Source organism: Phalacrocorax aristotelis, chromosome 6 (assembly GCF_949628215.1).
Source record: "Phalacrocorax aristotelis chromosome 6, bGulAri2.1, whole genome shotgun sequence".
Taxonomy (NCBI): domain Eukaryota; kingdom Metazoa; phylum Chordata; class Aves; order Suliformes; family Phalacrocoracidae; genus Phalacrocorax; species Phalacrocorax aristotelis.
This window is the reverse complement of record NC_134281.1, coordinates 13,537,785-13,791,613: the sequence shown is the minus strand read 5'-3', so window position 1 is coordinate 13,791,613 and position 253,829 is coordinate 13,537,785. Positions and strand designations below refer to the sequence as shown.

Genomic DNA, 253,829 nt, shown 5'->3' with positions numbered 1-253,829 from the left:
AGTCATCAGTACACTGGGAGGATCTCAGTAGTACTACATTAGGCAGACACTGGCAATTGCGCTTTGTTATTGTTTCAGGGTTTTGTTTTGTTTTTAAAAAAAGCACCTCTGTTACTCATTTTTCTTTCCTAAGAGGTTTTCTTTTAAGAGCTTGTGGTAGTTAGAGAAGCTAAAATGATCATAGAGCCATAGCATGCATGTTTATATAAAATACATGTACATGGCTTAATTGCTATGTATCAGATATAACAAAGCTTCCTTGTTAAATTGTAGAATTCTGACTTCTAAAACCTATGTGTAAGCTCAGTCGTCTTTTTGGGGAAGGAATCCAGCTGCTAAAAAACCTCTCTCCTCACCCCAATATGCTCTAGAGGTTTGTCTCTTCCTTGTGCTGAAGTGCTGTTTGTGGAAATTGCTAATGATTTTTCCACTCCAAAAAAAGTGGCCTGGACAGCACAGGCTGCTGGGGAAAAAAACCAGGTTGAAGGAAGCTGGATGGTTTGATTTAATAATGTTCTGATCACATTCTGCCATCTCAGTCATGTAAAAAACTGCCCCATTCTTCAAAGTAAAATTAGGTAATCTGTCAGCCAACCCTAATTAGCTTTTGTACTTCAAATAATCTATGTACTCCTCTCTCTACATCTGCAACCAAACAGTAGTGACAGAGATATTTAGCGAATGAGTTTTGGTTTATCTGTGAATATTTTTGGCCAAGGAGCAATCCTACTTTCAAACCTAAAAGCCTCTCTTACTGACTCTAAATGAATCAAGATTGCAACTACAACCGTCAGACTAATTTTCACAGTGCTTCTAAAAAACTCTTTTTACTGCAGCAGGATGGCATGTTCTGTGTTAGTGCTATGGCACGATGGAAAGAGACCCAGCAAAATAAGCTGCTGCATGGGCAAAATAGAATTTTTTTTTTCCTGTTGCAGTTTGAAAGTCCTTGGCAATGATGAATGTAGTTATTTAAGAATATAAGTACCATTTTTCTTTGAGTTTTCTGAAATATCTGACTGATCAACGTAGAAAGAAGTTTGAATAAACCCTAAATAATTCTGAATGCCAGAGCTGTTCAAAGTCCCAATCAGCATTTGATGGCATTGGCTTTTTACTGATAAATTCAGTTCTGTTCACACAGCAGCAAAAGACCTACTGGGGCAGTGAAGGGTGGTGCCTCCTGGAATACTGAAATCTTGAGACCACTGTTCCCACTGCCTACCATTGGCAGGAGAGGGCAGAAACTCTTGTTTCTCGTTCGGCAAACCCATTACGTCTTTGCTTACAAAGTGTTCTTTATAAAAATGCAAGCTCTGTAAAACTGGGAAGAAATACCTGTTCTCATAAGTAGTAAAACAAGTGATCCTCTGTAAAACTGAAGCTGGATAGCCTACCAGACCTCAGATATCAAGCAAAGGAAGGAGTGAACTATGTGCCACACACTGAAAATTAACAGTTCCATCCGCCCCTACTTTCATAGCTGACTTCATGACTGATGGTACCTGTCACTTGAGACTGACTGCAGGTACAGAAGTGCACTTTAGGAGGAAAACAAGATCTCAAATTACACATGGGTGGAAAGCAGCAGCAGACAATCTAAATTGGCATTTTTTTTCCCAAACTTTGCACAGTTTAAACAAAAAAAATCATTACTTCATCATGCAAAACCATCTTTACATCTGCCAAGTTAGCTGCCGCCACTGCTCTGTGGCAGAGCGGTGGCTGGTACCAAACAACGCCCATAAAGGAGCAGGAACCCTTCTAATGGGCAATGGCAGGACGAGGTGCAGGCTGTGCTCAGGAGGGGTCGTCGTCACCTGCTGATGTGCTCCTCCTGAACCCTCGGCTCTGCTACTGAAGGACTTGGTGCAGACCAGCTCGTGACAAGAAGGGCCTCGCTTTTCAGTTCGTACAGCAGCAAAAAAAGCCCCTGCCTCATCTCTGACCATGCACGGGTTCTGGAGAGCTCTCCTGAGGGTGCCGTCTCTCTAATGGCCATTAAGTGTCTACGAAAGACGTAAAGCTGTGATATAAAGGGAAAATCCTTCTACGCTAAATGGTGAGCGAATGTTTATCTAGCCTATTAAGTGACGTCCAGCAGACTTATTGGTGTCAAAGCTTTGCCCATGAAAACAGTCTTTCATATTACCGATAAAAATAGTTCTGTTGAAAGAATCACTGCACCATATACATCAGCTACTGCTGAAGGATCTTTAAAATAAAATAGAAATACTTATTTGACACAAAGCTGCCCCTGGAAGTGCGAAGGCACATGTGGCAAGGAACATTCCCACCAAATAATTTGGTTATTAATATTAAACGTGAAAGAACAAACTATGATTTTAATTATTTTCTTCCTATTTTCCACAAAGGTTGCACTTAATGCATTAATCTTCTAAGCGAAGTTTTTACGACCGATTGCCTGCACACTATGAGAAGTTTCTCCATCCATTACTTGCAGGGAAACGGGCCCTGCTGTGTAGGAAAATATTTGTTACATCTTATCAGGGTGACACATAATCTAACAACAATTACAGCAAGCCCATATTTTGTACTATTTCAGTTTCAACGTGAAAAATAGTTCTAATATTAAACCTGGGGTGGGTGGGGGTTATAGTAACCAGTTGAATATTATAAGCTGTGATTTCGTTTCGATGCGGAGCAGTGCCACACTTGGATCCTGCTTTGAGACAGTGGATACACATAAATCCAGTGTACGTGCCTCCTATGCAGATGCCATGGTGTGGTAGCAACTGAAAGCTGATTCCCCGTCTTTATACATACTGAGGTGAGAAATTGCCATGTCTTAGTTCTCATGTGGCCAAAAGCATCTAAAATGCAATTAACCTTTCTGAGAAAAGTGGGAGATACTCTGAAAACTGACCCAGCTAGGAGACCACTGATGTAAAGAAAACACAAGGTCATCCCCATCCTAAAACCTTGCCATCTCAAAAAACAGTCCAAATCCCCTCTCGCATTGGCCTTTACTGTTTAAAAGCAGGCTACCCACAAAGAACAGCACCGGGGTGTGCGCAGCAGCTCACAGCAGGGTACGGGCTATGCTGAAGGACAGCAGGCACAAGACAAGCGTGTAACCTTGCTCTAGGGATGCAGGACAGATGGAGGGTGCGCTGGTGTTATGTCAGTGGCCTGTTTCAGACCCTGCATCCTCAGCAGAATGGCAAGGCCAGCAAAGCACTCATTTGGGAAACCCTTCCTCTGTGCTGATGCCTGCGCACACACTCGGGGCGTGAGATACATCAGCGTTCCTCAGGGAACTTCACTCCAGAGAGTGAAGGTGATGATGCTTTTTTCTTGTTTTGGCAGAGGATACCCTGGTAATTAAAAGTCACTACCAGCAGTTTATTTTAAAATAAACTCCACTGTACTCATTCAGCCTCAGAACGCCCAGAAGGACACATGAGCTTCTCCTGCCTAACATTTTGTTACCTTAAAAAGGAACAAATGCGAGTGCTCAGCTCTGTGTCATTTCTGGGAGCTGGGTATAAATACACTTTAGGCTCTCAGTTCACCGTCCATATATCCTCCGCTGATTAATAGCTTCTGAGCCTGAGCACCATTGTACATATTTTAATTGTGCACTGCAAACAAGTCATTAACAGCAGGCAAAGAGACAGCACCGATATCCTGGGAGTAGGCAAGGTTACAATGGCAGAATTTATTTAGTGGGAAGACTTTGATAAAGCAAGCAGGCCAGGGAATGAGCAGATTTTTTTCCTTTAAACAATAAAAATTAAGAACCAATTTATTTTTATTACAAACAAAATTTTCAATAACCATGTCTTGGGGTTTTTTGGGGTGCAATTAAAGATCTACGAAGAGGAAAGGACCTAACACTGCTCACTTGACTTTGTAACTGTGCAGCCTGCACGGCTCTGCTGGGGTCCCAGCCCCAGCCCTGGTTTCCAAACCAGGCGCCAGACCCCCAACTCTGCCACTGCCCCTCTCCGCTGGCTGACAGTCCTGTGACTCTGCCAGCAGCCAGCAAAGCTTGTGACAGTTTTCTGGTGTAAAACCAGGGAAACAGGAAGAAAGAGGGAGGCTTGAGCACGTTTCAGATAGGAAACCAGGCATAGGAAGGGGTGTGGGGATGGCAAAGAAGCAAAGAGCACGCTCACGTCTGCCTCTCGGCATCTGCAGCTGACGCTTTCTTTTTCTTTCCCAAAGAAAGAAATCTCACATTCCTGAGTCTGCAGTGAAAAGCGGGAAATGGCACAACCTGAGATTTTATTGCCCGCTCGCCACAGCCTCTGATCCCATAGCTCTGTCATGGATCCTCTCTCCTATGGGAAGGTGAAGCCACGGGCTGTCGAAGGCAGCTGTGGTAAAGACACATTAGCGCCCCAACTTCCAGACGAAGCTCATGCAGCGTGGGAGACCCGTCGGCGAGGCTGGCTGTGGGCTCCTATGCTTTGGGCTGAGGGGAGACAGGGCAAGGCAGGAGGTCTGCCCTCATCCACCCCCGGCTGAGCACTGAGCTCCTGGCAGGGGCTGCTGCTGTGTAAGCAGGGAGAGGGAGGTGGCTCTGCCCTCTCTGGCAGCAAAGGCCATTTGCCTATTAAGGACCTTTGTCAAGCAAGCATTGGCAAGGACAAAAGCAGCATTCCCAGCACATGTCTGATCCCCTAGACTTGGAGCTCTGTCCCTGCAACTGGCAATTCCCCATTGCACTGAACTCACCTGGCAACAACAAGCTCTGCCTGACTGGGTGCTCAACATGCTTGTGACTGTAATACTTGCATTCTGGGTCAATAATTCATTCAGTTGATGCCTAGCTTGCCATTTTCTGTCCTGGGCTATTATTGCCCCTCAAAAACAATGGTGGTAACTGGCAGGTATTGAGTGCATTGTTGTCTCAGAAGTCAAAATGGATTTTATTTCCAGGGAAACCTGCAGCTTCCCAGGGACCCCAACTGAATCCACCACTGCGGTCAACAACTGCAAGACCAGAACCACCAGATCACAAAGTACTCCAGGCTCACTTGCAAAAGCAAAGGCATTGCCCAAGGACAGCAGCAGCTGCCTATGAAACCACAACATGTAATTATGGGGCTCACACATAAGCATACAGTGCCGCTACAGATGCTGCTTCATATGTCACAGCTGCCAACCCCCTGCAGATCCCATGGAGGCCCAGTGGCAGATGCCTCACCTTAAGGCCCATATTCAGGCAGCTGAACTGAGCCCCAGAGCACTGCAACAAAGATGAAGCATATGAGAAAAGATTTTTAAGGCTGTCTAGTAACCTTGTGTTTGGCCCAAATCGGACATCTGCCAAGCACATGCTGTTTCCTTGATTTGTTTCTTTGCTGTGGCTCCGTTGCCTGGGATGCTGTGTACCCACACAGCAAGGGATGATTTCTGTCCTGGAAAGCTTCCAATCTTTACAGTGAAGTTGGGCAGTGTATTGGTGTCAAATGCAGCTCTTCGCAGGGGACATTCCTGGGGACTGGCTATCCCGGCTCCTGAAATGGACCTTCTGAGACTAGAAAATACATTGCATTCTTTGGGGGAAGAAAAAAAAAAACTGTAGGCTGAAGTATCTTGTTAAAAACACCCTGTGGTTTCCATGATCTGGTGTCATGCTGACTTCTGCAATAGGCTTCTAGTTCTGACCTCCACCAACCATCCCATGCAGACTGCGAGGAGGTGTGGGAGGTGCTGCTAAGACACTTCCAGTGGGTCTGTGCTGACCTTTGCTGGGGAGGGAAAGCAGGCAAGAGCTCTGGCCAGCTGAATTATTTCAGGTTGGGCCAGCAAAATTCACCCATGGTGAAATTATTTCCCATTGTCTCATGGGGAACTACAGCCCCTCTCCAGCAAGAAGGGAGCAAGAACGGGATCAAGAACGCCCCATGGGGCAAATGTGAACACAGGAGTGGTAGTAGCAACCTGCACACAGTTCAGCTACCGCCATGTCAAGAGCCAGAGAGGAGCAAAGATGATCACTTTGGGGTCTCTCATCCCTACCAATGTCCAGGAGATGTGGCAGGGTTCAAGGCGTCCTACTTGCTGCTGGGGAGCAGAGGAAGAATGCTAGTCAGTGCGAGGCAAGGGTGGAGAGGGGCTTGCTATTCTGTGACCTTCAGTGCTTTAAGAAGTTGTAAGAGCCAGAAGATGAGTGTTGTCTATTGGTAAGAGCAGGAGACCAAAGCCTGAGTCATTTCTACACTGTAAATTCAACTACGTTGAGCAGTTTTCCCATTTCATTAAGACGTTTGTGGACAGGACCAAATCGTTGATAATCATCTTAGTGGAATGGTGCTACAGCAGCCTGCTCATAACCTGATTTCTTTAATGTGATTAAGGGACAATTTGATTCCATCAGCAAAAGCAATCAAAATACTGCAATGTATCTGTGCTCTGCCATAACCATAAATATGATGCAAATGTGACCTCATCTCATGTTTAAATGCATCTTGCCCAAGGTGACAACCTCTCTGGTTAGACTTCATGCAGTGTCTAGCTCTTTGGTGCAATACTTCAGAGTTAGAATTAGTAAGAGATTAACCACATGCCAAAAAAAGCACTTTGTTTCATAATTCACCAGGTTTACATGATAAATGGAGTCCTGGCTCCACTTACGTCATTACCAACCTGCACTGATTGCAGTGAGGCTACTGGGGACCTAGACTGTGAAGATGGACTTTGTGTAATGTCATCTTGGCCATTTTTGGCTGAGGCCTGGCTCTGCCTCCCACACTCTGTACCTGCCCAAGCAGTGTGGTACAGTATTAAATAACAGCTTCTGAGCATGCAGGTGGCACTGCATGTGTTGCACATCAGCATGATCATATATCCTAGGACTGTAGTTCTGAGACTCGTTCATAACGGGGGCACCGTTTCCCCTGGCAGCATGTAGGATGTTTGTGCAGGATTCCTTAATAGACCTGGTTTTTTAGCCCCAGAAGGTTAGTATTCAGGCCAAGTCTAGAGAGTAACATCAGCATGATAACTGTTTGCACTGGAAAAGGACTTGCTTGCCAGGTTCCCACTGATTTGGATGCAATCACCTGGCAGAGGTTTGTTGCCAGGTTGCAAGCCCATGTAAACGGGGTAACTCTAGAGATACAGCTATCGCTCATGACAAGCTCTGAAAGCATTAAGCCAAGCCTGAGTTGCACACACAGTGCATCCTTCCACTAGAGAAGTAACAGCTGAAATTAGCTTAGGAGTCACCCCCTGATATCTCAAGCCCCAACTCCATTCCTGATTTACACTGCAGTCTTCAATGAGTCTTTCTCTTAGGTATCAGTTTCCCAGCATCCATTACTTTCGCACTTATATTTTAGAGATCATAGGCACACAAAAGTTTAAAAAGTGCGTTACCTCTGCAAAACCCAAGCTTCAGATGTACAGATGCTCTCAGACTAAGGTTGATAACGTTAGTGGAAATGTAGATGTTGGGTTCATGTTTTCCCAAAGCACTTTTGTATCTAGAAGGAGCCCCAGCCTTAGTGAAGCTCAGGCTTTGGTTGTTCAGTTTTCTAACTCAAATGCTTAGGATGAATTTGAGGTCCCTGTTCTTACAGTTCCAGGCCATGGACACACCAGCCTACAGACTGCAGAAAATGTTGCCAGGCAAAAGCATTATTTCCTCATTTTAGCACCAGCAAACTGCATCTGTATCATCTTTGTAGAGGATATATGAAAGGTTTGTCTTTGAGCACCTCCTGAAGCTCCTGGCTGGACAGGCCAAGCCAACTGTCCACAGCCCATTTCCTCTTCTGTGTGTTTTTGCTAAGCAGGTCTGCATAGAGACCAAAGCTCTGCTTCCCTGCATGAGCTGTGCTTATCCATTCTGGATTCAACTATTCTGTATGGATGAGGGAAATGTTCCTCAAGGACTGTTTTCACCACTACTTATTACCAACACTTATCCCAGCCATATGGTTCACACACCCACCAACTATTGTCTGCAGAAGTTATTGGCTTTCACGGAGAAGGCAGAAAGTAGTCACTGCTCGATTTTTGGAAAGCCTATAGAACAAACTACTACTTTCAGAGATACTGCCTAACCCCCCTTGCTTTCCTTCTGATCCTCCGGGATTTGAGATGATGGACCGCAGAGACCAGCAACCCCAGCTTTTACAGAAAAACCTGTTTGATCCAGATCTGTGTATAATCCCTACTTTTATTAGGATAAAGACAAAAAGAGACGCAGATTAGCAAACTGGTTGTAGGTACAAGAGAGCCAATACACAGAATGAAAGAACCAACTGCCAAATGCTAATGCTAAAGAATTCAAGCTCAAGGGCTTCCTCCCAGGGAGGGACTGACAACTGCAGAGCAGAGCCAGGCAGCCTGGAAAGCTACTAAAAACCAGAGGACATAACTGCATTTGGGGATATTGCTGCTTATACCTTAAATTAAAATATACATGTTCCTTAAATACACAAGCCCGCTCTGTGCCTCCCACCTGCTGCTCTCCCCAGCCCACTGGTGCAGGGCTGCCAGCATCTCTTTTATGCCAGAGGTGGAATATACTCCCCCCAGACTTCCCCAGCTGACCCTCCACAGGCACGATTGCTCAGAGGGACTGATGGGTGTGCACAGCACTGGGCAGCTGCAGCGGGAGCCCTCGGGCACCTCCTCTGATGGCCCCAGGCACAGCGATGCAGGACTGGGTGCTGATACACACATGAACAGTGTTTCTGAGCAATGCAATGCTACGACTCGGACCATAACTCAGGGCTTTGCGGAAGTTTCAGGGTTTGAGCTAACACACAAGCATCTTCCATGCAGGGGAACCATCAGAGCATGATGAGCCAGGGGCTACCCACACCACAGCCTGGAGACAAGGGCATCATGCCCTAGAAGGCAAAACTCCTCCTTTGGGGAAATAGGGCAGTTTCCACACAGCACTGCTGAGGGTGGGGTTGGGGATAGAGTCTGGCTGGGTTCAAAGGATGGAGCCCCAATGACCCAGAGCAGGACACAAGTAGGTCCCCGCTGCAGGGAAACTCACAGGACTGGTAAATAAACACATATTTCTTTCCCCAGGCTGCAGAGGCAAAAAGAGGTGTCTGTCCAATGTAAATCCATTGCACACAACAGAGTTGTGCTGGTTTACACCAAGGACTCCCCGTGCACAGGGCTACTCCCTGGTCCCTCCCACCACAACCAGCTCTGCTGTGCAGGAGGATGGTGGCTTTCAAAGTTGCTGCTCTCTGAGGGTGGGCGAATGATCCCTCTCCCTCCATAGCACTGCAGGCCAGGGAACAAGACAGGAGCTTCAAACCCAAGGCTGGCTCCCCACTGGAGGCACATGCGCTTCGAGCAGCCAGCATCACCTCCAGCTTCACTTTTTGATTAATGTTCTTCCAAACTTTCCTTGGCTCCCTGCGCTCCCACTTTCTGTCACCCTTCTCATTACAGATGTATCTTTGCATCAAGGAAAGCAAGAGGAAAAATTGTTCTTTCAGGGTGACAGCTGAGCGAGGGCTATATTATTAAAGGTACCAATCATAGGTGCTGAGCTATCATCGCACGATGAATGCACTTGTCAGGAGTCCATGGCGGCCGGGGGAGAGAGGGAGGGAGAGAGGTGGTGGGACGGCGGCACTTGCTTCCTCGCTCCTCTCCTCCCGCCCCCCACTCTCCCTCTCCTTTAATGTTGGCCACCTCTGCTCGCCTGAACTTGGACCTTCAGTGGCGACAATTTCTCTGGCCTCGACAGCACGATTAATTTCTCCTGCCCTCGGCGGGGCCTCCAAGTGCGGTGGAAGTCCAGCTGGCCTGCTGCTGATAAGATGTACCTTTTGATTTGTTTTGTCTTTGATTGCCTTTTCTGTCACCTACAATGGCTGGCCGCCTGGAGACCTCCACATCGCCTGACTGACGGATCTATTTATCTATAGGCTGCTCCCCAGCTTCTCCTCCCCCTCGCTCCCCTCCTCCCCCAAACCACCACCTTGTACCACTGAAGTCCCAGTCTAATAGAAGCCGTGAAGGCTCATCCACCATAAAACACATCTGCCATCCTCCTTCTCTCCAAGATAAAAGCCTGTCAGTGTTACTTTCCAATTCCAGGCAGCTTGATTAATGGTGAAAAGCCACTGCAAGATCGACTTCTGGTTTTTACAAGCGCTGTCAGCCAGCCCAGGGTTATGCGAAACACACACCCATAGAAAACAAAACAAAATGAGAAAAGGTTGGGTGGGGAGGGAGGAGAGGGATGAGAAGGAGGGGGCGAGGGTAACCAAATCATATTAGGCTCAAGACTAAATAAAATAGGAACCTGGAGCCATCAAATCCCTGTCAACCGGGTACAGAAATACGCTCTGCAGCTCATTGTACCAAGGCAAATTATGGCAATAATAAATCATTGTTGAAGGAAGATTGTTGATAATTTTTTTTTTTTTGATGGTGGCATTCAATAGGGGCGCTGGGACACCTGCCACTGGGCTTGGAGCGAGAGCCGGAGCAGGTTATTAGCCTGTCACTCAGCCCTCCTCCCCTCACCCCGCAGGGATCGCAGGCAGCAGGGCTGGAATAAAGAGTCTGGAAAGAGAGATATTAAAATAAAAATAATAAATAGCAGAAATATTCCTACAGAAAAAAAAGGGGAGGGGGTCAAAAGAATTACAGCACTCTTTGCAATGCTCATTTTTGATAAAAAATAGTTTACGGTGGCCCAGCCTAGTAGTGCTTCAACTATTCCACTTCATCTGTCACTGAGAGGTAGCCATCTCGGGGGTGAGATGCGACTGTCTGATGGAGCAGAGTAGCGCTGCGCACTCTGGAAAAGTCTGGAAAAAACATGCAGCCCAGAAAAGAAAGCAGGGAATATTCCTCAACTACCATGGCTGGACTTGAATGGTCAGGAACAAGGCTTAGTCCTGTGACAAGCAACACCAGGATGTGTGGGGCTGTGAGCGCTGTGGTGTTGGATCCCAGCTGACCCACGGCACCTCCCACAGCGCAGGACCCTTACTGCTGTATTGTCCACTTCCAAAAAGAAGGAGGACTGCCCTCAGCTAAATCACTTGCTGCAGCATCTCTGCATCTGCAGCAAGCTTCCTGTCTGAGTTCCTTAATCCCAACATTTCTTGGGTGATGAGGTCTGACTGGATCATGGGAGAAGGTGCAGACTGCCTAACAAAATAAAACCATGTCCCCACTTTCACCACACCAGCGTGGGAAGGGCTCAACTTAGTTTCTTCCAAATGGGAAGATCAGGGTGATTGGCAGATACCATCTTACCTCCAGCAGTGCAAGGAGAAAGCTGGCAAGGTATATATAATTTCCAGTGCGCTCGCACAGATAACTATTCTGTCAGTTGTAGGGGTGGTGTGAAGATTAACACATGGTATTGTGTTAATACCATTTAGAGCATATGAAGTTGCCAACCCAGTTCTCAGAGCCCAGCCCCACGCTATTTGCCCATGACACTGGGCAGCACCTCTGGCCTGGCCATGGCACTGTCATGTGCCTCTGTTTCCTATTAAGAGACCAACCACAAGGACTAATTTGAATATCATCTGAATCCTTTGATTCATACCTGCAATCCAACCAGCCAGTATCTGACAGGATAACAGAAGCCAACACCTTATCTTACACAAAGGCAATACCTCAGCTGGATGAGTTTGGCAGGATGATGCTATTTAAGCGGGCAGGAGGGCTCTCTCATGTGCCCCAACTCCGTTCTCCACTATTGCACTGGCTGCTAGGGGTTGTGCAAGTGGAGATTTGCCCTGCAGAGAAATCAACACCCAACTTCTCTAGCCTCTGGTAATGACTCCACAAAGGACCACCGCGCTCCTGTCATGTGGGTGGGTCGCTGAATGAGCGAGCAGAGAGCCTGCTGCTCAGCTGCTGCCGAGGAGGAGCCCAAGCAGAGGAGGTCCACAAAGGGACAACACGGCAAACCTGTTTGCTGTCCCCTGAGCTGGGCCATCTCACTTCAGAGATACAGCACTGGGGGGATAAGGAAGTGGTAGAAGGGACTGAAGGAAAGGGGCTGATAAGCAGGGAGCAGACATTGCAAGGGACGTTGGCAAGTCAGCAAGGTAAGAAGAAGAGACCAGAAAGGAAAATTCCCCAAAACAGGAGAAGAAAGAATGAGGAAGAAAATCTAGATAATGGGGAAGAAAATTGGAAAGACAGAGGTATGCTAACAAAAGGCAAGAGAAAGCACAAACAGAGAGGAGGAGTGAACCCTCTGTTCAGCAATCCCAGAGAAAGCAAGAGGAGAAGCAAAAGAGAGACGGGGTGTTTGAAAGAAGGCTGTGCATTACAAGGGAACAGAGAAGGGAAAAAGACAGAGGAAGAGCAGAGAGGTGAAATGGAGGAGGCAAAAGAAAGAAAGGACCCCTGAGAGGACACAGCAGGCTCCTTGGCAACGCTCTTCCCAGGAAGCTGATGTCAGTAAAAGAAAAGAAAGAATTGAGTGTTGAATATAGAATAATATCCACCAAAACCCCAGGCAGAGGTTTTATTCAAGTTATGAATTAAATAATGTATTCATTTTGTAGTAGAGGGATCTCCACAGCCGCACACTTTCCAAATCAGTGTGCACGGCGGACCTCAAATCCTACACCCCCTTTTATTGTATTGTTTACTCAGACAACTTTGCTCCCCTCAATTATCTTACTAGCCAAAAGCTGTCACAATTCACTCCCACCAAAGCCTCTTTCTGACACCTCATCCGCACATCTGCGGCATCAGACTTGTGACACCCAGCCAACTGACCACTAGGTAGCGGGGATACAGGGCTCTCGCTACGGGGAGGCAGGCTTGCTTCCCCAGCCAGGGTGCAGAAATGTGGGTATAATGTCCCCATTGTCAGAGTGCTCCTTGATCTTCCCGATGCACATATCAACGATGAGAGTGCCTCAGCGAGAGCCGTCAGCAGGGCCTGCACCCGACCCCGCGCTGCGCAGATGTGAGGGATTGCAAATGAGAGATGACAGAAGAGACATGCAGAGTAGGGCAGAGTGGAGACAGGAGGAAGGAGCCAGAAGGTCGGTGAGCGGCAGCAGGTAGGGCCACCAACATGTGTGTCTGTCATGCAGAGGAAGCCATCGCAGACTCCCTTTGGAGTGGGAGGGAGCACAGGACAATTTTTCCATCTGGGTGAAGTTAATGACTTCCACACTTAACAGACTAGCTGATGAGACTAGCTTATGTGGACATAACCAAAGCCTACAGAGATCACAGGGAGGCACGGGCTCCCGTTCCCACTCCAGTTCTACCTGTAACCAGACACGGGGGCTGCACCCAGGCGGCAGCTCTTCCCTGTGCCCAGGTTGGGAGCTCTGCCTTGGCATCGCTCAGGCAACTCCTACCTGCCCATGCTCAGTGGGCAACACTCGCACCCCTATTTCCAAAGCTTCCTAGACCCAGCACAGCTGGAGCTTCTGCACCACCAAGTGCAGGGCTGAGTCCCTGGATTCGTCTGGATGACCCCCACACCCATCTTCCTCAATGGCAGGATTGGGAACGGGAGGTGTCAGAAACAGGGCAGACCCAATTTAAAAAAAAAAACAATTAGGAAAACACCATAACGTCCTTTTGTACACGTTAATTTTCAAAGTGAAAATGTTACTTCTGTAATCTATTACCTGAAAAGAAGAAAAGCTTTCTCTAAAATGAGTATTTCAATTTGAGTTACTTTAAGTTTAAACAGTAGGTAACTACAATTCCCATTTATTGCTGGCCAATTTTACTGTCAGTCCTTAATATTGCACTCTATTAACCACATTATAATGAATCTATACTGAAATCTCAAATCCTTTCCCCCCTCCAGCTAGTTCTTTAAAAGAGAAGTTTCTTGTGTATTTGCATTATTATGTCTGGGTTTAAATTCTGCTTCAGAGCCACAAGATCTAGCCTTCTTTGCTGCATGCACGCTAGCAATATTGATGCTTTTTATTTTCAGTATCATATTCCCTCCTATTTTAGGGATGAAAGCATTTAATTTCTCTGTCAGTGCAAGAATCTTTGCATGCAAAACAATTTCATTTCTAACATGGGCTGTATTTTGAATGACACAGTAAAAGAAATAACATGTTTTTAATAAATATTACTAGTTTCCATACACTCACAATTGTACCAAACGCCATTTTTCATCGTTAGAAAAGCAGACAAAGTTTAGCTCAAACAACTACTACGGGAGACGTTTCACTTCTAGGAAACTCAGGGTCTTTCTTCCGGAAAGAAGACGCTCTCCACTCTTTAGTTGCCTCCATTTTTTTAAAAAAATTATAAAATTCAGCATCTTTGTCTATGATGATCTCCCACGCAGGGCTTGAATGCCACGCGCATTCAAACCTGGCAGACTGTTCCCTGCTAAACTAGAACATGGGAGCAAGTTTACCATTGGCTTTGAATTTGGCATAAAGTGAGTCAGCCAAGTCTGTCACACTTCACACCATATTCACACAGCAATTCACATATTCATGCAGCGAGAAAGGAAAAAGGATCTGCCAAGTCTGTACTTGCTACTATTGCACCTCTCTTCCTCCCAGTGCGCGCAACTTGTTGTGCCAGCCTGATGTAGTGCAGCGGCTTTGCAGCGTCACTGCAACCACAGACTCACTGTCTTGAGAGGCAGACAGAGATGGATGGCAAGAACTGCCTGATCAATGGACCTTTTGTCCAACCCTTTATCACAAACAATAGGAGCTGTAACAATCCAAAATATATTTCGGTAAATACTGGGAACTAGCAAGCCAAACGCTGCCACAGAGGCCAAAGACAACCCTCCGGCACCAGAGAAACATCTCTTCTGAGTCCCAAATGGTGACTGTCAGGACCCCCAGCCCTGCTTCAGCATGTCCCTTCTTTTATTATCCTGAATGCTCTCTGGGTCTGAGAACTGCATGTAGTTTTCCAGACCATTGACTGCAGAAGTGATGCGCTGAAGCTCAGTATTAATGTAAAGAACTATAGCAGCAGCTTTATTGAATGGCTCCAGCCCCTCTGGACATCTATATTGTACAACTGGGATACAGGTGATAGGCACCTAAGATTAGAGAGACTGATAACTATATATTCCTAAAGAGTCCTGTCCTTCCGGATAGATTTTTTTCAGAGGATGAATTTCCTTTGTCCAATCCAGAAGGCAGGATCTTGCCAGGAGTATCCACACATATCATCACATGTCTTCAGAAACACCAGCCACCCTCCCTCACCCAGAACCAGAGCAGGGTAACCCCATCCCACCCAGGCTGGCACAGGAAGTAAACACTCATCAAATGGCAATTAAAGATCATGGAATATATATGTAGGAGAAAGTGAGAAAATTAAAATCATACATCCAGGAATTGTTAAGCATTTTAGACAGAAATAAAGCGAAATAGCTTTACATAAAGTCAAGCGCTCTTGCTGCTGTTGTAAGACGAAAACAAATTGTGTGAAGCTCATCTCATGCCCTTTAGAAGGTCACATTGGACAAGCTCACAAAGTTCTTGTGCCCCTGATATGGAGCCAAGGCCATCAGGCTCTTGTGCCTTCCAACAGACATCTGTGTGAGCACAAGACTCATACACAGTGAAGAACGACCATCTCTAACCTCCGCTGCCCACCCCTCTGGGCACTCATCCTGCTCTTGAAACCCCTTGGGTCTTCCTACCACTTACAGAGGTATTTGGCAAGAATCACACCACACTCCTGCCAGAGGATTTACAAGAGAAAGGCAGAGCCACCCTGTCAGATCTGCACTATATTGCTGCAGTAATAGCTCTGCTGGGTAATGGAGCAAAGCAGTGTCTTTCTGGATGACAGAAGTACCTGCTGGGAGGGCTCCGGGCTGGGCGATGCCCACTTGAAGCACCTGCAGGTGCAGGAAAGCACCAGCCTCATGTGTGAATCCTGGTGGGCAGGGAGAAGAGATGACTTTTTGAGGTCTTTAACATTTAACATGCTTGTGCTTGGCTCTAACAGACTTACAGGCTGTACAATATTCACATACTTTCTGAAAACAACCTGGTAGGCTGCACGTGCTAGCTTAGCTTCCTGTACCTTATGCTTCAGGGCTGTGCTTAGCACAGGCGGTTTTGATCTTGTTGGGTCTCCTCAATGCATTTGTGAGACAGATTACACAGGAAACCCGCAGGCCAGCAGGATGCTATCCACCATCTGAGGTAGCAGGTAACTTAAGTGTTATTAGTAACAGAAACACTCAATGGAAGGAGCTGCAAAATCCATAGAAGTGATTCATTATACACTGCACAGCTCTTCTGTGAATGCCTTTCCCCATACAAATGCTTCAGAGCATTTAACAAATCCTGATATGAGAAAGATGAAATCTAACAGGTAGCCAGAGGGAGATTAACCGATACCCAGCCATAAGGTTGCACAGCGACTCTGCAGCAGGCACAGAACGTGTCCTTGCTCACACTTTTCCCCTCATAACAGCATCTTTCTGTTACTGTAGAAACACCAGGGAACATCAGATGCAGATGGAAATCCCCCAGGCACAAACAGATATCCAGCCAGGTACTTTAAGTCCATCAGTACCTGTCACCCAGAGTCTCGCTGCCCCCCCACCCCAAGCAGGGACCAGAGCACAGCTGAGCTCCTCAGGACCAGAGAGATACACCCATCAGTGTGCTGCATGCAGATGAGAGGGTTTCCCTTCTTATCTCCCCTCCCTCAGTCTCCCATTCAAATGCTAGAAGATGCTAGCTACACCTCAACTCATATCAGGGGTGTCCTGGCAAACTACAATTACAGGAACAAATTCAGTTTTGTCCTATTTAATCCCTCCTTCCTCCCCTGCTTCCCCATCCTCATGGATACAGAGTCCTCTTCAATGTGTTTACCTTTGCTACAGCACATTATCAGGGGGAAATGTGAGGTGTGGATAGTCTAAGGGTCACTTCCACAGAGGGACTGAAGCTCTGACATGAGCAATACCTGTTTAGTGCAAGAACCTCCCAGTACAGACCCACCCATAGAACACAAGAAAGTAGGATGGAGGCTTTTACTCAGATCTTTCAAGTTGTGAGCTGGAGCCCAGGCTAAATTATGATCCTTTCTCCGGATTTGTGGAGGGTGCTTCTCCTTCATTATACTCATTCAAAGCTCCCTGGGTTGTAGCAACGTAGCAGCCTTCAGGCAATTTCATTATTTCTCCAATAACACCTTCTAGAACCCTGATAGCATCAATCTGTCACCTCTGCTTAGGGAGATGATCCAGATTTGAGTTGATTCTATAGCAATTATTTTTAACCACCAAAAACTGAGAAATGGTTTTGTCTTCTCTTATAGTAAATGTAAAGTGTTAAACTTGATGAATTGCAGGCACTCAAAACTCTGACCATCACCTAATGGACTATGCATAAAGGAAACACTCGCTGGAGAAGTAGAGATATTCTACAAAGATGAAATAACATCAAGGCTGTGATCTCTCAGCAATTCTGCAAGAACAAAGGAAAACATGACCACTCTGGCACATGGACCACTCAATTCTCTGACCCTCTTTTTCCTACAGAAAGCTGACATGTTGATTTTGGGATTAAGGACAGAACGAAGTATACTACTTCATGAATAAGCGGCTCATAGTTATGTTTTAAAGACACCTACTTTATATCCATGCATGTGTGCAGTTTGGATCTGCATTTCCATTTCTACAGAGTTAATATTTCTTTCTGGCGCTTCAAGAACAGGCAGCATCAATGGAAGAGGTAAGTACAGAGGTGGCATGGTACAGACCCTGTATTTGAGTCAGGACTCTTGCAATGACCAGCCATATGACCAGGGACAAGTCCTGTCCTTCTCTACAGCATTTCCTTTTTTTTTTTTAATAAAAAGTTGTTTGTTTTGGTTTTTTATTAATTCAGACTATACAATCTTTGGAGCCAGAAGTGTCTCTCATGTTGTAATTACAGCCAGTACCCACCAAAAAGGGGGCTCTTATGCAAAACAAGCAACTCCTGCAATAGAAGTTACAGCTGAGAATCCACTCCAGAAAAAATGGAAACCCTACTAGTTTATTTGCTCTACAGCTAGGGCTCTTCTATTTTCACACCTGAGATACCCGATCACCATTCCAGTTTAAAGGATCATGCAAGCTTCCAGCTATCCACTACAAAAAGGTAGATACAAGTGTTTAAAGCTAAAAAAAAGTGACAGCAATGTTGGCTTGCTTCCACTAGCCTGCACTGCTCAAGAAATGGGAGGCACTGAGATAACAGGCAGCTCTTTTCCACCTTTCTAAAGTTAAACCCCACCCCCCCAATCTCTCCTTTCAAGAGTTACCTAAAGCAAGAGAGGCCAGGTTAAGAAAAAAAAATGCTGCTCTTATAACTTGAAGATCACCTGTTCAAGCCCCATCCTCAAACATCTGAGATAAATTAATTCCTTTCCTAAGTGCTTTTAACAAACACACTTCCCTGTTTTACAAGTTTCTACATCTGCAGAATACAAAGAAAGCTTTGCATATTGGAAAGGGAACACCAAGTCAGGCTGTGATACCAAGGCTAAACAAAACATCAGTTTCTATGGTACACACATATTCCGGGCTTTCTTTTACTGGGGAGATCTTGTAGGCGGGTACCCCTTTGCAATTTTAGTCACCATCCCCATCAGCACAACACACTCACGGTTTGTTGTCAGCAGTCATCAAAATCCTAGAGCCCAAGAACATTCTTATACGCGCTCATCTTAACTATAGGCATATCATACCACCACATTCCAGCTTCACAAGGACCCACCCTCTCCCTACCTTGGCTCCTACATTACTTCTTCCCACACTTCCCTCACAGCCCTATGTCACCACACACCCACCTGTTACTCTCTGCAGCTGAGCTCAGCGATCCCAAATCAGTGTATAAATGACGACATTTGTGGTCATGGTGAGGTCTTGCTCTAGATGCATTAGGCATAGTTCTGCAGCCCTTGGGAATCCAGCAGCAGCAACAATTCCTTGTTCTTGCATTGCCAAAAGATAAAGCTATTTAAACAAAAATAAAATTCACACTTACATAGTGAAGTTAATAATGCAAAGTGTTCTGCTCGCTGTTTCCTGCTCCCATGTGCCTGGAACTGCCTTTTTCTTTTATAAAGCTTCACACTACAGGTATACAGAAGAGACACATCAGAGCTGTAAGAACTTCAAATGCCTAAAGACACACTGAAGATTAAAGTCGATAATAGCCATCTGAAATTTCAGATAGCTAATATTGCCCCAACAGTGCTCATGCCGTTTTTGGAGCCATCTACTTTAGCCTTAATCCATAAAGAAAATCTCGGATTTCATATGTGCCATGTGTCCTGATTTTCTCCAAAGCAATAAAAAACCAACTTTCTAAAAATTTATATCCGAACTGTTCTTCTATTTTATTTGTTCCCTCTATTTCAAGCTCTCAGGTATTCATATTGCTGGAAAATTGACTGGCCCAGTCTTCTTGAAATGTCTCAGAGCAGGCACCCCATCTCTGACCTTGACAGCCCACTCTGCGATGACAAACTATATCATGTCTGCGCTCATTCAGTCTCCAGCCCCTCTGATAGCACTGCCAAAGGAGGTGCCAATCGCCAGGGTATTTCCTTTCTGCCAAGCGCTGCCAGCTTGGCTACTGTCACATTAGCAATAGCCAGAGGACTGCTAGAACCTGGCCCACAGAAGAGTTTCAATTTTAGCAGATCCATCCAGTAGCATATTAAGAACCAGCAGCTTAAAGTCTAGCTGACTAATTAGGTCCCCATCTTAGAATATTGATTTTGTTTTTAAATACTTTTTTGTCTTCTTTCCAATCCCACAGACCGTCTCAGTCTGGGCTTAAATTGCATAGCAATATCAGCAGACTAAGTGGCTGGAACAGCAACTGCCCCTTGGCACCTAGTGTGCTTGAAAAATATTATAAAGTATTATAAACTTTCTAAAGAGAGAAGATGATAATTTCAAGCATTTCCACTTAAAACAACCTCAATCCTGGCCCTGATTCTAGGAAGTACAAACAAATATTGGCGAACTCTGTTCCCAACTTGTTACACTGGATGACACCCATCAGCGTAGCAGCAAAGGAAAAGAAAGAACACACATTGGAACAGATTTAATACACGTTTCACTGATCCAAATTGCCTTGAACCTGGTGCCTTGAATCGCAGTGTAACATTGCCACCAGGCGGGCAAATGCTCTCCTTCGGCGTGCCAGCGTCCATCCTTCGGGGGGGGGCTTGGTGAAGCCGGAGGGCCCCATGTTTCACAGACCCAGGCCCCCCAAAACAAGCGGGCATTGTCTGCACACCTGCACATCTCCCTGCGCAGCCAGGCGGGTGCCCACAGTGCCGCTGGCCGCAGTTCAAACAGTGACCTTTTTAGGCAGGAAGCCGGGGAAGGCTGGGATTTCGTGTCAGAAAGCTGGCAGCGGGAGCAGCAAGAGAAAGGGAGATGGCAGGCTGTCCAAGCCACGTACCAAGGAAAACAGTTTCAGAAATGTCACTGGTCTCCCTCGCCTGCACACTTTTTCTGAAAGCACTCTTCTTTACTGTTGATAACACCCTGCAGCCATCATGTACTTGGAAAGACGTGCACTCGCTGTGGGAAAGACTCGGACGCTCATTCAGCACGCGGCAACACATCAGGAAGCAGCTTTAGCATTCCAGGCAGCAAGGGCTGATTGAGGACCTGCCAGCTGTGTCATGCCACATCGGTAAGCACACAACAGCTTCCAAAAACCTGTGTGAAACTCCCCAAAGCCATGATAAAATTGAAGGCCTCCTAAAGCTTATTATTCCTTGCTGGAAGAGAGAACAATTAGGAAAAGCAGTTATGAGGCCGCTCGGCTTCCTCCTTTACCAAAAACTGGCCAGGAAATCTATTTCACAAATCAGTCTGTCTAGAGCACAGGGACAGGGCTATCCCTAGAAGAAATCAAGGCAGCGCAGCCATGAAACATTTCACAGAGAAAAGCAACAACCTTTATAGTTGCAGCCAAAAGGAATTTTTTTAAAAATAAAAACAAAAAAACCCCCAAGAACAAACAAAATGTTTGATGAACTAGGAAAAAAGGTCCCTTTGTTTGCCATCTCAAACTTATATAGAGATAGGAATAAGTGAACTAGAATAAACCAAATGATTTTTAAGGCTTCCTGAATAATGGCAACAGGGACAAAATCGGACCCGCAGCGCTGAAGTGCTACGGCACAAGCTCCCATAGGAGATGTACAGGGCAGAGAAGGCTACGTGAAGAATTCTGCCCTTAAAATATACCAGCAGAAAGAGGACCTCAGACGTTGCCTCGGTGTTGGTATTTGACCTGGCTGTCTTGCTGATAACTCATCACATCTACAGTGATTTCAATTACTTCTGTGATTGTATGTGTGATGACATGATATTCCTACAGCAACTACAGTACAGTTATCACTGCAAAGTTTCCTGTGGAGAAATAAAAACAGCAAGGGAGAAATCAAGCTGTTGCTTAAAACAGCTTCATACACGACCCAAATCTTGGCTGAACTCCTTGCATCCAGTACCAGTACTTTAAGTAAATTTGCTTTAAAGTACTAGTATGTTTCTGTTCAAGAGGAAGATAGAATTTTTCCTTACTCCCAAGTTACTCTTAAAAACTCAATATTGCTTTGCCCTCTGAGAATGTTGTTACTATCACGCTACAAAAAAGACTGGCACTTGTATTTCATATGGAAATAGAGTTTTCGTCAAATGGGTAAGTTGTTGCTTCGCTTTCCCACTATTTACTTGTGCAGCACCTTTTCAGTTGCTGCTCTTCTGGAACAGAAAAGTCCAGAAGAATGGTTAAGGTTGTGTTTATTTAGCAACCTATTGTTGAGAGAAGACCTTGAAGCAATTACAATTTGTATTTTACGCTGACACTAAACAGCTGTTTTGAGAGGGATCACTTTCACAGTCTCGTAGGCAGGTAATTATTCTGCAAGCGTTAGAAATGTAACAGTATTCAACGCACCAGAAGCCAAGCATTAGCTCCAAAGACGTACTTTATTTCATTATAAAGCAGACTGTTTAGGCATTATTTCTTTCTGTGAACATCACTGTATGATCAGCAGGTCCTGCTTTGAGGACATAGCTGCTTGATAACAGACAAAGATTTCACCACTAGACAACAAAAATACAGATGCATAGAACAAGTGCTGCTTAGACGCTGATGAGCTAATGGTCTAAACTGCAACCAGTCCAAAAAGATGATATGACTGAAAATACAAGTACAGCTCCAGCCCAGCCAGAGCTGCGTGCCCAAAAGTGGAGTCCTTTTGATTTCAAAACAAAATTTTTACTGGGCTTCCTGCAAAACCAACAACAAAAAAATCCCCAGAGCAGGACTACCACACCACGTTCCTTCCCTCTCCTTTTAAAGTCATTTTTTAACTGTCCCTCATTTCACATCCAAATTGTGCTGTGGCACACCAGTACTTTATGAAAGACAAAAAAAAAAAAATCACTGAACGTAGTGTGAAGTAATAGCGGTGGTTGGTAGTGAGCATTTCATGGATACTTTATCCCAATACTTTCGCTCCTTTTCCAATTATGATCCTCACCCCAGGAGTTTCGCTTTTATTAAGAGGTGTATCTCCTTCCAACTTTGCAGATTTCCCACGCATTTGGTATTTGAGCTCAGTGCATTAACAGGGGCTTCTGGGTGTCATCTGTGCTCCTTGGGTACATAACAGAGTCCCATCACTCCAAGCAGAAACAGTAATTCATATACTGTCAGCCCAACAATCAAAAATGCACAAAAGGCATGCTGACGCAGTGTAGAGAAACATTCCAACATTATAACTCCTCATTCTGGTTTCCACATTGTCCAATACTGATTGAGGAAAAGTGTATTTACAAGACTCATATGAAAATATTTGCATTTGGTCCGAGGCACCTGATTAGTACTGACAATCTAAATTGAAATGGAAAATCATGCATTATCCTGGTGATTAAAGCCTTTTACTGTAACTTCTCCAATTTGAAGGTGCTATCTTCAAAAAAAAGGAGGAGTCCCAATACTTTCTGAAAAAGTACTTTTCTACACACCATTCAAGTCAGTGAGGTTATAGGGCGGAAAAGCCTTCTGCATAAGCAACTTACAAGAGTTATCTGACATGGGTCCCATATCTAGATCTATTGAAACAGCCAAGTGACACATACTCTTTTCACACTCCTTTGTGGTAATGAAACTCAAAATTCACTAGATATGAGAAGTCAGATAACATCCTGATTGCTACAAGACCAGCATTTATTATCAATGACAGAAACTTAGCTTTAGCAAAAAAGCACAAGCAGATTTGTGTCTAAGCAGCCATAACATCCGTTTCTTTCAGTGGGCATCAGAACTAGAAGTACTACCACTAATGGCATTGAAAACTAATTAGAAGGTTTCACAAAGCTGCCAGTATGACCAAGTTTCAAAGTTGCAACTCTTAGGCACAGACTGGCAGAATCTAGATTGACCTGAGTTTTCTGCCTATGAAGGAGGGGTGGTTGGAAACAATGCATTCATATCTTGCACAGAAACTTGACAGCTCTCAAGCCAATATTCAACATCTGACAAAGTCTAGCATAGTAATCACAAGACAAAACGTTTGGAATTAGAGATATCATTTAGTAAAAAGAAACAACTGCCTTCCAAATCTGCCATACTGAAAAAAGAAACACAAAACTGAACACATTAAACACTGTTTGTGCTTACAACCATAATTATGGAACTTGAGCATTAGAGGGAGAGATTTTTCTCACCACTACTGCAAAGCAGCTACAAAAACAAGTTAAATGGAAAAAAATCCCTTCCAAACATTCACTTAACAAGCATTTATTAAAACCTGTAAAGGCTTCAGGAATACTAAATTTGAAAGGGGCTCAAAATAATTTCAAGAGTCATTGAACTAAATCCAATTCAGAAAGCTGATTCTCCTAACATATAGTTAAAAAACAATATTCTTAAAAAATTTTTTTTGCACATTTTTCCTCATCAATTTATAAAATGCAAACAGTATGCTAGAAAAGTTTGAACATAAGGGAATGCGCTTTGGAAACATTATTAAAATATGTGTTCCTGTAGAATGACATTATCAAGTTTACATAACTTCTTTTCACCTGACTGGCTATATTTTGAGAATGTTCCTCCCCTCTTTCCTGGGTCCATGAGAAGCTAGGTTTAGAAAAGAAGAGCTCCCATACTGCCAACTTCACTCTGTTCCTTTACAAAAATTTCAAAGTACTGATAAATGATAGTGACAGCAAGCAAAATTCCAGTTCCAGACCCAATTGCCCCAAGGAAGTCTGCCAACACAGAGAGGGCACCAATACAGAGACCACCAAATGCAGCAGCTGTAGGGATGTACCTGTAAATCACAAAATGAGAATGGAAGAGGTGCCATTAGAGTTTGCCCAAGATATTAACAAATTTACTAGGGTTAGTGGTATATGGGATCTATGGAAACTATCTAAATCAGAGGCAGTTTTTTATTCTCCTAGAAAACCAATCCAATCGAGAACAGAAAGAATATTACAGAGATAATCCAACCATGTGGTTAAGAAAACAAGAATAAAATGACATGAATGGAAAAAAGTCAGTGGCAGAATGCTCTCTTCTCTCATAGGTCTACAATCCAAGGTAAGGAATGTGCAATAGTGCCAGCTATGCTAGGTAAGGAAACAAAAAGCTCAACCTGACTGGAGGGAAAAAAATATGCTATGCTAAGAAGAGAGGGTATTAGTCTACCATGCAATTAAGCACAAAGAATAAGCTTATGGCTACTAGCTCTTCAAGTCATTTGCAGATAATGGAAATCTAAAATTACGATAACATTTCTGTAATGTGAAGGGTACATAGGTCCTACCCTGTAATTAGAAGACCTAGAGAGACCAACGCCTCTGCACCTAGTAAATTGAAGTAACTACTTGTTTTAGAAGCAAGGTCTGCATGAAAACAGTACTCAAGACATAACACATTAAAAATTACAGTAAGAAAATGTTTGTGCATCAGTTTGAAGTAGTAAAGTAGACTCAAATGCTCATTATTAGCTATCCTATAAAAAGTATAAAAGTAAAAAAATATGTAACAGGAAAACAGAAGCTTCAGTATTTAAGGCACATTCTCTGTCAGGCAAGAATATGCTGTACTGTACAAGTCTTCCACTAACGAGACAATATTCTATCTCTCAGACATGGAACACAAACTGAAAGAATCTGTGTTCTAGGACCTAGAAAATGGAAGTCAAAGCAAAATTTGCCATGTGTTTCCCCATAACACTTTGCATAAATAGCCTGTGAACTGTGTAGCTCACCTGTTTAGTTCATGTACCATTGAAGTTTCTCTGTGGCCTCGCATTACCATTTGTTGTTCTTTCAATTGTTTGGCAACCTGTATTGAATGAAGGAATGGAAGAAGTAAGTTTAGCATCATTTGCCAACGCCACAGAACTTAGTACTACAGGAAAACAGAAGCAAGATGTTTCAAGTGAATGGTGGTGGGTTTGAGGTTTTGTTTTTTATATTATTAATCTGAGTTTAAAACATCCAATATTTTAACTTCAGATAGATTGCAGTCACAGGCACTTTTCCACACTGTCAATCATGTGAAGCTTTTTGGATAATTCTAGTTCTATTGAAAAAAGGAAAATCTGGAAGTTGGCAGGCTCTCATACACATAATTCAGTTCCTGTTTTTCCACCTACCCTTCTCCTGGTTGGGGCTTAGAAGGCAAAACCACCCTATCAAGCATCCGGCCCATTTCAGTTTTCCACATTCAGTTGAGCTAACGCTTTATTTGTGGGGATATATTAGAAACTATAGAACTCTGAAAGAATCCCTTATTGAACATTATTCCTATATCGGATTTCTACAATTGCATAGGGTTACAGTAGAGCCCTCCAAACACTTTACTAACAACAGAGGGGAACTTCTAAAAGTGCTTGTCACTGAATCTAATGTACTGAGAAAACACACTTTCAGATAATTAAGCTACCAGTTTTTCTACTATATACTGAACATTTAAATAATGATTTATCAATTCCTACTTCTGACCTCGTTTACATGAACTTAATTTTATTCAGTATCAGGAAAGTATATTAAAGTGTTAAAAGCTGTATGTTGGTTTATGCTGAAATACAAATCTAGCTATACGTGGCTGTGAGTGCCTCCCTGCATGCCTGACAACAAGCAGCTAGATGCAAGTCCAAAACAAGAGTGTGCTCATGCTGTTACAGTAACTGTGTAACTATTACATATTTGTTAAAGAACTGATTAAACCATTCCATATGGCTCCCAAACTTGATTTCCTACCCGAAACCACACAATACAAACATACTACAATGACAACTATTTTCCATCTTGTTTTCCAATATCGGAACGATATAGTTGCTGAATATCAAATACCCTGTAGCAAATGGAAATTCTGAGAAGCCAGGCTCAAGTACATTAATGCACTGCACTACATTCTCTGTTTTGAGCGCTCTCAAGTTAAAAAAGTAACAACCTCTAGTTAATCTTCCCCAAAATGAAGTTCAGAACTCTCTATGCCAGGCATGGGTGTTCATGCTTTACCTGCAAGCTCTTAAGTGGCAACTGTCCTGCACAAGGTGCATCTGTCATTTGGCTCTGTAAGAGTTTCTGCCTGTCTTGTTACCTTGCCTGCCCCCACACTGATCAGACGTTACATAGCAAATGTTCAAAGTTTCCTAATGCCAATGAAAGCAAATACTTGAGTTGTTGATGTTTTTGAAAAATAAGAAAACAGGGAAAAAGCTACTCCCATTCTGTCCTCCTCCTCCCCACTTACAAAAAAGACATAGTCACTGTTTATACAAATAATAAACATTACCAAATAAATAGCTATTTCTGAAGAAAGTCTCTCTTATTCTGAAAACAGCCAATCTGTTTTCATCATGTAACGTCACATAATTTATCATCTTCAACTTACATCTTTGGCAGAGGAGCCAGAGACTTCAATCCATGTCTTGGAGAAGAAAGCACAGGAGCCCAACATAAATACAATATATACAACTGCATGTACAGGGTCTTCTAACACTGAAGAAAAGGACTCTGGAGGTGACAGATAATAACAAAGTCCACCAACTGGATAAGCACGAGCAGGGCCTCCAGATGATGTGTCCTAGAAGAAGGAAGCAAGCAGTCACCAACCTTCTCACTATTTCTTAGCCGTTAAGCTAATCCTGTGTTTATATCGCCTCCATGTCACTGTTTATCATTACTACTACAGCATCACAGAGGTTCAAATTTACTATCACAAGCCATTTCTGAAGTGGAAATGGCATAAAATAAGTAACAGAAAAATACCTAGGGCAGCAAAGAACAGCCCAAGGTAAAAGGTAAATGGAGACATTTAGCATCAACACATCACAGTAGGTCTCATACTCCACCATTAATTTAAACAAATTACTAATTTAGGAGTTTCAGTGTACCTGACTGCCTGTAGAAGTGTGTGCCTTAATGTTAGAGACCATCTCTTCAGCCATTCATTTTAATGGTGCCCTCATCTTGCATACAGCTTTAAGAAGGAATACTCACAGACCAAGTGCCCAGCAGGCTAACCAGTAAGTTGCCACTGAATCGAGCAGAAAGCATCTGGGAGATGACGTACAAGTTTGATACCAGGGCAGACTGAAGAATAATGGGAATGTTGGAAGTATAGAACAGCTTGATAGGGTAGGTGTTGTACTGGCCACGGTAGCGAGCAGATTTGATAGGAAGATCCACTCTGAAGCCCTGAAAAGTTTTCAGAAGAAAGTCCCCCATTATATTTGGACACAAACCCATACCACAGGTCATAAATTGCAAGTACAAGGCCTTAACAGCAACAGAAAAAAAAAACCCTCCAATCATTTCGTGCAAGTACATGTACTCTACACAGAGGCCTATCCCCAGGAACATTTTTGCAAAGGGCCTGCAGGGTTGCCTACACTCACACATGTCTACGTTTTTCACACCTACTTACATCAGAAGCAACCTGAAGTTTCAAGAAGACTGAACATAGTGTCTAGGAAAAGAAACATTAAAACTTTCCATATGCTTCAGTTGGCTGCAACAAACAGTGAGAGACATACAGGCTTAAAGACCTCGAAGTATTCTCCAGCAAAAAGCAACAGCATTTGGGTTAGGCAATATTACATGTACACATTCATCTGGTTTTTTTTGTTTGGGGTTTTTTTTGTGTTTTTTTTTTTTTCAGAGACCAAAGTAGCTCTCAAGCCTTTTGTGTGGCTACAGTAAGTGTGGAAACTGATTAAGAGAAGCTCATGTTAACTGAACATCCACATGTTGCAGGTACAAAAGTCTTCTGAAGGGACTAGAAAGTGAAAATATAGTTTCCTGTGGAAGGAGATTAAAGATCTACTTACATACAAACAGTTTTACAGTCCTCTTTATTCCAACTGACCTGGAAATATATTACAATAGCAAAGACAAAGACGGTAGCAATCAGATTCATAAGGTTGGGGAGATTCTGACGGTAAAAGGCCTCACGAAGAGCTCTGACTTTGTCTGTACGAGTAGCCAGAAGATGGAACAGAGCAATGATGGCTCCCTCAAATTCCATGCCTTGGAAAGGAAAAAACCAAGTTAGGTGTGCTGTAATTACTTCCAAACTTCAGTGTTTTGTCTCATTAGGCATACTTCTGAATTACAAGATTCAGAATGGGACTTCTCCAAGCCTTTTTCATCTTGAGCGTGCTCTCAGATTTTTACTACTGTCACCCTTCTATCAGCTATGTTATTTCGAAGATTTTTTAAAAAAATCTCCCTGTAGTACTGTAAAAACTAAATCACAACCCATAATTGAATGGGATAACTTTATTGGCCTCTAGAAACATTGATGTTCAGCAAGTTCTTTCCCAATTTAATAAAATTAAATTAAATGAGGGAGGCAGGATGCTTTCTATTCTCATCCATGGTGAGACACTAGTTATTGTTTGTATTACAGCAAACGTGATAACCTCACTTATGTTTTCTACTATACAAAACCAAACAAGGCCACCTCCTGTCAGGTTTGAAGAATAAGGTCTTTGGAGCAAAAAGACAGACATTCAAGGAGCAGAAACAAACAGATGATATTTGTCAGTAAGTTGGGCAGCAGCCATAATATAACAGCAGTTGACCATTATCGAGTTCTAATGGAGACACTCTAAGAAATTCAAGTTGAGGAAATATCTTGCAAGATACTACAAAATGAAACAGAAATGTACTTGCACCTTGCACAGGAGCACTTGCTCTATTAGCAAATTCACCACGTGGCAACTGCATAGCTAAGATGCTAGTAACAGCATTTGCCACTGAACTTCACATACTGAAAAAATAAAAAGATTTTGCCTTTTTGTACAAAATTCAGACTTTTCTGCCACTGACATTTTTATATTTTAAATGACGACTGTACTATTCTATATAAGAATCTAAAGAACTGTAATTTTAAACTAACATGGGGGGGAAGCTACTTGGTTTTTTATGTTTCATCTGATGAATAATTCATCCTAATGCAAGTAAAGAAAAGGAACTATGCCATATTACCTCTCCCTGTATTCACTGTGGTGGGGCTGAATGCCTTCCACACAATAGTCTCACAGATATTGGTAGCAATGAAGAGAGAGATGCCGGAACCAAGACCATATCCTTTCTGTAGGAGCTCGTCCAACAGCAGAACTATCAATCCAGCAACAAAAAGCTACAGTAAAAAAAAAAGTACAGCATCAGTCCCATCCCTTTTTAATTTCTGTTGAAAAATTGACTTTTACTAAAACATAAGGAAAATCTATATACATGAGGAAGCAGGCACACTTTGATTTTTTTTCTTTGCATGTGGGGCAGGCAGTCCATAAGGCTGATTTTTTGATTCTTTCAGAGGGGGAATAAGTAGAGAGGACTACAAATTACCTGAATCGTGATAAGCAAGCAGATACCAGCCCCCATCTCAGATGGGTCTCCATACATTCCAGTCATTACATAGACAATAGACTGTCCAATAGTAATGATCATTCCAAACACTGTAGAATACAAAAAAAAAAGTATGTATTTGTTCTGGAGATTTACGTCAGTAGGCAATCAGAGAAATATAAATCACTCTTTTGTAGAGAGAGTTGGGGAAGAATACATAAGTAATGGGATGTTTAAATTCAAGTGCAAGTTAAGTTTGTTGTCTGAAATCTGGCACTGAAAATACAAACACACACAGACATTTCAGAAACAAATACACTTAGAAGCAATGGTTTTGATTACCAAAGATTGCTTTAGATATTGAAAACTCTGAGGGCATTAAGATGTTACCATAGCAATTTATGATTCTTTTTTTCCAGTAAAAACATCAGTAAGTAGTGTGGTATAGCACAAAATAGCTAAAGAATAGTCAAATTTTTCTAAAAGCCATTTATCAAGTGAGCACAGAGATGTCTTATTGCTGAGAAAGAACCATGCTTGAAACTGCAAGATGAAAACAACTACAACAAACATCTTAATCAGCTTTTTTAGGTTAACACTGACCAGCACAGTTCAAAGGTTGGGTCCCCACAGTCTACATATTGCTTAGTTTATTTGATGAGGTTACAGCAGCAATGCCAATTGCCGATACTTTTCCTTTACAAACCTATCTGAAGCTTAACTTCTAACAAGCCAGAGAGCAGTCAGAAAAAGACTAATGAAGTACAGACACCTGTAGCACAACACGAACACACAGCATGACAGAAACTCAGATATCTGATTCCAATATTCATCACATGGTAAGTTTACACTTCCTATTGTTAGGGTTAGATACTCTAAAACATCAGCCTTTCATATAAACTGTTACTTACATTTCTGTGCTCCATTGAAGAGAGCTCTGTCCTTCGGTGTGTCACCAACTTCAATTATCTTGGCACCAGCCAAGAGCTGCATGATGAGCCCAGAAGTGACAATAGGTGAAATACCCAGCTCCATCAACGTACCTGCCAGGCACAGGAAGAAAATGAAAGAAAATAATGGGGTGTGCCATACCAGGCACCTTTGGAGGGCAAAGTTTGTTTTTTCCACCCCTTGCATCATGATGGAGAAGATATAACACTCCAGAATCCCATAAATGCAAAAGGTTTCAATGATAACAGAAGCTCTTTAAAAGACTGGTAAGTAGTGCAGAACTTCTCAATACCTCAAAAACTACATTTGCTGAAAAAGATCTTTGCTGTCAGGAACAGATTTACTCTGCATAAAACAATGTAGGAATTTGTTTTCTGCCTTTAACAATCAGTCACTTTATTATTTGTAATTATAAGCAGGAAAACCCAAACTTTTTTCAGGAGTGCACCAAGTTGCATGCCTGCATATATGCACATCTCATTATGAGACAAACTGATAGATAGTCCAAATGATATATATGGACAAAGTGAATTCAGGAAACTGTCACCATTCTTAATTCATAGCTGCATTATAAAGCCTCAACAAGAAACTGAAATTTATACAAGCTATCATGAATTTTAATCTTCTGTGAGACAAAGATATCACCGAGAAAACCACAACACACGTATAATATGGTTTGAAACATGAATCAAAAAGCTTGAAATATATACAGAAGATTACAACAGCAGTGATGCAGGTAATTAGGAACTGTCTCTTGCCTAACCCTTTTCCCTCCAAAATGCTGCTTATAGTTTTTGCACCTATAATAGATCGCACACAGCCAACCATAAGCTCATTTTGCCCACAAAGTTGTGGCTTTCCCAATGCCACACTGGTTTATGATTTTACATAATATATAAAAATCACTTTTCCTCCTCTACTGCAGTTTTTATCTTCATTAAAATAGATGCAATGTATGAACAAGTCCAAAAATGTTTTGATCCAAGCTAAAAACATTCTCTCCTGAAAAGCCATACCTCTATTTGATGCCAAAATCACTCTCATCCAGTAGAAAGGATCTGCTGAGTCTGATGACATGATACCAAACAAGGGAATCTGCATTTCCAACCAACAGAGAAAAAAAGGGTTAAATTAGAGACTTCATAACATCCTTTAAAAATTTCAGCTCTTAAAAACAAGGGAAAGAAACATACCTGGCAGCATACTAAAAAGATGAAGAGTGTGATAGCTGTCCATAGTACCTTTTCTTTAAACTGAATCTAAAGGGGGAAAAACACAAACCACAAAAACAACAAAAGATGATATTGTTGTCAAGATAGTAAGATCTAGTCAATCAGGAAAACTTTTACAGTAGCTAAAGCACACTTGATCTTCTTGCAAAGAGACAAAGCACAGGACATCCTAAAGACAATAACTCACTCTTCATACTTTTCATACTGTATAAGGCCGAAGAAAGTGATAAAGCTTTACTGAAATCTGAATCCAGATAAATAAGCTTACACCAATGGAAGGTAATTCCAGTACTTGCACAGAAATGAATCTTACATTTTCACAAGAAAAAGCTTCTAGTGTTAAAAAAGAAAAATAGAGAAGCTTATCTTAGCAAGTAACCTTAGATTAGAACTTGAGAAGCAAAGATTTTTCAAGCTGCTGTTTTAAACTACTCTAGCTTACACTCCAGTATTTACTTCTTTCAACTTCTCACGACTCACTGCTGTGGCATAACCATACCTGCACCAGCAAATACGTTCTTGTACAACTACATCTAGGGTACAGGATGTACTAGACAAGCACTCCACTAAAAGCAGGTGAGCCTAAAACCTGCCATTCTCCCAACGGGAAAAAAACCCCAAATCCTATAAATGCAAACTAAGCTGTAAACATTCAATACTACACAAATACAGACCTATGAAGAGTATTTTATTAACTTACCTTCCGTTCTGGTTTTTGGATTTCAGGCAAGATAACACAGAAGGGCTTGATTACTTCAAGAAATTTTACTGTACGGAAATTAGTTAAAAGATAAAGTGAACACACAGATGCAAAGAACACTGGGAAAAGCTCAAGTAAAATTTAATTTGGACACATAGTTTATATGTTAAAAGTTCCAGTTAAGGTCAAAGGTTTGTTTTTTTTTTTTTTTTTTTTAATTGAATCAAATTCTTATCTGTTCTAAGTATATCTTACTAGCTGAACCTCTCTATAAGTACAATATGGACTGGAAATAAGGGGAAAAAAAGTCAGGAGTTTTCTCCTTTTACCAAGTAGGCTGACACCACAAAAAACCCCTATAATTGTTTTGTATGATTTTATCGATACACTTGAACATTTATTTAATAATAGATTCTCCCCTATCCTGATATTTGAGAAATGCAATACCCAAGGTAGTTTTAACTCAGGGGTTACTTTTGGGCCATACAGCTTAAGAATTCCCACATAAGCAACAATTCAAGTTACTTTACAGAACACCTCACGCAATGATCACCTAGTCAAAAGGCCACATCCTTAGATCAGAAGAGTGAAAGTTGTCTCAGTCTTAACAAAAAAGCATACAAAAGAAGAGATCTGCAAAGTCACAAGTTCTCCTATGAGCAGAGAGATCTGATTTTGAACAGTTAATGCTAAACTTATGACAAATTTAAGACTGCACGCGTATTTTGGACTGATTTGAACTAAAAGACATACAACAACGTAGAAGAATTGAAACTACAGGTGGCTTTCTAATTCTTTACAGAAGGCAACAACTTTAGCGTCAATTTTGTAACACTTTAAGACCAGCCCATAAAAGCTACTTATTTAACTTCAAACTATTAATTACCTGAAAAGTTACTCTACATAGTAGAGTAGAAAAGTACGTAGAAAAGTATGTCTACAAAACCACACAGACTAAGACGCTTTCCAAGCAGCCCTTCCTCTAGGTAACAGGCTCTCCTCACTCGGATTAATTCTAGACTGCAGATCACTGTCTATGGCTTATTCTGACAGTGTAATTAATTTTTTTGGCTTAAGGCGTTATGGCAAACGACCTCCCCCTGCCTCGCACCGCACCGGGAACACCCCAGCCTAGGACGGCTGGGTTCGGGAGTGCCGGCCCGGGCACCACAGAGTAAGATCTGCCATAACCAGGAAACGGGACCTTTAACAGCGAGAGGGAAAAAAAGAAAAAAATCCAGACGGAGCCTCCAAAGGAGAGGAAGGTGAACCAGCCGCGGAAGGAGCAACGCCGGCGGCGTGCAGCCCCGAGGGTCGCGGGCCCAGCCTAGGGGCTCCTCAGAGCGGCCCCTCAGAGCGGCTCCCCGCCGCCCTGGCCGCCAGCAGCCATGGGGCGGGCGGCGGCGGGAGCGGGCCGCCACACCGCCCGTGAGGAGGGCCCACCCCAAGGTGCCTGTGGGGGGGAGCCGGTGGCCCAGCCGCGGCCCCTCGGCCGTCACACACCCCGCGGGAACCCCCCAGCCGAGACGCCCCGGTACTCACTGCCCATGGCGGCCGCCGGACGGGAGCGAAGAGCGAACGGCAGCGGCGGCCTCCGATGGACACGTCAGGGATCGATCCCGGCCGCCCCCTTCCGCTTCCTGCCACGCGCCGCGTTCGCCGGCCGCCGCCGCGCAGGCGTCATCGCTCGAGCCGTCCCCAAGCGACCGCCGCCGGGACCGCAAGGTGCCTACAACTCCCGTCATGCACCACCAGTACAAACCACACCCTCCAAGAAAGGCGGAAAGCCTCTGATGTTTATTGGCTTCCCGCGGGCCTATGCAACCAATCAGAAGGCGAGATGGCGCGCGGCTTGCTGGGAGTTGTGGTCTTGGGTCCCTCGACGGCCATCTTAACGCGATGTAGAACCCCGCACGTCCTCCGAGAGGGGCTGTGGCGAGGTGTTGAGGTCGTAGATTATTTTGAGGAACGCATGTTTTATTTACCAGAAATTGTAACGTTGGTTTAAGAGATTTTAGCAGTTAAATACATAAACATTTAAAATTTATTTTCTTCTTTTGTGTTTTTATAATGGAATGTTTCAGGCCTTTCTCTGCAGTGAGAAGCTCCCTGCGCCACCCCACCCCCCCAAAATGGCAGCCGGTGGTGTCACACAGTCACTGCATGCCTGAGGCTGGGTTTAACACACCCGGATCGAGCTGGGCTTCCAATAAAATTCGAAACGTTGGTGAAAATTAGAAATGTTGTGCCATGTGTCAAAGGAGTTATGGTACATCAACATGTCACTGTATCACCCAGGAGCACCAACAAGTGAAATGTGCTCACGCTGGCGTATTGCTGAAGGTGTTTCTTTCTGAGAGTCACATAATGTCCTGTATGCTTTCCATGCCTTTATAGAGGGAATTATCACCGGTCTGAAAACGAAAGGTATACAGAAGTTAGAGGAAAGAGAAAAGAAAATAGAAGCATTAATACAAACCAGCTAGAGTCAGCATATTGGCACTATGAAACCCATAACGACGTCCGCAAATCTCTCTGCTATTTTCTAGGTACTTAGGTTCTTTATTTGATTATTTGATCCCCACTTTTCTGAGATTAACTTTAAAAGACTAGTCCTAATTCCCATTTCCTGTTGTTCTCTCTTTTTTTTTTTTTTTTTCAATTGGTGGACAGTATATTTGCCCTTCTCCAGGCTTCTGAAACCATGCATCTCCTCTAGGAGTTGTTGAAGACATCTACCAATGGGCCTGAGAATGTTTTAGTCAGTTCTTGTCCAGAGCAGCTTATTTCAAAACATCCAGTTTATCAAAACTGGTTTTAACGCACCAGTTTCTAATTAAAGATAAAGCAACTGCTTTCCAACTGACATGTTGTCTTGCAGAGTTGACTTGATAAGATTGTTGTGACTTACTAACGTGGACACTATGCCTGCTTTACCAGAGCCGATAGGTAAAAAAGAAGGAATAACCAGTGGTTTTGTGGAAGTCTGGGCAAGGAAGTGACAGCAGTGATCCAGGGGATTGATGGTAGAAGCATGCAATGAAATGCCAGAATTTGCTGAATTTATTAAAATGAGACAAACTATTGTGAGAGGTGCTGATTACATCACTATGCCAGATCACTACTATGTTAGAAAGGGTAACATGGCTTTATCCTTATCTAAATGGCTTATCTGCTTTTAGCCCTTTAGAGGTCAGGTTGCTGGTTAGGTGTCTACACTCTCTGTGGTCGATGGAGATACAAGTGGACACCTCTGGAGAAATATTCACTGTACCAATCTTATACATCTGTTTTCAGGTTAGATGAATCACCCCACAGAGGGATCTACCTCTATTGATTTTAGAGGGAACTGAGGTGACCACTTCAGACTAGATACCTATATTTTAGACATCTGATGTCAGCAGAGATGAATTCCACCCATGAAGACTAAAAGTGTCTTCTCAAAGGAGTTATCTCTGAATCAAGCTCGGGCATTTTTGAAAGAGTCTGAGGGGAAGCTTGTCAATCTAATGTTCCTATTGTAATTGCTCTTTTGACAAATAGCTAATGTCAATCTTCTAGGGTCTCAGTCTATTTCCCCTCCACAGTGATAAGTCTATCCTTAAAAATCAGATTTGTGCTTGTAGCCTTTATCTGTGCCGTAAGAATAGGTAAACATATTTAATAGACTGTTATTCTTTGCATGGCCCACCTGTCAGGCTTCTTGAATGCCTGTTGTTTTTTTAAATAATTTTGGACAATAAGAAAATTTGGTTCCCTACTGTAAAGAAATGAATGTTTTAATTGCATAGAATTGTCTACTTAGACATGGAAGGTAAAAAATCACTGGTTTTTGCTTACATCTCTATTTTGTCCATTCTGGGTCTGAACAACTTTACATTTAGGGTGAAGAGGGAACAGTTCTACAGCTGAAATTTGCCACTGAAGTTCAATTCTAGGTAGTAAAAAATGGTTGATGAAATCTAGCTTGCTTAGGACCTTACAGCAAAAAAAACCCTGTTTTGCCAACTGAAGTAAAAAAATGGAGAGAGAGGAGCCAAGTTCAGCTCCTTTGTATAATCAACTGTCACTCTGCAGAACAGAAGAGCAAAAGAAACTGAAGTTGCAGACTGAGTGACAAAAAAGGAATTTGATACATTAGGGCTGATTTTTACGCTGTGTTTGGGAAGCACCTACTACTGCAAGAGGACTCAGTTTGGAGTGGTGCCAGTTGGTACAACTGGAACGATGATGGCGAGGAGGAGGAGGATAGCATGTAATTAATAAACTGCTCTTCAGAGAACAGCAACATCTGAGAGGCAGACGTAGATTTTAAACAGCTTGTTCTTTTCACGCTTTGCTATTCTTCTCTGAACCCAATCAGTCCCTCTTATACATCCAAGCTAATCCTGCTTTGAAAATAGTGTAATTTAGGGCCACTAAAAACATTCACTTACTGGCTCTGAAGTTTGTTAGTCAGTGTGTTCCAGTGTTTCACACAGTGCAAATATTCAACATTTACTGCAAAATTTTATCTCTCAATATACCTCTATTGCATTAGTACAGAGATAAAGAAGTCATCATCCCGCTCTACTCAGTGCTTGTCAGGCCACACCTGGAGTACTGTGTGCAGTTCTGGTCCCCTCTATAGAAAAAGGATGTGGACAGGCTGGAAGGGGTCCAGAGAAGGGCCACCAGGATGATCACAGGACTGGGAAGCCTGCCATACGAGGATAGGCTGGGAGAACTGGGTTTGTTCAGCCTTGAGAAAAGGAGGCTCAGGGGGGATCTCATCACCATGTACCAGTACTTAAGGGGTAGCTACAAAGAAGATGGAGACTCCCTTTTTACACGGAGTCACGTGGAGAGGACAAGGGGGAATGGACACAAATTGCTCTTGGGGAGATTCCGCTTGGACACCAGAGGAAAACTTTTCACAGTGAGGACAGTCACCATGGGAATAATCTCCCCAGGGAAGTGGTTGACTCGGCCATGTTGGACACCTCTAAGAGTTGTCTGGACAGGGTGCTGGGCCACCTTGTCTAGACTCTGCTCTTCCCAGAAAGGTTGGACTAGATGATCCCTGAGGTCCCTTCCAACCTGGGGTCCTGTGATTCTGTGAATTACTGCTTCTGAAGTTGGGCTTCACTCTGTGGCAACTGACTACAGACACAAAAGCCAATCGTGCTGAATTGCACCCTGTTGCAAACAACATATATATAGTCTTCAGTATGATTGCTTCAATAGCCAAAGGTGAAAAACAGAAAACGGGCAGAGTAGAAATGGGGATAGAAGCATAGATGAAATTTTCACTGCCTCCAAATGGTTCCTTTCAGTTCTAGTGTTATTGCTTGCAGAAACTGGCTACAATCTCTATTTGAAGAGATCACATTCACATTTTCCACATGTATGTGACGTGCTCACACTCTGTTCCCACATCAGTACATTTTATCTGTGTGTCAAAGCTTGCATGTTGCATTGAATAAAGGCCTATTTTTACCAAGGAGGTTAAAGGAGACAGTCTAGGTGTTGTTAAACAAGGTCTCATAGCATCTGTGGGATGGGATCGCTAGAGGGCATTACAAATCTATTTGTTTGTACACCTGTGTGTAAGTAGACACAGGCACCCAAACGTTCAGCCTACAAAATAGGGCTGGCTAATATTTGTAGCATTGGTCTGCAGGAGAGGTCCTGTGCTAGCAATAGCCCTTTGTGCGCTGGGTCTGTTTAACAGCAGTATTTGTGTGCAATCTGTGATTTTTGATGTACAAACTCTGTCAGTAGTAGTCTCTCTAACCACAAGGTGGAAGAACTGCTTTGCTTACGATGCCATCTCAGCTTGCATGAAATGTACACGACTGAGTAGGCAAGTTTTATTACTATCTTTATTTAATTGTTATAGTGCATCAATGTCCAAGCGTCCTATTCAGGACCAGAAGTCCTTGTGCTAAGTGTAATAATAGATACAGTCCACAGCCCTGCAAGGAGCTTCCTGCAGATAGATCCCAGTGCCCCGTAGTACGTCTATACTGCTAGAGATCCCTTCACTTCAGTGAGGCTCCCCAAAGAGTCTGGCACATGGGGAGCTCCGTGCAATCATGCTCAGATGTAGCAGCTGTATCTCCAATGCTCTGACAGAGCGTTCCAGGGACCAGCCACAACTATGACATGGTCTACCCCCATGCCGCCTCTCAGGCTGTTTGACAGTTGCTTGTCAGATGTCCTTGCTGATTTATTGACCCAGGTAGATGGGCTCTAGAGGCAGTAGCATGTGTGAAACAATTCAGATCACAAGTGGAAGATCATGGTCTGAATGGCAGGTGAGCATGGACAAAAGAACGACCTTCAGGGAACCCTGAGTAGAAAACATTTCAAAACCAAATTGTTTACTATGCTGCTAACCTAAAAAGTCTTAACTTCTAGCTCCTTTAAGGCCAACAGCCAAAATCCATTGATTTCAACAGAGCTAGAGTTTCCCTTGTGGTCTGTACTCAGGAGATAATCTCCCAGCTTGCCTGAGAAACCAGAAGCAGCATGCTAGAGGGCAGATAGGAATCTTCTGAAGTGGGGAGATGTGAGACCTGCATTTCTAGTTGAAGAATCATGGAATAACATTTTCTTACATGGATTTGAACTTTACTTTATCACAGGGTAATGAGAGGTACAGGGCAATGGGACACGCCTTGTGAAAAGGTCTTTCTGTCTAATTGAAACAAAGAAATGAGTGAATTATTTTTTTCTAGTCAATCAAACCCTCTGATTCCTTAATAGAAGGAGCTTTAAAAAATGGAAATTCCTTCTAGCCTAGCTGATTGCCAGTTGAAGAAATGCATTCTAAAAGATGAAACCTGCAATTTCTATAAGGTGTGAAATTAATCTTTCCTAAGTCCAGATGGGTAAGAAATGAAAAATATTATCCTATCCTGAAGATCATAAGGTGTTTCATAACTCTGTGTCTTTGCAAAAAAATTCCAATTTAGATATCTAAAATGAGATACCCAAACCACTGATTAAATAGAATTGCCCTAGATACATCAAAAATAAGCTTAGCTTCCCCACCAGGCATAAGTCCAATATTGCAATGCACAAAAGAACTTCCAACATCATTATCAGGACATGAGAGGTTAACTGAATGTCTTTGTACTGCTTTGCATGAAATGTTTTGAATCCTGAACTCCTGTTATGACTCACACCCCTATTTCTCCAATTTGTTCTCCCAGGCGCTCTTAGAACATCACTTTATTCCATGCACTTATGGCATTACTTAATAAGGTATCTATAATACTTTATAATACTGTAACTTTAAACAGCCATGCTCCTAGCTGGCAGTGTTACAGCAGTGCTTTCTCAATAACTAGGATCTTGATTTCTGGCTCTGATAAGACAGACCTTCTATATAACACGCACTTGTGTAACAAAAAGAACCAGTGGCTAACCCTGATCTTGTCAAAGAACAATAACAGAACTTCAGCAGGACCAGCATTTCATCCCATATTTTCAAGCGAAGCCTCAATATTTCAAGTAAAAACAGAATGTAACATGTAGTTTTGCAATGGTAGCAGTGCTATTGATTCAGAAAAAGCTCTGTAATAAAGCTACCTTCTGTTTGCTAAAATGTGCCAGGAGGGGGACAAATTATGGTAAAATTATGCAGATCAGCAAACAAGGTCAGGCAGATACTTGCCACTGTCAGTGCACGCAATATGGGCAGTTGAAACACATGCAAGAAGAATGAAGAGGTTTTACATCCATCCCCAAGGGATGCAGTGCTGACTACTGCTGGCCACAGAACTCCAGACTAGATTGATAAAGGCTGGTTCTCAACTGACAGCCTACAAATTAAACCAGTTCATGGTGAACCAACAGGTGAATATTTCAGCAGGACTGAAAGGCCCACAGCTAACACAAGGTTGAAGTCTCTTTTTAACATCTAAATGCTTCCCACATGTTCTCTTCCTGCCTTTTTAAGGTTTTTGAAATCTCCAACATATTTTTTAATGTAAAAAACCCCTACAGAATGGTTATTTTTCATTCCATACTCATTTTACTGTAATTTATCTAACAGGATTCTATAAAAAAATATAATAGAGCTAACCCCAAAATGTTCATATTTGCAGGGATTAAGAACTAGCTTTTGCTTATATGATCTGGTTTTTAATCATCAAACTATTGACCTGGAACCATTGTTTAGAGAAAAAAAACCACACCCAAACAACGTTTGGAACATTAAGGAAAAAAGTTCTTCTTTTGGAAATATTGATGCCAATTTCCCCTAAGTGCCTATAGTCTAGCAACCAGATACATATAGTTCTGATAATGGGCTCATTTACGTAAAAATTACTGCCAGCTTGATTGTAACAGTCACCATGTGGACGTTGGCCAGGACAAGAAACCATCACTATTAACCTTCTGAGACAGCCTTTACACCTTTGTGGAGACAGCTTTTGGCACAGAGCATTAATTTCATATAGAATTTTATGAAGCATTAGCAAAAATACCGTCCATGCTAAAAAGACATTGGACCTATACTTGGGAATGGAAAAGTAACAATAAGAGGAGGCTGTCTGGTTTTCAAGTCATCAAGTCTTAAATGATGCTGGATCCCTTTAGTTCTGCTGGAATGTTCTGACAGTAGTCAAAAAACCAACAACATGGACATTGGACTTCTGCATCTGCACGGGCTGTTGTTTTTCAAGTCAGTGTTTGGATATTGAATTTGAATAACCTCTTGCACACAATGCCATGGAGTTACACTTGTCATTTGTACGTGAACAGGTACTGTCGTCACGCACGCAGTGGGGGTGAGCTTTGCTTGTAACTACATAACTCTTTCATGAAAATGAAACATGTAATACATTTATTTTTGCATGCAGTAATTATCATATGCATGCTTGAAAAGAAAATGCTGTACATGTAAAATTATGCTTTTGATCCTGGAATAGAACGGAATTTGAATGGATATTTGCAGCTTGCTGAATAATTCTTTGAGTGTTTCACTTTTGATCTCTTGACAACATCAGCATTTAAATCAAAACTGTTTGTAAATTACCTTTTGAGCTATTGTCTTTTTCTCTTTTTTGAATTCTGAGCAGCAGCAGAAATTCATCAAATAAATTCTCTTCCTGGCTTTAAAACCAAAGCTGAAGTGTGGACTGTTCTGTTTGGTATACAGTGAAGGAGCTTCGATTTGATTTTTATTGATTTTCATTCGAACTTTATTATAAAACATCTCCCAGGGACACTTGCATGAGAAACACTTTGCAAATAAAACCAGCATTGTGTTTCCAGTCTCCCATTTTTAAAGGTTATTATAACATTTTCATCATGCTTGCCTATCCCCACAACATACCACTGTATGGCAGACAGCTGCAGATGTTAGGTAATAGAGCTAGATGTCTCTGTAGGTTTTTCTAATGGATTTTCTTTTCCCGTAATACAAAAGGGTTAACCGTGTCGTTAACCCAGTGGCCAGCACTTCTGCAGTCTGACTGTGGGCAGTCCCCAGGCCACTATATTTACACTGTTCTTTGACGGCAGTTTTGTCTCAGCTGTTTTATGGGCATGAAATATGGTGTAGATTTTTTAACAAATGCCCCTCAAAAACCTACTATATTTTAAATAGAGCAGATAATCTTTGTGGATGGTTCAACAGTGGGGTTTATGTTATGATTTCTATACTGTTATTCCCAATAGTTGGTTCCAACCATATTTTTCAGTGGAACAAGAGTGACTTTCAGCAGCTGGATAATTCCAGGTTTGTGTTCAGGTTGGGCATACAAAATGTTTTCTTGATAACACTTTCCTTCTAAAAATTGCAGTTTAAATCCAAACTAGATATAAATTGCTTACAAGATATAACTTCTTTTTAATAGACCTTTGATTACTATTTGTCCCTCGATCTCAAAGGAGGCTTTTGTAAATACTAACAAGATGACAGGCATGGTTTGATCCTGCTCCTGTTACAATCATTGGCCAAAAATCCCGCTGGGTCACATCCTCTGAGTGTATCACATCTCTATGGATCTCCTAATGTACTTTATAAAATGTATCCAGTAATAATAATAAACCAATAACAACAGATATATGATTAAATACACAGCGCAGAGGCAGTTCCAAAAAGGGCAAGCTACAGCTTCACTTTGAATATTTGCTTATAAAGATTTACTTTCCGTATAAAAGTAACCCATATAAGTCTTTATCAGTATTTACCTATCTCAGCTAGGAAAATAAGACAGTAACTACAAGTTCATATGTGCAATATCATAGAAGTACAAGAACATTAAAGTTCTCCTTAAATGCAAGTGAGCAGGACCCCGGCCAACTGGAAAGAGCAAGAGAATAGTTAACACCCCTGAATTTTATAGACATGCCAAGTGGCTTAGCAGTCTTTACTGAATATTTCTGCTACAGCAGCTTGCCTGAAATAAGAAAGAGAGAAATCAGATTAAAGCTTGAGCCGCTTAGGACATTAGTAAAGCAAATTTCCTGGCAAGATAACCATTATTTTGTGCATCAGATGATTGCTCCATGCTGCAGCGCTGAGCAGGGGTGGATTCTTAATCCATTTTGAAAAGTACTTAAAGAAAACCTTTACGAAGGTTTTATCAGCTATGAATACTGGAAGGAGGGTGAACTTCCTACCCCATGGTTTTGTTCACATGCTATTTGGCATCTTTGTATAAGAGCATGAGAAGCCATCAAGCAGTAAGCTATTAATGCAAGGCTTTGCAGCAATTATCGATCTTTGTGTAGTCTTTGACTATCTGTCCCCTCAGAGCACACCAGAGAGCAAGCTTTACAGTGGGCTAGCTTCAGAGCTGAGGTGAATGCTGGTGCAGTAAGGCACAGTTTGATGAGTGAATTTTCAAGTGGCAGGGCTGGCACAAGCAGCTGCCGTAGCACACACCCATTAACGGGCACTTGTTCCTGTCTCTATGCCTCTCTTTGTGCTGTGCCAGTATAGGCAATTTTGTAGCAACACGGACTACGAAATGATCTGGCTGCAAAGACTTTTTCAAGTTCTGCAGCTGAACTACATATTTAGTCTTTTTCATACTCGTTTAGGAGTTCTCACTGCAACATGAGTGAATACCTTAGCTTCAGTTGAGACTGCTAATTAATGAGAGCAGTAAGCACGTAACAACCTGGGCTTCAGCATGGGCTGTCCAGCTAGAGATGACACTGAATCGCTAGGGCAGCTGACACCTGGATTATTGAATCTTCATTGCTAATCATTAAATCTGGCTTGGCCACATCTATTCAGCTTAAAATCATGTCTCACAACGGCAGTATGGCTATAGCTTTGCTATCAACGTACACCTAAGTGCAGGTGTGTCTCAGCTGACGGAAGAGAGGAGCTGGAATCTATCAAACACCTTTAAAGGCCACTTTTCTTCTTACTTTTTTATCTTCTTACCTTTCCCTGTGCACTTTGTGTTGTTGTAGACTGTTTAAATAGTTAAGTGGGGAACACAACCTTAAAAGGCATCATTACTGGAGGATGCTGCAAGGAATAAGCATGTTAAGAACATTACAGGTTATTTAGACCTTGACCTTTCTACTCAGGGTCCCAGCAGGAAGGCCAGCTATGCTAGTGGCTTTATTTTGTTTGTGTGTTTGGTGGGTTTTTTTTAGCAGTTTGATTCTCTGTCCACTAGATATGGGATTGCTATATAGTAACGTGCTTTGCAGTGGTCAGTAGACAGCTATCTACACAGAGTAACTTTCAGCAGCTCTTGACCTGCACTATATCTGACCTTGTGGCTGGAGAGAAAGGTCTAGCTCTCCCTTACCAGTCTCTCCCATCTCATCTTTCACTTTGTTGCCTTTTCATCCTCACCAGAAGGGTGACATCCTAGCACTGTGAGCCTCCCTCTGAGCAAAAAGAGATTTTTAGGTAGGTCTTAGGTCTGAGCATCGTCTCACACCTTTGTTTCATCACTGACTTAAAAAAGAGTTATACTTGATTTACACTAGTGTGTGTAAGAGGAGGATCTGTCCTATTTTTTATTTTTACTGCGTAATACTCTGAACTGATTTTTTTAAAGGTTGCCAACTAGCTGATGCACGCAGGGTTTCGGTCTAACATATTAAAAGGAAACAAAGCAATTAGGCAGCTTTCTGATCAGCACTCTCCTGCAAAATAACTGCATTTATTTATCTTGGTGTTTTCTTGGGGCTTTTTAACTGCAGGGAAATGCCAGTATATCTCACTGTCTGCTTAGTAACAAATGTTCTCAACTCTGCAAAACTTGTCTGACCCAAAAGATTTTCGAATCTCAGGCCTTATGTGTTATAAATTACCTGTCAGTAAGTACTATAAATCAGTTGTCAGTTCAACTAAGATTATTTACTCATGCACACTGGTGAGGAAGGCAGCATCCCTAGTATCAATTCAGCAACCCAGCAAGTAGATGCCACATCGTTTACACTTCAGCAATATCCTAAATAATAATATCCCTCTTATGCAAATTCTGTAGGTGATTCATTGGGTGCAACAGTGCCCTTTGGTGGCTGGTTAACTGCATCACAAATTCGTTCTGGGAATCCCCATGGAGTTGAAGCTATCCTGTCAAAGCTGTGGTAGATCTAAATTCAGGTGTCACCCAGGAAATCTGCTACAGTTCTGTAAAGCACCTTCTCTTTTTTGCTTCGTAGCAACTGTGGCTATCTAAGCAGCATAATTTATTAAATCAAATCTGCTTTGAGAAAAATACAGTTCACTCATTCTTCTAATTACAACTGTTGAAATTTAGCCCCAGTTAGTGACTTCTCAATTTGCTGAGATTAGTTCTGCCTGTGTAGAAGTGTGACTAGCTATGAAGGCACATGCAATAAGCCTGACATTTCTTTTTCTACTTAATGTATTACACAATTAGATATGTCTTGTTGCTTTCTGTGAAGGAGTAAACAAAATACCCTTGTTAGCTGCACACATCCAGTCTCTCCTTTCCCATGAAGGCTTAGTTTCTGAATGCTGTGGACAACTGTATTACCAAAAATCGGGGAGATGACAGCAATGCAATGATGTTTTTATTCTACCATTTATACACTTCTTGGTCTCTGGATCTCAACATGATATTACAGACACCTGTGAGCCACCCCCTCTAAAAACACAGCAAGGCAGACCCACAAAATGAGTAGAGATGTATTATTATAACTATTTTACATGGGTAAACCTAGGCACAGAGACCAGATGCTCAAAACTAGTAAACAGAGTAATTGAACCGGAAACAAACCCCAGAGGTTCAAATTTCCAGTCTGTGCTCTAGTTTAAAGACATCTCCCTGTGATCCTCCTCCTCATACTGGAAAGCCTGGAAAAGCCTATTGAATGGGTATCATAGGTTTTTTATGTTAGGATTCAGCAGTTGTTTCAGCCACATTTGAAAGGAATGAGTCAGGAATTTGTGTATGTGGGAAGTGGTTTCCTCTCACATTACTGTATGTATGGATGAAATACATTTCCTCTACTATGAAGCGGCTGAGTGAGAAAATAAAGTAGTGCAGCTGACTGGCACTTTAGTGGCTGTACTTCAACCTTGATAATGAGAAGCCATGGCCTCGGGAGGCCAGTTTGGATAATGCATTTCATAGAAAAGCTGGTGAAGTCACTTGAATTCTTATAAAGAATGACTAGAAAAGGACAAAGTGGAGAAAAAATACCAATACTAAAACCTGATAAATTAGAGACCAGGTTCTTTAGTGAAACCTGGCCTGACTGGAACTGCAGGAGAAAATCTGGCTTTAAGACTTGAGCTACAATGCAATAATGAAGACACCTCCCTCTGTGCTTCAGAAAGTTTTTGTCACAAATAGTGTTCAGGAATCAGAGATAATGATAATGGCTTGTGTCTGCAATCATTACAGCTATGGCACGCACAGTATGCAAGGCATTTAATGTCAAACTTACCAGCGTCATGCAGCGAGACAGTGACAAGACTAAGTAGAATGCAGGTCACTTGCCTTCCAACCCCAGTTGTAGCCAGAGGACTAGTGACATTGCAGAGCAGGCAGGTTATATTTGCAATGAAACTGAACAACAGAATTAGGGTTGGGGCCAGAACCTGCTCAAAGATGAGTGTCTTCAAATCCAGGAAGCTGGTATGGTCTTCCTTCTGTCCTTCAAATCTGATTTGTTGCTGGAGCAGTAGGCTTCTGAGAAGTCTGGAGCCTGGTGAACACCCCAAGTGGCTGTTCCCATCTTCTGTAGAACTGAACGGGAAAAGACATGAGTTTGAGGGCTGGTCAGATGAGTGGGCTGAGGCAGAAATGGGGTTAGGGGAAGAGAAACAGAACAGACTTGCACAAAGCTTTCAAGAGGACTCTCAGCTTCTGAGGGGAGCACTACAGCCAGCAAAAAATTGGAGAAGGAAGGAGACATGGGCGAGGACTAAAAGATCTCCCTGGCTGTTCCTTAGCTCTGCAAGGAATTTAAGGTTCTTTTTGACTTGAAGCCTGGAATAGTTCCATATATTTAAAGATCAGCACTTTTTTTGAAGTGATTTGTTGAGCTATGCAGAAGACGGAGTTGCCAGGTATGTGTTAAAAAAAGGATCTTACTACTGTCAGTGAAGAACTTCTAAAAATAATGTTATACATATGTATATAAAACACATAGGAGTATACATCCTGGAATACTTAAATGCATTTTCATTTGAAGGTAGTTTCTTATGGTGAGGCAGACCAGCCTGTCAGGAGCCAAAGCTCTGCACCATGCTGGTTTTCTCTGCTCTGGCAGCACAAACACGTAGCCTCAGCATGGCCTACACTGTGGCTGCAATCACAGGTTATTAGTAAATCATTCCATCAGACACCCAGGCAGGGCAGTAAACACAGAGGAGACATTCACCAAGAAAAGAAGGGAAGTGTACTTCCCGGTACATTCTATGTATATTTTAGCCATTTTCCAATATTTCCTTTGCTTTCAACCTCCACATGTCAAATGGTAGTAAACTGCAAATGTACTAGCTCCAGCTGAGCACAACTGGGGGTGAAATAGCTTTTCTTTGAAGCTGAAGCTAAAGTCCACTTGAAAAGCTGTAGTGAGCGCCACAGAAATTTGCAAAAGAGTGTCTGAAATTCTGACCTGGTGATTCAAAGCATTGTGATTCATGAAACAAATTTTCAGAGGAGCTACTTAATCCATTAGGCGAGCAGCCTGTGAAAGAGACCATCACTGTAGCTAAAATATCAATCACCAGATAAACAGCATATTAAAAGAATGTAATTGTCTTCCAGGTCAGCAGAAAACCATTATAGATCTTCATTAATGTATTTTAACATTAAAAAAATTATATTATTTTAGCATTTTTTCATTCCTTTCAAGTGATCAAGGACATCATTACACGTTTCAAGAAGAATAGAGGAAAAATACAAGATGAAGATCCAGGGCCAAATCCTTGTACATCTGAACCCTCCCTAGGAAGAGCTAGGGAGGATTTTTTCATCCCACCTTGGTTCTGCTGCGTGTTGTAACATTCTGGGAGCAGCTGTCATCTCTGTTACCAGTCTCTCAGTTTTGATGCTCCCTCAGCCTCTTACCTGGAGCATATTTGGGAGTGCTGGTAGAGGAGCTGACAGCTCTGTGTGCCCCGAGGCAATTTTCTGTTGGCAAATCAAGGCTTCCTGAGTGGCACAATACAGCTGAAACACAGTAGAGAAACTGCCCCATAAATTTCAATATTGCACACATACAGAACATGTGTGTGTGTTTGCCTGGCACAGGCAGGGACTGAGCCACAGGCAGTTACAGTAGTGGTATGTGGGGGTGTGTAATCAGATGCCTGATGGTTTACATAGGCAGGCAGTTCCTATGACCACATGTATGAAAACAGAGATGAGATCTCTACAGGAATCCTTATGAAATCAGTTATACATGGACAATTTCAAAATAAAACATTAGCTGGGGATAAAAAAAGGAGAGCTTCAATTAGCTTTTTATAGGATTTCATTTTTTGCCTGTGTGCCACATGACCAGCTATCTCTCCAACATTTTTCTTCATACTTGGCAACTAGTGATGTACTTCAGTGTTGCAAGTGAAACTGAAGTGTATGCCTTTGCTTAATAATCCCCCCATTCATTTAAATAGTTGGTAGCTTGCCAGCACTGCTTTGTGTGCATTTCAGAATTATGGATGATGTCAAGACAGCCTTGATTAAATACTCAGCTAACTACTGCTCAGATAGAAAGGGGCTGAAGTAAACAATTATTTCAGTGAAACTCACAAGCTTGGAGAATACATATTCTGTGATATTATTTTTTTGCATCAGGATTTGTAATAGAAGAAATTAAGACTCTTAAGGACTTTCCCAGCCATGTGAGACTACCCATGGACATATCAGACATGTAGTATTCATGTAGTCTCAGAAGGATTTTGGCTGAGATCTCTACCTCTAATAAGCGTGCTTTCTGCTTCTTCCTTCCTTCCTCAGTCAAGCTTTCATTTCCAAGTATTGGTTTAGAAATTGTAGTCGCCCCAAGGGCAAACCATGAACTACATGGGGCCCACACAAAATTAAGAAGTTAGTGCCCCCATTCTAGATGTTTAATCCAAAAGAAAACAATTCCCTGCTTGATATATAATGCTAGACATTCAGACTTGGGCAGAAACTGAGAGATACAGACACACAAGAGTCCCCACTGACAGTCAGACCCTGTGGGCAACGGGAAATGTGATGCTCGGTGCATGCAAGGGCAGGTCACTTGCCAGTGGTGCACAAAAAAACCAAACTGTTAACTGCCCACTACAGCTCAAGCTAGCTGATTGCAAGGCCAGTATATAAAACATATGCAATTACTCTTCTCGGTTACCAAGACAGACCTTCTTGGAGTATGTACTTTCCTTCCATCCAGCTCATTAAATATCATTCTAAAAAGCAAAACATATGAAGTGGGAAAGAAACAGCCAGCTCGTGATTGGAATAAAAGTTTAATAGAGGAGTCTCAGCTGTGTTCCACAGATATGTTCAAATATGACTAATGAAAGCCTGCCAAAGTCTCCCTTCTCCCCTTGAAATATTCCAAGTAGACTGTCTTTCAGAGAGTGAAATCCAGTAGTTTAATTCAGGCTTTAAACTGCAGGATTTGAATTGTCAGGAATAGACTACAGAGCGGAGACTGAAGACAGAAAAACCCCTTTAAAACATTCTTCCTTAAAACAAAAAAGGTGAAAGAGGCAAAATCAGTAGATACAGTTGCAGAATTTGGAGTGGAGTTTCACAAGGAAACACTTAACTGATGCTCAAGAGCATTGCTTCCAGCTGCCTTGAGAGCTCTGCAGAGAAACTAGAACAAGATTACCTTCACTTTGCAGTAACAAAGAAAGTTAAAAAAAGAGTTTCCAATATTGGATGGTTAATTGAAAGAACTTTCTACTGATTTTGTTTAAAAACATATTGAAGCAGAGTTTGCTTCCTTGATCCTATACCTACAACTACATTTAGCAGCCAGAGTGGTTAAGGCTCTTGGAACAGGTCGCTGATTTGTACCACTGACGTTCATGCTTGTCACAACTCTGTTCTAGACAGATGATGACCTACATATGAACAATGGAAAGAAAAAAGAATGACTGGATGATAAGAAATGATACAAACACAAGAGTATGTGTTTAGGCTGTGCAACTCATTCTGCTTGGGAAACATAAAGGGAGACAAGAGATTAGCTGTAAAGCTGATTTTGCTGCTTTTCTACGTGTTTTCCCCACCAACTCCCTTATTGTCTGAGCAGTCCTCAGTGTCCTACTACAGTTATCAGGTAAACTTTAGTGACCTTCTGGCTAATTGTTTTTATATGACAGCTTCATATTCCCACTGGATATTTCAAAGAATATTTCATGAATCAGAAAAGTCAGAATTGGGGAAGGGCTTTTGGGTCATTCTCTCCATATCTCTCTGCCATAAGCATTTCAGGCAAGACCCCCACAAAACCAGCTGGCATTTTTGCATCCTAAAACATGATTGCAAAAGAAAATGGAGATGTTCCAAATCCTGCAAGTAACTATGGATAAACTACCTGATGGATTCCTTCATTTCTTTGCCAGTTATTTCATTTCACTTTTGTTGCTGCTATTGTAGCCATTAAAAGGAACTTCTCGCTGACAATGATCATACTCATACTATATCATAATTTACTCTTGGTGTTTGCCTCTGTCCTTCACTCTGCATTGCAGTGTACTCTCATTTGCAATTTTGGCCCAAGAGCACAACTGAGATTTCCAGTTCTCTTGTCCATGCTGGGCAGGCAGTGACTGACAGATACACTGTAAGGTAGGCACCACAGAACTGATGAGTAGTTCTTGGTAATTCAAATGGTATAGCAGCACTGGTAACAATTTTCTCTCTAACCTGCTGTCTCTCCAAGCCCTGTGAAGGCTAACATTGCCTTAAGAAATACTGTTTGAACTATTCCTCTTCCCTGTGATTACAGCCAATTCTGTTTGTAGAGAATTTACATTATGCTACTTCATTAAAGCTACTTATATAAAACCAGCTACTGTTACATAAACATTTATTGTTTAGCACATCTAGCCTTTCCCTGTAGCTGCAGAGCTGATATGCAGATAATACTGGTCTCATTAATTTTTAGTTTACATCTCCTTCGCCATCTCTCAAAGGAAGAGGGTTTTCTAACTGAGCTTTTAGGTTCAGGCCACGCCAGAACTTGTAACAGGCAGCATCTATGTAAAAATTTAGGATTCTTCTTGTCTTTGGTACAGACTGCTTACTAACCCTCCTGGAAGACTCGCTTGTGACTTACTGCCAAAAGACTAGTTTTCTACTAGCACAGACTCAGCTCTGTTGGCAAAGACAGGATCTTTTGACTGTCCTGTCTGTGGGTTAGATAACGTTTGCAGTAGCTGGTGTACTTGAGTAATGAACCTTGGCTAAAGTTTTTTTGTTTAAACCAAACAAAGGCTCTTCTCTGTTTTCCCTCTGCTCCTGCATCAGTCAAGTACAGCCTGGCCCTTTGGTACAGCTGGACTGGTTTTAATCAGCTGACAATATATTTCTTAGCCTCCTTGGTAGCTTAGTAGAACCAGGTGGGATGAACAGCAAAAGAGGGATTTCCCTGGCTAGAGCTTTCCTTCATATGTCATGCTGTGCTGTGAAATGAGCCCTGGGCTACCACTGTGCCTGTGAGGCAAAGGGTCCCAGAAGCCCAGGTTGCACCCAACACTGGAGCTTGCACAGCCAGGTGGAAGATGAAGAGCCACACACAGAGGCTGGGCAACCTCAGCTTTCAATCACAGAAGTCCAGAGTACCAGTACTAGCAAATTAAGCATCATCTGAGAAGCGCAGCTCGAAGGCAATTTTGTCCTTAAGCATGCATTGCTGACTCCCCTCCGTGGGACTCAGCTGTCATCCAGAGCCAATACAGCATTTGTCTCTCCAAATTCTTCAGTTTCTGCAGAATCTGGAAGCACTGAGAGTCACTGAACTTCTATTGGTCCACTAAATCTGGGGGAGGAGGAATAAGATCCCGTGGGTTCAGCCTAGCAACAAGGCAAACATCATAGCTGTCATGCATGAGGACATTGATGGCCACCACATTCCACTGGTTCTCCCATGTATCCAGCTCAAGGATCTCTTTGGTGATAACTTCATGACGAGCTGAAAAAACAGAAGTAACAACAACAGGCATCAGAAGTCAAGTCAAACAGGATCAAAGATGCTTGTGCAGTTATTATGACCCTTCTGTAAGATGGCAAAGAAAAGGTAATATTTGTGGTACTAACAGCTATGCTGTTCGAAGAGCATGCGATTGTCAATGTATAGCAGATGAAATAGTGCAGATGGAGGTCTGCACAGTGTATTCAGTCCTCACACTCTGGGCTCCAGGTGCAGCTGCAGGGACAAAAGCATGAAGTGCTCCATTGTGGTACAAGTATGCAGGTGGCATTTCATTGTGCAATCAATTGTCAAATGCTCATCTTTCTGAGACAGAATATTGCCTATTGTTAATGAGTATGCCTACACGCAGTGTGTTGTCTTTTCTTTGCCCCAGCTAAAATGCAGCGTTCAGGCTCCTGGAAGCACTCCAATGCTACGGCTCTTCTTGGGTGCAAAGTCTGGACATCCTGTGATTTGGGGAGAAATAAAGACAGAAAGAAAACTCCAGGGTTTTAAATGTACTTTAGCTGTTCTGAAGTGCTGAGGAATTTGTCATGAACAGTCAGGTTAGAGGAATGCCATTAAAATCACAGATGATCTCAAGACTAGAAGCTTTTTACTGAGACTAAAAAAACATAATGGAAGAATCACCATGCAACAGAGAACCATACTTGTCAACCAGCAGTGCTATATTAAATTTCTTCTAAGAACGCAAAACCTTTCTTTGCTAACAAAAGTCCTGAACTTCCCAGCAATTGTTACTCAAAGCCAAGTCCTCTCCTAAAAATAAAAAGTGCCTTTCATTGCTGCTCATATTTTCTTTTCATGTTAAAGTTGCTTTCTCACAGCAAGTAACCTTAGTCTAAACTTCTTCCTTTGAGATGAGGACATGCACATGCTTTGCTGTCAGCTTCCTTCTGATTAATTTCTGGATAAATGTATTAGAAGGTTGGTCTCCAAGATTTCCAAGCACAGACACTTCACAGGCACCAGGATAAGTAAGAACCATCGTAGAAAGAAACATTGAATACTCCACATTGAGTCTTAAAAGGCTGGTGACAGACTAAATTTTACAGGGTCCAGACTGAGGTTCCCATTCAGCTATCCCTTCTAGAAAGCTTTTCTTTTTAAACAAACAAAACAACAAAGAACCCTACCCTTCACATCTATCAACTGCACCTCTTTGGACACTGCCCTTCTGTGGAGTCAGCAGCAAAGGACTGAAGAAGGGGAAAGAGTCAAATACAGAAGAGCTTGCAGAAGCATATATTGTTTCTCATGTTGGAAACAGAGACCACATATTTCTCCAGAGGACAGCAACTCTGGGGGTTTAGCACCCCTGAGATAACGCTGTCGTGGTTTAGATTCCATGAAAAAGTAGTGCTGATGTTATGATTACGTAGTGTCATGTGACTTAAAATACCCCTAGGGCTGCTCTGCAAGTAGCTTCAGGATGTGGGGAGGTCAGATGGAATCAAGGCTTCCGCTCCCAGGAGTGGTTTCCTTGCTGAGCTGATTCAGGACAGTTCTGTTTACTGCAGGTTCTGCACATGTACGGGAGTTGTGGATGTCTCAGCTTCATGGCAATTTCTGCACATTTTTGTCATGATATGGAAGGAAATCACTCACCAAACATTCACCATCTCTGCCCCCTCTCTTATCTGATGAAGGAGTGCGGCACAGTGTTTCTACCCCAGAGTCCACAGCCCATACTCATTTTCCCCCTCAGTTGTATCACAATTAATTGTGGCATAAGTTTGGTTGGTCCAAACCCAGACCCCTGGGATTTTCACAGATCTCTAGGAGCTTGCTTGGGTAAAATTTGGGCAAGATTTCAGGATTTAGCCTCATCTGAATAGTCCTTGTTCCATGCCTTTCTGCTGTTCACAGAAAGTGAAACAATAGTCATGATGGTTTGCTTATTGAACTTGGAGATTAAAGGCTAATAATAATAATAATAATATGTAGGAAAGTTGCACCCATCCAAGAGAGAAGACAGCAAACTGCTAACAAGCCCAGTTAACATGTGAAGAGAGAAGGCATGACTGACAAACTGCAAACAAATAACATGAGCCAGTACCAGGGAAGTGCTCATTTCTGTATGACCCTGCAAGAGTGAACAGGTTTTTCCTAAGAGGCAAATACAAGACACAAACAGACCTAAGTTGTGACATGGGAGGCTCCAGTCCCTGTATTTATTATTAGATCATCTCCTTTATGCAACAAATTTGTATGCCTGAATTTTCTTTGGAATGAATGATGACAAAAAAGAGATAATCAGAGGAAAAAACTGGAACTGAGACATTCTGTGGGTGACTGCAACACTTCAGAAAAAAAAATCGTAATTAAAACATCAAAGGCAGATTCAGCAACCCCTCCTTACAAGACTTGCTGTGCTTTTTCCTGACCCTGGTGACTCCCAACCTTTAGTGTCCCTTGTTTCCCTTTTCTGTGGGGTGCTGTAACTGAGTTTGTTCCACTCTACAATTCTGCTTTCCAGCACATGGGGTGTTAGTTAACTCCTAACCCTTGGGAGATAAGAGTATGTTATTAGAATAAGGGAAGCAATCATTTCTCTAGTCTTATCTTGTTTAATATGAAAGGAAGCAGCAGCCTTTGGATGAGAAAGTTTATGTAAGGAAAAGCACTGCTCAAAATACAGTCATACTTCAGAAAAAAAATTACATCCCCCCTTTCTTTTTAAAAGAGAAATGAGTTAAAACACTTCAATTCTTAACAACACCCCCCCCCTTTTTTTTTTTTAATTTTCCTTGCTTAGGACAATAGAAAATAGAATAGCACCTTTGATTCCAGGCAGTAACATTGGATTTGGGCTTTAATCTCAATCCACATTTTTAAGCCTGAAAATGCAAATAATTCCAGATTCTTCCTGATTGGTTCACCTTAGTTATTTGTCTTTTGTTTTTTTTAAAGGCAGTATCTTAGCAGCCAGTTTTGATAACAGAAGAAAAACGGGACATCTAAAAAAAAATTGGCTGTTACACAGATTACCTGCTCAAAAAGCCACCCCACAGAACTCCCTGTCATACACCACATTATACTGCATCACTTACCAGACAGCCACCTTACATAATGAAAGGATTTCACTCCTTTCCAAATGCTATCTTTTTTTTTTTCTACAAAATAAGGCAGTATTTTTCTGCATATTTTTGTTTAACCATGAGAAGTTTTAAGGAAATTTCTTTACATTATGTTTTTCTGCATAGGAGTTAAACCCCTTTATATTGGAATTATTCAGGTAGTACAAACCTAACCCTAATGCAGATACTTTTCAAGCGGTAAAACAGTGTTTATAGCAGTATGGTTTATACTTATTCAGGAAAGGAAAAGGCTAAACCAGCACAGGGAACATTAATTCCAGCATAAATTTATCCCTGTGAGAAATTGTGGCATGTTAAAAGAAAGTCAGAGCTCTTTTGATACAGTTATGGCTTTCTGATGTACAAGTGCAGACTGAAGGCTAACACTAAACCTACAAAACCATCTTTTCCCAGTGAAAGAGCTTGAGTTATACCTGAAAATGTTTAATTTATAAATGCTAAAATAATGTTTAATATATGCAGATATTGTAGTCTGAAAGCAAAATTACTCTAATCTTTAAATTCTTTTATAATCTGGTCTGTAAACAAAACACTTTCCCACAATTTTTCATACGAATTTTTTCTCTGAATATGCAGAAAAAAAACCCCAAAAATATTAATTTTCAGTAAGTGATTGCCTGCACTTCATATACACAATCATGTTTTCTGTTTAAAATGATTACTTTCAAGTATGAGTCACTCCCCAAATATGACCAGACTTCATTGTATGCTGTAAGTTTTCTCATGTCATTTGAATCAGGACTGACCATAAATCTGGGTGAAGCATTCTTGAAAACACACCCAGTGTGACTGCAGGCAACATAAATATTTAATCTGCCTTTTTTTTTTTTTTAACTGCATTCCATTTGTGATTTGGAGGTTGGGGGGAGGAACAACTTTTCATGCAAATATAGTATTTATTACCACTTTTGGTCTCTTTTTACCTTGCTCTCTCTTTCCTATTTGGAACTGAACATTCAGATACAATTATTAGGTTTTGGATTGGGAGGGTTAAAGGGAGGCAGATGTAGAAGAATTAAGCAACATGCTTAACAGGTAGAAGATCTATAGGTCATCCAGGACTATGAACCGTGCAGCTATTATGTTTGTAAGCCAATACAAATAAATTAACTCTATTATAAACTGTTTAGTGTCCAGAGCATTGAACTAAAAAAATTCATGCTGAATTTTAGTTCACTGGAGTAAAATCTGTGGCAGATTTGCTGAAATGTGGTCATTATTTCTTATAGAAGTCCATTGAGATCAGCTGGTGTATTTGCCTCCATCTTATCAATGAGGAAACAGAATTATGGAGATAGCATGTGCCAAGTCACAAGTCACGAGTCACGATATCTCTGCCCCAGTGCAGGGCAAAGATATTCGAAGTAGTTTTGGACAAGCTCACCTGCCTACTAGCTGTGGCACAGCTACATTGCCATATTGTGGTTTGGCCGGCAGTACCTAAGCAAGTTTATCCAGGGCAGGGCCAGGTACCTCAGCACAGAACAACATTGTGTAGTGGGGGGTGGTCTCAGTGTCACATCTGTCCTTGCCCATGAGCTCTGTGCCCTGGGACGTCATCACAGAGGCTGCTTGCCTGAACTTCTGCTGATGTCTGTTCTCAGGTTGTACACAGCACCTTTTCCTTTCCAGTTCGCAGTTTCCTAATACGGTCTATCTTCTTTCTCCATAAACCAGTTTATAAAAAAAGACACCATACCTCCAGTGGTGTCTTAACTGTCTGCTCTGCTCTTGCCATGGAAAAGAGCACCTGAACATCACAAGGTGCTTGCCAGTTCCCCACAGTCCCCAAAATGTTTACTCAGGTGTTTCTTTCATGGTCTTCCCCAGGTCTCTTGTCACCTAACAGACAGCCCAGAGCTGCCTTGAAGCAGCTCAGCCTCCACTGCTGGTTTGTACCTGGCTTTGCATGCCATTATCTGTACCAGAGAATGATTTTAAACATATGGGACTACCCTCTGCTACTTATCTTCCTCGCCACTAATAGCTGCTTTCATAATTACATGATGTGGAGTTAGGTGACTTGGGAATTCACATTTGTGTTGCAATGGGATAAAAGTGCATTTAGATCATTACCACCAGATGTCCTGGCTCTCATTTGCAGTAGAAAAAAGAATAAGTTCATCGAGTCTGTGGCCTTCAATCCCATTTGCGTATGTGAGCTGCCCCCTGTAACTCTACCAGCCTTGCTAGCATAACACAGTGAACACCCCTGTAGGGTCAAGTACATCCATCATCTATGCCTGTGGGCAGAAGCAGGCAGAGAATACACAGGAGAGGGAACTTGGCTTGGCTGTTTAACATGCTGGCCGGGCTTCGTGACGTTAAGTATCAAGACAGTGTATCCCACTAGACACAGAGAAAGCTGGGATGCAGGTTGGGGCTTGAATTTACAAGTGTGGCAGCTTACTGTTTTCAGAGCACCTGCGTGGAGTAAGGTAAGATATTCACTCTCATAGACAGGACCTCTATCCTCTTTCTCTGTGTAATTCTTCAAGGCCATAGTTTCATGATCCACCCATTCACTCACAAATTAATAACTATTATAATTTAAAAAAATATATATGTAAAGAATGGGATGGTCGGTAGGAAGGAACTTCTAATTCAGTTACTTCAACTGTTTTTCTTGGGGTTGATCCCGCTACTTCAGCTTTTAAAATCTTTCCAGATTTTGCCTGTTGTTTATAGGCAAGACCTCTTTCAGACATAATCTTACAAGCACTGGTCCTGCGTGCGCTGCAGGTGATAGCAGGTTCCCAGATTACAGTGGCAGCAGGATCAGTGCCCTTGAAGTCAATGCACCATTCATAAGTAAAAACTGCAAGATCAGAATAAGAATTACTGGTCTCAGACCATCCTCAGACACTGTTTCTAAATGCCTTACAATGTGTTAATACATTATTAATAGAGGATATAGCGCATGTTTAGACTGTATGCATGACAGGCAGTTATGAACACAATAGAAGATGTCACGCATGGCTACAAGCCATGTTTCTAAACAACCTATTGACCTCTTTGGCAATTAATTAAAATGCATTAAAATATCTATTAATCATTCATTAACCCTTTATAAACTATAAATGAACCTTAGCAAGAGGCACGGCTGAATTACCAATACTATGCTGTCAGCTATTGGGTCAAATTTAGATCTGAAACAAGCAGTTGCTGCTCCCCAGCAATTCCCGTGACCTGTATTGGCCTTATGTATGGTAGCGAGTTTCTAGCTAATGAGCGGGGGATAAATGGGCAGCCCTCCCTGGGAAGGCAGCAAGCCGAGGAGGTCTCTCCTGCACACCCTTTCCCAACAGCAGCCCGGCAGCTCATGCCGGTGCTAGGGAGAATTAGGCAAAAGGTCAAGTAGCATTTTTCGGGGTGGACCTGGTGCACAGGCGGGAGAGATGTGGCAGTGCCTGCGGTGCAGCGGGCGGCTGCAAGCAGATTGCTATGCTGAGCGAAGTGCAGGGACCCTGAATCCCTTTCATTGGTGGGAATATTTATTCAAATGATAACAACTGTAGGCAGGAGAACTTTAATTATTCATCGCTGCCCAGTAAATTCTAAGAGAGAAACAAACAGTGCTGCAGATAGGCAGCCCGGGGTTTGCCCCTTACTTTATTTAGCTGGGAACATGGGAAGGTGCTGGAGAAATAGGTTTTGTTCCAATCCCTCAACGCCCAAACTTCACAAGTGCAATATTTACTGGGCCAGACTTCTTAATATGTCTAAATTTAATTTGATTCCAGTAATGTTCCGTAACCGCTATAATAAAAAACAAGCACTAGAATGATTCTCCATCTAAATCACATAATGGAAGAGACTAGGGGGAACAGCCTTTATGGGAGATTAGTCAAAATAAATAACTATTAAGCTAGTCCACTGTCAGGAGAGGATGTAGTGGAGATACAAACTCATTAGCTCAGCTGGAATACAGTAATTACTAGACAGTTCTGCATTGCCGCAAGCAGCGCTGCTTCTATTCCAATGTATGGATTAGAGTTTATGTAAATGAGGAAGAAGAGTCTAGAAAATGAATCTAGGGTAAGCACATATCTTTTTTTCTTTTTTCTTTTTTTTTTGTTTAAAATTAGAATTACACATCTGGTAAGACTTGGTGTCACTATTACCTATTTTGGCTAACAGCTGAAAACAAAAAATTGAGATTCTGGCATTCCAAGTTCATAGATATTCTTTCCCTTTCCCCTTCCTCTGACTGTAACACCACTTAAGTGAAAAATTAATTTCTACTTGGTTACCAGTAAGTAAATAACAGAACTGGGTTGAGCAGCTCTGGTGCTACACATGATGCTAAACACATTACAGAATTTTTCAACATACATAGTAGGGAAGCAGTACATACATCTTCTCTGCTATGAACTACATTGGAGATGGCAAAACTGCCAGTTCAGAGAAAGGCAGTTCCACATCAAGTGTGCTATTAGCTGATGAAATCATAAGACATTTTAAGTTATGTGTGCTGCTAATAGCAGACCTCTTAAACATTTTGTTATTTGCAGTGAGGTGGTTGACCCTTTGCCTTGCACATGAGCTGATGTCACATGGGTATACAGTAAAGATGGCATTCTAATTAAAATAAAGTTAAAAAATCAACTTTCTTTTAATTTATTAGTTCAAACCTGTGAGACAGGCAGTTGGACCAACATCTATAATCTGAAACTAAAGCTACAATCCCCAGCCCCCAGAAACAGGCTATGAGATCTGTATTTGTGCAGCAACAATGCAAAGTCAACAAACGTGCCTGCCCAAGCTGACAGTGACAGCAGATGACAGAGTCCCAGCAAACAGGCACTCACACTTGCCTTCATTATTTTCTCCAGAAAAAAAGTATTTATAATACTCAGCAGCAGTCAAAAAGAAAGGGAGCCCAATCTGGCAGGCATTTTATAAGCATGTAATGCTGCATACCTGGAGAGCCGCTTACCACCTCCTTTGGTGAGGCATACTAATGAGGCTGCTTCTGCCATGCATGGGCTGACCTTAATAGCTGTCAGCCTGTGCAGGTGGCAGGTTTTAGTTCTATGTAAAGGCAAAGGAATTAAAACATGTCAACAAGAACATTGTACAGTCAAGTTGCAAAGGCTGGTTAAAAATCCAGTAACCAGTAAATGCGGCGACATATTTTAACAATTAGTAGAAAGCCAGCTGGCTAATGCGCATTGAGTCCTTCTCAGTATTCATACTGTGGCTAATGGTTTCACTCTATGCAGAACTATAAACTAATGGACAAAACCAACCATTTTAAACATTTCTGAAAATCTTGAAGAATGCTATAATATTGCTGATGAATGGCAGGCTACATGAGCTGGAGCTGTGTCAGAGACAAGCAGATTAATGGTTCGTATTTGCCATAATAGTTTTAGGAGAAAATGAGCTGATTTGTAAAAACTACTGGCCAACAGATGAATTTTTGCAAATTTTGCTAAGAAGGAAAAATTCAAAACAAGCAGAAGTGATTTTTTTGGGTACTATCATGATCATAAGAACATACAATATTTTTCAGCTAGTGATACAACACTCAGGTCTCAGAGTGGTTTGTACCATCTAACCATAGACACCAAGCCCCTGATGTGCTTGCCTTAGGGAAGCCAGGCTAGAATCCCTTATACCCTGATTGAAACATGGAGCATTAAGAGTCAAGAGAGGTCCTCAGGGTTCTGAATTGCCTTCTAGTCTTTCAGAGCAAATTTAAATCACCAAGGACTTGAATCTCCCTCTGGAAGTGTCTGTGCTTCTCCATATACTGCAGGGAGCCTGAGGTCACTAAGGTCTTACTGTAGGCACTCCACATAAGTGTCTAGACTTCAGCTGAATTAATCCCCTTTCTCCTTTTATGGCCAGGCCTTGAGCAAGCTTCTACCTAGAGGAAGCCTCAGCAGGGGAAGTCTTACAAGGTGTGTTTACCAACACAGCTCAACACTGAAGACCATTACTTGCAGTACAGAGGAAGCTTTCTCTTGATGAAGCTTGGACACACTTTGGAGTCCACTGATCCTTTAGAGAGACTGTTCTCTGCATTGTTCAAACTCTACTCTCAGCTGGCCGAGCTGACTTCCCTCTGGAGACTCTAAGTAGATGTAATTTCTCTTCCTCTGCTCCTGGGGATGCTGTTAGGGCTACACCATTTGTCCTCCTTCAAGCAGACAAAGATTTGTGAGAGGCAATACGTATGGGACGGGAATCCTGCCATCATAAAACTTGGAGTGTCATACGGGACTTAGAAGCTATGATAGCTGAGCAGTACTTACCTTTTCTCCAAATTTAAGGCCCTTTGAGCAGTTGACAGCTGCTTTTCAGCTTTGTGTTTGTGTACAACATCTCTGGTCTCTAATTATCCATTTAGGTCAATACTTGTGCAGAAAGGTATACAGAGCATGGCACATGCACAAGTGAAAATAAGATGCACCAATGCAACAACATTCTTAGTAGTTCAACTTGCTGAATAAAGAGTGGGTTTAAGGAAATATAAAGACAAGCTGAGGCTAGGGAGTCGGGGACAGATCTATAATATATAGGGAGCTGGTTGCAGCCCCTTACGTACATTGGCTAAGACTTTCCATTGCAGCAGTGCTTTTGGTTTTTCTTTTTTCTGAGAAGCACTTATTCTCAAATGTTGACAGCAGCCCTTTAGTGTTCAGCAGGCAGAAAACCCAGAGACTACAGCTGTGCCTCCAGCTTGTTCCAAAAACTCCACTTGGATTAAACTAAATTACAATGTTTTGTAAAATTGGAATATCCTCTCTTGGTTGCATCCCTCACAAAAATCGAAGTGGCATGCCAAGAAACCCAAAAGACTAAAACCAAACAAGCACATTCTAAAATAACCCTATCTGCTACTAAAGCAGCAGCAGCACATGCTGTTCTGTGAATATCTTGAAGCTGCTGAGCAGCTGTAATTGTGAGGGAGCAGAGTCAAGGCACCCTCTCCAAGTTCCCGTATGACAGTAATAACACCCTTACTCCACGCTTCAACATCAAAGAGCAGATCAGGCAAGAGCTTTTCCCAGCATGCAGAGAAGACAGGGCCAGGGAGAGAGGCCACCTAGAGAAGCTCTTCTGGTCCAGCATATGGACTCCACCCATCTTTTTCTTGATGATGGTAGCTGGAAGTTTTTAGTGTTATGAAGATTTAGAAAGCCCTTTGCCTTCAGTAGCTTGAAAGTCATATTAAGAAGCTTATCTTTAAGGCACAGCTTCCTCTCAACTCCTCAAACATTTGGATACATCTGATTTACAATTGAGAGCGAGACTCTTATTTTGTCTCCCTTGTTAATAGACAGCATAACATCTAACAACACAATCACATACTATTTCTTTGCTGGCATACAAAATGCACTCTTAGGAGGTCAGAATTCAGGTTGTGCAGGTAACTACAAAACTGGCATTTTCTAACTCTGACTTCTTGTTTTCCAATCTAAATAACATTTAGTGCAGGGGAGTTCTATACATAATTATACAGATTGCAACAGTACAGTCAGGAGTCAGGACCCCATTGACCTGGATTATACAAACATACAAAAGACGGCCGCCTTGAAATCCACTGGGGGACCTTCAACCTCTCCCAGTACTACCACTTTTAATACATGACTCACTGACAGAACGTGGTGGTATTGTACAGAGAGTGTTTTTTATGGCTCTGAAGCTACCTTATTCAGAAAAAATCATACTCATCTGTTAGTCATCTTGAATGAAATTGCTTCGTTTGCCAGTGCAAATGATGAGCCTTTTGAGATTTGTACCCTCTAACTTCAGGCTTTTTCCTAATACTGCTCAGAAAAAGAAAAATATGATGGCACAATGTTTGCTATGGAAACACAGTGATGTATCATAACCATAACTGCTCTGAGGTCATAGAACTTCCATCATAGATGACAGGAGAACATGCCTGTTAGAGAGCTACCATATAGTTGTTTTCAGGAAGCAGCTTCCTTGAACAGTAGCAAATGAAGGGAGGTGAGTTGTGAACTAACGATGAAAATCATCATTCTAAAATAACAGCAGCTTTAAGTTTAGAGTTTGTTAAACAAGTAAAAGTTGAAGCAACTAGAGTCAGTGTAATGTGAAGGACATGTCACCCAGTGATACTACATGGCCATTCCCGGGCAACAGTGAGCCTGACATGACATTTATAAGTGGTGGATAATGCATCTGTATTACTGCTTTCTCCTAGAAAGGAAATTGGGGTAGCAGCTGCTGTGTAGCAGGAGAGTTTAAGTGTGCATGTTTTGAGAGACTCTTTGCATTTATAATCAAAAAAATAATGGTTAGCAGTACTGAAGATTTAGATAGAGCACAGTTGGGAGGAGGAAGACTTAAAGGAGAAAGGTGGCCGCAGGGCTAGGATTATTTGAAATCACCAGATCTGGAATTTGAGTCTCTTTGTATGCCATTAAATACTCAAGCTTTTTCAACACTGGTTATGAAAAGCATGTAAATAAATAGGCAGAGCCAGATAGCTTTGCTAAGGACAGATGGATAGTGCCTTAATCTTCAACAAATATGTCCAAGTTCTTTAATGTCCATAACACACTAAGCTACTGATCTCAGTAGCTCTGGATGTAGATTTGGACAGGTTTAGTGCAGATCAGAAATATCCTTAATTTTTCATGTTTTGTTAAGAAAAAAAGCAATGGATAAACAGAACACAATTCATATTGACTTTAGGAGCCAACAGTCCAAAGGGCTGAATCAGCTCTGTGGTTCCAGGCCATGCCAGTGCCACGTGATAAAGTTGGTCGGTCAACAGGTCAGTCTGCGTACAGTGAAACTGATTTCAACTATGTAAAGAATGTCAGACTCATTTTAGTACCTGCTCCGCGAAATCCTCCACAGAGGTACAGCTTCCCTTCCACAGAGCCTGCGCTGGTAGAGTTTGTTCGTAATGAGAGGAGGGGAGAAGGCATAGGAGGTCCATCTCTCCAGAAGTCTCCATCAGGGTTATAGATCTCCACTGCATCAAGACATTTCCGTGTCTGTCCCCTGTCATGACCAAGGCACCCAATTCCTCCTGCAAAAGATATGTAGGACAAATGTAGCAGTCCAATGTTCAGCTGAAAAATGCATCACTGGCTACGTAATTTTTTTGTTTACATGTCCTCATGTCCCTCCCTTTCTTTTCCCTTTTGCAGCTCCAGAAATTTGTTAGATAGTAAACTCAAAGCAGAGGCTACTGCACGTTATCTACAGACACCGAAGCAAGATCCTTTCTGAAGTCTTTTATCAAAGGAAGGACAAGCAGCATGTCTTCAAAACACAAAGGTATTTTGTCTTGTTTTCTGCCTATATAGTAGAAATTGTCATAATTACTTGTTCTGCATGCTGGACAAATTGCTTTATTATTAAGTTGCAATGGATCAAAAGTTATTCTCCAATTAGTGTTAGTGGATTTGACTATCACACTTGTTAATCAAGGATCAGTTGGATTTTTTTGGCATCTTTTCTAATAAAAGGAATAGATTACACCTATTTCTTAAGCGAAATCCACTTCCAGAAACAAGCCCATCCACTCTGCAGGAATGCCAGTTGAGTTACTTGTGACAAAGCCCTACTGTTGAAGGGTTAATTGGGATGCCTGCAGTTGGTGTGCAGGATTGAAATAGATCCTGGTTTTAATTTGCTGGGAAGTCCTGCAACAGGCTTCAGACGTACCTGAGATCTCAGTGCATGCTGCAAACACTGTACACTGAAATCACAGTGTAAACACTGCCTTTCCAAATCCTTTCCAGTGATCAAATCCAGATTTTGAATTTGCAGCCTCGAGAATTAATATGCTGACTTACTTGCAGGTTTTCCATCTCTGCCAATGGACACAGTACCCTGCAATGAGCATTGATGGCATGCTGAAGCAGTTCTTTTGTGCATATGTGTGTATGTGACCACTTTTAAATATAAAATGACTGCAATATATAAGCAATTTCCACATGAAGGATAGCTTTCCAGATACACATGTAGGACTGCTCAGTTGTGCAAATCCAAAATGCATTGTATGGCATGTAATTATGCTCTTGCATATACAAGGGGAAAGAACTGCAAGAATAACATGTGCAAGGTCGATGAGGCTGCTTTTAAAATATATTGCCCCAGTGCTGTTAAGCCGGTCTGCCAGAGAAATGAGCCCCCAGAGCTCAACGTTTTATTTGCATATGGTTTTCCATCTACCTCTTAATATGGACTGTTACTTTTTCAACCTTCTGTGCATTCTCCAAAGGTATTTGCAAGAGGCAGAGACATGTATATGGGAACTGTAATGCTTCAGATTTGCTACCACTGTATTCCTGATCTGTATTTTAGAGTCAGGTAAAGACAAGATGAATTATGCCTGTATCAGAGCAGCAAAATTAGAACCAAATTCAGTGTCCATTATCATCAGCAGGAAGTTTTCCTCCAGCTGAACTTAGCAGCATTTGGCTCAGTTCAATATTTGAATTTGAAAACCTTCACTGGGTTTGATTTTCAGTTCCTTTTCCATGCACAGCGAATCTTTACTAATACCTACAACAAGGTCCTAGCAGTTTGTATCAGGCTCCCCTCAACGTGTGCTTAAAGAAGGCTAGCATCCAAATGTCTTCATTACTAGTTTAACAGCCTCAGCTAAGCAGCGTTTGCTCTGATGGGCTCCTCCTCTGAAGTTCACCTAAGAGAGCTGAGGTAGGGAGTAATTGTGGTCATGGAATTTTGCTAATCATTTCCATGCCAAAGAGGGAGTTGCATGCATCGTCATGCTGAGCACTTCTCACAGTGGAGACTCACTGAGCTATTCCTTAGGGCTATTTGGAAGCAAGAATATGTTTCAGAATTCGAACATTTACTATTGTATTGTTTTTTATGCCAGGAGCGTTACCCACTTCTATGCGGTATTCTCCACTATCCTTAATGGCTTATAAGAGAGGTGACACTCTAGGGAGAGGACGCTATTCCCCTAGATTTATAAATAAAAGTTTTAAGGTCTAATAATTTTTTTTAAACTCATAAAGCTATTTAATTGATAGCCTATCAGTCTTCCTGATTCTATAGCATCCTTCAGTAGAATCAGAGCATAGCATGCAAGACAATTTGGTACCAGGGTATGTACAGCCTACAGAGTGCAGTGTAATGCAGAAAGAGATACTCAAGCCAGTTTCAACTGGGAACCAATAATATTAAAGCTCCCCACAGACTAATCTGATCTGTTCACAAGAAAGCTTTTTGGTGCCAAAGGCAGACTGCTGCTGGTTATCAAGCTATCTTTTTTTAAAATTAGCCCAGGTGTTACTGTACACCACTGAAGAGTATGCACTCACCCAAGGGAAAAAGTCTTCATCAGAAGAATGGAAAAGCATCTTGTTCAATCAGAGGAATGAATGGTACCAGTTAGGGAATGCATGTGGCATGTCAGAGTCTAACAATAGCTTTGCTGATTGCCTCAATATTTCAAGGGGGGCAGCGAACAAAGTGCCCCAGAACTCTTCTAGAAGTGTAATTGCTGTTTATTTCTTAGCACATATTTATTGTAATTTTCTAACCTGAGTAACTGTAGGGCATGGTAACTTCAGAAAGAACATAAATAATCAGATACAAAACTGATATAGCACAGTCAGTGACTTTTTGCAAAAAATCACAACCATTACCAGTTAATGAAGACATTCAGCTGCCAATCCATGGGACCCACCTCCAAACATTTTCCTGTACAGTTATCAGGAAAATAATCTTCCATGACCTATTGGAGCATCTTTTCAAAAGTTTAAAGGCTACCACTTATTTTCAAGGATTTATGAAACCTTCGTTGGATAGTTGAGCAACTTAAATTTAACCTCCTTTATTACTGTCATTATCAGACACAGTCCTGAAGGTATAAAAATATGTCCATTATTTACAGTCTCCACAGCCATTTCAGATAAATTCAATTTGATGTTCAATTTACAACAAGGGCAAAGCTAAGTTCTCAGCAAATAGAAAGTAAGAAGGAAAAATCAGAGGGGAGGAAAAGTTTAATTTTCAAGCTTAGAAGAATAGTATTCTGAAAAACAAGGAATCAAGATTTTCAATCTCCTCTTCTAAAACAATGCTAACATTGAAATATTGCTAACAAAGGAATCTGAGGATATTAGACTGTACCAGCACTGCTTTGCTGTGTTCCTAGATGTGGTAGTTGAGAAACACTCCTGGGAGGCAATACTCTTTTTCCTCTATGGAGACTGATGTCTCAGGCCTCTTCCAAAGAACTATATACACAAATCAACTAAAAAGGTTCTCAAACTTAAATCAGTTCACATCTGCGACCGAGTGGAGGCATCTCACGTTAACCAGGCTATCCATCTTCCACAATGTGTATACCATGCAAGACTTCAAACTGGCAGAAAAAAGAAACTTGCTGTGTCAGGCAATTCAGGCTGCTTTGTGCTCCGCCACTCACGGCTCCAGATCATCATGTCCCACAGTCTTCTTCATTCAGGTTTATTAAAACATTAGGAATATAAGTGCAGACATATGGAATTAGAGTTAAGACCATGAAGATTGTCTTTATTTCATGTTCTCTGAGTAGAGCAGCTGAGTAACTGAGTTCCTGCTCTGCTTCTACAGGAGCCTCTACATAAAATAGAGAAAACCTTAAAAAGGCTAAGGGAGAGTGCAGTAAAGAGGGTAGGAAGTTGTAGGTCATTTGGGGGAGTCTCTTGTGCCAAGTGACCCACGAGCAGCGCGTGGATCTGTACTTGTCATTGTACCTTAAACACCCAGATTTATAGATGGGGTCATTAAAACACACATGCTGTGGTCACAGCCTCCCCGGAGTCCCAACAGGTGTGCAGAAGGGCAGCAATTGTGATTTCAGTGCTCACAGACTGGAATGGATGCTGAGGAGGATCCTTCATTAACCCACACTTACCTATCTCATCACAAGCAAAGCAGGCAAATTCGACACCACCTGGCTTAGTTCTCTGCATAAAGTGCAATTATATGTCCTTTGTGCAGGGAGAGATGGATTTCTCACTGGCAGTTTTGAGTGTTTCTGTCATTTTCACGTTCATCACACATTAGGATTTAATCCCAGAATCCAGTCTTTCTCCCACCCCCCCTTACAAATACACCCTTTCAACACATTAGGCTTTTTACAATATGTACTTTCCCTAGGAGATATTTCAGATGCCACTGAAGGACTAAAAAAGCCAGTGAAGCCACCTTTGTGTTCCCAAACCCATTAAAGCTTGAGAGCTTTCCATATCACGCTTGGATGATTCTGCAATCAAACGTACTTTTCAAGGGCACTCCATAAGCAGTGGTTCTAATGGACTTTAAATTTAACATGAAGTTCCATTAGTAAAATAAATATATAAATAAAATACATTATCTTTATTAAGAAATCAGGATAGAGAAGACAAGCCTTTGATGCAAGAAGGCAAAGCAGGCTAGGTGATTAGCAAGTCTTCAGAATTTCAATGAGGTGCAGTTCTGTGCCTTGCTATACCTACACACTGCTCATATCCAGCTGAAGGCAAAGCATATTCCTTTGGCTGAGGCCAGCTGCCTTCCTCTTACCCTGTGCTGATCTGAGAAGACTGAATGGAATTTCAGTTACATCAGTTGTAATAACAGAACACCCTTCCAGCACTTGAGGGGGAATTTCTGTAACAGCAATGGAGTGGTAGAGTCAATAGTAATAATTAGTTCACCAAGTCCAAAGGAACTAAGTGCCTTAGATATATCTGTGTATTTCTGTAGGATTGACACGGACATGCAGTTTTGTTTCAAGGGATAGGGAACACTCCTACCTACATGTACCCAGTGACTTCACCCATGTAACTGATACTTGTAAAAGCAGACACTGGTGCAGAGCAATTGCACTTCCAAGTCTTATCCACACCAAACTCTTACGCAGCTAAATTTGCCAGGCAGCTGAGTCCAACATGGACAATTTTTTCCCCCCAGGATAGTCACCCAGATCCAAGTCTAGATTGTTTATTGCACAGACAGGATAGGTGACCAAAATGACACCTACAAGGTGGTTGGTGGTCCAGACAGGACTGAAAAGAGCTTACATACTCCCCTGAGAGTGCCAGGGTGATGGGGACCTCTGAATATCAGACATCCTACCATTTCATTTGATTCCCCCACTAACAGACACCTGAAATTAGACATGCACAGCAGTCTCTCAGCCAGGGCAGTATATCAGGGAGCAACAAGAGCAGAGCTGCTTCCAAAGGGAAGACGACCCATGTAATAAATGCACTGTTGGAGTGGGAGGCTGGGGTGGTGCAGCTCCACAGGACCAGTGGCAGGTGAATGCAAAAGATCCTACCAGCAGTTGTCAGGCAAAGGCAAAGTGTCAAGAAGGTACTGATGCGCCAGGCCTGTGTTTAAATGATGCTCCTGGGCCTATGGACAGAGGGTGTGGGTGGAGGCCGCAGGTGATGCTGGTCAGGATGATCAAGACCCATTAGTGCCCTCAGCACACTGACACTGTAATTCTTTATCATATAATTAAGTCCTCGGATCACAATACTGAGCAACATATATTCTTAATTGTGCCTCTGAATTTTTAACAAAGGAACCGGGGAAATGGGTGACAAAAAAGGAGTAATTCTCCAAAAAGCAAGTGAAATCTAAGCTTTGCCTCCCATAAAATTCACTATTGAATTGATCTCTGGAATGCACAATGGATTTAATAGTGCTAATCTCTTACGTAACATTTCCCATCATTACTCTTCAAGAGCTCTAATCTGAGAGTTTCAGCACTTAGGTTTCTCTCTCACTCTGCAAAGCAGGGCTGCATAGTGGTTTCTCAGAGAAATAAGGGATCAAGAAAGCTAGCCCTGGCAGGCACTTCTGAAGATGAAACTGAGGAGCACTGTCACTCTCTTCTAAAACAGAGCAAAGCAGATGATGTAACGCAGCTTGCAGAAGACATGAGGGCAAAAGATTGATTAGAAGCAGGGCTGAAGAAACAGATAATTGTCTTTCTAAACATGGTCAACACTTCAGTTCCAGCTCATTCTTTTCTCCTGTAATGCCTTGTTCGCATTTCCTTTGATAATCCTTAAGTGAATAGAAGGCATTTCTGATCTCATGTATCGGAACAAATTTTTGCCTTTTTTGTGCCTCCCGGCACACAGGCACTACGGAGGCTGTCACACAGGTACAACAGAGCAGAATCAGGCCCATAAGCTGCTATTGTCAGAAGTCCAAAGCGTATTTATAAATAGACATGTTTATTTTAGAAGAAGGTGTTATTCAAATGCACAGTTAATACTCCAGCATGAAAGCTAAAATATCTCCTTCCAGCCCCTCCTACACATGCTTTCCTTTCCAGAGAGACCCCAAAGTACATATTCAAATAAGTATTTTATGACCGAGGCATTCAGTGTTTAATTGAACCTCATTCAACTGCTTAAAACTTTTAAAAGAAGCTCTCGGCAAGAACTCAGAGGAAAAAAACAAATTGTAAGAGGTGGGTTGCCAGGCTAAGGAGGATAAACAAAAATTCTTTGATTCCTAAATCTTCCCTAATAGGATTTCTCATTTAAGCCCTTCTATATGTTCTTATTTATAAAGCAGGAATTATATAACATAAAAGCAACACATGGTTAAAGCTGTCATGGTGATACAATATTTTTTACCAGTGACCTGTACTTCAGAGACAGTTGTTCTACTGAATGTGTTTTAACATAAGCTAATGAATATGGCATTCAAATGGGTTCATTTGGATAAATTTTCCTAATTTGTCTGTTGGCTGTAATGAGTTTTCAGAGACTTAGCTGGAAAGAATATTTTTTTTAAGAAAGAGATTAAAATGCATGACCTTAAATAAAGCCCTCCCATCTGGTTTTCTTCCAAAAGTGTCTCAATTGCCTCTGTCATTAAGAACACAATACTGCTCTTTCTTGGGCTTTCCAATGAATATAGTTATGTTCCTGGGAAAATATGGAGAGAAAGAGCTAAGACCAATCAAATGGGATGAATAGGAGAAAGGATTTTGAGCCTTAGGAAATTCTGTTCATTTACTTTTGAGGATTATGTACACTGTATAAATAGCATAAGATTCTCTAGGAACATTACACAACAAACAGAAAATTACATTACAGGATTGGTGATTAAGGCACATGGTACAGGTTCCTGAACAATGCTATTACTCAGACCAAAAACTCTAATCTATTCCTCATTTTCCTCTCATCAGTGTGACTCTAGAATCATTCCATTTAAGTCATTAGGGTTTTACATGCTGGAGCTGGCAATTAGGCTGCGAAGAGTTTTTGGACAGTGACTGTGTACTCTCTGTTCTGTGCCAATAGGACTTTTCAGAAATTAACACTTCAAAGGCAAAGCGTCAGAGTCTGATCTGGGTTAGAACAAAATGAGTCTGACACAACATAACTGCGATCAGCAGACTACTTACTACAGATTTACACCTGCATGGTTGAGAGCAAAAATTAGACTTGTATATCAAAGGGTCCGCTACAGCATCTTATTCAAAGATAGTGCTCCATCTATGCTTTTTACTTCATATTTATGATAGAAATTGCATTCACACATCAGAGACATTAGAGAGGATCAACTTTTAGTGCAGTGATTTTTCATTTTTGCTCTACAGTCCCACCTAATCCCGAATGTGCTGACACCTGTATGAACTGTACAGGAAGTCAGAGATCCTGCCTGAAAGAGCTGACAAACTTACTTTGTTTAAGGACTTTGTTTTCAAGAGTTGCTTGAAAGACGTTTCATCTTTCTGCAACACTACTTTGTATACACAGCTACAGTTATATATTTCTTTATTTCATGTTTTTATTTCTGGAAGAGGGTCTTGGTTCTCATGGCATACAGAAGAAATCTTACACTTACCTTTTTCCACCTTGCCTCCCTCCCTCCCCTTCCTCTGACCCCAGCAGCCCCCAGTGGATCTTCTTAGATGTGTGCAGACTACAGGAAGCCCATGGAGACAGTGCACCACATAAGGAACAAGTATGATATGAAAAGCGGATGATGCTGTGGGAATCCAAGCACTGACATCAAGCATGCTTCGAATTGCCCCTTCACTGAGTGTCCCATGACTGGGGCTCCATGGGAGCCTGTTAGATGTTCAAGTTCTGTACACACACACTTCACCATGGGGAACCCCTATTTGAAGTGAGAGGGTATAAATGGCAATAGTAGAGACTCCACGGAAGTTTCTCTCTTATCTGTAGCACAAAAGCTTAGTCATTATGCCTGAGCATAGATGTCTCCGAGGTCACTACAGGAGGACAACCTACAAGCTGTGATCCTCTTCAGAATGTCATTTTGCACAAATGGCCCTTGACAGCATAGTTCTAGACTTGCACAGTGCCCCACATTCCTCGTGATGCAGGGTGATGTCTGAGGGATCCATGGCTTTGATCAGCCTTAAGTGGTTTTACTATCCTCATGGCAGTTGCTATTCTTTGGTCTGTCAACACCAACTTCCATCCTTCCATTCCCATTCTCTCATGAATTTCATCTGCGTGATCAAGTACCACATCAGCCAGATTAAGAGTGCTTTCACTGTCTTCCTTTCAATGCCATGAATTGCCCATTCACCCCACCAGGGTTACCATCGCAATTGTTTCCAAAGGAAAACTGTACGCACCTCACAGCCCAACAGCCTAAGAACTCACAAGGTAACAAGAACCTGTCACCACAAATGAACAGTGGAAGGTAGCTTTTCTGTGTGAGGTTTTAATTACAGCTGACAAGTGGGAGTTTACAGCTGGACATGAGGCCACATGTGGTATCAGCAGAATAAGATGCCAATATCAGTGATTGTATCACTGTTTCCAAACAGAATTCCTTTGGAAATTGCTTCATCATTTTGAGAGGTCTTGGAAAATGCTTTGATCTCTTCCACACAGTTTCGAGACCACGATGATTAACATTTACCAACCACATTGTCTTCTCAATTTTAACAGATAAATCTTCATTTCCACCCATACAGCTAAAGGTGGATTTAAACCAGCATATTCAAAGATAGAATTTGTTGAAAAATAATTTTTGGCTTAGTGTCAGGTTTTCCTTTCAATTAAAAACAATTAGTTCTAATATTATTTGATTTCCTAAGGAAACAAGACTCATGCAGTTACCCTCACTTCATGTGTGTTCTGTAGCTGTGTTTACATTATTTTGTCTGCCTTTCATAGCTTTTGTACCTGTTGGCCAGTTTCAACCAAATTTTACAGATTTATGGACATTAAAGTCCTTGCAAGGTTGGTGAAAATAGGCAATCAGGAGTTTGTGAAAACAGCTCAGATCTAGGTCAAAATGTCTCCCCTGCAACTGATATTCTTCCTACCTGATGGTAACTCATTCATGTCTACACTTTCTGCAGTTACACCTTGAGTGGACTGAACATCAGAACGGAGGCAGGCTGGGAAACACGATGGTAAAAATAGCACAGTCTTTGTCAAAAATCCCCTCCCTGGAGCAGAGAGTGAGCTTATACCTTTGGTATAAATTACAGGCAAATTTGTTCATTACAGTGAAATTACCCCAGATTTACACTGTCAAAACTGAGAACAAACATCGCTTTTATGTGTATTCAGTTACGTTTAGTGGCAAGAGTGAAGGGTCCAGTGCAGAAAATTGTTAATCACAGGATTAAGTGTGTTGGTTCCGTCAGGACTGCTTGAATAAGGACTGCTCATGGGAAGGTGCGTGGACCAACAAGAGCGATGGAGACAGAGCAAGAGCTTGTTCTGGCCCACACGCTGATCTGATTGTTAACAAAGGTTTTCTCACAAAAAAAGGTTATTGGTACTGGCTGACATGTAAGAAAGAATTCAAGTATTCAGCTCCCTGACCACTGCAGCACTGGCAACTATACATAATAAAATGATGCTTTTTATATTTTAACGTTAGCAAAATCCTTGTGAAGGTCTGTGAGACCATGAACTTTCCTCAATGCCATTTAAACAGGCATTTCTCAGATTTAATACTGTGCTTTCTGTTCAATCTGTACATTTCTCTTCTGTAATCACTGAGATATTCTTTCTTTGTGAGATTTTGAGGGAAGAAAATGGATGCACTTTTCCTTATTAGCCACTCCTTTTCCTTGTCTCAGTGTCAGGCTTGCTGTGAAGAAGACTGTCAATTTGTTTTGTCACATACATCCCAAGGCAGCTCCTTTTTTTTTCATCCTGACCCTCTTGTGTCATCGCAGCATTTGTGGTTTTGATCTCGGAATGCTTCTTACCGAAATGCATGAATACAGCTTTCTCTTCCCAAGTCTTACAGCTGCTTTTGGTGCCCCATTACATCATCAGTGTCAGTATAAATAATTATATATATTTAACCTTTTACAAAGGATGGAGTTTCCACATTTTTGAAGCACCATTGAACCTGGGAGCCAACACTTTTGTTATTTAACAGCATACTGATGTTCTCTATCACTAACCTTTGACAATAATGAAATTATTTTCTGTTTGCAAAACTCTCTTTTACATATAGGTTTCTTTCCCCCTCTCTTCTGGTTGTGACTATGAGCCTGTCTCAAGCTACTTTAGAGAAAGAAGTTTCTCTAAAAGAAGACAAATGCAGTGTTAAAGCCATTTTCCTCTTCTACTTCAAAGACACCTTTCTTAAATACACCCCCTGCAAAATGCTTTCTGTATTACATGCCAGGAACAAACGCTCCTTTATCCATGGTATGTAACAACCCATACAAAACCAGAATGACCCTTATACAGGAGGTGTATAAGTTGGAAAGACCATATTTTTTTTTTGTGTTCATTTTGGTAAGATTGTAAGCAGGAGTATTTTGAAGCAGAAGGGATTGAAAGGTTCTGAGGAACTGATGTGACTGCTACCTTCTTCTTCTTTGATGCTGCCCACAGGATATTGGGAACATGGAAGGGCATGGATAACGCACAGCCCACCTGTGGATTAATTGACTGTATGAAATTTTTTCACCACTTCTTCAAGTACTTTCCAGTTATACACCTATCTATAATCCTGCTCTATTTTCATTTGGTCACCTTTCTGACTCCTATTCTCCTTACAAGATGCTCCTTCAACATTTTCCCCATATCATTCCCAATGCCAACAATGCTTTTCTTCTCCATCTGCCTTTTCCTGCCTTACATCACCATTTTCTCTTCCAAAAAATCCCTTGCTTGCCACCTTCTGATGTGTTCGCTAGTGTTCAGAAACAGGTGATGTTCTTTCTGTTGGCTTCGACAGAGGTTGGGTTGGGACCATGAATGATGGTCTTTAGGAAGAGTCATGTTACAGATGAACTGTAGAACTGGGGATATGGATGGGGATCATTTTGGGACAGAAGATTTTGGGGTAGGAGATTATTGAACTCTTTCACACAAGTCTTAAAACTTCTGGTCAAAATACTGTTTTGAAACAAAAAACTGAAAAGATTCAATTAAAAAATGACAAAATTAAAAGTTTTGATCTTCCAAAAAATGCACTGTGTTGAGGTGGGTGGAAGAGAATGAATCGTTTAATTTTTTCAGAATCCACAAATAATGTTGGTTTTGACTGGAAGATCCAAATTCTTTTTTCCCTATGCCATTCCTTGATGGTGCTGGGTATGTTCTTCAGCTTTTCACAGCTCACCTGTGAAATGGTGCTAACAAGGCTTCTTTACCCACCTTTTAAAATTCATTATTTATAGCACACTCTGATAATCCAGGGAAAAGTAGTTTAAAAAGCAAAGTATCTTTGTTACATAAATCCAGAACACTAAACATTCACTTAATTTAATCTACATAAATTAAGGAAGGAAGGAAGAAACGATGCGGGGAAAAAATAATTCTAGAAAAATACTATCCATTTAGTCCGACATACTTTGTCCTGTGTACATAGCAAAGGGTGAGATATTTCACTTCACAGAGGCAAACTACTGTAAAGAAGAAAAAGTCATGGTACTATCTGTTAAAAATCTGTTTCCTCTTACCCAAGACATAAATCTCGCTGTTGACTATGGCTGTGCTGAAGCGGTATTTGGAGTACTTCATTGGCGCGCCTTCTGTCCATTTGTCTTGGCCTGGGTCATACCGAAATGTTCTGTTACTTAATCGATCCGGCTCATCGTCAGGCAGATCCATCTGTATGAAATATGACAGCCATATAATAATACAACATTTGGAGCCCTCTGCACATGCCTGCATGCAATTAATCACAGCAGACCGCTGAGCAGATAAATAACATAAACACATCAATTATAGCTGCAAAGTGATTCGTACTCACTAGGGTTTAACAGCACCCATGACTTGTGGCTGGGAGTACACTGTAGAAGGCAAATGAATAAGAATGTATCTATATTCTGCAGCAATAAAGCTGAGGATTTGGGTAGTAACAATACATTCACAGGCCCAGCTCTGGTAGACTGTACCTCATTCACAAGGCTGCTGTAAAGTCCTAGTAATAATAGAGAGAAAACCAGTGCCCAGGGCATGCTTTTTCTTCATCATAAGTATGAAACACTGAAAGAGGGATAAGGTGTATTTTTAACACAGAGTAAGCATATACTTAGGAGCAGACAGAATTTGACATACTGTGAATTCACATCCTACCTCATTTTTGTGGTAATGTTCACCTCAGAGTGCACAGTGTGCCCTTTATGTACAGAAAACATAAGATCCAGCAGCCCTTCTATCTGTCTCAAGGGTCTGAAACCTTCCTCTCAGCCTCACCAAATGCCGCCTCCCATTTTAAGAGCCCCCAGTTACCAAGGCTGGAGTTGCTTAGGTTTTTAACTCTTCTAGCATCAGTGAGGCTAGACCAATGCTGAGACTGAGCAATGCTTCTGTGAGTTGAGTCTTTGCCCTCCTAAGATGTCATTTTATGTCCTGGCTTGACTTTGTCTTGCCTTGTTTCAATTGCAAAGCCTGAGTGGGAAGGGAACATGTATTTATCCCTGTTCTGTAATGGACACATACATTTACAGCACTCTATCAATGCTGCGTTGTTAGTATTTGTTCAGGATTGACAGAACATTCAGTGCTGCTTGAGCATAGGGACAACTCCTGGCTTGATGAACTCATTTGCTTTCACAGTGCAGCTGTGGTAGCCCCACATAAACAACCACCACATCTGACAGGTGAGTGTAGGAGTTATATGGTACCAGCAGAATTCAGAACTCTGCAGTGCTGGTCTGAAGGCACTTTTTTGAGAGCTTCAGCTAATTTGCCTTTATCTGTTCAGGTACACCCTAATCTGACAAATCTATGGGTTTTAATCAAGTACTGTTAATCTGCTCATGTCAAGTCTATTTATATGTAAACTCAGACTTCCATATATTGCTACAATAGTACTGGTTGGCAGGTATCTACTTCAGGTGTTTTCAAGGTGCCCGTGTTTTTTTTAAAACCATTCTTGGCTCAATATTCCTGACTTGTGCTTCTAAGCCACAATCTGTTCTGGAGAACTATTAAGAGAGACAAAGCTGGTTGTCTGACTTCAACATCTGTCTTTGTGATATAACATATCTTTCAGTTCAAGTATTTCTAAAGACAGATTGTTTCTACTTTTTTTTTCTATTTTAATTCTTTAAACAGTGAGGTATCCTTGCTCAGTTTTTCAGTATCAGAAATACTCTCCGATTGTTCTGTTGTCTCCTTTGGCGACTCCTGCGCTCAAAATACCCAAAAAGGAGGAAATCTTGTTTGGTGAGTGCATCTCACTTTTAAATACTTTAAACAGTAATTTATTTCAGAACACAAACCACTAAGATGTGATGACAGTCTGAACATATTGCTATTGGCAATAAGAATTACAGATGCTCTACTTCATTGTCAAGTAAATGTGGGGCTTTATCTTGAATGCTCAAATTTAAACTGCACCAAGCAGTAAATAAGAATGGGCTAAGCTCCTAAAAAAGATCTTTCGTAGTGGGAGCAACTTGAGAGAGCAAGCACTGTCCCTGACATCCATCTTCCTTATAGCACAGTTCTGTATATTCCCGTACTGCTGAACATGGCATCTGTGGTCATGCTGAAAATTCACATTAAAACTTTACATGGCCAAGAAATGCAACTGAAACATAAATGGATTGATTAAAGGAATTTGTTTTCCATAGAATGCTTTGACTTTTCATTTAAACTATAATTTAATGAAAATCAAATAAATGAATTTTGGTTAACCAAGAAAGTTTCCTGAGAAATTGAGGTGAACTTTACGTTTCAGATATAAATATGTCCCTTAAATTTACCTGTGTACACACTTTCTGAAGACAGGGCTCAGTTAAGGGCCTCTGTATGATTTAAATACAGCAGTGTGCCCAGGTGGCCAAGAAGGCCAATGGCATCCTGGCGTGTATCAGGAGTAGTGTGGCCAGCAGGAGCAGGGAGGTGATCGTGCCCCTGTACTCGGCACTGGTGAGGCCGCACCTCGAGTACTGTGTTCAGTTTTGGGCCCCTCACTGCAAGAAGGACATCGAGGTGCTGGAGCGTGTCCAGAGAAGGGCAATGAAGCTGGTGAAGGGTCTGGAGAGCAGGTCTTATGAGGAGTGGCTGAGGGAGCTGGGGTTGTTTAGACCAGAGAAGAAGAGGCTGAGGGGAGACCTTATCGCTCTCTACAACTACCTGAAAGGAGGTTGTAGTGAGGTGGGTGTTGGTCTCTTCTCCCAGGTCACTAGTGATAGAGCAAGAGGAAACTGCTTCAAGCTGCATCAGGGGAGGTTTAGATTGGATATTAGGAAGAATTTCTTTACTGAGAGAGTGGTCAGTCACTGGAACAGGCTGCTCAGAGAGGTGGTCGAGTCGCCATCCCTGGAGGTGTTAAAAAACATGTAGACGTGGCATTTCAGGTCATGGTTTAGGAGGCCTGGGGGTGTTGGGTTGATAGTTGGACTTGATGATCCCAGAGGTCTTTCCCAACCTTAATAATTCTGTGATTCTATGAGTCTATAAATACCATTATTTACTGATACCTGGAAAAATTAATTGGACAGTATATAAGGGAAAGAAGGCTGAAGTTAATCATAGCCTTTTTTCATAGTGTATGATGACAAAAAAGTACCAAATAAGTACTAACTATCATCTTAGTTATTTCAGTTCAAGGTCTGGGGGTTTTTTGTGTGGTTTTTGTTTTTTTTTTAATGAGGTGTTTAACACAGTAGCTATTTCAAATGAACCAATGTTGACACAGGAGATGTATTTTAAACTCCTGCTCACTGTGCACATCTCTATGAAAGAACTGCCTTCCCTAAAGTTGGTATTTTACAGTGAGGATGGCATAAGATGGATATTATTCCTCTTCACCCTGTTTGATTTTCCTACAAAAGATGTTTAATCAGAGGAATGTGAGCATTTTATTCTTCTGTTATCACTGATGTACTTTTCCTATGCAAGAAGCACCATAAAATTACACATCATATACACCAACAATAGCTCTGCTTGTTAGTAAACAAACAAAACAAAATAACTGGCACATTTCTTAACCTGTGGTGTCCAGCCACCCAGCACATAGAGCTTATTCTTCACTGTCACCACTACATGGCAGGCAAGTGGTACTGGAAGAGGCGCTGTGCTTCTCCAGGTGCCTTGCTCCATGGAATACTTCTCCACACAGTTTGTGACCAGATACTGATTTTTCACTTTCATTTGCCCTCCTATTACATAGAGATCATTATGGATAGTGCCCAACGCATAGAGTTCACGGAACTGAGTGGTGCATAGGCTGTGCCAAAACTGGTTTCCTCGCTGGTGGTATCTGTAGGAAAATGCAAAGTGGTAAATGCTCTGGTTCACTGAGGTCCCATCAGCTTGTTTTGAAATGTCACCCCCCTTCACCATCAATGTTTATTCAGACAATGGTATGATGACAAAAGGAGCTTTCTCCTTCACAGAGAAGTTATTAAATTGAGGCCAATGTTTGCAATATCAAACATTTTTAGTATGAAGGATCCTAATTTTAGGCATCCTTTCAAAGATATTTGACCCTAATTAAGGTAAGGAATCCCTTATTTTTGCATGTGCTGTTCAATCACAGTTCCCACTGAAGTTAGTGGAAAGATTAAGAGCTCAGCACTGCTGAAAATAAGGCTACTTCATCCGTCTCAGTATGGATTTACTTCCTTAAATTTAGGCATCTATATTTGAAAATGCTGTCACCAGTTTTTAATTTTGTCTTTAATCCAGAAAATGTCTGATTTTCTTTAAAATAGGTGCTTCTGAGAAAGACATTGGTAAAAACAGAATGAGGGTTTAAAGCTATCAATCATTATCCTTTAATATCTGAAGTACTATCATCACCATCAACAGAGGAGAGTGTTATCTCTGTCTTACTGGACTCCTTGGGTTATTTGCTTGACTCATGCCCCCCTGCTAATGACCTACAAAAGAGCATCCCAGGAAAATGTTGAGATTTGAGTAAGGAGAATCCACATACATTGATGTAGGATCTAATCAAGCTCATCTACCCAGAGATGCCACTACAGTAATTCTTCCTTCTTTCAGGAGAAAAGGCATCAGGATTTGGTGGTGTATATGTAATTCATTGTGCCATAGAAATCAATTGTGGCAAATTGATTAGAGTAATTGAAACCTCTGGGAAAACTTTCAAGGAAAGAATGCTTTGTTTAATGGTCTTCTTTAGTCCCCAGAACCATTATTTGGATTTTAAAATTTTAAATAATCAGGGATTTTTCCCACAGAGGGTACACACCTATAAATTTCGATGTTCCTGGTCTTTTGTCTAGACATTTTGACAGCACTTGCCTCTCCTGCCACAATAATATCATTATTCTCAGTGACAACACCAGTGCAAACACATCCTAAACCCTCTCCATATTTTGGAGAGGAAATGAAGTAAGTCTTTTGTGTCGCAGGAGCATAACAAAAACTGGCATCTGCATAGCTACCATGTCTTGACCTAATGCCAAGCGAATTGTTGCCGATGCAGAGTAAGAGATCAGTAGTCTCCATGCCGTATCGCAGGCTGAGAGAAGGGTGGCTGGATAGCTTGATAGTTTTCAGTGCTTCCTCAAACATATCATTGCATTCTGAATTGCACAGGATCATGGTGTTCCTTTTCCGGGCTTCCATGAGAAAGGAAGGGCTGACAAGTACCAGTCTCACTTGCTTCAGGAGCTCAATAAGGTGCTCTAGACGTGACTTTCTGCTGTGCTTGACCCATCTAATGACAAGGTCCAGAATGCTCTCCTCCCTGGAAATATTCAGATCATCTGATTTTATGAGAGTCAACAGCTGCTGGAATTCAATCTCTAATATTTCTTCCTGTAAGCTCACCTCAGCAAAATGCTGATATAAGTATTTCCTTGCTTGATCAGATAAATCTTCTGCCCCAATGTGGTTTGCAAAGTAGTAGATGCCCACACAGTTGGAAACATCCATATGGCCCATCATGTACTTCTGACACATACTGAAAACTTCTTCCATCTGCATGAAATATGCAGCAAGCGCAACAGTCTGCACATTCTGGTTAGTGAGGTGCAAATCTGCACTGTACATGTAATTGAGTATTACGGACATGCTCTCTGCAGAGATGTCATACAGTACCACTTCTCTTTGTGTGCATTCAACCAAGCCACAGGTGAACATGGCTCTGAAATAGGGACTGAAGGCAGCCAGCACCACCTTATGGCAGGGGAATTTCTCACCTTCTGCAACTAGCACAACATCAATTATCTCTGTCGATTCTTTCATTCTCTTCACTTGTTCCAATAAAGCCAAGCTATGGCACTGCTTTCTTTTGTCCTCAGCCTTATGATCCATGGTTTATTTCCAAACTTCCTGTTTTTAAATCTCCTCAGAATTCAAGGTCTTCATCAGAAATGTTTCTAGAGGTAGAAGCATAACGTTGTCCAATAAGAACAAATTATTGGGCAAATGAGTATTGCTATTAATATCTAAAGCTAGTTATTCTATAGGATGTGATATAAATCCGTAATGCATAAAAAGTACGTAAAATTATGGTGAGGTCTCAGGGTCAAGGTCTCCAAGACACAAGAAAATAAAATCAACACTTCAAGTCATTTTCAATATTCAATACCTGCCCCCCCCCACCCCAAGTTTGGTGATTAAACTTGTAATTAAAGAACATTACAGCCTTCCCTTCAAACCAACCTTTTCCAGCTGCCTTCTCCCTCCTTTCCCTGGTCTTGATCCAGAGCCTGTTAAAACTGAGGGAAAGTTTTCCACTGACTTTAATAAACTCTAGGTCAGGCCCTTAGTCCCTTGGCTATTCAAGTTTTGTCTCTCACATGCACCTGAAGGACATTAGTCCTTGCTTAGATGCTGAAAGTACCTTATATTTTCAACAGCCCCTTAGGTTAGACAGCTAGAATGGCATAGTGCCTTTTCCGTGCTCACAGCTTCTCTCAAACTAGGAGTTATGCCTAAGTAGAGACTACAGAAAAGGGTTTTACAAGACTAAAAAAGCGGAAAAACATTAGACTTGCTTCTCATTAGTTTTTACAGCGATCTGTACCCCCTGCAAAGTGGGTGGGAAATAAAGCCACTAGTACAACCCAGTTCACTGGCATTTTAGAGGCATAAGTGTACTTGTGGATATTTAATACTCTGCCTTACCACCAGCCTTGGCTACCAGTTTGCAGAATGGTTTCGATTCAGAAGCCCTGTGCATACACTCTTGCAAAGCAGTTGGGAAGCTGCCATCTTGTCACTCTACCAATGGATTTGTCCCTGCCCCATCTCTCCCCACTTTACCAGTAGCTCTCTCCCCAGGATTCAAGCTGAGAGAGTCAAGACAATGTTGTGGGTGGAGCCAGCTTCCACCCCTGAAGTATGGTGGCAGAGCTGGCAGGAAGCTGCTTGGTCTAATTGGCCAGATTCTTTACTCTTTCACACCAGAGTGTAGGTCACTTGTTTTTACAGAGTTCCTACTGGTTTGCTTTGGGATAAATAAAGGATTAGTAAGTAGGGGCCAGCTTTCAAGCTGTCCTGCCACTTATCAGCAGGATGCTTAAGCACTGCAGATTCACAGAGTTTTGGTTCCACTTACAGTAACCTCAAATGGGATTTTTAATTAATTTGTAATTATTCATATACTCCCTCTTCTTTTATTTATGGGGAACACAGAAGGAACTTCATGGTCCCGTTTCTGGGGTTTTTTGGGGGGGCGCCCTTTACTGAACCTCTCAGGCTCTCCGATCAGCAAGCTGCAGAATGTGAGGTACAGCAGTAGAGCTGTCAATGGGAGAGTGACGTTTACCCATCGCTTGAAGGATACCAGTCCTTAACACAGTTTTTGTCTCTAATGTGGCACTGAGACAGTTCTTTTGTGGAAGTGCATTAAGGACTCATGTCTTGAATCACCAATACACAGACAAGCTCCTAAAGCTGTGGTATAACCATGTTTGAAACACATTGTAAATATCCTATGAATTGCTTAACGGGACTATTCAAAGAGTAACATTCCTCACCAGCTTAATTATTTTCAGGATCAGGGTGATGTACAACAGATCGAACTGGTTTTCTCAAATTCTGGAAGCACAAAGAGTAGTCTTAGTTTCATTAAAGAAATGTATCAACATAAAATTTGAGTATATTAAATACTTTGAAATCCATCTAAAGGTATTTTCACAAACAGTCCAGATTTCTCTAAAGCTCTTGCTAAATGGATTGTTTTTTAAAAATATTATAGTTGTTTCCCAGGTGAAAAGGAAATCTACAGCTATATCAACAATCTCAGACCTACTCTTTTAGCTGTTCATTTGTTTTTGGAAGTAGTCATCACTCTGGTTTAGCAAATTACATAGATTCCTCACTTTGGGTGCTAAATTAAAAGCCAGGCATGCTTGAAGACTAGCATTTCCTTGATTTTATCAATTCTTTCCATATTCCAAATCTGGAACTAGAAGCAACACATCTGAGAAATGAATCTGGGTTATTACCAGATTTTAAAAATGGATTTGGAAGACAAAACATTAACTTTGTAGTCTGAATGTGAGCCAAGCTCTGAGCTCTTCTTATGGTGCTTCTAAAAATCAATCAAAGGCAGTAAGTTTAGTACAAAAAAAATAAAGTGATGATATTTCCAAAATCTAGATTATTTTTTTTCTGGCTACATTGAAATGAAATACTGCATCTGAGAAAATGTAGGTCTTAATCCTGCATTGACTGCCTCTGGAGCAGTCTTTCCAGTCAGTAGAAGAGATAGGAATTGTTCTTTTTTTAATCCTACATGATAATTAGATGGCCAGTTTAATGTTTTCCCCTCGTGCTATTTTATCACCTTGTAATATTTGATCTTCACTGCATTTTGATAAAGGAACCATACAATATCTCAAAGATCATGTATTATAAGCACACATATCTTAAAGCAGATGAGCTGTAGTGTCTGTAACCAGGTTCTTCCCTCTCCAAATGGATGAAAGTGTTAATAACTACCAACAAGACCCCAATCCTGTTTAGCAATATGACTAACCAGGGTTTTTCCTCCAAAATTATCAGCTTCTCTCTTCCTCTTTTGTGATGTCAGAGCTTCACACATCCTCCAGCTTTTCCATAATGGACAAAATGTGCATTTTTAATGTGAAGAACAAGTGAGATGATTAATCATCATCATCTTTCCCAGACTTTTGTACAGATCAGGAAGAAGCAGCATGTAGAACTGAGTTATGATTTCACTTCCTTTGCTGGTCACCTTTAAGTTTTCTTTCACTGTTAATTTAGCTTTCTTAAGAGCAACACTTTGTCTTTGATTACATCGTTCATCAGATTTGTGGATTTTATGTGTTGATTCACCAGTGATTAGGATATCTGGCACAACAGGCTCACAGCCGTTTTCTCCTCTCTTTCATCATTAAGACATTAGCAATAGGAATCTTAAAGTACAGTGTAGCTCATGCCATTTATGCACTACTTCAGGCACAAATTATCTGATGGATAACTCCTACACCCACTACCCAGATGATGAAGGGCACTGCCTATCGGCACCCAGTGCAGGGCGGTCTCCTCTGCCACCCACAAAGCTGGTGGATCATCTCTGGGCATCCTCCCCGGCAGCAACAGCAGAGCTACATACAGCCTGTGAGCGGTGGATGTGGTGGCCTCCTCTTCTGGAGCTGGTCCACACCCAATCATCACATCATCCTTGGGCTGAACTGTGCAAGGAGCCTCCTCCTTGCAGTCAGGATCATCTGCAACCCTCCAACCTCCTCTTCACCCACCTCACTGAGCTCTGCAGCCAGAGCTATAGGCAGGCTTGGTTACCTGACACTTTAAAGAAGACAGTATTTGCCTTTCCTCCTAAGAATGCACCTTCTGCACCTCCTTGCTTTCATAGCACACCAAGCTCCTGACTGAACTGTACTCAGTAAAATTGTGCTGTTGACTTGTATTAAGTCTCCTTTCTCCATCCTACAGCTGAGGAAACTGAAGCTAAAAGGTTAAAAAGAAAGCAGGATTAGAACCCACGGGTAAAATCCTTTCATTAACTTCAGAAATTCATCCCTGTGCATTAGCTACAAACTTGTCACTCCATTCCTGGCTTTTAGCAGCGTTTAGGTGAGGTCATTGGAAGGATATTAATATTCTCCTTTATATTGCTGGAAAGACTATTAAAGGGTAATAATGAAATGGTGCTGCTTTGCTTTCCCCTCTGGGTTACGGAGGAAAAAAGATGGCACATTGATATTAAAAGAAAGGATAAATGTGATACAAATATAATTTGCAGTGAGACACTACACTGAGATTGTGCCAGAGGCTGGGCTGTCATTATAAAACCTCCAGTGCAAGGCTCACATCCTTTGTAATGTCACCACGAGCTGAAATCAGGTTATTGCCTTATTCAGAGTTCTTGGATATTTTTTTCTTCTGTTGTGAAAAATGAATTCAGGTGCAAATCTTCATTTGATGTTACTTTATTTCAGAGCCATGCTGTTAATTTTCCTCTGGTTGTGGCTGCTACTTTTATTTTTATATCAGCTGGTTTGTTAGTCTAATTTAATTTTTTTTTTTTGTCTTCCTGTCATGAACCTTATGAAGAGTCATATGTAATTTTCTGCAGGAGCTACAGCATACGTTTTGCACGGCAGTAGGGTGCTGCATGAGCAGTTCAAAACGTAAATAAGCGCACTGCTGTGAGCTCAGCTCTACAGCTTTTATGAGGCTATCAAACTATAAATAAATGCTGTCCTCAATTCTCAGTTACACTGCAGCCTCTCTGAACTGCCCCAGCGCAAAGGGACTGTAAACCAGATGGAAGTATCTCATCAGGAATTTCCCTTAACCTCTGAAATAAAAAAGCTACCTTGTAATTAGAGACATTATTTTGTCTGCATTTTTGTCTGGGACAAAGATTTTTCTTGTCTTTTCCCCCAGTCCCAAGGAATCTGCTCTTTCCCGCGCCATGGTGGGAGGGTGGGAGCTGTGGGACCTGGCCCAGAAGAGGTCACAGCACCCAGCGTGGGGCACCCCCTGCATCCTCCTCTTCCTCCTCTGCTTTTTTTTTTTTTCTCCTCTGCCTTAATGAGGCTGCCCTGACTTCAGGCTGCCTCCCTTCAGGTGCTGAAAGGATCAGGGTTCAGTCACATCAAAGAACCAGTGCCTCTGCCTATGAATTATTTGTGCTTCCTTTGTTATTGTTGAGCTGAGAAGCAAATCTGTTAATTGTATGCATTATGACATTTGGCTGACAGCCACAGCGAGGCAGAAATCAGTATCCAGATGACAATAATGTTATAATCTTGGGGTTTAATGATGAAGGCTGTGCTGGCATTTAAGACCAAGATTTTAAACCGTGCAAAAGATCCCGCAGTGCTTGAGAAGGGCAAATAATAACATTAATCTTGATATAAGGAAAAGATAGAATAACCTATAGAAAGGAAGCTTTCAGGGAATTATAGATGTTCCTATATGTATAGGATAATAGGAACTATTATCCTAATCCTGATACCTGGAAAGATGCCGGAAGAAATTATTACATGATTGAATTATAAGAATTTAGAGGGCAATAAGGTGATAAAAGAACATATTTGTCAAGAACATTGTGTGAATCCAATCTAATTTTCTCAATTTTTTCAAGGATAATAGGGGATGAATCAGATACTTTATCCAGAGTGAAGTTACTGATATGGTCCTACATTATATCATTAGAAACATATACTGATGAAATCAACTGACTAAATCAACTGTTAGATGCCCAACTAGCTGAAAAAACACATTCAAAGAACAGTTATCAGTGGTCAGGCTGGGAAGCATTTCTAGTCTGTGCCTAGAGATCTGTCCTGAAAATGTCACTCACAGTTTCAGGGAACACTTACCTTCTTGCTTTGACTTAGATATAATTTCTTGAATTAACCTCATGTATTCTGTCCAGATAAAATATACAGACTTGTGGCAGAGCATTGTGTGTGAGAACACCCAATTCTTTTTATGAAATTTAAGTCTATATGGTTTGAGAGGGCATACAGGTAAGTGTCTCTAATAAATGGCTCTCTGTGACAATTAGACATTTAGCTTTTGGATGTGTCGCAAGTTTCACCATAACTACTAGCAGCCAGGGTACCTCTTCTGAAGTTTTCCATATTCTCTCAGTTGCTAGTTCCTTAGTGATTTAGGATTTTCAGGCTTTCAAATGCATCTAATTAAGTTAAAACTCCAGGTCCTACTTAAGCTTACTGTGCAATTTAGGAACTGAAGTGTCTGCATCACTTCTAAAGGTAAAACTTCAGCCCCAAATTGTGTAGGCAGTTTTAAAAGGTTTGCCAGATGACGTGGTCTCCTTCCTATTAAAGTCAGAGAAAGAACTCTCCTTACTCAGCCCTATCGATGTCCCACAGCAGGTACATTTCAGGTGATCTGAACTGATTTATTGCTGGAAGGGAAGAAGGAATTGTAAGGTTTTGAAACTATGAACAGGACGAATCCAAGTATGTCATTGGCCTATATAAGACGAAGTACGACAGTCCTTCTGAGAGACATTTTAACTGTTTTTCTCCCTCAGTCACTGTGGCACCTTGTTTATTTTCACATGCCATCTAATACTGAGCAGCCTGAGTCAGGGCAGTCTGGGGTCTCATGCCATCCAGGCATGGCCCAGCTGCTGCTGGAACATGTGCTGCTAGGCATGCTCATGGGAGCTTTCTTAGCCAGTTACAGTCTGCAAGTGGTGGGAAAGGAAGCTCTCAGCCTCCTGACCTGCAAGCAGCAAAGGTAACTGTAGATGTAGACAGTTGTGGTAGTGCTGTGTTCCCGTGTGTGTCTCTGCACCCCTGCTGCTGTAAGCATTCCACTGCCAGCAGAGACTGGAGTCATCTCCACACAGACTGCTATATAAAACACAGCCTGTCCTTTCTACAGTAGCTTATTTGGCTTTTTAATTTAAAATAAAAATAAAATGGGACTTAACAAGGCTCTTTGGGCTAGGAGAAGCTTGACACCTAACAGTAAGATTTTAAGCAGCTTGCAAAACTTCAGAAGCCATGTTTGGGAGCATGGTTGACCATCGGAGACCTGAAGGTGCTTTGATCAGTTTTCAAAGCCTTTGGGTAGTTTATGATTCTGGAAAGATTTGACAGTTTGAGCTCTGTTTACTGCCAAGACAGAGGCCTAGATGTGGGATTGGATTAATATTGATCCTATCTCAGCAATCACTAGGCATATTCTTTTTTCTTTAAACTGTTATAGATTCATGAAAAAAATCAAAGAAGCTGAAAATGAAAGACCCTGTGGGCTATCTTTTCAAATATGCCTTCACCTGACCTTAATCTTACTCTGATTCAAAGCTCAGTGAAGTCAGTCAAAGGAACCCCACAATTTAAGTAGAAAATGGATGTGGCTCTGTTCACAAACAAATGCCTATAAACAAATCCCAGTCTGAGCCAATTATGTGCATTAATTGCATCAGCAGAAGCTAAATATATACATACAGAACCCATTTCTTTTACAGTTCACATGTGCAGATCATTTTTCTTACATATCAAAACTAATTGAAATGGCAAAGTGCTCATTCACAGAAGGATGCACAAGTTTTTTACACATCCAACAACAGATGCCAGTGGAAGGAAAATGTATTTCTAAAATGTATATTTCAGTAGCTCTTTAAGCAGCCTGGTAAAGGTCTTAGAGGTTTCTCTTCTTGCATTTTTCTAAACATACTGGTGAAAGGCTTACTTTCTGGAACAATTAAATCGTACAGTGTAAATTGGACTGTATCACAATTAAAAGAAAAGTAATTTAATAACTTGGTGCAAACTAGGATCTATTTGAATTTTTATAACAGATAAGATTGTGAACTCTAATTGCTAATGTTTACATAAAACTGAAGTATATATCCATTTGGTGAGCAAATGTTAGTATGTAAAAGCTTTAACATCCCTGTCATTCAGCAATGAAATTAAAATAAATTGCAAGTTGTAAACCCTTATAACTTGACATCCATGTTCCATTAGTTACTGTTGGAATCCAGCCTCCCCCATAAATTTCTCTAGTTTCCATTTCAATCACTACCACACAAATACCTGGGTATGTCCATACCCACAGAAAAGAAATCTCATAGCAACCCATGGCAACAACACAGCACCACCTCCAAAATGGCCCCTGCACTAATACATGTTATTTGATACCTACTAAATCTGCAATCCCCGCTGAATCCTCATATTAAAAATGTTCAGCCTCTCGATGGTAAGGATCAGTCCCAGGCACATATAGATAGCTTGATGGGAGAAGCAAGAGTTTCTCTGAGCTTTCTTGCTGGAAGCAAGTCTAGATGTTTGCAGGCTTGTGGAGGGTGTGGAGCCCCCCCCGTACACAGATCTCAGACACTGAAATTTGTGCATCCACAGGCTCACCCTATTTCCACACTGCTGGCAAACCCCATATAACTGCAAACAGACCCCAGGTTTGATATTGTTTGGGAGTTCCCATCCTAACTTTGTAGTTAATCTCTTACATTTCCTTTATGAACTGAACAGCAGGCACTGTAAAAACCGAGAGGGCTTAAATTTTGGCACTGACCGATATTAAACAAGGGCCCTACAGCCTCTCTGCCACATAGCTGCCTTGCAGCAGACCCCGCATTGCTATGTATAGGCCCCCTCTGCAGCATCTGTAAGGGTTCCCCAAGCCATACATTCAAGTACCCCTGCCCACAAATTTCACATGCACCCAGCAGCAACCCAAAGCAGCCTGGCCCTGGCGTTTCCACATTGCCCATCTGTCTCAGCACCAAACTCCCTTCTCTTTCCTGCTCTGAGTGGGGAAAGGATTTAAATGTACCTTTCTGACGCCGGGAGCGGCAGGCGTCTGTGAGAGTGCGTGGGAGAGGGAACCAGAGATCTCATACAGCAGCACAGAGCTTCTGGTGAGCAGCGAGGTGCCAGGGCTATAAATAGCCCATGCTGGGCTCCTGGCTGGGATGAGGAGCTGCTTTAATGCTATGCACAGGGGCATATTAGGACGCAGCCGACTAGCACCAGTGCCGCTCTCCTTTCCCCCTGCCCATATGCTGCCTGGCCTGCCGCCTGCCAGACTCAGTGCTAGAAAGCAGCAGGCTCCTCTGCGGGGTGGCACAGCCACCGCTTGTGTCAGTGGCCCGCCTGAAGAATTATGTCCCCCTACCAGACCTTGCAATGGGCACACGACTGGGCACAGCTCAGGCGCAGTAGTTTCTGGGAGCTGCAGCAGTTCCAGCACAGGTGATGATCAGACTGACTCCCACCTATCACTGAGGGCTGGGTACCAAGCCAGAGGAGATGCTGTTGCTCATTGACCCTATCCAAGTCGCTCTCGAAACCAAGGCCACAGTCTCTACAGCTGAGAGGAACTTCCCCAAACTGCTTTGCCTGCCCTCACTAGATCACTAAGAGATGAAGTTGTGCATCAAATAAGGATTCCTGACCGAATCCAAGTGTTATCTGTATATTTTTAATCAGACTAAGGCCTGACTATGTTCTTGTTTGTGTTGATGCAAATCAGAAACAGATCCACTAAATTGGTCCAGAATAATGGGGCCACACTGATTTACATCAGCTGCAGATCTTGTACTCTGCGAATTAAAGGAGAAGATAGAGGGCTATAATAGACTATTTATATCTCCATATATTTAAGCAAAGATGGAAAAAAGATTAAGCAAAAGTTAGGGTTATAAAATTGATTTATGTTAAGTCTATACCTTCAGTTGAGAAAGATATTAAGGGGGTTTTGGAATGTTATTTTTTAAATGGCATTGATTTATTTATTTATTGTACTAATTGGCTGATTGATCATAATAGCTTCTGAGAAAATTGAAAATGAAATGTATTTCCTTATCTAGATTTTTAGTTTGATGGTTTTATTACAGAGTTTTTCCAAAAGCCATGGAGGGATTGTTCAGGAATGTTCAACTGCTAATAGTGGTTTGTTGTTTTTAGGGGGAAAATTAAGATGTACATAATTTTAAAAAGCATATTTCATATCATTTGTGAACAAAACCAGGGGAAAAAAAATCAAAGTGATTAAAGTTTACTCATGTCAGAAAATTCGATAGATCAGATTACAAAGATATATATTGTCTAAACTCCCAGATTGTTCTTATTAAAAGTTCAGCTTTATCTTAGAAATAAAAATACCCGATCTGATACTATAGCTTTCACAGAACCCAAGATGGAACAGTGAACTGATGAAATGCCACAGCTGTCATAAAAATGGACCATATCCCCTAAAGTGGCTTGTTCTCCTGTTATGTGGAACAATTTATAGTATCGTGATGGTTAACATGGGGTGTTTATGTAATACATTTTATTTATATGAAACTGCTTCGCTACAATAATAATAAACATTTCCTTTATGGGTGTGTTTTTTCAGCTAATTTCTATAACGAGCCTGTTTCACAAAACCACTAAGTAATGCTTGTAAAACAAATTCCTTTTTATTGCTCATGAAATTCTGAATATTTTTCTTGCACTTCGCTGAATTAACCAGGACACCCCATCTTGCAGCAGGGCAACCGCTGGGCGGTTCTCAGCTGCACTTAATAATTATACAAATGGAGTAACACCACGGTGAATCAGGCCCACGGTATTTTTGGTAGAATTAAAAGCTTTCTCTGCTGTAAGCCAACCCTGTTTTCACCTTCTTCATGTAATTAAGTCGTAATCCTTTTGTCCTGATATCATTATGTGTTGTCATGGTGATTTTAATTATAAAAATGAATGGCTGAGGAGTGGGTGAAGACAAAAGTTTTTGCTGAACTTCGTTAAGTTAATGGCAAAGGGGAAAATATCTGTCATATACAACAAACGCCTGATATTTTAGCACAGTGTATTTTAAAACTATGATAAGAAGTAGGTGTCAGAGACGGAAGAGACACATTTGATGTGAATATTTCAGTGTTTAGGAAATATGTGTTGAATTTAATGTTTTAGAACAATTTTTGCATGGCTCCGGTCATACAGTCCCTTCTGGCATTGCATGAACAAAGAAATTCCCTTCAAACTTTCAGCTGCTAGTGGTTAACCTGTTAGAAAAACATCCCCTTTTTAGGCAAAAGTCTGATCAGTTTCCAAGAGTATGTTTTTCAGAGTAAAGTCTTGGGGAACAGATATGCAACATTTACAGTTCATCTGAAAGAAGAAAACCCGTTATGCGGGGTGGGTGCATGCAAATTGTCCATAGGTGGAGCTACACCATGGCTTGCAACGAGCAGATCCACAGCCACAGACAGTTACAGCTGAACTTTAGAAGACACCTACATCAGCTCAGTTAAACTCTGGGTGGTGTCAGGACGTGGTTTTTCTTTGCTGCCACTGAAACATTGCAACCAATGTGCTGAACTCATCTCCTTTGTCACTCTTGCCTGGTTCTGCAGTTTTGCATTGTAGCTCAGAGGAGGAGAGCCTCACGCTCAGCTCCATACCCACGGGTGACTCCCCAGCGTGGCCACTGCTCTTCGCTCCTCCTGGCTCAGAAATTCCCCAGGACCCCTCAGCCTCTTTTCCTGGATAGTGAGGCAGCCTCTGATTTGGGGACTAGTACCTCACATTTGCTTTACCTCCCGCACGTGAGTAATTCCGTGATGTCCGTTCATCCACTTTGCGTTGGCTGTGTGTGGAAGCACCTCTAGGCTGGCTGCAGCGGTGATGGCAGTGGCCCTGCTCGCTGCCACAGCTGCTGCCTCCTCCCGGCATGTCCCACGTGGGCAGCTTTGGCATCTTCCTGCTTGAGCAGAGAGCTGGAGCGCATTCAGGCCCTGATGGTGGGTTTGACCACAGTTCACTAGGTGCTCTACAAATGGTGATTATTCTATTGGTACTATGTTGGGACCAGTAATGATATTTTGGGTATCATATCCCTATATATAGTGCCAGTTTGGGTACATAGGGAGAGAAAAAACAGAAACAGGGATTTCTAGTTTAATCCTGTCATCGGTTCTCTTATGTCAGTGTAACTACAACATTGATTTTTTTTTTTTTTTCTTAGGGTAAGTGTTGACCTTTAGAGCAAACCAAGGGCAATCCTGAGCTCGCCTGTGACCACCAGTCCGGGGGCAGCACCCCTGCCGTCCCTCTGAATTGAAATCTCTTTCTGGCTCTGTCAACCTGATTCCCAGGTTGCCTGACAGATAATGTGGCATGCCAGCCACCCGCTGCTTTTTCATTTAAATAAATGAGAAAGTTGCAGCTAAATTAACACTGCAGCGGAGGTAATAAGGACCAACTCAGCAGCTGCCATGATGTATGCAAATTGCAGTTTCACACATTAGGAGCTAGATGTTGCTTAATTTGTAGGTCTTTCTGTCTTTTAAATGAAAGAGCCTCCCTCAAATTCAGGCAATCTTAAAACAAAAAGGCAAAAGAAAGCCCCCAAAGTCAACTACTCCCCAGTGCTTCTAACTGCACGTACAGTCTTTCTGCTGGGGTTTCCCCCCAATCCTCTCACAAGCAGTTATTACTGAGTTATACTGCACTGCTGGATGCTTTTAGGTGAAATATCTGCTGATTCCAATGAACATAAAGCCTGATTAAGGAGGTACTGCCGACCCTTTGGTATAAACAGAAACCTGGGGTTTTTTGGCAGTGATGCCACAATCCAGGAGCTCAATATCTATCAGGTTTTTTTTCCTCTGGAAATGAAACTGTAATAGTGCAAAGACAGACCTGTGTTCACCACCAGTTAATCAGACAGAAGGAATGGGCTGATAGGAGAGTACTTTTTCTCCTTGTAGATAAGTAGAGATAGGAGTGGGGATGCAAAGAAGTGTGTAACTCAATGGGGTTTGTGGAAATGCTGTTCTGTACATTAGTTTTAGCACTTTTTAATCTCTCTAAGAAAATTCTGGATGTAACTGTGTTAGAGTCAAAAAGATTTCTAAATGAGCACCAAAACTGAAACTCAGGAAGGGAAGCGCATACTCAGAATAGCAGAACTTGGAGCCATTATGGCCACAGAAAGTAGAAATAACTATAATGTCTCTCAGGGTATGTACTGCAAGAGGAAGCAAAACATTAAAAACATTCTAAATCAGATTTTAGCTGGCTCAGAAATGCTGCAGCCAGAGGATATAAGGCTAAAAAATGCTCCAGACTCACCTGATCTTTCCCAGATTCTATTCAGAAAGGCAGAGGTTTCATTCTAAAGTAAATGCCATTCAAATGATTCAATGTTTGCCTATCTTTTTTTGCTGCCCTGTCCTACATAGTCAGCCCTCAAGAGCTATTGCCACAGGTCTTTGAATTCCTTTGGAGGCAATGTTCTTTCCTCCGCTCTGGTCACTAATTTCTCCATGCTCAATTCCTGTTCCTGGATGTCACCTTCTTAGTCTTCACTTAGCCCTTTCATAACCTAGAGATACCATAGAGACACCCGGCATGCAGTTAGCAAAGAAATAACAGGAACTTGCCCTGTCTAGTCATTATTTGGCTGCATGTGTTGAAACAATCTGTCACACGAAAATGCAAGTAAAAAAGCCACCGTGAATTTGTGGACAAGAAACACTCAGACTATAACCAAAACGCAGGGTCTGAGAGTGCTTCCCAATTCCCAGAAATAAATGCATACCCAGGCTGGTTTCCAGCTCCCTGATGAAGGCAGAGCTGGAATATGCCTCCTCTCCGTTGCTCCTACTCCTCAAAGAAGGGGAACCTGAGCGCTTGTGTAGGACAAGAGCTGCAGCCTGCCCTGAACTGAGCTATTGGGAACAAGGATCGAGGGAAAAGCCCCAGAGTACCTCCATCCTGCTGTTCAGATGCAATCTTGGCAAACTTGGGTGATTTACTATTCAGGACACCAAAGAAGACCATAATTCTGGCTGCTGTGACTTTATCTGTCACTCAATACAAGCCCCTGCAACTCTCTTTTGGTTGTTGTCCCTCATCGCTAAACCACAATGATGATGCTTTCCTACTGGTCAGAGATTAATTAGATTTCACTAAGCTGCAGGGCCTGTGTGCCAATTGTGCAAATTAAGAATGGTATCCAGGTTTGTGTATTCCAATAAATTCTGCATTTGCTGCAGCCCCCCCAACCTGGCACACAACTGTGTCACAAAAAAATGCATTAAGAAAATGAATTACCAAATATGAAGCAAACTGTGCATCACTTTTATGACAGAGGCAATAACTCTGAGAGACACGGTCTTCTCCCATCATGGGCATGAAGCATCTGTCCTAGAGTGGTATGAAGATGATGCTGGTTCATACATGTTCAGTGCTGATCATTAAGCTGGAGGTTGCTCCTCTTTCCCATTCCCCTGCTGCCCCAACTGTGGCTGGCATTTGTAGCATAGTGCTGGAGCACAAATCCACACAATGAAACTCTGTCCCAGAGGCAGACAGACACCCTGAACTGTCCATCCATCCATGGGTGTCAAGGTGATGGGGAGACAGATAGTCATAAGGAGCAAGGATGGACCACCTAGCAGGGCCTTATCATCAAAGACCTCGGTAAATGGCACACATCCTGACTCAGGCCAGGCACCAGATAGCCTCTTTCACCCCATGATCTGAGTGACAAGACTGTAGCTTTGTGAGTTCACCTGCGAGGGATGTCATGAATTAGGAGGTAAAAACTTGGAAAGATCTGCAGTACTGTTCACCCTTTTAATTGCCCATCTACAGTTGCCCATAAACATGCAGCTGATTTTGCTCAAACCTTGCAACTGAGCATAGTGGTTTATTCTAGAACAGCAGTATATCATACCAAATGAACAGGAATTAGGATCCTTAAAAAAAAAATAAATTGCTTCTACTTCTGTCCACAAAAAAAGGATGAAGAAATGTAGCATCTTCCAATTTACACCCCATGTGGCAGTCTTCCAAACCTCTTTCCATATGTTCCTAAGTGTCGAAAGCCCAAATGTTCCATATCTTGCTGCCAAATTCTCTGGCTCAGTCCCAACAGCTCTTACAATACAGTTGGGTATTGTCTAGTGAAAAAAATAAATCACCTCAGATTGATAATTAAAAATATATTTGATCATCAGATAGATATGAATGGCCAAGGGATGCTGTGCTGAATGAATCATTCAGGCTCACAGATTTCAAAGCAGCAGAAGGATATCTTTCTGATGTTACTGAAGTTGCCCCAGAAATCTTTGTTTGTTGCAGAACATGTTACTGAAGCAATTTGAAACTGGGGGCAGAGATGGAGGCAGCTGAGCCATGTCAGAGAGCTATACTGCTGGGGTGCAGTGTGGGGTACATGTCTGAAATGGACTGCAGAGGAAGGTTTTGGACTCCAGCAGGCATTGCTGAATTGGTTTCACCCCTGTCTCATTTCAGAATGAGCCCCACAAAAATCAGAGGCTAGGAGTTTATCCTTGTTTTAAACCAAAGCGTAGATGCTGCTGTAATCCCATCCCTGCAGGTGCTGAGGTGCTGGGCACAGGTCTCTGGATGGGACTGAGGACACAGGCATTGCTCAGCGTGTCTCACAGGAAGGGAAGAGATGCTTTGTGCTCTCTGGCTCAGGTGCTGCATGTTGCAGCCTTCCTTCTGCTGTCCTTTTCCTCAAAATCTCCCAAAGTCTGGGAATGATGGAGTTTCATGCAGATATCTACATCCAGGAGCTGAGTGTTTCCTCTTCTGCCTGAAAGGGTAGCATCTCCAAACCTCGTATTTCCATTTTAAAAGCTACTGTAACTCCAGAGAAGATTCAGTAATGTGCTAGGAAGTCAACAATTAAAAATAATCAACAGATGCAGGTATCAAAGCATAGTGCTGTGAACTGGAAGGTTCCTATGCACAGGAGTTCAGGAAGCCCCATCAACAGATCTGTAACAGGAATCGGAACTGACATTATCAGGCCACAGCAACTGGGGATGCTCATGAGTCCAAAGCACAAACAAAACCACAGATACCTTTGCTACATGAGAATCAATGACTATGGCCAAGATCTAATAGATATCTTGTGTTGGGGGAAACAGGATGAGGGTTGGGCCGTGAACTTTCAGATACCGTAGCTCAGGACATTCTATGGTTCTACGATTTTGATGTTATTAACAGCACATGCTGCTAATTTACAATAATATCAAATACAAAGGGGGTTAAAAGGCCTTGAGGATTGAGGATGTCCATTTCTAAAGCACATGAGGCTCTGGTAACAATCTTCTGTTGTCCTGAGATATAGTATTGTCACCTTATATAGGAAATACTCTAGCCCATGGATGCTTTGTCCCCTTTTTCACTGCAATGCTCCTAATTTGACATTGCCTTTATCTAAGTGTACTTCTGGGTTAATTATTACATGCATTAATTCAGCCTAAGATGAAAAACAGGGAGTGTGTTTTCCTGCACTATAAGGTATAAAGTAAATTGTAGCAGATACTGTAAAAATTAAATAACTGGGAGGGAACAGTTATGAACCACATGCAAACAGTAGTGAATGGGGTGCTTAGTACAGAATAAGCCACATGTGAGTTCACGGTATTAGGGTGCAACACTGAGCACAACTGAGCCGTAATTTTGTTGGCCGCTTTGTGCTACCACAGTATATATAAAGGAGTGAGCAGTGTATTTGGTATAAGGTTTCTGTAAGACATGAGGATACTGCCTAACACCTATACCAGGATGGCAGAGTATCTGCTAGAATTCTTTTGTTGTTCCAAACCATAATGCTTACTTTTTCTCCAATATGCATTTTGCACCACGGATATTCTTTATTTTCTCCAGTACTACTCCTGATTTACCTCAGCATGGGCAAGAGCAGAATCAGGCCTCCAGTTAAATAACTAATGCAGCTGTTTTGCTGAACCAGCTTCCTGGCTGGGAACGAATCCAGTCAGCTGTGGATAACAAACCCTAGTAACAGAGATTTCAAAGATTTCATACTTTTTTTTTTTCTTAATATTTGCAGAGTTACTTTTCTTACAAAATGTGTTAGGCAGATGTTAGGAAGTAATTACTGTACATGAATCAGAAAGAAAATGCACGTCTTACACTGAATGTGTGTGAGTGGATTGAGTAAAGAAGCCAAAGATAAATGAGAAAAAAAGCGCTAAAATATATCTGAGCAGAATCTGCCAGAATTTACCATGGGAAGAAACAGCACCAGGCAAACTGTTCTTATGAGCCATGCGTTCATTGTATATCTAAAACAACAAGCCTGCTACCTTTTCTCACAACAGCAAAATTACATGCACCATTTATGGATAGAAGATGAAGTTAGCCCTGGCTGGGCAGGTGCATCAACATCTAAGAGCCTTTCAGGCAACCACGTCAGTAACCAATATGTTTGACAGGACCAAAACGTTGCTACATACACCCTCGTGCTCAAATATCCCGAAGTATCCTTAGATCATGGCACACGTAGATGTAAATAGGACTGATCATATGAGCTAAAGGTCTTGCCTCCATGTACAGAGTTATTGTAATTTTATATATAAATACAACCAATCTTCAAGTCATGGAGATCCAGGAAATTAGGATAGAAAGCAAAATTGGAGGGAAAATTTTGCCCTGAAGAACGTAGTTATCCAGGCTGTGGGTTTGTCTGGGACACAATATTCCCAATACTTGCAAGTCTGGATAATCTTTAACAACGGAAGAAGTTACTGCTTCAGTTGTTCACAATGCTCTGGTGGATAGATTTCAATATGAGATTGGTGTTAGCAACAGTATAACTGGGTAAACAAAATCAGGAACATTAAGAATGGATTTTGCCCTCAGCTTGCCTCCAGCATCAAGCCCTACTTTGATTTCCCCCCGTCAGAAATTTTGTCCTTCCTTTCCAAAGTACTTTGAAATTTCAAAGTACTAAATTAGAGTTAAATAAAATATCTCAGTAACTACTAATAAAAATACCATGTGTGTTTTACAGCATTTTCTATCACTAGCAGTTAATGCACTTCATAGACAGGGCTGGTATAATTACCTTTACACTGCAGTGTGGCTGGACCAAATGAGGCCAAGTAAGGAAATGATTCACCTGTACCACGAAAGCTCCCTTAAGGTACCTTTTAGGAGCATAAAGTAGACCTCCAGATTGTGCTGATTTTCACATATAAAATCAATTTAATTCAAAAAATAAATTGCACATCAGTAACTATGGCCCTCTAAAATTCCATTCCAGTGTTTATGAACCTATAAACACTATAAAAAGAGATGTTACAAAAGAAACCTTTAAAATTACAAACCAGCCAGTATGTTGAATATTTCAAGTCTAAATTACAATATAAAACCTCATTTTGAGAAATGCTATGAAAGCATCAGGGTTGGGCACATTTTAGAACAGCATTTTTCATAAAAAAAGAGCTTGAACATTTGGGTTGCCAAGGCAGAAACAAGCACCACAGACACATTTTACCCTTATGGGGATTCATCAAGGTTGTGCAGTGCAGCTGTTGTCTTAGTAAAAGAAAGTATCGGCCCCTGGCTGGAAGAAACAGAAACATAATTATGTTATGATGAGCTGGAAAACATGCAAAGAAAAATTGGAATGCAAAGCATGATAAATGATGCTTTGTCAATTGCAAAGCAGCAAGAAAACCAGGCGGCACAATAATAACTCTTCTCCAGTCAATGCTTCCAGTTTGGCTACCAAAATAAAGCACCACTCTAACCACGACAGAATAGCTCTATCTTTTGGCTGTATTATTTAGCCCTGATACAATGATGCTGGGTTTGTACAGAGGATTATGCAGCCATCCTTAGTAACAGAAATGAGACTAGGAATGGTCAGGTACTTCTCAAAATTGAGACCATAATTCCATTCAGAAAGAATTTAGAACGTTGTCTTATTCTGATTTTTATGCATATTAAAATTCAAAGCTTAGAACCTTTTCCTTTAAGATGCCTTTTAATTATACCTTCTGCCATAAAAACCCTGTTTCTACCGAGGTGACCAACATTTTATCAATAGTAATATGGCTGCATGTAGTCATATCGCAGTAAAATAGGAAATGCCATCCTGCAACAGACTCGTTACTCTGTCTGTCCTCACAGTGACAAGGACAGGATTTCCCTTCAAGTGCTGCAGCAATGTGCTTGTCCAGCGTATAAACCACTGAAGTTTATTCTCATGATGTGAGTGAAGGAAAATTGGACTAATTATATACCAGCACAGGAAACTTTTATTTAGAAACAACACTGGGCTGTAGAGATAAAAAGAGGCAAATGTTTAAAGAAAACCTTCTCATGATAAAAAGCAAAATTATTTTTAAAGTAATAATAATTCGTGAGGAAGAGGAATTTGGCAGGGCTAACCCGTCCACACGCTGCCAGGGCACGGAGAAGCTGTGGCTGTGCCCTCTAGTGCCCGAGACCTGCAATACTCACCTGCGATGCCTATAAACCGGGGGCTTGTGCACCTGAGAGCACCCACCAGTGAGCTGTTCTCTGCAGCACCCAGTGCGGATCAGCTCCCTTGGCGGGACACCGCTAAGGTTACACAACTCTTATAAAAACCATATTTATTTCCAAGGCAGAGTTATTCTCAAGCAAGAGGGTTGCTAGGATAACTCTATCAACTTCCCCTCTACAGACAAAACTTTAGGGCAGAATCTCCACCTTCCATTTTGAATTTCTCACCTTTGGGGGATGCCTTTTATATATCTCCTACTAAGAATGTCTCAGAATCCAGTATTAATATTCTTGTGCATTTTTTTAATTAAAAACACCAAATGAACTCCCAAACAAAACGTGTACTGCTTCTGTAATTAAAAACAACCAGCTCTCAAATTAGCATCTATGTAGGATGGGTCATCTTATATACATCAGTTTAAAGGACTGAAACCTATATTCAAAGAGTGTATTTTCAAGTGTGTACTTTTGGTCCTGTCAAATAAGCACAGGCAAGATACTAATCACTTCACTCATATGCTACTGTTTGTAGTCACAGCTTTGTGACTTCTAATGACAGCATGATTTGCAGAATTTTTATTACCTACAAAAAAATTAGGACTATTTTTACCACTAATTCTTTTCATTTACATCGTAAAAATACTTTATTACTTGACTGTAGTTTGCATCTAGGGGTATTAAACCACTTGTAGCTTAATTTAATAATTCTATTCCCACTGATTAGGGAAAGTGAAATTACTGATGGGCAACAAATCAGTGGAAGCCTGCGAACAATCTATGTCGTACTCAGATATCCCTGCGCTAACCCTTCAACCTTTCTCCATTTCACTTGGCAATAATTTGTGAAGAGGTACGTGACACTGCAGAATTGCAGACCAATGCCAAGGTAGTTATAATTTCTCCTGATATTGTTAAGCTTAACCTGATCAAAAGAATATTGTCCTTTAACATTTTCTTCCTCAGTCCAGTTTGCCTGACACCAAGTTTATTTTTTGGCTGCAAGGCATTAAAATAGGTATTTTATAGGAAAACGAGAGCAGTTTATCCCAACCCCCACTCCTGTCTCCTCCCTGTACATGTCTTATTCAGGAATACCAGCAGGTGAGCAAAGGCAGACTACACAAATAGTAAAGCTGAATGCCTGGACTCCAGCTAGGGATAAATAAAAATATAGCCAAAGAGAAGGGTAAATCCAAAATAATGACTCCAAACTGACAGCTTTAGTGGCATTGGTTTCTTTGCTTTTCTCTGGATTTTTCCTCTTCATGCTTCATCTCCCACTGTTTCCCATGTGCTCTCTTGTGCTGTCTGTTGCTCTCCTCCAGCTGCTCCCTGACTACTGTAACTTCAAGCATTTTTCTGTTGGAGCAGATTCTTCCATAACTGCATACTGCTTAAATATTTCATTATTGCATCCTCTTTCTCTATTATTTGTTCCTCCTTCTTGTCGGCAAAAGTTCTCTTTGTGTCCTGGTGAGCAGAGTCCCAAATGGTTTAGCACCCATACCCCATAAAATCCACTTCTCAAATGAAAATACTCCTTATCAATTTTAAGAGTATGGTATCGTCAACCAGAGCAGAAGGATCGCATAATGTCTATTTACCACTGCATGACAAGAGGATATGTTCCATTAAAAATCCATTTTGTGAATGAAAGACTAATGACAAAGAAAACCCTAACTCATTCACTCATTCCCTTACCCCACCATCAGAATTACACACCAGCCTGCCATGCTGCCTCCCATCCGTCCTACTCTCTCCCTTCTTTTCTCTCTAGCCCATTCTCTCTCCCCCCTTCTGTTATAACAAGTTTTCATTATATGTGTTTTCTCTATCATTTCAGCAATTGATTCTTTTCCTAAAATTTACCTTATTTGAGGGCGTAATCCTTTTCTCTATACTCCTGTGGGTATCTTGGGAGTCAATGGAGGCGCTTAAACTAAGCAGGGTTCAGCCTGTAATAAACCAAACACCTTCCCCTACAAGGCTTAAGCAATTACTGAGTTAGTTTAAAGATTCACCAAGTGTATTTCTATTTTTTATTAAGAAGTTGATTTAGCTTAAACTGTATTTCCAAAATGTATTTCACTCCACAGAGACAAGAGAAGATGTTACAGTCTCATAAATACTGCATGCATAGACGCCCCTTTGATTTCTCACAGGGAGCCAGCATGCAATAATTGCTCTGCGAAAGCCCTGTATATTGTTTGGATATCAGCTAGGTGAATTCTTCAGACCCAATCCAGTTTTCTCAGGTGGCTTTTCATTCACAGCTTAAACTCTACAAAATAATATGGTAACTAGTCAGCTGTTGCTTCTCATTCGTTTTCATGATGTTATCATGAGATGGGGGAGGATGTGCTACATAGGAGAAGAAATGTCCTCAAATTCCTGGGGGCTCAGGGAAGCTGGGGAGAGGGGAAGGAGGGGTTGGCTGATCCTCTGCTCCTGTGCAATGGTGAGAATCCAGGCCTGGCAGAGAGCGTAGGTTGGACCAGCGTCCTGCTGCCTCCAATATTAGCTACACGGAGGTTAACAGGGTATCAAGGGAATCATGTATCTGGACTGACCAGGGCAGGCTTGCAAAGATAGGATCTCACCCTCGTGTCCCAACAAAGGTCATTTGCTTTGACACGCTATTTTTATCCTGAATTTTAGAGAGAAATTTTTTTCCTTGTCTCCCCCCACTTCTCTTTGGCCCTGGGAACTCAGATATTTCCAGCGCCACAGCAGGAGAGGACCCTGTTCCTGGCATCAGGTTTCATGGATGGCTGTAGGAAAGCAGTAAAGTGTTCCTGGCAGATAAACTGTGTTAGCAGGGGAAGAGGCTTCTTTCCTTCTTTCTTTTCTTCTTAATCCAGTTATTATCTGATCTGTAGCCTTCAAATAAATATATATGTTCTTGCTTCTTCCAACTCTGAAGCTGGTTTGCGATAGCTCTTTAATTCCACCCATCCGTGCTTAGACAGTAGCTGGCCTAGCAAATAGTACACTTCCAAGTACAGCTCCCAGGGCTCTGGTTAAGACCCCATCTGACCTAAATCTCACTCATTATAAACAACCATGAATGTTGGTTTGGTTTTTTTTTCCAAACAACAGCAGTTAGAGGAATATGTAATTTTGCTTTTGCCATTTATAACTATATGCCCCACCCCCCACCCCCACAGGCATTTAATATAATTGGCACTGAAAGAGGAAAAAAACTGGTTTTTATTTTCTTTTTCTTTTTATATGGGTCATCTCTGAGGTTTTGCATTTATTGTTATTATTGTTAGCATATATTTCTTTCCTTCCCGCAGCCTTTGTTCCCAGGTTTGGCCTCAGTGAGCACACTGCCTAGATTTAAAAAAACATCTAAGTATATGTAGGCATGTAAAATTTGAAGTTTATAATATTATCATAATGAGGCATAAAATGCCTGAATCTGTGCCCTTAATATAAACAATTTAAAAGTGCTCAATAAATGCTAAGCACTTACTATCAGTATTAAATGGCAAAACTCAGTACTGGCATGCCTTAAGGCTGGGAAGCTATTTTAACTTCGGGGAACCTTGCTGTGACAATTGTTATAAGCAAGTATCACATACCATCAAAGAGATCTGAAATTACAGAGATGCAACACATGTATTGCATATAATCTATGGTGATTAGGTGCACTATTAGAGTATGTGCGTATAGACTGTATGGTGTATTTATAAATTGTCTCTACTGTGAATGAGGGCAAAAAGGAAAGGGCTTGGGTGCTCCTCTCAACTGAAACTCATACTCTGAAAGGCTCAATCTTTCCGGAGTGGCTTCAAAGTCTGAAGAGCCGCACATACAAACAGTGAGGTTTGGATTTGGGACTACCAAGAGCGGTTCAGACCTGGGAAGCCCAGAAGGCAGCAGGACTTCAGAGTCTCCCCGCTCTGAATTCGGCGCACAAAAGCCTCCCACGCTCCCGGGCTGTCACTCGTGGCCCCCTGAGCCCGCCCGCAGTCGGCGGAGCGGCCGCTCCCACGGCGAGAGCCCGGTGTTCGGGCTTGCCGGGCAGCGCTGCGGGGAGGCAGCCGGAGCCTCGGCGGGTGGGCACCCACCCACCCGCCGGGCCGCCGTGGGGAGGGAAGGGGGGCGGTCGCTTGTCCCCCCTCCTCGCAGCCAAGCGGCTCGGGGCGCACCGGGGGGCTCTGCCCGCCGCTCGCTCGGCCGGCGCCCGGCCCGGCCCGGCCCGGCCCCGCCGGGGAGGCAGCGCCGCCCCGCCCCCCCGGGAGCCGCCGGTGCGCAGCGTGCGGCGGAGCCACCCGGTTTCCCCTTCGCTGGGGAGGATGCGTGTGCGGGGCTTGCGACCTGCGAGCGCGGCGGTGCCTGGATCCCTCCTCCTCCTCCTCCTCCTCCTCCTCTTCTTCCTCCTCCCCTCCCTCCCGCTCCCCGGCTGGCAGCGAGGGGCTGGGGAAGCCGCGCTTACACGCGAGATGGCTTCGCAGCGGGGATCGCTTTGAGAAAAAGGTCTCCCCCTCCCTCGCCTCCCCCCGTCGCCGCGGCCTCCGAACAGTAAGTGGCAGGAAGGAAGTAAAGTTGCAAACAACCTGCAGCGGCAGGAACTTTCAGAGCTGCTCCAGCTGCATGTGTTCAAGGTGCCTTTGATGTGCGTGCAGCAGCTTCTGGAAAGTGGACTGCAGCTTTCCCACTCGGCGGCCCTCCCTCTCCCCCACCCTTCCCAGCCTCCCCTCCCACCACCGCCACTTCAGCCCACACACGCAATTTGTTTGAGAAGGGGGGGGGGGAAAGTGGTGAAATGAACAAGAAGTGGTGAATTACCCAAGCGACTTTCCTCAAAGAGCGAGCGAGCCGGGGAGAGGAGCGGCGGCGAGCCCCGCGCAGCCCGCCCGCCGCACCGGAGCTGCCCGGGAGGGACCCGCTGGGCACCCACCCGGGGCCGTGGGGGCTGCGTGCTTGGCGGGGTGTGAACGCATCTCCGCAGCGAGATGCAAAAAGCCTTATCTGCTTGCCTTTGACTTGCGATGCCGGCTCCTCACTAGAATGCAAACCCTTGCACAGGATGAAAACAGGTTTGTTGCAAATTCTCCTGGAAATGTTTCGTTCCCCACCGCTGCCACCTTCCCGTTTGAGATGTCAGAGAAGATCCTAATGATGACACGGTGGCAGATACCTCTGCTGCGTACCCTCTGCTGTTCTTTGGAGATCTTAAGGCAGACCTAAGTCTTATATGCAGCTGTCTTTTCATATCGGTAGCTGTTGCTGCACAATCCGCACTTGATTGCAGCTAAAATACTCTTTTTAGGATCCGTTTCACAAAATGATGCAAAATAAACACAGATGGCAGAAGTGGGGGAGAGAAAGCTCTAATGAAGTAGTGATGGTGGATTGATCTCCCCTCCTTCCCCCCCTTCTAATGCCCTCCCCCAAAATGTGACCCTTTTCTGAATGTAAAATGCTACATTTCTGTTTTAAAGCAGTAAACATTTTGGGGGCTTTTTGGCTGAGGTTATGGAGGGAGACTTCCAGCAGCAGTGCTTGCCTTACTGACTGACTTTCTTGAACGCCTGTGGCTACTAAGCCCATCAGCCTCTGTCTTCTCACCTGCTTTAAAGTATGTCTTGTTTCTTCCGACACCTTGCAGGTCATTCTTCCAGAATGCCAGAGGAAAGTTCACCAAAGCGGAGTCCTCAAAACATCCCGTACAAAGACCTGCCCCATATCATCAACGCTGATGGGCAGTATCTCTTCTGCAGGTATTGGAAGCCAGCAGCAGCTCCCAGGTGAGCACTTTCAAGCAAATGTCCTTTTTTACTACCAGTAAATAGGACTCTATTTGTGTAATTCTTATTTGTAGTTTGACTGGCGTTACAGGGCTGTGTGCATGGAGCTTTACAGAGCTTTAAGAGAGATTTCTCTCATCTGAGAGAGACCCTTCTCTCTCAGAATACAGTAAAGACTCTATTCTCCAAACCTTTACTCGCTCAAGTTGGCCATACAGATGTAAAACATGGAGTTACTGTCATTTCATACACAGCTGGCTTGGTTGGCAATTCACTGTGCTACCAAGCGGCACATGCAGGTGCCTGATGCCTATCAGCAATTAACAACTATCTTCAACTAATAGCACAGGCAATCAGGGAGGGGTGGGATACAGGTTTAGGGATGTCTACTCTTTCCGATCTCCTCAGCGTCAACAAATTAAACATCAGTATCTGACTTCAGTTTCAACAGTAGCAGCTGAAATCTCAGGGCAACAGAGAGAATATGGTTTGACTCCATTGCTTTTTGATTGTTGTTTGGGGTTTTTAAAAATTATTTATAGTTAGTGAATGATTTAGGGAGCTCTTTCATTGGCAACTGCAACTTCAAAACTGACCTCAGTAAAAAACATGGGCAAGGAACAGATAGAGAAATTTCTCTAATGTTTTTGTCATAATTTAAATAATCCTTTTACTGTAATAGCTTTCTGTGCTGATGGTGTGCTGATTATGATCTGCTATAGAAAACTATCTCTGTTCCTTCCATAGTTGTGATCTCTTCTTCTTCCTCCCAGTGTCTGCCGGCTTGGCGTGTATTTATGCTACCACTAGTTACATAGGTATCTACTTCATAAAAACCTGGATATTGTTTTAGTATCTTTTTTTTTTCTGCAAGCCAACAGGAAAAGCTATGTTGATTTTATAGAGCTAGATAACAGTCACAGGAAAAGGTTACTCAAGCTGTAGTAGGGAGTTAAACTTCTTCATTGATGACCCAACAGGTTAAACATCATCCTGTGTCCAGATCCGCCTGCAACCGTGCAAAGAGGTCGATATGGGTCCAAGTTAGCTGGCCTTGGGTTTTATGCCTGCCAAACTAAGGGGTAATGGGAATAAGATACAGCTGGGAGGTGGGCAAGCACCAAAGTACACTCTCTGCAGAGAGGAGGACAGTGCAGCCACCCCACTATAGCTCCATTGCACTGGTTGGGCTGTAGGACATGGGTCTTGGCTTAAGATCACCTGGTCCACAGAGATTTTGTAGTTACTTCTGCTCACTGCCTTTCAGAAACAAGGAAAGCTTTTGGCACTGATGCTTTACATAGTCTTTGTGCCAACCTGAAGATTTCCTCTGTAGAAAAAAAATGCTATCAAAAGAAGCTTCTACTGTCTTGTATTGTAACTCTAATTAATCATTAACTGCCCACAAGGTTCTTCACCCATTTGTGGAATTGCTTTCTTTTTTCATGTTTAATTTCTTAGCAAATTAGTAGTGAGTGGATGGGTCTTTGATCCAGAAATGAAAGGATGATAAAGAGCTGAGAGTTAAAACTTGGTGTCTAAGTCCTCTGGGTCATTTAGGGTTTTTTTAGGGCTCTGTGCACCAAGCAGTTAATTGAGAGCGAGCTTGTGTTAGGTAGTTTTGTGACAACAAAAGTGGATGGGATCAGTGTTGCTCATTTACAAGTGGTTCCTAAGTGCGTGCATGTCTATGTGTGTGTTTGCACTTGTGTGTTTGTGTATAAGGAGGGGGCGTACTGTTTATTATTAGCTCTTTTTGCATTGTTATGTATGAGAGAGATGGTGACTGAATAACAAGTTAGTGCCTGGATCCTACAGTCAAGAATGCTCTTGAAGTGCTTTGATAGGCAAATCAAAAATACATACTTTTTTTTCCCTTCTCGCTTTTCATAAGTAGCTCAGCTTTTTCTGCTTCATATGTAGAGGCTCAGCAACTTTCATCTAATTTTAAATGTTCAGCAAAAGTGATATATATGTACGTATGGGGAGAGAAAGAGAGACACCTCAGGTGACTTTTACAGGCCTGTTACAATTTATTCTATTTCAAATACTGAAGGCAATTCTTTCTATCTTCTAACTCAATTGTTGATTCAGGTTCAAATCTTAACGCTAATGAATGACGCTATAACCGTCGAACGGTGGGATCTTTCATTGATCCATTATGCATCTAATCCTAGCTAGGGCTGTAGAAATACCTCTTCACTGCAGATGCCCAAAGATTATCATTGACTGGTCTTCTATTAGAATAGAACTTATCATCTTGATCCCTCCCCCAGGGAGGGGAAAAAACAGGATATCTGCCAAAGGAAAAATTAAAAACTAGTCCTAGCCTGGGGTTGAAGAGCAAACAATGGCTAGGCAGCCTCTGAGAGTGGGGCCGACTGACAAGACATTGCCCCTTGGAGCTGGTGCTTCTCTTTTATCTCCTCAAACAGCCCCACAAAGATATATAAAGGCTGTGGCAGATTAATGTGTAGCATATGTTTTATTAAAAAATTATTTGTCAGGAAGATGGGGGAATTTTGTAAGGCTTTTTTGCTTCACACTCACAAATATCCAGGCTCTGATCCTGTGTGCTGTTGATCTGACTGCTCAGCCCATACTGGTGCACATATGGAAGCTTTGTTAGAAGTGCCACCGAGGCCAAGGTTGTCCTGTGAGTGAAAGGCACCTATTGTGAGTTCCTCAGCAGGGTCCGCTTTGTTTTCAAGGGGGATTTAGGTGATTACTTCACAGGAAGCTGACACACAAAGGCACTCAGATGTCATAATGATTAGATGGGGTAGATAGAGTAGGTAGTAATGGGACTAAGGAAGGAGGGCAACAGTGTTTTCCACTTGGCTTTTGGGTGGGAAGTCACTCCCAGCAGCAGAGCTGGGAACTGGAAACCGGGTGTCTTGATATCCGCTGGCAGCAGTGCAGGTGCGCCTTAACCTGGCCAGCAGTCCAACTTGTTGAGCCAGTTTCATCTTAAGATGTAATTAAGTGGTCTTGTTGAAGGCAGCAGGGAAGAAAAAGCAGTATGTTCTGGTGGTGGTTTCATGTATTATGCCAATAGCAGGATTTGTGGAGCATGAAAACAGGTAACTCTTTGGCCCTGTTTTCAGGACTGTGTAGTGTTGTTTGGAGGAAAAAATTGTTGGTACCAAACTAAACTGACCTTGTGCCCATAGTGTGTCCCAGGAGCTGAGGAAATCCTACTTAATGGGACAGCAGTCTTTGTGAAAACAAAAACAATGGCTCCATGCAAGGTCAAAACCTCTGCCACCACCCTGAGCAGTGTGAGTCAAAATATGAGGTAACAGGAGGTGAGGAATTAAGAAACCATGCTCTGTTCCCAGCTCTTGGACAAAGATACTAAGAATAGAGGTGGGATGAGGAAGGGGAAGGAAAGTTGGGAGGAGAAGTCAAGACATTTCCTTTGAGGCCCCTAAAGGGCCTGGAGAAGTTCAGAGATGACCTTCTTTTCTCTCTGTTCTGTAGCCCTGTAGCCTTTTCTGGATGCTTCAGCTGTTCCTGTCTCTGCCTAGATAAGCAGAAACAGTTTGTTCTGGGGCACTTTCAGCCTCTCTGCTTGACCTCAGATAAATCCTGTGAAATTTATTGACCCAGAGTAGTTTTTTCAAAGGTGCTAATAACCTGCAGCCACCATTGACTTCAGATAGAGAAAACTCTCCCTGTAGATCAGCCGCTCTAGGTTGGACGCATGAAGCTTGAGACACTTGTAGTTAGAGGACGCTTTTGAAAATACAGTTTCCTGAAATCCTTGTGTCTGAGCTTCCTCATCTATCAAACAGGAATCATTATCTGGCTAGTTAGCATGATGCTTGTGTCTCTCTCCACGTAGTGGTCTCTAGGTGCACTTAAATGATTGCCAGCAACTGAAGTGGTCTGTCTGAGGAGGCTGCCTGAAGCTGAGACACGTGTGGGTCACAGATGCGTTCCTTGTTGATTGTTAATGTACACTAAAATGGGTTGGCTCAACTTTAGACATCATGACCATGGTTTAAGTAATCAGAGTCGCAATTGTCTGAGTAAACAGTGTCTTTGTAGGGGTTCTTTCAGTTCTATACCTGACAAGTGTGATTAAAAATACAAAATTAAACAGAAAGCACCCACTTTTCTATTTACTTTTTAAATTTGTTTTACTCTTTCAAAAATGCCTGTCATTCATTCTGACTTGTCAGCAACGAAAGGCCAAGCCAATAAGGGGAAAATATATTTCTCTCTTCCTCAAGGTCTTTGCAGAAGTGCCTGTGGTGCAGAAATACAAACTGCCTTTATGTTTGAACTGGCCCTTAAATTGTGAATATTGTTTGCTGATTTTGGCACCTCATTACCATAATTTCCATGGCATTTCCAGAAGAACAGCACAGCTCCCAGCATGAGCAGATGACAAAGTTGTATTTGACTTTAAAACCCTTCCAAAATGAATAAATAAATAAATAAACCAAAGTGAAGTCAAAGCAAAGTGAATCAAATCACTAATTATAATGTCTTTAATTATACCGTGTGGTGTTAGTTTCTGGAAATACTTACAGGAATTTCTAATTGTGTCACTCTTGAAGAATACTTTTGTTTGTACTAATGAGGTCAACTTCAAACTAACGCACAGGGCCAGATTTGTGTGGTGCAAAGTGACTGATGTCAGCACAGTTTGTCATAAGATGAATTCAGCTCCATCTCTGTGTCTGATCACATTGTACAAAGTGCAAAGGGGAAATAACAATTATCATTGTCGAATCAACATTCCAAGCTTTGCTGTTGCCTGAGTTTCTAAAGCCTCTCTTCTATTAATCAGCCATATATCCATTCCGTTAATGCCCATGTTCTCTTTGCTCCATGTGACTGCTTTATTCACTGTGAATGGGAGCATCCTTTTATTTCGTATCCACTTCAAGAGGATGGGCAGATTAGCAAACCAGCTTTACATGAGAGGGACTCTGACAGACAGGAGAGCAGCTTTGATTCTTGCTGTAGATATTTCCAACAGGCTTTTTTAGTAGGATAATTTTTTTCAGTCCCAAAGGAATGTTCAACAGAAGCAAATCTGCCTTTTATTCCACGGAACCCAAGGAAAAAGGCAAATAACAAAGGGAATAATAATTGTAATTAAACTGTCCCTTTTGCTCACTGCATTGTTAGGATCAACTTCTGAGCACAAGTGTGCAAATTTGTGACATTGGTGTGTGGGAACAAGGTGACTTTAGGAGTTCCCTGGTATGAATCTCAAAGCAGTAAAATTTCATACTGGTCCTGAGACAGCAGCAAAGGAAGCAAAATCAGTGTTGGTTCTCAGTGTGCTACCTGATAAACTCTTGCAAACACTGCTGTCCAACACGGTGAATATCAGAGGCAGAGATAGAAATAAGAGAAAAGAAGAAAAATGGTCTTGAGATTGTGTTGTAAAACTCAGTTTCTGCTCATGACTCTGACAGAGACTGAAGGCTAAGCAAATCTTGCTTCTCTCATGCAAATAGTTGTTTTCCTTTTAATGGGATTACAAGTGTGATGATCAGTATTGGCTTTGTACCATGACCCTGATGGATCCTCTAGCTGGTCACTTAGCAGCTAGAGCCCTGCCTGTCGCTCCAGGTCTCTATCCTGAGCAGGCCCTGCACTGGCTGTCCTCTCAGGCTCTGGCGCATAGGTTTTCTTCAGCTCATCAAACTGGGAGCACTCTAAACCTGTTGTTTGTTGACAGCAACACAATAGTTTAAGCAGACAAACTCATCAACTTTATCAGGGTTCCAGATGCAAGAGCACTTTACTTCACTAGCACAAGAAATGTGTAGGTTTAGACAAAATAATAAAACCAGCTGCATAGAGTTCCCTGCCTCAATTTCTTCAGCACTCTTGAACATCCCTTGGGAACACACAGCAGCTCTTTTAGATCAGCATGAATACATCTGCAGAAGACTTGGCTGGTATAGTCGTACTGGCTAGAAGAGGGTATTTTTTTCTAGATGCCTGTTGGAGAGGAGTTGGCCTGTGTTTCCTTGGAAGTTCCCTTCAAGCTGCTGTGGCTTTGTGCTTTTCAGAGCCAGGATGAACATCTGATCTCTTTGTTCTTTTAGGGAAATTGCATTGTTCTAAGAGCCGTCCCTGCAGATGCATTTGGCTGAGCTGCCTTCCCTAGGTTTAGGCATGCCGTTGTCCTAATGTGCTTCCACTAGAATGGAAGCTATTGGTGTTTAACAACCCTCTATTGTCCCTTATCCAAGACATGTGACACAGCCCTTATAGCAAATGGCTGATTCTCCTAAGTATCCAAGGAGATAGTACTGCATCCTGCCCATTAGACTCCTTAAGATATGCTTAGGCAGGTCTCTTACCTCATCACACCCCAGTTATATCCTTATCTATAACCGTACATCCCTGCCCTGACTCTACCAGTATAGACACTTTGACACTGTATCAGTATGGCTTGTTATCTTGTAGGAAGGAAATTAGCAGCACCAGGGTGTTTTTTCAACATCATTAAAACTCTGTCTCTCTCCTAGGGATTCTTCTTGAAGACCAATAAAATCTAACTCATGTTAACTGGAAGAGAAATACTGGTACAACAATCCCAAATACCAACCTTGGGCTAGTCCTGACCACAAACATCATCTAAAGCAACCAGACCTGGAGCAGTTACTGGGTGGTGGTGTCAGGAAGGTGTCTCAAAGCTGTCCAGACGCACTGTCCAGACAGTGGTATCAAAGTGTGGCCTTGGGACAGGCAGGGAGCAGCCAGTGGGAGCAGTCCTGGTGACCAGAGCTCTCCAGTCAGATTTGCCTGCGTCCAAGCAGACTCCTACGGGCTGTCCACAAACAGCTAGGAACAGGAGAGGGGATGTATCTTGGAGTGTGCTCTACTTGGGGATGAGTTAGTTTCTCCTAGACCGATGCAGTATATTTGTGACCAAAGGGATTCATTATTTTTGCAGTAGGAGCCATATAGCCATTTTCAATGTCCCAAGACCTTGAGTAACACCAAACTTCATGAGTACTTCCACTGGAATGAAAGAAGCTCCTGGCTGGAGAGCAAGCACCTGTCATGCAGAAGGGGAGCCATCTTCACTTCTGCCTGGCAGGTGCTCACGTTGTGATGGGAGCCTTTGAATCCTCCTTTACTAAGTGACAGCAAAAGCAGCTTGCTAGACCTAGAAAATTTAGTTTCAGAAAACAGAATAAAGAAGTCAGTGAGGAGCAGAGAACCGGCAAAACACGTGGTCAGGACAGTCATTAGGCAGTGACACAATGACCAGTGATTTACAGAATCGGACCCTTAATTTCTTTGTGCTTTTGTTTCCTCATCTAAAATCGGGTGTAATCATCCAGGCAAGTGATATAAATCGGGTCCTAGATGAAAGTTGCCAGAGAATGTAAGTTTTTCCTTGAGGTTTTGGTGGTTGAAGAGTGCTTGATGTTTGAAGAGAGATTTTTTTAAAGAAGTTTTAAGTGATGCATTAGTTGTTCTCTGCTGTTCAGCTACAATTGTCTCAGCAGCAATCCATTAAAAGAAAGGAGAGAGAAAAAGAAAAAAGGAAAAAAAATATTGACGCCTGAACTAAATATAATAAATGATTACAAATAGCACAATAATCATTTGCTCCAGTATTGTGTATATAGATGGGTCGGGAGAAAATGTACAAACTACTGTAGTTTTGGTAAGCAGGAAAGATCACTGATCTTTTTCAGCCATCTAGCTGACCTATGATAAAAAGGGCTTTCTTTGTGTGTTTTCTTTTTCCCTTGATCAAGCTTGAAGAATGAGGGGATAAAATTTAGGCTTTTTTTTAAGAGCAGAAAGTTCATTTAATTTGCTGTAGGTGTCAGCAGGTTAGCTAGTTCACTGGCTGGCAAGATGAGATTCTTTTTATAATTTTTGGACATATTTTAAACTTTTATTTTTCAAAACTATCTCAGGTTTCAAATTCAACTGTAAAATTCCATAAATCTGCAATGGCTTAATTTGCTGGGCTAAAGTCATGAGGAGTGATGAGGAAGCAGTAATTAAATTTCTGTAAAGATAACACCTAGCTGGCTTAATGGTTAAGCTTTTTCTTCATTTTTTCAATTTTGTGTGAGAGCTGGTTTACAATATTTGGAGAATTAAAAACTGTATTCCGAGCATCATTCATAATCTCATTTTATTAAAAGGATATGCAAGCGATCAGCATTCAGTCATCCTCTGGCCCTCTGCAAATGGTGTTAGCAAGGAGCACCAAGCACCTCAGCCCAGGTTGTCCTGAAAATGCACATATCACCTCTCTGACATTATTAGCTGCCCACAAGTTCATTAGGACAGAGAGCTTTTCAAAAATTGGCTACTTTCCAGGTTCACTGTGGCCCCATGCACATAGCACAGGGCTGGAGCTCAGTGTACCCATGGTGACATTTTGACTCTGCTGTTAAACTCCTGCTGATTGCTGTAGGATCAGGTTTTGCCTCACACTGTGTGTCCATCCTTGCCTCTGGCATGCGGTCTTGCCACGCAGAAGGCTTTGTACCTCTTGTGCTTCTGTTTACATGGCAGTGGGGGGAAGGGTAGTGGATCAGAGGACCTCTTGAGGTCCCATTCATCTCTGTGTTATGTGACTCTACAACAAGCCTAGTTGCATCCTTTGTAAAGCATCTTTGTTTTTGTCAATGAGGAGTGTTGTACAAAAGCCAGCTGTTGTTATTATTTATGCTGTTCATTTACTGGTCACATTCCTCGAGCTGGGGAATGGAGAAAAAAATAAATCAGCAGATTCACTTTGTTTATATTTAATTTCACTTTCAGTGTTTGGGGAATGTTGATTTGTTAAACCTGCTCCTTCTCCTAAAGCCTCTAGTTTTACATAGTCGGTAGAAACACTGTGCCATTCTTACATATAGGTATACATTTCTCTTTTGAAGCATCATTTAAGGGTTCTGACAATAAAAGGTTTGCTTCCTGCTGTGCGTGATTTCCTGTTGCTTTAGGAGAGGTGGTCAGATACCTCAGCACAGCTAAATGTAGCATCAAGGCTTGTTTACGTTTTGCTAAGCCCAGAACATTTTCAGATGTCCCTGCTCAAGCCACCCTGTAGCTCTGCAGGCAGTTAGCAAACCTCTCTCTCGCCCTGTACGCCCACACTGGCTCTCGGGCACCACGCAAGGCACAGGCATGGGCATTCCAGTGCTCCCAACCCCATCCCCATCTCACAGCAACAGAACTGAGGTGTCTCTTCCTCCCTGTGTCCCACACAGCATGTGCAATGGTTCAGCCCTCATCTGAGACCTCTGTGGCTCCAGTGCTATTAGCAGCCCTGGTGTTGTGCTGTAGAGATAGAGCTGATGAAGCTCTTCCTATTCCCATTCCTGTTGCAGGCTGTGACAGATGCACCCCTCACATGTGATCCAACAAATGGTGTCTTGTAAGTTGGCAGAAGAGAAACTCAGGAGGAAATAAAAAACATCTTCCCTGCTGCTAGTTCACACATCAGCTCTGACTCTTTCCTTGCCAGCAATCGGAGAAGTCAGAGCCGGCCTGGCAGTGGTGGGGTTAATAATTGTGGTATTGAAAGTATTTGCTCTTGATATTGCTGAGGCTTTTTAAAAATGCTCAGAAATATGTGGTAATTCTCAGTTGCTGATGAAGCGCTCCGCATAAAACACAGCGTTCCTGCAGCAGAATAACAGCTTGTGGTTTAAATAAATGCTGTTATTTCTGCTCTGCTGTAGGTGTACATGTATGTTTTGGTTCAGTGACTGCCAGATACTGTAAATGAGTATTGATTTCCTTTTCTATTTCAAGCTTTTCTGCAGAAAAGACATCCCACATGCCTTTAACTTTCTTTGCCTGTACCTAAAGTGATTGCAGCCAAGGATTTATCTAACTAAATACTCTTTTTATTTTATTGTGACCACTCATCTGTATTCTAGTAGTTGCACCACAAGTTGGTCAGGTCCCCATGCACCTTTTGGAGTTTAAAGCTTTTACGTCTAGCCGATTTTCAGAGCAAATCAAAACAATGTTTAAAATTTGTGGCAAGTTGTTCCTCATTTAGCCTAGCGTGGCAGCCCCCCCCGCCATAGGTGAAGCTGCCTTGGTGCTAGAGATGAAAGAACGTTTTAGGAAGCAAGCCTGCCATAGCTAAAGTCTTTGGACAGCCAGATTAGCTAGTGTGACCAAGAAATAACACAGACCTGGATTTGGCAACCACAGGCAGTCTCTATCCATTTTTAACTATTAAATCATCTGTAGGTAAATCAGCTGCGGTTCAAATTTACTTTGGTTCAAAACATGAATAAACATTTCAGCCTTTAAAGCACATGTTGCAGTGATCAATATCTTAGCAGGATTCCTGTGCCTCGTGTTTAACTGCTTACATTCAACTTTCTCTCCTACCTCAGGTCTACAGCAAACATGGAATAGTAAATTAATTGGAACATGCTCAAAGTCTTGGCAAATGCTTTGCCTGTGACATTACTGATTTCCCAGAGGAATAGCTGCTGATATTGATTTTGACAGAGCCTGTAATGCCTCTCGCTGCAAAGATTCCTCTCATAGCTGGGCAGGGCTGAAGTGCAGCTCTGGGATGTGCAGAGATAGGATTATTCATTGGAAATTAATATGCTTAATCTCAATGTATGTTAAAACATACATAAGTGCTTAATGATTAAGTAATCAATCCTTGAGTTTCTGTCTCTAGGTTTATGGGATAATTCCTCCCTGGCTTTTGGAAAATCACGCAGAAAAAGATTGGCTAATTGGAGACTCATGTTATCTCAGACATCTAAACTTTTTATTAGTTTGTTAGTTTGTTACAGATAACCAATTAAGATCTCTGCCAACACAGAGGACCGCAGACAAAATTGGATCAGAAAGGTAAAAGTAAGGATGGGTAAAGGACTCAGTGCAGGAAGCAATTGAGTTCCACATTACTGGTGGAATTGCTTGCTTACAAACCATACTATCAGATCTAAGTATTTCAAGGAATTAAAGTTTTATGTTTTGCTTTAAAACATTGCCATACAATTGGGAACTGCACAGTCAGTGCTTAATTAAAAACTAATAATATCATACTGCCTTGAGTTCACAGAACAGGTAAAGTGTCATCCCCTTTTTTGCTCCTTACTTATTCCCAACTCTCTTCCAAGCTAGTGAAGATTTGGCCATGTAAGCCCAAAACGCCTGATCAAAGTACTTCAGTTGTGCAGTTTTTATTGCGAGGAATGGCTTGGAAACGCTCTGACCCCCTTGTGCCAGGTGTGCACTTTTCAGCTTCTTCCCTGCTGCTCAGGTGCTGGAGTGATGAGCTCAATTCTTCCTTTAATAACTTTTTCAATATTGCTTGTCATGAGTTGCCTGCATCATCCACTCCCTGAAATAACAGCTTGAGGCTGGAGATGATCAGAGCCATGGCTAGAGTCTAAAACTTGGACAATCCCATTTTTAAGAACATTGATGTTTTGGGAAGAACGCCTGGTGAGCCCAGGTTCAGACCACTAGTGATGTGCAGCTCTTGCATGAAAAATACCTTGTGAAAAAAGCAGAGTCAGAAAAAGTCTGCAAACTTGTCTTAGAGGACTTTAGGAAACACTGCTTAACATTTAGATGTAGTGTCCTCTGGACCAGTTCATGATTTGCCTCAAACTATAAGCACTTCTTAGCAAACACTTGAAAATAACTGAGCAAGCAAGCATGTTAGTAAGGGCTTAGAAGTCACCAAGTACTTGTGTGGATCTAACCAGAGGGGTGGCTTTACTAAGTACAGTAATTTCCATCATTTGAAGCCTATGGAGACACAACTAGTACTCCTCACCTCAACACAGGGACACTGCTGTCTAATTCCAGCCTCTGTGCTATGCAGAGAGGCGAGATTAAATGGTCAAATGGGGCTAGGGTGCCATGTAGGGAGCATTCTTGCATGGCTTGAGCTGATCCCTTAATGAAGCATACCTTGTCCCTTTCTAGGAAGCCTGCTCGGTCTTTTAGGGTTGAGTTGGGTTTGTCAAGCTATGAACTTACAGCAGCAATAAGTAGTGACTTGTCCCTGTAACAGGTACCAGTGCTCTGAATATGCCAAGACTGCAAGTGAACTCAGTAAGAAGGGACTGTTTTTGCACAGCTACTTTGAAACAGAGACATACTTTTATAGAAAAAAAAACTTCTTTGTTCAGTGAACACTTTTAGTCCTGAACTAGTGAGCAGTACTGAGTTTAAGCAATAGTAACTGTGCAGAAGAAAGCTTCTGGCCCTTTAATTGCAGCTTTTTCATGCTTTGAAAGGACAGTCCATCTAATTACACAAGCCTTTCTTCTTCCAAGGCTTTGGCTCACCAGGCAGTGCCTGCATTTTGATTTCAAGAAGAAACTGCTACACGACTGGCTAAACGGTAATTTTTCTCCCCTTGGAAATCATTAGAGGTTCAGTGCCAGTCCATGAAAGAGGAGGGGGAGGTGTGCAAAAACTGCTCTTGGTCTTACTACCCTTTTGTTGGTTCTCCATTGTGAATTGTGGTCTTGCAGCCATCTTATTTCTGTGGTGGCTTTGCTTCCAAGTGTAAATTAATTTTTAATAAAATTAACAGGAAGTATCTTATTTTTTTCTGTTTTTCAAGGGGGTCTACAGCAGAAACTCTTTTGCTTCTTCAGATATTCTCCCTCTACACCTTGAAGCTAATCTAAAAATTTTGGGTGTGATTTCAGATCAACTTGAATTTTGCAGCTGATGTCTACTATTTAAATAATGTTTTGCACAGTTTTCTTAGAAAGACACTGACTGTTCTGTGCATTCATCCTTGTAGCTCCCCCTGGGAGATATGACCTCCATTTTATCTCTTTTGTAACCCTTGTACTGAGGAAGGGCTGAAGCAGAGCAAAGTACAGAACTGGGATGTCCAATTCCAGCCTTACTCCCGGCCAGACTGACAGGCAGTTCTGCCCAAGCTCCCTCCACGTCATCCCTTCCTCAGTCCTGTGTGTGTGAGCAATGCCTACACCTTGCCTCTGGAAATACAAGTCATAATTCTTCTTTCAAGGATTCCTGTGCTGTGTAGAAGGGCAGCAGCAAGAGGAAAGTGCGGCTCCAAACCCTGAGCTGCCCATGTCTCCAGAGTGCATGTCTGCCTTGCAGATTCAGGGCAGCAAGTCTGGCAGTCAGTTCTGCCAAGGAAAATCCCATCTCTGATATCAAAGTGAAGGAGTGTCTCCCCGATGCAGTCCGTGTAACCCTAGAATCCCTTCTCTTCAGTTTTATCCAAGAGAGGGGTGGGAAGATCTGGCCCATGAATTTTAAGCTACACACCGCACGTTTCACCTCTGATCTCAGGCATGCGTCCCCTAAAATACTACTTCAAAGCTTCCTTGAAATAAAATGCAGCTGATCTCAAATGTTAACTTTGCAGAGATTTGTCTAGAGCTATGCGGTTGCCAGGTTCCAGTAATTCCTTCCCTCCACCCCCACCTGAAGTTTCCTTCCTCTCTTTTCTCTGTATTAGACCACGCATGAGTTATTCTCAGTGAGGGCTTGCTTTTCGAAGAGCTACAATAAATCAGCATAAGCTGTTTCTCCACATTGTTCTGTGCTGGCTCTAGCTAGATCCTGTTGAACTTTTTGTTTTGAAATATATCTGTACTACCCAGTTCTGTCTCTGCCCCATTGATTTATGGTGTCTACGCTTTCTGGTGTTGTTCAATAACCTACCCACGTTACTGCTCTTGGAGGTCATGGCAGTTCTCAAATGTCCTGCTAATCTATGCTGATGAGGGATTGTTGTCTTTTTGAGATGTATGATGAGACCAAGCTTGCAGACATGTTGCAAGAGAGTTGCGCATGGAAGAAAGTGCAGATTTTAAGACTGAGCGCTAAGTCTCTGTCATGTTAGGCTATAGGATGCTGCCACTTTGGACAGGCTTGAAAGGGAATTTTAAAGCCTGAGTAAATGGGGGAAGAAAGTAGGAAGCAGAGTTCGCTGGAGGGGTTTATTTTTTAATTGCCAGTTTAGGATCTGGACAGGAATGAAGCTAGTGATTCTACTAGACTAGACCAAACCACATCAAACACAAATGTGCAGAATTCCAAATTCCCACAAGCTCTATAAAATCAAGCAGAAATTAGGTAGTGTGAGCATAGTGCACAGTGTTTTGGCATATTCTGTGGTGCTCAAAGGTTTTTCACAGGCTAAACTACTACAGTCTTGAACTACTACTTACCTCAGTCTATCTGGAAGAGGTGAATTCCTCCAGATTTGGAGCTCTGTGAGACATCCATGCTGATGCTACGTGGTCTGTGATATTGAGAGAAAGCAGGCTCTTTCTGCTCTGACTTGCTTCTTCTCCTGAGTTGGGAAAAATAGCCATAGAACTGCTAGTTTAACATACTATTGTTCAACATCAATGGCAGCTGAAAACAAGAGGTGGCTACCCAGATCATGGACCTACATGACAGAGCTGAGCATGTATGGGCTAGTAGAGCAGAGGCTAAGAATGCATTTCTCAAAAAATATGAGCAAGAGAGCAAGCAAAGCTCCTTGAAACATGGATTGGAGTTGGGAGCAAAGTCATTGTGCCTTCAGAAGGACATAACTCTGCATGTTTCCTAGAGACAGAAGGGCAGTGTGAAGGGACACACCTGATTCCACCATAAATTTTCCTGTCTGACTGGTCACCAGGCTGAACTCTTGGCTAACTGCATAGGTCATGAGCATGCGCAACATGAAAGGACCATAACTATTTGTATTCCTTGCCCATGGCCCAAGTTTTGTCAGGGTTGCGTCAGGGCACAAATCACCTCAGGAGGAAAAAAAAGTGCAAAAACTGACTCAAAAAACAGATACAGAGACATCCCTCTTGCAAACTTCATGTCTTACACCCAAAACAAAAGGCTCAAGAGCCCTCCAGAGAAAAGGTCACCAACGTCTGTTACAGTCAACAAAACAATTCATTCTTCATTACTTGCTCTTGGAAATGATTAGCTGGAGATTTAAAAAAAAAAAAGGTAATCTTTAATCAAATACCAATGGTAGAAAATCGGAATGACAGTTAAAGCCTGACAAAGTTAACAAGCTGCTTAATGCATAATCTTATTATGTGAAAGATAACTAATCTTCATAATCGACAAGGGCCACTAACCCAGCTAACACAATAATGCATACCTTTAATTGATTTTCCATTATAATATACTTTGGACGCAAAATACACATACATGACATTACATTCTTAACAAGTTAAAAAGGTTTGTGACCAACTATCCTGTTGCTTGTCCAAAAATGCCACCAGAGAAATGGTTTTGGTAATTAAAGGTTAATTGTTCAGACTCAGGCTGATGATAAGACTCAGGCTGATGCCAGCCACAAAGGAACTGATAAATCAGCTCAAACAACACAATAAAATGTAATGCTTAATTTCAGGAAGCCAGTTATTTTTCTGGATGCCTAGCTAGCTCAGAGCTTTCCTGTCAGTTTTTAAAAATTACTTTAGGAATTTAGTGTCATGTATTCAAAACTGCTCAAGTCAGATGTTCTTCATTAAGGTTGATCTGGTTCTGGTAAAAGCATACATAATACCAAATGAAAAGCATAGTTGCCTTACGTAGAATAACATTATATTAGCTTAAGTTGCAAGGGCTTGATTCAGGAAATCACCTCCGCATGTGATTAAATCAGTCCTTATTCAGGACAGCATTTATAAATCCTTTTTTAACTTTTATCTTGTACTTTGTAAGTCCTATTGACTTTCATGAGTTGAAGAAAGTTTCCTGAGCTTAAACAAGTACTTAAATATTGTTCTGAAGAGGGATGCTTTTGAATGGAGTGGGAAAAATTGCATTTTTCATATATGCAGTCATAGGAAGCTTGTCTTCAGTTCTTTGGAATAGTCCCAGTGTTTTAGGTTATTTTATGGCAATAAAAGAGTATGCACAGGGGCCCACAGAAGTCCCTCTGTCCCCAGAGGACACAAAATATTAAAATTATACCATCCCATTCACAACCTTTCTCATCTAGTTCAGTTTCAATATGATTTTTGTTGAAAATAAAGCAAGAACATGGGCCTTACGCCCAGCAGGGCCCAAGTCTTGAGTTGCACCAGATTTCATAGCACAGCAGATTTCTGAGTGTTGTTTCAAGGTATGTTTCTTCTAATGACAGAGCCCTGGTTTAAGAGGACTCTTGCTCATTTGCATAAGCCCAGCGCTGCAGTTTATTTTCCCTGCAATTCTTCTGCAACTGATTGTGGAATTGCATCTCTAAACAATTGTACTGGCATGGCAGAGGGGGCAGAGGTGGCAGCGATAAAGATGGGAACCTCTAAAACTGGTTCTGCTCTTACACCTAAAGCTGGTTCTGCTCTTACACCTAAAGCTGAATTCCTGCCCTGCAAAGCTGCTCCCCACCCAAGTGAGCTATTAGAGGATGTGAAGTTAGAGTGAGAAATATGGAAGGGTTGCATCAGCTAAAGCTTAGATCAGCTGGTGACCTCTCTGAGAGGCAGGACAGAAAGGCAATGTGTTCATACTTGTGAGGGTGACAGAGCAGTTGAACAGGCTGCCCAGGGAGACATTCAAAACCCACCTGGATACGTCCCTGTGCCTCCTGCTCTAGGTGCCCCTGCTCAAGCAGGGGGGTTGGACAAGATGATCTCCAGAGGTCCCTTCCAACCTCTATCATTCTGTGATTCTGTGATATGGGTTTGTGCACATGGACTTTGCATTGCAGCCTGGCGTCTACCACTCCCAGCCTCCCTGATTCAGGAAAGGATGTTTGCATATGCCTTATACCAACTGCACATGCAGCGTCGCTGTGCATTGCTTACTTAGCAAGCTACAGCTGCAACACAGGAGGGACTGATGCCAGTCATGGGTGACCAGCACAGTGGAGGTGTGGGAGCAGGGCCTGGTCACTGGTCTATACCATCACCTCCTGATGGGAGATAAGTAAACACAGCCAGTAGTTGATTTGAACAGTAAAGACTAATATTGTCCTGCCCTCTTGTTGTAATAAGTAACCGCATCTAATCGCCACGCTGTGCAGTGCCAGGAGGCAGAAACCTTCAGTGGGGAGGGAGGAGGTGGTGGTGAAGTCTATGGGAAGGGCAAGGATCTGTGAAAACTGTTGCTTTTGCAAACAGCAGTCAAGAAACTGGTTTCCTTTAATAGCCATAATAGTTGCAGTAGTTAGGTGAGAGCAAGCGCGTGGATGCTTACTCATGCTCAGCTCACACCTTGGCTTTGTGTGGAGACACACCTGCCAAGTGTGGGGAAATCATGCTGTTGTGTGATTAGGTGCTTTCCTGAGCAGATGTCAAAGCAATGCCATTTCAAGATGTTCGGCAATTACAGTTTTACCAGTCAAAGCCAGCTGAAGCATCTGAAGATACATGAGGTTTCCCAGCCTGTGGTTAGAGAGACCAGAGTTAGCGTGGGTTCAGGCACAGGTCAGTCTCCACCAGAAAGCTTTGCAGGCTGTGCACAACGTTTTCTACCCGAGATGTGCACATTTCCAAGGATTTCACTAGTGCAATTGCAAAAGGTGGAGGTGAAGAAATTTCTCCCCAGGATCAATTTGATACATGGTCAATAAGCAAACCTTGTTTAAACAAAACTTCAGTTGAGGTGCACACAGAGGCACCGCAGCCCTACAAAATCTTAAAGCCTGCAAGGGCTTCTGTATTAATTTTAAGCGACTCTGTTGAAAGACGTCTCTGATATTGTTATTCCAGCCATTACAGTAGGAAAGAGCAGGCTATGATTTGAGAGCAGGGATGTCTGCAAAACTGTTTACATACAGTAAAGAACTGCTGACAGTCAATCTAATCACTCGCTGTATTTTCATGCCAGCTTGCCAGTGAAAATATGTTGCATCATGTATTTGTTATACTGCCTTCAGGTATTATTTGCCAAATCTAAACTTGTTCTGTAATGGAAATGTGAGATTAGGTGAAGGACCCAAATCCTTCAATCCTTGCCCAGATGATACTCATATTAATTTCAAATTTTCAAGCTGTTGTGTTTAATGTATGACCCCTGTGCTTACACCCAAAAGCTGGAGCTAAAGAGCTGTGTAGAAGTGACCTAGTTTTTAGTCAGTAAAGCCACTCTCACTTTTTATTTAACAACAAAATGAGCTACTTCTGTTTTGACATAGCAATTTGGAAATTTTACTCCTTGTTTATGACTATTGATAGGACAAAACTTTCAAAAGTATCTAAGTCTTCTCAACAGCTACTGCCATTAAGGCTCTTAAGACACAAAGAGTCTCAGGAATTTTATTCAGTATTTTGTAGACAAATAATAACCCAAGTCTCTTCCCTGTGGTGTCCAAAGGCTGAGTTCTGCAACACCTGGAAACTGTTGTGCTACATGAGAAGAGAGGTTGTGGGAACACCTTGCCTCTCTGAAGCACTGAGGGTTTTTTTTTCTTACTGGTTTCACCAAAGATGAGGGGGCTGAACATCTAGCAGGATGCTGTCAGGCAAAGTATTCGTGCTGCATCAGTGTGAATGAAAGCAAAATTAGGGCTTTGCTGTCAGGGGCATGAAATAACAGCAAGAATTTCCTAGCAGAGATCTCTCTGCCAGCTTCCCATTAGGTTTCATTTACTTGATGCATTTCAGTGCATGCATTCAAATAATATGTCTCTAAGAAATGAAGGGCTGTATTCAGTCAGCCAAGCTGCACCTTAATCTCTGTGCCTAGTCAGCAGAAGAAAAGGTAGGTCCTCTGAAGACTAACTGAGGGTTTAAGTAAGACACTGAGCAGGGAAGCTGTCAAGAGCCAGGTAGTAGGACATATATGGCAGAGAGATTTAGCCTGGCCGAGTCTGTTGGATATCAAGGTGATGGGTACACAGGAATTTTCTCTCACATTTCCTTAGTTTCTGCATTGGAGTCCTGTGCATGCAGTGCCACTGCTTGCCATACCACAGAGCCCAGAGCACGTGCAGTGAACAGCCTGGCTTTGCTTCACCCTCAGCCCCAACACTGTATTTCTGAATGTTTGACAGATCTGCCAGCCCAGACTTGGGGACTGTGATGTGTGGTCTCTTTAGGTGATCCAGGACCAGGGCTGAAATACCAGATCATTATGTGTAGGTGGAGGCAGAGGCATTTGGATGGTACCTCCAATTTTCAGGGGTATGTATAGAATAATGACTCACTATTCCAGCACTGGACACAGTGTCTCTGCTGGGCTGCCTGTGTCTGGGAGAGGCAGGACACAAAGCTGTGATGCCTCTGCTGCAGAAAGTTAATATTCCCTGCTGTGGAATGAGCAGTCCCTCCATTTCTTCAGTATTTGGAGCTATAATAATAGACCTTGCACTCTGAAAATCAGACTGTCTTGCAAGCGAATTGGTAGCTTGACAAATCTATTGACTGAGGAAGATGACAAAGGAAGAAATGATTGCTCCACACTAATAATTTTGAAACCTTCAGTGATACTAAAGAACATTTCAAAGGCACGGCAAGTTAAATATGCTGTACGACCTAACCTTACCCTTGCTAATTAGTATTAGATACCAGAGCATCTTTGCTGCTTTTGCGCGTTTGCTGCGTGCTCTGTAAAATCCTTCTGGTTTCGATGGATGCTCTTTCAAGTTGTCTAGCATGAGCAAATACTTTGAAGCAGGTGCTAATCAAAGAGCTAGAGCAGGATTTTCTACACCATCCAACATCTTTTTAAAATTTAAATATATTGAGATCAAAGCAGTTTATTGCAGTGAATACACTGTCTAAAAATGTATTAAAAACCTCAGTCAAAATGAAGTTGAGGAATTCACTAGCTGTAAACTGCTGTCATTATTTTATGTTGTCAGTTCATTTAGTATTTCACTGTTAATGTACTGAAAATGTCTAACTTGTAGCCTTCAAACTGTTTAGTAGTTGCTGATGCTGCAGTGACAAATGGTACTTTTAAACAAACAAGTTATGCTTATATTGCTAAAGCTGGATTTTAAATAGTCACCTGTCAAATTCAGCAAAACTTCTGTAATTTCATTGCTGCTTCTGCTATAGTTCTAGTCTAATTCTGTACAAACTTTGACCAGTAAAAACACTGGGAAGGTACATTCAACTTCAGTCACTTTCACTTGATATCATTCCAGTAAAAGTAAAGCATCATTGGTAAAAATGGAATCTTCAAAGACAGTATTTGCATGTCTTTCAGAAAGAAGTGTCTATCAAATTTTTTTTTATGATCCTTCTCTGTAGTTGTATGGTGGCTATGTATGAGTCACTTTAATCACCAAAGTGAAGCAACTGTTTTGGGGCAGAAACTGGAATGATAAAATTACCAGAATTGGGGTCAAAAGATAAAATTCCAAACTCCAACCAAAGTTCTGGATGCTACTTCAGACCTATTCTTTAGCTGGAATTTCATCTTTAAGTGTCCTCTGTAGCATTAGACAGTGTTGCAAGGTATAAAGTTAAGGACAATATTTGTATTTGAATCCATGGAGAAATACCAATCCCAAAAGAAATCAATGGCAACACTTCCACTATAGGAGCAATGTAGACACCTCAAGCCCAAGACGTAGTTGTCCAGACGAAGGTTTGATGCTGATATCCATCTGCATCTTCAATTTGCAGCAGACCATGGTGGGAGACAAACGGGAAAGAGCAGTGTCTGTCCCATGAGCAGCTGGCATCCATGTGGTCTGTCCTGCTAGCACTTAATGAAGACCAGGTTGATGGCAGGTCAAGATGGCAATCGGTTCTCCTCTGTTAAACCCACCTCAGCCATTATATACTTGCCTTGTATTTGCTGATGTCTGAAATGCTGTTGCTAAATTGAATATGCTGTTTTTACTTGCAGCTCTGAAGCATTTGTGGGTTGATTGCCAAGTTAATGATTTATACCTTAATGCTCCATTTAGGGCCCTCGTGTTTATCGCTCATGGCGCTGGGGAACACTGCGGCCGCTATGATGACTTGGCCCAGAGGCTGACAGGACTTAACTTGTTTGTTTTTGCCCATGACCATGGTGAGTAGCCTGAAGCAGTACTTGATTTACAGCATCTCAGGACTTTACTGAAGCAAATGCCATTAAAGATACTCAGCAGTGAGAGAAGAGTTAATAAAATATTTACACCTCAGCATAAATGAGAAAGGGATCATCTGTTGCTTTGTAAAGATCTGCATACTGAATCTGTAAAGAAGCTATCCCTGTTCCTTGAGTTTTCCTCAGCCTTGTCATTGATATTACTGTTGGTGCTATTTTAACCTCTGTCTAAAGGATTATTTCTCTTTCACCTACCTCTTGGGGGGTAGGAGTTACTAGCCACTGCGGAGGTGGGACTAGGAGCTGTCTCTGATGGATCCATGCTCATCCTAAATGATTCCAGAGGAGAGGCTGAAATGACAGCATAGCTTTCATACACCAATACAACTAGACAGCTGCACCCTTGGGACATGGACAGGCATGGGAGACATCACAGACCTTGCTTTGAACACATCTCCGCAGTCCAGCAGAGGCACTGGAGCTGGCTGTACACACCTCAGCCCTGATGAGGAAGCAGCTTGAATGCATACAAGGTTATGATAACACAGCAACACCACTTCAGCCCTCAGCCAGTAGGTCTGGGCAATGGCTGTGCCGTGTAGACTTACTGTCCCAGCCTCTTCTGGCTTGAAGACCTCTGCTCTGTGCTCTGTTCTGTGACGCAGATGCTGGGTATCACCAGATCTCCTGCAGCACATGAACTGGGACACCCTGGAAACATATTTGAATCATCTAACCTGGTCCTTTGGTAGTCTTCTGTCGCACCTGACTCTTGCAACTTCATGACTTCCTTGTGCTTGGAAGCCTGCTTTGTTCTTATCATTGCAGATCACTGCCTCCCTGCAAGGGTCACTCTAGATAGCAAAATAAATCAGTGGGATTAATGATGGCAGTGGATAAAAGGCAAGGCCAAATTCTGAGCTGACAGGTTGAAAAGGGATGAATCTCAGTGTAAATCTGATCTCCTGGCAGATCCTCCCCTGACATTGGAAAGTGTACTCCAACACTTTGGAAAGCATACTGCAATTTACTTAGCTGAAGCTGAGTCTCAGACCTGCCTCTAGATCTCCTCAAAGACAGGACTGCTTAAGTTGAGCTTGAAGATCCCAAATGCAGTAGAAGTTAGAGCATGTGAGACACTGCACCATTTAGTCTGTGAGAGGAAAGGTAAAACCTTACTGAGTCCAGGTGACCAAGACTTACCCTTGCACTTGCTCTCATGACTCCCTTTCAATCACAGCACTGCACTCATATGCAAAAGTTAGCCCTATATTTTCCCTGAAAAAGAGAATGCCTAGTCCTCAGGACAGCTTGCAGGAAAATAAATAAGAAGTGTGATTTTTCTGGACAATTGATCATACCCTGTATTCAGGGCTGGCTTTACAAGGACAGTTGACCCATGCAGAAGTATCGTTGCTGACCACATGAGTCTGTTGCTCCCTTTAAAGGCACAAGATTTCTAAGTGCTGATTCATTCATTTCGATATATTTCCTTCTGAGTTGGACATAGGCTAGCAGAAGTCTGCAGTAATCCCAGTAGAAATTGTCTCCGTTCCTGTTTATCTCTATGGCATAAAGTTCGTGAGAAAGGCAATAGAACAGGCCATGTGCTGTCCACTCTGCAGCTGCTGTGAGTAGGTCACAGGCAATATATACAAAAGTTACTGAAGTCTGGGACACACAAGCAATTTGTTCAGGGCCATCATGGGCCTACGTGAGACTGCTGTTGCTCACTGTGCATGCTTAATGTCATGCCTTAGTTCCTCTTTCCCTTAAAACTTGATAAAGGTTTTAAGAAGTAGAGTTAAAATAACAATATTTGCAGCAGCAAACCTAGAAGAAAGGATAAAATGTTGTACTTATGGCATGGATTTGATATGGAGAATGCCTTTTCTGTTGATGGAGAAGGGCCTCTGAGGTGAAGGTTCCTGTCAGGCATTTTTGTGCTGTATAAAGAGGCAGTTATCTGCACTCTTTTTCCTTGAATATCTTTTTGACTAGAGAACCATAAATATTTCTTTTTTTTTTTTTCTGTAGACTAATGTTGCTGGATTAATTAGTTCACTTCAATTAATACAAATCTGGTTGCTCAGGTCAGTTAGCAGCTTCATTCTCCCTGTCAAACTTACAGTTTTCTTTGTAAATTCAGTCTGGTTTTTCTTCATCAGTAATGGGGAGAGGGTAAAGAGGAACCTGAAAGCAGAACAATGGAAACGCAGTTGTGTTACACAAAGGCTTAATTGGACTGAGCCCAGATTAAGTTAGAAAGACAATAAACATATATTAGGCTCTGTAAAATAATCTTGGCACCTAAAGTGGTAAGTGGTGAGGATAAACTTTGTTTGATGGAATACAGGCTAGAGCCTGAGCTGGATGCCAGCGAGAGCTGAAGGACATAAACACCTTCATTGCCAAATTTGCTCAGATCAGACTGGGAAGTTCATAGCTTTCCTCCACCATTTTATCTATTCCAAATCACTTCACCTGTGTGTTTCCCCCCGTGTCCTGTCCTTTGGATATCTTTGGGTAACATTAGTTATTAAATTGTGTTAGCAAAATAATTGCTTTCTGTTCCCCATCTCTTACAGTGGTTCTTAGATTTCATGACCTGGACATTTATTCTGGTTCTGGTATTCTCATGGATAAAATTCCCAATATAGACACATTATCTGTGAGATTATTAATGCAGTTCCACAGCGTGTGTAGCATGATTTCCCAAATGAGATGGGAAGATACTAGGGCTGTAGTATGCATGACTTGACTGATTTATATTGTGTCTATCCTTCAGTCAAAAGAAAGAAATTAATTTCCATTTATATTGGTGAGGCTGTAGGAGCTTACACACTGGCTCTAAATCTTGCCAAAGGCTGCTCTGCCCCGCTGTTTTCTGTTATGCAAGGCTTCAGCAAAAAGGTTGGCACTTCATGGAGTAATGGTATTCACCAAAATTTGTGTCTTAGTATTGCCCCGTATAAGGTATCACAGGCTCAGTTCTCTTAGTATGTCAGGATTTGTGCATTTACTCTTTGGGGTATTTCATGTAATCCCAAGACTGCTGGATCTCACAGATATATATTAGAAGTTTTCCATGGTGGTGGTAAAAATTTAATTCCAGAAGACCTCTGAACCCTACCTCGCATCTAACATTGTTAAATTGCTTTGTTTTATATCAACCCAATGAAAGAGGAAAATGGTATTTCTTTGTAATACAGCATTTTTTTCTGTGGTCTCCTATATGGTCTTTTTAATAGGCAGGTAACGGTTTCCCATGATTTCTGGGGTGCTTGGCAGGAAGCTTCATGAAGGCAGAGTTAAAGCTGCTGGGATGACCTTGCTATACAGTTCTGCAAGCTTTAGGTATTTTGAAACATCATCTCACTTTTTCAATTTCCTTTCTATATTACTGTTATTTCATTATGGCAATTTTATGATGACAGAAAAAAGAGACAGACAAACATATTAGATTATTGGCAATCAATTTAGGAAAGCCCCCTTAGAAGGAATACCCATAGGAAATTCATCAAACTGGAGTGATATTATAATTCTTCAGTCAGTCACAGGCAGATTGCAGCTCCCTTAGTTATAATGCAGTATTTTTAGGGATCTGTAAAGCTGAGGGCCAAGGAAAATGAGAATAAAGGATTGAGAATGTGGCTTTGTTTTCTCATACCAAGCATTTTCAGTTGGTAAAGCACATGATGTTCCAGCTATCCTCATCTCTCTTCCTATAACATCTCATTTGCTGAGATCTTATTCTCTGTGGTTGTATTACATGGCCAGAGACCAGAACAATCACCATTTCACCTTCCAAAGTACATGTCAACTAATAGCAGTTACAAAAGCATTTCCAAGATGCAGGGGCCACAAAAATGTATCTACTTCTCTCTTACACTTTTTGACAGTACTGGCACTGGTCCTCTTTCTCACTTGGACTTGCTAGTGCTTCTTATCATTAATGTGGCTGTCATACATGAAGATGAGGAAGGTGAAATACTTAGCCCTAATTTGGCAGCAGTTCCTAGCCCTTAGATTTGCTTGAGGACAGCCCCTCCAACCTCCCTCTCTCTCCAGGCAGAATAAACACTCTACCTTTCCTGGTACATGGAGACTTCCAACTCTCTGACCCTCTTTGAAGCCATTGAACTTCATACTTTTGAGTTATGTGTAGGATCAGATCAAAGCAAAGGAAAGGTTGCAGCTTTAACAGCTTATTCATATGCCTTAGATGCTTCTAACTGAAGTTCAGCTTTCTTTTTCAGCCCCACTGCTACTTTGTGTGTAGTGAGCATTTCTGATGGGTTACCAGGTCCCTTTCAGACACCTACTGCTGCTTGTGCTCCCCATTAATTTTCTTACTGTTTTCTCTATTTAACAGAGCACTTATTTCTAAAAAGTAGAAAATAGCTGGAATGGAGATTTTTAAATACATCAAATATTAGCCACTTTGGTTTTGTTTTTTTTTTTCCCAAGTGATTGCTGTGTTGTTCTTGCAACTGTTAAAAGACCATTTTGTTGATGAGAACAGAAGGCTTTTATTTATTCATAGTGCTGGGAAGGATTGATCTACACAGAAAGGTTAAAAAAGAACTAAACATGGTCAAACTGGGAGGGGGGGAAATCACTAAGAAGGATGTCAGCATTAATAAGAGTGAGAATGAGGGTAGCACTGCGAGTGGGAAGTAACAGCTCATGCACACCAGCACAAGGGAATGTTCCTGGAAAGCAGCACTCCCTGCGATGTGATCAGGCAGGCTTCAGGGCGATCTCCAGGGATGGAGTCAGGAAAGCCTTGGCAAGGGCTGTTTGGAGCTGGTTTGCTCACAGAGCAGCACAACCATTCCTTGGTGACTGTTAGCAAGGCTGGGTGTGGGCCTGCTTACCCATAGCAACCTGTTCTCTTTCTGCTTCCTCTGATTGTGTCTACCTCACTAGAGCAGGAAAAGTTTAAACTGCTTTTCTGCAGAGACATAGAAAAGAATGCACTCATTGTTTGCATTTCCTTTGACAGGAGGCTTACAATGGGTTGTGGGCATTTTTTTATTTTCTAGAGGAGGGCTCCTGGCTTTCAGCATAATACTTAGATGTTGCTGGAAATAAAATCTTCAATATGCAGTACTGGAAATAGCCATGGGTCTGGACACATTAGTATTTGCAGGAGTGCGAAATTATTGTTTTCCCCATTAATTCTGTTCTTGTTCATGCCCCTGCACCAGGGAGAGCCTCACACAGAGCTGGGACTTGATTTCACACAAAGTTGCACTACCTGAACCATACCAGCAGCCATACTCTGAGCAGCTGAATTGCTGCTGATGCACTCATCCTCAGACAGATGCTCTCCTTGGCTAGGAAAGAAAATATAGCACTAGCTGTGTACCTGTATTAATGCATCCTCTTTTGGGCTTTTTCTGAAGCCATGCAAGTTGTTCTCCTAGGAGAAATTCATAGTGCTACCCAGCTCCCTGCATAAATACAGGTCCTGAACCTACTGCATGCTGTAGGCAGAGCTCTCGCAGTAGGGTAGCATGGCTGGCAGGCAGCGATATCTGCAGTTGTGCAAAACCAGTTTCCTACACACAAGTGTCGTGCAGGGGTGGAAAATGCTGCTACAGTTCACAGACTGGAGTGGTGACTGCAAGGGCAGGAAGAGAGTCCAAACCCAGCTCTCAGTGTGAGTTCCCCTGTCTCTGTTTGTATTTCCTCTGCACAAAACCCTGCTCTTCAAGAGTCATGGAAGTGCTTTCTTTTAATATTTTTATGGTTCCAATCTGAAGACTCCAAGCCTGTTCATGTTTGTCAGATAGGGACTGCTGCGGGGGCATTTACTGCTGACAGTTCGTTAGGATTGTCAAGCAAAGAAGGAAGTTTTTCAGAGCTTCAGATTCAACTTTGCAAGTACATTCCCTATGGGGAAATTAGCCCTTTTGTTCTTCAAATTATCTCAACTTGTCTGTCTTTCAGTCTTTTATGATAATTCGCTCGGAGTGGAAAGAGAGCTGCTAAGGGGTGATTAATCTGTCCCACCATGATATGAGTGTATGGACATAAATCTTTGTGAATATAGCTCTGGAAACTGCTAGATTGCAAGCTCATGACAGAGCAAAACCAACAGGAATATAAGGGGACATTTAAATGGTTCTTTGACCCTTGATCCATGTTAAGTGTCATATAGATCCGTGAGCCCTGTCTGGAATTCATCCATTCTCCCCTCCTAACCCAGGGGAAGACTGAGCCATAAACATGGCTGCAACGTCAAAAGCAGGCAGTGATGTCTGCTGCATGGCGTCTGGGCAGAGATGGAAACTGAGGGGATATACCAAAGAGTCATGCTGGTCTGCCCCACCTCTCATGCTCTCTTCTAAGCATCCTCTGTAGGTTCGTCTTACCAGGCGGATCCCAGATGAGATGGCTCTTTGGCCTGGCTGGCAGAGCACTGCCCGTGCCGTTTTATCCCTGTTTTGACTCCATGTTCAGTACAGTCCCAAGTCAGCATAGCTCTCCCTAGCCATTCCTTCTCCAGATGTTGAATGAAGGTAGCAGTCAGACTTATCTGCCTTTCAGGGCAGCGGTGAGGAATGCTTAGCATGTGTGGGGCATGCAGGGGATGAAACCACAGAGCATAATTACAGGGTGAGAGTTCGGATACTGCAGTACACCATGTAATTCCTTAGGCAGTGAGTAAACTCTAAGAACCTGGAGCAAAGTCCTCCTATAAAACGAAGAGCTACTGAGTAAACTTACTTCTGCTACCCATTGCTAACTCCAATTTGGTTGTGGGGATTCTCATGTAAAGTGGGGCTACAGTGTGTGCTTCTCCCAACACAGATGTGAATTCTGAACTTGAAGACCAAAAAGCAAGATTAACTCGAGATTAACACGGACACCAGCCTGCCCACCACTGATGAGCTCCAGCCCAAGTGAAACCAGCCACTTCTCACCTGCAGCTCTTTTGGAGTGATGGCTGGTCTTGTAGCACTGTATCTCAGAGCAGCAGTGACAGCTTGCTAAGGAAAACAGGTCATTCAGTTTGAGCCTCTTTGAAATTATAAGCAAAATGATTCATACTGCTAAGAGACACAACTTTCCTCATGCATTGGACAAGCTCTTGAACTCACTTTTTCAACGGGGTAGTCTATTTTCTCTTGCTTTCTCCCACACTGCTGCATGGAGTTGGGCTCTGTTGGTGGTCGTGAGATAGTACCTCCCAGAGGGGCCACGTACCTTGTGTAGGAAAAAGTGGTCTGAATACACCTCTTAAAATACAATGATGCTGAAATGTGTCTATAATTGTATCAGAATACAGCGTAGCCCAATCTCAGGGAAGTATCCTATGGCACAACAGGCAATTGTAAGTACTTTGGCTTTATTAAACAGAGGTGTGCACGCTATTATTGTTATTTTTGAGAAGCTCATTACAGACTTCTGCAGCCCAGACTTCACTTGCTCTGGTGAAGTCATCTCAGCAGTGATTCTGTCACTTTAGCAATTGCCCTTCATTCAGACCAGAATCATACAGTCCCTAATCTGCCTGCACCACATGACATCTTTCAGGGTAGTAAGCAGCGTTTCTGTTCACTGAGAGCAACTACACAACAGCAAGAAAACACTAGGTGAATCATGAAAGCAAATAACCTACAGTGTCTCATGCTCTAGCACAAGCTGGGACCTGGAAATACAAGTGCAGCTTTTATTTTGTTTGTCCTATGAAGGCAGATGAAACAACACTGTCGAGCCAGGAAGCAGCTGGACCACAGCAAGCTGAAACTAAAACGACAGTGAGGCTGCACACAGCTGGTGTATCTGACAGTGCACACATAAGCCACAGTGGAGTGTGCTCAGGGGATGAGACTTTCTTTGTTTCATTGACTTCCCAAGAGTAATACTGGAGCCATGCTGAACTGGGGGGAGTGGAATGGGGAAAACATGGTCCTGCATCTATCTTTTAGGCAAGGGGGTTTGGGAATTGTGAGGACTGGATACACATTTAGCACAGACACACAGAAGCAAGAGCACCTGAAATCACACATGTAGTGTCATCTAATGTATGCTATAAAAGCATGCCAAAGCAAACCTGGGCTACTCAAAGCAACCTATTTGTTTATCATCTGACCAATTTTTTTTTTAAGTCAGATTTAATTGTGGTATAATCAGTGATATAAGACAGGCAGATGAATTCTGTGCTATGACCCAGAGCTGGACGCAGGCATGTTTGGAGGGGGGGAGGGGAGGCAATGCAGATGCTCCTTCATTACTGCCCCATATGTGCCTGTCACTAGATGATAGTGTTGGACTGCAGTAAAGATTGCAAAATAATGGTTATGGTTTCCTCAATTCCCCCAATTACTCTGCTCCTTCCAACTGCTCAGCCATTTCCTCACTGCTGTAGATGCACCCTATAACAATAGATTATTCAGTTGAACAGGATCCTTGGCTCAAGTGCTGGCTGAGCTGAGCTTGCTCTTGATGCAGTAGGGGTGTGGGTTTGAGTTCTGAGTGAAGTGGAGCTGAGAAACCCTATACTCCAGCCTTCCCCCATCCACCTGGCATGAGCTGTTCTCTTTCCTCGTTCCATCAGGTGATGAGAAGAAGGTGATACAGAGCCAGTTTTTGCTGGCTTTGCTGCAAGCCTGCTTTATGAGGGAATCCCTTTTGGGGCACGCTGGGATCTGAGGAGCTGGCTTTTTACTCTGAAAGCAGTGGGCTGTGCAATCTGCCCTATTTCTCCTAATTATTAACTGCTTACTAATGAGCAGAGTGAGAAATGTCAGTGGGTCATTCCATGAGATAGTACATCTTCTCAGCAGCTGCTTCTTGAACAAAGCCTCGCTGTTGGCCTTCACACAAGGAGGCGTGAGGCTGTAACAACGGCCCTAGTGAGAGGGGACACAGCGACAGAAGGAACAGAGTGCTCCCTTTTGAACACAACAACTTTGACTGTGGAACAGTCAGCACTGGCCACCTTCCAGACCATGCTCCTCAACCTGTCACTGTTAACTGTTAACAGACAGACAGCATGATGGAGGAAAGACATGTCATTCATTTGGGAAACTTAAAAGGCTTCCTTCTTTCCTTGAGGGTTGGGTCCTTCTGGCTTCCTTTCTGCAATTCTGCCTCTCAGATGAGAGATACCCTCCATAATAAAGAGGAGTGGGCCACTAAATTTGTGTGAGGTGCCTATAATGTTGGGACTACGTGACAGGATTTTTGGACAAGTGGTCCTGATAATCAGGAATAAAACATCCTTTATTTGGACAAAGGGTTCGCTTTGGTGAATAAGGGAAACTAAAGAGGAAATAGCCTTGACTGAACTGAGCTCATTTCATTTTACAACCTGTTGTTTTGCTGTCTCAGATATCTGTGCAATTATCATCTGTACTCAGTTTTAACACATATAATCAGTCCCCACATCAAGGGTCAAATTCTGCTTTCACAGCTTCTCAGGTAAATCCAGGATAACTCTGTCACCATGTCAGAAAGCAGGTTCAGGCATGTAACTTTTAAGTGCATTTCCTATTAGTGAGGGAGGGTTGGCAACCTCATGTAATGTTTTCAACAGCTTACTTGCTTTCCCATAACCAGCTCTGCTAGCTATAGGAGTATGTCTGCACGCAAGATGGTTGAGGGTGGAAGGACAAGGACCAGATGGTTATTAAAGAGCTAAGGCTGAGAGAACAGATCATTTTATGTTGCTAGTTATGTCTGTTATCTGGGGCTATTGGACAGACATCAAACTTGCTTCAAACTTCGTTCCAGGGGTCATTTCCTTTACTGACATCCATGGCAGAACATCAGTTCATATCAGCAAGGACTTTGGCCTCAAGAAGTATAATAATAATAAGCAGGCATTGCATATGCCATCAGTGAACCTTTTTCATTAGTGTGGATGATGGGATGGAGAACACTGTCAGCCAGTGTACAGAGGTACCAAATTGTGGAAAGTTAGCATATGCTGGAAGGCTGCTATTCACAGGGACCTTGACAGGCTGAAGAAATGGACTGGCAGGGACCTTATGAAGTTTTAACAAAGGCGCTTGTGAAGCTCTGCATCTGGGGTGGAGTAACTCCATTCAACATTAAAGGTTGGGCACTGAATGAATAGAAAGCAGCTTTGCAGAAAAGGACCTGGGGATCCTTGCAGACAAGCTGAACATGGGTGAACAGTGTGACCTTGTGGTGAAGAAGGCCACCACATACTGAGCCATATTGGAAAGACTATAGCCAGCAACTCAAGAGTAGTGATTATTCTCTTCCATTCAGCATTTGTGAGACCACATCTGAAGCGCCGGGTCCAATTTGCTCCCCAGTAAAAGGAAAACATTGACATACTGGAGCAAGGCCAGAGGAAGGCTGTCAAAACAATTAGAGTACTGGAGAACAAAATGTACAAGGAGAGGCTGATAAAACTGGGATTATTTAGCCTTAGAAGGGAAGGCTAAGAGGAGATCTTATTGCTGTCTGCAAGTCCCCAGTGGGAGGGTGTGGAGACAGCAGAGCCAGACTCTTCCTGGAGGTGCATGGTGGTGGGATGGGAGTGAACTGGCACAAGTTACAGCATGAGAAATCCCAGTTAGATACAAGGAAAAATGTTTTCACTGTGAGGGCAGTCAAATGCTGGAGCAGGACCCAGAGAGGTGGGGAAATGTCTAGTCTTGGGTGTATTTTAAGATCAACTCAACAAGGCCCTAACAACCTGATCGAAAGGGAAACACTTTGAGTAGGGGTTTGAACTAGATAATCTCTGTATGTCCCTTCCAGCCTCAATTATTCTTTATGAACTAAAGAGCATCCTAGCTGCTAGCATTTGGGATGTTGCTTCCAAAATTGAAGCACAGGACGTTTTGAAGTGACCCTCTTAAAAGCAAGCTTTAATGGTATCTATAATTAGGAACAGCTTCATCTTCAGGGAGATGCTTTTTGATGCCTTTGCACAAGAACAAAAAGGAAGTGTGTTTATTTTCACCTTCACAGGGACAATTTTTCCATAGCAACAGCATTTCACTAACGTGACTAGCTTTCCTATTGTTTACTTTTCAGATATGTCTAATTTGGAGGAGGTTGTTTCAGAAGCTAATTGCTGATGATTCCTCACCTATAAATGTATCTTCATACAGATGTGGTGTTTGTCATCCTATTGAGTTACAAATGACTGTTCCAAGTTACTGAACAGCATTTGAAAATATAGGAGAAAATGTATTTTGTGTATATTACTCCAATTGCCTTAAAACATAGTCTGACTTCTTTCAGTACCTTTTTAGATAGATAACAAGAGTCAAAGGAGCACAGTCCATCTCAGGTTAGTGTCTGGTTCAGCACTAACCTGAAGGAACAGCCGTATTAAGGAGTGTGGTATTCAAAGAGAGCTCTTTGCACTGAACAAAGGCAAAAGACAGGCACCTTTACAAAGAGAAGTAAAACATAGCCAGTCAATACTTGGCCTAAACCTGCCATTATATCTTCATTTTTAACACTCTTTGTGCCCTACCTGCATTGGAAACCCTGAATAAAATTGGTCTTGCCTAACAGCTATGGTATCAGGGGAAATTATTCACTACAGCAAGAAAAACTTTTCAACACTTCGAATGAGAGGATTGATTTTCCTTACAACATAAGTACTGGTCTGAAGTCATGGGAAGGCTCACTTAAGCTCCATGCATTTGTGTGCTTTGATCAAAACTGGCAGTCTCATTCTATTTTTCACCAAATCTTGCTGTCAACAGATTCCCTGGGCCTGCCCCAAACGAACCTACTGCACCATGTTTGTTAGTGCGTTGTAAAATGCCATGAGCTGTTACAGGGTCTAAACCAGCAACAGGTTCCTTGCAAGTGAGGTATCAACCCCCTCCCAACTTCAGTCTTCAGTGGATTACCCTTAATGGCCCACCCTCTTAGATCATGTTGAGGGTTGGGGCCAGAGTTACACTTGCCAAAACAGAGAGGCAGAAGCAGCCCGTATGCTGGTTTTTATACTTTGTAGTTCTAATATTCATTGTTTGATTGCTTATTCACTCATTCATAAAACATGGCATGTTGTTACAGAGCTTGTATGCCTGATTTAAATTGGTGGATGTCCTCCAGAAATCACTAGCCCTGTTAATTTTCCTGGGGGTAGCTATATTTGTTGCAGACCATGAGCCCTTTTAAGGGACTGTGTAACAAGTCCTAAAACTAATAGACATCCTTCTTACTACAAAGATGCAGAGATTTCTTTTAAAAAACCAGAATGTTTGCTAGCAGTGACTGCAAAAAAGACGTTGAGTATTACAGCAACAAGCCCCAGAAGCAAAACCAGACAATGAACGAAGGGAAAATTCATCCTTTTTTGATTCACATATTCAGATTCTTCCGTCTTAAATCAGTCTGAGTGTTGCAGAAAAATATACTTGGTTACAGTGTCTGAGTTTTTCAGTCAATTGTGTTCCTCCTATTGCACATTCATGCTGAATGTGAAACAGGACATTTCTTTGTTTATTAAAACATACTCTTATTAGGAGCAGAGACAGGAAGGCACTCCCTGGATTAGCTAGGCTTTTGTTCCTGCAAAGAGCTTCCCTGTGTCTTTTTCACAAATGGTCAAAGCTCAGTTTTTAACCAAGTTTGGTTGCTAGCACACACTCTTCCAGCTGATCATGCTGTTCCAGGGTCCTGCTTCTCTGACTCTTAGAAACTTTTCACTTTTTGTCCCAGTGTATTTCTGCCCACTTTAGGGCTATATATTTCAGTGCCGATGTTTTTCTCTTCTCCATCTATTAGTTACCCACAGCATGTTAGTTAAGAGCATTTCTCCTTTGGTCTCACACTTTGCCTGCAGAACCTGACAGAGCATTGACGTTAACTGATGTCTCTCACTTACATACCATATAGCCCTTGAACCTTTCCTGGTTCTGCCTCTCCTTCCACCTTTGAGGCATCGGGTTGATCTTGTATGTGCCAGATACCTTCAGCTTTGCCTCTTGCTCCTTCAGGGATGGTGCCAATGTGTGTGCTCCCAGCTCATCACTGCAGCTTCTCTTTAATTTCAGAATGCCTTTAATTTAAAACCATGTTTATAATGTGATTCTTACATGGTTTTGGGGTTTATTTCTTAATTGCTTGAGCTTTACATCTCTACACACAGAATACACGCTTGCACGCCCTCAAGGCAGTAGCCAAATGTTACTAACTTACTTCAGTGGGGCTAGAATTTGACTTACGGGTTTTAAGGTTGCTTTTCTTATTTTAGTAAGAAGCTAACATGTCTTGGACTCTTACTTTAGAGGAGAAAAGATCATTTTAGCTGTTAAAGGTGTGTACAGGGAACTATGAAAATCATGGTTGGTGATTTGGGAAAATTATTTCAGAATTTTAAAAAATTAATCTTCATAATTGAAAGCCTCTGACAGTGTGATCCTCTTAATTTCGAAGTCCAATAGTAAAGCAGAACATCTGGTTAGCCTCTAGTTTGGTCTCCAACTCAGATGAGATTTTCCAGCACCACAGTAGCATTCCTTTCACCCTTGAGCACGCACGTTCTTTATAATAACAAAATGAGGATTGCAAAAAGATCTCACAAAACCTAAGGCCAGTTGGAAGAAGTCTTACCTGAAGGTGTGTGTGGAGCCCACTATGAAGCCTTCTGTGCAGTCTGGCAGTCAGGGAGCCAGTTGCAGTGAAGGTGGTTTGGTTTCGTAATGCATTAAGACATCGAATGACAACTCATCAACCTATTTCCGTAAGCAACAACCGCTCCTCAGATGATAGTGTATCTTGGTCTGTGCCAGCTGTGGCAAAATTTTAGTGACCTGAACTAGAAAAGCTCTCTCACTTGGTATTCCAAAGACTTCCCTGGATTTCCCATAGGTTTAGGTCTGGCACGGTCTGTTATGTTTCAATGGAGCAGCAGTTTTAGTAGCCATAGATATCTCTTGCAGGTAGTCCTTCCCATTAATCATATGACCGATCCTGTATGATTTCAGATCAGGATGCAGCTCATTCTGTATTGCAGTAATAGACTATGCAGGAAGGTGTTTGGAAACCCCCACTTGGCTCTGCCACAGATTTGTCGTGGATCTGAGGAAAAACACTTCACCTCACTATATCTCAGGTTACTCATGGCAAATCCAAACATGATACAAACCCACTCCCAGAGAGCTTGCAGACAAAAAGCCTGAGATCCAAGAATGCAAATCTGCTACTGTGAATGGCTCTTCACAAGCTGAGAGGAAGATGCAGCCAGTAAAGCGAGCAGCTTAGAATAAAATATCTCACCAATATTTAAGGGGATGAGGCAGAAAAATAACAAAGGTTAAATTGCAACTGTATAGTGTTTCCTTATGTCCAAATGCTAAGCATTTGCTTTTGGAACTGCTAAGGAATGGGGTTGTGGGTGGAAAACAAACAATCATATGCCAGATAATTGCATGCTGGTTGACTGGTTTGGTAGTTAGATGTCCTTTGACTGAATTTGTATTCAGGATTGTACCTGGAAACTTGACCACTTCACAAAAAATGCAGAAAAGTTAGTCTGTACCAGCTAAGCCTGTGCCTTACTCCACCATCTGTCAGTATTGCCCAATGAATGGGAATAATCTGTTTTAACCACAAGGTGAGGTTTCCAAAGGCATTAAAACTGATGCCACAGAGCCTATCGTGTGGCACTTGGGGGTTAATTTCTCTGAAGATACCATCTGAAGATTCAATTCATGGGGAAAGCTGTTATACCCACAGCATCTCTAATGCTGGGCTTTATTCAGGGCTTGGCAGTACTCTCCAATTTGAGAATCCTTGTTTAGCTTCAAAAATAAAAAAAAATGGTGCTGAATGGTAGATAGTACAGAGACTAATCTCAACCCCAATACTTTAAAACTGATGTTCTCCACGCTGCATTTGTTTTCTGGTTCTGAATTTATCAAAGACAAAGCGTGCTGGGACACCCTGGCAGTTTGGCTAATGCTAAGGAGGATGCAGCCTGATCCGTAGTGGTGCCAAGTTCATGCTCAGTACAGCGGAGGGCTGGGGAAAGGGAGAGGAGGCTGGGGACTCTTCTGAACTGCCTGATACGACCTGTTCTTTTGACTCCAGGCCCATGCCCTTTCATGAATGTTGGACCTATCCTGCCCAGATTTTGAAGGGAGCTTTCTCTGAGCTGCAATTACGCCCTCGCTGACTGATTGCAAAGTAGTTTGCACAGCCCAAAAGCAACATACAGGTCCGTAACCTTCAAAATCTCAACACGTGTACCTGTGTGTTGTTTACTGAAGTGCAGACCTGCCAGCTAGTATTCATTGTCTACTGTCAACCAGCCATGGTCTGAAATGAGTAATAGAGCACAGAAAGCAATAACCTGCCTGTTGGATCCTGGCTTGTTTGGTAAATATGTATGTAGTGAGGATTTCAGAGTTGCAGGGAGAAAAGTTACAAAGTGCCTCAAGTGCTAAAAAGCAGCTTAAACAATAACACTGAAATTAATCTCTACCAAGAAAGGACAAGATCTTTGCTGCAAGACAAATTTAGTAGAGCTATTTTCTGCCATACTGCTTTCTCTGTGACTTTCCCTGTGCACTATCTAAATACCACCCAGCCATGAGCCAACTGGCAGCTGTGGGACTCTGCTCTGGCACACTGGGCAGGGTTGTCCCACCCAGGAGTGCTCCGTGCCAGACCTGCTTAATCAGAAGGTTTTATTTTTAATTGTATTGCTGGGAAAAGCAGGTTCCAGTTAGGTCTGGTAGGGTTTGAGTGAGCTGTAGCTCTGTGCAGATGTACCCTGTTAAAAAAAACAACCAAAAAAAGCCTACCCTTATTTCAAATAATCCACCTGCTGCTCACGCTGCTCACCCATTGAGCTTGTGCAAAGTGGGTAAAAAAAAGCTGTCAGCTCTGGAAGAGTGGTATTTCCTTCATGCCTTGTCAAGAACAGGGACAAATCCACTCTAATGAGGGTGGCACTGCCATGTGGCAATGCAAAGGAGTGAAGCCAAAAACGAAAAGCTCTTTAGCTCTGTGGGAAAGCTCCCTTCGGACAGGTTGATTGAGAACTGGAAGTGCAGCCCATGGGGAGAACTGACCCTGAATGCAGGAGTTTGGGAGCTCCGGTTTACTAATGAACTTTTGGCAGATTAATTGGTAGAACACCTTGCTGGTGTCTCAGAACGTGACACCCACCTTTTAGAAGAATTAGTGTTATTCATTTGCTGGTTGCTGAAAAAATTATATAACAAAAAAATCTATGCCAAGATTGCTTTGGAGTAGAGAAATGCTGTACTCCAGCGCCAAGAATCTCACAGACTAAACAGAACCCACCGGGAGCCCTTGCTCTATATGGGAACTCATGTTTATTTTAACATGTAAATAAATTGGGTGAAAAATGGCTCTTTTAAATTTATTTTTTTTTTGTTATTGATGTGGGTTCCCAATGGGTGGTCTGCATGGGGAGGAACCTTTTGAAGATAGCTTGAAAGGAAGTTGTGCCTGTCCCCCAAGACATTCGTCAACAGCATGGAAGGAGTTGCTACATGATCCAGCTTTCATCTTCTTTTTTCTTCCTGATGCCTAATCTACTGTTAGCAGGGAAGAATTAGGACTGTCCTTCCTGAGATTAATTATTCGATTGTTTTCTTAAGCATAAAGATATTCAAGGCACATGTATGGATTTTGCAATGTAACTAACTCGCGTGATCACGCTGCAGTGTGCTGGGCAAGGCTCCCTGCTCAGAGATCAAGAGGTGGGTCATTAACTTGCAGCACTGTTTGGAGGGGAACAATCAGGCGGGTTGTGCAAACTCTCAGGCAGGGCAAATGAAACCGTCTTTAAGCAAATAGAAGAGCAAGAAATGAATGGCCTTTGTTAAGGAAAAAATGGAAATGTTTTCTAGTTAAACAAGCTGTCATTTAGACTTAATAGCGTGTGCGTGTTGGAGAGCCAACCCACATGCCAGCCGTGCTTTGGAATAAATGGGCAGGGAAGGGGAAGGGGAGTGTGCAGTTCCACTCCAGAGCTGGCTTTTTCATTGAAAACTGACATTTTGAATTGGTGCCCCAGCTGTTTCAAAGCTGGAACTTGGATCAGAAAGTTAATGCAAGTGGACTTTCGTCTTTGTTTTCATCTGGGAAAAAATAAAGTTTGCACTGTTTTTTTAAATTATTTTATGGTACTAAAACAAGAGAAGAAAATTATATATTTGTTTTTAAAGCTAAATTAAAATAGCAGAGAGATTGTCCTTGGCTGCTATCCTCTTCCAGTGAGTATGAAATTAACTACCATAAGTAGTATCTTATGTGGAGAGCAGAAAAGAGGCCCTTTTCTGTTCTTAAAAGGTCAGCAGCATATAGGTCAAGTGAACTAGTGAGACCCTGCATTAGCTCCAGCAAAGCCCATGCCATTTTTTCTGCAGTATCTGAGCACTGATACTCGTTCTATGTCACACCAGAATAAGTCTTTGAAGACCAACTCTGATGCTAAATAAAGTCACCTCAATGATACTTCAGGAAATTATCTGCTCCTCCTGAAAGAGGGCAAAATCTCAGTGCAATACTGCAAGAATAACAGTTAAGAATTATTATAGGGCCTTAAATAAAATCACTTAGTGCCAGATTATAAGACTCCTTAGAGGCACCATAAGTCGTGTCTCACTGGTTATATATCTTACATTTGTATGATGTGATTTTTCATGCCCTAGGAAAAGAGATTAGATAGGAATCTCTTCACCAATCGCCAGAAGAAACTCTTTTGCAGAGGAGCTCAACAGCTGTTCAACGATCTACACCAGTTTTGTGCAGCATTTTCAAATCATTGATCCCAGCAGCCTGGTAGAGAAGGGCATTCCCTTCAGCTGTCTTTTGCTTTAATATTCTTGAGGGCTGACTTTGGAGATGGCATTGTAGAAGGGGCCGAGGAAGAAAGTAGAATACTGGTGTGTATGAGCTTTGTGGAGAAAGAACCAGGCTCCATATTCCTCTTTCACAGGCCTTAGCTTCCACGAGCCACTCAGCAGCAGCAGCATACTGATTTTGTGATAAGAATGACAAAGCTACCTAATCCCAGTAGTTTAGGAAGTGGCTATGGTATGTGCAGGTCTTCATACTGTCTTGCCCTCTTTCATTACATGACGTCCCAGGAGACACTTATATTTCTAGTCTGGCCACAGTGGCTGCTGTTTGTAAATACAGCCTATGAAGAACTCATTATTTTGCAACACAAACAGTCAGATGGGTTTTTTTTTTCAGTGTGTTTTCATGAGCAACATGATGTTCCAGGAAGACTTTTAAGGAACTGTAACTCAGAGCCAAATTCAGCAACAGCATAAGAAATGGGCAAGTCTTCTAAAGCCAAAAGAGCCATGATTGTATCCATTAGAGATGAATTGGCTCTTAACATTGGCAGAAACAGTTTGCCTTGTTGGACAGAATTAATGACTGCTCTGATATGTACCAGGTCATTTTGTTTATCGTCTCTGGAGTACAGAAATTTTAAATGGCTTCAGCAAGATGACTAGTTCTCTGCTACCCAGCAATAAGGCAAAAATAATTTTAGTATAGAAAATTGCCTGTTTCTTTTTTTTTCCCCCAACCAAGACAACAAACAATATAACTCTGTGTGTGCACTATTCTAAAAATATCTCAGCTCAGAAAATGTGTCTCTGATGTGGGAGTAGAAGGCTTTCAGTTTGCTGCACTCTTTGTGTGAGGCAAGTGAAGAAAAACTATCCAGCAAATGCTGAAAGAAAAATTATTTTCCTAACCTTGAGAAGGAATCAGGAAGCTGACAGACTTGTACGTTTAGGGGAAGACTCCCTTTTGTCAAGAGAGAGGCAGAATCCATCTGTAATTCTTAGGTACATGCTCTATACATAAAACACCAAGGGTGGAGAGATACTTCTGTTGGGTACCATATCTAATGGTTTTATAATGTGCCTATTGCCATAGAAAACCAAGTGTACTCACTGTATCTATACAGGTGGTGTGAAAGAAGGGCTGCTGAGGACTAGACAGACAGAGAAGAGCTGTCAAAAGTTACTAACGTTAAGCATGTGTTGAGCTGTATTTCAGATCTTTGAGGAACGTAAAGATGGAACCAGTGGTGAGCATGAACCCTCTCCTTTTGGTTCCTGTTGCTTCCCTTCTGACGTGGAAGTAGTCCTCCTGGAAAAGCCTTAGACCGTAGACTTGTATCAAATACTCACAGTGTAAAGCTTGTCAATACTGCAGAGCAGGTACTCTGCACTGCGCCCCACGGTCCTGTCTCCTGGTGGTCCAGATCATAGGCTTAGCTGGAGCACTCCACTGCTCCCTTCCAGCCTAAGCACTGCTTTTTGTTCTTGTGGAAACCAGAGCTGTGGGAGAGGGTGAGAGAGATGGTGCACAGCTGAGGTTCAGTCAGACGGACACTGAAAAGCTCACCTCCAAGGTTCAGCTGCACAATACACTGCAGCACAGCAGCTGACCAGAGTCAAATGGAAAATCCTAGGACAGCTTACCCTGCTTCTCAAGCAGCTCAGGTGTCTCTGTCCTGCCTTCTCTCTCCATCTGCGTGCAAAATGAAGAGTACATACATACGGAGGGCAGACACTGCTGAAAGCCTGCCATGCACCAGACTTGATTTCATTGGGGAATGGAAAAAGATAGGGGAAATAAAACCAGAACAGGCTCTCTTCCTGTGATAAGTCTGTTTTCAGGGCAACGAAGCCGCTTTGTTGAGTAGGGATCTGCACGATGCACTTGGAGGTGCTTCCTGTGTGTATTTGTTCTGCCAGTGGAATTAGCTTTACATGTTAGTGTCAACACAGGCAGACTGTTGACTTTTCCAGATGTTCATTGTCCTGCTTTGAAGCTTCTTCCTGTTGTCTTAGTTGGTTTTGTGTCTGAATGGTAGATTAGATGTACTGCTTGTTAAACAAATAATTAAACACTGGGAGCTTTGAAAACCAGTATGTTTAATTAATGAGCTTTGTTCACTTGATGAAAAGGATGTGTACTTGATTCATTACAAAGCAAGTATAGGTTTTTTTTAGTAGTGAACTGTTATGACAATTTGAAGTGTTTACTAGTTCATTAATATTTTTTTTCATTAAACCTTAAAAAACACCCAGGCAGAAAATCAAGGCTGCACACACATTTGCTATGTAAACCCATTATTAGTGTCGTCTTGTGTATTGTCTCACCCACATTCTCCATCTATGTGCTTTCTCCCATCTCCTCCTCTGCAAAACTGTGCTGCCGTACCGTCTGGGATTAGAATTAATTATTCCTTTTAGATCTTGCAGTACCTTGGACCAAGGTCTGTGGTGATGCCCTGTGGTGCTGGGTGATGTACAAGTGCAAAAAAAGCAGTCCTTGCTCAGACGAATTTCAATAGATCTCATAAATACAGGCATCAGCCATACTGCCTTGTGACACCACTTAATTAACTGCTGTACTGACTCCAAAGCTGAAACACTCCCAAAAACTCTCTCTGCTTCATCTTGTGCTTTAAGTAGAAGTTCTACCCCCAAGTCTGAATGCATTTTGTGTAGGGCAGAGAGGAAAGCAGAGGCAGACAAGAGAGAGACTGGCTGTCTCCCAGTCCATAGGTGTTGGATGTTAAAATGAGCTACTGAAGTGGTCCCTTCCCATAGCAGCGGGATCGCAGGGTAGGTTGTGGACCACCACAGTGAGGTCCCCACCTGAGCAAGCTGCCACAACCTCAGGAAGATTGCAGGAGAGGGTTTAGGTTGGCACATTTGACCCTTGTGCACCAGGAGAGCCATCCAAAATCTCCCTCCCACAGGCTTGAGACCTGGCATTTCTCTTCCGTGTGGGCCACCTGCGGAGTGAAAGCATCTATGAGTTCTTTTAATTATATATTTTTTCCTAACCCAGACAGTTCGGCTGCAGGGAGGACATACTACTTTCATGTATATGGAGGGGTGGGAGGGTGAGAACAAAAAAGGGTGGAGGATAGGTGGGCTGACTATCCTGCATGCTGCAGTGTCCAGCACCAGTGAGGAGAACATCCCGTCTCCAATTTGGGGCAGAAAACAGAGGCAGAGGCCTTCAGAAATAAAATTAATCTTTCAGAAAGCTAATAAACACATAATAGTCACATAAATACCTCCTTTTCCAAAAGTCATTTAGGCATTTGCTTCAAATGGACTTGTCAGAATCCAATAAGCTTATTGATGAAGGAGGCAGTTGAAGAAGAGGGTCTTCAGCCTGAGCTTGGCGTGGGCTCTAACATAAGTCCTTCCTTTGCATACCACTGCCTGCACAGTAACGTGCTGCTGCCTGGTGCTACTGCAGAGGCAGTGCTGAGGCAGTAAAATCACCTTTTCTGGCCTCCAATGGCTCCTTTGGGAATTGAATTGCACCCATGCTCCAGCTTATTAAATCAGACACTACAGTACTGAGCATTGCCAACAGCCCCCTCTGACATAATTAAGAAGCATCCTTTTGATGTGGGACTCTGTGGTACAGGAGCGGCTCCTTGGCTGTGGCTGTTTAATCATTGACTTTGCAGTGGTGACAGTTCTCACTTTTAACTACTTCTGAAAACTCTTGGTGCTCCTGTGTTAGTGCCATCGCAAGTCCAAATGTATTTATGCTCACGGAGTGGTAAGCCTGGAGTGCCTGACCATCTCCTAATTATCCCTGTTCTTGGTTCTCCCACTTCAAAATCTTAGAGTTACATATGTAGCAAGGAAAACAAACACACAGTGCGTTGGATCCCAAGGCAGGACTCAAGCCCTGCATCCCTCCTGACTGTTTCTACCATCCGTTGGTCAGGGAGAACATTTCACCCCACAGATGCCTGCAATAGCGTCCTCACTACAATAAAAATGGATCCAAACCATCCCCTTTTCCCCAAAGTTGAAAGCTTCAAAGTATGTGAAAAGTCAAGATCCAGATTCTGTCTGGACAATTACTGCTCCCCAGGCAGATTTCTCATGTCCTCTCTCTCTGTTTTATGGTTTTTTTCCATAATAAATAGAGAGCAAGGGCTGAAAAAACAACATGGCTCATAATTTCTGCTCTCCCATGACTGTAAGCTTTAAGGCACACCACTGAAATTGGTCGATTTACAGCAGCATAGCTTAAGTCATCATCTGACCCTGCATTTCCCCATCACCTTATCTCCCGTAGCAAAACGTTCCTGCTGAAGCTCTGAAGAGTGATTCAGTCCACACCTGAGTGTGCAGGGTTGGACTGTGCCCTTGTCAGGAGGGTTTGACACTAGGAAAGAGAAAGAAATATTTAGTGTGTGGTTTATATAAAAGTTGGTGTTTAGAAAAAAAATTGTGCAATTACCTGAGGGTGGACAAGGTGTGCTGCTGCGCTAATCCATCCCCACAGTGCCTTGGAGGGCTGGGTGCTAATGTGCCCTAGGGTGTGCGGAGACAGGCACTGCCAGCCTCTCCTCTTTGCCTAATGCTCTGTTGGTCTTATTTAGTGATTTTAAGGATGTATTTCTTCAACTATGATGTGGTCCCACAGCATCAGCAAACAAGCATCATGCTGGGAATTAATCCCCAGCAAGCCACCACTACGGCAGAGCGGCGGGCAGGGCACCCATCACAGCTCCTGTCTGAATGAATCTGCCCAGCAAGTTCAGAGTTGGGGTACTTGTTTCTTCAGGCAGTTCCCATTTGGTGGTTTCTGAAGGGAAGGGAGTGTTGAGTTGCACTGTGCTTTTTTTTTACATTTTTTTCAGTATATCCCAAATCTGACCAGGATGTTTTTCTGAGGCATGTGAGCCAATGCCAGCTGAAGATTCTGGCTGCTTTGGAGTGGTTTCCAAAAGCAAGCCCCACAGCACAAGAGGATATGGGTTTTGACGAATGTAGGGACTTGTAGAAGTATGCATTTGCAGGGCCACGGGAGCCATTATGTTGGCAGAGTAATTCTTACGTGACGATAATGCACTCCCCAGAGCCCTCAGACCCTCAAATGTTACATCACTGACCTCTCAGCTTTGTCTTCCTGTGCAGCCAGTCAGTATTACTCCATCCAGAGAGGTGTGTAGCTTTGGAGCATCTGTAATCATAGGTGAGATCGTGCTCTGACGTCATGCTTTCCAACAGGATTGACTGATCATCAGTTACTGTTCTTTTATCTACAGTGGTAGAGCTGCAGTCTGAGCAAGCTTATGCAGAAAATACAGAGGGCAGAACTTAAAAGCTATTCCATATTGAGCCAGATCATTGCAGCTTTTATTCAGACTTCGAGCAAAGTATGTTATTTTGCAGTGGTGTGTTTGGTTGGAAATGGAGGCTTAGACCTCCTAATTCTAGATTTGCAATTTGAAAAGATGTGTTTTAGTTTCTTGTTTTTAAAGGCTTACATCTAGGAAAGGGTGCCCACAATTATCTCAGTACACACAACCCAAAATGATCTATCACTGAGCCACTGCACATACACAATACTAACAGTGAACCACACAAGCTGGATGTAAAGCCAGCTAGATGTGAAACGTATTCAACAGATTTTGAAAACTAAGCGTGTCATGTGGGTGTACACTGGCAATCACCACAACTCTTTACAGATGAGCATCTCATGGTTATAACCTCACATTTCCCTCTTGAAACCAGGGGCCCCAGAGGGACCACTGAGGAGTTAATGGAGCTGTGGTTCTCATGACATTTCTCTGTTGTCTTCCTTGGCTGTTGCGTCACTTGGGTGTGGAGCAGTCTCTGGTTAGTTCCAGTTCCCAGGCACAGGCAGTTCCCCTCCTCCCACACCCACTGTCTTGCCATTGGCATTACTGAAGCACTACCTCAGACTAATTCCCAGCAAAACCCAAAGCAAATAGCTTTACATCAAGCATGAACCTGACCTTTCATTCTTAATAGCTCTGAAGGCAAAAGATCAGAGAAAAACCTGTCAATATCCTTGAGTGTATTGATGTTTGGTTGTGCACATGTCTTCCATCTAATAGAAAAGGTCTTAGTTCCTCACCCTGAAGCTTTCTCAACTGGGAGATTCAAACTTGCAATAAACTCATTCTCTGGTGGAGTAAGTTTGGTTTCTTGGAGGGGAAGAGAGAAAAATAGTAAAATAAAAGAACCCAACTTAGCAATACCATCCGGCTAACCTTGTGCAAGGGGCAGGGATAGTATCAAAACAAAGACTTGCGTGGCTTTCCTTTACCTTACATGCAGACAAACTGCTCTTCAAGCATCGCTCTGTGCCATCTGAGTGGGGGAAGAGTAGTTCAGTAGTTAAAAGCGGTGTCAAAAGGTGGGTTCATTAAAGTATTAATAAAAAACCCCAAACCCTGCAGAAATCCAATGAGATGCTTGTTACAGCTATTGCATGGGTATTTTTTGGCTTCCACAATCATAACTCTGACTGTTATGATCAGTGTCATTGTTACGTGTTAGGACCAGGGGATTTTGTCCACGCTGAGGACCAAGGAGGCTTTCCAGACCTGCCTCTGTCTTATCCAAAAATAGAGCAAAGCCTCACAGCCCCATAACAGGGAGTCATGGCCCATATACAGACCTGGGCCACAGGGGCTTGCTATTTCTGCTTGCTCAGCTGTCTTACATGGACACTGTAGAGAAACAGATACTAGAAGCAAGTGCAAACAGCACTGGAGAAAAAAGAAGTGGAAGTGCAGAGCTCTGCTAAGACAAAATTTTCCTCTCTCTGGACTATTCAGCTCATACTAGGTTGCTAAATTAGAAGTTTAAATACTAGGCAGATAGCGCATTTGAAGTCCATAAAGTGAGTGGACTGGACATGTGTAAAAGTTGGGAAAAGCTCACTTCCCATCTGTAATAAAAATCAGTTTAAAGTTAATAGAACCACTAGCCACACACATGGCTTCACGTCTGTAGATCATTGCAACTTGTATTTTAACTGGCTCTTTGATTTGTTTCTGGTCACTGATCCACGGAGAATGCTTGCTATATCATATTTTGGCAGGAATTGGAATGTGTGCATGGAAAGCAGAACTGGTAATATGTTATTTAGAATTGACCAGCATGACATCTATGGGTTTATCTGGCAGACAGCATGGCTGATTGCAGTGTTCACGGCTGAGAGACCCGGCTCTGGAGAGTACCTGGCAGGACAAAAGAAGAGCAAGTTTGGGGTTCAGTTTTTCTTAGATGGAGTATATTTAGTCCAGCTTTTTATTAGAAGGTCTGCCTAATTTGGAAGGTCATTTTTTGGATGGCTCGCAAGGAAATTAAGTTTAAACATACTGATTTATTCTGGTATGACTATTGCCAGCAAATCTAACTGAAAAACCTTTACCTTTCCAGCTGGGTAGGCAATGCTTTTCTTTGCTGATCACTAGAGGGGGTGCCATCCAGCATGCAAATAATTATCACAGAATCATAGAATATCTTGAGTTGGAATGGACTCTTAAGGATCATCAAGTCCAACTCCCTGCTCCTTGCAGGACTACCTAAAACTAAACCATATGACTTTATGAAGAAGAGCATCTTCCTAAGAGATTTGTGTTGCTAGAAGTGCTGCAAACCTGGCTTCTGGCTAATAGCACTGAAAAATTATAGAATCATAGAATCGTTAAGGTTGGAAAAGACCCTGAAGATCACCGAGTCCAACTGCTAACCTATCACTGCCAAGTCCACCACTAAACCATATCCTCAAGCACCACGTCTACCCTTCTTTTAAATGCCTCCAAGGATGGAGACTCCACCACTTCCCTGGGCAGCCTGTTCCAATGCGTGACAACCCTTTCAGTGAAGAAGTTTTTCCTAATATCCAACCTAAACTTCCCCTGGCACAGCTTGAGGCCATTTCCTCTCATCCTATCACTTGTTACTAGGGAGAAGAGGCCAACCCCTGCCTCGCTACAACCTCCTTTCAGGTAGTTGCAGAGAGTGATAAGGTCTCCCCTCAGCCTCCTCTTCTCCAGGCTAAACAACCCCAGCTCCCTCAGCCACTCCTCATAAGACTTGCTCTCTAGACCCTTCACCAACTGCATTGCCCTTCTCTGGACACGCTCCAGCACCTCAATGTCCTTCTTGTAGTGAGGGGCCCAAAACCGAACACAGTACTCGAGGTGCGGCCTCACCAGTGCCGAGTACAGGGGCATGATCACCTCCCTGCTCCTGCTGGCCACACTATTCCTGATACATGCCAGGATGCCATTGGCCTTCTTGGCCACCTGAGCACACTGCCGGCTCATGTTCAGGTGGCTGTCAACCAACACCCCCAGGTCCTTTTCCTCCAGGCACCTCTCCAGCCACTCCTCCCCAAGCCTGTAGCGTTGCATGGGGTTGTTGTGACCGAAGTGCAGAACCCAGCACTTGGTCTTGTGGAATCTCACAGTATGAACTCCATATTATTCTACAGAGAAAGCACATGCACAATAAAACTTAAGGTGAAACAAGTAATTTTCTTCTCATTTGAAAATAAATCTCAGCATATAATTAATTGGAATTGAGGCTCATGAGCAGGTTTGAACTAGTGTAGCTCTGTGGCCATCAATGTGGGCTGATGGATGTACACCCTCTTTGAACCCAGCCAAATGATCTTAGTCAAGCCCTGCAAAATACTTTATCTCATATCAGAACCACAAAGACTGTTACCAGCCTTCAGACATTGCTGCATGGTAATATTTGTATAGTTGTAGCTATGGCTTTTAAGGATTCTTCAGTCTAAGTCATAATCTTGGCCTGGAATTAGGTAATAAAGTTTTTATTTTTATATATATGAAAACACTATAACCTAATAGCAAGATAATCAGGCACTTCACATCCTTGGACAAGTGTGCCTAAGTGCCCGCTGGAGAATGCCTACGGAGACACACAGCAGGAGGGAGATATTGGCTAAGACTCCCTATACCCTATCCCATATGGATGGGATGTACTTTTCCCCTTCACAGTTTTCCTTAACAACCTGCACGGAACAGAAGCAAGCAAGGAGCCTGTTCTTAAGGAAGAATCCTGTTTGTGATAGATAACAACACATATATGTGGTCAGGTAAACATGCAAACTAGTTCCCCAAGGTGGTATTAATTTGAAGCCTTTGCAAGCTCAAAATTGCCTGGGGCTGTGTTTGTGGTGTTGTTGGCTCCACCTCTGCCAGGGATGCCGCTGTTCCCATAGCAACTCACCATCTCCCGTTTTAGTCTTTCCCTTCACTTTGATCAGGCAAGATAATTCACAGATAGAGAGCTAACAGCGTTCAGATGCAGTAGAGTTTGCATTAGCATTTGCTTAGGAGGAGCATGCCACTTGATACTTCCCCACTGCAGGCTGTTGCAACCATCATTTGGCCTCCTCTGCTGAGAGTGCTTCAGCTCATGGCTGGGAAGGTTTCCAGCCCACCCGGTACTCCAGGGTAGCAGTGAGAAAAGGCAGGACTCCGCAAAGCTCATGCACACCCAGGCACTGGAAGAGGCTGTGTCCATCGTCCATTCAGTTTATAGCGGCCATCTCTAGTCTTCAGGATTTTTCTTTTTCTAGCCAAGACTCTACACAGCAGTTGGCTCAGTACAGTGAGCCATCAGACCCCAGTGGCTATGATCCCTGGGGCAAAAACTGATTTCCCAGAATGCAGTGACCTCCCATTGCTACAGTAAGGCAAGACAGCCCTTCCGCCCTCCTCACCCTGAAGTTGAAGGCTGCAAGAGATTAGATCAGGACTTTCAGTTTTGAAGAGCAGGTAGAAACCCAGGGGAATATAATTTTTTTAAAATCAGCTCATGGGCAGTATGGCACTTTTTAATTGTTTTTTGTGGCTTCCTTTGTATTGCTGCAGCACTCTGTGTTGAGATGACTGCAGGAGAAGGTCAAGTTAGGACAGTAACAGTCTAACAGGCATGTTTCTGCTAAAACCTTTCTCGATTGCAAACACTGCTTCAAATGACTTAAACGCATGCTTTCCTTTTCCTCTACAGTTGGCCATGGGCAGAGCGAGGGTGATCGTATGGTTGTCTCAGATTTCCACGTCTTCATCAGGGACAGCTTGCAGCACATTGACCTCATGAAGAAAGAGCACCCCGAGCTGCCCATTCTCATTCTGGGGCACTCCATGGTAAGCGCCATCCTCTACCCCACCTGGTAGCACACAGGACACGTGCTGCAACATGGTGGTATTCTCGCGGATGGCAGGAAATAACTGAGCTCACAGCAGGAAAAACAAAGCTTCCGCTTCATGCACAGACTGAGTTGCCAACATGCCTTAGCCCAGAAGATCAGAGTATAGTCAGTCCTTAACTTTTCTAGCTGGATCATGCCCTGATTAGTGCCATTTGTAACAATGGGCCTATTTTTTAATAGGACCATTCATTCACACCAGGTACATGATAAGTCCCACCACCGCCCTGCAGCATTGGGCTTCTCCTTTCATTTTAACGAGTAAGCGGGAGGTTAAGTCCTCCAAAGCTTTGTGAGCAGCTAGGGGATGAAGCACGAAAATACCCTGTAGCCTCATTCTGTTAAACTACCTAACAGGAAAATGTACCAGGGATTAGGGCTGCAAAAACAAAGGCCGTGATTTGGTGAACAGATCTGAAGTCTGATTCTGACAACACGGGCCAAATCCCTTTATTCAAGCTAGCAATATTCCCACTGATGTCATTGATCTGCTTTCCCTGCCTTCCTGGAGGAGATGAAAATGAATAAGTACTTTGGGATTCAGGCCATGCTCAGATAAACAAGTGTTTTTGCATAAGAAGGCATAGCATGCTCTGAAGTGCTCACTGCGCTCCAAAGCTGCTGTAACAAGGAGCTAATTTCTCAGTGAAGTCTTTGAGATGCTTCTCGCTGCTGCTCCATTTAACAAGCCTATGGCTCTTCAGCGGTGTGGAAGTTGACCAAATATTTCCCTTAGCAACTAATCCTCTGCAAACTTTCCCGAGCAAGCCAGCCAGGTCCCTTCTGTCCCCCACCCCTCACGCCACCAACCACTGTTCTTGTGCAGGAGTGCTATGCCTGGCTGGCGTTCAGCTCTAAACCATGGGCTGCGTGTTCACTGTCAGGCCCTGGGCACAACACTGCGGGGCTGGAGGGGCTGGGGACGATGAAGAGGAGAAAATTTAGCTTCCAGTAATTAGTGAAGATTTTCGCATGCCGGATGGTAGCAGCGCGTTGCCCAGGTTACCAGTGCCACAAGCACGGAGCAAGCCTGGCTTCACAGCATCTTGCTGATGCATTGCCAGTCTGTCATGCTGACAGAGCCTCAACTTATTTTTCAAGTCCCACCTAAACTATCATTTCAGACATTTTCTTCTTAGTCCTTTTAACTGAGCAGGACACAAGGCATCCTAGGGAGCTGACAGACATTGCACGGAGAGCTGAGTTCAGTGTAATGCAAGGATTTACAGCATGAGAGCAGAAAACAGGTCTCTTCTCCCCCATAAAAAACAGACACTAGTGCCCCTGCTCCTCCAGCCTTCCTCACTGGCCACACTGCACTCTCACTGGGGTATAAATAATCTGCTTGTTTGGACTAAAACCCTTCCAGTAATAGGATTACTATACAAACAAGATGTTGACACCTGTATTAAGCTGTGGGCTGTTATTTTGCATTGCAGGGGGGAGCCATCTCCATTCTGACAGCTAGTGAGAGACCCAGTGAGTTTTCAGGCATGCTGTTAATCTCTCCTTTAGTGGTAGCCAGCCCAGAAGTCGCCACTCCCATCAAGGTAAGAGCAAACCCGCATTGTACCTAGTCACCTTGCTCTTCCACTGAAGGAAACACATTAAGACCTCTAGCCTTAAAATGCAAACCCCCGCTGAGATCTGTGCCACCTGGATGCCAGTCAATACTTCTCTTCTAAGTGCCTCCCCCCGCGGTCCCACCTACTTTCAGAGGGGAAGCGAATCCTGAACTCGTCCAGAAAAACTTATTTAAATGAGAGTCGGAGACCGATGCTACCTTGGGAGGTGGTAGCAGGCTGGGCTTTCTTCACCACACCCTGTGGCAGCCCACACAGTGCCATCCTTTCCCTTCCTCTCCTACAGTTTTCTTCCTGACTCATACAGAGTCTGGTATAGTTGCAACACAGGCTGCTGGCTAAGTCAGGCCAGGGTTATTTTTGGCATTTGGGGGATGACCAATTTCTAAACAAAACTAGAGCTCTTGAGTCCCAGGAATCCTTCATAAGCCTCAAAGAAGGCTTCCAGCTAAAGCATCACTGCCCCAGCAACATCCCATTTGGCTTGGTACCAAGGCTGGTTCTTGTCCAGACCATCTCCTTTGGTTTGTATTTAGGCTTTATGCCCTCTTCCATTCACCTCTCCCTTCCAGAGCTATTTCTGATCCAAATTTGCACTGCCTGCTCTGCGCTTCCCCAGGGAGTCTCTGCAAGGCAACTGACCCTCAGCTTTCCTCTCCTGTCTGAATTTTTAAAAGAATAAACAACAATCCTAAAAGAAGCTGGAAGCAAATGGAAGGACCAGCAAAGCCAGCAGGAGCAATGGAGTATCTCATTCCTTTATCCTTTCTCCCTAGACTGTTCTAGGCCTTGCTTCTTGTTTTAATCTACTTCTAAGCTATTTTTCCTGGCTTTTTTTTCTTCTAAGAGAAAGGAAACAGATTCCTTCAGCTTTCAGAATAATCCTGTTCCACCTTCAACTGTAGCCAAAGCCATCTACTGACCCCACAAATCATTACAAGCACCAAAGGGTGTTTTTTAATCCCCTCACTCTGCCACTGAAGGAAACACATCAAGACCCTAGCCTTAAAATGCAAAACCCCGCTGAGATCTGTGCCACCTGGATGCCAGTCAATATTTTCCTTCTAAGTGCCTCCCCCACAGTTCACCTACTTTTCAGAGGGGAAGTGAATCCTGAAGTCATCCAGTCCAGGAAACTTATTTAAATAGGAGTCAGAGCACCAAAGGGTGCTTTTAAGAGGCTGGTAGCTGATTCTTCACAGATGAGGCTATACCTGACTCAGCATAAGAGTCCTGGGAGTACCAGCGCCCCTGTTTTTCCTTCCTTTGGAAAGGGAAAAAGAACAAATATTAAGAAAAAAAAGTATAGAGTCTGAACCTGAGAGACACTGTCAGCCTTCTATTTCCAATCAAGTCAAGGAAAATATGGAAAGATTTTCCTTCTAGAGCTATAACTTTTGCTGGATGCTAAACCCCTCCTGAAATAAGGACTCACCAGTTCTGTGGGAACTAATAGTACTGTAGTCTGGTTTCTTGCAGATCTGTACCAGATTGTTGCTTTATTTCACCATAGGAAATCCTAACCTCTAACTGAAGTATTTTGGAGATGTTTGTACAGTCTCTTTCCTACTGTCTCTTGCATGCAGTAATACAAATGCACAGTGAGTTTCTTTGTCTTTCAAATCTATTGTTGCATCTCAAAACTGATTAAAAATTAATTATTCCTGAAATAATCTCTGCTCTGCTTTCAAGAGGAAGAAGTGAAAACAGGCAGAGTATTCCTGTGTAAGCCACGTTTTCCCATAAAGCTGAGCTGAAAACACTTGTGTGTTTCTTTTTCTTCTGAGAGCCAAAAACCATTTCCTTGGTGTTTGTGCCTCTGAGACATAAAGGCTTTGGTTTTCCCTTGAAACTGGTACGACTTCTCGGCCCTGGGCCATTTCCCAAGGACCATTGCATTCATCCCTTTGCTGGGGAAGTTTCCAACTGAGCAAGAATTTACCTTGGCCTAAACAAACGAGGGCTCAAGGCAACAATAACAGTGGGCCAGCTTACACACTGGGTCCTTCAGTGTGTGTTGGAAATACCTTCCCTTGCTGCCGAACCATCCCTGGCAGCAGCAGAAACACAGGGGGTTTGCAGACTATGTGCAGGAAAATAAAATTCTGCTTTTTGCAGAAACATCATTTCATCAATGCCCTATAAATCCTGTGTCCTGATAGAAGCATTGACCTACTTGTTGCAAATCCAGTGAAGAGGGAGGGATCTTGCTGCCTTTCCCCTTTTCTTCTCAACTAATCTGGACAAAATTCAGCTCTGAATCTCCAAAATTTCAAAGGATGTAAAAGAGACAAGAGTCACATATGCTGGCAAAGAAGAGAGTGAGGGTAAAAGAGTATCTCCCACTATGTTTCTGCTATTAAATGCTTCGAAATCGGATGGGCAGGACAACCCCTTAGGAAATATTCCCTAATGATTAAGTCTATGCTAACCCTCAGCCTATGACTTAAAGACTAAGTACACAATAATCTCTCTTTGCTTTTTGTGGTTTCCATTTGGCATCTTACTGATCTATTGCTTTCCAACCCAAGTGGACATCACATTGTTCCAGTACCTGAGGGTCTCCCTGTCATTCAGGCTGAATCTGCACCTGGTAACATTGTGGAGGACTCTTTTTAAAGATATAGTCAAACTAGAAGAAAGTATTATATTAAAAACTCTTATTTTGGCTTTGCTCTGGTCTGTCCAGTTTAGCAGAGATGTTAGTCATGAGGTTCAGACAAACAGATGTAAGGTGGCTTGGTATCCAGGTATGGAGATATCTTATCTGAGATCTCCTTGATCGTACCATATCAAGTCATATCCCTGATAACACAGTTCAGTTGCTTTCAGCCTGGTCTCTGTAGCTCATCACAGTGTGATGAGCTTCCAGGCACTTTTCAGCTCAGTCAAATGAGCCTGGCTAGTTTAACCAGTTCAAACACCACATTTCTTAAATCCAGCTCATTTGGAGGTGAAATGAACTAAAAGGCATTCACATGAGCCATTTGTCAAGCAGAGATCATGGGAGAGAGAAATAAGCACATCGACGTGTGCTGGGAACAGGGATTGCTCCATCAGAAGAAAAGTGTCTACATTGCAAAGCACCTGTATAGTTAAACTAATGCAAAAAAACATGAAAACATGTTTAAGTTATGCTTCCAGTCAAGAGGCAATGTTCAGCCATTTCAATCTTATTCTGAGATCTTTCTCACAGAGAGGGAAGGGCTGGATTTGAACACCGTTAGTATTTCACACACCTACAGTGGCCTTGAGCAGCTCTAATAACCACTGCTCTGTAGTGTCGTCCTCATCCCAACCAGTAATACCTCCATCCTTCCACTACCCGTTCTTTATTATTGGGAGCTATTCTCTCAAGAACCGACATTGCTACTTTGAGACAACAGGGTGATAAACTTTCATGTATCAAATATAGCCAGCACTTCAACAACATGGCTTTGAATTAACATTGGGCATGTCACAAACTGTATCACAGTGCTCACAAAGTCAGTGAAGGCCCAGGGGAACCTTCTGAATTTTTTTGTTATAACATGACACTTGATTTTTCTGTCCATGACCTATCCTCCAAGAATCATCAAAATTACATCTGAGTTTTGAGGGTGTACTACATGTTGGAGGGAATGGAGCATTCCCTGCAGATCTGAAGACCATTTGAAGGATAGTGGCAGAGTCCTTTCACAGTCAGTCCTATAGACCAAGGTTAGTTCTGTCTGTGCATAAAGAAGAGATTTTGTGCACACAGGGAGTATATATGTATGTGTGTATAAGTACATCTGACAGGCCTATGTACAGGGCCTGGTGCTTCTCTTGTACAGCTGAATACCAGAAATTACTTCACTGATATCACCAACCCAGGACGGTATGTGCTGCTATACTTGTGGTCAGAAGCCAGCCCTATCTCTGAGGCAGTTTAGCAGTCAGCTTGTGACTCAGTTTGGCAAAACTCCAGATACAAACAAAAACTTCAAGAACATTTCCAAAGCATGTCACGGAGGCGAGGCCATCAGTAAGCAGTGAGGTTGGGATGATAAGCATATATCATTTGAACAGAAAAGTGGCCATGCCGAATCTGACAAAAGCCTGTGTAGCCTGTCTCCAACAAGGAATAGCCTGAGAAAGAGCATATATGTAGTTCTCCTGTCCTTGTCACACCTTCCCCACCTTCAGTGTATCGTTAGGCTGGTGTATTGTTGCTCATATGAGAAGAAGCTCCAAATCCATGCTATTGCTGCAAACTCCCTATTGCAGATCCATGGGAATATAAATATTCACATATGCACCAAGCAGAGACAGAGCAGAATCCCCATTAAACTCACGTCTTATTCTGGAATTTGAGGGTATGTCAACTAACTTCCTTCTTCAGCCAAATTTAAAAGTAAGCAAAGCCCCCATCTTCCAAAAACCCTGCCATCTTTTACTCTTTCATGTGTCATCTTGGACCTAAACATCTGTGGCCTTAATACCAACGTATTGATCTTGTGGCCAATGCTCTAAATGGATATCGAGAGACCATCAGCTAACTTCTCATGCCAAGGTACTTCCTCCTGAATCAGCAATCTTTAGGCATAAGAACTCAGCCTAGCACTTAACTCAGGCTCCAATTTTAAGGCAGCCTAATCACCTTAGTTGTCATTATAGTCTTTGGAAACAGCCGCTTCCAGACCATTATTTGGATCTTAGTGATGTTCTGGGAGGTGTTTCTCTCACTCCCCATACTCTGTAAACAATACCTAGGACAATTACACTTGTTCTAAGTTAAATACCTCAACCAGGTACCTAAAGTTACTTGGCATATATCTGGGTCATCTTAGGTGGTATCAGAGAAGCAAAACTGTTACTAGTGTTGTCAGTGAACAGGGTCTATAACTTGCCTAGAACTCATGAAGATACATTCCTCAAATCATCGCTGCCTGGAGTTAACACAAAACAAAGAAAACCCCATTCCTGCTTGTTTGCATCATAAGCTCATACCTGTGTTGGTGTGAATATGTTATTTTACAGTTTAACTCCAGAGACCTCAGTAGAAATTAATTTTGCTGACACAATGTCATAGCCAGTGAGGGGCTTGATATACTGGTAGACAGTGGCACTGGTTCCCAGTCATATCCACCCCAAGGTACACACGTGTTCTCAGATCTGCTGTGAGTCTTTACTGCCTTTCACTCCTGGATGACTTTGACTTCAACCTTGTGTTATTCCTCTAATATCGTAATTACTCTGTCATGTATCAGCTGACATCTGAAATGCCAGGGAGTGCTTCAGAACTATCACACATCAGCAGAAACAGAGAAAATAAGTGGCAGTCTACCTGCAAGTGTTAGCTGTGAACACAAAAGAGCCATAAAAGAGACAACAAACACTAATTGCATGTTTTCTGACTTAAGTGGTGATCACTTAATTAAAGACAGCTATCAAAGGTCAGAGCAGAACCCTGGTATCAACATGCTTGTAGTGCTATTGAAGTGAAAGATGTGTTACCCTTTCTTCTGCCAGCAGTTTCGAGCTGGGCTGCTGAATGCTTTTGTGTTTCCTTCCCAGGAGACAAGTGAGCAATGGATTTCCTTAGCCACTGCATGCACATTTTGCTGTTGTTTATTTACGGGTTCCCCAGAGAATATGCTTATCAAAAAGAGTGCAGCCTAGGCAACTGCTGAAAATTGCACCAAACATCACTTATGCACTGCAGCCTGAAATCAAAGCTGTGGCAGCAAGGGAAGGGCAGTAAAACAACAAAACCCAGCCCTTCTGAGGGCTGGAAATGGCTTTTCCTATCAAAGTGCTTAACTGAGGCCTTTTTAGAAATTAACCTGAGAATGAGAAAAAGGCAAAGTACAATGAAATGATGTTGCATGTGGATGGGCAGCTGATGGCATTTCACACTAGCAGACCCACTCCTGATCCCAGGAGTAGCTTGAACACTTTCCCTTTAAGAGAAATGTTTTAAATATAGGACAGCTCTTTCTCCAGTGTCCGTTGACATTTCTCAACTATTTAACTTCCGTGCTGATTCCCATCAGCTCAGGATTTGGTCCTCTATGTTATCTCTCTTGCTCTAACTAGCTCTTTAACTGCTTGCTTTCCTCTCCCACAGGTTTTTGCAGCGAAAGTGCTCAACTTCGTTCTCCCAAACCTGTCACTGGGATCGATAGATCCAAATGCAATTTCCCGGAACAAGAAGGAGGTGAGAACCTTAATGCCATTTAAAGTTATTACATAGCCGGTATCTCGTCCCAGTCCTGCCAATTCTCTTTAAGAAAAAAACCCAAGTGTTTCGCTAAATCATGAGGGCAAGATCTATGCTGGTATAGAGAGGTGAAACATCTCTGAAGTCAGTAGAACTGACTGCACATAGCACAAAACTGAGGGGAATCAGCTGTTCATCCCTTTGGTCGTCTTGCATATATATATATATATACACAATGTGTATATATATATATACACAATGTATAACAGAGACCTCTGCTATAGTTGTGGTAGAAAGCACATGGGAACCATGTTTGTATCTGCTGCACCACCACCGCTCGTTACAGTGGGAAAAACAACTCAGGCAGGTTGAAAACACGCTCCTAAAGTCAACTTTTCCATCCCTGCTCTTTGCAGTGAAACCATGCCAAACCCTGCAGTCCTGGAGATTTGTTTTCCTGCTTGCAAACCAGGATTGTGTTGTGCAGAGTGCGTTCAAACAGAGGAAAAGAGCATGCTTGCCCCAAAGACCTTGCCACAAGGTCTTCTGGATTACATGCTGGCTCTGCTAGAACCTTTCTGAACAAATGATGTATTCTTGTGCCCGAGAATAATACTTAAACGAGCTGCAATTGAAGCCGTCGTTCTAACAACCCAATTCCAGCTCCACCGCTGCAACTGTGCATGGAGCTAGGTTCCAGGGTGAAATTTTTGTAGTGTCACCATTGCCTGGGACTCTTCTCCCATTCATCCCCACTCCTAGTAATAACTGTTGCAGCCTGTTCATGCCGTCGCTGGCAAAACCAGATATCATTGCAACTGCTGCAACAACACATAACAGGTTTTTTTTCCTTCTCACTGTTGTGCGACAAGTGAAAGGAGGAGTCACGAACTGTAAGTGAAAGAAGGTGCTTTGCCTGGACTCAGAACTTGGTGCATCACAGAAATCAACTTGCATGAAAGCAAATGGCACCCAAGGGTGTGTCAAAAGTAGGAGAGCTTCGCTGGTGTAGTGGTCAGTTGTTCCTGTGCTCCCACATCAGCTCGCGTCTCGCTGACAGATGCTCTCATTTTTCCTGCTGTTCATGCAATGGTTCATATCTTAAGTAGAAGTTAATAAATTGCCTTCTTCTGGGGAGGCAGCTTGACCGGCATTGGAATTGAAGCTGAAAGGATCAGGAGCAAAGACAACGTCAGCGGCTGTGTAAGTGCAATGCATTCGATCTCGCATATCCCACTTCTCTGACTCACCCGTTCAGTAAACTGGAAGGCATAGTCCCCCACAACAGTCACAAGGTGTTCAGGGTTGTTTCTTGGCTCTGCCGAAGAGTTTTTTGGTCAAATAACCTTCAGTTTACTTACCTGTGAACTGAGCATAACATTTTACTGGGCTGAAGTCAGGAAGATTCAAGGAGCTGAGAAAAGGAAGACAAAATAGGTCCTAGGAAACTGTCAGGATGAGTATGGAGCAAGTTCATCTGCACCCACTGATGCACTGATGCACTGTATGGCATATGTTCTTAAGTACCATATGAGGCTGCACAAAACCTGGGAAGAAGGATGATTCCAGTCAAGCTGTAGAAACCTGTTCTGAACTACATTCAGCTACCATAACTCATTGCATATAATTCAGATAAAAGGTTTAAATTAGAGAAGTAACTCACTAAAATCACATGGAAGAAAGTTTTCACTTCTGCATTTGTATTTTGAGGATAAAAGCAATCAGTGCTCTGGAGGAGGAGAGGAATTTGAGAGTGTTACCTCCTACCTGAAGAGTGAGTGTGGCTGGGACACGTGGGTCTTTGGCTGCTTCTGCACTGATTTGTTGTGTGGCACTTGAACTCTGTGCCGCAGCTGGTCCTTAAGGGTAGCAGTTTTAAACACATCCGCCTCCAACAGTTGGATCCTTTGCTGAAAGATGTTAAGGCTGCACTAAATAGCTTTACAGGTGAAAAATGCTGATGGGGGAGATATCCTGGATAATAATACATTTAGAAAACTGTCAGTGAGCTCCCTTAATTTGGTGCACAATATTGACCAAGCATTTCAATGTTGGGGTGATGTTAGGAATCGCCACAACAACCACTGGACATAAATGCTATTGTGTTGTCTTTCTGCCCAAATAATTGCTGCTCCCACTGCTCTATGATGTTCTAAGTCTCAAGAGCTTCCTTTGAGCATTGTTGTTTTTCCTCTGCCCTTTCCCTTTCCGTGGAGCAAGGGGAAGCCTTTTGCAGTGGATAAAAATATAGGTCTGCTTCATTAGAGTCTGTTTACAATGGAGTAGTCTTCAAAATGAGACAAGCCCCTCCTTGCTGTGCTGCCTGCACACCTGCAAGTGAACACACAGCTGACATAGCAGCTGTGGATTGCAATGCAAAGTGCTTTTCCGACCATCTTCAAACACGGGAATTTGAGGCTGTAGGCACTTACTGAAGACAACACAGCACCTCGGTCCTCTGGCTGCCTCTAATGCACACTCCACCCTCCTTTTGGACTCAAGACACGCAGCTTCAAAGCACACAATGTGCTGGAAAGATCCATTATTTATATGTTAAACATATTCTCCTGACAGACCAACTTTCTATTCTCTAGAAATATTTTTGGGACATCATCCAAGAATTTCCTGATGAGTTTGTGTTCCCAGCAGGCTGTCCTCAGGGTGTAGGGACTGAGATGCAGGATGGTATGGAGATGTTTGTTTGATCTGCTTGCTATATCAAACGCAAGAGACACAAAAGAGAGCAAGAAGCAACCTTAAAAACACAGTCTTGTTATTCCAAGGAGGAATAATGTCACAGCAGCAGGCACCCCTTTACCCCATTAGTTTTTGTTAGCTGTCATTTAATTCAGTGGAACAATCCCACTGACTTTAGTCTTGTTCCTGCAGAGTCCACATAGGATGAGGCTGTAATTACCTTATAATGAATTTATTGCTTCATAAAATGCAAAGGGAAGATACAGACCTCTAAGCAGGGCAACATATTGCAGCAGGAGCCCTGATGGTGCTTCTGTCTTAGTATTACATAAAGAGAAAAAAAGAGGTGTTGTGACGGACTGTGCAGAGCCTTCACTGAACAATGACTGGAAGCAATCGCAGGGTCTCCTGGGGACACCCTTACTCGCTTACCCCCAGTGTCCCAGAGCTCAGTGCGCCAACGGGAGCTCTAGGCTTGCAGGGTTTGCAGTTTATAGCTTGTAGAATATACAGCCCATTCCCTATCTTTCCCTCTTTCCTCAGCAAACTGGTGCTCTGCACTTGCCCCATGCACTGAACGTTAACTCTGACAAGGACTCCTGTTCATTGACTGGGAACAGGATCCTCCCCCTGTAGTCCTGATTGATCTGGTTAAGATTGGGTTATTATTTTTTTCCCTCCCATCATCTAAACAAAAATATTTGTTGGCTGCTCAGTAGCTAAAAAAACCCTGTTCTTTCAGAAAAGAACACAAGAAAGAAATAAACCCATTAGGTCATTCTCTTAGTGTGTATGGGGCTGGGGAGTTGGCCAGCTCACAGGAATTTGTCAACACTGTTTTACTCCATGGGAAGGGAACTTCTGTCAATCCATCCACCCACCCCTTCTGATTCCCCCTGCCCTGCGAGATCCCTCATTTGTTGCCTCCAATTAAAAAAAAAAAAAAAAAAAAAGAAAAGAAAAGAAACCCATCTCCAAGCTGTGCTGCTTTGGCGCAGCTCTGTGACATAGATCCAGACAAGTAACGCCCAGATTAGGCTGCAGCCAGTTGCTACGTAGCCAGTGCAATGTGGTGTTTTTTGCTCAAAATGCTGATGAAGAGTCAACACATTTGGCTGAAAATATCAGGGTACACCCAGCTATCAGTGAGAGAGCTAGCAACCCCACAGCAGGCAGCTGGTGATTTTAAAGTCAAAGCTGAACTTTTCCAGGAGCACATTCACATGAGGACACTTCTTTCTAAACACAGGCAGCTCCTTGCTCTTTTGAAGCACTTTGCAGAGCACGGAAGGTAGGGCAGGCAGACAGGCTGAGAGGCATAGGGGGTGGAGGATGCAGGTGGCAGTTTCTGCACCAACAAGCTGGTTGGGAACTGGGAGGGTCCATGCAGAGCCAAAAACAGACCACATGCTGTTCAACCCTTCTGCTTCCTAGGGCCTTTAGTAGGAGCAGAGGATGCTCAGCCTGTCTTAAGAGTGGATCCTTTTACCTTAACTGCAATCTCATCTTTGCAGTGGCCTCTTACAAACAGTGTTTTCCAAACCCTCAGTGTTCATGGGCACTTGCTTCTTTGAACAGGAGATACCATAGATAAGATCCTAATATTAGGAGCTGTGATGAGAGACCTCTATTTTTGTCTCCCTCTATTTTTGTACCCCTCACTCCAGAGTAGCCATGGTCTTGCACAGAGGCCAAAACACAACAATGGCCCTAATCAAATACTGGCAATGTCTGCTGAATCCAAGGGTCCCTAAATGAGTGCTACAGCAACTCGAATTTCTTTGGTCCAACTCCAGCACAAGTTAGAGTAGCTCTGTCATTTTCATCCCCTTGACCATCTTCAGCACTGTGGGCTGGGACTGAGGGGTGCCAGCCGCTAATAGGCCCAAATTCCCTCCCACTCCTTCCCCTTGCTGCACTCAGGGAAAGGAACCACGGGTTCAAGTAGCAGGAGATAGTGGGGACTGGAAGAAAGAAGGGGGTAGGGAAAGACTTGTGGGCACCAGCGTGCCTCACGGCCAGCTTCATTTCCAGTGCTTTGTGCCCCAACACGTTTGAGGCAATGAGGAGGGAAACTGGCTTTATGCCCTCTGGAAAATTAATCCCCCCAGATGGGCAACCCCACCATGTAATGTCCTTCTGCCACCCTGATAATCTCATCTCACAGGGAGATGAATGGAGAATCCACCCCAAAGCTTTTCTGGCTTCTTGGTGGGGACCAGGCAGGCCACGCTGTCCTGCTGCTGTGCCTACGCATAGCTACATGTCCCTGGGGTGGCTTTGTGGGTCACCTCCCACCCGTGGTCCCCTCAGAGCAGTCACATGCAGCAGGAAGAGGGCTTCACATTTCTGCAAAGCAAGGGAGAATTTGAACAGACCCTACTGCCTGCGAGGAGAGGAGCCTGTTTTGGGCTAACCTATAAATAACCATAATTTCTATAAACATCTGCCAGGGTTGAGAGAAACTGGAGGCTGTGCCAGAGACCAGCCCATAATCAAAGCATTCTGGCAAATATTGAGATGGCAGTGGCTGTGTGGGCCGTCTCCATGTACAGTATACAAATATTTACTGTAGATTTGCCTGCTGTGGTAACTACTCGTTCCTAGCAACTTTCTGCACCAGCTCTTGTACATTTTTATCCTCTCATAGTATGGCTGAGCAAGTTGTTGACTTTTTTTTTTTGCCTACCCCCAATACTGTCATTTGCTGCCTTGTCTGTGCACACTTTGCACCCAGAGAGGACTCCTCAGTGTAAGAGTGCTTGGCAGTCAGGTGTGTCGGTTGTCTGTAGATATATGTCACGACCCTCATCACCGGAGAAGGAAGATGGAAGAGGAGAACATCTGAGCCCTCAGCAGAGGGGACAAGGACCTGGACAATATCAGCTTTCAAGTAATGCAGCCTGAAGAACCCTCAACAGAAAAGACTGTCACCTTTGAGTGACAGAAGAACATGAAAGAGGAGAAAAATGCAGACAGGTGCCCCCATGGGAACAGTCTTTGTCCAACACTGGTTGTTTGCCTGCAGAAAGAACTTTGGCTTGAATATTTTCTAGTGATATAAGAGAGAAACACACAGTGTGGGGTAGGCCAGGTTTTGTGAGCACTTCTGGGTAGCCACGGTAAAGATCCTGACCTTGACTCTAATGGCAGGATGTCCTGACAGACTAGGAAATCACTGTGCAAGCCAAGGGAAGAGACTGTTCACTGCCAGGCTGATCTGCTTTGTCTTTTCTGCATGAAATATTGCTAACCTTAAATTACCTATTCCTCCCTGCCAGATGGAGTCTTATACATCTGATCCCTTGGTCTACCATGGTGGTATGAAGGTCTCCTTCGTCATCCAGCTGATGAATGCCATTGCCAGAATTGAGCGAGCTCTGCCGAAGCTGACTTTGCCCATCCTGGTGCTACACGGCTCTTCTGACAAGCTCTGTGATATCAAAGGGTCCTATTTACTGATGGACACAGTGCAGAGTCAGGACAAAACACTCAAGGTCATCTTACTTTCTTGATTTTTAGGGTATTTTCCTGTCAGTGTTGGCCTAAGAACAAGTGACCATAAGGGGTAGGGAGTCTGCTGAGCTCCGGTAAGCTTGAGGTAAAGCAGGGCTGATGTATTGGTGAGACCAAGCACGTTACAGGCCCTTGCAGCAGGAAGTAGCCCAAGCGTAGCCCTCCCCTGCACAGTGTGGTGGCCTTTCACCAGCTAGAGCCAGGCTGTGGGCAAGGGGTGATCTCAAGACCAGACCCAGGGGTGTCTACCTAGAGGGTCCCCTGGATATAAGCAACTTGGTGTAGAAGTAGAGTGAGGCTCATAAGCAGGTAAAGTGCTGACCCCAAAAGCCTTTCTGAACAATGCCAACTGTGTGAGCACCAACCTTACCTCATGTCCCAGCATGTAGAGGTACAGGGGGCCCTTTCCAAAGCACCACACAACAAAAGCCACTTCACATCTGCTCATTTCAAGAGAGCCACAGCTGATTAACCAATTGTTAGCACATGAATGAGCCTGAAAGAGAGACAAGGAGACCAAGGGAAAGCTTTTGTCATTGGAAAAATAACTGGATAGTTTGGGTATAAAAGAAGTAAAATTGCACAAGGCATGATGGGAACATCCCCCATTGTCCTTTAAACTCCAAGGGCATGATAAGTATTTCTTCCTTCTTAGTGGGATGGGAAGCCAGAAATCCATGGAGTTGGGACATGCATTATCTTCCTAAAGGGCAGCAGGGTGCTCGGGTGATGTGCAGATGTCAAGCTGCAATGCCAATGCCTTCCTGCTTGCAGAGGGCCAGTACCACCAATGGCATCTCTTTGATTTCATAACCTGCCACATCTAGGGAAAAAAAACAGACAAGGTGTGGGCAGGACATGTTGGACCTGTGGGTATTGATGAGAGGGGACTGAAGGCTACTTTGTTCATGCAGATTTTCTTTTCTGTGCTAATCTCCACTCTCTCCCTGGTTGCAGGTATATGAGGAAGCCTATCATGCCCTTCACAAAGAGCTGCCTGAGGTCTCTACCTCTGTCTTCACAGAAATACTAACATGGATTGGCCAGAAGGTCTCAGCAGCTGGGGAAGCCAGCCATACTTAAGAGCAATTGTTTGTGCAGCTCTTACTGGGGTTTTCTGGGAATAGATGCTTTTCTTAAGTCATGGAAGTCTCTATGAGAAAGATCTAATGTGGAGGGACTCTTGAGATGTTTTATTATGCATAGTGTAAGGGAGGGTGGGGGGAGAGGCACAGGGTGGGGCATAATTTGCTGATGTAAATGGCCGTTGCCCTAATCTGAGGAAGAATTGATAGCTGCAGGAGCAGCTGTCGAAGCTTTCCAGGTTGGGTGACTTTACGGAAATGCCCCTCACCACCAAACTTCCCCCATCACTTCCCCTTCTCTGCTTTCGCTGGGGTGACAGAGGTGTATCTATACTGCAATAATTTTTGGTATGTTAAAGAAGTCAGTATCTTCCACTTCATGGTTTTGATTCCAGGTGCATATAGTCCCTTCCCTGTCCCCACCATCCAGTACCTTAAAAGCCCTGGTCCTTGAGAGGAGAGCAGTAATGAAGGTGCTGGGTAATGAGAAGAGGCTAAAGATGGAGCTGACAGCTCCCTGAAAGTGAAAGGCTGGTTTTCAAGGTCAGGCCCCTTTGGATACTGCCTTTATAAGGCCAGGCAAGGGGAGAGCTTAAAGACAGCCTCCCCCACCGCCCTGCACATCCTCTGCGACTTTGCCCTCGGGGAAGCGTGTTGAACAGCTCTTTAATTTTTGTCATCAGTGCAGGATCCCAGAGGGCAGAGGAGGAATGTGGAATCAAACCCACTTAGCACGTTCAAAAACCATGCTTTTCACAATGCCAAACTCCATCTCTCCTCTGCAAGATGAACTATTCTGTAAATATTCCTATGAGCTGCTTTTTTTCTTTCCTTCCATTTTTTTTTCTCTTTTGGAATTAATCACTTGTGCTACTGAAACTGAAAAAGCAAAGTCAAAGTTATAAGTTAATATAGTAATATAATATATTATGTATATAGAGGTGGCTGGGATCTGGGAAAGAAATGGGAGGAGAGTCTAAAGAAGGGGTTAATTGTTCCTTCTCTTGGCAAGGAATAATGTTGTCCTACTGGGATCCAGTCCTCTCACCATAACTTTACAGTCATAATCTGTTGTTTTCCTTCATCAGTTGGAAAATAGCCTGAAAATAGTGCTAGAGAGAAGCGTAGAGCATCTGGTGGGTGGGGATTAGCAGTGGGTGTCCTCATGGTCCACCGGTTTAGCAGGAGACCCACAGAGTGAACAGAGATCCTGTCCAAGCTCATCCCAATCTCCTCCTAACCAGCACAGCCACCTCTGGGGCAGATCACAGAGCAGAGGGGCTGAGCTCATCCCTTTAGGCAACATGGGGAGATGGAAGCAGAGTACAGGGTGCGATCACCCAACATCTGCCTTGCTGCACTGGTGGTGCCCGGGGGCATTGGTGTACAAGCTGCCACGGAGGAGCTTGTGGACTGGCCCAGTGGTGCAGGCAAGCCAAACCCTACAGCTGCCTGGGTCTCTGGTAGCAGCAGGGCTACAAAAGACTTCACACCCAGTTATGGAGCAGAGGCATTGTACTGATATAGCAAAAGCTGCATAGTGATCACAGCATGGCTGTGTGGGTCAGTTTGTCCAGAGTGATGGCCCTAATTATGACTACACTTCTTGGCACTAGCCGAAGCGAAGGGGTTTAACTGCACCTCTCCCTCCAGTTTTGCAAGAAAATGCCTGCAAATGTTGCACAATGAAGGAGTGGGACATCTCCCCCAGTGACGAACCAGCGCCCATATTGCCTTCCCTGACAGCAGTGGGAACCATTGCTATGTCTGGGCTGGATCCCACCTGCGACAGTTGCAGGGGTCACCCACCTCTTCTTCCTTTGAAGCCAGTTCTGGCAAGATTCAGGAAAGGGACCTCTGTGCAATAACAGTCAGAATCAGGGCTCGGTCCTATTCAGTCCCAGCAGCGTGGATGGATGAAGAATGTGTGGATGCAGGTTATGTTCCTGTAATTGCCCTAAGGGGCCCAAATCAGGAAAGCTGTTTTCTACAGGCTGGTCAAGGCACTTTCACATCTGTATTTTCCTGCCTCTAAAGAGAGGAATGAGCTGTAGTTGAACCAGCAACACCAGCTTTTGATTCAAATATTATTCCAGTGCAATCAGCTGTTCCCACCTTCCCCTGCTAAACCTCTGATGACACTTGCTGTGGGAAGGAGGCGATGCACAGGTTGCCTGCTCTGCATCTTCCAGCAGCCTGGCTTGTTGCAACTTTTTTCCCCTGAGCAAGATCCCTCCTTGCCAGATGCTGCTGGGGAAAGAGAGCAAGAAGAGACATGCTACAGCAGTGATAAACCTCACCTGCTTCTTCAGCAGGAAGGGGAATCAAGTAGGCGTGATCCAGTGGTGACTGACATTGCGGGGGTAGTAGCAAGATGATGATTTAAGGATGGGACTTTTGAAAGCACTTCTCCTGAGGAAGTCAGGAGGAGCAAATCAATGTCTACATTCTTTACATCCCTTCCCAAACTGACAAGCACTTTGCGGGGTGGGGAAGTGACCCTCCAGCATGAAGGTCAGAGCTCGCCTGCTCCCTCCAATCTGGCTTCAGGCAGAGGAAGGTCCGTGGTCAGTGCCTTTGATAAAATATGTCCTTTCAGCCAAGAAACATCTGCAGCTCAGCAGAAATAAAAGGAAACCAATTACGTTGATCTGGGGAAGGCTTGTCCCTCCGTTGAGCTAAGCTCAGCAATGGCATGTGGCCTGGGGAAGCTGTGCTTGAAAATCAGGTTAATAAACAAAAAGTTGAAAGAACAACAAACAAAAAAGCCAAATAAGCCCCTGGCACAGCAGGGGTTACTGCCGCCCTCAGCCAATTTACTGAAGAATTATCTTCTGAGGAAATTAACACAAGGAAACCTACCCAAAAAAAGCCCCAAAGGCTGCCTACCCCAGCACGCGCACCTCTAGGCAGGCTGCTGGGCTGCTGAGCGGAGAGGGAGCAGCCCATTTGCAGGTGGGGAAATGAGTGCAAAGGGAAGGAGCCAGGAGCAAATCGGCATCTCAACAGACCCAGGCTGATTTGCACCAGCTGCAGCTCAGCCTGAGCATTTCACTCCTCACTGCTGTTGCTGATCCCTTACCCTGCCTGTAAGCTACTTTATATTGACCCAGTTAGGTTTCACCATGCCCCGGAGGAGTTCTTCCTTTGCTGACCAGATTAGTAACGAGCAGAGCTGCTGCCAAGGGAAATGTAATTAAACTCTATTTTCAAATGGCAGGTACCATTTGCAGGGAGCACAGCCGGCCTTATGAACGTTGCTGTGCAGAGCCACACCAGAGACCGGTCTGCCTTTGAGAATAGGTGGCACTCATGACTGAGCAATAGCAATGTATAACTACTGTATATATCACCACCTGTAGCACTGAGAGACCATTTCCCACTGCCTAACCCATCATATTTTCTATTTAGCCTGTTCTTTTTATACTACTCAGCACACTGCCAGCACAAACCCATTGAGATCACACTTACTTTTCCGAGTTATTTCTGAGCTTGTCTCTCTTGTTCCGTTGTGTTCCAGTTCAATAAAATGCATTTATATATATATATATAAAAACATATATACATACACATGTATTTTCAGTGGGAAAAACTATATACAAATTTAGGATTCTTAAAGGAATACAATGTATATTGCAACTAATAATAAAGTTATGTTTTCTGAACAGAGTGTGTTTGAGGGCATCATGGGTGACTGCCATCCAGCCGGAGGGTGAGAAGGGAAAGGCAGAGAGATATTAAACAGCCATTCAGCTTGTGGAGCAGGGGGCTGCAGCCCCCGGCACTGCCGAATTGCCAGCATGGCCAGCACCTGCTCCCCAGGCACTGCAGACCCGGGGTCTGGGGGCAGCCCAGTCTCATGGAGGCCTGAGGTTCACTTTCTGCTTCAGGGTCAGCTTTCTGAAAAGCCTGAAATCCGTGGCCTCACGCCACTATTCGCTATAGCGTAGAGCAGCACAATAAAAAGATTAGTTTGGCGCACTGCAGGTGTAAGATGTCTTTACAGCTAACTTTGACCTAACAAGGCTGGCTGTCTGGGTAGTCTCAAGGAAAACCAGCACTACCTTCCTCAGAGTCAAAGCTTTCTTTTTTTTAAATTGTAGCTGAGGTTCTAACTTTTTAAAAAAAAAAAAAATCCCCTGGCCCAGGTGCTTCCCCACCCCAGACAAAACAGCAGTCTGGAGCTGGTGGAGGAGCCTGGACTAACAGGCAAGCTCAGCCTGCTTCAAGACCTGGTTCCCATGCTTTTACAAGCCCATTAAAATATTATGTTGGTCCTGAACCATACCTAATTCAAACAGGAAGCATCTGCACCGTGGCCAGGAGCAGCAGCCACTTAAATCCTACCTTTTGCCCCCAGCTGTGGCTCCAGAGGGGGCTGGGGAGCAGGGTTTGCTGCTCTCTCAGCTCCCAGGCAAAGCCCAAGTGCTGTAAGAGCCATTGGTTCGTCCAAACCCAGGGTTGGTGCCATCAGGGTGCCCCGTGCTGTGGAAATGCCTGTCCTGCCCAGAGAGTGGGGCTGGGGCACAGCCAAGCGCAGGGTCCCCTCTTGCCTCCCTCCCCTGCAGATTTCAGGATAAGCTGCTGCATTTGCAAGGGCTCCCCAGCCACTCACTTGCAGCCCAAGTGCCAGCTGCTGCTGCCGCAGCAGGAGACAGACAGGACAGTGCCTCCAAGTCCCTGGCCTCCGGCTGGGGTCAGTAGCAGCACCAGACCCGACCTGCAACCTCTGGCAACTGATTTCATCCTCCTCACGCCTCTACTCGCTAAATCAAGAGAAAAATATTCTCTTTCTGCAGCCCCACGTGGGCTCTATTTCTGATCACACCCAGCTCGCCAGGTCAGAAACTCTGGCCATTGACTTTGATGCACATCAGTACAGAGAGCAGAGCCGGGGCTTTTTGCCGAGCCAGTGGGCACACTGTGGCAGTAGGGAACACTATTAGTAACAAGACTTGTTTTCATACCGGCAGGTCCCCAGCCCTTTTGCTTGGTATTTTCGTGGCTCATTAAGCTGCTTGCAGCTCTGAGGGCTGCCAGAGGGTGCACGCCATGGTACTGGGAGACGGACCAAGCCCATGAGGGAGGGTGTGAGGCTGGGAGCAGTGCCAGGGTGAAGGTGCTTTTGGCAATACAGTTTTTCCTGGCATCACCTCCCAGTGCCCGGCAAGCTGTCACGGCTGTAGGTGGCCTTTATATTTTTAACATGTGCTTCTAGACTGATCCTGTGTGTCTGCAGGAGCCCTGAAGCTTTTTGCCCATTTCTCTTCCCCCAGCCTGTGCTCGGTCTTATGTTATCCAGAGCTGGCAGTTTCTCTCAGGGTTGGTGAAGGTGCAGATCAGCTGATAGTAAAGCAGAAGCCAGAGCAGTGGCATGGTGTGTGCGGGAGAGAGCTCCTAAGGACTCCTTTCCAGCCACCCTGGCAGGGCTGGGCAGCCTGCCCTGGTAGCAGGGCATGGGATGAGAGGTGTCACACTAGGTCATGTTGCTGCAGGGACCGTGCCTCTGTCAGATGTCTGGGACGACACAGCCCATCACTTGGGCCAGGCTCAGGCATTGAAGAGCCAAATGCTGCAGCATCAGTGAGTGGTGGGGGATTTTAATTCAAAAGGTCTGCTCAGCATATAAACCTGCAGCACTTCGGTCACATTTTCTACTGGCAAATGGTTAAGCATGGGATTTATAAACCATTGGAGAAGGAGAGAGAAGCGGAGGTGTAATTCGCTCCAAAGCTGCTGCTGGTGGTGAGCAGGGACTTGCACCTCTCCAGCTGCTGCCATCCCTGCCCAGCCTCAGAAAGACCTCCATCACAGGGACAGGATGGAGCCAACGGCACCATGCAGGTACCACCATACCATCAGAGACCACCACTACTGCACACTGTGCTGGCAGCCTCACTCTTGCTGCTGCTGCCCCTGCTCACTGCAGGCTCTCAAAAGTGGTTTTTTTGGGGCCACTGTTTGCTCTCCTCTCCACATAATGAGCACAAGTCGTCCCCTTGGCACACAGAAACAGGGCAATGCTCTCCCAGCTTATCAGTCTGAGATGTTCTCTTTCTCATCCGATGTGGAGCTACCACTCATCTTCCGGCTGCTCTCCTAACAATTGCTTTATTAAACCAAACAGCCACATCCATGAGCAAACACTGCAGAGCCCGCGTGTCCCAACAGGAGCAAGCTAAACAGCTGTCCTTCCTGTGGCCACTGCTCCTTGGAAAGGAGGGACATGGGATCAATTTCCCTTCCCTCTGGAGGAAGTGCTTCAGAGTCCAGGAGCATTCCAGGAATTCAGATGAAAATCAAATCCTAAGAGATCAATCAAAAGTTTTAGATCACATGATACGCCTTGATGTCTAAACAGGGGAAACTTGGCAAAGAAAGCTGTTTGGCCTGGGAGGCAGCCGAGGGGAGGGCAAGATGTCCAGCATAGAAAGTGCTTGTCTTGTAAGAAAACATGCAGCAATGAGAACAGCAAAGGTGAAGCAACGGCAGCTCAGGTGCAAAGGATGGGGGGTACCTTCCCTGCGTCAGTTTAGGAAGGGTCCATGACCAAAGGCAAGCAAGCCCCTGCCAGACCATGATAAACCATGCCATAAGCCAGAGCCCAAAAAAAAGGCAGGGCTTTCCAGCCTTCCCTAGGTCAGCAGCCTTCATATCAGTTGTGCCTTCACTTAGATGAAAAATGATGCAATGGCAACACCAGCAAAGCTCTCCTCAGGCCAGCAGAGTGAATCCTGGAGCAGGAGGGATCCACATGCCCAAAACACACAACTCTTGTTCCCCAACCAGAGAAAAAAAACCAGCTTTTCCCCTCACACTGGACAGCAGAGTCAGCTTCATGCTGCAGCAATGGCAACAAACTGCCTGCCCTCAGCACAGGGCAGCCCTTATGTTATCCATATCAAAAGCCCCGACACCACTGAGCTTCCAGGGCTCACCCCATGCACTTTTAAGACCGAGCCCTCTCTTCCCATGCGAGCATAAGTACATCCCACACTGCAGCTGCTCTGCACCAAAACCCAGCCTGGGGGCACTTGCATGACTGGCCAGTCCTGGATGCCCAGCAAACACTGAACTTCACACACCAGACTGATCTGCTCTGTTACCACAGTTGGCAGAGCAGGAGAAAGGCTTTCCTCTCGTGTGCTTTCAGACCTGGAAGACTTTTGTTTAATTGCATGCATGATTGGAAAAGGTCACATAAAATCAGGAAACAAGAAATACCATCTCCCCTGGCCCCAGTAAGCGAAGGAGCATTCACCCAGGAGCAGCGTGGCCAGAGCCAGCGCCTTGAATGACTTTGAAGATGCTGTGCCCAACAGGCACTCAGACCAGAGAAGCAGCATGGCAGAAAAAAGCTTTCTGGACAATTCGCCTGAAGCATTTTCAGCTTCTCAGTGACAGCCTTTGGGAAAGGGAGAGAGATTAAACTTGCCGCCAACAAAATTCTTTTAAAACTCCTGGATAAAAGTTCAGTTTTAGATCTGAGGAGGGGGGTGGAAGGAGTTCTGGAGAGCAGATTGCTGGCTCCCATTATGGAAGCAAGCTTAATAAAATTCATAGAAATATTGGTGGTTCTGCTATGCTGTGCCAAGAATGTGTTAGAATAAAACCTTCTGAGCAGAAGGGAGAGATATAATGTCATCTTAGCCTTGATATGAAAGATCAGCATTCATCTCCTAAAGCATATCTCAAGGAGCAGTAACTAACACATTTACTTGCCTTCCCTCCAGAGCAGGTCTCTGCACAGCCTCACTCGCACAGTTCATCACTGCCGCAGCCTTGTACAAATGGTACTGGGATGACCCTGGCTTGCAAAGAAGTGGTATGATAAAATAATAAAGAGGGAGGCATTTTATCTTACTGGGGTTTTAACGACATCCCAGTGCAACACAGACCATTTTCCTCATGGGACCTCTGTTTCCTCCATGGGAAAGCTACATCAAGTTATTCTGGATTTCTTTAAAAAGACCAACCCCACCCTACCCTGAGCCCATGAACCAATGCATTTGGCCACACCATAGCACTCCCCCCACCTCCCTCTTCCCTAACACCGTGCCAAAGCAACGGCCTCGTGCTTTGCCGTACCAGCTAACAGAGCAGGGCGCAAAGCAGACCGACTGGCAGAGAGCTGCAGTCAGGAGGGAGCAGATCGCACTTTCCAGTCCTGCTCCCTTTCCCCTCAAGCTTGCTGTGACAGTAACAGGAGGAGGGAGACAAAAGCTCTAACACTTATTTCTCAGAGCTTATTTTGGGAACCAATCAGCCAGACCCTTGGGACCACAGCTAGCTCTTTGCATGGGTACTGATCCTCTTCCAAGGCTTTCTTTAGTCTCCTGAAGTGCCCTTCAAACCTTGTCCCACACTTGTAGGCGTACGAAGTTAACCACAACTAGGAAAAGTGAAAGGTGTGTGCATGCCTGCCCCCTTCCCCAGATGCTGACTGCACGTAGCTTGAAGCTTGTAGCTTGGCTTTGGCCTTAAGGGTCTGCATGTCCGTAGCTGCACCCAAATGTGGCTGCTGTTCCCCAGTTAATACTCTGCCTCTCTGCAGCCCTTGCCTCGGTTATTGCCAATAACCCACATCCAATTTCCAGCCTAAAACTCTGTAAACCATTTGCAAGTCTAGAAAAGGAGTTCTCTGCCCTTCTCCCTCAGTACTTTTTCAAGGCAGGCAGCACAGACAGCACCTTCATTCAAAATAGGCCCCAGCTCTAACAAATGGTTTGCCAGTGTGGCATCTCTTATATTAATAAATGTGTTATGTCAAACCTGTTTTTAGCTTAGAAGGTAAAAAAAAAACCTGCTCTGCAGGCACACCCACCCCCTGCGAGCAGAGAACCCAGCCAAGCCTTTGTTTCCCATCACCAGCCCTAGCTAGGTTCATTCATCCCTGGGAGCTGAGCACAGACAGATGCAATCCCTCTCCCCAGGCTAGGGCAGGCTTCGCCAGGCTGCCCACAGCAAGAGAGAGGAAAACTCAGCATCACCCTGAACAGACAAGTCTGTCAACACACCCCGCCTGTGAGCCGCTACATGGGAAGGTGCTATCTCCAGTTTGGCCACGACCACCAACGCGAACAGCTCAAGCTTCTTAAAGAGGCTCAGTGTTAACTCCAGGCTCTCAAGGCACAGTGATACTCCTTGTAAGCACCGTTTATCAAATCCCAAAAGCCCGATTAGTGCTTGAACTTTTCCAAACCCAGTCTCTCCCTTCAAAAACATTACTCATTCAGATGCTATTAGTATCCCTTCCAAAACACGCTCCTACATGGAGCCACGTGGACAGGCTTGGATCCTCTTTCCCTTAATGCCAGTCACGCTGTGAAGTCAACAGGGGCTGCAGACAGCTCAGTTCTTGCTACTGAGACACACAAGACAAAAGAGAAAATAAGCACCCGTATCCTCAAAGAGAGAGGAAGGACTGCCCAGGCACTTCAGCAGACTTGAGGTTTTGGAGAAAACACATGCTTCAGAGGGCCTGTAAGTACACTGAACAAGCCATAGTTAAGCACAGAGGCTGAAAAATCTCCATCCGTGGATTTAAAGGACAGTCAGCAATGACAGAGGCACAGGGCAACAAGAAGAGAGGGAAGGACAACTTACCTGTCAGGGGCTGCCCAGAGCAGCTTTCTGAGAGAAGTATCACCTCTCTGACACACCACCACCATAGTGACCGAGCCTGTGCCACAGTGCTGCTAATGAAACAGGATAATCCTTGGAGAAAGGAGCTACTAAAATAAAGTTGGTGCTTTATGCCCCTGTTCTGGCAGGACTGTACAAATGGGTCACCAAGGGAGGAGAGCAGAGTCACACTTTCCTCACTGCTTGGAAGCCAGGCAGTGCAGAGCCAGTCCTTGGCCCAGATGTGGGAGAATAAGCTGAAGAAGCCCACCAAGTCCTTTCAGAAATAAAGCCACGCTGATGTCCGTTGGTAACAAAGAGGCCACAGGAGGAACAGATATAGTGAAATATACTATTTTATTGCTGCACACATGCTTACACATTTTTTCTTAAATATATTACTGTTGCTCTGATAAATTTTACAATCTTCTTAATTCAACAAGTGGCTAGTAGTAAATAAAAAGGACAGAGGCAACAGAACACAATAAGGACACTGGCAACAGAAGAAAAAATCAAAAGGTTTTTATTTTGTGATAAAATTATTTGCAGCAAGAATAAAGTGAATTCAAATCTAAGTTTGGACCTGGCTCATCTTTATTAGAGAGCTTGCCTGCATGCTGACCATCTGCTTATGCATGCTTTTTGATAGCCCTATTTCACCAGAAGGGATGGGAGGGGGGCTAAAGGACCCCGAGTAATTAGACAATCTGGCAGATCTCACAGATGTGACCACTAAGTGCACACAGACAGATGAGGCATTTGCTTGGCAGCCCGTGTGGAGCTGCGCTACTGGGGAGGCAGATCAAAAGGCCATGCTGCCCTTTCCTCCCACGTGTACAACTGCAGTCTCGCTTGCTCCACGCTTAAGGATGCAGGAATGGAATTATTCCAGAGCAGGCATATGGAAAATGCTTCCCAGCACCACTGCTCCTCCTCTGCCTTCCTCCCGCTTTGCCCACCAGTGTCCATTTTGCTTTAGCAGCTGAGGCATCTGCAGAGAAAAGCATTAGCACATTCCTCAGTAATCCTGTTTCTGCATCTCTTTCAGTGCAAACAGAAGGCAAAGTCCATGTTCTGGTCTCTGGTGGCTCTGTGCAAGCCTGGTGCAGGGCTGTCACAACCACTGCTGTGGAAAGCCGACTACTAAGATGTCAAATACGGAATTTATGCAGGAGGAACAGAGGGGATGTGATAAACGAAACATACTGCTTACATGTTCAGTATCACCTTCAGCTATACAGGGAAGCGAAATGCAGGGGAACTGAACCAGCTGGGTCAAGCTGTCAGTTGTTTCTGTAGCAGGCTTTCATGAGCCTGACACTCTACTGAGCAAGAGAACAGGCAGTTCTGCTTCCACCTGTCTTTCTCCAAAATATATGGGACTTCATATTAAAGCTTTCCTAATAGCTCTTCCCCTCCTCACGTCCACTGAGATGCCTTTATCTGTTCAAGTTGTGCTGGGGTCTTTGGTGGTCCTGTCAAAGCCACACCAAGCTTAGAGATGGACATGGAGGTACGTTCCACAAATCACACAACAAACACACCACTCCCCTCCATGTCACCACCCCAAACAGAAGCACACTACTGCTATTCCCTGCTTCCATACAGCAACACACCCCTGCAGGGACACATCCTCTTCCCTCACCCTAATATAGCTCCAGAAAACAAACCACAAGAACTCCTTGCACTTTCTCACAAGCATTTTGAAACAGAAGAATTGAAGAATGTCCTGCTTGAATAGCCCTGCAGCCACAGTCCCAAGCCCCAAAGAGACTGTTCTGCAAGAGAAACCAGTTAAACACAGGTGGCAAAGTACAAAAGCATCTGGGGTCTAGTTAAGTCAATGCACCTCATTCCTGCCCCACCAGCTCTCTCCCCAGCTTCTCTTAGTGCAACTCAATCCTGACATGTGATTTTACCAAAGTCCAGCTTCTCTTGAGTATGATGGCCAAACCCCAGTGCTCCTTCCTCACTGCAACCAAACCCAGCCTGCCCAGTGCAAGTGGTGGCCAAAGCCTGCCCATGTACATGCAAACAGCTTCAATGCATGCCAGATACAGGCAGCTGCTCCGAGCAGGGCAGCGAGGCTGCCATTCTCACATGGTGTGGGAGCATCAATCTCTTACCTGGTGAGATGAGCAAAGAAAAGAAACCCATCCTCCCAATACATCTACACCTGAAGCAAGTCCCTGCCAAATGCTGGATGTCCAAACCCTTTCCTTATCCATGTGAAGCACCACTACCATTAGAGAAAACAACACCCTGAAGCTGTGGGGGATCCGTGGCCAGTTCCCACCCCAAACACTAAAAGCACACCTGACATGGTTTATTTCAAGCTCCTGCCTCATAAAGTGACCAAAATGACAATGTGCGTCACTGAAGCCCACTGCCTGTGCAAGATTTTCTGTGTGCTTCACACAACACCTCCCTCCCAACTCACAGCACAGCAAAGAGTGCCTGGCCTGTGCCTTGGCAACCCAAGACTCTCACAACCTGCCATTCTGGAGATATACAGCTCTGAGGGCAGCTTATTTGGCAAGGCAAGCTTTATGCAGGGGTATTGCCTGCTAATTGCTGCCAAGGAGAAAGAACATCACCACCCTCATTAGGAGTCTAGGGAGAAAACACAAGATAACATGACCTACTGCAGAACACATATTCAAACACATTCATTAGTACAAACACTGAATTTCCTCGAGAACAATAAAGCTACAGGGCTCAAGGCTGAGCAAAGCCAGAAAGTCGACTAGTGGGACAGCTGCCCTGCAAGAGACCCAAAAGGTCCCTTTTCCTTTTAAAAAAGATTTCCAGTGACCCCTCTTCCCTAACCCACTAAGCAAATCAGTTTCACTCTACCACAATGGACAAAAAGAAAGGGAAAAGTAGTTTTGAATAAGGTTTCCTTCCCCTATTAGGAAGAAAAAGGATGCTCTCCCTTTTTTATGCATTGAAAGCTACTGCTTTCTAAGAACAGAAGGACCCTGGTCTCTACTGTATTCCCAAAGACGTTTGCTCAGAAAGCAAAGCTTTTAAATTCTGAGCACTTCAAAGCAATGAAAAGCTAGGGAAGACCTGGAAATCACTGGGTTTCTTTACTGAAGAACTAGAATAGCAGGTGAAGACAGTGCCTTCCACATAGCCAAGTATTCCTGTGTCCCTGTTAGGGAAGCACTGCCCACCTCTGCCAATCTTAGAATGCTGACAGTGAAGGAACGGCCACCTCCTTTCCAATACATACTTATTTGGAGAGTTTAACCCAATTTTCCTCCTCTGCTGGTGGCAATTCAACAAATATCCTGGCATGAACCAGTTTCAGAGGTGTGTTGTTGGGCAACAGAATAGGATGGGTCCTAACACCAGGCAGCAGCAAGTCCCCCAGAACACCTCCCTTACCACCCCCAACAGCTTGCAGCCTCCTAACCACATTGTATTGTACAAAGCAGCAGCTACTGATTTGGGCTGAGCTTTGGAAGCTACTTCTAAAAGGAGAAACAAAAACCAAAATAAAACCAAACACAAACCAGATATGCAAATGTCCAGACACAAATAAATTAAAAAGAAACCATGCCTGAAAGTAGATGGGAAGGAAGACAAAGGAGGGGAAGAGACATTCAGACACGCAGATGTTCTTGTACTCCAAGCCAACCCACTGGGGGCTACGCAGGCTGCATAGGACAGGCAGGGGTTGCACACATCAGCACTCAAGCCCTATACTGGCCAGGAGGTTTTCCAGAGCTTCAAGTTTCTGGTTGGCTTCCTCGATGGCACTGTAAGTCTGCACATTGCTGGTGATGTGGAAGCGGATGTCATCAACCAGAGGAATGGAGTCAGTCTCCTGCCGTTCCTCCACAGCCTCTGCATTCTCCTTCACAGCGGCCACAAACTCCTCCAACTCCACCAGCTGGACAGGATGGAAAAGAAAACCATTAGGAAAACAAGATGACAGGTAAAGGGATGTACAGGGGCGGGATAATGTGTTCAGCCCCTGTTGAGGGATCCCACAGAAGAAAAAGGGTACATGGACGCCCAAATCTTCCTGTGTCTCCTACTGACACCACTTGGAGATCCTGCCACTCATCATAAGCAGGCAGTAATACTCCAGCAATAAATGGTCACAACTGTAAGCAATCTGCACCTCAAACAGCTCACTGTAAGACTCACTAACTAAATATCCTTAGTTCTGGTACTGGGGCACATGAATATACAAAATACCCCCTCCAGAAAGGCTCCTCAGCAGGAACCAGGGGATGCTGTCAGACACTTTTGGGAAATGACTTGCAACAGGCAAGACAGTGAGTGCTTGTGCCCAGTTCAGAACCAAGAGCCACAGATGACTATCCCCACCATGGCTCTCAGCCCCACCACCAACAGCCGACCAGCAGATCACAGCAAGGCAGCTGCTCTGTTCTGCACCCAACCTGACAGAATCAGGTCACCCATGAATGATTTTTGCATCAAGTTCCCCAGAAACATGTGGTGTGCTGAAGGGTGAGAGGCAGCTTCCGTCTGTCTACGCTACCAAACTGTGCCTGGGCACGGCAGGTTGCTGAGCCCTGCTCTATGCTACACACACTGCCAAATTCTCTCCCTGTTGCCATCATCAGTGCATATCCACAAGATGCTGGCAGCTGCCGATGTTTGAACAGCTGGGGTGGCTCCATTTGTGCCAACACCCTTAGGAAGGCAGTTTGCCAATGCTGGGTCGAAGGACTCCCATTCAGGCTAGAGAAGGGGGATGCAAGAGGAACACACAAGCAAAGCCCTACCTTGCCCAATTACTACTTGGGATATTCTTTCAGCTGCCAAACCAAATCCCTTTTTCAGAAGCCAGAATCTGGGTGCGTGCTGATATGTCTATCATCCCCAAGCTACACACTGAAGAAAGTAACAGCCCCGGAATCATTTCCTTCACTGTTTCCATACGCCAAAAAGAATCTCACACCTTTCAAGCTGAAGGTGAAAATGTTACATTCCCATGTGAACTGTTCAAGCCATTTATAAAGATCTGCATCAGGACAAGAACACCCCATAGATTCTAGTTTATCCTTCCACATGGCAACTTTCTCCATGAGTCCTGAAATTTCAAGCTATTATCAGTCAGGATTACACTTAAATGGAGCCCCATAAAGAAAACTTCAGTGTTAGACTCATTACTTCTGGCTGTTCAACGACCAAATTTCCCCTGTGGAAACCCCTGCTGTTAAATTTGTCATCCTGGAGGAGAGTAGAGATCACACTGATTATTCATTTCTACAGTATTATACCAGGAAGAACTCCCTCCAGCAAATGCTGAAAAGAATTTCCAGCACAGAGCTTCCCTGCACACCCTGTTGGGTTCCAGGCTGCAGCTGGTGTATTCAGGCAACACCGCTGTTGCTCTGGCCACAGTGGCTGAAAGCTTGGCAAGAGTCACCTGCCGAACTTTTTTGGGCAGATTTTTCACCCCAGTACAGTCCACAGGAATGTACTAGACAGCCACCAGCATCTGGCTTACTACAGCAACATCAGGTACTGCCACACTCCTCATCCTCTGTCCTAACTCACCATATGCTTTCCTACTTAACCCCTGCTCTTTTCCAGGAAGCACACTAAACCAGAGAGGGCAACCATTTATTACAGACCAAAGTGCAACCATTAAACCTGTTGTATCTATGGCTCACACCGTGCAGTTAGATTGACAGGCACATGTGGTAAGTGCAGTGGGGAGTGTTTCTGCTACCTTCTCGATGATCTTTGCCATGTACTCTGTGCACTGGTCCTCCAGCCGGGTCAGCTGGAACAGCTTTGCAATCCTCCAGATGCTGACAATGTTGTCCTCATCGAGGATCTGAGCCAAGGTCCTGCCACAAAGGCGCTTCAGCCCAGGCAGCAGGTACATGTCTGCCACGCACAGCACGTCGTAGGCGTTTTCCGGGGACAGCTGGCAATGGAAAGAGGGGAATTACTGCCTAATCCTGCCCACTTCACTTGTCTCTGGCAAACTGCCTACTTCTCTTGGGTCTTAGCAGAGATTCTCTGAAGTGTTGTTTGGTCCATTACTAGACAAGTGTTAATAGTACTACGGAGAGACAGGAGCTCAGTCTTTCAGGGCTAGGTCTCCACTCAGTTACCACAGAGGAGTTTAAAATGCTGCAGTGGCAGCTTGCTCACCACAAAGCAAGAATTTTCCCATGCTGCAGCTAACCCCTCTAGCTAACCACAAAGCAATGCTGGAACACCGAATTACAGCCAAATGCTGGCTGATGAAAAGTGCTCAGTGTGGCAGTGGAAGGAGGTAGCTTTTACCAGAGGTACTGAAAGCCCTTCAAACAGAACAGACTGGCAGAGTAGGGCACCTTGTCCCCACTAGGGCTTTTCCTCCCATTTTGTACTGCTGGACTTGCATTTATTGAAAAACATGCCAAATTCTCTTAAGTTCCTTCCTCAAACTGGCTCCCTGTGACAGCACAACCTCCCTGGCACAGGGATACATCCAAGGACAGAAAATTGCACCCCAAATAAACTATAGGTGATGCCCAACTGGGTAAGGAACAGACTCTGCAAATCAAGTACTACTGGAGATTTAACAGGCATTCAAACCTAACTAAATTCATGCACCAGATGCTCAAGTTTACACTGTTGTGCATGGCCTTTAACATTTTCAGTCTCTCAAGCTCGAGAACCACCCTCCCATTTCCTTCTTGGGTACTTTTGCTCTTTGCTAGTGATCTGAGGATAAAAAAAATGCTGTAGATAATGCTGGAGACACCACCTCCAGCTTCACTCAGTTTCTTCCCCCTGGTTGGGCAAATCCTATTTTAGTCAGCCATCTGCGTCACTAACCTGAACTAGAGCCTCTCTCTGCACAGTTCTGTTCCTGCTAATGTGAAGTGCAAAGAGTGCAGTTACCCACGTCCATTTCAACAGCAAATCTGCAGGATGCAGCATACCCTGGCTGTGGAGGAGTCAAGATGATTTGCACTAGAGAGCAAGCCACACTGGTCTAGACTGAGGAATGGTAACTCTGGTACAGTGTGATCCACTGCCCTGATAACTGGTCAGCAGCAAAACCATTGCTGTCCACATCTACCCATGTGGTTGCTCACTGACAACTGCAAAACACTGATTATTTCTTCCCCTACAGCTGTCCACACCAGCGTTTGGAGAGACTACTCACAGAAAATGTCTCAGCTGTATAACATCCTGCAACAGCTGTGCAGAAGGATGCAAGATATATCAGAGGCATGGCACAAATGCCATAGTGCCACAGTGGGGTAAAAAAGCTCTTGGGGTTATTAATCAAGTGCTGCTTTGTCCTTTCATAAGTTCCAGGAACCTCATGAGTTGGAGGCATTTGAATCAGTACTATTGATGGCAGCAGCGCCCAACTGCTTGATCAAGGACAAACGTGGCAAATGTTCCTCCAAAAGCTCCTCTTGAGCCCACACAAGTATTCTGATCAGCAACTTCTCTTTCTGCCTGGAACCCTTTCTGTCCTGTGCAAACACTCTTCCCTCCAACTGCAAAAATTGTCACTGCTACGTGGGAGAGAGACATATAAATCCTTTGGAAAAAGAAACATGGAATTGGGAGTGCTGACACTGGGCTGGAGAAGCCAAGTTTTCCTGACCATTTTTCCTGGTAGTTTTTCATGACAGGTGAGCTCTCTGCAGAAGCTCATATCTTGGCTGCTCAGTATGAAATCCGAGCTAGTTTCTGTGATGGCACCATTCTGCATAGAAAATATACAAGCAAGACTCTTTCAACTCCTTGTTGTTGGTCTGTCCTCCTGCTCCAAGTCCCAGGCAGGACAGCTGAGACACCACTTGGAAAGGAATGGCTGCTTGGGAAACATCCTTCCTGTGAGCCATCACGAGGAGGGCAGGCAGACAGGAGAGATGCAAGGGAACAGGGTCACGCTGCAGTGCGGTCCCAAGATCAGGAGGGTCTTCACAACCCCAACATGCTTCTTTGCCCCCCACCTGCCCTTTCAGCACATGGCTGAGGGAAGAGTGCAGACAAGTGAAACATCTGCTCTCTGGCATACCAATGGCAATCCTGCCCTCGCTGCCTGCTAAATACATCTCTCCCTACTGCACATTCCCTGTTGCCACCCAGAGGTGAACAGATCAGCAGAAATAAGGTCACAGCTGCATGCACTCTCTGTATGTGGCACCTAACCCAGAGCACAAATACTGCTTGGGAGAAGTGACACTGGCAGGTGCAGCAGCATCTCTGATCACTGCCCTAATGCCAGAATGTGTTCTGGCATCTTGCAGCTAGACCTGCTAAAAGCATTTGCCACAAAACCCAGGCAGGAAGCTGCTTAAACGCTGAAATTTGCAGCACCTTCCATTAGGCTGAAAACTAGATGGGTTAGGGCCATTTTGTTACTGCTTATGATACCGAGCACAGCAAGGCGTTGGTCTCCCAGTGGAAGCTTTGCCCACCCCAACAATAAACAACAGTGGAAATAATGACTTGCTACAAATGGAAAAGTGGGCTATGATGCCAAGAGTAAATAAGCAGAATCTCTCAACCTTTCCACATCTCCAAATGTGTTCAATCTGCCATCTACTGGCAGTTGCTCACCTTATCCTTCAACAGAGCTCAAGAGGGAAATCCGCAAAGCCCTACATTTGTCACGCCAACATACAACGTGCAACCTAATTTCCAAATTTTTATTATGGGATAAAAGACTAGCTGTTTGCTTCCTGAATGTCATGCACATATACTAGATCCCTGCCTGGCTAACATCAAGTCCCAGTATGTGGGTTCCTGAGACAAAAGTGAGGTAGCAGAGTAGGGCAATGGGATTTAAGAAATCACATGCACACACACCCCTCCAGATGCTGCAGGAAAACACAGCAGTGAACACCTCAAGAATTAACCAGCACGGGAGGAAAGGATCCATGGCTGGCCTCACCTCTGTATCGTCACTGTAGATGTAGTAGAGGACCCGAATGAAGATGTCTTCTGAGATGTTGTGGAGAGTCACCACAGGGATACTGGGCTGCGTCTGCAGCTCCTCACTCTCACTGAAATGGTCTTCAAGAAGGGCTTTGAAATAATCACTGCGCCCACAGAAAAAAGCCTGGAGAGGGAAGAAAGACCAAAATACTAGCATCTTTCTCATTGCACCAAGTCAAACAGCACTACCAATCAGCTGTCAGAGCAGCTCAAAGATATCTCAGAAGTTCAGACTCTGTAACTCTGACTCTTCCTATATTTTGAAACTGCATCTCCAACATTTTTCCATACCTTATTTCTATCCATGCCTACCCTCAGAACAAAAAAAAAAAAATTGTAAACTTAAGAGATTCAAAAGTAGCATGACATTAGGGCAGGAGTTTGAGTTGAGGTTGGATCTCAAAATCCATTCTTACTGCTGTTTACTTGCAGAGCAAACATTCCCCTCTCCAGATACTGAACTCACAAAATAGCAGTAGGAGATTTTGCAGCTGTGAATGTTGTAGCTGAATCCATAAATTTATCTCCTCGTCTCTGCAAGAAAGGTGGGGTTTGCTGTTTTGTTAAATATTTTAAATATAGTTTCCAGCTGCAATAAGGCATTTGGCTTTCCAGCTGATGAGGCAATCCTGCTTCTGCAGTGTATATTCAGCACTGGATGAGTGGGGGAGACAGGTACATTAGACTCATGGCAGAAAGGGAGGAGAATGAAGTATAGCACAAGCACGTACCTTATGGCACAAAAAGTTGTAATCTGCCACCCGGAAACACACGTCAGGACAACTGTTAAAGTTGTCAGTGCTGTCAAATGGCAACTCCCCAAAACCAACCTACGAAGAAAAACCAGAAAACCCTACCTTTAACATTTGTGCTTTAAACACACTCAGGGTCCCAAGTTTGGACGACTTGGTCTTCCCAGAAGCAACCATCCACCCATTCCGTCACCACAGAGCAGAGCACCAGAGATACTCTGAACACAAATTTCAATGGGAGGAACTGGAGTCCTTGCACTCCTGATAGAGATATTCCTGGTACAAGTTACAGCTGCCTCCCTTGTCCATGGAAACTCCCTGATACCACATACACATCTGGAAAGCATTTCTGTGCCACCTAACAAGGCAGATAACCAAGTGGAGGTGAAGTTTACTTCATGTAGTGGGTATTATAAGCATACTAGAGCTTAGGACTAGCCCTTTACTGTGTAGATGTACAGGCAGATGTAGTAATGTATAGATTACATAGATACGTACATCAGTTTGAAATGGTTTGGCTACATTTACTGCCTCACTTGAGTAATCCAACATTGCTAAAGCACATTTTAAATTTTTCATTTGATTTGCAGCCAAAGATAGCGTTGTTGCAGTATTAGTACTCTAGTGAATTATTTTAACACCAACACACCTCCTCCCAATCCCACATGCCAACAAAGACAGCACACACACACACACACACACACACACCCCCCCCCGAAAAAAAAATAATCTGTTGGCCTTACGTTATTTTAAAGTGACACTTCCAAATATTTTTACTTACACCTTATCTTATATACAGGGTATTTCAATTGTAGAGAAAAGTTTATATTCACAGTCATCTAACCAAGACAATCTCTAGAACAAAAGTTTCCCCTGGTTCTCACTTTACAAACGCATACCCCTGCGCTGCCTAAGCCAAGGAGCTTACTACTGCTGTCTCTCATCCAAGAAAGTTACATCCCAAGTTTGCACCTGGGAAAACCCTGGGCTGACCGTGAAGATCAGTCTCCCAGTTGCAGATCACCTAAGCACCATTTCCAACAAGGCTGCCTTGATCTTAACGGAAAGCAACTGACTTTCAGCTGTACTGAGGAGCCAGATGACTCCTCCCTCCCTAACTAAACAAAGACACAGCCTGCAACACACTGGGTTGGTGCTCAGCCAAGCTCAGCTCGAATGCAGCGGGGTTTCTCTCATAAAACAGGTTCTAGGATGTGGCAAGGTACCAAGCTGGCAAAAGCTCACAACAATCTGGACCTATTTGCCAGGCTCTTTGTCCACAACAACATTTGGCAGCTTCTGGTTCCTAATCACAGGAGAGTAAGCCCAGTGGCATTCAAATTGTGCACATGGCTGTCACAGTAATGATGCCCCTCCGTAACACCTCCCTCCTGTGAGTCCTTCCCCATCAGGGAACTCCTCTCCCAGAGGAGATGCAGCAATTCAAGGAACGCTCCCCAACTGATCTGTTACCTGCTTTTTATACAGCTATAACACAATAAGCACATCCAGCATCAAAGATCAGATCAAATTGTCCCCATTGCAGATTCCCCAGGCTGCTATTTTGCTGTTGTCTGTGTCGCATGTTTCAAGGCAGCGAACAAACAGTGGTCTGGGATCTGCAGCCACATGCCCTGTGGCATCCCATTATAAATGCTAGTAGTCATGATCCAACTTCTCACCCTGTTTCCCCACCCTATGCCCACAGCTTCCATGTCCTCTCCTAGAAATTCTGACATCACTTTCCAGGCTACAACTTCGCAGGCACATTCCAGGTAAAACAAACCTAGAAGCAGGCTTTGATAAGATGCCGCTTTTTGTAGCACACGGGTTTTAAACGAGACATAACCTCCACATCTCCTACATGCATCCCTTCTTTGCTCCCCTTTCATTGTCCAAAGGTAAATCTTTAAACAGAATCCATCCCTCTGGAATGGACATGGAGTTTTATTTGCCAGAGTTTGTCTCCTGAATTACAAACACCTCCACATTCACCATACAGAAATACTCTCAACACCTCTTAGCATAAGGCTGCTTGAACATTCACAGTATCTTCCAGCCCTCACATGCGGAGGACCACATCTTTGCTGCTACCAATTTGCTATTAGCACTTACATAGAAGTGTCGCTGGAGGCAAAAACATACAAAACAAATCAGTGGCAGCAATTTGTACCTTGGCCAGATTATCTCAGCAAGAAAATTGTAACTAAATTACAACACAAAATACAGGCGTTAGTGATCCAAAAGAAGATCAGCCCATAACCAGATGCAAGTAGATTAGATTAAAAAAAAAGCATGCTGTAAATAGTCCAGTTAATCTGCTTCTGCCAAATGGGCAAAGCGAAGCACAGGAATAACTGCCATGGACAACCACACTACACAGGTGTGGGGACAGACAAGATGGAACCCATCTACTTGTTTCCCACTGTTTTTTCTATGCATTACAAGATTTAGCTTTACCAGAAACGTGACAAATGGTCACATTTTTTTTGCAGCCACACCAAATGTCAATACAGATGGAAAGAACAGTATTTATTTCATGGCAAATTCTGATCCTTTTAAGTCTGATTTCATCTTGGTTTGGAAAATAAGATTTCAGTTAAAAGGTAATGAAAAACCAGCTACAAGGAAACGTTGTGCCTACAGACTCATATACTGGAAGCCCTGGAGTCTCTAACTCAGAGGGCTCCTGGCAGACACGAGATGAATAGCTAGGCAGACAGACAGCGGAAAGCCAGAGGGTTTTTGACAGTTGCCTCGCTTTTGAATGTATTTTACTTAAATCTGTCATTGCTAAATTTTATTGCAACTAACCAAAGAAGCTGTTGTGGTCAGAAAAATTCTGGCGATTACTAGTTTAAAACAAAACAGACAAACAACCACACTTTTAAAAACAAACACTGCAAGAGAAAAGGCTTTCAAGTATAAACAGGAATGAGAAACAAGATTATAAATGTGTTTCAGAGTTCAAAGAATAGATTATTCTCACTAAAAGCTAATAATGAACCGTGAGTGGATAGCAAATGTTAATTATTGTTTTAGTCATATAACATATTACTGAACTATGAAATTGGGATGCATAGAGTTTTCTGCATCATTCAAGATCAAAAACATTACACGCGAATTATTTGCTTATAGTGAAAGATGTATACATCTCCATTTCATGTAATATGGCATATGACATGCAGCAGCTCAGAATGCCTCTTGCCAAATTCTGGAAATGCTGGCTTTTATTCAGAAGCTGAGTACCTATTTTGTTCTGCATAGACTGGGGAAAAAAAGGTAGGTTTCTCTCAAGAACACAGATGTTTGTATGTGACTATTCAGCTGCCCCTGACATTTTAGGTTACATAGTTTGTATACTACTCCTTGTATGACATCAAACCCTGTAAAAATGAGGATATGCAATTCCTCTGTCCCAGAAAAAAAGATGCTTAATTCACAGAATTTAAAAATTTGGAAACATTAGTATGACATATAAACGGCAATCAGATGAAGGGCTTTGTTCATATATTCTTTGTAAGTTAACAAAATAAAAAAAAAAGAGAACTAGAGAAAGAAAAACTGGATTCTTTTAGAATTTTTTCAGGCTTAAACAAAGCACCCATGTATGTGCATGATATACAAGTTCTATAGTGAACAGGCACGTGCCCATGCCTCTTCACCTTTACAGCCATACCAAGTCTAATGCTGCTGTAACTGCCCTTGTCCCGATTTATGAACACAGCAAGAAAAACACAGCTTACATAGGCATTCACAGCACTGTCAGATGATTATATTATTGATTTTCATATTTTCCTTCCCAGCTCCTATTCTGCCTGAAAGAAATAAAATGGAAGTGTTTCTAACCCTTGAGAAGAAAAGCTTAACCTGACATGAGCATGCCATCAAGGTGTGGGAACAAGCAATCAAACAGAAAGCTCTCCTTTTATTTGTGAAAGTACTTAAAATTTATGTAAATCTCACTGTTTTGGGGGCCATGTGCCTTATTTTAATTCTTGGGAAAGTAAATCTGAGATTTATAGTATCACTTCCCTTTAAAGCCTGCAAACATATAGAAAAGCCACAAATAAACACACAGTTATTTGGGGGAGGCAGGTTATGTAGGAAAGATTTCTGCACTGGTAGATGGAAACTTGATGGAGAAAAACTCTCTCTATAAAGTGCTCAGTACTCAGAGAAAGATGTCTGCCAAAAGACAGCACAAAACACACTGGCTTATTACAGGTAAGAAACCACATCCATGCAAAAGCACACACATACGTTCTCTGCACCAAACAGGTCTATTTGGTAGGGGACAAAAAGAAAAAAGGCAACAAACTTCGCTGCATCACTCAGTCATACAATCTCTGGGCACAGCCGCCACCTAAAATGAGTTCATGCTATTAAATCCAGTGGTTGGTATGAGAGAGAGGGGGAAAAAAAAGGACAGACAAAAGAGCAAAGTGAAGCTGCTGATATTACAGAAAACAACAGATGCAGGGAGAATGAAGACCACTAATATTTATCCTGTTCTCCTGCAATTGGGAGTGAAGATCCACATATATGAGCCTAACTAATAATACTGATGGTATTTTAACATAGTGATCATCAACCTGTGGTCTGTGGGCTATTTCTAAGAGTCAACAAGACGTAGTTATGAAAAGCAAATCTATTGCCAGTCAAGTTAAATTCACTTCAGAGGGACTCACATTTCTGCTGGAAATATTTTCAGAGTTTGAAAGCACCTCTCCACTGCAGAGTGTTAGTTCCTAGCAAGCAAGCCCAGCAAGCCATCTTCCATCTATATGTCCCTTCGGGTACCAACGCCTGCTGATAAAACATTTCTGATACTCAAGAAGGACAGCAGGGAGAAGGAAAAACTGGTGGGGGCCAACTTTTGTTCCATTGTTGTCAATGGGGAAATCCCCACTAACCACACGGCAAGAGTTTTGTTTACAGAGGTCCCTGCTGGAGGAAAAATCCGAAGGAAAGGACCAGCACCCACAGCCTCATTAAACAATTTTACAGCATTTCCAAGTAATAAAAGGCTTTCAGCATTTGGAGCACCAACAAACAGGCAAGCACTAAACTCAAATGGAAAAAATGTGACTGAACACATGTGAACACATACCACAGCCCCATGGAGACCAGAAGTAGTATAAATGCTCCCTACCCTCAGTTCAGCTGGCAGGGCGCAGTCTGCTAGGAGAGCCAGATCTTCCTGCAGCCGGCAGTTACCTGTGGGCTCAATCGTCAGCACTTTCACACATGTCCCTGGCTTGGAAGAAACTGGAAGAAGCAAAAAACAAAACAGCAGAGATGCCTAAATTCCTCTACAAACATTCTCTCCCATTTAGAGAAAAGAAAGGCACTCCAGGAAAAATCAGTGTAATTGCTGTTTAGCTTTTACTGCAAAACACACGTGATTCCTCTATGTAAACATGCATACGGCAACCCTCAGTACAGCTGGTGAGCAGGGCTGGAAGGGAATGCCTGTATTGTTGTCTCTCCTAAAACCTCCACTTAATTACTTGTGCTAGAATATCAAGCATGGCAAACAAAGTTGTCACAGGCATATTTCAAGCCCAACTTGCTCTCTGCAAATCCTTGTCAACAATTATAGTTGAGGACCGTTGATCAGGTTGCCCCTGACCCCTGCAGGAGCCACTCGTACAATGCCTTCCCCAGCTGACCAACCCTACCACTGACAGCATCACCTAAGGTGAAGCCTATGCCAGGGAGTATTTAGTTAAAACAAAGCTGCTTCCATGCCCCTCTGCTTGGCCACGTGCTCTCATGGGTCCCATTTCAGCTGCACCATCCTAACTTCAATCGAGGGGAAAAAGGGATTTATTCTTGTTTAGTTAATAAGTTCTGTGCACCCACGTCTGTCCTCTACTCGCTACCTGTAGATCCCCAAAGCACAAAGACCCCCAAAACACCCAGATTCCTCAGTGTGCCTGTGTTGTCTGCAAACATTAGATAAGCATTGCTACCACCACCAAAGAGATCAAATAAACCACCCAGAGATGGCAACTCCACTTGCCTTTTTCAGACCTAGTGTGTCTTCCTGTCTTGCCCTACCAGCCTGCACAATTAAGCAGCCTGATAATGGGGAAGCAAAACACACGATCATACTTTTGTGGTCCTGTTATGACCAAAGTTGCTGTGGAGCTCACTGAAGCCAACCCCCTAACTTCAAACAAGGGCAGCCCAAGGTATGCCCAGCTATTGTGTTACAACACTGCTGCCATCGCAGCCTTTCCTCTTTCCGGCCACCGCCCTCACTCAGTTCACTACCCCAGGTTTGTTTTCAGCTCAGCATGCTTTGGGGTGAGGACTAGAGTAAGAAAGACGTGAGTCCCTGGCATACAGGGAAGCAGGTGAAAAAACATGAAGCACCCCTGGAAAATGCAAAGTTGCAGTGAGGAAGGTTCGAGATGCTGTTTGGAGCAAGAGAGATGTAGAGTTAACTCTCAAGGACAAAAGAGTTAGGCAGCCCCACGCTGAATTGTTCAGAAGGATTTCTGACAGGAATGATTCACTGCATTAAAACCCCTCACAGGTGAATCACGCCACCTTGAGACCTCATTTTTCCTGACATTTTGCACAGCATTACATGAGCTTCATCAGATGACTCCATTGGGTCGTGGGCGAAACAAGACCACGATGTGCCACAAAACAAGTTCTCCACCCCCTCCTCCATGTTACTGCTGCAGTCTTCAGATATGCCACCAGTGTACCTCAGAAAGGCTGAACATCCCAGAAAGACACTGGAAAGCGAAGGATAATTCACCAATACAAGCCAGTCAGGTACTGTCATTGCTACACACAGAGCTACACCAGCAAGGAGACAGGCTGCTGTATCAGCGCTAAATGGTACCTTCAGATAGGTGACTTCCAGGGTAAATAAGCCAAGCGGAGACCTGGCACAAACACAAACAAGACTGAGTGAATTTTCTCAGAGAGCCCTGTCTACTTACAGACCAGCATGAGAGAAGGAAATTTCTCACTGTGCAATTAGAAATTCTTCATGGCAAAGAGAATCATTTATACTTGTGCAGTGCTTATTATAACAGTTGCCAAATCAATCAGCCTCTGTAAGCGCTAATGGACCCAGCAAGTTTTAAGCAGCAGTCAACAGAAAGAGTTTTCCTGGGATCTGCAAAGCCTCTGAACACTTTCAAAGCGACATGAAAGAACAGTGATTTGTCTGACAAGCACATCTATCACGAGACATTTCAGACAACGCATGTCTCAAATCCACGACAACAGCATTTGGTATCACAAGCAACTCTCCTAACAGAGACAACAAAAATCAAGGTCACAGATCAGGAATAAGCTGTTGGCTGCAAGCAAGCAGCAAGGACCACCACCTTCTTGCAAGAAATAGGAATGAAGGGCTTTCTGAAAAAAGTAACATAAACAATGCAAGGAGCTGGAAGGAATAACCCAGCTACAGCTTAGAACGGCGGATTTTGTCTTTCTTCCCAGTCCAGCCCAGCTGTACAGCACTGAACGTCACCTACCAATTCATCAGCTGCCTTTGTTTCCACTGCTCAATAGTTCTTTGTAGTCTTTTTTTTTTTCAGTTGAGCCAATGCACCGCAAAAAATAAAAGCCACAAAAACCTCCACCAAATTCCCAAACCTTTCCAAAATGATGCCATGCTCATAATACGTGTCTTATACATCCTCCTCCCAATGCCACAACTAGGTGCAACCACAGGTTCTACACACCCAGTGCCTCCACTATGAAGGTGAGCATCACAAACCTTGCTCTCAACCTTTTTGCCCTAAAACTTGTAGAAATAACTGGAGAACATTTATTTTCAAATACCTCCACTTCCAAAGGAAGGATTATGGCTTAATCTGGACAAACCCTGTCTGAGCTCTTCCAAACACTGCAAGAGTTTTTTCTTGTTATAGCCAAAATACATGTGTGGGGGAAAATATGCAAGCATTCACACTGACATCTATCTCAGGTGCAACAGAAGGCACTGGGTCGTCCTCTCCAGGGTTTCCCTAAACTACCGTGAGCCAAGATACTAAGTGATTTTGAAATGCTGCTTAACTCAAGATAATGAGATTGCAGAAAGTGCAATTATCCACTGGAGCTGCAGAGGCTTGAGTTCATGTTGCTTTATTAGGCACCCTTCAACTTTATAATACAGATGCAAGACATGACCCTGCTCTGCAGACCTGAATCAGCTGTCTATCCCACAGAAAGCACTTTGAACAAGCAGAGATACCTAACTCACTAGAGGGAACAGCAATGCTTTGTCAAGTGCCAGACATGATGTGATTTAAGATCTTTCCCAATTTCTAACTTCTGTAATTCTTACATGTATTATTTTCTAGAGAACCAAGTTTTCCTGGCTTCCACATGAGATCTGATATGAGAAACATTTAACAGATCTATCTGCAGTTCTGTCTATTCACTTGAATCCAACCTGTCATAAATAAAATCAAGTCTAGTACTTCCATCAGCGCTCTACACCACCCATTGATTATGTCTTCTGTCAGACCTCAGAAATGAAGCACAACTGTTCCCTACCAAAGAACACAGAAATTAAACAATTTGTCCGGTGCCACCCTGAAGTTTGTATCATCACGTTTGCAAGTGGAGCTTGTTTCTGAAACTCCCAACCAACCTGAAACATTGGTTAACTATTTTCCATTTTTGAACTCCACCAAGAAGTCAGCGTTTTTGCAGTTCATGAATTTAACCACTGGATTTCACAATCCTTACAATGCCAGTGACATATTATGCAATGGCTTCAGACAGCTAGCAAACTGTCCACCTTATTTTCCTCCCACAATCTAATAGGGGATTTTAACTTGATATACTAAGGTGGGGGTCTCAGCTAGACCCTGGGAGGTAAAAAAAAGAAAAAAAGGAAAAAAGCGGGGGGGGGGGGGGGGGAAGATGTCCAGCATCTCACTGGATTCATATCAATAGATGCCACAAGATAATTTTGTTACCCGACTGTCTGAGTAGTTTTTATTTTCTAATGATGGTATTCACCACCACTTCCCTTTTCCATCACTTATTAAACACACAAACTGATATATTACGCTACTTGTAGCAAGAAAAAAAAAAGTTCCTTTCTGATCTCTTCAGATTCATGCTAACATTTGTGCTTACACAGCTGAGGTAAGACTTATGATACAGCTTCCACAATATAAGGACTTCTACCCTGGGCTACATGGGAACAACTGAACTGTGGTAACCTAGTACCCTACCACCAAACGATTGCACATGCCTAAGGGGAGACACACATCTGGTAATATCTTCCATGTGACTTGCAGATGACGAATTTCTTGAGCCAGAAGTATTGCCTCTATCTGTTAAGCCCTGAAACTTCAGGAGGTTGAATAATCAGAACTTGTAATTCAAAAGGGAAAGGTGGAACAGCTACACCCTCACCTCTCAGATCAAGGAAAAAGATGCTATTGATTTAAAAGCTACAGACTAGATTCTCTTCTCAAGCCAAAATTAACTTGACTGAAATAAAGGAGTTAACTCAGACCATGAAATGAGAATCAGATGCTTTCAGCCTGAAGATTTTGTTACCAGATTATTTTTTCTTTACTTAATGACTAACACCGCTTTGCCCTACTTGCGCTGTTTTGATTCTTCTTCATGTGTCCTTTAACTTGAACTCAGGAGATGAATGATAAACTCCAACTGTCAGTTTTCATGCAATAAGCTGATGTCATGATTAGATCACAAGCTCTTTGGATAACAAAAAGCCCTTAAATAGAGGATTGTGACATTTAAGGTTTGGCACATACATGTGTTATAAACACACACACACTTTCAGAAATACTTCTCTGCTCTTAAAAAAAAAGTGTTATATCTCTGCATTCATTTTGAGGCAATTAGCAAATGTTTTACTTTCGTTAGGGGTCAGATAAATGCAGAAATGGACTTTTAATTGTACATATTATATCTCCCCAGGGATTTAAACAAGTTCTCTGCTGAAGGGCACTTCCCAATATACCCCACAGTGCTCCACTGAATGTCTGTCAACGACAGCAAAGTCCTGCTGCTGTGGCTGCTCTACTATAAAGAAAGCATTCAATATAAATGAGAAATACACATGTATCAGAAACCACTACAGCTGCCCTACAGAGAGTCCACAACTGAAAACTATCATGCAAACATGGGAATTCCACAACAGAATAATTTTCTGGAAGCCCCAAGAGCACCATGAAACACCCACCATTAAACTTTCCTCTGTCTCCCTGAAAGGACATACAAGCACAACAGAGACAACAGAAAGTAAAATGCTTACCAAATTCATAGACTTTTTTACATTTGGTCTCCAAATCGTCTATGAGGTCCTGCAGCCGACACTGCTTGGCTAACCTCTTGCAATCATTTACATACTCTACGTCGATATCAAGACGACCTGCCAAGAAGAAATGCAGCCAGCTCTTTTAACCCATTCCACTTTGGTGTAAAAATGGCAAAATCAAGGACTTAAGATTTGATGGCACAAAAATTCGGTAATCAGACACACTGCCTCACTTCTCAGCATCCAGTTACAACTCAGTCCAAGAAGGTAAAACTTGGTACCCTGCTACCCATCACTTCAATGAATCTCAGTCTGGCATCTGATACACATTCCCACCTTCCAGTATCTACCCTCACAACTTCATTCAAGAGGCCAAAAAGCAAAAAGGCTTATACAAAAGATGTCTAATTCTCTCAGAAAAGAACAAAAGAGCAGTACAACAGCAGAATGCATGACTGCCACCATTGGCTATCTGGCTTAGGGTAAGAAAAGACTTTAGGCTCACGAGGTGTCATCCCAGGATCTTTTACCATCACTGAAAACGTGGCGAGGAACATTTCTGAAAACACTGGACTGGGGAAGGAGAGCCGTGAAGAGAAAGGTATTTTCTGGCACCACCTCCTGGCCTGAAATAGTGCAGCAGTTAGCATGCCTACAATACAACATTTGGCATTTTCATAGAAGGTTTAGGATCAACTTTTGTTCAGAAAAAAATATTAGAAAGTAGTCAAATCATTCAGAGCACACTGCTCACGTCTGCCAGGCTGAAAATGTACTACATGGGAACATGGCTTTCCACCAGCTTAGGGGACTGTTATCCCAAACGACAGATTTACCTTCCTTAAGTTAAAAATACATTCTCCACATCCATCCAACCAATCAACCCAAGCTGGTTTTCTTTTTAATTGACTGTATAGTTATTGGCAGGACAACAACTGACAAAAGGCACAAATAACTTGGAAGAGATGGGGATTGCTCACGTTCTCCTTTTCTGCCAGGAGAGAGGATGTGTTGGCGACTCATGCACCCCAACACAGCTGTCTGCAAGCCTGTGCCACCAGAACAGTGCTATAGCAGAGGCATAGACAGCTGCCCACCAGCCATGAATATATACACTAAACAGTACAAAATTTACCTGTGTACAGATATTGCAGAAGAGAGCCAAAGGCTGCTGGATTAATCTACAATAAAACATAAGAAAGTTACCTTTAGAATTCCCAGGAACTTAATAACAAGCCTGAATACAAACATGACCCTGAACAAGCAATTCACACACTGCACCCAATTTACTTGCTCCTCAGCTCTTTAAATATATCAGCTGATGCTAATCCATGTGCCTAGGGGGACAGGACCTGACTAATGGAGGTGCTCCAAAGACGCAGTTTTAATACAGGCTCTGTACAAACATTTTCGACTCTTCTTAATTTGAGAGGAAAGCCATGTTCTTGTACAAAGAGAAAGGAGAGACATTAAGCAATGTCCTGAGAAACTGGAAGTACGTTTGTCACGAAAGGTTTTGCACAGCCACAATCAAGCTATAGAAACGTATGCCAGAGTACTGGTGATTAATGGACGGAATGCACTTATGGCCTATTTAGTTCTTGCTGCAAAGGCAACAAAAGGGACTCAATTAGTGCCAATTATGGAGGTGGTGGACCACCTGTCCACCAGGAATTAGACAGGCTCAACTCATCCCACAGAGGACTCGTGATGCAGCTGGCAGATGGTAACAGCTACCTGCTACTGCAATTAAGATGTGTTTGAGCCCATGACAGAGGGAACAAAGGGGAAGTACAGAGTCTACAGCCTTTCATTATCCGAATAAGATGCTATTTTACTCCATAAAGTGCCTCCTCAAGCCCCTCTCCTTGACTAGGGTCATTCTGAGCTCCAGGAGCTATTCACTGTGGAAATTAACCCTCAAACTGTTCCTCCTACTTGCTCTTCTCACACAGTTGAAACAGGAAAAGGAAGGAAAGAGCTGGAAGTACAGCCTTGCTCACCAGTGGATGTTTCAACACTATCATGTTCTTTCCCTTCCATTTGGTCTCAAACATTTCTGCAAAGTAGGCGCTGCGAGCACTGAGAATGCAGCGGTGGGCACAGAAGGATTTGCCGTGAACAATGAAAACAATGTCGCTTTGGTAACCCTGCTCCAGCAACCTGTAAGGAACAAAGAGGGGAAAATCACTGCAGAATGAGAAAGGAGAGAATGGAGTAAAGCTAGCGGGGGGACATGGTACAATTAGGTCTAAATGAACAAATACCTCTGGACATTGCAGTCTCTCCCTGCCCAGTTAGGCGGCCAGCACAGGGACTGGACTGCACATACTAGTCTGGGGTCTCTCACTCTCTTCCATGACTCAAAGATGTTTTGTTAGTGCAAGAGGAAGGCTGGAGAATGAAACCTTCCTGATTCAGGTGAAGCCCTGAACACAGGGAACAGATTTTAAAGAGGAACCAGCTGCCCCAAACACATCTCTAAAGGTCAATCCTGCTTTTAATTGTCAGATGACAAAAAGCCCTACAGAAGCACACACTTTCAAAAATAATTACTCCACTACAAAGTAAGGTGCAACTTCCCGGCTCTCTGGGCACTGTTAGTGTACACGCTTTAACCATGCGGCAAATAGGAGCTGTCACCCACCCTCAGGAGAAGGAAGGATGTTACAGGCATGAAGTGCAGGCAATTACCACATCAGAGACGAAGCCTTGTTTATGATTGCATGCCCACACCCTCATTCTTTAAAAGGAAAAAAACTGAGATCGCTAATTCTAGAGTTTACAGCAACTTTCATCGATGTTTCCTAATGCCCATCACCCTTTGTGTATGTATCCTCACAAACACCCCCAAGAGGTCAAATCAGGCAGACACCAGGTATCACACTCCTAGTGAGCAGGACTGGTGCACAGAAAGGTGTGGGGTTACACAAAGAGATGATGTCAGAGCTGGGTCTTGAATGTTGATCTCAATCTCCCGCCACTAGAGCGTCCTTCCTACTAGTGTCTTGCCCAAAACAAAAAGCAGTTAGGTGTTTATTTTTCGCCTCCTACCGTTGCCCCTTGTTTCAATCTTAATGCAAGGTCTGTTTGGAATGAGAAGCAGAAAACGGTACATTTTAGTTTTCATGTGCACTCAACCCTGCATCATCTGAGCCACAAACTCACCAGGGGAGTGATAAATCTCCCTGCAAAATTCTACTTCCCTGAAAGGCAGAACCTGATATTACTCAGACAAATGAGTGTTCTTCCTCCCCTCTTTCCGCACAGCTTCAGAAATTGGGACTCTGTAGTAATGTGAGATCTTTCTAGGCCTTATTTGCTCTCCAGTTTTGAAGATACAGATGGTAAAACCTTGTTGGGGTGTTTTTTAAGTCAGTCCAATGGGAAGGGAGAAAAAAAAAACCAAAACAAACCAATAAAAAACCAACAAAAAAAAACCCAAGTCTGTAACAACATCAGAACTACCAGGGTAGAAAAAGAGCAAGACAAAAAGACTGACATGATTCCTCTACTCCTAAAGCAAGTAACGCTTCTTCTCAAGCTCTAGGCTAAGACTATAAAGTGTGACAGACAACTTTCAGAAACATCTTAAAATTAACCCGTTTTAATGAACAAAAAGAAAGAACTGACCACTGTCCCCATAAGTCAGAGCACCTTAAGGAGTCTCAAACAGTCTCAGAAATGAGACATCTCTAATCACTGTTGGAAACCTCAGCTCGCAGGCTATAGCGCTTCAGGCCTGAAACTTAATTTCAGTTGACATGTTATCCCAAATCACTGATGTAGTTTTAGTGGTCTGATTTTGGTTTGACACTCAAGGATGACAGTCTTATGCTTCTGCATTATACAGACCAGCTTTCTGTTGGCTATGGAGTCTGTACCTAAGTCACTGGAGGCTGTATTTTAAATGTACACGATCTGGAAGTTGTCCCTTAGGGCACAAACGAACATCCCTTAGGAAGCTCTACATGCCCAGGGGTGAGACAGGGTACTGATCTGTTGCCTTCCAAATCTGCCCTTAACAGACAGCTTGAATATCCAGGTTAACAGCTAGGGAAGGACGACAGAATGCATCGCACATGAAGCTGCCTCATCTGCTTACCGCTGTAGGAAGACATCATAGTAGTCTCTCTTCATGCACTTTGCTGTGATCTGTTTGTACTCCTTCAGCAGACGTCGGATGGCATCACTCAAAGCTCCATACAAACAACGTTCCCCATCAAAAGTGTTTGCCTCACATTTTGCTCCTGCAAAATGATCACAGGTACATGCCAGATGGCAGAGTTACATCTTTCCCTGACAAGTGTCCTCAAACGGTCGCTAAATGACTATGACTTTTGGCTGGTGACATGTTTCACTGTGATCCCCTATGCTGCTGAGCATATTTACAAAAACTAAGCTCCCCTTACATATGTATAACCTAAGACTGTTCTCCCACAGCAAAATCCCTTTCTGAAGAAGCCATGACTCATTTAAACTGACCCTAGTAATAAGCCTCTCGGCAAGGCTCCAGCATGCTGCTTTTGGGAATAAGAATCTCACTGTACAAAGAGTACCATCACTTATTGGACTTTTAACAGCTCCTCCTAAAAAGCATTTCTGCCTTGCATAAGGCAAGTGATGCCTCGTTAGCTTAGATTCTGCTAGAAATTTGGAGTGTACTTGCATTTTGTTATTTTAGAATTACACAAGTGGTTGATTAAGATGCTCTGAATGCAGTGGAAGAGACAAGCCTTTTGAGATCTGCCTCTGCACTGATTCCTCTGCCAGAACATGAACATCACATCACCACTACCTAAGGGAATTTGGGTGCTGGGAACCAAATGGGTGCTTTGCCTGGAGAGTTTGTCTTGCTTTGTTTTAGGTTAGTAAGAACCCTTGCATTTCACCTTTAAGTCCTGTTTACAAAGCAGGTCTATCAGAAGACTACATGAAAGTTTTACACAGACAGTTCTTCAGATGGAGCACAATTCTTATATCAGCATACTCCCAAAAGCAATGCACCCTCGCAAAACATCAGCTGTGATTTCAGAAAGTCATGGTGCCTTGAGTCATCACAGAAAGCTTCTCTGTAGCAAACTCAGGCAGCAAATGGCCTGCAAAAGGGACGATGAAAGTGTGTCCAGGGCTCCCACTCCAGCCTGAGGTCACTGATCGAAGTTTCCACAGGGACAGCCAGAAGGATATACAATCCCTACAGACCAATATGGAAAAAGATATAGCACACATAACCAGGACACTTTTGCTCACCATTGGCTAGAAGATAGCGTACAAGCTCCTCATGTCCACAGAGGCAAGCATAATACCTGACAATAGCAAAAGAAAGAAAATTAGAGATACAGTGCTTGGGCACACCACGGCATGCAGACCTCAGGACCGAGCCACCCCCCGATAAGCTTAGAAAATGAATCCTCATGTGAGGAATTGATACCAAATAGCACAGAAGTCTGACCCCAGCAATAGACTAAGCAGGATCTGTTCCCAGCACTCCCAGGCACTGCTGTCCTGCAAGGAGATCTCAAGGTCCCAATCTGGTTTCAGCATCTTCTGTTGCACCATCAGCTGCCAAACCCATCCTCATTTTAATGGATTTCATTTCATGGGCACTCAGCAATTCTACTAAATTCTCAAAAATACTCCTTGCTCCTTCTGTTGTCAGTCTGACTGCTGCATGCAATGATAACGAGGGAACAGCACCCTCACTGGATGTACAGCAAATCCACTCCTCAAAGTCCTACTTACAATGAGTTTTGTTCTCTCTTTCACAATCTAAGCCTTTCATGATTCTCTTTCACACGGACCTCAAACTGTCCTACAAACTGGAAAATCCTGTAACATGCATTGCAGCAGGCAAATGTTACTCTACCTTTACTTCAGGAAGTTATTCCATATTCTAAATATATTGCAATGTCTAAATGCACTTTGGAATTGGTATGCGAGGAGGTAAAAGGCTCACAACACCCTCCTCAGCACCAGCATGGAGATTCCTCACTACCTACTGCACACTCACACCCTTGCCAGGCAGACTGATTCCACAGTCTCTTTGCATTTCACCAAGCCAAGCCTTCACCTGAAAAGACATGCTAGAATGCCATAGACTTTGAGGGGGGGAAAAAGCCTAATTAGGCCAAGAACAGACTGCTTAATCCAGGTAATTTGGTCACAAAATTAACCACCCTTCTGAGCACTACTACAGCAACTGTCAGTCAGATGGGGAGACAAAGACATATTCAGCACAGGACCCGCAGAGAAGAGAAGCAGAAATATGTAGCCAAATCTTCCAAAAAGCAGGACCTGAGACGTTTTGTAACAGTGCTCCTAGCTCCTGATGCAGACAGAGCAGAAGAGCTCTGAAAGCCCTCCCCTCCCGCCCAGCCAGCACTCTAGGCTGCAGGACTCACAGAGGTGTACTGTCCCATTTATCACGGACATTAATTTCCACATCTCGCTGTTCAAGAAGGTATCTGTAAGAAAAGAGAGAGCAACGTTATAACTTCATGCAGCTACTCACTCAGTCACATTCTCCTCTTTCAAAAGATGTAACTTTGAGTTACAGCTACAGCTTCTTCAAGTTGTAGCTACAAAGAAGATGGAGACTCCCTTTTTACAAGGAGTCATATGGAGAGGACAAGGGGGAATGGACACAAGTTGCTCTTTGGGAGATTCTGATTGGACACGAGAGGGAAATTTTTCACATTGAGGACAGTCACCATTGGAATAATCTCCCCAGGGAAGTGGTTGACTCGGCCACACTGGACACTTTCAAGAGTCGGCTGGACAGGGTGCTGGGCCATCTTGTCTAGACTGTGCTCTTCCCACAAAGGTTGGACTAGATGATCCCTGAGGTCCCTTCCAACCTGGGATTCTGTGAGTTTACACAGTAACTTCCAAAGGTATGACAAGATCTTGCACCTGACTTGGGGAGCTGTCAGCTATGATTGAAAGGGTATCACTCAAACTCTCAACCCAAAGAACAGCTGCTGCATGGCTTTGCAGCTCCCTTCAATCTTAAGTGGTGCACGTGGGGAAAGAGGGGAATCGAATCCACCTCCTGCTGACCCCTAACATGGCAGCAATCACAAAAGCAGCCTGAGCACCTCAGCACCTCCAATGACGCTCACAGCCTGGATGCTTACAAGTAAGCGGCCAAGTTTACAAGGCCAAGGCTGGACTCCTCTGCTGCTTGTGGCTTTTCTTGCCACAGGTAAAAACATCAGTGCTACTCCGGACTGCTGTTAATTCGTGCCACTTCCTTGCCCTGCAATTTAGGCTATATCAAATGCTGCCAACACTCCCTCTTTGGCACCTCTAGAAACCAGACTTTGCTTTGCACACAAACCTACATGGCCTGGCTCTTGCTACAGCCTGCGCCAACTACTGCAACAACCACCTCTCCCAACCACATGTAAAAGCTCTTCTCAGCCTTCACAAATATTCTCAAGTTTTTTTTTTTTCTTGCTCAACACATCTCTCCTGCCTTTCACTACCTCCATCTTTGCTGTCTCAAACATCAGGTTCCTCTGACCACATTCAAATCCCCAAGCAACTCAGCTCCCTTCTACTCAGCCCCATGTGGTCAATTTGTCCTCTCTGCTGTGGCAGCATTCCCAGACAGATAATTTCTCCACGATCGCTTCTGTGCTGGTCATCTTAAACCCCTGCAAGGCCACCTGCAGGTCCCCTCCTACAGTAAACCTGCAATCTACCGCTTGCAATTAATTAATCTAACATGAATACACAACTAATAACAATGTTCCCCAGACCTCATTAATATGCCTATTTATCCTTAGTTAGCGAGCACCTTAAAACAGAGAGGCTCCTTTTGGTTATCTGGGAAGATCCACATGTTGGGAGCTAGAAGAACGAAGCAGGATCAAGAGGTAAAGAGCATTCTTAGTCTCAAACCATGAGCAGAAGAGTCTGTTGTAAACTCTGGGCCTTTGTGTCACAACATCCATTCACCCTGCAGACAACAAGCCCACCTGACCCCTGATCTGATCACTGCAGCTCAGCCGTGCTGCTTCGATATGGGCATGGGCAAGGAGACTCGACCTGAAATACAGCAGCCTGGTATTTCTCAGAGATGCTACACAGCCTACAGCACACGTGATGACTGCCTTCCAGAGATCTAGCTTCCTACCAATGCAAATACAGTTTCCAACACTAGAGAAATTGGAACTGAAGAGATGAGGCTTTTGCAAGGACATCTGCCACAGACGGCGTTCGTACCAGTGAAGGATGCAAGAACCGCCTGATACTCAGACGCCTGAATTTTAAGAAAACGGGGAAACCTCACAGAGACGGAAGAACACTGGCAAAGCCTCAGCGTACAACCAGCTCCCTTGGGGGAGAAGCTAACTCTCCTTTTCACACCTCGGATCTCCCCTGGCACGGCGACTGCCCCAGGGAAGACTCCCGGCTGCGAGGGGCCGCCGGTCTGGCGGCCGGGGCAAAGCCGGCCAGGGCTCCCGGTAAGCGCGGCGCGGCGCGTCCCGTAAGGGCGACACGGCCAGGCGGGCCCGGCCCGGCCCCGCTTCCCCCGCCCCGGGGGGGTTAAAGTGGTTAAAGGCAGCGGCGCGACGGGAGCTGAGCTCCGCTCCCCCCCCGGCCCGCCTCACCGCACACGGCTCACGTCCCCCTTCTTGCAGCTGGTGAACAGGTCGCTGGTGTCCATGGCCGGGGCAGGCCGCGGAGCGGCGGCGCCGCATTGACGCGGAGAGCGGAGGGCAGCCGCACGGGAGAGGCCGGGCCGGGCCGGGGAAGGGGCCGGAGGGGCAGCGGCTGCGGGGCGGAAGCGGCGGCGGATGTAAACACGGCGACGGGCGGGGCGGGGGGAGCGGCCCCGCGCCGCGGCCCGCAGCGCCCCCTTGCGGGCTGGAGGAACAACCACCGCCCGGAGCCCCGGGTGGGAGTGGGGCTGCCGAGGGGCAGGCGTGGATCACGCGAAGCGTCTGTTCCGGGCCAAGCATGGAGGGTGTGCTTCGGCACACACCTGAGGGGGACCTGGCCAGAACGTGGGTGGGAGGGGGGCTCTGGACCACGTGCAGCTGCATGGGCTCCAGCTCTGGAGCAGATGTGGGATGCTGGGGAGCTGATTATATACAGTCCCCTTTCCAGTACTTAAAGGCGGACTATAGGAAGGATGGAGGCAGTATCTTTAGCAAGGCCTATTGTGACAGGACAAGGGGTAATGGTTTTAAACTAGAGGGTAGATTTAGACTGGCTATAAGGAAAAAAATCTTTACATTGAGGGTGGTGAAACACTGGGACAGGTTGCCCACAGAGGTGGTCGATGCCCCATCCCTGGAAACATTCAAGGTCAGGTTGGATGAGGCTCTGAGCAACCTGATCTAGTTTGGGATGTCCCTGCTCACTGCAGGGGAGGTTAGCCTAGATGACCTCTAAAGGTCCCTTCCAACCCAAACCAGTCTATGACAGGGGAGCACCTGCCCTGGGACACACATGGCACAGGGCTGTGCATACATGTAGGGGCTCCGTTCTGGAGCAGAGACCGGCGCTCAACCACCCTAGCAGGGAGCAGGGGTCCTGGGCTGGTCCTGTGGGGATGGGGCAGCCCACAGGACCAGGAGCATCACCCCACAGCAGGGAGCCAATTTCCCACAGCACAGGCACCTGGCACAGCTCAGGGCTTCTGCAGCAGTGTGCGGGGACAGAGGGACCCTGGCCAACACTGCACTAACAGATGGGGCAGACATGAATTGAGGCAGGTGCAACCAAGCCAAGGACCCTGCTCAGGTCAGTGTTTGGACACCCAGGAGGTGCGTTTTATTGCAAAGAAAACAAAACCACAACCCTGTTGGTCCCAGGGCCAGACACGAGTGTTTAAGTGTTCTCCGGCAGCAATGCCGAGCAGTGGCCAGGGCTTGCAGACAGTTTAGTTCCAGCAGGAATGAGGGTGTTGAGAAGAACAGCTGGGAGCCTGGCTGTCAGCCGAGACGAGCCCACAAGGCTCTCATAAGCCAGCATGGATGAAGGTACTTATTGTCTCCGACTGTCGAGCTGCCCCAAACCGTCTGCGAAGAAGAGGTGCTCCTATGTGGCTGCAAAGGTGGACAGGACCAGATGAGCTGCTGATGGCAGTGGCTGCAGTGGGATCCTGCTGTGATGCTCTACGGTCATACAGCAATAATCCATACAACAATGTACCTCCATTTCACACAGCATCCTTTGCCTTGAGGGATCCTTAAGGTGGTATCTTGGACTGTATTCTCAACCTGCATTACATACTCCACAGCACAGTTACTGTGTCTCTTCTCATTGTTTTCTTTACACCCTATATACCATGAGGTGGTCTGCAGGATGCAAAGTCCTAGTACCTCTTGGACTTGACATTATAGACGCTGTTCTAGACGTCTGGGCAACATCTGGGAGTAATCTGCAGTTGATCTGGCCACTGTCCCACAGCAATGGAGAGCCACTCTGATCTTGGCCATGCATCCAGCCAATGCCATTGCTGGCGTTCCCCAAGGTGCAGAGCTCCTCACACTACCACCTGATGCTCTCTCTGAAGAAACACCTCCATTCCAAGCCAGAGCCTCTGCTTTCTGGCTCTGGTCCCTGGGAGGAGAGGGGGCAGGTGGAGAAGAAAGCAGGGAGATAGAGCTGAGACCCTGTATTACTACCCAGAGCCTCTAGACCGGTGACTCCAGGGAATGTCCTCACACAAACCGTCCCTTATGTGCCTGCTGTAAGCCCCTCTGCTCACAGGCGAGTCCAGCAGCCCCTCATGAAAAAAGCAGGTGTCCTAAGCAAGTCACAGGAAATATACCCAGAGCTAAGAGGGGGAAAGTCCTTTTTTTGTTTATTGTTTTTCATCTCCACCACCCAGCAGCCACCAGGTGTCAGTGCGATCAAACGTCTGGCAGACAGGACTACAGTGAACTCCGAGTAGGTGGGAAAGAGTTTTCCAGGAATCCCATTCTCTCCCGCATCTGCTCTGCTGCCTGGCACACCGCTCTGAGAAGTCCAGCTTTGACAGTTTTTGTTAAAAAGAAGTTTAACTACATTAAGGTGATAGAAAAGCTTCCTGTTACAAATGCTAAGACAAAGTTTCTCTTCCTCTTTATATCCTCCCTGCACAGAGCTGGAAACCCAAGCACTGAACAACAGAGTAAGTGGGCTATCAATAGCCTCTCTACAGTGCTCCCCAGCCCACAGGTCCCCAGAGATGACCCGTGTGTGCAAGGCTGTTGGGAGAGGGACAACAGTGCAATCGACTTAACAAGATCAGCCTAGTGCAAAAAAATTATACAGAGAAAAACAAATGGTAAAGGTATAAAAAGTATTACCAGACTAAAGTGAAACGCTATTAACCAGTAGATTTCTGGAGCTAAACTGAGATAATACAGCCAGGTGCACCCTGTCAGAGACAGCAGAAAATTGTTTTCAGCCTTGTGACGGCCACCCTTAGACACTCTCAAAATAGCCTGGATGTTCTGGATGCAGAAGAGAGCTCTACAGTCAGTGGAAAACCCTCAGGCCATAAGAAGCCATAAGAGCAAATCAGGAGAACTTGCTAGCTTATTAATAAGCCTGCATAGCCCCCTTGGTTTCTTTAAAATTTGAAGACTTTACATTAGATCAGCAGATGCAAAGCCTAGCCAGAAGCACTGCTTTATCGGCACCTAGTTCTTTCTCTGAATTAGAAAAGTGGAGAGAAAACAGGGCAGCAAAGCAGCTCCCAGCAATGAAGTGGAACAAGGAAGTGTTTTGTGGGTGAACTGATTCACACCTGACTGGTGGCATTATCATTTTAACAGCCACTGGGCATTAAAAACATATTTAATGAGGATTATTGGACCCAGAAACATTTATATTGTGAAACTGCCTAAAGGCCCCCGGCCATGCCAGGCCCCGTTATGCTAAGTGCTATACAAACTCAAATTTTAACTCCGTGCTTTAATTTACTCACCATACGGTAACAACAACTTGCATTTAATCCTGTGAGTCCCAAAGTGCCATCAACACAGCCACTGAACTTCTGCAGTTTCACTGCACAGACCCATCAAACTCAGCAGGAGGCATCATCAAGAGGTGGTCAGAAAAGAGCCACATGTGGCTGTCCACATACATGGACTGTCCCCCATTATTAACTGCTGGGGCAGGAGAGGGAACTCCTCTAAGCATCTCTGCAACCCTACTGACAAGATACAAATGGAACCGACAGTCACCACCTCCTACATAGCATGAGGAAAAGTATGGAGGCAGGATAAAAACACTGAAAATTGGAATCTGGATAGGAAACCAAAGGCTATTACCTTCCTTGAATCCCTAATAGACTGATAGCAATGTGGTCCTACATCGAGTTGATCTGTGATTCAGTTTGTACGCAAAGCGCTATGCAAAATGAAACCACAGACTCTGGTACCTCGATTTTAGGCACTCGCATCAGGGATGAACATGCTAAAAATATCTATACATACAGGGTTAGATTTACAGGTTCGGCATCAGGCTGCCTATCTGGGGTCTTTCTGTACAAAGCTTCCCTTAAAGGCCAAATACGAAGCTGCATCTTGCAGTAAGCATCCATGCAGATCACCCTAACGGAGAGGAATACTGTTGCCTCTGACTGAAGCAAGTCCCTCAATCCATCGATGACAGAAGAAACAAATGTTCTGGGATTTCAGGCTTGACAGTAGTTCTGAGTCTTGGTTTAGGCAGGGCTCAGAGAGCAATTATGTATATTCATGTGCCTTTTATCACACCTATTCAGGGAGCTGGAGCCTCAAAGTTGCCTAAGGCATGCCTGAGACAGTTCACTGGGGAGCTCTTAGATCTGATTCTCATCTCATCTGAACTGGCTTTTATGCTTGCTTAAATGCAGTGATTTTAAAGATGTTACCCCAATTTACACCTACGGGACATTAAACACTTCCCCCCCTCAGGGCAGGATGCTGAAAAGGAAACAAAAGGACCAGAAAATTATCTCCTTCTGAGTTTTTACTTTTCTACCTGTTTAAGAAGTCTCACATACTCTCTACATTTACCTGAAAAAGACCAAATGAAACCAAACTATCCTGGAAAATAGAACAGGAGTGGAGAAGGCCTACCAGTCTAAAACTGAGACTAAAGACAAGGGATACTTCACTGCTGATTTCACAGGCGTTTGCATGAAAGAGGCAGGTAAATGTTCTTTTTGAGCAACTGTCCAACCTAAAGCAAATTTGTAGCACCATGGCACCGATTTCTCTGCAATCAGCCCAGCAAGGGTAAAGTGCTCAAACTTTGCAAACTCAGCTTGGAGCTGTGGAGCTAAAAAAGGGAGTGGGGCTGTTTGTGGTGCAAGGAGGGAAATGAGATGACAGAGGGATGTTTCCTCCAGCTGTAAACATCAGCCCATCTAATTAGCAGCTGAATGCTAGAGCACTTAAAGTCTCTTTTCACACGTGGAATTCAAACTCTGCCCAGGACATTGACTGAGTCTTGCCTCCCCTCCATCCAGAATGCACAGATTTTACTCTACCTGCAGGGACTGAACATGATCTCAGGGTCAGGATCTGGCTGCTGTAGCTCTAGCTGGACTCCCAAAGCAAATTTACTCCCCAAAGCTGGACTCTTGGTGGCAGACTTAGCCTCACCGCCTTGCTTCTCAAGCCCAGCCACTCTCAGCACTACCAGAGAGCTACAGTAAGTGCATTTAAAGGTGATGAAAGCATTGGTGCTACTGATAGGAATACACACAGAGACCTACACACCCACCCCTCCCACTTCCCTCTGTTTGGTGATCCTCCTGGCTCCAAGCCCCAGACACGCGCTCAGGACTTCTATCAGGAAAATCTGCCCAAAGACTTGCCCTGTCTCAAGCCTTTAAGAAGTTCCTGAGAAGCCACCTGATCCTGTGGTCCATCAGTCAAGACAGGAGAGAGACAAGTGCATTTAAGGGGGTGGTTCCCTCCCTTCTTTTTCTAAAGATGCGTGTCTTCCTCAAACACATCCACATCCTCGTTTGCCTGCTTATTGATCAGGACATCCCAGCTGTCAGGGCCGTTGATGGTGTTTCCACCATTCACGCTTGGCGGTTTCTCCTGCATTTCCGACTGGCTGTCACTGGCCACATCCAAGGTGGGGTTGTCATGGCAGCCATTCTCAACAAAGCGCAGCTCCTCACCGTGTGACTGCAGAGGAAAGGAACACAAATGGAGACAAAGGAGGACAGGTCTCAAGGCTGCTGAGAAGCACAATCAGACCAGGCTATAAGGGTCACCAAGGACTTTACAGGGTCTGTGGGAAAAGGTAAATTTACTCCTAGCCCAGCCCTCGCATTCGAAACAAGCTGTCCTGAGCGCAAGAGACAGGTTTGCAACTCTTTTATGCCTGAATAGGCTCCCTTGCTGCTCCAGCAGTGTATCCAGCTATGTCCAGTAAGGGGACAGGGGAAAACAATCTGTCTTAACTTTCCAAACCCCTCCATCCCCAGGACTAAGAGTTCAGCCACCTTCTCCACCCATACAGTGCTCACCATGTTCTTCATCTTGGGCAGGCGTCTCTGCCAGCAGTTGTATATGAGCCCCAATACAATGATGATGGCACAGATGGAGCCGATGATCACCAGCACCACAAAGAGTTTTCCATAATCGCTGCGTGTCTGGTTCGGGTGTGACTGGCAGCTTGTGGTGGTTGAGTAGTTCTGGATACCAATCTAGAAGGAAGAAAGGGGTACACTAAATCCCCTGGCCTGCAATCAGATGGGATCCTGTTCAGACTTTCCAGGGTCCAAGTATAGGACCATCACTGTGGGCAGAGGAACTAAAAGTCAGCGTTAGGGAGTCAGGATGTACACTGTCTTACATTACTAGAAGGCACATAACTAAATATAACACCATCTTCCATGAAAGTTGACACATCAGCAGATGACAGTAGGCACAATCTTATCTTGATCGCCTGCACAAGGATCACACCTACATCCTTAGGAGGCTTTCATGGGAGAAACTGCCCAAGATAAATAGTTCCTGAGACAAACTATGGAGCACTGATGGGTGCTGAAGTTTTGGTGACTGACAGAGAATGTAACCATAATAATTAGGTTTCCATAGAAGCTCTGGTCTTAAGCAAGCATAGTGGTCTTTCCGACATCTTAAAAGCGGACAGCTGCCTGCTGATCCAAAGAGCTTAGGAATGGTTTGTCAGAGCTTAGGGCCCAGTGGTTGTCAACAAACAAAGCCCAACATCAGTCCCAGGGACTTGGCAGGTTCATATCAAACAGGTTACATATCAATTCAATAGTAAGTATCACGGGTGTAAGAATATCCTCTCTCCTCCTTCCAAGCTCGTGCTAGCACAAGGTCAGTGCTATGAGTAGTGTTTCATTATTGATAGAGCCAAAGAGTTGGAAACAGGTGGCAAGGCTGCTCTGGTAGGATGCACGTTAACATAGGGTCACAGTTGCACAAAGAATTCAAACCTTACACCAACACAAACCCTTCTTTCTGGATATTTCTAGCTGCCGTTACTTCAGTCACACAATTTCTACAGGTTTGGCTTTTTGCACTTCCTCTGGTATAAGCCAATCAAAACAGGACTGAGCACTTAATTTGCTTTGTCTAACTGCACCAGTTTGTTAGGTCAGGGAAAAGCCTGACAGAAAACAGCCAGCAAGGCAGTGGCCCAACTCTGCTGCTAAAGTCAGCAGAATTACTCCAGTAGCGTAGAAAACACAAGCAGAATCAGGCCCTCAGTGCCTGCATATCCCATAGGCCTACAAGGCAAAGTCAGAGATCATGGAACCGATTTCTACTCTCATCTCTACCCTCTTCCAAGCTGTCCAGGGTCAGCAGGGCTTATATAAGGGCTAGAGGCAGCTGGCAGTGGAGTCTGGCATCTATTGCCTCTGGAGACTCAGGTCCTCAGCCTGCCCTTGTGTAGGCAGCTGTCTGAAGGAGCGAAACACAGACCCTGGAATTGCAGGAAGGTGTGTGAACATGTCCCATCTAGCACAGGCACCTCTCCCACCTCCTTCAGCAAAGCCGGCGTACGTAAATCAGCTGCAGGTTGAGCAGGGCTAAATCTGGGACTCTGCAGCACCCACATTGCCACAGGCAATAGTGTAGAAGGGATGAGACCAAGCATCCCAGGAAAATGAATGTGTGAAACACAGGTTCACAACCAAGCCAGAAAAGCAGAGGGGGAATAACCCACAGTTACTCTCTTAATGGGAGCAGACATTTGATGGCCTGGCAACTACCAGAGAGAGGAGAGGGGAGTTTGCCAAGTGTCTGACTCATCTGTTTGCCTGCTGTAGGTTCAGCACTCGGTTAGACTGAGATATGGTTCCAGCTTTCAAGGTGCTTATTTTAATTGATAGCTAGTCTTAACAAATGGATGCAGACAGACAGGCTCTTACCTCAGCTAAGCTCCTCTTAACATCCCCCAGTGCCATGAGAACATCTTTTGTAGGGATGACACCTGTAAAGAAGGAAAGGGAGAGATTAGTGCTGCTCTCAGCTCAGGTTAGCTCAGATAGATGTAGTCATCACTGTAAAATCCCCAACAGAATGGAGGCAGGGAATGCACATTTTGTTCATTGGTACTTTATGTTAAGAGGCTGAAAGAACACTAGGACCACAACCAAGGGTACCTCCAAATGTTCTTTAAAGGGATGGGGGGGAATCCAGGCATGTACTGACACCAGAGACACCTAGGTGCCCTTCCCAGAGCCACAGAAGCTCTCAGGTTCTATGTCTGCTCTGAGAGCAATCAGTGACACCCAAGAAGTCATGGAGGCAGGTGCCTATGCTGCCTGATCCAGCCTTCCTGTCCAGTGCAACTTGATCTTGAGCTGCAGCACTCAAGATGTTCCCACTGAACTTCATGCTCACCTATCACAACCTTTAGCAGCTGTGTTTTGCTCTGCAGGACACCCTGGCAAGGTAGTGTGCCTGGCACAACAGCAGAGGCTGCAGGAGATGTGCTGCAACAGCTCTACTCCCAGCAGGAGACAGCTTTAGCCAGCGAGCCACCAGCCCACACTGAGGCACCCCCTCCTAGGACCCTCCTTCCCTTACAGTTTCCAGGATGCTCTCCATACCAGGAGAACAGGAGCAGTCAGAGAGGATATAGAGGCTGAGGCCCATTTCTCCCTTCACTTGCACAGCAGTGAAAAGACGACCTGAACAAAAAGTAGATTATTCAAGAAGAAAATATTTTGGTCCCTGAGGTTTCTAAACTCAGGTATATCTCCCAGCTTGGATATGCTTCTGGAGTTCAGACATGTCTTCTTCTCCAGGAAGGGGGATGCCCCCTCTCATGATGGCATGAAGGTTTTAATTTAGAAGACAAAATGCTCACCAAAGCCTTTTCACTGGCACATGCTCCAGCCCAGGAGCTTAGGAGAGATGCAGTGATTTAAGGCATCAATACAGCAAATACCACTTAATTGTTATATCTTTTTCCTATCACTGTGGGCCATTTTAGAATACTGTTGGGGTTTTTTTCCCCATATAGGCCATAACATCAACATTAGAGGCCTCTGTCATAGCAGGAAGCAAAAGCAGTACAGGAAAAGCACCCCCTCGCAAAGGGGATTAAAGAGATGACAAATGTTCCAGCCCAGCCCACCTTTCACTGTCAGCTTTTGTTTCTTTGGGGATGCGGCAGAGGCACTGTCAGGCCTGGCCCAGTTCAGACAAGACTTAATAACCGTTAAGAAGTGAACTAAGAGCAGGCTGTCACATTCTGCTATTGCAGTGGCTTGCCCATGGAGGAGAGTATGTAAGTACCGGGATAAAGCTGATGGATGCTCAAGTGAAGGCAATCCAGGGGAGGAGCAAAGCAGGAGGTAAAGCGCAGAAGATGGAGCTTCATGCAAGTGGTGAGGGACAAGCCAGAAGGCAGATGTGAAGAAAAAGGGTCTGATGTCCTCAGTCCCCCTCCATCCCTCAAGTCCAGTTAAAACGGAAAACTGGTGGGATTAAAATGGAGCAGAGAGCAAAAGCTCCTTCCAACATGGCTGAGCACCTCCTTTTGAGGGCCCCTTAAATACAACCCCCTCAACATGGGAAGGCTCCTTCTCCCAGCACTTACCCTGTTCCCCTGACAGTGTCATTAGCAAATGCTTGTCATTCTCATTGGGTTTGCTCAGAGAGATCAGCCAGCGGTCCTGTGGTCCATCCGCTTGTCTGGAGAAGGCATCCTCCACCAGTGCCAACAGCTGGGGACCCCTCTCCAGCCGAAACTCCTCCTGCCACAGGAAAGGGACTTTGGTGAGCACATGGAGGGAACAGGGCAGATGTAGCACTGCAGGGCTGGCATGGGTGTGTGGCCAAGACCCCTGAAGTAGGCATGCCCAAAAGCCAGCAATGCTAAATCTGGTGCAACACTCCCCTGCACATCCCCAGTGCCCCAGGCTAAACCCACATACATTGCCTGACACACCAACTCTCCTCCTCTACTCCTGCAGCTACCATATGCCCCATACCATGCCAAGCCCAGCTCCCCGGTACATAGGGATCCTGAAGCGACATTATTGTTTCAGGCAAGAAGGAATCAGCTCTTCCCCGCAGCCAGCGCTGGGTCAGCGGGTGCTGCTCAGCCTGACATGCTCCAGCCATCCCTGGGCAGGCTCCTTTGCTGCTTTCTCACTCCTGTGTTTCTATTCTTATCTCCAGTTGCCATGCCAACCTGAAGGCCACATAGATGATTAATAAAATGGAGAGCTCTTGTTGCCATGGCAATGTGAAGCGCTCAGGGCAGGCATAGGCCTGTGCCGAAAACAGACTAATTGGAAAAGACACCGATGACTGGGGCCTGAATCGCAAAGGCCTGCCAGTGCCTCATCTCATCAGGTTATGGGTTTCGGCATGGGAGGCAGGAGGAGCAGCGCCAGGATGCAGCACCACGCTGCTCAGCTGCAGCTCTGGCTCACGGCCCCGCTGCCAGCCTGCAGCTCTGTTTTGGGGGATGAGGAGGTGCCCAGAGAGAGACTGAAGTGACTGCCTTGCCCAGAGCCCATTAGAAAGATAAATGGGCTGCCAGCTTAACCCAGCAATACAGACATCATCCCTGCTGCAGGTAAAAGCCTGGCACTATGAAGAATATTAAAACTCAAGGAGCAGCCCTCTGGAAGGGGCTAAGCATCCTCCATGTCCCTCGGCTTTCCAGAGCGACTTGGTACCACACCAGATCAGGGCACAAACATAGGAAATATGTGATGAAACCCCATTCACAGTAATTTAAACTACAGCACTTGCAACGTGGGCTCTCCCTCACAACTTTGGAACTCCAAACACCACAGGGCTCAGATACAGAAACCAGAAAACGGACAGGCAGAGGGTAGGTGAGTTGCCCAAACTGAGCAAATTACCATGGGTAGGAAACAAACTGCATCAACATCAGCGGAAATGAGAAAAGCTTGATTCCAGCTTCAGCCATGCAAAGTCGTAATGGGAGGCAGGAAACAAAGCAATGTTCATGTTAAATATGTATGCTGAGAAGTGTCCCTTTGAATAAGGGGGAGGACAGCACAAATCATTCGCTGGGAAATGTTTTGAAACATGAAATCAAGTAGAAAAACAGTTCAGTCCTGCCTATCCCCAGGGCACTGTCTTCTTTCAGCAAGGCAGAACTGAGGGTTCAACAGTAACGGCATAGTTTGGTCAAGAGACATCTGCACATCTGCTTTTCAGTTCTCACCCTTCCAGTGGTTTGAACAACACAAGTGCAAGTGACCACAGGAAGGAAGATACTATGTGTTACAAAATTAACTAGTATTTAAACTCCAGACATGGAAGAAAGAGCAAAGGGGACTAGGACGTAGAAGAAACAGGGCAGCAGGACTGTGGTTTTCAAGGGCTGATTTTCTGAGTTGCAATGGTGAACTGTAGCAGAGATACTTAAAACCCTCCAAAGAGAAAACTGGTTTGCCTAAATCAAGAGGAAAGAGACTGACTTTTCATGTACCCTTAAAGCAGTCAGCATGCTTTATTGTGTACAGGAATTCCTCTGTTTTCCCTGTCCCTAAAAAGTTTACCTTGGAAAAAAAAATACAAAAAAAATCCCCCCCCCCCAAACAACTCACCAGTAGTGGAAATTGGTCAGTGCCACAGAGCCACCCTGCAGTAACAAAACCAGCCAGTTCTGCCCAGAGCAGGAGCCACAGCAAGAGAGTGTGGACACCTGAGGCCAGAACTCAGTTCCCTGATGAAACATTTTGGTCTCAGCCTGTCAGGCTGGTAATAATTTCTTAGAATTATGAAAGGCACCTTGACCCCAGGCCTTTCATAACTGCTTTTAAAGTGCCTGATAAAAGGCCCAGCAGAGGTGAATGAGCCCTTTACCAGGGATCCACAAGGGGCTCTGGTGTCATGAATTAACTGCAGCTTTATGGGGATGGACGGACAGGCATTGGATTAGCAGAGCATGGCTGGTTAACAGACCCAGATAACACACAAGATAACAGGGTAGGGAGAAGAAGCACTTAAGGAAGATTTAGTGACAGCTGCTTGACACTGAACCATTCACACTGCAAACGGGAAGTCCCTATTCCTCTGAGCCATCAGAGGAACATTACTATATCCTGGAAGAGGAGGAAGGAAAAGGCAGAGAGGGAAGGAGACTCACACCTCAATCCTGCCACATTTCCTACCAGTAAGGGGTGCAATGCTAGAAGTTCTCATGTCTCATGACAATCCACGTACTGACTGGCACAGACTAGCAGCCAGAAGTTAGTCAAAATCCAATATGGGACTGACATGTGCTAGACTTTAGGCAAACTCCTCTCGCTCCACCTACTCTTTCCCCATTTCGAGAACAGGAATATTTCTGTCCTAACTCCCCTTCTCTCCACAGCCTCTATAAGGACTTCAAGAGTTAGTGCTTTTAAAATGCTTTGCAGTGATAGCAGACAGCAAGAGCTGTGCCTGCCTCCACATCTCTAAGCACTATTCCCCCCATGCCATCAAATCTGTTTCGACTGACTTACACAGTCAATGTTATCTGACATATTCAGGATGATGTAGTTTTTCCCCGCAAGGTTGCTCCAGTCTTTGCAGATCACCTGGAGAGACAAGACAAAGACAGCTGGGTTTGGGTAGCAAATGCAGCTCTCCTGCTGAAAGCATGGGGTACAAAAGGGACAGGAGCAGGGGGCTGTGCCCTACCCCAGAGAAGGGCTTCTCAAAGGAAGTAACTGTCCTCTAATTCTCTGGAATAAGGAGGAAACGCTATTTCAGTGCTAGCACATGGGGTATGGAAAAGGTACTGTGCCAGCTTGCCACAGCCCAGCTTACCTTCCACCTGTATCTACACATCAGGATGACTCAGATACTCAGTGGAAAGCTCTGTAGCCTGCAACCTTACCTTGCGCATGATCAGCACTTAACACAAAACCTAACTAGGAGCCTCTGTGGTTCTTAAACAAACCGGTGAGACAGGGCAGCACTTTGCAGGCAGGATTGGATACACAGAGGGACTAAGCCACTTGCTTAGGGCACTGAGTTCCGTGGGGAAGAAAGCAAAGTGAAAAGCTTTCCCTGGTATTTTCTCACCAGCCAGCTGCTGCTACCTACCTTCTCTTAACCAGCTGCCAGTTTGCTGTATTCAGGAACTGCAGTTCACCTCGTATTTCCTCTACCACAGACTCTCCTAGACTAAAATCACCACAGACCTCTGTACCCTGCTCCAACTGCTCTGCATCTGGTCACTGCAGGCAGCAGCAGCAGCAAAAATAGCACTTCCTTCTCACTCCCTTTCCAGAAATCCTTGGGGCTGTTTTTGTCCTGACACTTCCAATAATGCAGGCTGAAGAAACAAGGAGCTTTTGCTGCCGTGCATGCCCCAGGGGGCAGGTGTTATTTAGAAGCAGGATTTTGTGCAGGAGTTCGCTGGGGAAGATGTTAGTGGGCAGGACTTTCACCAAAGATGATGGATACCCTTAAGAAGTGCTGTGAAAAACATCCCCCAAAATTCAGTTTTGGCTGAGTGAACAAAAGAAAAAGCTACTTCCACCAGTCAGACTTCAGGAGATGGGTAAGGTTAAGGGGTTAAACAACCACCCAGAGAGATGTACCCAAGTATCTCCACTGCAACCTCTCACCCACACCCTGCTCCCAGTGCTACCTGTGCTGAGTCCCAGGGCAGCTCTGTTGGCAGCATGGCCATGCGGGTGTCCCCAGCTTGCGGTGACAAGCTCCTCTCTGCTGCCACAGTTTCAGTGGCAGACTCGGTGTCATTCCAAATGGGATCCAGCGCAGGCTCATCAACCCTGTTCCATGGAGACACAGAAGTGGTAGGGGGCTGCTCACTGCCAGAAAGAATCTGGATGCCTGGGGAGCTGCCTCCAGGAGAGGGTGTCCCCACAGGCATTTCTGCGGTCTGCTCCATTTCTGTTAGCACCGTGGGCTCCAGCATCTCCCACCCCAGCGTAGTCTCTGAGACCTCCTCTCTGGCTGAATGCTCTTCCCCACCAGCCTCCACCGTGGTGTCTGCAAGCTCTGCTCTTGTGGTAGTCACAGTCAGCTCCAAATCTGCTCCCCCAACAGCCCATGTGTCCCCAGCTGTCACCTCAAAGGTCTCTTCTGAAACACTGGGAGACCTCACAGCAGTAGTAGTAGAAAAAATAGAGGACACAGGCAGAAGACCTGGTCCCATGCTGCTCCCAAGGTCTAAGCCTGGAGGAACAGAGTCCTCTTCTTGCCATCCTGTGGCTGCCTCAGTCACAACACCTGGCCTGGCAGAGGCTGTGGAAAACAGAAGGGAGGAGTCATCTTGGCCCACTGGCTCAGATGATGTAATCTCTGGCCCAGAGGTCTGGAGGCTCTCCACTCCTCCTTTTGAGTGGTCTATAGGGAGCAGCCCCTCCTCTTCCTCCAGCGTGCTGGAGAAAGGCGTCTGCAAGTCAGGCTCAACAAACTCTGCTGGTGGCTGGACAGTGGCTGTTTCCCAGTTGTCTTTCACCTGTGTCCCATTCCCTTTCAGCAGGGCCTTCTGAGATGCAGCAGGAAAGCTGTAATCTAAAGAGAGATCCAAAAGACTTCATGTCACATCCCAAGTAACCATGAACTCTGAAAGGCAGAGAGCTGGCTTTCCCATAGAGCCATTATATGTGTCTACCCACAGATGGGCTCAAAGGGCAGAGACCCTCTAAGAGCAGGTAGCCTGCCACTGAAAAGAACAATCCCATCTGACAAGTGCAGTGCAACCTTCTGCTCTTCCCCACCTCCCTATCCCATCCCAGCAAACCACCTTCCCTAAGGATAATTCACATATTAATTTTCCAATTCCTTTCTGTCCTGAAGGCGTTTTCACAGACTTGCTAGCCAAGAGATCTGCAAATAACAACTTTGAAGACCTCACCTTGGAGATACAAGGCATGAGTGTTAATAATTAAGCTGGGACCCAGGGATTAATTTCACATGGGATTCAGAAAGATATGGGTGGTAGCAGCCACTGGTAGAAGCCAGAAACAGGAGCCAAATCTAACTGTCTTCCCTCCAACTTCAGCCCCTGGTTATTCTGTGGCTCTGACCATAAATGCATGTGACATTGCTAGACAAATGTAGATGCTGAAGGAGAAAGATGCACCTCACAAAGGCAAGGTCAGAGCAGGCAGTGGCTTCTTCTGGAAGCCCAGCAAGGAGGTGGGATCCCAGGATAAGGAAAGCATCTGTAAGATCCGACACATTAAGCTCAGAGTGGCAGGCATAAATCAGCCTTCAACTTTCTTGAGAAATTGCCTGTACCCAAGGAGCTCTGTTTCAGGAGTTTGCATCCCAGTTAACTCCCTTTCTCCACAAGACAAGCACAGCACTTATTCCGAATGAGAAAGGGAAGGAAGAGCATCCCTCCGCAGCCAGAAACGAGCGCCCTGCCCTGTCTATGGTTACCATTAAGTGAGTGAAATCCCCAAGGCCCCCATCTCCTCTCCTGCCTGCCAAAGCAGATGCTCCACTGAGCATAGTAGGCAGCAGCTGTCTGGATGCCTTACTGAGGAGACCTGCACAAGGAATCTCCATGCATCCCTGACTCCAATCCATTACTTGCTGCTGCCAGAGCAGGGCAGGTTTGAGCTCCCAGGCAGGGAGGGCCATGTCGGCAAACACATCCATTGCCTTGGATATTCCCCGGCAACCAGGACTGCTCAATGCTGCTCCTGCATGCTCCTCCCCATTCCTCCCGAGCAAAGAACCACGCTGCTCCCTCCACCCTGAGCAGGAGATGCAAAGATGCTCCTGTTCAGGTGGGAAGTAGCTTCCCCAATGCACAGATCATTCCCTTCATGCTGTCAGCAGCTCCCTCCAGATGCTGCCCAAAGATGAGTGTGATCCAGCTGCTGACCCTGGGGGTTGTTATGTGGTGACTGTCTCCCAGTTCTGGCTGCAAACAGGCCACTGAGACCTACTGACCACTGCAGGCAGAAGCAATGTCTGCTTTGCCACTGTGTTTCAATAGAGAGCGCCCATCCTGGCTGAGATTCTACCCAAGGAGCTTTAGGATTAAAAGATTACTGCTACCCAACAGTCTACCTAGTGATGCTCCCTCAGAGGCCAAGGAGGCTGGTAAGAACAATCAGCTGCAGCACAAACAAAAGCCATCTCCCCTCCACAGCCTGGCACTGGTCTTCCCAAAGGCCCATACCAACAGATACACTTCCCAGTGTCTGCAGACACAATTGCTGCCTTACTGGGTGGGTGGTAGTTATGGTAGGAATAGCCATAGACCATGGGATTGAGGACATTAGGTTGGGACTCTCTTCAGGCAGATGGTGAAGGTTTAGTGCATCTCCCAGGGCTCCAATGCTCCTCTTGCTGCAGGGATACTCAGGGTTTACACCAAGATCACTAACCTCTGCAGGAAGCCTGTCTGCCCTGATGTGCTGTGGGTAAAAATTGAGGGTTTTGCCCCTTAAAAAAAGGCCCTGTCAGATGTGATGTTATTTGCAAGAGTCAGTGATCCAAACTGCCATCTCCTTTGCCTAAAGACACTCTCAGCTATTCTCGACTCCTCTGCACCTCCTCTCTTCCCTGCCCCTCTTCCCACCTGGAGGAAAGCAAGAACTGGCAGATGGGCACAGCAGAAAAACGAACCAGGAAAAAGCAGTGTGACATTTACCCCACGGGAGCTAGAAATGCTCTTGGCCTGTCAGCTCTCCTTTGAAGTCATACATTCATCCTTTCCTTAAGGTGCTCTGTCACAGATCAGCTAGCTCCCATGGGGTAAAGCCCCATGTAGTGCAGCTATGCCACCTTTCCACCAACCAACAAGATCTAAGGATGCCAGAGGGACTGCCGCCTCTGCCATCTCTCCAGGGCAATGGAAGCTCAGGGAGAACCCATCGCACTCTCTCCCAGCAGGCTTCTGTCTTACAAGGCAGCCAAAGGTGGAAACCTGAGACGCTTCTCTGGGCCAACAAATCAACAAGGCAGAAGCAGACACGGGAATCCGCACACTCGCTGCTGATTGCGTTAACATTCCCACTTGCCACCAGTCTCTCCACTACCCTGCGTGCTAAGTTGGGAGCATCCTTCTCCTGACTGGTTCATAAGACCCCATTGATTATAACCTCCACTCCCCTCAAATCTTGCAAGGGCTGATATTCAGATTTGCATGGACAACAGTGAAACTAGAGGCATTTTGGTCAGAGCTGAGCTGGTTTGTGTCCCTTAAAACAAGGAACTCCCCATACAACCCAGTTCCCAAAGGGGTTCAATCACTTTCCAGGTTCAGAGCTTCAGTGAGTCAATCCTTCCTTCCAGACTTTCCAGCTAGACACTCAGTTCCTGTCCGGAATCATCTCCTACTGTCTCACTACCAAGGGTGTCTATCCACTTCTCAAGATCAGGTCTCCAAGGCGCTCGAATTTTCTTTTCTTCTATGATTTGAAGGAATTTTTGCATCCATCCGTCTCCTTGGTATGATCCCAGCCACTAAGCTGGTCCCTGCACCTTCTTCCCAAGGCTCCTTCAAGCTCGTTTCTGTCACTTATCTGTGTAATGCAGAGCTAAGAGCTTCTCCACTGGAAGAGTCTTCTCAGCATTTGCCTTGATTCTCCTTCTCCCCAGCCCTAAGGGAACTCAAAGAGTATCAACCATTTTTAGCGGCTCCTTCCAACATTTGGCTAACAGTTCCCCTTCAGCAAGTGGTCTTCTAGATGCTGCAACCCACTGGCCCACCTGGTTGCCCTCTCCCTTCAGTAGACTCTCTCTACCTGGCTCCCATGCCTTGGGAACATGGAAGTGCACCCACGGACCTTCCCACCTACCTATGCCAGTGCTATCCACTCCCATTCCCACCAGCTTTTGTGGTGAGAAACAGCAACCGCTGAACAGGCAGGCCAGACAGAGACTCAGGTGACCTGTGCTCCTGCTGCAGAAGGGGGGCAGAGTTTTCTGTTGAAGGAGACAGGTATTATGGAGCTGGCTGCAGTGCCAAATTCATCAGGCTAGTTTGTCAGTTCATCAAACTTCAGTGAGGAAGCAGAGCACTGCCAAAGCAAAGGGTGCCTGTGAAAGGAGGTAGTAAGTGCACATACCATCAGCTCCTTCCAGGCCAAGGTCTGCTTTGTAAGTCTTCCACCCAGATTAGCAGTACTTTGGAGGACAAGAGGAACTTGTGGCCACACGCAGAGGTTGCATGTGCCACGTACCCCTTCCAGCCATGAACAAGAGCAGCCAAGCTATGATCACTGAGGGGGACAGCTCACTGGAGCCACAACACTGTCCCAGCATCTCTAGCCAAACAGTCTAGCAGGGATAGACTTGACAAGTGTTAGCAGGCAGCCACAGCTCCATGTCACGTTCTCTCCTAGAGCTTCTCATTCATACCATACCCTTGGGAGTCTGGTTCACCGATATGAAATTCCACACCTCCACCTCACCTCCTTGCCACCACATCCTTAGCTACACCCCTTAATGCTTTCCGTCAGTAGTGATATTACTCACATTGCAGCATCCAGCTCTCTTCGCCTCCCACAGCCCCCTCCAGTTTTTATCTTCCAAGATCTCTTGCAAAGACCCTCAGGCACTATTTTCTAAAGAAAAGATCTTGCACAGCCCTCCAGCTACTCCAAGACCTGCCCTTTGCAGCTCCCAGCAGACCTAGGTCTGGGTCACAGAGATAATTTTCTTTGCCTGGGGAGACAATTTGCCCTCGGAGAGGTGAACATGAGCTCCAAACCTCTGCAAAAGCTACTATTTAGGTGACATCCTGCTTCCCCTGCAGTCAATACCGAAATTTCCCTGACACCAGATGGGCCAACACTTGGCACTGTGCCAAAGCATGATTCCCCTGCCAGACATTTAATTCATTACATTTCTGCTTCTCCATTCAGAAGGGCTGGTCTCCATTACTGCCCTAACTGTTTAAAGCAACTGTGACAGCTCAGAAAAAGAGTGACCCTCATTGTTTTTAGCACACATAACCTGCCCATAAGGTCTTTATTGGATTAAACTAGAAGATCATGTTAACCAGTGATTGAATTACTGATAACTAGAATGCACTGTAATAAAGACAAGAACACTCCTGGGCTCCCACCACAACAACGCAGCCTGATAGCACCATTCACACTAAAGCACCTGCCAACTTCAGGAAGTGCAAGGTGCACTCTACTCGCTGCTTAAAACCCAGCCAGCTCTGAGGTAGCATATGGAGAACAGCAAGCAGTATAGAGCAGTGAGGTTTACTGCAAAAAGGCATACTCCATCTGATTGAAACTGCAGGGGGATTTCAGAGAGGCAAAATATAATTACTGGTGCTGGAATTGAGCCAGCTGGGGCTAATATCCTTATCTTCCAGAAGAGCTAGGAGAAGTTAGTATCTGCAACTCCAGGACAGGTCCACACACACAAAAAGAGATCATAATTAAGGGAGACCCAGGGTAGGAAAGTGGTTAGGTCTCATTATGCTTGGAACTTGCTTCAGGTAGAGACTGGGCACCAAGTGCTACAGCTGTTCCCAAAGAGCCCCATGTCTTTTTCCTGCTCCATGTATGAGCTGCATTAAGACAACAATAAGCCACCCTCACCCAAACAGAGTTGGTCAGGGATAGCTGTACCAGAACAACACTATGCACAGAGAAACCCTCTTTGTCACAGGTCAGCCTTTGTCAGCGGTGTCTTAGTCGAGATGGCTTGTCCCAAGATAGATCACCTAACATGTCAGTGTACACTAAACCAGGCCATAAACAAGAGACATCCTGGTAGCTGAGCTCAGGCAGGGGGCTGCTCAGTGCTAAGCTTCTTATGTAGACAGTCTTTACCAGGTGCTTCATTTCATTAATGCTTGGGTTGAAGATGGTATTAAGAACTGCAGATTTGCTGTCAGTCTGGATGAAGAGGCAGCAGACTTCAGTAAGGCTGAGAGATACTGGGATCTCTCTGGCCAGAGGCAAGTGATTCATCATGGAAGGAAGCGAACCTCACTATCAGAGAGGAGTTGGGGATGGAAGATATTTTATCCCATTAGCGGGTCAGAAAACTTATTTTTCTTTGAATACAGTCCTTCTAACTCATCTGTCCTGCTATCCCTCATCCTAGCCCTCCTGGGAACCCCTTCTGCTAATTACTATGAAAAGATTACAATTTGCCCCCGCCCAAAGCACCTCGTGCCATCCTAGTGAATCACCAACCTATAAAGTCTAGATTTTATAGCTCCCAGCACAGTCATGCCTTGGTCTTCAAAGGCACAACCTTGGAGCTAAAAGAGCAGACCCTGGCTGTAATGAAGCGAGCTTCATGCCAGCCCACCATCACACTGGGAGATGTGATGATGCACTGCAATCCTTGGAGGCTCACCGGTTAGGCAAGGGAAGAGGGGGACTAAGTGCCTTCATCCACCAGACATTCACAAGTCTTGCAATAGTTTTTGGAAGCCCACGCTTCCCAGCAATTAAGGATTAGGCTGCCTCAACCTAGAGCCTTCACTAGAAGTGAAACACATGGGGCACTGCGTTCTGACTGAGCCAAAGGAGAACACAGAGAGGTGCAAACCAGGGAGCACTCCAGGATAGATATGCCACCATGTAACTCTTTCACTAAAGATCAGGGACTCAAAGGGACCTGCAGCCCCTAAAGCTAGAAAAGTTGTTGTGTCTGTTGCCCAGGAAATCCAGTGTGACAGCAGGAAACATGGGGGATTGGAAGCTTCCAGGCAAAACAAGATGGGGAAGGTGGGAAGAAGGGAAAGGAGGACAAGAAGGGCCAGACGCAAATCCCTGCAGGTCCACTCTATCCTCAGGACTGACCTGTGACTCAGGCCAATTTGATACCAAAGGTGAAACAAAGCAGCCAAACCCAAGCTACAACCTGAGAAGCTTCGGAGTTCCCTAGAAGCCTGCAGGCAGCGAGATGCAAAAGTAACAGGTTCACAACTCCCCTGACTTGCCTCTTGGCTGAAGTATAAATCACATGCTGCTTCTTCCCGTAAGGATATGGCATCCACATTCCCATCAGACTTAATCCATCTCTTCCAGATGCAGCTCCACTGGGTAGCAGCTGTGCATGGGTTAGCACACATGCAAGCGCACACTTCCATGCACACTCAGAATGAGACAAATCTCAGGGTCCTTCCACAGGCTGGCACTCACTGATGTCAATATAGATTTACTGTTCCATAGCATAAATCAGCAAAAGCACGTTATTCAGGAGAATCAGAGCCCCAGGCTGAGCTGTGCCGTGCCAGTGGGAGTTTGTTCTCACTTTCTAATGGACTAACAGGTGGCCCTAGATGCCACATGTTTTCCAGAAATATTTTAAAGGATGTTCAAGTGCACTTAAAAAGAGCAGCAGCTGCAGATTTTTATTACTTTTTATCTCTTGCAGCCTCAAAGTCGCACAAAGGCAGAAGTCTCTCCACACAGACTTCAGAAGGACATGTTGTTAAAAAAAAAAAAAAAAAAAAGGAGAGATGACTAACACAGCTTTGAAATCTCAGGAGATCTGGCCTATCTGCAACAAGACCACCAATTCCAGGCCCAGTATATTTACACCAAACATCGAAAGAAACCAGCACAGGTCTCCTTTCACAGTAGGGAATTTTCTCTCTCCAGTGGTACAACAATTCTGTTTTGAGCCTTCATTGATACAGGGCCTCAAATCTGTGCCTAGGACAGAGCTACCAACTATGCCAGGCTACACTTTATTGTCATTTGGAGAGAAATCCCACATAAGGAAAACTTATACAGTTAACTTTTCTTAAACAGCAGCTGTTTGAAACTGGTTAATGGATTTGTACATTGAAAATTACCTAACATGTCATCACACAGTTCCACAAGGTATCACATGGCATCTGTCACACATACAGAACGTAAGATCCATTGGTTGTGTGCACCTCTCATGCACAGGCTTTGCATGACATGAGAAGGCTGCCCAACTTAGGGATGCTATTACAACATCCTTTATTGTAAAATGACACACAGCAGGTTTCTAATTAAATTTTAAGCAGAAACGCGCTCCCAGCTCTTGAATAATTCAAACTGTTCTATTAAACAAGGTTCTGAAATGCCACCAAGACACATGCTCTGGACACAGCAATGGCCAGTGGAAACAGCAGTGCTTGGAAGCACGGAAGTGGTTAGCTGGGCAGTGGATAGGGCAAATTACGCATAAAGGACAGCTGAAAGAGCACATCTGTTCATGGAGGAAAGCACTGCAGGCAAGAACGGAAGGAGAGAGGAACGTGTTCTGCATACAAATGGGGCAAGGCACGTGCGAGAGGCAAGTCTGGGTTTGGTACCCACTGCATCTCGCTTTCAATGCACAAGCACATGCTGTTCTCCAAGTCACGTCCAGATCTATGAGTACATGCAGGTGCCTGCTGGCACCCAAATAAAAGCGCCGCTGAGCACGCTGCCAGTGTGTGAGAGCCGCTAAGCCAGAGCATGTCCCAAGGATGTGCTCGTAGGAACACGCACCATCTGCCCCCCAGCATCACTGCAGAGGCAGCATCTGCACAGCTTCCCCACAGCCAGGCCTGCAAGCGCCCTGGGGACCACATGAGCCGCAGGGCAGCAAGAGCATGGCCAGATGAGTTTCGCAGCAATGTTAGTGAGCAAAGGGCTTTGGAGACCTAAGCTGGGATGGCCCTTGCCCCATGTAGCGTGCGCTGTGCCCCAGCAGGCAGCCTGAGCCATAGCACTGCAGCAGCCCTCAGCCCTGTGTGAACAGAGGTCTTTTTTTAAGGTCACAGAAATAGGAGTGAAGATAAAACAAGACTTGTGCTTTCTAATTGCAGACCTCAGTCAGACCTGCTGAGAGGGAGGCAGTGATATCGGATAAGGTAGAAGGGATAAGGCTGAAGTCTGGACCCTGGGTAACACTTAATACATTCTCCACATGACGCTGAAGAGCAGTAGCATGTGAAATAATCTAAGATACTGGAAAACCTACAACATTCCTCCTCCTTCCTCCCATCCTTCTCCCTGACAGCATCCCAAAGCCAGTGAGGGGCTCATGGGGAGACCACTGAGGAGACTCAATGGTCTCCGAAAACACTCCACAAAGCAAAGCAAGCTCAAATGCTGAGGAAACTCATTTTGGCCACAACTCCCCAGGAAGCAGGCAGGTCAGGGAAGGCAACAGGACAGCTCCCCAAGGGAGAAAAACCTGCTCTCTTCTCTCAGGCCAAAACCCCACTGAAGTCACAGACTGAGGAATCCCGAATTTGACCCAGGGAACCCAGCTTTGACTCAAACCCCAAGATGGCCTTGATCTCCAAGCTAGGGTCTTGAGAACTTGAGGTTGTGCTTAATTGACAGCAACAGAAAGAAGGGAGAGATAAGAGAGCATAAAAGGGGGAAGGAGAGGGAGGAAGAAGGGCACGAGGCAATGAGAAACTAGGTGGAGGCAATACTTCTCCCAGCTCATAGCAGCTCAGGAATAAAGACTCAGCTATAACTTGGTTTCTAAAGCCTGTGCTTGCTCAGGGTTCACCGGGGACACATCAGGCACTGAGGTGAGAAAATAGAGCTGACATTTAATCTCAGGCCCTCTTAGCAAGAGTCAAGTCAAAGCAGGAAGACAGATCCCAACATCCTTCCACCTCCCCAGCATCCCTGCAGAGTGGGGAGGAAGAATGGGGTAAAAATAACCTACCTGTTGCAGGTCCTAAGTCCAGGCTGGAGTCGTTGAGCTCTCCCCCATCTTCCCAGAAGTACTGCGGGGGCTGTAAGATCTTGGATTCCTCATTCTCCTCACTGGCAAAGCCTGATCCTGGGGCAGCATGCAGAGAGCTAGGGGCAAGATCAGGCTCCGCAGCCTCTGGGATGGTTTGCTCATGGGAATTCATGGCCTCCAGGTGGGACATCATGGCAAACTCCAGCAGGGAAGTTGATGTCAGGCCATCAGCAGTTGGCTCCTCTGAAGAGGCAAGGCAGAGGCACAAGGTCCCTGTATAATGACAATAAACCTGTGTCAGAGATAGGACTGACACCCATTGGGCCTGTCTTCTCCTTGCAGCCTGCTCCTGCCAAACCAACCTGCTGCACACACCTGCCTTTGGGGTAACCTGCCCCTTGGATGGGCTGCGCTCTCAGCTGATGAGGAAAATCAGGGTATTTTGGGAAACATCCACAAGCATGCAGAGGAGCATTCACATACAGGAGGAGTCAGTGCCAAGCAGCCATCCTCCTGGGGCACCTCTCTTCAAGGGGGCAACAATGGTTCACCCTCTCTGAGGTTTTTTGCCTCTATGAAAGGATGGGGTGACTTGTTAGTTGCCTATCCTGGAGAGGAGGTGGAATGTCTCATACTTAAGCCGTGAAATTCTGACCCTGTGAAGTCGATGACAGTTTCCTATGTGACTCTCACCCAGGCAAGATTTCACCCTAGTGTTCCTGATCTGCAGCTATATTATATGCAGGGGGACTGATTTAAACCAAAATTATTTACATCACCAATAGTAATCATGTTTTAAATCAGCAGGCTGGAAATCTATTTTTAAGTCATCGATTTGAACTTCATCGTGCATTCACATATTTTTTTTTTCATAAAGAAGGGCTGTCACAGGTAAGAATTAAAATATACCAACAGCAAACATGTACCTAACGCTAAGCAGGGAAGCGGGTTGCATTTTACACTTTTCTTTCAACAATTATATCCTTATTTCCATTTTATCTATTAGAAGGTTTGACTGACACTTCTTGATTTCTAGGTGAGACTTTAATTGCAATTTGTGTCAAGGTACATTTGCATGCATACTGAACTTCAATCAAAATGCAAGAAAACAGCACCTGGAACTTGGCTTTATTCAACTGATAAATACCACAAGTATGGAGACATACAGAAAAAAATGAGATTACCAAAACATGTTTTACATTTAAAACAGTTTTGTTAAGCAAGCAAAGTAACTAATTTGGGTGAACTGAACCAATTGCTTCCTAGCCCTCCCTTCTTCAGCACATTAAAACTAGAAGATCTCATCCTCTCACAGCTGATTTTTATTCATAGATTAGAAGAAAAAAGGACAAGTTTTCCCGCTTTCTCAGCTCATACTCAATTTCTCAATCCTTAATGAACCAGTCACTGAACTGAACTAATTGAATAAGCTGAAATGAAGACTAATTTGGTATTTTTCTTTGATAACTGATTTTCTAGGCAAGAGAAATGCAGCAGATCTAATCCATCTGGACTCCAGTAAAATATCTGATACAGTGCCTCATGCAGAATTACAAGAGAGGCAAGAAAAGACACTGATTAGCAGGGTAACTGTAAGGCAACTGTTATACAAAAAATGACAGAGGCTTGTGCCGGAGGGAGGCTATTAGTGGAATTCCTCAAGGTCTGTCCTTGTATCTGCTGCTTTTTAACATTTTCCTAAGTGACCTTGGAACAAAAATTAGGAACAAGGACACAAAGCGAGGAAACATCCTCACTGCACAGAAAGACTGTAGGTACAGCTAGGTGATCTTGAGAATGGAAATAACAGAAATATTATGAAAAGGAATAGCACAAAGTGATAAATTACTACATTGAGAACTAGCACCAAGCATTTCTGATACAAGACAGGAAACTACCCATTAGAAATGTCTTAAGAGGAAAAATTTCTGTATTAGAAACAGCTCTGAGATATCACTGTAATGCAGGTGTGAAAATGCTTGCACAGTCCTGAAGTATTAGAAATAGAGAGATTTTACAAAGGACTGCTGAGACATCACCTGGATGCTGCATGCAGATCTGGATACACGTGGCCTGAAATGATTTAAGCAGAGCTGAACTGCCTTCAGGCAAGGGCAGACTAGGCAACTTCCCGAGGTTCCTTCCTACCACTATGTATGTCCCAATACTCCACATCCCAGAAGGACAAATTCAAATGAGGGCAAGTGCCAAGATGAGCCATAGGACAATGGCAGATGGGCTGGCCCTGGTGCTTTCACTGAAAATGTTAGCTTGCTACCACAAAAAGTTTGGGAGTTGCTGCTCACTTGCCAGTCTGATTACTAAACCTGTCCTGGGAACACTGGAAGCCAGAAATGTGTTTCTCAAGCCTTCTGCCTGCTCTGACCCTCTCCACCTTCCTCCACAGTTCTCTGAACTGAGCAAAATCCAATATTGGTTGCTCTTTCCCATATACACTTGGGCCAGGCTTACAGCACTTCTCAGTCCTGTTCAGTTTGTTCTATTGATCTAAGGCAAGATCGGCTGAGGCCAGCACAGCAACAAAAAGTGAACGGCAGAGGCAGAGTAATCAAAGGGGAATAAGGCTACTGCAGAATCACGGAGCCAGCCAAAGTGCTTCTGGGCATCCCTGGGGATGGGTCAGCTCCCTCTGAGCTGTGCACGCACAGCGAAGTCCACAGCCGGAAATGAGAGTTTGCACATCTCTCATGCATGAGTCCAGATCTGGAGAGACCTGGCCAGGCCAGCCCCTGTGCCAATTCAGTGGTGCTTACCAGGAGGCTCCAACGTGATGGTGCCTAGACTGGGCTTCCCCAGACTGACACAAGACACCTACATCACTAACAGAGAACACTGCTGAGCCCCATGCAGCCCAGTGGAGAGAGCACTTGTCTTGAGGAGCTTACAGTTTAAGCAAACATGACAGAGAGCAGTGAGGGGGCTGAAGGGAATATGATTGCCAAAGTTGTCCAGAAAAGGGGAGCAGAAGGATGGGGAGAGACCACAGCAGGTCCAAGGCCGCATGGAAAATTTGCTGTAGTTGGGACTGCAACTGACTGCCTGGACCCTACATAGCTCTTTATCCACCCCAATGCCTCAGTTTCCCCCAGCTCCCATTAGCAGAGACATGGCTGACATGGGGCCTTGGCTTTCTAGCCACACTGCAATACACATCCTCCCAGCTGGTCTCCCAGCCAGCTAGGCAAAGCCTCAAAACGTAACTCTAAGCCAGCTCCAAAGACTGGTTCAGGCCTTTCTTCTTCCATCAGTTACACCCTGTTTGGGCTGCCTCAACAGCTCATCCACAGCCCATCTCACCACCTCTACAACAGACCTCTCATGGTAGTTGAACCTGAGCACCCACAGAGCTAATCCCATCCATGAGGGAAGCTCAGATCCCAGGAGTTTGTTTACCCTCACTTAACTCTGAAGTGTTTACCCAGTTAAAACCCTCTAAGCTGCATTATCTTGTTTACTGGGAAGCTCTGCTCAGCCCAAGATAAAACTACACCACCTCATCCCTAAGAATGAGTCATTAATAGGCACACCCTGAGCAAGCCAGGTTTCTCCTGGGGTGGATTTGGAGTAGGACACCTTGGGGCCTGATGCACAGGCATGGAATGCAGAGGCTGGCCTGGGGGGACCCTCCATGCCAGCACCAGCCTGAATGCCACAGGGCTAACAGCACTGTTGCACCAGTGTACAAATCAGTACCTCTCCAGACAACATCCTGACACCACTTCATACCTTTTGCACCAGCAGCAAAAACCCAAAGGCTTGGGATGCCAAACAGCAGACCCAAGATTTGCCACCTTCCCTCTCTCTTCCAATCACCTCATAAAGAAGCTCAATGCAGCTGTCGACTCCAAGGCAAAGAAAGAATCAAAGCACGAGCTGAGCTGGAAGAGCAGAGGAACACAGCTGAAAGAGGAAATATAACTCCCAGGGTGTCAGTGGCTAGTTATTTTCCTCCTAGGATGGGGAACAGAGATTAGATGACTTCTACCAGCCATCAGTCTCACAATTTTGTATTCTAAAAGGCAGATCAAGCGATAGGAATAAAGAAACAGAAATGAATAAAGCCCTGCAACTGTAGATGGGAGGGAGCAGGGAACGGAGCCAGGGCTCGCCAGCTGCTTCAATGGGGTGTTTGTGTCTCATTTCTATTTTTGCAGCACCTCTGCGTAACCTGGAAGAGATGAGGCTCTGCATGCTAAAGAGGGCAGCCAGCCTTTGGGGAAAACGGCAGGGCTGTGAGCTTGGGAGGGAAAACCCTCCCCAGATCAGACAGAGGAGGGGCAAGAAAGGAGAGACAGTGGGAGAGGTAGGTAGAGGGGGGAGAGGGAACAAAGGCAGAGAGAAAGCACCAAAACCAGCATGGGAGCTCCCACACTGGCTGTGAGCTCTCCAGCTGCTAGCATCCACAAAGGTGACACATGGAGGTAATGATGACCTTGCAAAAGATGCTTCACCTCTGCAAGGAGCAGAATGGGTGATTTCAACAACAGGGAATAATACTGCAGCATTACCTTTCCAAGGCCAGCCAGGAGGATACACAGATGAAATGAGTTTGCTAGTTGCTGACCCCACTGGACCCTCAGAAAACAATTCCAAGTCAAAGTGGAGAAGCTTGCTCTGTTCAGCTTAGCAGGGGATTTGCTGCAACAGCCCCGGACAATGCAGATTGAGCAGTTTCACTCAACAGCAGGAAAAAAAAAATAAATCTGAGGGAAGAACATATGCTATCTCTCTCCCAAACTGTTGTGAATATGAGCGGTTTCCCATGTCTAAACAGTTCTAAATGAACCCCAAAGAATTTTCTACATTAGCTGCCCAAGAACCAGTTTATCCCTTTGCCACAAGGCAAGCCACCTCTCCACAGGACAGGGCAACTGTTTAAAAACTCCCAGCTGACCTACTGAATAGGAGAAGAGAAAGAGGAAATAAGTTGTTTCTGTATCCAGCTGAAATGAGAGGAGGGATTTGGGGAGATGAAATGGAATCTGGCTGTGACTGTGTCAAACAGCCTTCAAAATTTTCTTGCCTTTTAATTAACAAGTAAACCTCAATTTCCTCTCCAAGGAAACACACAAACATCCCTTAAGATGTCATCATATCGACTTGACCTATCAAGGGGCTGGTGTGCCCTTCAGTTTACCCAACTGAAGGTCAATTTCACCTCTCCTTCCTGGGTGCTGTGGCTACACCACACTGCCACAGAAGCAGTGCTGAAGGGAAGACCCCTCCCCTAAACACATGCTCTGACTTACCTGTCTCTCCCCACCAACTGCAAGAGCCAGTACAACACCACCCAAGTGCAGTTTACACAATGGGTACCAGGGTGGGCGGTCAGAGCATCTCAGTATTGCCAAAGCAGCAGCTGCAACAGTGTCCATCTGGCCCTGCTACTGTTGACCTTCCTTTCTAGCCCACCCCAAACCCAGGAGTTACCAACAATGTTATTTCCTAGGACAGCTGGGTCAGGAATAGGTCATCTACTGATAATTGGTTCGGACAGAAACACAATGACCAAATGAGGGAAGCATCTGCCAGGGATATTCCCTCCCTCAGACCACCGTGCCTGGAAAAGCCAAGGAGCAAGGCCCAAGGGCAGAGAGGGGAGAGGCCCCAGGCCAGAACAGCCAATGGCACAAACTACTTCCAGAACATAACAAAACACAGAGTAATTTAAATAATAAAAGAGGATCCCAACCACAGACAGTGGAGGAAGAGAAGAAAATGTTGTTCAGCTGAGGAATGTCCAAGCCTATTCCCCCATGCTCACCTGGAGTCTCTGCACCCCAGACCCTAAATAGCTTGCACAGGGAAGCATATGGTACAACCACATATCAGCCTAAGTCCTTTTGATGCTAAATCAGAGTTACAGACCGTACCTGAGCTGGGATGCTCCACCTAAGAGACCTCTCCCAGTCCAGCTCCCACACAGCCTTATCGCTGCTCTCCCATGCTGCACTAGACCAATTACAAATCCAGTCAGGTGCCTAATCTCTGAGATCATTTCCAGTTAGGGCTTCAAGATCAGACTGCCATCCTCCTCCGGTATTGCCAGCAACCAGGTCCCTCACCAAGTGTCCCTCTAAAACCATCCACTTTCCCATGGCCCTGGTACATTTTACAAATCAATGGGAAAAGCACTCGGGTCTGCTGAGAACACATATGCTTACCAACCTGCGCGAACAAGAGGGATGAGGCACAAATGAAGCAGCCCTTGCAATTGGAAAACTCTTTAGAGGGAGATGTGAGAGCACACAGTAGCTGTACCAGCATCTTTCAGCTTTTACAGATCTTTACAGCTAGCATAATCAGAGAGCTCAAACACCAGGCTACAGTGTGTGCATGCCTGCACGTACTGAGTGGGCGCTACCTTGGAAAGGACTGCCAACATTTGCTCTCTTGGCATTTCAGCAGACAATATCTACAGCACACAGGCCCAGGTATATCCACGAGAAATGGCAAGGCAATGCTAGAAGATGCATCTGCTTTTGCAGATAATTGCAGATGTGCCCTTTTCAGCACACATGCACCAGGGGCCTGAGCTCCAGGGATGCCAGCCTCCTCAGCCCAGCGCTGAGAAGAGTCAGGTCTCCTGTCATTATGATCAGTAACTGCTCTAAACACCACCACCCATCTCCACAGAAGTGTATCCATGCAAGCAGGTCACGGCAACTCAGACCAGCCTGCTTGTCCTTCCCACTTCGCTCAACCATTCATGCCAGGAGGCACAATCTTGCTTGGTTTCAGTCTCCCAGACTGTTTGCCTTCCCTCCCTCCCCAGATCGTCTCGTAGCCTTCACACCTCCCTCCTCTGCTGCTGCAATGTCTGCTCTCCTCCGCGCTTCTCGCTATCCACAGTGGCAGCTCCCAACTCAGGGCGGGGGCGGGGAGATGCAGCCCCTGGGGAAATAGCATCGGGTAGACAGTTGTATACAGCAGAAGTGAATTTTCTTTCCTTGGTTACCTTTCATAGGCCTCCTCAAAGAAGCCCACAGGCCCCCAGGGGTTAACAGACCACAGGATGAAAGCCACTGATCTAAAAGAAAAACCACAGCCCATAGACTCTTCTGCCCTCTCACAGGCCCAAAGCATTTCATCTATCTGCTAAAAATCACCTTGCCAGGCCTGTGCTTCCTCTTCTCTCTCCCAACCTGGACCACATACCCTGCAGCACTCGGTCTGATTTCCAGCACACCAAATAAAGGCTCAGGGCTGCTTCATCTTCAAAGCCTCCCTGCCCGGGCAGAGCAAGCACTACTGCAGACACAGAAGGGACTTCCCTCGGGACATGGTCACCCATCAAAACGTAACAGAAGCCTTTTAGACCCCAAACGGTCTTTAAAGCTCACTGGGCACAACACTGAGCAGAAAATGGTTACACTCTGCTCCAGCCCCTGCAGCATGCTGGCATGCTGCACAGCAATCTCACCCCCAAGAGGCTCCACTTTCCAATCAGCCTCATGCATCCTAGGCAAAAAAGCTCATAAAAGGTTTCGTAGTCCTGGGGCACATGTACAGGTCCTGACTACCTTCACAACACATCAGGAAGGATAAGAAGAGCCAAAAATGATTGCATTTGTCATTAGAGGGAGGGCTGCAAAGTTGGCTCCCCAACAATAAAAAATTATCCCCAAAACAAGAACGTACATCCAAACCCTGGTAACCACAATGGGGCTTAACCAGGTATGGGGACAGCAGGGGGCTGATTTGAACCTGAACAGGGCATATCTTCCTTGCCAGCATCCCTGGTCCTCTGAACAAACCAACACACACATTTGCTTTGCCTCTGTGCAGGCTGCACTTGTGTGGCTGACAAATCACCTCTCTCCATTCTTTTGGGATTACGTGTTTCAACAGCCAGTGAGAACTGGAAGCAAGTTTACCCGACCACCAGCTGTGGGCCATGATATACCTTCCCTGCAGCCCCTCTCCCCCTGGCCCTGCAACAGGGCAGCTGTTGCTGCTACTGCTGGTCACTCAGGTACCCAGAAAATGCCAGAGATTCTTCCCACGCTAAGCGAGTAGAAAAACTTTTGTGCACTCTGATCCACAGCTCGCCACTGGCAGCTTCCCCTTGAGGGCTTAATGTAGTTATTTCTACCCCGATGCCTATAATTAAATGAACATTTCCTTATGGCACTGAAGAGGCCAAGGCAAAACTGACTACAGGGAATTTTCATCCATCCTGATTTATATTCCCTCAGCTCAGGCTTGTTCACACAATGCTAACAAGGAATCTTCTAAAAAGGCGGGGCGGGGGGGGGGGGGGGGGGGCCGGGGGAAGCTTAAATAGCACCCTTGCAGACAAGCACCTGGGGAGACAACAAGAGGGAAGAGACACATTCCCTCCCTTCTCCCTCTGCTTTTAACCACATCATTTTCCTACTTCAAAAGCAAAGAGGCTCAGATATGCTAGAGCCTGGAGGGATGCTTCCACGTTCTGCCAGCAGACCTGTGCTGCCCAGCAGTCTGATAGGACCCTGGTGAGGCACAGGTCCCATTTCAGCCCATCCTGCAGGTCTGCGGAGGCTCCCGATCCTGGGAGGCACGCTGCAGGAAGCATGCCTTCCCCCCAGCATCAAGGCATCTCAATCAGTCCCTCCAGCTCTCTCAGGTTTTAACTATTCCTGTCCTGAAGGACTGGAGGAACAAGGCCAGAGTGCAGTGAATTATTCCAGACTGGAATAGCTGAGCAAAGCTACTAACCACAATAGAGCTTGATTTAGAAATTCCCAGCAGTCTGCATTTCCACTTCTGACCTCCCATCTAGGTAGGACTCCAGGTGTCTGGAGATGCCTGGCCAACTGAGTCCAGCCCCCAAGAGCTGCCAAAACCCACCAGGATTAACAGTTTCACTAGATTAGGAACTGAGCTGTCCCTCAGAGCTACTGCCCACCACCCACCCCTACACCTCTCCCTGTAGGACAGCAGAGAGAATCACAGGGAAAGCCAAGGACCCAAACCCTCCCCATCATCACCAGCTGGACAGCAACACTAGAAAGTTTCCAGCAGCCTCAGCAGAACAAGAAACACACCCTCCCCTCAGCACAGCAGTTTCAGCTGTGGTCCTTTGAGCCACCAGATTTTTTAGATCACCATGAGGCCAGTCTCCTTCCTCTACACAGCAACTGTAGCTTTCAAGCGATGGGGATGGGGCCAACCCTTGCCAGCAGGTTGGCGGGGTGGGAATATGGCAGCTCCCTACCATGTACCTTGCCCTCCTCTGGGAGAAGGCGGAGGTCTGGCTGAATTTGGGACATGGGTCTCCTGCTGAGACACAGCTAAAGGACCTTTGCCAGCCATGCCCGAGGTCTTCACTAATGTGGACAACCTGCCTGGAGGAAACCACAAAACTGGCTCCCTGCTCAGCTCTGGAAAGGCTTATTGCTTCTGTGCCACAGAGTATTGGCACAAAACCCCAACAGGTTTTCTGATCTATTTTGCTCTTTAAGCTCACTATTGTTTGCAAACCCAAAAGGCTTTATCCCTTCTCTTTAGGGAGCTCCAGACGACAGGGGCGAGGCACTGTACATACGGCTCATGGATAGAGCAGCTCCACAGATGACATATTCCCCCATGAACATTTTTAGGAGACTGGGGTAATAAGAGAGATGTGCCAGGGGGCTGGATGTCACTGTATCACAGCTCCGTTGTGCTGGAAGACAGCGACTGATTGGGAAATCAGCCCTCCCTCCCTGCCAGAATGACTCAAGACAAAGACTCCCCCACTCTTTAAACGTCCCTGTTCAAAACTCCTGTTCCACACTAACCAGATTTCTGTACAAAAAGGATGGGGGGGAGGGAGAGGGCAATCTCAGCCTCATGGGTCTTTAGGGGGATCCCTTTGTTGGGAAATTTCCCCGGACTATTTAAAAATAGAAGCAGAGCCTTCGTAACTATTTCATGTATATTATTCCTGCACTTAATTGCCTTTCCTTGGCACCCTACCTCTCCTCCAAATTTCAAGAGGAGGCTCTTGGGGGAACGCAGAGCAATTTGTGGTTCCTCCTTCCTTTGTGCCAGTTTCGCGGTAGTTAGTAAAATTACCACGACGCCAAAAGAAACCATCAATACCGGAGAACGCGGTTTTGGGGCAGCCCTGCCATAACAGGGTCTATCCTGCCGAAGCGCCGCGGCGGGGAGCGCGCCCCGTCCAGGGCAACGTCCGTCCGCTCCCCGCACCGCGAGTGCTGTCGGTGCTGGCCACCGGGGACCGCCGCTGCGTGCCCCGGGAGACCCCGGGTGAGCCCCCATCCCCTCAGGGGGAAACCCCCCTGCATTCAGCCCCCCGCGCTGGCACCCCGGGGGTTCCCCTGTTATCCCCCGGGGGTCCCGAGGCAGAGACCGGCCACTCCAGAGGACTCTGATGGCCGGGGAGGGGGCGGTGCCCGGTACCCAGGGAGAGCTCCGGGATGGGGAACGGGGACTGACACAGGTCCCGGAACCGGGGGAGCCAACGGTGCTTGCGGGGAGGGGCGAGATGGGGACATGCCTATCGCAGAGGTCCCCGCGTCCCGGGGAATTGGACCTGCCGTAGTTTCCCGGGGTCGGGGGGGGGGGGGGGGGTCGGGCTGACCCGCACCCCGCCGGGGATCCCGGTGCTCGGGGCGCTCCGGTGCCCGGTGAGGGGACCGACACCCGCCCACCGCCCAGCCCCGCCGCAGGGGGGCGGTCGGCCCGCCCCAGTCCACAGGGATGGCGGCGACCCCCACCCCACCAGCCTTCACTCACCGGCGGACAGAAGCAGCAGCAACGCCGGGGCCCGGTGCAACGGCTGCATGGCGGCGGCCGCTGCCCTGCCGCGCCGCCTCTTCACGGGGAGCAGGGCCGCCCCGCCGCCCGCCGGGCTCTGCCCCTCGCCGCCGCGCCCGCCCGCCGCCCGGCCCCGCACTGCATCCCGCCGCCCGGCGCCGCCTCCTCCCGACCGCCGCTGCCCGCCGCTCCGGGGGCGGGGGGAACGGGAGGGGTCCTAACTGCCCGCCGGGTGCGCAGACGGAGCGGCCGGGGCAGAGGCGAGGCGCAGGCGGTGGTTTGCACCTAATTTCTGGCCGCGGAGCCGCCGCCGCCCCCCGGCCCGGCCCGGCCGCTCCTGGCTGCAGAGCCCGGCACGCCGCCGCCCCCGGGCGCCCACAACGAGTGCCGGCGGCGCGGCTGCATGCGCCGGTGGTGGGTGATCAGCCCCCACGGCGGGAACGCAGGAGCCGCCGAACCCCGCCGGCGACACCCCCCTCCGCCGGGCGAGTCGGCGGCAGGAGCAAAGCCCCGGCGGGAAGGCAGCTCCCTGTCAGCCGAGACAGCGGGGCCCTGTCAGCGGGGCCCTGACAGGAACGGTCCGCAGACCAGATCCTAACACCCATCTTCTGACCTTTCCACAGTTACCCATGGCCCACAGAGCCACCGCGCCTCCCTCACCCCTCAGCGACCACCCCACTTCATAACCTGGAAAAACTTCTCCATCAGAGCAACTTCATTTCCCCACCTCTGGAGTTCATCTGGTCCAACCTCCCTGCTCAAGCAGGCTACCTGCAGCCAGTTGCCCAGGCCCATGACCAGATTGCTTTTGAGTATCTATCTCCAAGGTTGGAGACTCCACAACCTCTCTGGGCAACCTGCGCCAGTGCTCGGTCATCCTCAGTAAAAAAATGTTTCCTGATGTTCAGAAGGAACTTCCTGTGTTTCCGTTTGTGCCACTGCCTCTGGTCCTGTCACTGCAAACAGCAAGTGACCACTGCAAAGAGCCTGGCCCCATCTTCTTTGCACTCTCCCTTCAAGTATTTATATACATTGATGAGATCCCCCTTGAGCTTTCTCTTCTCCATGCTAAAAACCAGTCCCAGCTCTCCCAGCCTTTTCTCATATGTGAGATGTTCTACTCCATTAATCATCTTTGTGGCTTCACTGGACTCTGTCCAATATGTCTATGTCCCTCTCACTGGGGAGCCCAGCACTGGACACAGCACTTCAGGTGTGGCCTCACCAGTGCTGAGTAGAGGGGAAGGATCACCTTCCTCAACCTGCTGGCAATACTTTGCCTAGTGCAGCCCAGGGTACCATTAGCCTTCTTTGTGGCAAACACACATGGCTGGCTCACGTTCAATTTGGCGTCCACCATGACCTCTAGGTCCTTTTCTGCCAAGCTGCCTTCTAGCTGGGTGGCCCCCAGCACATACTGGTGCATGAGATTTTTCCTCTCCAGGAGCAGCACTTCAGAGGTCTGTTGAACTTCATGAAGTTCCTGTCAGCCCATTTCTCCAGCCTGTCAAGTTCCCTCTGGATGGCAGCTTGACCTTCTGGTTTATCAGCCATTCCTCCCAGTTTTGTGTCATCAGCAAACTAGCTGAGGGTACACTCTGCCCCATCATCTAGAGCATTAATTAAGACGTTTAACAGGGCTGGACTCGATATTGGCCCCTGGGGTACACCGCTAAATGCCAGCCTCCAGCTAGATTTTGTGCCACCATGCTCTGGGCCCAGGCATTCAGCCAGTTTTCAATCCAGTGTCTGCTCATCCAGCCCATACTTCAACATCTTGTCTATGAGGATGTTGTGGGACACAGTGTCAAAGGCCTTCCTGGAGTTCAGGTAGACAATATCCACTGCTCTCCCCTCATCTACCAAGCCAGTTATATCATTGTAGAAATTTAGCAGGTTGGTCAAGCATGGTTTCCCCTTGGTGAAGCCATGCTGACTATTCCTGTTTATTATCTTGTTGTTTGTGTGATTGGAAATAGTTTCCAGAATTAGATGCTCCAACACCTTCCTTCCAGGTGAGGCTGACTGGCCTCTAGTTCCCTGGGTCCTCCTTCTTGCCACTCTTGAAGATAGGAGTGACATTTGCTTTCCTTCAGTCCTTCACCACTTCTCCCAGGTGCCACGATTGATCAAAGATTATTGAGAGTGGTGTTGCAATGACACTTGCCAGCTCTCTCAGCATTCCTGGGGACTCTGAAGAGCCAAAGATCTTTGAAGAGGCTGAAGTCTGCTCTCTTGAAGACCAGGGTTGTGGGCTTGGTTTTGACACTCACCCTCCTTCCTCCCCTCAGGATCCTGAACTCCACCATCTCATGGTCACTGCAGCGAAGCCTACCTTTGACTTTCATGTCCCCAGTGAGCCCCTCGTTGGTGAGTATGAGGTCCAGCACAGCATCTCTTCTTGATGGCTCCTTTATTGCTTGGAGGAGGAAGTTACTGTCAATACACTTCAGGAACCTCCTGGATTGCTTATGTCCTACTGTGTTTTCCCTCCAGCATATATTGGGGTGGAGCACATCTGGCTCCTCTTCAACTGAGACTGGTGAACTTATTTTGTAGTTGTTAGTCCTAAGGGGAAACAGGATCCTTCCTCTTGGTGTCAGAAGCTTCCATCCTTCACCTTCTCAGAGGTTGCACTTACCTTAGTATTGGGTTGGACACTGCCTGCTTCTCTACTTTAGGTAGGGTTGGAGGCTTTTCAAGCTGTTTTGTCTCAGAGAATTGTCTCAGATTCTGTCTATCTCCCTTTGATCTTCTGTGCAGCAGGATGCTGTGCAGCCTGCTCAATTCTTCCTGTAACTCCTCTATGTGGTGGCACAGCTCCTCCAAGAGAGCATACCTTCTTCAGGACAAAGGGCCATTTCTCCTGGTGCCAGAGATGCCCCAGGCACTCGCTGCAGCCTGGAGCTTGGAGGGCTGCATCCGTTAACTGAAGCTGGGTCTGTGTTGGAGCCTCAGCCCTAGAGGGACAGATGCTCCAACACCCACTGGGGAAACCATTCTGTGGTGTGTCACCACCATATCTGAGACTGTCATGGTGATACTAATTCAGCTGATGCCCCCTTCTTTGTACCCTTCTGTGCAAACTCTGTGTCTGTTAAAAAAAAATAATTATAGTGCCACAGTTCTTAGATTTGAAGCTCTTAGAGCAGTTCTATGTTTTGGTGGATAGCACAGCAAAGAAACAGGCTGAATATCATGCCAAAATCATTACTAGAGCAACAAGAACTCCAAATGCTCCAATTATATTCTATTTCAAATTAAACACATCTTTAATGGCCTCAGGGCATAGCATTACAGTAAATGATGCAGGCAAGGCCTTTGTCAGACAGGTGTCCAAGAAATAAGACTCAGCAGGTCCTGTAATACCACAGTGGTTGAGGAGAGAAGGAACACCTGCCAGCTCCCTGTGCTTCGGCCCCTGTTGCCGACTGGATGAGCCATAGCCTTCCCGCTTCCCTCCACAGCTGCCACCTCAGAGGAACCGTTCAGGTCTGGGTCCAGCCCTGGCCAAGCATCTGAGACCTGGTCAAGCCCTGAGCATAAAAGGCTGCAAACATGGCCTGACTCCAAGTTGGAGGACCCAAAAACATATTGGTCCCTTTCTATTAGGTATCCAGCTCTTTTCAAGATTTCCTCAACAGCAGTAGCTAGAAGTCTTTTTCTTTGGTTTCAAAACAATTTTCTTCAGTAGGGCAAGAGATTATAAAATCCAAATTGCAAGCTTTGAGTGAGGAGACAACCACACTGTCATGGCCTCACCAAGTGTCTTTGCACTTGCAATGCTTGCACCAGGTGCCCAGTGCTCTGCGTCTCCCATATGGAATGTCACTGAGACAACAGGATGTAGGTCTGAAGGTGATCAGGATTTTAAATTCAAATGCTTTTATCCCCCAAGTAAGCGTTCATTAAAAATATTTTTGAGCTTTTTTTCCCTGAACCTTTTTATGGTTGAAGAGTGAATCTCCTGAAAAAAATAATGATGGTGAACTTGCTAGTTTTCAAGAACTAAAGAAAGGCGTCATGTGCCAAAGACCGCTTAACCCTCTAGAGAATCAAACAACCACCAGAGGGTAGTTGGTGTTATTGATACTGACCTTTACAGCTTCTACCACACCAACACTGGCACACATCACTCTTTTGTGTAATTGCCTGCATCTTACCAGCTCCTTCTTTCCATCATCTGCTACCATGCAGCACCTAACCCAAGTGTGACAAGGGCAGGTAAAGATGGGCTGTACCCATTACCCAGTGCAGCAAGGCAAAGCCGACAGCCTGGAACCACAGTACTTGCTTTTGGCTTCTTTTGGACCATGTCCTTCCAGTGCTCTGAAAGTCCTTTTTATCCCAGAATCAATGCAGCCCCTGCCAAGCAGGAAATGCTGCAGGAACTACTGAGCTGTCGTTTACCCGTTAGATGAGATAAAAACACCTCAGTGCCCTCAGATTCTAGTCCAGGCATGGCATTTAATGAATGGTCTTGTCATTTTTCACTTTGGTGCTAGTAATTTGGCTGTCTTAACATGCAGGTGGCTTACTACAAGTGGGTAACTAAAAGCCTTTCAGATCTCCCGACCCTGCCACATCCAGCTCCCAAATATTAGAAACTGCATCTAGTGTCTGAAGCAGCCTAATCACATCAAAGAAAGCACAAAAACATCTCTCATGTATTACATGGCCTTGAATCAGAGGGAAGGACACCACACGGGCATGGCAGTGTACACACTTTCTGTGAGACTCATGGCGCTCCCTAGATTTATTTTGACGTTATACATCAATCTCAGACTGTGCAACAAAAGGGGAGTGTGAAAGGAGAGGATACGTCTTAGGCAAGAAAATTAAATAAAATTAGTGGCAACATCAATCAGCCAGGTCAGCGCTGCCAGCGGAGCAGAAAACAGCCAGCAGAGATGGGCAACACCAGTTCTTTTTAAAAACAGCATGAACTTAAGCCCAGCACAGCCCCTGTGTCTTCATTTTATGCTCCCTGGAATAGGCACAGCTGGCTCAGCTCTCTTCTGAGGTATTGACAGCTTTATAGGCAAAGGCTTGTCATTTCTCATTTGATCTCCTCCAGCCTCCCTACCTGGCATATATTCTCCAACAACGTTCAGAGCTCTGGTAAAAGGCACTTTACAATTGCACTAAATGCTTTTTTTATAGCTGCTTCAAAGCTGTTCAGAATTTTTTCTCAGTATTACCATTATCTGGGCTTTTCTGTTCTTCCCCAAAATTGTTCAATTTCACAGTTACGTGTGTTAGGAAGAATCAGAAAGCAAGCATGTATTTTAGGCTGGCAAAACTGAAAATCCTTCTGCCGTCTCCCCCTGTAAGTTACCGTAACAGCTTCTGCCTTCAGGAAATTCAGCCAGCTTTCCCATTTCAATTTAAGGTCACATTTTGTTCCAAGATACTTGCAAACAAATACTACGATGTAGAGGAATGAGGTGATAGCTAAGGGAAAGAATTTGGTGCCTAGGATTTGTTAATTAAAAAGAAATCAACCACAAAGTCTAATCTCAAAAGAAATGTAACTTATTTTGAAACTCCAGTTAAAAAAAACACAACACATTAACTTTAAATATGCTGGTGAGATGTTTTATTTTCTTAAATACAGCAGAACCGAATCCTACAAAGGTGAAAGTGATCTATTTCCCTTGCTCAGCAGAGCAAAAAAGTAAACAACAAGCAAAACAAACAAGCAGTCAGATATTAAGTTCTCCCAGAGTTAGAAAATGCAAGATGTCACTAGTACCAGGAAAAAGGTTTAACCCTCTTTTCTTCGCACACTGGCAATTGTCCAGACAACAGAAGGTGATCTGTGCCCATTATTACATTGGAAGGCAAAAAACCTCAGACTCTCTCCTGTGACCTCCATTGCTGGCTCTTTGGGACAGAGGCTGGGTGGCACAGCAGCCTTGTGGCACACCACGCAATTTAACCCCTTCTGTGAAGCTGTGCAGCCTTTTGGCATCTCATCCCCCTGCAAGAGGAGAGCTTAAAAATTCTCCTGCCTAGCCCCTCCTTCCCTAAGCATAAGGAAAGATTTAACCTCCCCCTTGTACCAGTATACATGAATTTACTTCAGAGCCTCCAACAAGCTTTATATAAGCTTATTTGCTGACTTAGCCTTTTTAATGCTGGGACACTGTGAAGCATCTCGACTGTACCAAGCAGGGGTGGGTACCCACTCTATTCTTGGTAGCCCAGGCACGCAGCCATTCTCTGGGCAAAATACACATCTTCTGCTCTCATCCAAAATCCTGCTGGGGAAGACATATAATAAACACTTCAAGGGGAGTGACCTGGAGCAATTAATGCCTTCCAGGATATGCTGTAATTAGAAGGAAATAGAATCTGCTCTATTTAGAGCTCAGGAGCAGGAGCAAGATTTTCTGTATCACTTCAAGCCTTTCTTCATCTCTCTGCATCAACCTGCTCGCCTTAGGGGAGGGCACGCTGCCCACCTGGGACACAGTGCTGTTACAAGCCCTGCTTGCTTCCCATCCCCTGCTGTGAGGTGCAGTGGAAAAGCAAGCACAAGTTGTTCTTTACTTTTCCAGTTTTCACCTGCCCCTGCTGCCTCCCATCCCTGAAGCTTCACATTTCTCTCCTCACTAAAGCCACATTAATAGCCATGCCATTCTCCTGCAGGAGGCTCTAACAGCACACCTCAGCAGACTCCTAGAGGGCAGAGGAAAACAAAGCTATATTGAATTGGATTAAGGGGCCAGAATAACCTTTAACAGAGCCACCTGGGGCAAGGAAACAGACAGCTCTCCAGCTGAAAGCCCACGCAGGTTTCCTCATAACCCAAGGGCTCCTTGCTTGAGCAGAATAGCAACCTAGTCACATTGCTCTGTTGGAGCTAGCATGCAGAAAGATGGTCACAGCCTTCCACTTGTGCGAGGGGTGACTACGAGCTCCCAGCGAGGAAGGAGAAAGGACTACATCTCTTGGAGATTATTCACATTATTTAAGCTGGGCTTCTGTACAGCGCAGCTTAGAGAACCTCTTTATCTCTGTGTTGAGCTCATCAACCCAGATCCTAAGCAGAGGGAAAATACCCTTCTGGATGGGATGGAAAATCTGCAGAAATACAGAAAAGTAGATGTCATGAGCGCAGTCAAACCTCACCTTTTGAAGCTGTTTACTGGGATGGAAGGATAAGAAGGCTAAAGCTCAGGAGAACCAGGAGGTTGGTGACAAGGTACAGGAGATTTTGTCTCATTTCTGCCTGTTTTAAAGGTATGACCTGAGCCCAGATAAGTGACTTCCAAGCCCTTGTTATGCAGGGTTTGAGGGGCGCACATCAGAGCACAACAGCCAGTAGGACAGGTACCCCCCACTACCCAAGGCAGATATAGAGAGTAGCTCAGGGATGGCAGCCAGAAGTCCAGCTCCTCAGAGGAGTTTATAGTGATGAAGCCAGTCCAACACCAAACCAGGAAGTCAGTCCATAGGTCAAGGTCTGCTGATGGCAACCATCATATGACACCATCCAGTGGCAGCTCCATAGCAGAAGAGAACTAAGGTCAGGTCAGAAAGACAGTTTATGGGTTGCAGCCCAAAGCAACAGGGACTCTAATCAGGCACAGTAAGCCAGAAACCAGTGTTCCCATCTCATAGCTCAGGCAGGTACTGAGGGCCCCAGGCTGAGCTTAAATAGAGCTCCTGGGCCATGGGAGTACCCTCATGGCCCTGACAACATACATCTCCCTGCTTGCAGAGTGACTTGAGAAACTGTCCAGAGGGGAGTTTTTACTGCACACTGAAAAAAGTATCTTATCTTCACTGAGAAGAACCCAGAGGTGATATATGGGTTATACTTTTTTTCACTAAACTGAAAAGCCCAATACTTTCTTCAGAGAACCTCCTGGTTTCTTAACAGCTGGCTAAACTGGGACGTGGGTTTCTCCAGAGCAGGGGGAACAGCCTGTTTCTGAAGAAGGCTGGTGTCTGTTGACTCTGAGGAGAGCTGTCACTGGCTTATGGGGACTACTGGCACTCATACGTATGTGTTTCCATGTGGTTTGATGGGACTGAAGATCCTCACTGTCTTTTACACAGGACACATCTCCCTGAGCACTAGATAACCCAGAGAAGAAACTCGGCACCTCCCCTAGGTTCCCCCCACAGGTTCATCTCACCTTTAGAGGAAAGTGACTTGCAAGATAAGCATAAAGGAGCACAACCCCCTTCCAAGGAGCTTTTGCTCTGAAGATGCAGAGCTCAGCAGACCCTTCAGACTCCTCACGGACTTTTAGTTGTGGCGAAGGAGCATGCTGGATGGCTGGAGTTGTTGGCAGACCAGTGCTCCCTGATAATGGAGACATTAAATCAGTCATGGCGGCAAGAACTGCATAATAGATGCAAAATACGGCAGAAGCCTGATCCAATTTTGGCTCTGCCTTGCTAAGTAGAAAAGTATTTTAGGAGATGGAAAAATACTAGGAAGTTCAGAGTGCATCCTCCCTGCAGCACAGCATGAGGGGTAGCTGTCTGCAGTTACTCGCCTGTATCTGTAGATACACATCTTCTGTAGACATATTCCCATACTGTCTTCACAGCTCAGAGATCACATGCTGGAATTCGGGTACTCAGGTCAGTTGAGGTCAACAAGGGCAGAGCCATAAGCACCTGAAATGGCCCTCCTGGTTGAACTGCAGCTGCTTGGCCTCCTCTAGGACAGGAAGATGACACTATCCAACACAACTGCTACATCTTGAGCACCATTACACTGGGAAAGTTATGTCAACCAGTTTCCAGACAGCTCTTTAGTAAACACTCAGGAGATGGACAGAGCAGGTTCCAGCCAAGGTCTGGCATGGGAGGAAGTGAAAGGCTGCCAGTCCAGAAATGCTAGAAATGCTAATTTTTCCAAGCGGCTTTGGCATTAATTTGAGGAAAAAATAATGTACTACTGGAGGTAGAACTTCCCCTACTCAAGGGGCATCTGCCATTTAACAAGCAGGCTCAGAAACAGCTGCTGGCACATTGGATAGGACCCAGGACTTGCAGATGTAGTGTGTTGGTTTATGATCACAATAAAGACAGAAGCTGTTAAGACTCTAAACCCCGTCAGTAGGTAGGAAAGAGCTTGCAGGAAGGGAAGGGGTCTTGTCTCCCCATTTTTCCATATCACATACCCTCACATATTAGCTTGTTATCTGTAGGCACCTGCTCACGTACCCCAAACAGGCATGTATGCATTGTTTGTGTGAGTGTGTATATACATATGCTCTGTGCTGGGCTAAGGTCAAACAGCTTTTTATGAGATGCAGCGAGCCATACTATTCTCTCAGGAGTGTGCGCACAGCATGTTCAAATTAAACTGGATCAGGATCTGGCCCATCATGGCCATTTCACATCAAGATGCTCTTCCAAGCCACTCTCACTCAGCATTTGCCAACAACCACAATCCCAAGCGGGGCAGGACCACCAGGAGGGACACTGCTTGGCTTCACACAGCCCTGTCTGCTTTGCAAAGAGCACCCCCATCATCTTCTGCCTGAGCCCAGGCACAGCCTGTTGTAGACAAACCTCAGCTCCCCAAGAGCCTTGCTTTTGCCCCAGGTTGTCAGAGGCGCTGGGCAATGTTCAAATCACAGCAGCGAGAAGCCGAGTGCTCAAGCTTGGCTAAACTCAAGGTTGTCAGGGGAGCAACTCATCGTTTCGTGAAAGCGCAGCTTGGCTTGCTGATCTCCAGAGCCATGCAGTAAAATCCTTGCTACATTTAGCTGGAACATGCCTCCTGGCAAGGCAGTCACTGTTCGAAGCAGCATCTGTTTTCACCCCTGTCTGCACCCCTGTCCAGACCAGACACCTGATGCTGTCAACAGCCAAAGCTTGCTCCAGGGAGCCAGAAAAGCTCAGTGGCCGTGAGAGGGGGAACATGCCTTCATGGCATTAACACTCCACTGAGCGGCTGATGCCAACATTAGCAAGGACGCAGTTGCAAGAATTCATTGCTCTGCTGGATGCTGGCAACGCAACAAGGTGGGAGGGCATAACTGATTCCGTAGTGAGGATTCAGGAGGCAGAGCAAGCAAAGTGACAAACAAGTGACTGCAACAATGGCATCTCTCTGTTGCCACTGCTCATACCATGTGCCAAGCGAGGTGGGACCAGAGCACAGGAAGTAGGTGGTTACAGGACAAAACTGAAGGGTGACTGTCAACAGCCCTGTCCAGCAGCAGGGTGAAGAGCTGGGAAAATCAGGAGTCCCACTCCATTTCTGTGTATTCTCTCGTGGTTTGTGGTGACATGCTTGGCCATGTGTTTAACTCTGCGTGGGTCACTACAGGCATAGCAGAGGCTTCACAAGGTTGCAAGTGTTTAGCAAGAATTTTGTATTTGTCCAGTGCAACACAAAGCCTCTTTCTCCTCCCACACCCAATGTTCATCCCCACAACACAGAAGTTCAGTTTGCTTGACAAGCTTGTTGCATCCGCCATTACTGCTGGCATTGCTGTCTCAGCGCCAGGACTTTCCCCAGCAAGGTATGTGGGTTCCATCAGAGCTG

At 44.3% G+C, this 253,829-nt stretch overlaps 5 protein-coding genes and 1 long non-coding RNA gene across 17 annotated transcripts; 1 reads left to right on the top strand and 5 right to left on the bottom strand.

The window, feature by feature from the left end:
* Positions 1-21,912: 21,912 nt before the first annotated feature.
* SEC61A1 (SEC61 translocon subunit alpha 1) lies at positions 21,913-34,479 on the bottom strand. Its single transcript, XM_075096019.1, has 12 exons — positions 34,250-34,479; positions 32,708-32,775; positions 31,969-32,034; positions 31,792-31,870; positions 30,736-30,867; positions 29,825-29,934; positions 29,462-29,615; positions 28,338-28,498; positions 27,470-27,667; positions 26,862-27,053; positions 25,228-25,304; positions 21,913-24,282 (listed from the first exon to the last, which is right to left on the bottom strand). Exons 1-12 carry the CDS (start codon positions 34,254-34,256, stop codon positions 24,096-24,098), a joined length of 1,431 nt encoding a protein of 476 aa, XP_074952120.1. The 5' UTR covers positions 34,257-34,479; the 3' UTR covers positions 21,913-24,095.
* A 260-nt stretch (positions 34,480-34,739) lies between these two features.
* On the bottom strand, positions 34,740-41,681 carry LOC142058596 (uncharacterized). The gene is made up of 2 exons (XR_012661036.1): positions 41,052-41,681; positions 34,740-35,121 (listed from the first exon to the last, which is right to left on the bottom strand). It is a non-coding gene; the product is annotated as an uncharacterized LOC142058596 (long non-coding RNA).
* Positions 41,682-49,600: 7,919 nt separating this feature from the next.
* On the bottom strand, positions 49,601-82,161 carry KBTBD12 (kelch repeat and BTB domain containing 12). Its single transcript, XM_075096032.1, has 5 exons — positions 81,031-82,161; positions 79,806-80,076; positions 76,319-76,469; positions 64,244-64,441; positions 49,601-52,297 (listed from the first exon to the last, which is right to left on the bottom strand). The coding sequence occupies exons 1-5, from the start codon at positions 82,098-82,100 to the stop codon at positions 52,128-52,130; spliced, it is 1,860 nt and encodes a 619-aa protein (XP_074952133.1). The 5' UTR covers positions 82,101-82,161; the 3' UTR covers positions 49,601-52,127.
* MGLL (monoglyceride lipase) lies at positions 64,167-174,529 on the top strand. 9 transcript variants are annotated; one of them, XM_075096024.1, is made up of 9 exons: positions 64,167-64,268; positions 64,563-64,692; positions 106,686-106,824; positions 127,652-127,758; positions 155,601-155,737; positions 157,239-157,349; positions 163,474-163,563; positions 169,545-169,760; positions 170,737-174,529. In XM_075096024.1, exons 2-9 carry the CDS (start codon positions 64,674-64,676, stop codon positions 170,860-170,862), a joined length of 945 nt encoding a protein of 314 aa, XP_074952125.1. In that variant the 5' UTR covers positions 64,167-64,268; positions 64,563-64,673; the 3' UTR covers positions 170,863-174,529. The 9 variants fall into 9 exon arrangements, with proteins under 9 accessions (XP_074952125.1, XP_074952124.1, XP_074952128.1 ...); XM_075096023.1 differs by lacking the exon at positions 64,167-64,268 and adding an exon at positions 64,365-64,454; XM_075096027.1 differs by lacking the exon at positions 64,167-64,268 and adding an exon at positions 72,291-72,363 and having other exon boundaries at positions 64,436-64,692.
* Positions 174,530-180,826: 6,297 nt separating this feature from the next.
* Positions 180,827-209,286, bottom strand: ABTB1 (ankyrin repeat and BTB domain containing 1). Of its 3 annotated transcripts, XR_012661035.1 has the most exons (13): positions 209,096-209,270; positions 206,879-206,941; positions 205,728-205,783; positions 204,580-204,724; positions 202,478-202,637; positions 201,610-201,655; positions 200,472-200,588; positions 195,345-195,460; positions 190,169-190,267; positions 189,394-189,561; positions 186,208-186,408; positions 184,057-184,389; positions 180,827-181,479 (listed from the first exon to the last, which is right to left on the bottom strand). XR_012661035.1 is itself a non-coding variant. In XM_075096018.1 (12 exons), the coding sequence occupies exons 1-12, from the start codon at positions 209,149-209,151 to the stop codon at positions 184,183-184,185; spliced, it is 1,434 nt and encodes a 477-aa protein (XP_074952119.1). In that variant the 5' UTR covers positions 209,152-209,286; the 3' UTR covers positions 180,827-184,182. The 3 variants fall into 3 exon arrangements, 2 of the variants coding, with proteins under 2 accessions (XP_074952119.1, XP_074952118.1); XM_075096018.1 differs by having other exon boundaries at positions 180,827-184,389; positions 209,096-209,286; XM_075096017.1 differs by lacking the exon at positions 200,472-200,588 and having other exon boundaries at positions 180,827-184,389.
* A 948-nt stretch (positions 209,287-210,234) lies between these two features.
* Positions 210,235-243,414, bottom strand: PODXL2 (podocalyxin like 2). 2 transcript variants are annotated; one of them, XM_075096014.1, is made up of 8 exons: positions 243,284-243,414; positions 232,517-232,810; positions 222,549-223,441; positions 221,413-221,487; positions 218,517-218,673; positions 216,838-216,899; positions 214,957-215,136; positions 210,235-214,612 (listed from the first exon to the last, which is right to left on the bottom strand). In XM_075096014.1, exons 1-8 carry the CDS (start codon positions 243,330-243,332, stop codon positions 214,403-214,405), a joined length of 1,920 nt encoding a protein of 639 aa, XP_074952115.1. In that variant the 5' UTR covers positions 243,333-243,414; the 3' UTR covers positions 210,235-214,402. The 2 variants fall into 2 exon arrangements, with proteins under 2 accessions (XP_074952115.1, XP_074952116.1); XM_075096015.1 differs by lacking the exon at positions 221,413-221,487.
* Between the last annotated feature and the right edge of the window lie 10,415 nt (positions 243,415-253,829).

Excerpts from the sequence above, each read along its gene's own strand:
- KBTBD12 (XM_075096032.1), bottom strand. The coding sequence starts at position 82,100 with ATGGATCATAAGGCTGAGGACAAAAGAAAGCAGTGCCATAGCTTGGCT. Across the intron at positions 80,077-81,030 it reads AGGAACATCGAAATTTATAG|ATACCACCAGCGAGGAAACC; the intron begins GTGTGTACCCTC and ends ATTTTCCTACAG. Across the intron at positions 76,470-79,805 it reads TGGGTGGCTGGACACCACAG|ATGGATCTGCCTGACGATGA; the intron begins GTTAAGAAATGT and ends TATTTCATACAG.
- MGLL (XM_075096024.1), top strand. Across the intron at positions 127,759-155,600 it reads TGTTTTTGCCCATGACCATG|TTGGCCATGGGCAGAGCGAG; the intron begins GTGAGTAGCCTG and ends TTTCCTCTACAG. Across the intron at positions 169,761-170,736 it reads GTCAGGACAAAACACTCAAG|GTATATGAGGAAGCCTATCA; the intron begins GTCATCTTACTT and ends CCCTGGTTGCAG.
- ABTB1 (XM_075096018.1), bottom strand. The coding sequence starts at position 209,151 with ATGGACACCAGCGACCTGTTCACCAGCTGCAAGAAGGGGGACGTGAGC. Across the intron at positions 204,725-205,727 it reads ACGCTATCTTCTAGCCAATG|GAGCAAAATGTGAGGCAAAC; the intron begins GTGAGCAAAAGT and ends ATCATTTTGCAG. Across the intron at positions 184,390-186,207 it reads TGGCAAAGATCATCGAGAAG|CTGGTGGAGTTGGAGGAGTT; the intron begins GTAGCAGAAACA and ends CATCCTGTCCAG.
- SEC61A1 (XM_075096019.1), bottom strand. Across the intron at positions 32,035-32,707 it reads TCCAAAAACCAGAACGGAAG|ATTCAGTTTAAAGAAAAGGT; the intron begins GTAAGTTAATAA and ends TTCCCCCTTTAG. Across the intron at positions 31,871-31,968 it reads TCTTTTTAGTATGCTGCCAG|ATTCCCTTGTTTGGTATCAT; the intron begins GTATGTTTCTTT and ends TTGGAAATGCAG.
- PODXL2 (XM_075096014.1), bottom strand. The coding sequence starts at position 243,332 with ATGCAGCCGTTGCACCGGGCCCCGGCGTTGCTGCTGCTTCTGTCCGCC. Across the intron at positions 216,900-218,516 it reads GACACTGTCAGGGGAACAGG|GTGTCATCCCTACAAAAGAT; the intron begins GTAAGTGCTGGG and ends CCTTCTTTACAG. Across the intron at positions 215,137-216,837 it reads TTAAGAGGAGCTTAGCTGAG|ATTGGTATCCAGAACTACTC; the intron begins GTAAGAGCCTGT and ends TCTTCCTTCTAG.